General features: G+C 45.6%; 1 protein-coding gene across 1 annotated transcript; it reads left to right on the top strand.

The window, feature by feature from the left end:
* The first annotated feature begins 119,355 nt into the window (after nucleotides 1-119,355).
* LOC137432982 (protein phosphatase EYA4-like) lies at nucleotides 119,356-272,546 on the top strand. Its single transcript, XM_078783782.1, has 16 exons — nucleotides 119,356-119,506; nucleotides 132,661-132,718; nucleotides 143,009-143,112; nucleotides 157,652-157,715; nucleotides 160,552-160,697; nucleotides 174,308-174,399; nucleotides 174,784-174,952; nucleotides 179,968-180,101; nucleotides 208,607-208,690; nucleotides 242,906-242,995; nucleotides 252,054-252,112; nucleotides 253,286-253,443; nucleotides 253,688-253,802; nucleotides 253,972-254,114; nucleotides 258,306-258,409; nucleotides 271,131-272,546. The coding sequence occupies exons 3-16, from the start codon at nucleotides 143,019-143,021 to the stop codon at nucleotides 271,209-271,211; spliced, it is 1,533 nt and encodes a 510-aa protein (XP_078639908.1). The 5' UTR covers nucleotides 119,356-119,506; nucleotides 132,661-132,718; nucleotides 143,009-143,018; the 3' UTR covers nucleotides 271,212-272,546.
* Nucleotides 272,547-288,358: the final 15,812 nt, after the last annotated feature.

Below are 288,358 nucleotides of genomic sequence, written 5' to 3'. Positions count from 1 at the left end.
CATGCTGGTGATCTGGGGAAGACACAACATCGTCAGTATCAGGTGGCTCAAACCTATGGCCATAAAATAAAGCATAACGGTCCAAAGGTGGGAGAGAAACTTCCTTTGGGTCAAAGTCGAGATCGTCCGAGGCGATGCTGCTTGCTTCGCTGTTATCCACGGGCGAATCTCCAAAACAATCAGACTCGGAACTCAGAGTATTTTCACGATCGAGTTCCTCTCCATCCGGGCTTGGGTTCACAGCTGGGTCCAAATCCCGGACTGGGTCAGTGGCGTTTGACTCACTGTGGGCTTGTGAGACATGGGGAGGCAAAGCCTGCATTGAAATATAAACATCAGTCGGGGACCCTCGCAAGTGGCCCACATCATCATTGGTAACATCATCAGTAACATTATTCTCAGGTGGCGTAGGCCTGCGGCGTCGACGGCCACCCATAGTCATAGCCACGGCATGGCACATCGTGAAGAAACGAGAGGAATCCTTCAGGAAATCGTCGATTTCTTCATTCGACGTGTCGGGGCCCAGTTTAAACGGCCTCCTGGCAGCCTGAAATGCTTCGAGGTCCGCATAAGTGTACTCGACATCATTATCGGTAATATCAACAATGGAAGAACAATCTTCGGAAGCGGAGATCTCATTGTCGCGGCCCAGTGGCTCGTCCGAGTCGTCGTTCCAGGATCCGCGGTCTGCAATCACGTCGATGGCCAGTGTGTCATCTGGACCCGCGGTCAGCTTTTCAAGCATCACCATGGCCTTTTCTGTTGTCGTCTTCAGTGTCCATCCTGTGGAAAACTTCCTCACACACGCAAGGACTAAAGCCTTGATTATTACACAACAAACCACGATTCCAAGGACTATTGCCAAGGCGGTTAGTACCCACTTTACAATTGTGCCTGTCCACCCTTTGAACCAGTCGGTAAGCCACTGGTGGGAGGCTTCCCGATCCATTCGATCCCTTGTCAATGAGTGAGCGCTTTCCCTTAACGTTATAATAGCAGCACTGACGCCCTGTGAGGGGTCAGGAATAAAAGTGCAACATTTACCCTCAATTATCCCACATACCCCTCCTCGTTCTGCCAATAGCATATCTAATGCAACCCTATTTTGCATAACCATTGTACGCAGATGGACAACTGTGTCCAACATTTCGTCGTGTGCTGTAGCGGTGGCGTTGGCCACAGTTTCTAAGATTAACGCAATTTTGTCAATGCGGTAACTGCTCATGACCGTCCCAGCCCATGGGAAAAAGAAACTAACGGCCTTCTCCCAATCAGCGCCATGTAAGGTGGTGGTGCCGTCGTCGTTCCAATAGGTGCTTCGTTGTGTCCTTATGAGTGCGGGGGTATTATGCAAGTGTTGTCGCATTTCCATTTCTGGGAAAACTGATCCTAAATAGCAACGTCCTCCCCAATTATCAGGTAAATACGGGTAAGCTTTGTTCCCGCATACAAACATGGTTCCGTGTGGAGCCACTAAATGAGTGGTCATGCAAGTGCGACGGTCTGCGATAGTGTTTGTTCCGTTTACCCCTTCCCATGCCAACTGGAGGTGTGTGAGATTATGTAAGGGCGAACTCGTAACATTTACTAACAGCATGTGTTTCCCTTCCCTAGGGTCCGCGAGGAGGGTAGCTCTACACACAGATTTGCCTACCGTTATTTGGCCCTTTCCTTCTAAGCAGAGGGCCCCCCTAGCCGGTTTAACCCAAACCGGCGCCGGACGTTCCTCAAAGTGTCGGGACTGGATGGGGGGCGAGTACTGGAAAACTCGTTTACACGCAGTTCCGTCAGAACCTTGGCTTGTCAGGGTTGTACTAAGGCATTTGGTGTCTAGTGGCTTTGAGCACAAATCATTGAGTGATAGGGGTAACGCTACCATTGGTATGCCTGTTGTGCTGGTGCGGGGAAGGTGCATACACATCCAACACCGTGTCCTATTCTGTAATGTGGCCATATGCCGTGCGACCTTCCAGTATGTGTTCTCCTCTGGCTTCTTTCTTACTTTCTGGGCAGGCGGGGTCTTAATGACGTAAGCGGCGCAACTAGGTCGAAGGTAAGATGTGGTTCCATTTGGGATTGTCGTGCGAGGGGGCCATATTCCACATTCAAGTATCATTGTTGTATCCGGACCAATGGGGGCATAATGCAACATGAGGGTAGTATTCTCAACACCCTTGCCCCATCCATATCCTGGGGCATATCGGCTGCTTATGTTCCCATATGTTCCATTTTCCACTTTTCTAACCTTAGTCAGGACTAGGCGCGTGCTTGTCATGCGTGCCTGTGGTGTGTTATTGTGTACCACTATAGCTTCCGCCCATCTTACAGATAACCACTTAAAGCTCGTTTCCAGGTTACAGCAATTCACCGCTATTTTGTCTCCCCAGCGAGCCGTTATATACTTAACGGGATAGAGGGAAAATGCTGAATAGTTGTCGGGTCCTGGGTACTTGGGGAGGTTCTCAGTAGCTCAAAGTTCAAGAGCCTATCTCCGGCAGGGGGTTTGAGGCAGCTACCCAGAATTCCCATCATCATGACCGTCATCGCCGCCCTTAGGAGACTGTGGTGCCCTAGGCGATGCATTGTCTTCGGCAGTGTGAGGTGCGGTGTCTTCAGCAGTGAGGGGTGCGGTGTCTTGTGTGACTTGTGGTGCGGGAATGGACAACTTACAATGGGTGGCGTGGATCCACGAAGGTTTACCCTCGCAGAAGACTGCCGTCGGTGTGACTAGTAGCACCTGGAATGGTCCCTTCCACCGTGGCTCCAAAGCAGCCTTGCGGGTGAAGTGCTTTACGAGCACCCAGTCGCCGGCCTGGAAGTCGTGGATGGCGTGGCCTATTGGTTCAGGCAGCGCCTCTCGTACTCGAGCATGGATGCTGCGTGCCACATTCGACAAGCCTATGCAAAATCTCAAAAGCATGTCATCCATTACTGGCAAAGCAAGGGTGGACATGTCTGTTGGTGCTGAAACGGGCAAGCTCATAGGTCGTCCCATTAATATTTCGTGGGGGGAAAGGCCGGTAGTGCGACCCGGGGTGGAACGAATGCTCATCAATGCAAGCGGAAGAGCCTCTGGCCACCTCAAGCCTGTGTCTGCGCAAAGTTTCGCTAGTTTATTCTTTAAAGTCTTGTTCGTTCGTTCCACAAGTCCTGAGGACTGTGGGTGGTAGACGCAATGGAAGGATTGTTTAACGCCCAACGCCTTCAGGATGCCCTTAACCACCTGCGCCGTGAAATGGCCCCCTTGATCTGACGAAATTATCTGGGGAATGCCAAATCTGCACATAAAATCCCGCACGAGGCGCTTCACTACTGTCGGAGCATCGGACTTGACGCATGGGTATGCTTCGACCCATTTGGTGAACGTATCTATGATCACCAACACATAGCGAAATGACATACTTGGTTCCAATTCTGTAAAATCGAACTCGATAGTTGCGAACGGCCCACTAGGCGGGGGCCGTCCCCCATCATGTGCATGTCTCGGTGGCGCCCCTCTATTGTGTTGCTGGCAGACCACACACGATCGGCACACTTCGGATACAATCCGTGACAGTCCTGGCGCTGCCCAAGTGTAGTCTATCTGTCCCATCACCCCCCTCTGGCACACATGACCATTCTGATGAGCCATGCGTGCCAGCCAAGGCAGTAAAGCCTGGGGTGCTATAGGTTTTTCATCGAGGGTCCACATTTCCCCTGGCCCAGGGCGTATCGCTCCTCGTTTGAGCCAGACCTCGTGTTCGGCCGTCGGTGCAGCATTTTGCAAATTTATGATATCGTCCTTAGTTGGTGTGGCGGGTGGTCCCGCAGTCGGTATGTCAGCAATCTGTGCGGCTGTCTTCTGTGCTCGTGTCACCATCGGCATGTTGCGTTCTATCTGTTGGTTGGCGGCCTTTCCTGCCGCCTCGTCCGCCCTTGCATTGCCCCGGGCAACGTCGGTGTCCGCCCTTTGGTGGCCACGACACTTAATTACCGTGATAGCGCGGGGAAGTAAAATACTTCGGAGGAGCCCTTCTACCAACGCACCATTCTTTATCACTGAACCGGCAGATGTGAGAAAACCTCTCATCTTCCAGATGGCACCTTTATCGTGGACTACGCCGTGAGCGTAGGCCGAATCTGTGTAAATGTTGACGGCAAGGCCTTCCGCCAAGCTGCACGCTCTAGTCAAGGCGCACAGCTCCGCCTGCTGTGCGGAAAATGTAGGTGGAAGGCGCCCGCTTTCTACCGTTTCGCTATCCGAGCACACGGCATACCCGGACAACAGGGACCCGTCCCATGCGCGCCTAGCTGATCCATCGACATAATATGTACAGTCGGGGTATTCTAAAGGATTGTCCTTTAAATCCGATCGCACCGTGGAGACTAGCTGCACAACGTCGGCGCACACATGGGGTTCGCCCTCCTCAGGAGTGGGCAACAGTGAGGCTGGGTTGAGTGTCGTGCAACGTTCGATCGTGATGTTGGCTGCAGTGATCAGTGCGGATTCGTATTGCATTAATCTAGTGTTAGACAAATGCTGTGTGCTTCGCTGTAACAACAGCGAAGTGACGCAATGTGGTACCCGTAGCGTTACTGGGTGTCCCATAACGATGTCCGCTGTTCTTTCTACTGCATACCTGGCCGCTGCCACGGCTTGTAGGCACACCGGAAACCCTCGTTCGACCGGATCTAACCTTTTACTGAAGTAGGCCACCGGCCGCTCCTTATCCCCGTGGGTCTGTGTCAAAACTGACTGGGCGAAACCCCCCACGGCGTGAGTGTAAAGGGTAAATGGTTTCGCATAATCTGGGAGTCCTAATGACGGTGCCGTAACCAGCGCCTGTTTCAGCCCGTCAAAACCTCGCCTCATTTCTGGTGTCCATACCAATTCGTCCGAGGCGGTTGATCTGGTTGCCTCGTATAGTGGCTTAGCTAGCAGCGCAAAATCAAGTATCCAAGTGCGGCAATATCCCGTCATACCTAGGAAGCGCAGCAGTTGCCGTTGCGAGTAAGGGCGAGGCAGCTCCATAATAGCGGTCACTCGTCCAGCATCCAATTCTCGTTTGCCGTGCGAAATGGCGTGTCCCAAGTAAGTTACAACCTGCCGCACAAACTGAAGTTTTGGTCTGCCTACTTTGTGGCCTTTGGCCGCCAAGGCCTTTAATAGGGCCAAGGAATCCATTTCGCACGCCTCCTTTGAAGGGGAGCAAATCAACAAATCGTCAACGTATTGCAGCAACACTGACCCTCCCTTCAATTCCACATCCGACAGGTCGCGGTGCAGCGCCCGAGAAAACAGAGTGGGGCTATCTGAAAACCCCTGAGGTAGTACTGTCCAAGTATACTGGCGCCCCCTATGGGTGAAAGCGAACAAGTATTGTGACTCAGGCGCGATGGGCACAGAGAAAAACGCAGAACAAAGGTCGATGACCGTGAAGTATGTTGCGTCCGGCGGAATTGACATCATGAGGGTTTCTCCGTTTGGAACTAGTGGGTGTATGCCCTGTATCACCTTGTTCACCTCCCTTAAATCCTGTACAAACCTCCATTTGTCCTTTGACGGTTTTTTAACTGGCAAAATTGGTGTATTACATGGGCTGTTAGTTTCCACGATAATCTTCTGTTCCACTAGGGATTGAATTACTGGTGCTATGCCTACGTCGGCCTCAGGTCGTAGCTTATACTGTTTTACATTTGGCAAGCGCATCCCCGGCTGCACTGCTATCACTAGGGGTTTGGCGTCTCGCATCCGTCCAACCTCACCGTCGCTTTTAGGCCATAAATTGTCTGGCACCTCCGCTAGGAGGTAATCCGACTCACCCGGGTCCGTCAGCACTGCCCTCATGGCATAGGTGCCCTTAGGAGGCAACTCTGTTGCTTCGAACACTCCATCCCTCCATTGTGTCTTGAAGTCAATTGAGAACCCTTCGCCATTTTGGAGCCGTTTCAAAGTCCAGCGGCCTCTCTTACTCCGGTAACCTTGTAAGGGGACTTCTCGTAACCTCCCCACCATCCAACCTACACTTTCCGGCGGCCACCCCTTGGCAGTAGTGAGGGTAACATGGGCGGCCGCTCCTTCGGGGTATTGGGTCAACGCACGCTGACTCGAGGTTAGGACTGCCTCGATTCCTATTCCCTCACGGCCGATCCATATCCGTGATAAGTGTAGAGGCGTGCGCTCGCCCAGCTTTTCCTTAACCTTTTCTCGGTAATTCTCGTCGTCACCCGTTGCATCATAGTACGCAGTGCAATGGGGTGGATTATCCTTTAAGGTTTTTATCGAGATTTGGTTGTAGCCAATCTCGCAGGACCGCACTGTCCAAGCACACATTATCTATGATATGCGTCCAGGTAGCCAGAGCCCCTTCATCCATGCGCCACCAATACACGGTGGGGCCGGGCCGAGACAATGCCGTCATTACCAAGTCGCGTTTAGATTCCGCGACGTCTACAAAAACTCCCTCCTCGGTACATGAGATTTGACAGCCCAAACGGCACAATAAATCCCGTCCCAACAAATTGGTCGGGGCGGTAGTGGTCATCAAGAAAGCATGTTTAGCCTCCAGCGGGCCGCATGTTACTCGCACTTCCTCCGAAATAGGAAGCGCTTGGGGTAAACCCGAAACACCCAGTATTTGAACGTTCCTGGCCGTAGGGCGCAAAGAGGGCAATTGCCCCTTGTTAATTGTGCTGCGAGTCGCACCCGTATCTACGAGGAATTCTAATTGTCTTCCCTCCACGTCCAACATCATGGTTGGTTCCTCTGCCGGTGTCATGGTCAAGAGAGGACACTCCTTGGGCGACTCGCCAGCGTCCCGTCAATAGGCCCCTCTATTGTATTGGGGCTGAAACCCCTTACGAGCCTTTGGGCAATCACGTATCCAGTGTCCCATCTGCTTGCAATAATGGCACGGTTCCTGCGGAACCGGTGGTGCGGAGGGCATAGGTCGTCCCTCTACAGCGCCCCTTCCGCCCTGCCGGCGTTCTGGCGGCCCCCAATGTGACTGGTTCACTGGTTGCCACTGCGACGGGCCCCGAGGCGGGGCCCAGTTCCCCCTTGGTCCGTTCCGCATCCCACTATTGGGGGGTGGTCCGGGGTTTTGGAGAAGGGGTCTTGGTGGATACCAATTTTGGGGAGGGGGCCCTTGCACAGTCCAAGTTTGAGGGTTTTGAGGAGGAGGGGGAAGAGGGGGTGGTATTGTCCATTGTTGTTTTACCTCGTTCATATTAATTAGTCCAAAGTCTTCCTCAGTACAACCGTCGCAGTTTTCATTTTCGTTGTGGATCCACTCTCCGTTGGGAAATTGGCCCTTATAGAAAAGAGGATAACAACTCCTCCTATGTTCCTCTGGACCTCAAACAGGTCCCCACTTCTGGCACTGTTCGTGTATGTAGTTCTGACTCTGATCCCCTTTTTTATTTTGGTTAAATTGAGCCCGTTTCTCTTGGACGAACATTTGCAATATTTCCTCCTTAATATCCTTTTTCTCCTCTAAGGAGGAGCCCGGGCATTGTTCCAGTTTGTCGCATAATTCGTTAGTTGTCATTCCCTTCCAGCCGAAAAGGACGGACTGTACCTGTTTCTTTAATACCGGCCGAAGCCCCTCGATTAGATATTGATTTACCAATGGGTTGGGTAGTTCGGCCAACAGCATCGGGCCCAGTCCTCCCCAACGCGCGATGGCTCTTTCCAACCTTTCCCGGTAATCCCCAATTGATTCTCCTGTCTTTTGTTTTATGGCCCCAATTTTTCCCCAATCCGGACCTCCTGCAGGCAACAGCGCCTGCTCAATAGCCTCTAGCAGCCGGAGCTTTAGCTCACCCCATTGTACTTGTGTCATCTGGGGGTTTGCACCCGCCGCCCTTGGGTCTTCCATCGGCCACTGTGCTCTTTGCCTAGCCTTATCCCACACCTTGGGTGGTAGCACAGAAGTGCCCATATGGGTTATATCTCGAAAATCACAATCGCCATGCTCGCATGTGATCCAATTCGCTATAGTCGGAGCTATCTGTCTTGGGTCCTCGATAAGCAAATGTTGAATCCTTTCCCGCATTACTGTTAGAGCGGATTCTTTCCATGGTACCCTTTCTCGAACCCCATGACCTTGAGCATCAACTCCGATAACTTGTAGGGGGCACAATTTTCCTCCTTCGGTTAATCCAGAACTTTTCTTCAGTGAAGGGTATAAACTAGACATTCCGGTGGTTCGGGGGGTCTCGTTCCCATTACAACCTACCAGTGAGGGGTATAACCCATCCGGTCCTATCGGTGGCGGGAACCCTGCGATGTCGGTCCCGTCATCTATTCCATTAGCCCCGAGTTGTGCAAACGGTCTTCCCTGGCTCGGGTGGTTCTGGGGTATCTGGGGCGCGATGGTAGCGGGGTTATAGGGAGGTGGTAACAGGGGCGCAGAAAGGATAGGTGGTGCCTGAAACCCCGGGACAGGGTTTAGGTCTGGGGCTGGGGAGGGTAGATTGGTCGCTACCTCCCCTCTCGCGGGGTCTGGGTTTTCAACGAGCGGCATCAGTCGCGCGTTTGCCTGTTTTTCTATTTCCTTAAGCGCTTCGTCCTGTGCCTTATTCGCCTGTTTCCTCAAACCCTTAAGTTTTGTTACCTCACCAGCCAAGCTGGCCTGTTTCGACTTTGCGTGTCGCTTCATCGCTTCTTCCTTCCACCAGCCAAAGACTTTCCAGTAGTCCGGCGGGAAGTGTTTCGTGGTCTGTTCAAACTTGTCTAATGTCTCATACAACACGTCCAATTTTTCCAGCGCAAAAGACCCTCCCTCGGGCCACGGTTCTCCTAAATCCTTCGTCAGCGCAACCCATGACTTCCCTGGTCTCACAGCATCATAGCCATGCCTCCGAAACATAAAAAATGCTGGGGTATGTCTAAGCGGTTCACCTGCCTTTACTGTCTTATTACCCATACTGTTACCCATCCTACGAAATCTTAGTTTACCGACGTAGCCTGGTACTCGTGAGGATCTCCCGCCTCGCGTTACAGCCGTCTACCTAACTCTGAGAGGCTCGCGGCCTTGTACCCGTGAGGTTCGCCCGCCTCGCGTGGTACGGCCGCGCTACCTACTCTCCTGAGAGGATCGCCCGCCTACTCAGCCGTCTATCCTACCCTTACTGCACTTTCCTGGCGTCCTACGCCCGTGTAATAGTTCTGATCTTACTTAAAATCCCGACGTCTCCCGGGTAGGCCTCGGATCGGGACGCCGCCCTTATCCTTACCCTCACAACCCAGAGATCTATTACCCCTTAACCTCAGGCGCCCAACGTGGGGCACTTTCCCTTACGTAACGTTACCCTGACGAGTCCATAAACAATCAGTTGCTCCAGGACCCAAGCGGTCCGTAATTAAATTTAGGTTCGTGGAACAGGTATGAGCAGGGAACGGAACGTACGGCGACCGAGCAAGAGAGAGTGGGTTACAATTTGGACTGACCCCCAGGCTAAAAAGGAAAAACAAAAGAAAACCACAGCTCACCTGACCCGGATCAATTGCCAGCTGGTCTCTCACCACTCACTTGCCTGGGACCGCGTCCCGGACTGCACAGACTGATCCCACCGCTGCCACCAGTTGTTGGATTGGGACTTAGGACTTGGGACTCAGAAGACTCAGAAGAAAGGAGCAACGGATATATTTATTGGAACTCGAGTACACAAGCTTGAGGACAGCAAAAGTTGTATTGAAACTCACAAGGAGTGACCAACAGCACAACAAGATGCTCTGCAATAATTCAATTAACATTGCTTTATATAAGGAAAATCAGGGGTGGAGTTAGCTCACAAGATACAGAGACAGAATGGGCTCATCGGCCCTCCCACCATAGTCCCATCCTGTTGTTCAGTTAATTAAAGGAAGTTCATCCAAGGCCAGTCATGGGTTAGCTCAGATAAGGAGATGGTCAGCATTATGTGGCAACATGTTTACAACTTTCTGTATAGAAAGCTAGCTTGGGAAAGTACAAAGGGAGTAGACACTCATAAAACTGTCAACTTGCAAGATATTGGCAAAGTCAGGAGAAAGGCAAAGAGAGATAACAGTTGCCTCCAAGGCCTGGGAAGGGGAACTAGAGATTGTGCCCACGCAGGCCAGAGCTCACAGGCAGAGAACTCCTTATTAGGATATTACACATCCTCAATGCACAAGAAAGAACTCAGTATCATAAAAGAGTACAGTAGCAAGTCAAAACAAAACATATAATTGGTTATACTTGGTAATTGGAAAAGTAGCAAGGATATACAAAGGGGGAGGGGCATTACAGCTCCCTACACCCACACCCAGCCAACTGGCATGGTGACAGTTGAAATCACCACATATGAGGAAGAGAGAGTTGGGATGGGTAGATAGAAGTTGGTCCGTATTCTCAGACAGCGAGATGTAGATGGAGTCATCACTGTTTGGTGGACGGTACAACACACATATGAACAAAAGGTGGGAGCGAAGGGGAAGCCGTAGCCAAAGGTATTCCTGGGGGTGAGGTGGAGAGAGGGCAGTTCAGGGCGAGTGAGGAAGAGAGTTTCTTATAAAGATAGCAACCCCACCTCCAGGACGAGGCTCAGGTCTATCATACCGGAGGAGGGAGTAACCTGGGAGAGATACCAAGGAATCAGAGACATCATGAAGGAGGAAAGTTTCTGTTAAGCAGATCACGCCTGGTTTGTCAGAAGCAACCTGTATGGAGAGATCAGACAAGTTTGATCGAAGGCCCCGGATGTTTGAGGTCCATACTGTTAAGGAAGAGGAAGGGGGAGCATCGGATACAGAACAGGGGGGGAGGGGGGAGCGGTAGGGTAAGATGCGGAAGAGGAGGAAGAGGTAGGGAGAGCTGTTGAAGGTGTGTCGGAGATTACAGAATAGCTTGGAGAAAGGGAAGAATGGGGCAGACAAAAGGTTTGATGGTGATTGGGAGAGGCGCAGTGAGGTGTTATTTGACGAGGGGGAAGAGCGAGGCAGAAGGTTGAGGGAGATGAAGGTGAAAGTTGGAAGGGGGAAGAAGCGGGGAGGACGCTTTGAGGAGGAGGGGTGAGAGGGGAGTCTAGGAGGGGAGGAGCGAGGGAGAGTCTCGGAGGGGAGGGGTGTGGGGGGAGATTTGAAAGGAATGGGTGATTGGGAAGATTTGGAAGGGAGGGGCAAGGGGGAAGATTTGAAAGAGATGGGTGATGGGGATGATTTGGAGGGGAGGGGCAAGGGGGTAGATTTAGAGGGGAGGGGTGATGGGAAATGGGATTTTGGGGTGATGGGAATTTGAAAAGTGTACGATTAATGGGAAACGAACATTTATTGCAAAATGAGTTTCTTGAGACATTCGAGTCAAAAATACGTTTGAGGACGCTGGAGGGAGGATGGAGTGCTGGAGAGTTTAGGGAATGAATGAAAGATGCACTATAAGAGATGGAATTTTTTTTTGGAATGAATAGATTTGGTGAGCAAGTCGAAAGCATCCTTTTATAGAAGAAGAAGAAAAAGGTGTTATAGAATATGACAGAATACAGGTCTTCAGGGGTCAGATGAGACATTTTTTAACAATGTGATCACGTGATCACAAACAACGTGGTCGAAGAACGAACGAACAAATAAGAACGAATAAACGAATAAGAACAGAAGGAAATGTTTTTTTTTTTTCTTGTCTTTTTTTTAGATTTTAAAACAAGGAAGTATGGGATGAAAAGAACGTGAAAAACAGAGACCGGAAAGTAATTGCTGCGTGATCGGAGAACCGCTGAGACAAAAACAAAGCCTCAAGCCAAGGTCGGACATGGTAGCCTAGTACTACACTTAGGCCTCAGAATACGCGATACGAAAGACCGACTATTCTGTACACAGGTATGAAAAACCAACGCCAAGAATACTATTAAAGACACCCCAATAGGTACATACACCGAGAGAAAGATACAGTTTCGACAAAAACACAATTGTGAAAAGTTACTTAACTTCGAAAGCGAGCGCGCATTGACAGCTTTGAAGAGACGTGACCTCCAATCTTGCGCATCAAGATTTGCCAGGAGCTTTGCTTTTCTTGTTTTGTAGATTGCTAATTTTCCAATAGAAATTAAGAAATTAGCAAGAGCAGTCTCAGCGTTTTTTGTAACTAAGTGGTATTCCAAAAATAAAAACCCGTGTAGAAATAGAAAAGTTCATACGATTAAAAAAAGTTGATAAAAAACCAAAGAAGGGAGAGAGTCTTGCACAATCTATGTAAGCATGGAAAAGGTCTTCAGAAATCATACAAAAAGGGCATTCCACTGAATTATCCTCATTAAAACGATGTAATAAAACATTGGAGGGCAACACCATATGGGCGAGTCTCCAAGCAATATCACCAGTCCTTTTAACAATCGGTGAAACATACATTGCAGACCATTGCGGATGGGAGGGAGACCCAGAAGGCAGTTTCTCTTTCCATCGAGCCCCAAAAGAAAGAGGCTGTAACGAGGGAAACCGAACTGAGATACACAAACGATACAGTCTCTTTTTATCCTTGCTGGAAAGTGGCGATGAGGATAGCAAGATAGATGTTGTGGTGCTATCAGCCGGCAGGCTAGAGCTAGCACAGATCTGTGGTGGTGTATTGGTGGTCACCAATGTTGGCGGTTAAGCTCAGGCCCAAGTGTCTAAAAACACACAGGATTTCCTGTAGGACCTTGGCGACGCTCCTCAAAGATCTGATACCAGTTCTTACTTGAAGATGTCCTGCGGAGAACCAACTATTCCTGTTGCAGTCACAAAGGTCCCGAGTCGTTTTCATGCCAGCACTCAAAAAACGTTGCATAAAAGCACGTGAGTGAGGAATAGCAGGAAAAAGGGCATTGTACAAAAGGGGTTCCCCAAGGAACCTTTCACTGTTGTACGTCCCCATTTGTCGAGTTACTGAAATGGACCGCCAGACGTGCAAGACATCTTGGTAAAAGTCAGGGAGCAGCGAAGCATCGACATGTTGCAGCTCCATGAAGAAGAGTTCACAATTATACCCAAGCATGCCAGCTTGTTTTAGTATACAGTTTGCAGTCGATTTCCAGGGCAAGGCCTCCAGAAATATAAAACGACGAGCTGTGGAGACTCGGAAGGCCATCACCCGACAAAGAATGTCCACAGGCCCATGACCTCCTTCTGCCAGTGGAAGGCAAATAGTCTCTGGCTTTAGCCAGTGTTTGCCATCCCAAAAGAAGTCAAGTAAACATTTTTGGATTGACAACACCAACGTTGCAGGTGGCTGCAAGGCAATCATTTTATGCCATAAGAGAGGGGCCACCAGGTTCTTAATGACCAGGGCACGACCTCGAAAAGACAAGGTCGACAAAATTCCTCTCCATCTGTTTAATTTATTGCTAATTTTGTGGAGCAAACCATCCCAATTCCTTTTGACAAAACCAGGGATTCCAAGATAAACACCGAGGTATTTCACACCTTCTTTTCCTCATGTCAAATTCATAGGGAGAATTGGAAGGGCAGAAGGTGGCGTACCGCCGACCCAAACTGCTTTACATTTAGACCAATTAATTTGCGTTGTACATGCTTGAGAGTAGACCCGTAGACACTCAAATAGCAGAGCAATGTCATTACTGCTGTGAACAGCAACACATACATCATCAGCATAGGCCGAAATGATAACGGGCTTTTCTGATGGAGTCACTGAAAAGCCCATAAGAGAAGATCGTAAACGACTCAAAAGGGGCTCAATGCAAAGAGAGTACAAGATTCCAGATAAGGGACAACGTTGCCGAATTCCCCTCCAATCCACAAAGGTGAACAGCGACCATCATTGATTTTAATCAAGCTAAAAATGTGATTATTATACAATAAGGATTATACAATAAGAATAAGGAAATAAAAGATGCCCCAAAACCAAATTGCTTTAAAATGTGAAAAAATACTCATGATTAACAGAGTCAAAAGCCTTTTCTTGGTCAATAAGCATTCTGAGTATTGCGCTGCAACACATGTCTCCTACCGGCATTGGGTAGCACTGTCATAGAAGACAGTATTATGACTTACCGCACTCCATATTATAGTCTGGAAAACTGTTGGGGAAATTCCCAAAGTTCACAGTGCCATAACTTTGTCAAAAATGATCGAAACGTCGTGAAGTTCGAACTTGATCTGTAACTTATCATGAGGAAACCATGTACCAAGCTTGAAATCATTAGCATTAAGAGTTTAGGAAAAAAGTCCGGAAAACTGTTCTTTGCGTTCCGGACTGACAGACGGAGGGACGGAGTGCAAACCTATAGTCCCCTACGGTGTACAACGGTAAGGGACTAATAAAAAAGAGACCGGTATGTTGTTGTTGAAATGCACACACATCCCACAGGTCTCGTACCAAAAAAACGTTATAGTGCATAGATCTGTGCATAACACAGTACGATTGATCCTGATGTATAACTGTGCTTAGAACAGTCTTTACACGGTTGGCAAGCGTTTTGGCAAAAATCTTGTAATCTGTGCAGAGAAGAGAGATTGGACGCCAGTTCTGTATCAATTGCAGGTCGTTTTTCTTAGGGATAAGGCAAACAACTGCACGCCGACAACTAAGGGGTAACAATCCCTCACGCAGACTGTATAAAAACACTGAGTGCAAAGCAGGACCAAGCATGTCCCAAAAGGTTTTATAAAATTCAGCTGGTAACCCATCAAAACCAGGAGCCTTATGATCAGCAAGGCCATCGAGCGCAGTTTTAAGTTCACCGAGAGTAATGTTCTCATCCAAGACATGCCGTTGATGCTCATCTATCTGCGGTAAATTGGTCGTAATATTCTGCATTGCAGGCACATCATTGGGCTTAAAGGAAAACACATTCTCAAAATAAGACCGAACAAAATGAACAATCGCCGTATTATCACTAAGAATATGCCCATCACTAGCCCGAAGACTAAGCATTTGCTGGCTCGCCTTCGTCGTCTTCTCAAACTTAAAGAAATCTTTACAACATGTGTCTGACGACAGTAAACCATTCACTCTCAGCCTGACTAAGGCACCAATACCATTTTCTTGAATTTATTCCTTAAGCAGAGTTTGTTTTTCAAAGAGGAGTTGACACCGTCTTTCATCACTGAGGACCTCAGCACCTTCCTGCAATCGTAGAATTTCTTGTTTCAAGGCATCAATACATAATTGTTTACTTTGAGAGCAATTGGTTTTGTATTGCTGACAGAAAACATGGATCTGCGCTTTAGCATAGTCCCACCACTGACAGAGATTTAGGAAACGATGTTGGAAATACACAACCTTGTCCCAAAAAACCACAAAGGATGATTTAAAGAAAGGATCGCTCAGAAGTGAGGTGTTAAAGGACCAATACAGGGTGCGGCGTTTGAAACGAGGAAAGGAAAAGCACAGTTTTACCAAAGAATGATCAGAGAAGCCTGAAGGGACAATAGCCGTATATGTCACAAGGTTGACAGCAGAGTTAGGAATATAAAATTTATCAAGACGAGCAAGTGAAAGATGATTTAGTAAAACCCGACACCAGCTAAATTGCTGCAGGTTTGGGTGTTGTTGCCGCCATACATCGTTGAGGTCATGCCGCGAAATTATACTGGAAAGAGGCCTACTTGAAGCTGGATGTGGCTCTGCACTGTTCCTATCTAAAGTTGGGTTTAAAGTACAGTTAAAGTCACCCCCTAAGCACAACAACGTATCAGAAGAGAGGTGTCTCAGGAAATTAAAGGACTGATTAAAAAAAGTTCCTCTATCTGTGCTATCGCTTGGAGCATAGACGTTAACAAACATAAATCGTTGCTGATTGTATCCAAAGTCTACAGAGGCTAGATAGCCTGGTACGATTTCCTTAAAGATGGGGGGGGAGACAGACAAACGTGTACTGACAAAAAAGCAATACCCGCACTCACAGAGTCTGTATTACTAAAAAACCAAGTGCCAAACAGCTGTTGCTGCCAATCAGCCATGCAGTCTGCAGTGGCACGAGTTTCTTGCAATAAAAGTACATCAATCTTTTCCCTCCTGGCTAATTGCAGTCTGGGACCTATGCAGCTGACTGCACCCACCATTAATGTTCAAACTGGCTATGTTCATAAAAACATAGGCAGCAACACAGCCATTACAGGTTTAATTCTTTCCTTGCTGTGACAAGGTACCTCTCAAGTCTTTTCAGTGATTTATCAGAAATATGAAGGGCCACAGATTGTTGTACAACTTCCTGAGCCCCACTAATGAAGGCGTGAATGTCAACGAAGAAATCGCAGATTTTCACGCGCCTTTTACGGTAAGTTTTTTGTAGGAAATCCACGATTTCAGCAGGAGGGACAGAGTCTCCAGAGACATGCTCCAATAAGAAGTCGGCCTCACCATCACTCAGTGAGGCAACGGAAGAACCCCCATCAGTCACAATCATTGCATTGAGAGTCCATTGCCGAAGCAACGGGCTCATCAACGCGACAATCTGAGGCTTCAGCACTATCACCCTGCTGACCATGAGCTTGACAAGGCTCAGCTGCCTCAATGGAGGATTCGATCACAGACACATCACCAGTTCTTACACACTCACCACTCCCCACAGAGGGAGGGGTAGCACAATCAACACAAGCTTCAGCAAGGGACACACATGGAGGCTCAACCTCACATGGAGGTTTACCCTCAGAACACTGGAGAGACTCAGGTGCTGTCTGGCCAACACATACATTTTCAGCATTTATCAAATTACCCTCAGAATATTCTGAAGGCAGAGGAGGCTGAGGGATTACCTCAACTGGAGGCAACTGCTGAGGAGGTTGCGCTCCACCATTACCTTCACTAACCACTTGAGCGTAGGTTGGAGGACCGGCCAAGACCGTATTTTCAGGCTCGTTGAGGTCGCTAGAAGGTGGGAGGGTTCTTTTCCTGGTTCTCTGTTTGTCTACAATGGGGTTTGCATCAGCACCACCCATATTGTTTACATCATCGACAACGATCTCAGTAGAGCCCTGCTGTTCATCACCATTCAGGCTAGTGACTCTATCCGTGGACCTTTTCGGGCACAAGTCCTTTAAATGACCATATTGACCACACTCAAAACAGACAAGAGACTCTGTTGAGACAAAGACCCGATAAGTGTGACCTTCGACCTTGAAGGGCAATACTGCATTTAAAGAGGTTACACCACGCGGTAAAATCATATAAACAAAACGACGAAAGGACATGACGTGTTTTAAACGGTTATTTTTCCCTCGTCCAGGAACCATAGTAACTGAAGAGACGACAGAACCAAGTTTGTTTAGTTCAGTAACCAGGTCTTTGTTCTTAAGGAACGGAGGAGCGTTAGAGAGAGAAACCCGAACTGCCGGCGTGTCGAGTGGACAAACCTGAACAAACACGTCGGGAGCAAAGAACGAAAAATAAAATAATTACGAAAAAATAAACGAAAAGAAGTAATATGATTTGTAACACGAAGTGAAAAAAACCGAAGAGGAAACCGCCCCAAGGGGGAACCTTTACCGGTCTCACCACGTGTGCTCCCTCACTCTCTCACTCTCAAGAGGGGGGAAGGGATGATAACGTGGTAGGGGGATACACAAAAGACGGCACAAAGGTGAGAAGAGGTAAGGGGAGGGTAAAGATACAAACCACGAGCACGGAGCTACAATGGCAACACACGAGCAGATGCCATGACACCGCACCCAACGCACTGACAGCCGACAGGTGGCGACAGAGAGAGAGAGAGAGAGAGAGAGAGAGAGGGGTGGGTGAGAAAGAGAGAGTAGTCAGGTTCCTTGTGTAATTTCGCCGGAATTTCTTGGAGAGTAGCAAACCTATAGATTTTTGAGAAGTTTAGGATCTATTTAAATTAAAAAATGATGTTTCAGATTTTTTCAATCTGTTGGTTGCCATGGAAACAGCAGATTTGGGGTGAAAATCACTTTTTTCTAAATTTAAATTTAAAGAATTCTTAAACAATACAAGATAACCAACTGATGATGGATTACACTTAAATAGCTAACAATGGATTTTATAAGATAATGAAATGTTGCATTTTAACTGTTGGTTGCCATGGTAACAGTAGTTTTGGGGTAAAAACGCTTTTGGGGTAAAAATCTGAAACATGGATTTTCTGTTTTGAGCTAATGAATTTTTATTATATTTGCAGGACCAACGACAGGATGGATGAGGTACCACTGAGTGGCGCGGATCCCTGCCAGGTGAAAGAATCAACGAACTGGTCAAAATGCGTTCTGTGCCAAGATGATTCTTCCCAGAAAGGAGCCTTGGTGTTGCAACCAAAAGTCGAGTCATTCCGCCGTTTGATAGAGACCACCAATTCTCCAGCGAGGATGATTACCGGTCTTTGGTTTTGACAATACCGACTTTGAAGAGGATACTCCTAATGGCAAGGACACAACCCATGGAACCATTGTAGTAGTGTTTCAGAAGTCAGATGGTGCCGGAGAGACAATAGTACCCCCTCTACAGATCACAGAAGCAAAGAACTTGACTGTTACTCCGTACCATACGGACATTATACCATGTAACAAGCCAAACCCGGTTAGAGGTTCTAGAGATGGACTGGAGGAGTTCACAGTCAATAAGACAGGTGTTGACAAACACTACCAGCTGACACACCTGGGCTGGGTCTTAGCATCGGTTCTCTCCAGAACAAACACAGAAGGGAATCTTACAAAACTCCCATGTTGGGCTGGCTACAACTCTCTCCTTCCAACACGCTCATTCTCAGTGACGCAGGTCGGAGCTCTGCCTCTACTTCCCGAGGTAGCACATGAGTGGTCAACACTAATGACTGTGCTGGAGCAATGTCGCAGATTGAAGGAGCTTGCTGTTGGGAAAGATCACCCAACTGTCATTTCTTGTGACTTGGCCCTCTATGAGAAAGTAGTTCAGCTACTGGATGCTCGGCCTGACTTAAAAGGCATAATTGTTCCCAGATTGGGAGAGCTGCACGTTGTCATGGCTGCATTGAGAGGTCTGGGTGCATCCATAGAGAACTCTGGCATAGATGATGCTTGGACAGAAGCCGATGTTTATGGATCTGCAACTACAAGACAGATGCTGAAATGCACCCATTACAAACGCTCGCTACAAGCTCACATATACTCGTATGTGGCACTCTCTGAAATGGCAATCGAAGAATTCTTCAAGAACAATCCGCATCTCAAGGAAGTGTGCGTTGTTGCAACAGATAAGGTTCAAACTGCTTGTGGAGAACATGACAAAGCCCTGAAAGCTGAATCAGTGAAGAAAGCCAGCAACTGCCTGCTCCAAGTCATCGTCGATGCGAACTTGGTAGAGAGACTTCATGAATGGGAGACCAGCCGCTCAAAGAATGCCATGTTTAAGGCCATGATGAACTACCTTCACAGAGTAGAGGTGATTCTGCATTTCGTTGCAGCTTCACGGAATGCTGACTTAAACCTTCATCTTCAAGCCGGTGAAGAACTCAGCAAGATATTTTTCGCCATGGACAGAATCAAGTACAAGCGGCTCTGGCCAAGGTACATATCTGACATGTATGCGCTGAAGTCCAGCCATCCAGAGACATGGAGGGAGCTCGAAGCAGGCAATATCTCAGTCACCAAGAATACTATCCCATTTGTATCGATCGGAGCAGACCACGCTGTTGAGCATCTGAACAGATTGCTGAAGGTTCACTCAGGTCTGATTGGCATATCAAATAATGCAAATGCCAGACAACGATTCTTTTTGGCTGCACCGGAACTGTCACGTCTGTCTTGCGAGTTTCAGGGACAGTTTGGACTCAAGGAAAGTGAGATTAGTGAGCACCATGGCCTTTCTCCAAGTGTCATCAAGCGTGAACACAATGCAATTGACCGAATCAAGACTGCCATACTTAGTCATGGGAATCCATTTGAAGTTGAGGGTAACCAGCTCTTCAATGTAGTCACCCATGCTTATGTGCCAGAAGAATTTGTACCACAGATACTGAATATTGATGAAACAGGACAGAAGCTCTATGAAGAGTTTGTTGCTGAACGGATCAATGGTGATGTCAGCCTATGGGCACCAGTGAAGAAGGAGAAGAACAGAATGTACAAGTCTGGCAATGCAACACTAGCAATCAAGATTAGGGACAAGACAGTGGATCTAAAAGAAACCAAAGATTTGTATGGTAGACTGATGGTGCTCTCCAGATCCAGCAGGGATTTGAACCAAAAGGACGCAATTGGCAACTTTGAGTTCACTGTGACACCGAGGGCCCTGTTTGCACCAGACGGTAGCTTACTTTCTTGCACAGACAAGTCAAAGCTTATCCACATCTTGGAGAAGTTTGCCAATGAGGCACAGTCTTCTCCAGAAGATGAGCTTGATGCCACACACATGGCACCAGTGTCCACTGATCTTGCAACTGATGGCAGTACATGCACCAGCAAGAAGCTCGCAGTCATAGATGGAATGAGTTAAAAAACCACCTTTAGAGGCCATTTTTCCCCGCAAAGCAGGGGTTGGCCTTTTTCGGGAACCGTGGTTGATTGTTGTTTTTTGGTCCCCTTTTTGAAGCAATGTTTTACGGCTGGATGACCCTTCCTGCCGCCAACCCTTTTTGTCACCTTTTACGACAAGCAGGGAATTACCAGTGAACTGGTTCTCAATTTGCCGACCTCGGAAGGATGACAGGCTGAGTCAACCCCCCTGGCGTTAATTCAGCGATCGACCAGGATTCGAACCCAGGATCCTAGGATCCTAAGCCGGCACCCTAGCCACTAGCCCAACACCAGGGACATAGATGGAATGGTTGTTGTCCAGAAAATGACCAAGAAACCAGCAACGGTGGTGACTGTGAAGGATCTCAGTGAATGTTTCAATGATAGGGTGTTGAGTCTGACCAGGGGCTTCGAACACATAATACTTGTTTTTGATACATACAAGCAAGATTCCCTCAAGAGCACAACCAGAGCCAAACGACGTCATGGAAAGGCACCTGTCCAGTATCAGGTCAAGGATGATACCAGTATCAAACACATCACGATGAGCCGATTTCTGTCTCATGATCAAACCAAGACTGATTTGACGGACTACTTGGCAGAGAAAACTCTAGAATACAACCGTGATTCAACCAAGGTGGTAGTTGTCTCAGCATCTGGTCGGACGTCAAGCAACAGGAGTCTCCAATTTGAGGCAGATAACCATGAGGAGGCTGACACGCTGATGATCAAGCAAGCAATAGCCGCATCACAGCAACATAAGGGAGATGTTGAGCTGACGATATTCTCACCTGATACAGATGTCCTAGTTCTTGCAATAGCAAACTATTGTTATGAATTTGGTAGAGCAACATCTAGAGCTAGGTAGATCTGTATAGGTAGGTATTCGACTGTCGTGACAGGGACTCTACATGTAATAAGTTCTTGATGTTTAGGCGTTTGTCGGGGTAAGATGTATGATTGTGGATATACCTGGAGATTCGAGTGTTAAGTAGTGAGGGATTAAAGGTAACGCCCCTGTGAGTCTCACCTAGTAGTCAAACCTTTGTCCATTATGGCACTGCAAACCACATAAACATTAGTTAGGTCCTTAGCGCAACATTAAATAATTCCTTTCCCTGACAATGACTTCGGAACAAACGGACAGGAAACCAGGCCAAAAACACCGCCACAATTGGCCGCCACCGTTTACACCTCCAAGGCCTACAAACCTCGCCTGGCACGTGTTATAACACAAGGACCGCGGGGTCGGGGATGGGATAGTGGAGTGATGCCGCAGAGGGCGTGACCTGGGCGAGCCGGCGAGTTGGGAGGCTTTTATTGGCTGAGGAGTGCGCCAATGTGACGTCATCGGCCAGAGATATTATCGACGGTCGGACGCCATTTTTGAGCAGTTGGCGCTTGGCAGTTGGCTACCAGCACTCCCGCAGAGAGTCGAGTCGAGTGGAGTTCAAAGGAGTTCACGGCTTGAGAGGGTCCCGGTGCGATCCCGAGTTTGGAGAGTCCTTCCTGTCCCTGGTCAAGTGGAGTTCGTTTGCTTTGTGCAGCCCTGCGTTGGACCTTTGGAGCAAGGGAGCTCGTGGTGTGGGTGTGCCGTTGAACCGACGAGGCCTGGTGGCGCTCGGAGGCGGACGGAGAGGGCCGCGGGGCCGTGTTACACTGAAGACGAAAGGAGCCAGATAAGCCCGAGCTCCGCGTTTACACTTTAGTTTACTTTACATGACGAAACGTGTTATTTTCGTATTAATCTCCCTCGTATCGTGTTTGATATCTGTTGTGTGTGGGATCCCAATTTAGGCTTATTAGAGTTATTAGTATTACCGGCGCGTGCTTTTTCACTGTCTACTTTTCATGAATCCTGTTGAATCCTTTCACGAATCATTTCCTGTTGGATTTTAATAGATAAGGCGGCGGAGCTTTGCTGTGTCCCGTCCCGCCATTCCGCGCGTTTAACTTTAGTTTAAGTGTTTGATTTGGAATCCGCTATTGAGTTCTCGCCTCGGGAGTTAAAGCCTCGCAATTGGCCATCCGCAACTGTGGTGTTAATCGCGGTTGCGTGACAAGTGGTGTCAGGAGTGTCGGATTCGAACCCGTCGGACAAATTTTTTCTTGTCCGCGGCGAGACATCGACACGGTCGGGCGTACATTGCGCCCGACGTTCGAACGCAAAATTTTTATAGGCGAGGCGGAGAAATTTGTATAGTCAATTGGGCATACGGAGCGCGATATCGCGTCTTCGTCAAATTTAAATTGTGTTACTGGAATTATTAAAATAAATACGCGCGCGGGAAACAATCTTCCGGAAGGCGGATGTCGGAGATTGATGAGATGGAGGTACGCAGCGAGGCCTCCGTCAGCGTCGGGAGTGAGCCGGAAATAGGGGAATTAGATGTAGAGGTGAGCCTTGGAACCTCCCTCGTCCCGAGCACCAACTTATGCCCCTCCCCTACCGGGGAGCCGGGAACAAGTGGGACGGCCCCTAGAGACGACCAGGCTTTAATGAAATTTTTAAAGGAATTAATGGATGCTCAGAGTGAGCGAGCCAGTCGGGAATTGAATGACAAAATTGATGGGCTGGAAAATAAAATGAGTAAGGAGATGGGAGAAATGAAAAACAAAATGGATTCCATGGGGAATGAATGGAGGGAAGGACTGAAGGATATGAGTGACCAAATTAATGGATTAAAAGGGGAAATGAATGCTCAGAATGAGCAATTGGAGAACAAAATTAATGCCCAAACAAAAAACATGGAGGGGCAAATGGATAGATTAAAGGAGGGTTTGAAAGAACAGATCGAAGGGATGGAAGCTAAATTGGGAATGGGAGAGAGTACGGCCCATGCAGATGTGCATGTTGCTCACGAGCAGGGAATTGCACCGGGACTGGCAATTGTGGCAAGTGTACAGGTGAGCGGGGAATGTCCACAGGTAGATGGAGAGACTGCAGGTGTACAGGTAGATGGGGAATGCCTGCAGGTAAACGTGGAGTGTCCACAGGTGAGCGGGGAGTGCCCACAGGTGAAGGGGGAAGGAAATTTGGAATGTGAGAGTTGTAATGGGGAATGTTTCCCACATTCTGGCCTGGTTGTTTATCGGGACCGTGTGGATGTCACAACACCCCAACCGGGGGATGAATTTGGAATTGTGCAGCACCAGGGCGGTGGTGCGGAGCAAGAGGGGGTAGAGTTTTTGGGGGTCCGTGCAATGGAGCCGGACCAGGTATTTATTGGGGATATTGATCAAAGCCTGGCGGGGCCAGGAATGATTTGTGGAAATGATGATGAGGATGATTTGATCCAGCGGCTGGAGACCTGTGACAGTCCCACGGAGGTAGAGCTTGTTCAGGCCCAAAGGAGCCTGGGTGATGAGGTGAGTTGGTCCGAGGAGGTGGTTGGAATGACCGAGGGGACGCTCACCGTACACTGCTATTTGGAAACAGAGGCTCCAAAATTGGACAACCAGTTGGGGGAGTGTGTTGGCTCCGGGCTGGATTTGGATCTTGGAGGATCGGAGATAGAGCTTCTGGAGATTTGGTCCCTGTAGGGAATTTGGATCAACTGCAGGGAGGGGCAGAACAACCGGTGGTAGAGGTTGTTCCCTGCAGCTGCGGTTTGGCAGTGGGAATGAAAATTTGTAAAAGAAAATTTAAAATAAAATTACAATGGGAACTTGATTTGGAGCAGCCATGGTTGGGATTGGTCCCCGGGCTGCGGGATCTGGACATGGAGAGGTCATGGGTGATGGCCTCGGGCAAAAGTTGCCCCTTTCAAAATTTGGGTATGCCAGCCAGCTGGGGGGCTGTGATGGCGAGATTTGGACGTGGGGTCCAGCCTTGGGTGTCGAGGTACGACCTGGGTCCCACGGGGGGGGGGGGGGGGGGGTCTGGTGGAGTGTGGCGTCCCTTGTCCGTCGGGGCGCCGTCCGAGCTGGCGGCTCGGGCAGGCAGGGTCACCGGACCCTGGTGGGGGTTAAGACCTCCAGAGGGGTCCGAGGTGGTTTCTCAAGCCTGGGTTGGCATTTATTGAGGACCACTAGGGGGAGGTGTTGTGGGTCACGCTTTGGTGGTGGCACCGCGGATGGCCAGCTTGGGCCTGATGTAGTGACCACCCGGGCATGCGACCTGACACCCTCTCCCTGAGACTTTGGGACAACCGGCATGTGATGACCTGCCATGCCGTGTTGGTCGATGGACGTGGGTCAAACCGAATGGACAGGGATGGAGATAGCCTGCCAGACAACCATTGGGGCATCTGTGGAACGTGATGGTGTGAGTGACCTTCCACAGATGCTCCGTTATGATTTATGGACTCTCGGGTTGGGAAGAGAGCCATGGGGTTGATGAATGGGGAGATGTGTAACGAGCCGAGCATATGGGCCATGCTCGGCTGGCATGTGTATGGCAAAGCATCTTTCTTTGGTGAGGTTAGTGAAATGTGAAAAATGTTTGGCATGGGTAATCTGTGGGGTAGATGGAAATTTAAGGGTGGATTTTGAAATGTCATGGTGGACACTGTACAGTGACGCCATTATTGATCCAGGTGTGTAGACCAAAGTGTTGGAGGCTGTGATGAAATTAATAGGGTAGCAAGACACAGCTTTCAACTGGTTGCGGGGGCAACTGTGCTGATATTTGGGAAGCGGGTTTATGGGGATGTAGTTGTGTAGCCTGAGGGTCAACGTGGTGCTGTGCGTGTCCGAGGTGTGTGGACCATGTCTTCTGGGTGGGTCTCCTGGTGGAGCATGGCTGTTGACTGGACCTTGGTGTGGTCAAGTGTGGGTGAGCACTGGGGGGGCTGCAGTTCTGTAGTCGGACTGGGGGATGATGGGGAGGTGCAGGGGACGTGGCTGTGGGGATGCCACGCACTGCGACCGTGCCCCCCAGGGCCGAGGTTGTGTGTGTGGTTGTGTGTGTTTTTGGCAGCAGGTGCTCACCACATTGGCCAGCTGGGGCTGGTGCAGCTGTGTTCCTCGCAGGGGGGGCCGAAGGATGGATGGTGGGTCGCACCCTTATGGACACTCATGGGCCATGTTGGCGTTTTGACTGCTCACCTTGTCCCGGTGACCCTTGCACGGTAGAGGTGCAGAGCTGTCATGGCCACAGGTGGTTGTGTAGTGATGATCACCGTTGGATGCGGATCCACATACCTGCCAGTGTAGTGGGGACAAAAGAGAAATTTGGAAGTATTTGGTAGGCCCAATGTGAAATTTTGGGAATTTGTGGTGGATGACACTCTTGGACCCGACCAACCTGCAACTACCTGCACTTGAGGTGAGTGTTTTGAGAAGTACTGTCCCAGGCTTCAGGACTTGCTTTGGAAATTGGGGACATGTAATTTGGAGTTGGGAGGCGGGTGAGAGTGATGACATGGCCGGTGAGGGGATGGAATGGGGGCCACACAGTGTCTTGTGGGTGGCGTATGTTTTTGTGTTGTGGTTATGTGTTTTGATGTGGTCGTGAGAGTGGAACCTGGAGAGTGAGTGATGATTATTGGAGATAATGAGGGGTGATAATTGTGCTTTTTGTAAATGTGCCTTTGGAAATGTGTGATGGTTTAAATGTGAACTGGGGGATTTCACATGTAGCAGGCCATGGCAAGCCTTGTAACACCTTTTACACCATCTATGGAATTGTACTGAATTGTGCTGAGTTGTGTGGATAATTGAATGGCAGCGGGGGAGGAAGTGTGTTTTGGGGTCTTGTGGGTGGGGAAGGTGTGTGTGTCCGCAGGTACAGAGCAAGCTCTGAGGAGCGATGCCTGCGGGCCCCCCTCTGCGGCAATTACCCCTGGCAGCTGGTGGTAACTGGAAATTGGAGCTCGTCGGTGGAGGGTCTGGTTGGGCGCCGCGGGGTGAGGAAGTCCCCCGGTGACCCGTGTTGCTGCGCGGAAGCAGGAGGCAAAGGAGCCTGGTGTGTGTGGAGACCCTCACCGACGAGGTAACGGCGGAAAGGGGCTGATGGGCTGTCACGGGGCCAAGAGGTAAAGGGGGGGGGGGGGGCAATGAACTTGTAAGTCGGTTGACTTGTTTTTGGGACTGCGGGCACCACAGCCTGATGCGCCCCCACCATCTTTTTGTGCGGTACCTCCCCGCTGCCTAGTTGAGGAATGGACACACACGCGAATGACAATGCCATGGTCCTGCAGGGGGGTGTATTGAAATAAGTGCTTTGTTGACTTTTGAAATGCCTTGATGATTTTTGGAATGTAATGATGAGTTTTGGAATGAGGATGAGTGGTTAAGGGGTCTGTGTTGCATGAATGTGGGCGAAATCCACCGAGCCATGTCACTCACCTGCAACATCTGGACAGGGCCCGTGGAAATTTAGGGGGTGCATTGGGATGGCCCCACAGGTAAGGTTGTGTCTTGTGGCATCCACCGGGGGATGCGGTCTGTAGACCGGAGTATGTACAAAGGTTAGAGTTTTGAGTTTTTGGAAAGATGGTTAAGTTTTGTGGTTAAGTTAGTGTTGCGTGTTGTTTGTTTCCTCCCTCTGCAGGAACAATGAAGAAAATGTACATACTTGCATGATGGTTAAGGGGTTTAGCATGTTAAGGAAGTGTAGGTAGGTAGTCCGACTCACTTCCCACAGCCCTACCTGATTTATTTCATAGGTTAATTAAGTATGTGACAGTAAGTGTTAAGGCTGGAATGGTAGCGCCTGCGGTGAACCTTGCAGGAGCTACGGTTCCAGGGGGGGGGGGGGGGGGGGCTGTGTTATGAATTTGGTAGAGCAACATCTAGAGCTAGGTAGATCTGTATAGGTAGGTATTCGACTGTCGTGACAGGGACTCTACATGTAATAAGTTCTTGATGTTTAGGCGTTTGTCGGGGTAAGATGTATGATTGTGGATCTACCTGGAGATTCGAGTGTTAAGTAGTGAGGGATTAAAGGTAACGCCCCTGTGAGTCTCAGCTAGTAGTCAAACCTTTGTCCATTATGGCACTGCAAACCACATAAACATTAGTTAGGTCCTTAGCGCAACATTAAATAATTCCTTTCCCTGACAATGACTTTGGAACAAACGGACAGGAAACCAGGCCAAAAACACCGCCACAATTGGCCGCCACCGTTTACACCTCCAAGGCCTACAAACCTCGCCTGGCACGTGTTATAACACAAGGACCGCGGGGTCGGGGACGGGAGAGTGGAGTGATGCCCCAGAGGGCGTGACCTGGGCGAGCCGGCGAGTTGGGAGGCTTTTATTGGCTGAGGAGTGCGCCAATGTGACGTCATCGGCCAGAGATATTATCGACGGTCGGACGCCATTTTTGAGCAGTTGGCACTTGGCAGTTGGCTGCCAGCACTCCCGCAGAGAGTCGAGTTGAGTGGAGTTCAAAGGAGTTCACGGCTTGAGAGGGTCCCGGTGCGATCCCGAGTTTGGAGAGTCCTTCCTGTCCCTGGTCAAGTGGAGTTCGTTTGCTTTGTGCAGCCCTGCGTTGGACCTTTGGAGCAAGGGAGCTCGTGGTGTGGGTGTGCCGTTGAACCGACGAGGCCTGGTGGCGCTCGGAGGCGGACGGAGAGGGCCGCGGGGCCGTGTTACACGCAACAGGAGTCTCCAATTTGAGGCAGATACCATGAGGCGGCCGACGCGCTGATGATCAAGCAAGCAATAGCCGCATCACAGCAACATAAGGGAGATGTTGAGCTGACGATATTCTCACCTGATACAGATGTCCTAGTTCTTGCAATAGCAAACTGTCATCTGCTGCCAAGACACATCTATCTCAATGGCATCTAGTGTTATCCAAATTGAGCCAATCTGGAAGGCCCTTGGTGAGGAGAGAGCCCAGGCATTGCCAGCCTTCCACGCTTTCACAGGTGCCGATAATACTGGGCGGTTCGCTAGACTTGGAAACGCAAAGTGGTTCCAGTCCTATCTGAAGGCCGATGACGACATAGTAGCTGCCTTTGCTACGCTTTGTACAGATGCTGAACTGTCAGAGGACCTGTACACAACTTTAGCTAGATTTGTCTGCTCAGCTTATTGTCCAAAAGGTGTCAATATTTCCAGCATCCCTGAACTTCGGTGGCATCTCTTCTGTAAGAACATGGCTGAGAACGACAGGCTACCACCAACTGTTGGTGCTCTGAGACAGCATATCATGTGGGTACATATCCAGGCATATGTGTGGGGTCAATCAGCCATTTCTCAGCAAACATTTGTCGATCCATTGAAGAATGGATACTACAAGGACACGTGTGATCAACTCAAACCGACTACCACAGACATTCTCCCTGCACCAAAGGCAATTATCGAGATGGTAAGATGCCAGTGCAAGACTGAATGTTCATCACAGAGATGTTCCTGCCGGGCCAAGAAACTAACATGCACTGATCTTTGCATGTGCGGCACTTCGTGTGAGAATGACGAGGACTCAAACATTGAAAGGCAGGACCACGATAGCGATGCTGACGATGGCAATGATGAGTGACATTGGAGTCAGTGATGCCATACCTGCTTTTGGCAAATTAGCATAATTACTTGGCAGCTGTTTTAACGATGACAATAGAGTCGTTCTTCTAAAGTAGAATACGTAGCATCGGGTAGATAGTTGAAACTCTAAACCAGCATTCGACAACAGTCTGGCTCAATGATTGAGTGTTGTTTGTTTTACGAATAATGCAACTGCTCCGGCCTATCGGCTTATCGGAACGTTCTCGGCATCATGCAATAATCATGTTACTACTATTATTTCAATACATATAATAAGAGTTTTATCCCAAACATAGCTTTTGGCTTGACAACCTTTAAGCCAAGTTGCACTCAATTCATATTCGGACTGTCACTGATCACTATATTCTATCATGCGTTACTTGATTCAAGTACTGAAAGCAATGCATTAAAAACGTTAATTTGAACAAATTTAAAGCAGTTTCCATGGCAACCATTACTCAAAGTGCAGATATATATAATCTGTATCAAGAACAGTCCTCTAGTTAACAATTATGCATCATCAGTTACTTCCTTGTGAGTAATTTTGAATTTTCAGAGCTAAAATTCGAAAAATTGGCTTTTTGCCCCAAAACGACCTATTTGACCGTGTTATGTACATTTAAAAAATCTGAAACATGTATTTTCTGTTTTGGCATTGTTTAAACTTTCCAAAAATGTGAGGGTTGGCAACTCTCCAAAATATTCCAGCGAGCGTCAGATTATGGACACAAGGAACCCGACTAGAGGGTTAATAAGGAATTATTGTGAAATACTATGTACAACGCATGATTTAAATGATGCTAGTTAAAGCATTAAGCATGCAAAAGCCAAAGGAAGCAAGCAAAACAGAAAAGCACGCGAACGTCACGACCTCAGGGTTTGTAACTTGAGTCTGAGTTCCCATTTTCTCTCTCGTTTTCTATGAATGCTTCGTTTTCTATGCAAATACCACAGCACTTTACTATTGGATGGATTTTTTAATTATTTTTTTATTATTATTTTTTTGTATACTGAATCGAGGCTCATGAAAGAGCTAACATTTACTTCACAAACAAATCAACCAGACAAACAAAACACACAAAAAGAGGGAGCGGAAAACAAGATGGGGAGAGAAGGGGAAGCACACAAACACAACATTTGAGAGCAGGGAGATGTGTGGAAGGGAGAGGGCTTGGGGGGAGGAGGCGTGGGAAGGGGGGGGGGGGGTGGAGGGAGAAGTATAAAACACAAGGACACCAAGGACTTCCAGGACAGAAGTTGGTATTTCAAAAAAGTGGAATTGGGGTGAAATTAGCGGGGGTAGAAAAGATGAAGGTTTTGGATGGGGGAAGATAAGAGATGGTGGTGAACAGCAGTTTTAAAGACCTGGAGGGTGGAGTGGGATTGAAGAGAGTGAGGGAGTTTGTTCCAGAGGCGGGAGAAGAGAGGAATGAAGGAGTGAAGGTGAGCAGAGAGTCTTGATTTTGGCAGTTTGACGATAAGAGGGTTGCAGGCAGATCTTGTGCGACCTGTAGGAATATTTGCGGGATAGAGCCCAGAGAGAGCTGTGGGGGCAAGGCCAGAGAGGAGTCGGTAGAAGATGGAAAGACCACCAACCTGCCTGCGGTGAGTGAGTGAGAGGCCCTTGGAGTTAGCTTCATCGCGGGAGATTCCAATGATTCTGAATGCTTTGGTTTCAACAGCATGAAGACGAGCTAGGTGTGAGGCAGGAGCACCAGCCCAGAGGGGAGAGCAGTATTCCATTGAGCTGCGGATGAAAGCCTTGTATGTGGTGAGGAGCTCAGGTGTGCCAAGGAAGGACTTTGCACGACGGAGGATGCCCAGTCGGCGACTGGCTTTGGAGGCCAGATTTGAAATGTGGTTTTCCCAGGAAAGATCATGGCAGATAGTGAGACCCAAAAGCTTGAGTGACAGAACTTCTTGGAGAGGATTATTCAGAAAGTGGATGGGAGGGTTGTCCAGTCGGTCTTTTCAGAGAGACATCGTAAGAGTGTGAGATTTGTCAGGATTGAAAGACATGTTCCACTTGTTTGCCCAGTCTGTGATTTTGTCCAGGTCTGCAGAGAGTGAGGAGGCAGCAGACTGCCGATCTGAGGGATGAAGAATGGAGCGACAGAGAGTAGTCATCAGCAAAGAGATACAGAGGATTTCAAGAGAGTCAGAGAGATCATTGATGAAGACCAGAAAAAGCACAGGGCCCAGAACACTGCCTTGTGGAACTCCAGCCTGACCAGGAAGAGGAGATGAGAGAAACCCATTCAGGGCCACACGTTGACTACGACTAGAGAGGAAGTCCGCCAGCCATGCGTGGAGATTTCCATTGATACCAAAAGAGGAGAGTTTGGTGAGCAGAGCGGGGTGCCAGACCGTATCGAAGGCACGTGATATGTCAAGGGAGACTGCTCTAATTTCCTGTTTGGCATTGAGGACCTCCATCCATTGTTGAGAAAGCAGAAGCAGCATGTCCAGAGTAGAGTGTCCAGGTCTGAAACCAAATTGATGATCAGAGATCAAGCCATTGGAGAAGAGGAAAGATTTCATATCTGAAGCAATGATGGATTCCATGACTTTGCTGATAATTGGGAGAAGGCTGATTGGTCTGTAGTTGCTGGGATCTGTTTTTGCACCTTTTTTGTGCAAAGCGGTGATGTTGGCAGATTTCCAAGCAGATGGAAGATGACCTTGAGCAAAAGAGAGGGTGAAGAGAACAGAGAGAGGGAGTGAAAGAGCGGAAGAACAGGATTTTAGGACCCGTGGGCTGATGTGGTCAGGTCCAGTTGCAGAATCCGAGTCGAGGGTTGACAGAAAATTTTCCACCTTGTCAGGAGGAAAGGACACAGAGTCCAGGAGCAGCTGGGTACGACTGGGTATGGTGGGTACAGAGAGGGATGGGTTTGGGACAGAAGATTTAGAGGCAAACACAGAGTTGAGGCATTCAGCTTTTTCACGCGCGGAGTCAGCCGTGTGGCCATTTGAGGTGAGGGAGGGGATGGAGGGGGAACAAACACCAGAAACAGGTTTGACCAGACGCCACCAGGATTGGGAAGAGGGAGACAGATAAGAGAGTTCGGTCCTGAGAACGGAGAGATATTGTTGGAGAGGTCCTGAGAACACTTGTTTCGGGCTTTGTGAAAGGAAATGAGATTTCCTTCCGTTGGATTTGCTTTCCAGGAGACGAAAGCAAGTTGCTTCTGGGCAATAGCCTCACCACAAGATTCCGTGTACCATGGACGGGAGGAAGGGTAAGACAACAGAAGACGAGATGGGATAAATCTGTGCATGAGAGAGAGCAGTTTGCTTTGGAAGAATTCCCAGGAAGAATTTATGTCAGAGGCAGTAGAGATGGGAGACCAGTCCAGATGATTGATGGCTGCTTGAAGACCGTGCCAGTTGGCCTGAGTGAAATGCCAGACTCGTCGACGCTGAGGAGGCTCTCTGAGAATGGTCAGAGAGATGTCCACTTTAACCAGCACATGATCAGAAGAGCCGATTGGAGCAGAAGAAGAGCAGCAGACATTTTCAGGGAAGTTAGTCATAACCAAGTCAAGAAGAGAAGATGCTCCATTGACTGAAATCCGGGTCGGGAAATTGACAGATTGTGTCAGTCCCAGTGAGTCACAGAAGTCCTTTGCTGAAGAGCCATGGCTGGTGAGAGAGGTACCCACACCCAGCCAACTGGCATGGTGACAGTTGAAATCACCACATATGAGGAAGAGAGAGTTGGGATGGGTAGATAGAAGTTGGTCCATATTCTCAGACAGCGAGATGTAGATGGAGTCATCACTGTTTGGTGGACGGTACAACACACATATGAACAAAAGGTGGGAGCGAAGGGGAAGCCGTAGCCAAAGGTATTCCTGGGGGTGAGTTGGAGAGAGGGCAGTGCAGGGCGAGTGAGGAAGAGAGTTTTTTATAAAGATAGCAACCCCACCTCCAGGACAAGGCTCAGGTCTATCATACTGGAGGAGGGAGTAACCTGGGAGAGATACCAAGGAATCAGAGACATCATGAAGGAGGAAAGTTTCTGTTAAGCAGATCACGTCTGGTTTGTCAGAAGCAACCTGTATGGAGAGATCAGACAAGTTTGAGCGAAGGCCCCGGATGTTTGAGGTCCATACTGTTAAGGAAGAGGAAGGGGGAGCATCGGATACAGAACAGGGGGGGGGGGGGGGGAGCGGTAGGGTGAGATGTGGAAGAGGAGGAAGAGGTAGGGAGAGCTGTTGAAGGTGTGTCGGAGATTACAGAATTGGAATGAAATTGACATACGACATGTAATTTATGTAATAAAATAATAAATAAATAAATAAATAAAATATAATAGTCTATATTATAACAGATTAGTTTCCCTCGAAAAAATGATTTGAATATACATTATTTTTTTCCATTTGGCAACTTTATTTTTAAACAATTTTGTTTTTAATTTTTTTTATTTGTGTATTAATTATTATTTATTTTAAAATTAATTGTGATATTTCACATCTAATATCGGAAATCAGCAAAATAATATGTTTCTCTTCTCTTTCAGAAACTGTCCAACTGGTGATCTCACAGGATCTTTGTTTTGTTTCCTGCTTTCATGACAAGATGCCACGTCGTTGCAGCTGCTTTGGCTGTAAAGGAAACTATGATGGGATGCCTTATGTAAAGGTCCTATCCTTCCCAAAAGATCCTGAGGAGAGGGAGAGATGGATCTATCTATAATTCCAGTAATCTCTGTACGTTTGTACGTTTGTACGTTTGTACGTCTGTACGTCTGTACGTCTGTACGTTTGTCTGTGACCGCTGTTTCTCGACAACTACCGGTCCGATATACTTGAAACTTGCCAGGTATATTGCTGGGGACCCGAGGATGTGCCTTTTCAAGGTTTGAAATTAATCGGACAAGTACTTACCGAGCTATGGCGATTTAGCCGTTCGCCGTTCGCTTTGCCGTTGCGAATGGACCAAACCATTCATGTAAATAGAGGGGGGGGGGGGGGGGTTCTGTGGTCGTTCGCTTTGGCTTTGCGAATGGACCAAACCATTCATGTAAATAGAGGGGGGGGGGGTTCTGTGGTCGTTCGCTTTGGCTTTGCGAATGGACCAAACCATTCATGTAAATAGAGGGGGGGGGGGGTTCTGTGGTCGTTGCGAATGGACCAAACCATTCACATCGAATCACATCGAATGGACCAAACCGTTCGCTTTGGACCAAACCATTGCATGTAAATAGAGGGGGGGGGGGGGTTCTGTGGTCGTTGCGAATGGACCAAACCATTTCATGTAAATAGAGGGGGGGGGGGGGGATATAATTTTAGATATATATATAGTACGGGCATTGGCAAGGAACGGGCACCCACGTACGGGCAATGCCCTAGTATTGGCAATGCCGAATGAGAAAGAACGCTTGAGGCGCCTGAAGGAGATATATATTTGTGAGACACATTTCAATTGTAAATGGGTGTCAGTTAAGGGTGGCAAGCGACCCAAAGAACCCCCATCAATATTTCCTGGATTACCGAAATCAGTTTTGAAGCAGGTTACTTCAGCCCCACGCCCAACATCATCTTCTACATCAGAATCAAGAACTAAGAAGGTGCATGCAGCTGCTGAGGCTGCAGACAAGATCCAATATTTCGACCACTTCTGCGCCAAAATCAGCTCCTATTTTCCTGGTTTTAACGTCATAAAAGACCAGAAAAACCTGTACCTATCAATAACTGACGCTACTGGACAAACTGTCAGGCAGTTCTTTCATTTCCAACAAGTCAGCTCACCTTTTGGATTCCTAATCTTGAATAGAGTTGAGAAAGATGGCATTGAGGTGCCCAAATGACCTTTTCCTTTGCAAAAGAACAGCTTGCTCTCAAAACGGTCCCAGATTAGATCCATAACTGACTAGGTAAACACCTATGAGTACACAAGCCAGGAAATTCTTCAGCACGTAATAAGCCAGCTCTGCAAGATGACTGAGGCACATGACCTTCCTCATTTAACCTTCCTTCTGTCGCAGCTGCGGCATGTGTTCATACCTCCTGATGGTCGCCGATTTGATACCGATACTATGATTTTCGCAATGCAGCTTCACAACATATCACCCAGTGCATACAAAATGATTCGTCGATCCGGCTTAATCATTCTACCATCAACAAAAAAGGTAAAACAGGTGCTTTCTAGTAGTCTGCAGGACTCCAACCTCAAAACGTTGTTCGACCAGCTTAAGCCGCAGCAGCGTTTGGTAAATTTAATGTTTGACGAGGTAAAGCTGGTCGAGACATTGCGATTTTCTGGAGGGCATGTTCTAGGATACGCTCAAAATGCTGCAGCGGGGGGGTGACCATGAAATTCTTGCTTCACATGCTATGGTTGTTGAAGTTGCCTGCCATTTTGGTGGTCCACGCTATATTCTACGCGTTTTGCCCTGCAAAAAACTAACTGCCGATCAGCTGAAGGAACTCCTCATCGAAGCTGCCTCAGCTGGAGTTGGTGCTGGCGGTACTGTGATTTCTTTGATATGTGACAATTGCAATACCAATCGCAGTGTTTATTCAAAACTTGGAGGACCGGGAAGTTGTCAAGTGCTATCGATTCAAGAGCAATCTATGTTCTTAGTGTACGACAACGTGCACATCTTCAAAAATGTTCGCAACAACTGGATTACTGTTGATGGCCAGATACTCTCATTTGTCGTACATGGCAATGAGTACAAAGCTTACTGGAGTGATATTCGGAAGCTTTATGAGATCGACCGAGCTACTCCTATTCGCTTAACCAAGCTGACACACACTGCTGTTTTCCCCAAGCACCTTCAACGCCAGAGCGTACCCTTGGTATGTCAGGTGTTCAATGACAAGACTGTCGCTGCCTTAAAGACCTTCAAGGATTCACTGGGCATCAGCGAAGGCACCATCATTCTCACCAAGACAATGAGTGAGTGGTTCAAGATGATGAATGTGAAAGACCGTTTCTCAGCTATCCATCTGCGCGACGAATCCAGACAGCCTTGGACAGCAGACTGTACAAGTTTCACTAGGCTGGAGGAGGCCTGCCAAATTATATCTACCTGCACATGGCAAGGAGGTGGTGGTCGTAAGCTGAAGCTAACTCGGCAAACTGCTGAAGCCTTCACTGTGTCCACACGTAATAATGTGGATGCTGCCAAATTGCTTCTGGCAGAGAAAGACTTTGACTACGTTCTTCCTGCTATATTCGTGGATGAAGCCTTGGAAAGGTTTTTCGGCCAAGCCAGGCAAAGATGCAGTGGAAACTTCTACATTGACGTAGTTGACATTATGGCTGCAGCTAAAATTGCAAATTTGCAGACACTCGTTAAGCATGACATTATGCCAGAATCTAGTTCTCGTGTGCTTGTTTGCGACAAGAATTGTGGTACTTCCATAAATCCAGATGAGCGAAGTGAACTCATTGACGAGATCACTCCTCATGACACTCAGGAACTCTTGAGGTCTGATGATGCCCTTAAGCATAAAGTTGTTTATTTGGCCGGATACCTTGTTCATAAATATGGTGATAGCACCAGTATGGAGGAGATCATGGATGATGAAGATGGTAACGAGGTGTCATCTGAGTTCCTAGATAATTTGAATAGAGGTGGACTGAGTGTGCCGACTATGTCAACCGTCTTCTTTGTACATAATGCCTATAATTTGCATGGCATGACTAAAATGCATTGCCGCTTTCATTTTGCTGAGCTGTTATCCTTTGTAGATGCACCTTTAGCTAGTAATAATGCAGCATGTACTACTTTAGCTAACATTCTATTGAAAGCTCATGTCCTCAATGTCAGTGACAAAGAAAAGGCTGTGGGATGCCTCAGGAGGCAAGAAAAGCTCTCCAACTAGCGATAGCTCTCCAACTAGTGATAGACATAGACATAGTTGTAATAGACATTTTTTACAAAATATTATTGAAAAACGGTGCATTGTTATTATTCGAATGTGTATTTGCTGTATGTTTGTATGTTTGTGTAATACGATATATGACAATATATATTAAATTTGGACAGCTCTACAAACTTGCCTCTTATTATAATCAGCCATCTCTCACCGTTTATGAGTTAGACACAAAAAACGGGCAAAAATTGCCAAAATTCACTAATTTGACCTTGAAATATGACCGTTTGACCTTGAAGATGACCCCAGGTGGTGTTGAAAATGTCGCTATTGAACTCGCCGTCCTCAAAAACATATTTTGACCCCGAGATCGTGTCTCTAGCCCTTCTAGAAGTCATTTTAGCCCAGGACTTAAGTTAATCCTTCAGACTCAAGTTACAAACCCCGAGCATGGGACGTTCCAGTCCTTCTCTAAAGGAGTCTATGCTATGTGTATATGTGTGTATGTGTATGTGTATAGGTGTGTGTATCTGTCGATGTGTGATGTGTTCTTTCAGGTATTTGTACCCTTTAAAGTAACCTCGATAAATATGAAATATTGCATAAACTACTTGCTCTGCATCGGCGGCCAGGTAGAACAATGGTTGAAATCAACAGGACATTGACCGAGGTATGCTGACCGTTGAGGGAAGAAAGGAGAAGGTAATGTTTCAGATGTTAACCCTTCGGAGCAATAGAGCAGAGTTAATGCCCAAAACATCAGCTTTTTCATCAGCTTTGCACTCTGAGGTCTGAAGGAGGTTCCTCTCAAGGATTTGTCTGTATCTGGCTCCATTCATTGTTCCCTCTATCGTTGCATGCCTCCCAGTCTCTGCTGCTGAAAAGCATCCTTGTAGCATGATGCTGCCACCAACATGCTTCACGGTAGAGATGGTGTTAGATGGGTGATGAGCTGTGCTCTGTTTTCGCTAGATGTAGCGCTTTGCATTCAGGCCAAAGAGTAAAAATTTCGCCTCATCAGTCATCAGACCACACAATCTTTTGTCTCATGCTCTGAGTCTTTCACGTGTGTTTCAGCAAACTTCAGGCGTGCTTTCATGTCCCTTTTCTCAGGAGTGGCTTCTATCTGGTCACTCCCCCATAAAGCCTAAATTTGTGAAGTGCTGCATAGACTGTTGTCCTTCCGTCAGGTTCTCCTATCTCAGCCAAGAAACTCTGTAGTTCTGTCAGTGTAGTCATTGGGTTATTGGTCACCTCCATGACCAAGGTCCTTCTTCCCTGGTTGCTCAGTTTGGTTGGACGGCCAGCTCTAGGAAGAGCCTGGGTAGTTCCATATTCCTTCTATTTCCTTTTGTTGATTTTCCTTTCCATATTCTTTCCTTTTCCATTTCCTTCTGGCATGATTTGATTGCATCGGCATTGTTCCACGCCCGTGCGCAATGATGAAGCAGTACTTGCATGGAAGGAAGGAAAACTTGGTTATCTGACCATTTGGTGGTAAAACCGCTCGGCCTATTCTTGCGGTATGGCATGGTGAACTGTCATTTCGGACACACTTCATTCAGGGGCAGTAACACACGATAGCTGTCAGCTATTTATTTAGCAGAAGTGCTCAATCATGAGGGTTTATGAATGATTTATCCAGAGCATCACATTATGGAAATAATTAATCCACAGTCACTGAAATCCTCCACCCATGGAACAATACGATCGGACCAGTTTTAAAATCACCACCATCCTTAGGATGTAGGCCTACTTGATGAAAAATCGGCATTCTATTGGCCTGGTTTAAGCCTGTTACCGGTTACACTTACCCTTCTTGGGTGGAAAAATATCGAATAAAGTACGCTGTTTAATCGCGCGTTTCTCTGACATGATGTTTAGCCAAATCTCCACGAGACGATTTTTTACAGCGATCGACGACATATTTCGAGACGAAACAGCCATAGCCAATCTCCACATGTTGACAATTTCTAAAACTATTCTATCACGCAGTGCGTTATCGTCTGAAATTCTATTGGTTAAGCGCAGCGCCAGCGGCGACATCAAAGCTTAGGCAGCTAGGCAAAAACGGCACTTTCTAAAATCAAAATAAGGGGGGGGGGGGGGGGGAGGGGAGGCCTCTAAATCCACCTCTGGCTGAGGAGGTCAACTTGTCTTCTGCCTCCATGACACCTGATTCTCAACAGATGTATCGAGTAAAGTTTTTGGAGGACACAAGTATATTTAATATGGTCATCAATGCTGCAATCACATAATTTAATGGTTATACACTGAGGAATTTAATACAAAAGGCATGATAAGAAAACTTTTAGATACCAGTAACGAAAAGTGAAAAAAGAAAACAACGTTTTGAAATTCCCCTTCTCTTAGCAATTAACCATTAGAGCGCACACGAAGTTTAAATGAGAGGGTGGGGGAGAGGAGTGTTCATTATTGAGTTAAAGTTAATGCATCTTGCCTTGCCAGTATAACCCTGTTATCGCAGTCGATCAGTGGATATACTGTAACAGAGACTTGTTATTGAAAAATGTCTCAATAACAAAAAGACGTCATTTATGATCTCTTGATAACGAGAACGGTATTACATGCAGCCATCGGTTACAAACACTCCTCTATAAAAAAGTGACATCTTAGGTGATGACAAACCCCAATACAGCGTCCACTTTTCTACCAGACACTTCTGTAAAGGTGGAAGAAGTCAAGCAATGGAAAGTTACAAGGTTTCGACCTTCGAAGAAGAAATGACTCATTCATGTTGGTGTGTCAACTTTTTTATTGACTTTTTTTTTTGTTTTGTTTTCTCGTTGTTTATTTGATGGTTGAAAAAACTTTTTCTTTTAACTTCTTTAACTGTTGTTTTTTGTTTCCTTATGGGAAGATGAAATCGATAATTTGTGCTGAATCGTTATAACACTGCGGTTGCATTATTTTAAAACTGTTGCATGACTCGTCGGGGTTCGATACACGACGCAACTATAAACTGTCGCCCTGGGGAAGGCGTTGCATCAATGCATCATCCCTGCCGGTATTAGTTGCTGGATGTTGAAGAACACATGCTGTCTTTCACAAAGAGTAGGGCATTGTGTGGCAGTAACATAGCCAAATTTTACAATCCTGTGCTAGCGAGCTTATGTGTTGAGCCGCCACTAAAAAAGGACCTCCTAGGATTTGGGGTCCAAACTCCACGTCTGGACTCTGCCATTCTCTTCCTACTATAAACAAGTGGTCCATAGCATTGTCTCACCAGTATGTATGTATATGTAGTGTATATGATACTTAAAGTTGCAATTAAGGGGGTCAAAGGCCCCGTCATACTTTAATGTACGCAATAAACAACTATAGCCATTTGGCAGAACTGGCCAAATGGATAACTTCTTTCATTATATATGTTCCTGAACATAATAAAAAATAGTACTGAGTATGTGGGCGGTTCGTGTACAGCCACCCAGCTGCTAGTTGCATCATTTTTCTGTGGGCGCGTCTGCCACTGATGCAATGCCTCTCTATAACCAGTTATATCGTACTCATTTTGCCGGCCTCGGAAGGGACACGACAGTGACCAAGTGATGTGGCTATAAAGGATATTTTTGATTTATTGATTTATCATTTAATCGATTAATTATTTATTGATTAATCAATTATTTATTTAATTTTTTATGAATGACTTATTAAATTAAATTTCTAAAAGATACATCTTCGGATGAAGCACTAGTGGTTTAGTTATGCTCTTAGCCAATTGATTAAGAAAATATTTTACGATAATCTTTGATTGATTTTAATTATGCAGTTAATCAATGAATTATTGCACACCTCTCCTTCCCAATGCAGCCTCTATGAGCTGCACTGCGGTATTGCCGGGCGCCAGGGGCGCCCCGGCAATGCCGCGCTGGAGGATATTTAATAATTTGGCATGGGGGCGGTGTACTTTGAATGTATCTGTACTTGTTTTCTTTCTTGTTCGTTTGTTTGTTTTGTTTCTTGTTTGTCCGGGCGATATCTCAGCCATCCTTTGAGCTAGGAAGCTGAAATTTGGGTGCAATAGTGAGTACGTACTTTGTCAAAAACAGTATTATTTGTTTTTTGATTAATCAATTTATTGATGAGTTACTTAATTATTATCGATTAATTAAGTACTTATATATTTCCTTTCTCTTCTGGGCATTATCTCAGGCACCTTTTGAGTTAGGAAGCTGCTTCTTGGACATGTCAATGACCACGTGATTTGGCTGCAAAGGCTATTTTCGATTTATTGATAAATCAATTAATCGATTAATTATTTAATTATTCGATAATGACTTTATTTTATTTTTTTTAGTTACAGATTCAGATGAAATGGTGGTGGTTTATGTGTTCTATTAGCCAATTGATTAAATATTTAATTTTTTAAATAATTCTTATTTATTTGTTTTCATTATTACGCATTTATTTATTTTCTTTCTCATCTGGGCAATATCTCAGGCAACATTTGAGCAAGGAAGCTGATATTTGGACACGATAGTGACCAAGTGATGTGGCTATAAAGGATATTTTTGATTTATTGATTAATCAATTAATCGATTAATTATTTATTGATTAATCAATTAATTATTTAATTGATTAATTAATGACATTAAATTAGATTTCTAAAATTTACATCTTCGGTTGAAGCACTAGTGGTTTAGTTATGCTATTAGCCAATTGACTAAGAAAACATTTTATGCCAATCTTTTATTGATATTAATTATGCAATTAATCAATCAATTATTGTGCACCTCTCCCTCCAAATACAATCTCCATGAGCTGCACGGCGCTATTGCCGGGCGCCTCAGGCACCCCGGCAATGCTGTGCTGGAGGATATTGAATTATTTGGCATGGGGGCGGTGTACTTTGAATGCATCTTTACTTGTTTGATACGTGCCGGAAAAGATTCTGGCAGGTATGTTGATCGGTTGGTTTGTCTGTGTGTCTGTTTGTCTGTTTGTTCGCAGTACTACGTCTACACCGTTGCACGTAAAATCGCCAAACTGTTCACACATATTTGTCTTGTCCTGGAATAGACTGTGCCCAATTTTTAACTTTCTCGGCCCAAGGCCTCCATTATGACATCATAATTTGCTAATTCAACAAGTACAAAACTTCATCCAATCAAGATGCAATTTCTTGAGCGACATGACGGCATAAACTGGTGGAGAAAAAAAATAATGATGACGTCATCGGTCACGTGGTTCGGCCGCCATCTTGGAAAAACCGAAAAAAAATTGCACCTCTATATCTCCGAAAGTGCTGAACAGAAAAAATTGGGACATGGCTCATTGTAAAGAACTCTCCATGGGGAATAAAATATGTTAATGATGATGTCATTGATGCCTCCATTATGACGTCATAATTCGACAAGTACAAAACTTCATCCGATCAAGATGCAATTTCTTGAGCGCCATGTCGGCATAAACTGGTGGAGGAAACAAATTTAATGATGACGTCATCGGTCACGTGGTTCGGCCGCCATCTTGGAAAAACGGAAAAACTTTGCACCTCTATATCTCCGAAAGTGCTGAATAGATAAAATTGAGACATGGCTCATTGTAAAGAACTCCCCATGGGGAATAAAATATGTTAATGATGATGTCATAGGTGCCTCCATTATGACGGCATAATTCGACAAGTACAAAACTTCATCCGATCAAGATGACATTTATTGAGCATCATCGAGGAATAATTGAGTTTAGAAAACAAATAATGATGTCATCGGTCACGTGGATCGGCCGCCATATTTGTCCAAAATGGCCGATAAAAAGTACATTCCGGCAAGTATTCGGTCCCTGACCGATTTTTCATTTTCTTGTTTGTTTGTTTTCTTGTTTGTCTAGGTGATATCTCAGCCATCCTTTGAGCTCGGAAGATGAAATTTCGGCACAATAGTGAGCAAGTACTTTGTCAAAAAGAGCATTTTTTGGTTTTTGATCGATCATTTAATTGATTCGTTACTTAATTGTTATCGATTAAATAAGTACTTATTTATTTCCTTTCTCTTCTGGGCAGCTTTATCTCAGGCACCTTTTGAGATAGAAAGCTGATATTTGGACATGACAGTGACCAAGTGATTTAGCTGTAAAGGCTATTTTTGATTTATTGATTAATCAATTAATCGATTAATTATTTAATTACTAGCAACGGTACCCGCCCTATGGGTGGGGCTTCAATTGGGAAGCCCAAATGAAAAGACAAAATATCAGAAATTGAAGGCTTTTTTAATTTTAAACGATTCATATAAACATCGGTTGAATCATATCACACGCAAATCATCAAAATCTAAACAGTACATGGCGCCCATTTTGAAAAAAGATTGAATTCTGCAAAACGGAAGCGGCCGCTACTTGTCTTTCTCAGTCGCACGTTTATGTGTGAAGAGTGCGCGCCGAATCTGTAACACGGAAGAGGCCGCCACACCTGTTTCTCAGTCGCTTTGCACATGCTGCCGTGTTACTTCGGAGCTACACGTTTATATCGGAAGAGTTCGTCACACCGTCACATCAAACACTACCGTGAATACAAACATCGTCACAACATCGTCACAATGAAAACCTCATCACTTAAACGATTTATATTTCATGACGCTCATTCTTAAGCTCATTAAACGTTCATTAAACATTAAACGTTCATTAAAGGATTACGGAAATAAAAACGAAAAACATTACGAAATTACGTTCACACCGTCACGTCAAACACACCCGTGAACACAAACATCGTCACAACATCGTCACAATGAAAACATCGTCACAATGAACGTTATGCAAATGCGAATGTTATGCAGGAGTCCAAACCTGAGAATGCTGGAGACCAAAGCTGAAATTGGAAAAACTAAATAGCATATTTTACTTTTGAAGATCACAGGATTACCCACCCAAAATATTGTTGTGGTTTTTAGAGCCCTCCACTTTGTAAATATTGTAATATCCCTTATAAATAATCCCCTGTAAATATTCCCATTTTGGTGTAAAAAGGTCAAAGGTCGCACCCTAGTTAGGTCATATTGCAACACGTAGGACACCATAGGCTTCTTCTTTAGTTATCTCATTAGTATGTGTTCTAGCTAAGGATCTGTTCCCAATAGTTGAATCTGCGTTGCATTAATCAAATAAGATAGGCCCCATTTCGCTCATTATGCACTCTCTCTCTCCAAATTATCACGTGGCGGGGTTAGCAGCGTTCGCTGCATTGAGCCGTCATCGCTGCCTTAGCGCTGGCTCCAAACGCCATTGAACATGAGGTCAGGCTTGGAGAAGAAGGGGGCGGAGCGGCAAGAACGAGGTGTGGCCACGTCAACTCACCACCAGAGCATGGCCGGTAAGCCCCCACCAGCCAACCAGGGCTGAGGTGAGCTCGTTAGTGGGCATAGCCCTATGAAGGCGGCTTGATTGCAACGCGCGATCATATAAGCGCGAACACCAAGCCCTTTGACGGACAGCGCGAGGGGGGGTCATTGTGAACGAACTGCGCAGGGAGCGCTCGATTGATTGTCACTGCATTGAGCGATCTGCGTGAGGGTACCCTCTGAGATGAACGTTGGGCTAGAGAGAGTTGGCACGAAGATTATGTACGCGGCATCCCAGTCCCTCGCATAATTACAAGGTCCGGTCGTGTGCCAACGACACGCGAAGCTGCCTGCCATTCTTCGCGGCGGATCCGGAGCCTGGACCGGACCCCATCGCCTGGACCTTTCATCCCTGCTATTCCCCATTCATGTAAGTGTGTTTGTACTGTCCTGGGCGTGTGATAAAATAAGAGTGTTTAAGGATTGCCCTGTGTATCTGCTTCTTCCTCTTCCAGTACAGTCTTCCCTTTCGTTTCTTCCTTGGTTTTGGTTTTGTACATAATTAATAAACCTGTGTTCTTCCTTCTTATTCTTTGGGTTTCCTCTCATCCGGTCGCTTTAGTGATTTCTCCATTGATATACGTAGCACGATTTGGCCAACGCTCAGGATCGGGTGAGTTTTATTGCTAATGGCTCAAGCTTAGGATTGCTAAACCGCTCGGCAATCTTCCATCTTGTCCGTGGCTCGAGCAGAAGTATCGCCCTGCTTTGCGGAGAGGTTGGCAAAGGTATCTGGGAACCCGTTGACCAGTCACTCTGGTCAACCTCAACCCCGCAAAGGAGCGCGATATCTTCAGGACTCGGACGGCCAGCTTAATAGACGAGGGGATTAAACCCCCCTCGGTAAGGGGAGCGCCGTAACCCGAGATCCGCAACAATTGGTGTCGGGTAATGGGATTGGACCCGAACCAAATTTTTTAATTCATCTAAAAGATTTGGTCAAAAAATTAGGAGCGGCCAAAATTATTTTTAACAACCAAATTTATATCGTGCCATGGATGGTCAAAGCGATCGGATGCCGGTGGGGGAGACAGAAGAAGAATGGGTTAGAGTTGACACAGGACCCCAGGGAAGAAGTGGGAGTAATGCGGGGGGAAAGCAAAGAAGGTGCGGTAGCGGGGGTTGCAGGCACACGAAATGGCTGTGTCTCGCACATGGCCACGAGGGCCGTGCCCATTGCGCAAATGGGGGTTGGAAAGGGTGAGGTAGCTGGCAAAGAAAATCGCGGCCTCCCGTACGTGACGGTGATAGCCGGGCCCGCAGTGCCAATGGACTGGGACCTTTTGATGGTGCATTTCAGTGCCTCTCTGAGGGGTGACAGTAAGGGATTCGATGCAATGATGGCTACCCGGGGGATAGACATGGAAAAAGTGAGGCACGAAGCAAGGTACAACCCAGATGGATTTCAGGAGCAAATAAACGCCACGGCAAAAAGAATACAGAACGACATTGACCGCAGATCGGGCGGAAAGGTTGCGGGGGTACATGACGAGGTAGCGCGGTGTGAGAAGCGCGGAGAAAGCGAGGCTGAACAAAGCGAAGTCACGTGGACCGGGGTAGAGATCGCGACCTGGGGTATGGGGAAGCCGGCGACCACTGAGGTAGAAGAGAAAATTTTATTAGAGTCAGCGATCGTCGAGGGAAAATAAAATAAAGGAAAAGGATTAATTCAAATTGGCAAAGAAACCCAACCAATATTGGAAATGGAAATTGGAGAGACAGTGGACGTAGAAAAGCACTCGCAGAAGGAAGAGAGGGAAATTGGACAAAGTCTGAATTCGCATCGTGTTACTGTACTTATTAACCCCAATGAAAGTTTGCAGGTGGTGTTGGAGCGAGGAGGAAGAAGCGCCCAGGTGAGTCGTGCTGTATATTGTGCGGGGAGATTTTGCAGGAGAATGTTTGGCGCGAGAGGGTTTTTCGCGCGCTTGGGATCGCGAAAGCACCCGGGCATTTGTGGAATGTCCCTCGTGAGTGGTGTGAGAGAGAATGGTGCGCGTGTGCGAATGGCGTCGAGGCGCGAGTGTGTTACCGAGTGCGAGAGCGAACGCACGTCGGAGTGTATGAGTGATGAATGCGATACAGGGTGTGGAAGTAGGGGTGACTGTGATACAGAGAGTGAGTTGGTTGTGGAGCGCATGATGGGGAGTGTTACAGGGGATGTAATGGAAGAGTGCACACCCACGAGTGTTACGGAGGACGTAACGGAGGAGAGGTGTGTAATGGAGGTGTGCGTGAAGATGGAGGGTGCGAGCAGCGAGTGGTGTGCACCTGAGTGTGGAGCGAAAGAGAAGGCAAGAGAAAGTGCAATAATGGAGTGTATGGAGACACCTGGATGTGTGAGTGTAAAAAGGGTCGCGTATGCGTGTGAGAATGCAATCCGAGCATCGACGTTAACCGGGCCAGCGTTCAGGCCGACGTTTAGCCGATGCGAGCTCTCGGTCCGTGCCGGGCTTTGTGTACTGCGGGAACCGGCGAGGGTCGTAATCACGGCGGTTTCAAAAGAACCGCCATGTGCGATCCGCGCGGGGCTCCGCCCTGCACGGTCGAGTCCGCGCGGGGCTCCGCCCTGCACGGTCGAGTCCGCGCTTTGCCAGGCAAAGCAGGCGGCCCGGTTCGAGGGGAGGTAGGAGGAGCCGGCATGGCGCCCCCTTGTGGTGGCGGCGCTCCACCCGGGCAAGGCTGGGTCATCGCGCTTGGCAGCGCAAGGCCTTGCACCGGGATGGTGCCTTGAGCCTTGGTCTGACAAAACCTCCTCCCCTGAATCGAGTGCCGGACGGACCCAACCGCAGGAGACCAAACCACCCGAATTCATTGCTCGGCTTTTCAAAGCCGAGCTGTGATGAAAATGTAATGACGGACCGAGAGGCTCAGAGTAGTGACTGGATTAGCGATAGTGTGATTGGGAATTGATGGCAAATGGTATATGGTGTAGAGGGATGGTAGATTTACCATTCACCTCATATCACTGGGGGCACATGAGCTATAGTTTATGGGGTTATGGCGGTGAAAACCAAGCCAGGGAGGGTTTGGATAATGTATAGGGATTTAGAAAGATGACCATAGGTAACTGTAGATTTAAGTAGCGACATCATACCTGTAGTAGGGGACGTAGGTAGATTAGTTTGGATGATAACGACGTGGGATGTGCAATAGTATAAGGGAAGATGGGAAGCACTAAGTTAGAGGGAAAACCAGGTAGATCAGATGATGCAGTGTGTGTGTAGGAAGTGATTGAGCAGAGTATTGTGAAAGGTGTGATTGTGCATTGAGTTGAGTGTATTGTATTGAGTGAATGGTCCTGGAGGGAAGGAGGGTGCAAGTGCCACCAGGTGTGCAGGTGCCACCAGGTGTGCAAGTGCCACCGGTGTGTGGGCACCAGGTGTGCTAGTGGAATGCAGGTGGCGAGTGAAGAATGGTTATATGGAATGAATGGTATGGAATACATGGAGTATGGAATGGATGGTGTGGAGTGAGTAGTGTGGACTACGTGGAGTGGAGTGGTTGTTGCGAAAGGGGTGAGTGGGGAAGATGGACCCCCTTCACGAACACCCGGGGAGGGTAGTTTAAAGTTAGGTAGAGGGAGTAGGTAAATTGTGGTTGGATATTGGCATCTGTGGTGCGGGTAGTCGCACAGAGTGTTGTGTTGGGTGCATTAGTAGAGTAAATTGGCTGGGCGTGTGGCCTGTTAGTACGTATGGTTAAATGGGCACTCCGCCACTGTTTGTCTGTCGGCCAGGTGAGGCCGCAGGTAGGCTCTGGGAGCCAGGTAGAGTTAGAGTTCAATGGGGCCCGAGGATCCAGAGGACGGACCCAGGTAGCCCAGTGCCAGAGAGGGCACCGAGTGGGGTGAGAGCACCAGAGGGCCTTCCCCAGGTAGGTTAGGGTGAGGAGCAGGTAAGCTCGGGAGACAACTACAGTGGCGGAGGTGTGCAGGTGAGCGGACCTGCTGGGAGCACCACACGACCCAGCCCTGAAATTGTGCGAGGGCACAGGGAGTAGAATCGGGGGAGTGAGACCCCAAATTTGGTGAGCACCATGGTATGTTCAATGGGAGTTCGGTTCTTAGAACCACATAGAGTAAAAAATGGCCAAAGGTTTGGCAGGGAAAGACCCCGGGTAGTGTAAAGTGTGTTAAAGTCATTTAGAAGGTAGTTAGGATTGTTAGTCTCTTCGCACCATCCGCATCCACTCACCAAGGTGACAGGACTCCACACCACCGGTTTGTGCAAATGTCTGGTATGTAAGACGCATCATGACGTGGAGGTGACATTGTGCTGATGTTCCATATCTTCCTCCTTAGGAAGGATTGATGGGGAATTGATTAATGGCAAATTTGGGTTGAGAGGGATTGTCGACGATTTTAGTATTAGGGGAGATATGGGGAAGACAGGACTTAGTGACGGATTTGTAAATTGTGCAAATACGGGGTAAGGGCAAGGGTAGATTAGGTGCCGGGGGGGGGGGGGAGGGCGGCGGGGGGGAACGTACGGTAGGGACGAGCTTTCTCGGCTCGCTCTCCTGCTCGCCTCACCTCTGCATTACCTTGTGATGATGTGTACCCTTGCGCCCTTGCACCCCGCTAACCCTGCTTTGTCTTCCTTCCCCACTCATGGACCGTGGTCTTTGTGTGCCGAGGGGAAATTGCGCAGGTGTCGCCGTTGTGTGCCCGCACCCTCGCTGCTGCCTGCCTGGACCGGTACCCCACTTATTGACCGCACGTCTTGTGGCCTAGCACCATATGGACCACAGGTCTGTGGCCGAGCTCCACACTCATGGACCCCACGTTTTGGGGCCTGGCACCTCTGCTGGGGACCAGCCATTGTTGCCAGGGAGATCTTGCTTGTGGGCCACGGTTGAGGTGGCACCTAAGCCATGCAGGTGGACCACCCTTAGTTGGCCCCTGCTGGCCATAATTTTAAAAAGGGGCCCCGTTTTGTGCCCTTTTATTACCAACTAGGCAGCAAGCAAGAAAGCATCAAGAACATCGGCCCAGCAGAGAAGACGTCGCAAGGCATCGTTTTATTTTAAAGTGTATGACTGTGCACCGGATGGTGCTTTTTTTGCATTTTGGTGTTTTGGTGATTTGGTGCTTTTGGTGCTTATTGGTGCTGGTGGTATCGGTGCAGTGCAGTGCATGCCTTTCCTCTTTTCAAAACATCTTCTTTTTGTTTCCCAAAAGACAGGTCCTGGGTTCACGTATAAATACCAAATAGTGTCTTTGTAAATAATGCTCCCCACCGTCAATGTGTAGTTTGAGAATTAATTCCGTGGTTCGGTTGTTCTGTGGGCGTGAGTCTGATAGATAGAATGCAATGCAGCAGGCGGGACATACTTAGTTATTTTAAAAATGTCGCACTCAGGGTGAAGTTAATAGTAGAGGGTTACCATAACTGAGTGTCACACTAAGTTAAAGTTCTATCGGGCCAGGACGGCCCTGGAGGTAATGAGGGTGCAGTGTTGTGGTTTTTAGAACCCTCCACTTTGTAAATATTGTAATATCCCTTATAAATAATCCCCTGTAAATATTTCCATTTTGGGGTAAAAAGGTCAAAGGTCGCACCTTCCTTTGGTGAGCTTCCGCTTCCGGTCTTGCCGGCGAGGTTTCGTTTATTCGCAGCTCTCCACGCTATCCATCGAAATCGAAGTTAAGTAATTGTTCCCATTTGTATTTTCGTTATAACTGTATTTATTTTATGGTGTGTGTACGTATATTGTGTCCCGAGGAAGATTTTCGGTGCAAATCTTTCATAGCTGTATAGAAAATCGTGTTAATTCGTATCGTGTCTTTTGAGGCCTTGTACAGTATCCAACCTTGAGGCTTTGTTTTTCTCTCAGCGGTCCGCCGTTTGTGCTCCAATAACTTTCGTTCTCTGCTTTTCCCAGTCTTTTCACCCCATAGCCTACTTCGTTGTTTAAAATCTCAACTCAAAAAAAAACAAACAAAAAAAACATTTCCTTCTCTGTTCTTATTCTTTGTTCTCATTCGTTTATTCGTTCTTATTCGTTCGTTCGTTCTTCCACCACGTGTTTCTCCCCCAGTTCCTCAGATAGTTTTTACTGTTATTAACCTAAAGATGTTAACACTTTCCCCTCAAGTTCTGTATTCCGTCGTATATTATAACACCTTTTTCTTCTTCTTTTTTAAAAGGCTGCTTTCGACTTGCTCACCAAATCTATTCATCCCAAAAAAAAATTCCATCTCTTATAGTGCCTCTTTTCTACATTCCCTAAACTCTCCTGCACTCCATCCTCCTTCCAGCATCCTTAAACGTATTTTTGACTCGAAGGTCACAAGAAACTCATTTTGCAATAAATGTTCGTTTCCCATTAATCGTACACTTTCGAAAATCCAATCTCACCCCTCCCCTCCAAATCTTCCCCATAACCCCTCCCCTCCAAATCTTCCCCATCTCCCCTCCCCTCCAAATCTTCCCCATCACCCATCCCTTTCAAATCTTCCCCCTTTCCCCTCCCCTCCTAATCCTCCCCATCACCCATCCCTTTCAAATCTCCCCCCTTGCCCCTTCCCTCCTAAACTCCACCCACACCCCTCCCCTCCAAGACTCCCCCTCACCCCTCCACTCCAAGACTCCCCCCTCACCCCTCCCCTCCAAATCTCCCCCATATCCCATCCCTTTCAAATCCCTCCCCTTGTCCCTTCTCTCCTAAACTCCCCCCTCGCCCCTCCCCTTCAAATCTCCCCACCCTCATTTCTTCTCAATTTCCCCCCTCTCACTCCCCCTCCTCAAAGCGTCCTCCCCGCTTCTTCCCCCTTCCAACTCTCACGTCCATCTCCCCCAACCTTCTGCCTCCCCCAACATTCTCCCCCAACCTTCGCTCTTCCCCCTCCTCAAATAACACCTCATTGTGCCTCACCCAATCACCATCAATCCTTTTGTCCGCCCCATCCTTCCCTTTCGCTGAGCAATTCTGAAATCTCTGACACACCTTCAACAGCTCTCCCTACCTCTTCCACCTCTTCCACATCTTACCCTACCCCTCCTCCCCCCTGTTCTGTATCCGATGCCCCCCTTCCTCTTCATTAACGGTATGGACCTCAAACATCCGGGGCCTTCGTTCAAACTTAATTGATCTCTCCATACAGGTTGCTTCTGTCAAACCAGACGTGATCTGCTTAACAGAAACTTTCCTCCTTCATGATGTCTCTGATTCCTTAGTATCTCTCCCGGGTTACTCCCTCCTCCGGTATGATAGACCTGAGCCTCGTCCTGGAGGTGGGGTTGCTATCTTTATCAAAAACTCTCTTCCTCATTCGCCCTGCACTGCACTCTCTCCACCTCACCCCCAGGAATACCTCTGGCTACGGCTTCCCCTTTGCTCCCACCTTTTGTTCATATGTGTGTTGTACCGTCCACCAAACAGTGATGACTCCATCTACATCTCGCTGTCTGATAATATGGACCAACTTCTATCTACTCATCCCAACTCTCTCTTCCTCATATGTGGTGATTTTAATTGTCACCATGCGAGTTGGCTGGGTGTGGGTACCTCTCTCACCAGCCATGGCTCCTCAGCAAAGGATTTCTGTGACTCACTGGGACTGACACAATCTGTCAATTTCCCGACCCGGAACTCAGTCAACGGAGCATCTTCTCTTCTGGACTTGGTTATGACTAACTTCCCTGAAAATGTCTGCTGCTCTTCTTTGGCTCCAATCGGCTCATCTGATCATGTGCTTGTTAAAGTGGACATCTCTCTGACCATTCTCAGAGAGCCTCCTCAGCGTAGACGAGTCTGGCATTTCACTCAGGCCAACTGGCACGGTCTTCAAGCAGCCATCAATCATCTGGACTGGTCTCCCATCTCTACCACCTCTGACATCAACTCATCCTGGGAATTCTTCCAAAGTAAATTGCTCTCTCTCATGCACAGATTTATCCCATCTCGTCTTCAGTTGTCATACCCTGCCTCCCGTCCATGGTACACGGAATCTTGTGGTGAGGTTGTTGCCCAGAAACAACTTGCCTTCGTCTCCTGGAAAGCAAATCCAACGGAAGGAAATCTCATTTCCTTTCACAAAGCCCGAAACAAGTGTGTGTCCACCCTCAGGAGAGCCAGGAAAAAATATCTCTCCATTCTCAAGACCGAACTCTCTTATCTGTCTCCCTCTTCCAAATCCTGGTGGGGTCTGGTCAAATCTGTTTCTGGTGTTTGTTCCCCCTCCATCCCCTCCCTTACCTCAAATGGCTATACAGCTGACTCCGCACGTGAAAAAGCTGAATGCCTCAACTCTGTGTTTGCCTCTAAATCTTGCGTCCCAAACCCATCCCTCTCTGTACCCACCGTACCCAGTCGTACCCAGCTGCTCCTGGACTCTGTGTCCTTTCCTCCTGACAAGGTGGAAAAGTTTCTGTCAACCCTCGACTCTGATTCTGCAACTGGACCTGACGGCATCAGCCCACGGGTCCTAAAATCCTGTTCTTCCGCTCTTTCACTCCCTCTCTCTGTTCTCTTCACCCTCTCTTTTGCTCAAGGTCAACCGCCATCTGCTTGGAAATCAGCCAACATCACCGCTTTGCACAAAAAAGGTGCAAAAACAGATCCTAGCAACTACAGACCAATCAGCCTTCTCCCAATTATCAGCAAAGTCATGGAATCCATCATTGCTTCGGATATGAAATCTTTCCTCTTCTCCAATGGCTTGATCTCTGATCATCAATTTGGTTTCAGACCAGGTCACTCTACTCTGGACATGCTGCTTCTGCTGTCTCAACAATGGATGGAGGTCCTCAATGCCAAACAGGAAATTAGAGCTGTCTCCCGCGACATATCACGTGCCTTCGATACGGTCTGGCACCCCGCTCTGCTCACCAAACTCTCCTCGTTTGGTATCCATGGAAATCTCCACGCATGGCTGGCGGACTTCCTCTATAGTCGTCGTCAACGTGTGGCCCTGAATGGGTTTCTCTCATCTCCTCTTCCTGTTCAGGCTGGAGTTCCCCAAGGCAGTGTTCTGGGCCCTGTGCTTTTTCTGGTCTTCATCAATGATCTCTCTGACTCTCTTGAAAATCCTCTCTATCTCTTTGCTGATGACTCTCCTCTCTGCGCTCCATTCCTCATCCCTAAGATCGGCAGTCTGCAGCTTCCTCACTCTCTGCAGAACTGGACAAAATCACAGACTGGGCAAACAAGTGGAACATGTCTTTCAATCCTGACAAATCTCACACTCTTACGATGTCTCTCCGAAAAGACCGACTGGACAACCCTCCAATCTACTTTCTGAATAATCCTCTCCAAGAAGTTCTGTCACTCAGGCTTTTGGGTCTCACTATCTGCCATGATCTTTCCTGGGAAAACCACATTTCCAAGCTGGCCTCCAAAGCCAGTCGCCGACTGGGCATCCTCCGTCGTGCGAAGTCCTTCCTTGGCACACCCGAGCTCCTCACCACAAACAAGGCTTTCATCCGCAGCTCAATGGAGTACTGCTCTCCCCTCTGGGCTGGTGCTCCTGCCTCACACCTAGCTCGTCTTCACGCTGTTAAAACCAAAGCGTTCAGAATCATTGGAATCTCCCGCGATGACGCTATCACCGAGGGCCTTTCACTTACTCACCGCAGGCGGGTTGGTGGTCTTTCTGTCTTCTACCGACTCCTCTCCGGCCTTGCTCCCCCAGCTCTCTCTGGGCTCTGTCCCCCAAATATTCCTGCAGTTCGCACAAGATCTGCCTGCAACCCTCTTATGGTTAAACTGCCAAAATCAAGACTCTCTGCTCACCTTCACTCCTTCATTCCTCTTTTCTCCCGCCTCTGGAACTAACTCCCTCACTCTCTTCAATCCCACTCCTCCCTCCAGGTCTTTAAAACAGCTGTTCACCACCATCTCTTATCTTCCCCCATCCAAAACCTTGATCTTTTCTACCCCCGCTAATTTCACCCCAAATCCACTTTTTTGAGGTGACTTTTGACTTCTTTCCTGGAAGTCCTTGGTGTTCTTGCGTTTTATACCTATCCTGCCTCCCCCCATGCCCTCTCCCTCCCACACATCTCCCGATGTCCCTGCTCTCAAATGTTGTGTTTGTGTGCTTCCTCCCCTTCTCTCCCCATCTTGTCGACCGCTGCCCTTTTTATATACTTGTTTGCTTGTTTGTTTGATTTGTTTGTTTGATAAAAACGTTAGCTCTTTCACGAGCCTCGACTCTGTATACAAAAAAAACAAACAAAAAAAAAAAAACCATAGTTAGGTCATATTGCAACACGTAGGACACCATTGGCTTCTTCTTTAGTTATCTCATTAGTATGTGTTCTAGCTAAGGATCTGTTCCCAATAGTTGAATCTGCGTTGCATTAACGAAATAAGATAGGCCCCATTTCGCTCATTATGCACTCTCTCTCTCCAAATTATCACGTGGCGGGGTTAGCAGCGTTCGCTGCATTGAGCCGTCATCGCTGCCTTAGCGCTGGCTCCAAACGCCATTGAACATGAGGTCAGGCTTGGAGAAGAAGGGGGCGGAGCGGCAAGAACGAGGTGTGGCCACGTCAACTCACCACCAGAGCATGGCCGGTAAGCCCCCACCAGCCAACCAGGGCTGAGGTGAGCTCGTTAGTGGGCATAGCCCTATGAAGGCGGCTTGATTGCAACGCGCGATCATATAAGCGCGAACACCAAGCCCTTTGACGGACAGCGCGAGGGGGGGTCATTGTGAACGAACTGCGCGGGGAGCGCTCGATTGATTGTCACTGCATTGAGCGATCTGCGTGAGGGTACCCTCTGAGATGAACGTTGGGCTAGAGAGAGTTGGCACGAAGATTATGTACGCGGCATCCCAGTCCCTCGCATAATTACAAGGTCCGGTCGTGTGCCAACGACACGCGAAGCTGCCTGCCATTCTTCGCGGCGGATCCGGAGCCTGGACCGGACCCCATCGCCTGGACCTTTCATCCCTGCTATTCCCCATTCATGTAAGTGTGTTTGTACTGTCCTGGGCGTGTGATAAAATAAGAGTGTTTAAGGATTGCCCTGTGTATCTGCTTCTTCCTCTTCCAGTACAGTCTTCCCTTTCGTTTCTTCCTTGGTTTTGGTTTTGTACATAATTAATAAACCTGTGTTCTTCCTTCTTATTCTTTGGGTTTCCTCTCATCCGGTCGCTTTAGTGATTTCTCCATTGATATACGTAGCACGATTTGGCCAACGCTCAGGATCGGGTGAGTTTTATTGCTAATGGCTCAAGCTTAGGATTGCTAAACCGCTCGGCAATCTTCCATCTTGTCCGTGGCTCGAGCAGAAGTATCGCCCTGCTTTGCGGAGAGGTTGGCAAAGGTATCTGGGAACCCGTTGACCAGTCACTCTGGTCAACCTCAACCCCGCAAAGGAGCGCGATATCTTCAGGACTCGGACGGCCAGCTTAATAGACGAGGGGATTAAACCCCCCTCGGTAAGGGGAGCGCCGTAACCCGAGATCCGCAACAATTGGTGTCGGGTAATGGGATTGGACCCGAACCAAATTTTTTAATTCATCTAAAAGATTTGGTCAAAAAATTAGGAGCGGCCAAAATTATTTTTAACAACCAAATTTATATCGTGCCATGGATGGTCAAAGCGATCGGATGCCGGTGGGGGAGACAGAAGAAGAATGGGTTAGAGTTGACACAGGACCCCAGGGAAGAAGTGGGAGTAATGCGGGGGGAAAGCAAAGAAGGTGCGGTAGCGGGGGTTGCAGGCACACGAAATGGCTGTGTCTCGCACATGGCCACGAGGGCCGTGCCCATTGCGCAAATGGGGGTTGGAAAGGGTGAGGTAGCTGGCAAAGAAAATCGCGGCCTCCCGTACGTGACGGTGATAGCCGGGCCCGCAGTGCCAATGGACTGGGACCTTTTGATGGTGCATTTCAGTGCCTCTCTGAGGGGTGACAGTAAGGGATTCGATGCAATGATGGCTACCCGGGGGATAGACATGGAAAAAGTGAGGCACGAAGCAAGGTACAACCCAGATGGATTTCAGGAGCAAATAAACGCCACGGCAAAAAGAATACAGAACGACATTGACCGCAGATCGGGCGGAAAGGTTGCGGGGGTACATGACGAGGTAGCGCGGTGTGAGAAGCGCGGAGAAAGCGAGGCTGAACAAAGCGAAGTCACGTGGACCGGGGTAGAGATCGCGACCTGGGGTATGGGGAAGCCGGCGACCACTGAGGTAGAAGAGAAAATTTTATTAGAGTCAGCGATCGTCGAGGGAAAATAAAATAAAGGAAAAGGATTAATTCAAATTGGCAAAGAAACCCAACCAATATTGGAAATGGAAATTGGAGAGACAGTGGACGTAGAAAAGCACTCGCAGAAGGAAGAGAGGGAAATTGGACAAAGTCTGAATTCGCATCGTGTTACTGTACTTATTAACCCCAATGAAAGTTTGCAGGTGGTGTTGGAGCGAGGAGGAAGAAGCGCCCAGGTGAGTCGTGCTGTATATTGTGCGGGGAGATTTTGCAGGAGAATGTTTGGCGCGAGAGGGTTTTTCGCGCGCTTGGGATCGCGAAAGCACCCGGGCATTTGTGGAATGTCCCTCGTGAGTGGTGTGAGAGAGAATGGTGCGCGTGTGCGAATGGCGTCGAGGCGCGAGTGTGTTACCGAGTGCGAGAGCGAACGCACGTCGGAGTGTATGAGTGATGAATGCGATACAGGGTGTGGAAGTAGGGGTGACTGTGATACAGAGAGTGAGTTGGTTGTGGAGCGCATGATGGGGAGTGTTACAGGGGATGTAATGGAAGAGTGCACACCCACGAGTGTTACGGAGGACGTAACGGAGGAGAGGTGTGTAATGGAGGTGTGCGTGAAGATGGAGGGTGCGAGCAGCGAGTGGTGTGCACCTGAGTGTGGAGCGAAAGAGAAGGCAAGAGAAAGTGCAATAATGGAGTGTATGGAGACACCTGGATGTGTGAGTGTAAAAAGGGTCGCGTATGCGTGTGAGAATGCAATCCGAGCATCGACGTTAACCGGGCCAGCGTTCAGGCCGACGTTTAGCCGATGCGAGCTCTCGGTCCGTGCCGGGCTTTGTGTACTGCGGGAACCGGCGAGGGTCGTAATCACGGCGGTTTCAAAAGAACCGCCATGTGCGATCCGCGCGGGGCTCCGCCCTGCACGGTCGAGTCCGCGCTTTGCCAGGCAAAGCAGGCGGCCCGGTTCGAGGGGAGGTAGGAGGAGCCGGCATGGCGCCCCCTTGTGGTGGCGGCGCTCCACCCGGGCAAGGCTGGGTCATCGCGCTTGGCAGCGCAAGGCCTTGCGCCGGGATGGTGCCTTGAGCCTTGGTCTGACAAAACCTCCTCCCCTGAATCGAGTGCCGGACGGACCCAACCGCAGGAGACCAAACCACCCGAATTCATTGCTCGGCTTTTCAAAGCCGAGCTGTGATGAAAATGTAATGACGGACCGAGAGGCTCAGAGTAGTGACTGGATTAGCGATAGTGTGATTGGGAATTGATGGCAAATGGTATATGGTGCAGAGGGATGGTAGATTTACCATTCACCTCATATCACTGGGGGCACATGAGCTATAGTTTATGGGGTTATGGCGGTGAAAACCAAGCCAGGGAGGGTTTGGATAATGTATAGGGATTTAGAAAGATGACCATAGGTAACTGTAGATTTAAGTAGCGACATCATACCTGTAGTAGGGGACGTAGGTAGATTAGTTTGGATGATAACGACGTGGGATGTGCAATAGTATAAGGGAAGATGGGAAGCACTAAGTTAGAGGGAAAACCAGGTAGATCAGATGATGCAGTGTGTGTGTAGGAAGTGATTGAGCAGAGTATTGTGAAAGGTGTGATTGTGCATTGAGTTGAGTGTATTGTATTGAGTGAATGGTCCTGGAGGGAAGGAGGGTGCAAGTGCCACCAGGTGTGCAGGTGCCACCAGGTGTGCAAGTGCCACCGGTGTGTGGGCACCAGGTGTGCTAGTGGAATGCAGGTGGCGAGTGAAGAATGGTTATATGGAATGAATGGTATGGAATACATGGAGTATGGAATGGATGGTGTGGAGTGAGTAGTGTGGACTACGTGGAGTGGAGTGGTTGTTGCGAAAGGGGTGAGTGGGGAAGATGGACCCCCTTCACGAACACCCGGGGAGGGTAGTTTAAAGTTAGGTAGAGGGAGTAGGTAAATTGTGGTTGGATATTGGCATCTGTGGTGCGGGTAGTCGCACAGAGTGTTGTGTTGGGTGCATTAGTAGAGTAAATTGGCTGGGCGTGTAGCCTGTTAGTACGTATGGTTAAATGGGCACTCCGCCACTGTTTGTCTGTCGGCCAGGTGAGGCCGCAGGTAGGCTCTGGGAGCCAGGTAGAGTTAGAGTTCAATGGGGCCCGAGGATCCAGAGGACGGACCCAGGTAGCCCAGTGCCAGAGAGGGCACCGAGTGGGGTGAGAGCACCAGAGGGCCTTCCCCAGGTAGGTTAGGGTGAGGAGCAGGTAAGCTCGGGAGACAACTACAGTGGCGGAGGTGTGCAGGTGAGCGGACCTGCTGGGAGCACCACACGACCCAGCCCTGAAATTGTGCGAGGGCACAGGGAGTAGAATCGGGGGAGTGAGACCCCAAATTTGGTGAGCACCATGGTATGTTCAATGGGAGTTCGGTTCTTAGAACCACATAGAGTAAAAAATGGCCAAAGGTTTGGCAGGGAAAGACCCCGGGTAGTGTAAAGTGTGTTAAAGTCATTTAGAAGGTAGTTAGGATTGTTAGTCTCTTCGCACCATCCGCATCCACTCACCAAGGTGACAGGACTCCACACCACCGGTTTGTGCAAATGTCTGGTATGTAAGACGCATCATGACGTGGAGGTGACATTGTGCTGATGTTCCATATCTTCCTCCTTAGGAAGGATTGATGGGGAATTGATTAATGGCAAATTTGGGTTGAGAGGGATTGTCGACGATTTTAGTATTAGGGGAGATATGGGGAAGACAGGACTTAGTGACGGATTTGTAAATTGTGCAAATACGGGGTAAGGGCAAGGGTAGATTAGGTGCCGGGGGGGGGGGGGGGGCAGCGGGGGGGAACGTACGGTAGGGACGAGCTTTCTCGGCTCGCTCTCCTGCTCGCCTCACCTCTGCATTACCTTGTGATGATGTGTACCCTTGCGCCCTTGCACCCCGCTAACCCTGCTTTGTCTTCCTTCCCCACTCATGGACCGTGGTCTTTGTGTGCCGAGGGGAAATTGCGCAGGTGTCGCCGTTGTGTGCCCGCACCCTCGCTGCTGCCTGCCTGGACCGGTACCCCACTTATTGACCGCACGTCTTGTGGCCTAGCACCATATGGACCACAGGTCTGTGGCCGAGCTCCACACTCATGGACCCCACGTTTTGGGGCCTGGCACCTCTGCTGGGGACCAGCCATTGTTGCCAGGGAGATCTTGCTTGTGGGCCACGGTTGAGGTGGCACCTAAGCCATGCAGGTGGACCACCCTTAGTTGGCCCCTGCTGGCCATAATTTTAAAAAGGGGCCCCGTTTTGTGCCCTTTTATTACCAACTAGGCAGCAAGCAAGAAAGCATCAAGAACATCGGCCCAGCAGAGAAGACGTCGCAAGGCATCGTTTTATTTTAAAGTGTATGACTGTGCACCGGATGGTGCTTTTTTTGCATTTTGGTGTTTTGGTGATTTGGTGCTTTTGGTGCTTATTGGTGCTGGTGGTATCGGTGCAGTGCAGTGCATGCCTTTCCTCTTTTCAAAACATCTTCTTTTTGTTTCCCAAAAGACAGGTCCTGGGTTCACGTATAAATACCAAATAGTGTCTTTGTAAATAATGCTCCCCACCGTCAATGTGTAGTTTGAGAATTAATTCCGTGGTTCGGTTGTTCTGTGGGCGTGAGTCTGATAGATAGAATGCAATGCAGCAGGCGGGACATACTTAGTTATTTTAAAAATGTCGCACTCAGGGTGAAGTTAATAGTAGAGGGTTACCATACCTGAGTGTCACACTAAGTTAAAGTTCTATCGGGCCAGGACGGCCCTGGAGGTAATGAGGGTGCAGTGTTGTGGTTTTTAGAACCCTCCACTTTGTAAATATTGTAATATCCCTTATAAATAATCCCCTGTAAATATTTCCATTTTGGGGTAAAAAGGTCAAAGGTCGCACCTTCCTTTGGTGAGCTTCCGCTTCCGGTCTTGCCGGCGAGGTTTCGTTTATTCGCAGCTCTCCACGCTATCCATCGAAATCGAAGTTAAGTAATTGTTCCCATTTGTATTTTCGTTATAACTGTATTTATTTTATGGTGTGTGTACGTATATTGTGTCCCGAGGAAGATTTTCGGTGCAAATCTTTCATAGCTGTATAGAAAATCGTGTTAATTCGTATCGTGTCTTTTGAGGCCTTGTACAGTATCCAACCTTGAGGCTTTGTTTTTCTCTCAGCGGTCCGCCGTTTGTGCTCCAATAACTTTCGTTCTCTGCTTTTCCCAGTCTTTTCACCCCATAGCCTACTTCGTTGTTTAAAATCTCAACTCAAAAAAAAACAAACAAAAAAAACATTTCCTTCTCTGTTCTTATTCTTTGTTCTCATTCGTTTATTCGTTCTTATTCGTTCGTTCGTTCTTCCACCACGTGTTTCTCCCCCAGTTCCTCAGATAGTTTTTACTGTTATTAACCTAAAGATGTTAACACTTTCCCCTCAAGTTCTGTATTCCGTCGTATATTATAACACCTTTTTCTTCTTCTTTTTTAAAAGGCTGCTTTCGACTTGCTCACCAAATCTATTCATCCCAAAAAAAAATTCCATCTCTTATAGTGCCTCTTTTCTACATTCCCTAAACTCTCCTGCACTCCATCCTCCTTCCAGCATCCTTAAACGTATTTTTGACTCGAAGGTCACAAGAAACTCATTTTGCAATAAATGTTCGTTTCCCATTAATCGTACACTTTCGAAAATCCAATCTCACCCCTCCCCTCCAAATCTTCCCCATAACCCCTCCCCTCCAAATCTTCCCCATCTCCCCTCCCCTCCAAATCTTCCCCATCACCCATCCCTTTCAAATCTTCCCCCTTTCCCCTCCCCTCCTAATCCTCCCCATCACCCATCCCTTTCAAATCTCCCCCCTTGCCCCTTCCCTCCTAAACTCCACCCACACCCCTCCCCTCCAAGACTCCCCCTCACCCCTCCCCTCCAAGACTCCCCCCTCACCCCTCCCCTCCAAATCTCCCCCATATCCCATCCCTTTCAAATCCCTCCCCTTGTCCCTTCTCTCCTAAACTCCCCCCTCGCCCCTCCCCTTCAAATCTCCCCACCCTCATTTCTTCTCAATTTCCCCCCTCTCACTCCCCCTCCTCAAAGCGTCCTCCCCGCTTCTTCCCCCTTCCAACTCTCACGTCCATCTCCCCCAACCTTCTGCCTCCCCCAACATTCTCCCCCAACCTTCGCTCTTCCCCCTCCTCAAATAACACCTCATTGTGCCTCACCCAATCACCATCAATCCTTTTGTCCGCCCCATCCTTCCCTTTCGCTGAGCAATTCTGAAATCTCTGACACACCTTCAACAGCTCTCCCTACCTCTTCCACCTCTTCCACATCTTACCCTACCCCTCCTCCCCCCTGTTCTGTATCCGATGCCCCCCTTCCTCTTCATTAACGGTATGGACCTCAAACATCCGGGGCCTTCGTTCAAACTTAATTGATCTCTCCATACAGGTTGCTTCTGTCAAACCAGACGTGATCTGCTTAACAGAAACTTTCCTCCTTCATGATGTCTCTGATTCCTTAGTATCTCTCCCGGGTTACTCCCTCCTCCGGTATGATAGACCTGAGCCTCGTCCTGGAGGTGGGGTTGCTATCTTTATCAAAAACTCTCTTCCTCATTCGCCCTGCACTGCACTCTCTCCACCTCACCCCCAGGAATACCTCTGGCTACGGCTTCCCCTTTGCTCCCACCTTTTGTTCATATGTGTGTTGTACCGTCCACCAAACAGTGATGACTCCATCTACATCTCGCTGTCTGATAATATGGACCAACTTCTATCTACTCATCCCAACTCTCTCTTCCTCATATGTGGTGATTTTAATTGTCACCATGCCAGTTGGCTGGGTGTGGGTACCTCTCTCACCAGCCATGGCTCCTCAGCAAAGGATTTCTGTGACTCACTGGGACTGACACAATCTGTCAATTTCCCGACCCGGAACTCAGTCAACGGAGCATCTTCTCTTCTGGACTTGGTTATGACTAACTTCCCTGAAAATGTCTGCTGCTCTTCTTTGGCTCCAATCGGCTCATCTGATCATGTGCTTGTTAAAGTGGACATCTCTCTGACCATTCTCAGAGAGCCTCCTCAGCGTAGACGAGTCTGGCATTTCACTCAGGCCAACTGGCACGGTCTTCAAGCAGCCATCAATCATCTGGACTGGTCTCCCATCTCTACCACCTCTGACATCAACTCATCCTGGGAATTCTTCCAAAGTAAATTGCTCTCTCTCATGCACAGATTTATCCCATCTCGTCTTCAGTTGTCATACCCTGCCTCCCGTCCATGGTACACGGAATCTTGTGGTGAGGTTGTTGCCCAGAAACAACTTGCCTTCGTCTCCTGGAAAGCAAATCCAACGGAAGGAAATCTCATTTCCTTTCACAAAGCCCGAAACAAGTGTGTGTCCACCCTCAGGAGAGCCAGGAAAAAATATCTCTCCATTCTCAAGACCGAACTCTCTTATCTGTCTCCCTCTTCCAAATCCTGGTGGGGTCTGGTCAAATCTGTTTCTGGTGTTTGTTCCCCCTCCATCCCCTCCCTTACCTCAAATGGCTATACAGCTGACTCCGCACGTGAAAAAGCTGAATGCCTCAACTCTGTGTTTGCCTCTAAATCTTGCGTCCCAAACCCATCCCTCTCTGTACCCACCGTACCCAGTCGTACCCAGCTGCTCCTGGACTCTGTGTCCTTTCCTCCTGACAAGGTGGAAAAGTTTCTGTCAACCCTCGACTCTGATTCTGCAACTGGACCTGACGGCATCAGCCCACGGGTCCTAAAATCCTGTTCTTCCGCTCTTTCACTCCCTCTCTCTGTTCTCTTCACCCTCTCTTTTGCTCAAGGTCAACCGCCATCTGCTTGGAAATCAGCCAACATCACCGCTTTGCACATAAAAGGTGCAAAAACAGATCCTAGCAACTACAGACCAATCAGCCTTCTCCCAATTATCAGCAAAGTCATGGAATCCATCATTGCTTCGGATATGAAATCTTTCCTCTTCTCCAATGGCTTGATCTCTGATCATCAATTTGGTTTCAGACCAGGTCACTCTACTCTGGACATGCTGCTTCTGCTGTCTCAACAATGGATGGAGGTCCTCAATGCCAAACAGGAAATTAGAGCTGTCTCCCGCGACATATCACGTGCCTTCGATACGGTCTGGCACCCCGCTCTGCTCACCAAACTCTCCTCGTTTGGTATCCATGGAAATCTCCACGCATGGCTGGCGGACTTCCTCTATAGTCGTCGTCAACGTGTGGCCCTGAATGGGTTTCTCTCATCTCCTCTTCCTGTTCAGGCTGGAGTTCCCCAAGGCAGTGTTCTGGGCCCTGTGCTTTTTCTGGTCTTCATCAATGATCTCTCTGACTCTCTTGAAAATCCTCTCTATCTCTTTGCTGATGACTCTCCTCTCTGCGCTCCATTCCTCATCCCTAAGATCGGCAGTCTGCAGCTTCCTCACTCTCTGCAGAACTGGACAAAATCACAGACTGGGCAAACAAGTGGAACATGTCTTTCAATCCTGACAAATCTCACACTCTTACGATGTCTCTCCGAAAAGACCGACTGGACAACCCTCCAATCTACTTTCTGAATAATCCTCTCCAAGAAGTTCTGTCACTCAGGCTTTTGGGTCTCACTATCTGCCATGATCTTTCCTGGGAAAACCACATTTCCAAGCTGGCCTCCAAAGCCAGTCGCCGACTGGGCATCCTCCGTCGTGCGAAGTCCTTCCTTGGCACACCCGAGCTCCTCACCACAAACAAGGCTTTCATCCGCAGCTCAATGGAGTACTGCTCTCCCCTCTGGGCTGGTGCTCCTGCCTCACACCTAGCTCGTCTTCACGCTGTTAAAACCAAAGCGTTCAGAATCATTGGAATCTCCCGCGATGACGCTATCACCGAGGGCCTTTCACTTACTCACCGCAGGCGGGTTGGTGGTCTTTCTGTCTTCTACCGACTCCTCTCCGGCCTTGCTCCCCCAGCTCTCTCTGGGCTCTGTCCCCCAAATATTCCTGCAGTTCGCACAAGATCTGCCTGCAACCCTCTTATGGTTAAACTGCCAAAATCAAGACTCTCTGCTCACCTTCACTCCTTCATTCCTCTTTTCTCCCGCCTCTGGAACTAACTCCCTCACTCTCTTCAATCCCACTCCTCCCTCCAGGTCTTTAAAACAGCTGTTCACCACCATCTCTTATCTTCCCCCATCCAAAACCTTGATCTTTTCTACCCCCGCTAATTTCACCCCAAATCCACTTTTTTGAGGTGACTTTTGACTTCTTTCCTGGAAGTCCTTGGTGTTCTTGCGTTTTATACCTATCCTGCCTCCCCCCATGCCCTCTCCCTCCCACACATCTCCCGATGTCCCTGCTCTCAAATGTTGTGTTTGTGTGCTTCCTCCCCTTCTCTCCCCATCTTGTCGACCGCTGCCCTTTTTATATACTTGTTTGCTTGTTTGTTTGATTTGTTTGTTTGATAAAAACGTTAGCTCTTTCACGAGCCTCGACTCTGTATACAAAAAAAACAAACAAACAAAAAAAAAACCATAGTTAGGTCATATTGCAACACGTAGGACACCATTGGCTTCTTCTTTAGTTATCTCATTAGTATGTGTTCTAGCTAAGGATCTGTTCCCAATAGTTGAATCTGCGTTGCATTAACGAAATAAGATAGGCCCCATTTCGCTCATTATGCACTCTCTCACTCCAAATTATCACGTGGCTGGGTTAGCAGCGTTCGCTGCATTGAGCCGTCATCGCTGCCTTAGCACTGGCTCCAAACGCCATTGAACATGAGGTCAGGCTTGGAGAAGAAGGGGGCGGAGCAGCAAGAACGAGGTGTGGCCACATCAACTCACCACCAGGGCGTGGCCGGTAAGCCCCCACCAGCCAACCATGGCTGAGGTGGGCTCGTTAGTGGGCGTAGCCCTATGAAGGCAGCTTGATTTCAACGAGCGATCATATAAGCGCGAGCGCCAAGCCCTTTGACGGACTGCGCGAGGGGGGGTCATTGTGAACGAACTGCGTGGGGAGCACTCGATTGATTGTCACTGCATTGAGCGATCTGCGCGAGGGTACCCTCTGAGATGAATGTTGGGCGAGAGAGAGTTGGCACGAAGATTATGTATGCGGCATCCCAGTCCCTCGCATAATTATAAGGTCCGGTCGCGCGCCAACGACACCCGAAGCTGCCTGCCATTCTTCGCGGCGGTTCCGGAGCCTGGACCGGACCCGGACCCGGACCACCTTTCATCCCTGCTATTCCCCATTCGGGTAAGTGTGTTTGTACTGTCCTGGGCATGTGATTAAAAAAGAGTGTTTAAGGATTGCCCTGTGTATCTGCTTCTTTCTCTTCCTGTACAGTCTTACCTTTCGTTTCTTCCTTGGTTTTGGTTTTGTACATAATTAATAAACCTGTGTTCTTCCTTCTTATTCTTTGCGTTTCCTCTCATACGGTCGCTTTAGTGATTTCTCCATTGATATACGTGGCACGATTTGGCCAACGCTCAGGATCGGGTTCGTTTTATTGCTAACGGCTCGAGCTTCGGATTGCTAAACTGCTCGGCAATCTTCCATCTTGTCCGTGGCTCGAGCAGAAATATCGCCCTGCTTTGCGGAGAGGTTGGCAAAGGTATCTGGGAACCCGTTGACCAGTCACCCTGGTCAACCTCAACCCCGCAAAGGAGCGCGATATCTTCAAGACTCGGACGGCCAGCTTAATAGACGAGGGGATTAAACCCCCCTCGGTAAGGGGAGCGCCGTAACCTGAGATCCGCAACAATATCGTTGCGATCGGTCCAGCAGTTTTTGCAGTACCTTCGAACGGACAGACAGACAAACGGACAGACAGACGGACGGACATTTGGTGAATTATAGTATATATTTTTTATTGTATATATTTGGTGAATACAATATTGTTGCGGATCTCGGGTTCATTGACGTACTGAGGCGGGTTAAGCCTTGCTCCCCCTCGAACTCCGAGTCCATGAGGCCGCCACCCACACTACACTCGTGGTGGATGGAATCTAAGCAATTCCAGCCACCGAGCCCGCAGCTACGCGTGGAAGGGTTAACGGTCACGACCCGAGTACCTTCAACACACGCAGCTGTGAGAACGGGGACTGAACCTCACACGGGTCACGCTGGTATTGAACGCCGAGCGGTTGTGTGTCGCATAACTCGTGCCGTTAACACTATTGAACCCGATCAAGTGGTTTTAATTCGGGCAATGCTAGGCCAATGTTGAAAGGATGATGACGGTCAGGTTGGAAACAAATCACAGGATTTATTTACACGGTACAGTATTCACAAGAAAAGGACACAGCGAAGAATCTTAATGGCCTTACCTACGTACCCAGACAAGGGCCCTCAGATTTGTTCGGGGAAGGGGAGGAAGAGGGGAATGCGCACAAAGCGCGGCCGCTTTGTGCAGTTTGCCTGGACAGGCTCGTTGGGCGGATACCCCCAAGGATCGCTCCAACCCGGGACACCACAGCCGGGGATGTTCGCGGTAGGGGCGTTGATCACGGATGTGCACGTAGCAGGAATTTGATGAGCGTATCTCAGGGTCAGCGAGGCAGAGCGGATGTGGCAGAGAGAGCGTCTATATGCAGGGAGTCCAGGCAGATGGAGAGTCGGGGCAGAGAGAGCGTCGGGGCAGAGAGAGTGTCGGGGCAGAGAGAGTTCAGAGTGCCGAGCCAGAGAGTGCCAGCCTGCCAGAGAGAGAGAGAGAGCAGGGGTTCGGGCCGGGTATTATAGCCCCCCGACCCCCCACTCGAACATTCCACGGGCCTCCATTGGCCGCCTGGGGTCACGTGTCGTGACAGCCCCTTATTGGTCACCCTTGGCCACTCCCTTCAGCTCCCATTGGCTGTTTGCTTTTCTCCAGCCACACCCTCCAGCTCCTCCCTCGGGCCTGCAAGGCTTGTCCTAGGCCCATGACAAGGCAATTTAGGCTGCAATGAGGCCTACGATTATCCTGCCTGCCTCGAACGCATACTAACACTGGGAAGGAGACTATACTTCACATTTCATAAGAAATAACTAACTAAGCAAGGCTACATGTTGTGGTGTAACTAACTATGGGGTGGGGGGGGGGGGGGGGGGTTGGTTGGGGGTGGGGGGTTGCCTTTATTTACAAAACCGCAACAATATATTTTTTAAAGTTACAGATTTGGATGAACCGGTGGTGGTTTAGGTATGGTATTAGTTAATTGATAAATTATTTAATAATTTTATGATTATTATTTATTTATTTTCATTATTAATCATTTTTTTATTTTCTTTATCATCTGGACAATATCTCACGCAACATTTGAGCTAGGCAGCTGATATTTGGACACGACAGTGACCAAGTGATGTGGCTAGAAAGGATATTTTTGATTTAGTGATTAATCAATTAATCGATTAATTATTTATTGATTAATCAATTAATTACTTATTTTTATTAATGACTGATTTAATAAATTTTCAAAAAGTTACATCTTCGGATGAAGCACTAGTGGTTTAGGTATGCTATTAGCCTATTGATTAAGAAAATATTTTACGATCATCATTTGTTGATTTTAATTATGTAATTAACCAATAAATTATTGTGCACCTCTCCCACCCAATAGAGTCTCTCTGAGCTGCAAGGTGGTATTGCTGGGCGCCTAAGGTGCCCGAGCAATGCCACGCTGGAGGATATTTATTTATTTGGCATGGGGGCAGTGTACTTTGAATGTATCTGTACTTGTTATATATATATTGTTGCGGATCTCGGTTTACGGCGCTCCCCTTACCGAGGGGGGGGGGGAGGCGGGCAGGGGGGGTTAATCCCCTCGTCTATTAAGCTGGCCGTCCGAGTCCTAGAAGATATCGTGCTCCTTTGCGGGGTTGAGATTGACCAGGGTGACTGGTCAACGGGTTCCCAGATACCTTTGCCAACCTCTCCGCAAAGCAGGACGATACTTCTGCTCGAGCCATGGACAAGATGGAAGATTGCCGAGCGGTTTAGGAATCCGAAGCTTGAGCCGTTAGCGGCAGTCTAAACCCGATTATAGCGGTTCCTATATCGTGCCACCGATATTCAATTGGGGACAGGACGCAAGCGATCGGATGAGAGGAACCAAAGTAAAGCAAGAACAAATATAATTTATTAATAATTAACAAGAAACCCGAAGAGGAAATGAAAGAAGGGAATATACAAGAAGAAGAAGAAGCAGTGACACAGGGCAGCCTTAAACAGTCTTATATTATCACACGCCCAGGACAATACAAACACACTTACACGAATGGGGTGGTGGTGGTGGGAAGGAAGAGAAGGGTCCAAGCAGCTGGTTCCAGGCTTCGGGTCCGCCGTGAAGAATGGCAGGCAGCTTCGCGTGTCGTTGGCGCATGACCGGACCTTGCATACGCGAGGGGCGGGGATGCTGCATGCGTATAGCGTGCCGAACGCTCTCAAACCAAACGGCAGTCAAACGATCGTTCCAAGTGATCCTCTGCGCAGTGTTCTTATCATCCGCCGTCTCTGTGCTGTTCTCTCAATCGCAACGGTCCCCTGCACAGTTCTTCATCAATGGCCTCCCCTCGCGCATCTCTCTCAGTTTGACTCCTTCTCTCTCCCTGGCGCATCTCCGTGAGAGGGCTTGGCGCTTGCGGTTTTATAACCCGCTTCGAAATCAAGCCGCGCTTCATCGAGCCACGCCTATTAACGAGCTCACCTCAGCCCTGGTTGGCTGGTGGGGGCTTACCGGCCACGCCCTGGTGGTGAGTTGACGTGGCCACAGCTCGTTCTTGCCGCCCCGCCCCCTGCTTCTCCAAGCCTGACCTCGTGTTCAATGGCGGCTGAGCCAGGCAGCGAACGCTACTGGCAAGCCAAGGAACACAATTTGGAGGAAGGCTACGCCACAATATGAATTGACAAGGGGACCTACTCTTATTTAATTAATACAACGCAGATTCAACTATTGGGAACAGATCCTTACCTGAAACACATACTAATGAAATAACTAAAGGAGAAGCCGATGGTGTGCTACGTGTTGCTCGTGGCCTAACTAGGGTGTTACCTTTGACCTTTACACCAAAAATGGGAGTATTTACAGGGGATTATTTATAAGGGAATATTACAGATATTTACAAAGTGGAGGGTTCTAAAAACCACAACAATATATATATATATATATTTAAATGTTTCATTTTATTTTAAGCGTGCATGTCGTCTTTCTATGTAAGATGTATTTCCTGGTCACAACTGTACCTGCCAATTCACACAAGCCAAAATGAAACGCCTATCATAAATTACAGTGCTGCATGAGCCTGCAGTGGTGCCATTGATCTGGAAGGAATCGGAGGCGATCTTTGTTCAACTTTGATTCCCAACCAGAAGATGTTGAAACCTTTACTGGCGTGTATATATGGTATGATGGCACAAAGTCAATGCCTCTCTTGGGATGATGGCACGCTTGTGTGAGACACAATATCATTGCTCCTGCATGTTATGGATGGTCACAAAAAGTAAATTACATTAACCAAGGTTTTATCCGCCAAAGTAATATGCAAACAGTATTGATCAATTTAAATCTGTCTTCCAGGGTGAAAAGGAATAAACCCCCTGCGACTTCGTTTGTCGAACAATCATCGAAAGGTAAAGTTTTGATCAAACCACTTTGCTCGTTATATTCAAAAGGTTATCGAAAGAAAGAGCAATACTCTATGCAGGAAATGTAACCTTGATGAGAAATGAATGATGAAAATGCTTTCAAGTGTCTTTATGCTATCAAAGGTGATGTTTAATTTTTAGCTCACCTGGAACAAAGTTCAGGGGAGCTTATGCGATGGTGCGTCATCCGTCCGTCGGTAAACATATATAACTTCTTCTCCGAAACCGCTGATGGGATCGTAACCAAATTTGGCACAATCATATTTGTTGTGTTGTAACTAAAATTTGTTCACGGCATTAAAAAAAATCGGGGTCTAAGGGGTTCTACCAGGGGTCAAAGTGGATCCAGGTTTGACCCCCCAAAATAGGAATTTGCTTTCTTCTCTAAAACTACACACACGATTTCAATGAAACTTCACCATAACCTTCATCACCCGTGTTGTTCGAAAGTTTGTTCCTGGCATTAAAAAATATCGGGGTCTGAGGAGGTACATGGGGTGGAAGGGGGTGGGGGGGGGGGGGGTTGCCCCCAAAATAGGTATTTTTTTTGTTTGTTTGTTTAGTCTTATGATTATGTTAGTATGATTCTACATGCTGCTCTATCTTCTAGCAATCATTGAAATTGGTTTAAAATACTGTTGCGGATATGAGGATTGTATTTTTTTGATTGTGTAATATTGCTTGAATATGGCCCCTCCTGCCTCCAGTGTTGTGTAAAGGTCAAAAGGGCGCCCCGGTAGTTAATTCCATAAAGCATACATTGAAGGACACTATAATACCCTTGTTCAGTAGTTTATATCTTTATTATGTGTTTTAGGGTAAGGCCTTGTCTTCCATTAAAATGACACTCCATTGCACCAAGTGAAAAAGATAGATTCCCTTCATTCTTCATTCCCATTCCCAAAAACCTCCATTTCCCCTTTCGTCATGGCCAAGCCTCAATTTGGCAATTACATCCCCTCCAAAGCCACCATTGAACATGTGCTCGGGTTGGGGAAGAAAGGCGTGCCTGCCCGTCGTCATCAAGGGCGGAGCCAGAGGGTCGCGCGACCAACCATGGCCGAGGTGAGCACATCGATGGGCGTGTCTTGAAGGCCGGCGGCTTAATCGCCGGAGGCGTTATAAAAGCGCGCGCGCAAGAGTGGTCAGGGCTGAGCTGCGTGGTGAGGTCCATGAAAAGAGCTGAGTCGTCAGAGGAAAGCTCCGTAGAGAGGTCCAAGAGAGGGCTGCGTAGAGAGGTCCATGACAAGGAGAGGTCCACGGCAAAAGGAGGTCCATGACAAGAGCAGAGCAGAGCTGAGTTGCAAGGAGGTTCTACGAGAGAGAGAGAGAGAAGGGAGATCATCCAGCAGCGATTCTTGTCCAAGAGAAGAGATCATCCAGCAGCGATTCTTGTTCAAAGGAGATCATCCAGGGAAGCACAAAGCCTGCTATTCGTCGCCTTGCTCGCCAGCAGCAGCGTCCACAGCAGCAACAACACTCAACAACCGCTTGGGGCCTGGACGGCGGTTTTGAGCAGGGCCGCGAAGGAACGGCGGCTGCCCAACGCGCCGATCGTGCTGCCGGACCCGTTGGACCTCCCTCTCCTTCCAGCCAACCCACTCTGCAATTCCCCGTGTGAGTCCGTTTCTGTTTGTTCTGTCCTGGGTAGTTAATTAAGTTTGTATAAGCTAGTATTTTCACTGTGTCCCTAAAAACCTTCTGTATATTATTTTATTATCTTTCCTTCTCCTTGGTTTCTTTGAGCCTGTAAATAGTAATAAATAGTAATCGTATTTCAAACCTTTTTTTGCCTTCGTCTTCCTCTTCTTCACATCCGTGTCGTCTTTGTCTTTTCCCTCATTGAATAGCTGTGGCGCGATACGGCCAACGTTCGAGTGAATCGGGTGAATCGGGGAAACTGTTAGGTCGCGGTGCCTCCGCTCGGCAAACGTACCATCCTTAACCGCGAACCGTAACAATACCTTTAGTCGGTGCATTATACTGTTTATTCCACCAGGTGAGTGCCAGAGGTATTGCCCCTATGTTGTTTTTCTTAGCATGTAAACACATGAATCATTTTAATTAATCATTTGGATTCTGCCAAAAAAATTGGTGGATTCAGTTAACATTAGGAAATATAAGGTACTGGAGTTGAGTCAGAATAATGAAAATTAGGATTAGATAATGGAAGGGGCAGTCTTGGGGAGTATGACTTGGGGAAAGGATCTGGAGCTGGTAATACATGTGGGCAGTAAGTAAACAATTGGTGTGTGTGTGTGTGTGTGTGTGTGTGTGTGTGTGTGTGTGTGTGTGTGTGTGTGTGTGTGTCGTTGCTTGTTTATCTCCATATGCAGATTTCAGAAGGTAGAACAGAGTCCTCTCAGGTCGTAAAGTACCACCTCCATTTCAGTAAGGGTTCATGGACCAGTTTGTAGAGTTTTTTGTCCCCCGTCGCACCGCGGAGCGAAAGGGGGACTATGGTTTTCCCCTCCGTCCATGTGTCCGTCCGTCCATCCGTCCGTCTGTCTGTGCGGGCGTGCGTGCGTGTGTGCGTGCGTGCGTGCATGCGTAAGCAAAGGACCGCATTCGAATTTGGTGTGTGGGTGCAACCCACGTCAAAATCCAAGATGGCCGCCGCCATGTATGTCTGACACCATGTATGTCTGAACCTTGTGAGCGGAATATCTTGAAAAATAAGCGAAGTACCAACTTCTAATCTGGTGTGTGGGTGTATCTAGGCATAAGGAAGAACCCTATTGAAAATTGGGTCGCCACGTCAAAATCCAAGATGGCCGCCACCATATATATGTCTGAACCTTGTGAGCGAAATATCTTGAAAAATAAACAAACTACTAACTTCTAATCTGGTGGGTGGGTGTATCTAGGCATAAGGGATAACGCTATTGCAAATTGGGTCGCCACATCAAAATCCAAGATGGCCACCTTGCGTCTTCCACTTTGTCAACTCACATCACTTCACCGACGGGGGACCTAGGCGTAACGCTTGTAATGATTCATTCTCCATCCCAGTTGAACTGACCTCTTCTTAGAGTTCCAAAAAGCCTTCTTTGTCTACTCCCAATCTGTCCAACTGTTTTATATACCTTCCTGACAACTGAGTTTTCCCAGTTGTCAGTGTTTAGAAGCACCACCTTTAGAGGCCATTTTTGTATATACCATAAAGAAGGCATCAGTTTATTTATCATCATTTATCATCATTTATTTATGATCATTTATTTATTTATGATCATCATTTATTTATCATCATCATCATTTATCATTTATCATCATCAGCATCATCATTTATCTGATCATGTGCTTGTTAAAGTGGACATCTCTCTGACCATTCTCAGAGAGCCTCCTCAGCGTCGACGAGTCTGGCATTTCACTCAGGCCAACTGGCATGGTCTTCAAGCAGCCATCAATCATCTGGACTGGTCTCCCATCTCTACCGCCTCTGACATCAACTCATCCTAGGAATTCTTCCAAAGTAAATTGCTCTCTCTCATGCACAGATTTATCCCATCTCGTCTTCAGTTGTCATACCCTTCCTCCCGTCCATGGTACACGGAATCTTGTGCTGAGGCTGTTGCCCAGAAACAACTTGCTTTCGTCTCCTGGAAAGCAAATCCAATGGAAGGAAATCTCATTTCCTTTCACAAAGCCCGAAACAAGTGTGTGTCCACCCTCAGGAGAGCCAGGAAACAATATCTCTCCGTTCTCAGGACAGAACTCTCTTATCTGTCTCCCTCTTCCAAATCCTGGTGGCGTCTGGTCAAATCTGTTTCTGGTGTTTGTTCCCCCTCCATCCCCTCCCTCACCTCAAACGGCCACACGGCTGACTCTGCACGTGAAAAAGCTGAATGCCTCAACTCTGTGTTTGCCTCTAAATCTTGTGTCCCAAACCCATCCCTCTCTGTACCCACTGTACCCAGTCGTACCCAACTGCTCCTGGACTCTGTGTCCTTTCCTCCTGACAAGGTGGAAAAGTTTCTGTCAACCCTCGACTCTGATTCTGCAACTGGACCTGACGGCATCAGCCCACGGGTCCTAAAATCTTGTTCTTCTGCTCTTTCACTCCTTCTCTCTGTTCTCTTCACCCTCTCTTTTGCTCAAGGTCATCTGCCATCTGCTTGGAAATCTGCCAACATCACCGCTTTGCACAAAAAGGTGCAAAAACAGATCCCAGCAACTACAGACCAATCAGCCTTCTCCCAATTATCAGCAAAGTCATGGAATCCATCATTGCTTCAGATATGAAATCTTTCCTCTTCTCCAATGGCTTGATCTCTGATCATCAATTTGGTTTCAGACCTGGTCACTCTACTCTGGACATGCTGCTTCTGCTTTCTCAACAATGGATGGAGGTCCTCAATGCCAAACAGGAAATTAGAGCTGTCTCCCTTGACATATCACGTGCCTTCGATACGGTCTGGCACCCCGCTCTGCTCACCAAACTCTCCTCTGTTGGTATCCATGGAAATCTCCACGCATGGCTGGCAGACTTCCTCTCTAGTCGTAGTCAACGTGTGGCCCTGAATGGGTTTCTCTCATCTCCTCTTCCTGTTCAGGCTGGAGTTCCCCAAGGCAGTGTTCTGGGCCCTGTGCTTTTTCTGGTCTTCATCAATGATCTCTCTGATTCTCTTGAAAATCCTCTCTATCTCTTTGCTGATGACTCTACTCTCTGTCGCTCCATTCTTCATCCCTCAGATCGGCAGTCTGCAGCCTCCTCACTCTCTGCAGACCTGGACAAAATCACAGACTGGGCAAACAATTGTAACATGTCTTTCAATCCTGACAAATCTCACACTCTTACAATGTCTCTCCGAAAAGACCGACTGGACAACCCTCCCATCCACTTTCTGAATAATAATAATAATAATAATAATTCATTTATTTTGTATAGCGCTTTTCCAGAAGCCCAAAGGCGCTTTGACAGAGTGGAAAACATAATGCATAACAATACATGAAAACAACAATTGCAAAAAGACAAGAATCAAGAAAACAAACAGCAGCGATATACGGCATATATATAAGACAAGAATCAAAAAGACAAGACAAGAATCAATAGGGAAATATTTAAAGCAAAAGGAGGGAGAAGGAGAAGAGATAGTCAGGGGTTAAATGCTGTGGGTTGAATGTTGAATGCAGCGTTGAACAGGTGGGTCTTTAGTGATGTTTTGAATGTGGTGAGTGAGGAGGAGTCTCTGATGGTGTGAGGTAGTGAGTTCCAGAGGGTGGGAGCAGCGATGGAGAAGGCCCTGTCCCCCCAGGATCTGAATTTGGTCGGGATGGAGGGGGTCAGGAGGTTGGTACCAGCAGAGCGGAGGTTGCGGGTGGGAGTGTGTCTGGAGAGGAGGTCAGCCAGGTAGGATGGGGCCAGGTTATGGAGGGCTTTGTATGTCAAGAGGAGGATTTTGTACTGGATTCTCTGGGGGATGGGGAGCCAGTGAAGCTTGTAAAGGACGGGGGTGATGTGGTCACGGGTCCGGGAATGAGTGAGTAGACGGGCAGCGGAGTTCTGAATGTATTGGAGTTTATTGGTGATTTTTGAGGGTGAACCATAGAGGAGGCTATTGCAGTAGTCCAGACGGGAGGTGATGAAGGCGTGGATGAGGGTTTCTGCAGCCGTGGAGGAGAGGGATGAGCGGAGACGGGCAATGTTTTTCAGGTGAAAGAAGGCTGACTTTGTGATCTGTTTAGTGTATTTGTCGAAGGAAAGGGTTTGGTCAAAGATGACGCCAAGATTCCGGATGTGAGGGGAGGTGGATACTGGGATACCGTCGATGTTGAGGGCAAAGTTATGGGTGGATTTTGTGAGCGTTTTTGGGCCAATGATGATTATTTCAGATTTATCACAGTTAAGCTTGAGGAAGCTGATTTGAAGCCAGGATTTTATTTCAGTGATGCAGTTTGTCAGGATAGAGTGGGTGTCGGTGGAGACGGACTTGGTGGAGATGAAAAGCTGGATGTCATCGGCGAAGCAGTGGAATTGGAGACCATGACGGCGGATTAAGTGACCGAGCGGGGACAGGTAAAGGATGAAGAGGAGGGGGCCAAGAACTGAACCTTGGGGGACACCTTGGGGGAGGGGAGCAGTGGGGGATTTGCAGTTATTGATGGAGATGAACTGGCATCTGTCAGAGAGGTATGATTTAATCCAAGAGAGGGCAGTGCCGGTGACGTTAAAGGTGGATTCAAGTCGGGTGAGGAGGATAGTGTGATCGATGGTGTCAAAGGCAGCGCTGAGGTCGAGGAGGACGAGAATGTTGAGGTTGCCAGCGTCAGAGGAGAGGAGAAGGTCGTTGGTGATTTTGAGGAGAGCAGTTTCAGTACTGTGGTTGGAGCGGAATCCGGATTGGAATGTTTCATATAAGTTATTGGCAGAGAGATGATGTTTGAGTTGAGTGGCTACAGCGCGTTCCAAAACTTTTGACAGAAAGGGTAGGTTGGAGATGGGTCTGAAGTTGTTTAGGGTGTCAGGGTTTAGACCAGGTTTTTTTAGAATGGGGGTAACAGCAGCAATTTTGAGGGAAGGTGGGACGATGCCTGTAGACAGGGAGGAGTTTATTGTTGCAATGATAAGTGGAGAGAGAGCAGGGAGAATCCTCTCCAAGAAGTTCTGTCACTCAAGCTTTTGGGTCTCACTATCTGCCATGATCTTTCCTGGGAAAACGACATTTCAAATCTGGCCTCCAAAGCCAGTCGCCGACTGGGCATCCTCCGTCGTGCGAAGTCCTTCCTTGGCACACCTGAGCTCCTCACCACATACAAGGCTTTCATCCGCAGCTCAATGGAATACTGCTCTCCCCTCTGGGCTGGTGCTCCTGCCTCACACCTAGCTCGTCTTCACGCTGTTGAAACCAAAGCATTCAGAATCATTGGAATCTCCCGCGATGAAGCTAACTCCAAGGGCCTCTCACTCACTCACCGCAGGCAGGTTGGTGGTCTTTCCGTCTTCTACCGACTCCTCTCTGGCCTTGCCCCCCCAGCTTTCTCTGGGCTCTGTCCCGCAAATATTCCTCCAGGTCGCACAAGATCTGCCTGCAACCCTCTTATGGTTAAACTGCCAAAATCAAGACTCTCTGCTCACCTTCACTCCTTCATTCCTCTTTTCTCCCGCCTCTGGAACAAACTCCCTCACTATCTTCAATCCCACTCCACCCTCCAGGTCTTTAAAACAGCTGTTCACCACCATCTCTTATCTTCCCCCATCCAAAACCTTGATCTTTTCTATCCCCGCTAATTTCACCCCAATTCCACTTTTTTGAAATACCAACTTCTGTCCTGGAAGTCCTTGGTGTCCTTGTGTTTTATACTTCTCCCACCCCCCCCCCCCCCTTCCCACACCTCCTCCCCCCAAGCCCTCTCCTTCCCACACATCTCCCTGCTCTTAAATGTTGTGTGCTCTCAAGTGTTTGTGTGCTTTCCCTTCTCTTGTCTTCCGCTCCCTCTTTTTATATATTTTGTTTGTCTGGTTGATTTGTTTGTGAAGTAAATGTCAGCTCTTTCACGAGCCTCGATTCAGTATACAAAAACAAAAAAAAACAAAAACAAAAAAAAATCAGTATAAATCTGTTGATATTTCATTATATATTTTTCTTTCTTCTTTTTGCAATTGTTGGGGCTGTACTTGTTGTTTCAGTTTATTGTGTGACATCTTCCATTCGCACCTGGGAATTTTTTTTGCTAGGTGGCTTAGGGATACCTTCTCTAGTTTGCTGTCTTCATGTTTGCTTGCAAATTGGATTTCGTTGTCTGTTGCACTTTTCACATATTTTGCCATTCCTACAGTTGTCATTCTCACCCAATGCAGTCTCTACCGGATCCATTCCTCCTACAGGTCACGTGGTTCGGCCGCCATAATGGAGCTCACTTGGTTGAGCTCCATTATGCCGCTAGTCCTTCTTGTCTCGGTAGGGACATTCTCGACACAAACATCAGTGCCTGTTGTTTCACAATGTTGTTGTGTTTGGAGCTACTAGTACCCGACTGCAAAGCCGCAATGAGCCGGCGAAGCCAAAGCCTCTTGCCACTATTTTACCCATCACTGTGGCATCAGTAGGTTAGGTAGTTGGTAGTAGGTAGGTGTAGTCCGTACCGTACCTAGTTCAAAATGACACCATTTGCATTCTGGATGAGATTAAAAGTTATAAAATTTCCTTCTTGATTAATTCGGTGAATTCCGTCTCAACTTCGGATATTTCCGGCCGTGAAAACCTATTCCCTACGGCCGCGACATTTCTAAAAAATAATTCTTCGTCAATTTTAGAATATTTGACGCCGTTTTCAGCGTCCGAATGTGGTAAAAAGCTTTTTAAGAATATTTTTTCAAATGCTCGAATCTCATTGGTTCCGGTAATTGGTGACTATTTTCGTTGAAGATAACCAGGGCCCGTGTGGGCCCAGGGAACGAGGTTGGTCTTAAAGTATTTTAATTACAAATTAGAGGTGCATAAGATTGTGAATCAAACAAAGACGGGTGAAACAAACTCCTATTGAACTTTTTCACAATTTTTTTGTGCATACTTCCGCATCCGGAAGATGGCGGCCTCCATTGAGTGATTTGGGTTTTAAAATATTTTTTCAAATGCTCGAATCTCATTGGTTCCGGTGTTTGGTGACGATTTTCGTTGAAGATAACCAGGCCCGTGCGGGCCGAGGTTGGTCTTAAAGTATTTTAATTACAAATTAGAGGTGCATAAGATTGTGAATCAAAAAAAGATGGGTGAAACAAACTCCTATTGAACTTTTTTCAATTTGTTATGCATACTTCCGCATCCGCAAGATGGCGGCCTCCATTGAGCGATTTGGTGCTGGTGCGTCAAAGCTTCGAAATTCTCAAGGGATCCAGAAAAATCTGGCTTTTCAACATAATACGTACGCGTTCATTCACAACACCGGCTTCGCCGGCTACTAGTACCCGACTGCAAACCCGCTATGAGCCGGCGAAGCCAAAGCCTCTTGCCACTATTTTACCCATCACTATGGCATCAGTAGGTTAGGTAGTTGGTAGTAGGTAGGTGTAGTCCGTACCGTACCTCGTTCAAAATGACACCATTTGCATTCTGGATGAGATTAAAATTTATAAAATTTCCTTCTTGATTAATTCGGTGAATTCCGTCTCAACTTCGGATATTTCCGGCCGTGAAAAACTATCCCCTACGGCCGCGAGATTTCTAAAAAATAATTCTTCGTCCATTTTAGAATATTTGACGCCGTTTTCACCCTCCGAAACACGTAATAAGCTTTTTTGAAATATTTTTTCAAATGCTCGAATCTCATTGGTTCCGGTGTTTGGTGACGATTTTCGTTGAAGATAACAAGGTTGGTCTTAAAGTATTTTAATTACAAATTAGAGGTGCATAAGATTGTGAATCAAACAAAGACGGGGGAAACAAACTCCTATTGAACTTTTTTCAATTTGTTATGCATACTTCCGCATCCGCAAGATGGCGGCCTCCATTGAGCGATTTGGTGCTGGTGCACCAAAGCTTCGAAATTCTCAAGCCAAGGGATCCAGCATAATCTGGTTTTTCAACATAATACATACGCGTTCATTCACAACACCGGCTTCGCCGGCTATTAAGTAAGCAGCCCAGCAAAAATAAGGTGGGTCGAGGTTCAAACCAAGGCTAGACAATCCAGAGGTGAGTATGCCTGTGCCTTGGAGCTATCCTGCCAGTCCAATAAGCAACTGGTGGGGAAGGTGGACCAAGATGTCCTACCCAATCCTTCTGGGCTCCTTTGGAAATGCTAAACAAGCAAACTCGGTAATTTTTTAAAATTGAATTGTTCTGCTGTTTACCTTTATACTGGGACAAACATGTATTGCTGCTGTGACTGGGAAGGGTGACTTACCTGCAAAGTGCGTAGCTACTCAGACGGCTTATCAGCTAAGTTGCTGCTTCTTCCTGGTCCTGGCTGGATCCGCACTTATGGCAAAATATCAATATTGGGTCTTGAAAAAGGGAACTATTGCCATTTTTAGTCTCTTCTCAAAAAAACAAGCTTGTCTTTTATTCAAGGCATCATCAAGCCCAAATTTTAACCTACAGGTTACTTGAAATTACACGATCAATCCACTAAATCCAGAATCGAACCAATATTCGTGCAAATCTAAGGATGCTTCTTAAACCATATTGCTAGAACTATTTGTATTTTGCATTCACTTATTGATTCATTCATCCTTATTCAGATCCTCCTATAATGCCTGCCCAACTTCTTCATTCTCCACTAGCTAGTTTGACTGTGAATGAAAAGAAATTCTCCCTCCACAGAAAGCTGATCATTAAATACAATTTTACAGAAACGTTTCATGTCCGACGAAGTTAACAAGCAGCGAACTCATGTCTTCAGGGGGTTTCACTGAAGGGAGCTTTGAAGCAGACGTGTGTCTGTTATGGGTGAATGGAAAGCAGGGACCTTTTGAAGAAAGGTTGAGGTCATGTCAAGGGTTTTTTGAGGACTCAAGGCTGCCAGAGACAGGAATTAAATACAAACTGCAATTCCTAACTTCTCAATTAAAGGGACACTATAATTTTATTAAAGGGACACCATAATTTTTATTAAAGGGACGCCATTTTCACACTGTTGAAGATTGTTTCTTGGTGAGCACAGCATCTGTCCTTTGCATTGATGCATTACCTGGCTTTTGTCAGTGAAATGTAAATGGTGTAATATGAGTGTGCAAGGAGCTCTCACAATCAACATCTATACAGCTCACAATGGCATTTTATGCAAATATCTCCCCATTCATTGATAGTAAATGCCAAAGGGACTCTTTTTTTTTTCTTTTTTTTTTACACATACTGAAGAAGAAAGGTGTATTCAAACAAACAATGTACTAAGTACCAAAAAAATTGTACAAAGACCTACCCTGCAAATTTATTTAAAAAACAACTGAGAGCGGACCTTTTTTCAGGCGACGCTTCATAACGCTAACCCAACAGACCTCCGAAGGTCCAACAGAACCAGTGTACTTCCTCAGATCTCTTCAGGCCAAAAGTATTTTGGCCCGAGGATGTCTGTTGGGTTAGCAGATGAAACATCACCTGAGACTAGGTCTGCTCTTACTCGTTTGTATTAATTTTGCAGGGTAGGTCTTTATACTATTTTTTTTGGTTGGATGTACCTTTCTTCTAACTATTGATATTCCCAACCATCCCAATCTTATTATACACCAGCAAGTACCACCCGTCGCTTCATTGATGGGAATATTAGTGGATTGGGGGGAAGGGGGGAGAAAAAGAGGGGGAGTGGGTATGGGGGGGGGGGGGGGGGGTGGAGAGAGGAAGAGGAGGAGGAGGAGGGTGAGTAAGGGGGCAATGTGAGGAATGGTAGGAGAGTGACACCTCACAACACGTTGCTATACACTCCAGGTGGAAGGGGGTTGAGAAAGGGGTGGGAGGGACAGAAAGAGAGAGAGAGGAGGGGTGGGTGGGGGGGAATAGAGAGAAGAGCGAGGGGGGAGGAGGAGTTAGCAAAGAGAATGTTATGTTGTGCTTTATGACCACACACGCATTTCCCTATTTATGTCATAGATGCGTTCCTGGAAAGCATCGTTTAAAACAAAATAATACTAAAATAAGCAATTTGATGTCTGTGTGTCTGTCTGTCTGATGATTTTTGACCATGATACAATCCGTCGTTACTTATTTAATCTCAACCAAACCTGACAGGAGGGCTAAGGGTCACACAATGAAGGTTGTAGCGCATTAATGTGCCCCCATCTCCAAGGGGGGTTTTCTCCACCAAGGGAGTTCTCCCTACCAATGGAGTTGCATGTTTAGGTGTATATCTGTGTTAAGGTAGCTTTATCGTGACATTTTTCAAGGCCGCTTCTAATAACAAAACGAATCACTAAAAAGCATCTGAAAATGCAAAGTCCGTCCGCGTCCGTTTGTATGCAGATAATAAACGTTTGTTGAAAATTTGATGACAAAACTCAAGTGGTAAATTGAAATTTCAGGTCAATTGGATGAAAATTGATGATTTTATGTGACGGTGACATTTAACCTTTTGACCTTTTGACAAAATTATTAATTTGCCTTTCCATATTGTCAAAATAAATCTTTGGTGAAAATTTTATGACAGTAGCTCAAATGGTAAAAGAGTTATGGCCCGGACACACACACACACACGCACACACACACACACACACACACACACACACACACACTCACACACACTCAAAGAGACAGACACACACACACACACAGAGACAGACACACACACACAGAGACAGACACACACACACAGAGACCGACACACACACAGAGACCGACACACACACAGAGACCGACACACACACAGAGACCGACACACACACAGAGACCGACACACACACACACACAGAGACCGACACACACACACATAGAGACCAACACACACACACACACACACACACATACAGACAGACACTTACACACATGCAGAAGTGATTACAAAACCCCATCCCCTGCACAGCCAATAATAGCATAATATTAATGTTATTACAAAACAATATTGATACTAATAATATCCCCCCCCCCCCCCCCCTCCTCAAGTAGTGATTCCTCCTTGCCAAACACCGTGTTTAACGTGTATATCGAACCGTTTTTGTGGGAGCCACCCCTACCATAAGTACAATTAACCATAAATATGTATAATCACATTTTCAAACAGTCACTGATGTTGTTTAACACTAAACTGAAAGAAATTTGGAGGAATCCGGATATCAGTCTATGCTTATCACATTGACGAACGCACCTGATTGAAGATATATGGTAGTCTATATAACACACAAGGGTTAATAACACGGCCCTTCAAGGCGTTTTTCCAGTCACTTCTCACTGCAAAAGTAATAACAACACTTTTTTTTTTTTTTTTTTTTTTTTTTGTATACAAGATCGAGGCTCGTGAAAGAGCTAACATTAATCACACAAAAAGACAAACCGACACACAAAACACAAAAAACAAGGGGAGCGGCAGACAAGATGGGGAGAGAGGGGGAAGGACACAAAAGAGAGGGGGAAGAGGGGGAAGGACACAAACACAACATTTGAGAGCAGGGACATCGGGAGGACTTGGGGGGAGGTGGGAGAGGATTAAAACATATGAACACTGCAAGGACTCTGGGGTGAATTACCGGGGGTAGAAAAGATCAAGGTTTTCGATGGGGGAAGATAAGAGATGGTGGTGAACAGCTGTTTTAAAGACCTGGAGGGAGGAGTGGGATTGAAGGGAGTGGGGGAGTTTGTTCCAGAGGCGGGAGAAAAGGGGAATGAAAGAGTGAAGGTGAGCAGAGAGCCTAGACTTTGGCAGTTTAACCATAAGAGGGTTGCAGGCAGATCTTGTGCGACCTGAAGGAATATTGGGGGGACAGAGCACAGAGAGAGCTGGGGGAGCAAGGCCGGAGAGGAGTCGGTAGAAGACAGAAAGACCACCAACCTGCCTGCGGTGAGTGAGTGAAAGGCCCTCGGCGTTGACTACATCACAGGAGATTACAATGATTCTGAAAGCTTTGGCCTCAACAGCGTGAAGCCGAGCAAGGTGTGAGGCAGGAGCACCAGCCCAGAGGGGGGAACAGTATTCCATTGAGCTGCGGGTGAAAGCCTTGTATGTGGTGAGGAGCTCAGGTGTGCCAAGGAAGGACTTCGCACGACGGAGGATGCCCAGTCGGCGACTGGCTTTGGAGGCCAGCTTGGAAATGTGGTTTTCCCAAGAAAGATCATGGCAGATAGTGAGACCCAAAAGCTTGAGCGACAGAACTTCTTGGAGAGGATTGTTGAGAAAGTAGATGGGAGGGTTGTCCAGTCGGTCCTTTTGGCGAGACATTGTAAGAGTGTGAGATTTGTCAAGATTGAAAGACATGTTCCACTTGTTTGACCAGTCTGTGATTTTGTCCAGGTCTGCAGAGAGTGAGGAGGCTGCAGACTGCCGATCTGAGGGATGAGGAATGGAGCGACAGAGAGTAGAGTCGTCAGCAAAGAGATAGAGAGGATTTTCAAGAGAGTCAGAGAGATCATTGATGAAGACCAGAAAAACCACAGGGCCCAGAACACTACCTTGGGGAACTCCAGCCTGAACAGGAAGAGGAGATGAGAGAAACCAATTCAGGGCCACACGTTGACTATGACCAAAGAGGAAGTCCGCCAGCCATGCGTGGAGATTTCCATGGATACCAAAGGAGGAGAGTTTGGAGAGCAGAGCAGGGTGCCAGACCATATCGAAGGCACGTGAAATGTCAAGGGAGACAGCTCTAATTTCCTGTTTGGCGTTGAGGACCTCCATCCATTGTTGAGAAAGCAGAAGCAGCATGTCCAGAGTAGCGTGACCAGGTCTGAAACCAAATTGATGATCAGAGATCAAGCCATTGGAGAAGAGGAAAGATTTAATATCTGAAGCAATGATGGATTCCATGACTTTGCTGATAATTGGGAGAAGGCTGATTGGTCTGTAGTTGCTGGGATCTGTTTTTGCACCTTTTTTGTGCAAAGCGGTGATGTTGGCTGATTTCCAAGCAGATGGCAGATGACCTTGAGCAAAGGAGAGGGTGAAGAGAACAGAAAGAGGGAGTGAAAGAGCAGAAGAACATGATTTTACGACCCGTGGGCTGATGCCGTCAGGACCAGTTGCAGAATCAGAGTCGAGGGTTGACAGAAACTTTTCCACCTTGTCAGGAGGAAAGGACACAGAGTCCAGGAGCAGCTGGGTATGACTGGGTACGGTGGGTACAGAGAGGGATGGGTTTGGGACACAAGATTTAGAGGCAAACACAGAGTTGAGGCATTCAGCTTTTTCACGTGCGGAGTCAGCCGTTAAGCCGTTTGAGGTGAGGGAGGGGATGGAGGGGGAACAAACACCAGAAACAGATTTGACCAGACGCCACCAGGATTTGGAAGAGGGAGACAGATAAGAGAGTTCGGTCTTGAGAATGGTGAGATATTGTTTCCTGGCTCTCCTGAGGGTGGACACACACTTGTTTCGGGCTTTGTGAAAGGAAATGAGATTTCCTTCCGTTGGATTTGCTTTCCAGGAGATGAAAGCAAGTTGTTTCAGGGCAACAGCCTCACCACAAGATTCCGTGTACCATGGACGGGAGGAAGGGTATGACATCTGAAGACGAGATGGTATAAATCTGTGCATGAGAGAGAGCAATTTACTTTGAAAGAATTCCCAGGATGAGTTGATGTCAGAGGCGGTAGAGATGGGAGACCAGTCCAGATGATTGATGGCTGCTTGAAGACCGTGCCAGTTGGCCTGAGTAAAATGCCAGACTCGTCGACGCTGAGGAGGCTCTCTGAGAATGGTCAGAGAGATGTCCACTTTGACAAGCACATGATCAGATGAGCCGATTGGAGCAGAAGAAGAGCAGCAGACATTTTCAGGGAAGTTTGTCATAACCAAATCCAGAAGAGAAGATGCTCCGTTGACTGAGATCCGGGTCGGGAAATTGACAGATTGTGTCAGTCCCAGTGAGTCACAGAAGTCCTTTGCTGAAGAGCCATGGCTGGTGAGAGAGGTACCCACACCCAGCCAACTGGCATGGTGACAATTGAAATCACCACATATGAGGAAGAGAGAGTTGGGATGGGTTGATAGAAGTTGGTCCATATTATCAGACAGTGAGATGTAGATGGAGTCATCGCTGATTGGTGGACGGTACAACACACATATGAACAAAAGGTGGGAGTGAAGGGGAAGCCGTAGCCAAAGGTATTCCTGGGGGTGAGGTGGAGAGAGGGCAGTGGAGGGCGAGTGAGGAAGAGAGTTTTTTATAAAGATAGCAACCCCACCTCCAGGACGAGGCTCAGGTCTATCATACCGGAGGAGGGAGTAACCTGGGAGAGATACCAAGGCATCAGAGACATCATGAAGGAGGAAAGTTTCTGTTAAGCAGATCACATCTGGTTTGTCAGAAGCAACCTGTATGGAGAGGTCAGTCAAGTTTGAGCGAAGGCCCCGGATGTTTGAGGTCCATACCGTTAATGAAGAGGAAGGGGGAGCATCGGGTCCAGAACAGGGGGGGGGGAGGGGTAGGGTAAGATGTGGAAGAGGAGGAAGAGGTAGGGTAAGATGTGGAAGAGGAGGAAGAGGTAGGGAGAGCTGTTGAAGGTGTGTCAGAGATTTCAGAATAGCTTGGAGAAAGGGAAGAATGGGGCGGACAAAAGGTTTGAAGAGGACAAAAGGTTTGTCACTTATGACAAAAGCCTAATATTAATGATATTACGAAACAATATCCACACCCCCCAAGGGGTTTTGTGACTTGCGATAGTGCCCCTCCCCCCACCCTCCAATCTCCAGCCCCTCACCCACCCCGACACCCTCACGGAAGTAAATTGTATTATTGGTAACTTAGAATGGTGAGGCACGGTCTGATCTTTCAATGACCTGATCTAACATAAGTAATGGTAATAATAATTGGCAATAATAATAAGGATAATAGCATGACACCCTGCCGCTCCTGTAATGAGCGGGTGTACTACTAATCTAAATCGAACTACAAAATTCCAATGACTTAATGTGTTAAAGGGGGAATGCATTCCTAATATAAAACGGATAAAGATCCCCATTATGATTTTGATAAGCAATTACGGATTGTGAATGAATGTCTGGTAAGGTGTCGGTGTGAACGTGTGTTCGGATCCGTCAGAGGGTTGAGGATCCATTCGTGCTGGAAAAGGTGTGGGAGTGATTGTGTTGTAAAGGTTGGTCAGTGGTGTGATGTTGTGCGAAAGGTGTGTGTGTGGGTGAGAGTTTCTGTCAACTAGAGGGTTGAGAATTCATCAGAGCCGGATGGGCTGGGAAAATTCTGGAAGTTTACCACAGTTGACGCGGTGGCTATTACACCACCTTATCTATCACTTTACATTCGTTCTTCATGCTTGTTGTTTGTGTCCTTCATGATGTCCTTGAAAACAGTAGGTCTCCTGTTTGTGGGATGATTTTCAATCTTGTTTAACTGCCGGACAGGCAGACAGACTAAAACAAGCCCAAAAGTCTAACAGCGGCGTAGCCGGGCTTGTAAAATATTATAAACCACAATCACATATGATTAGCTTTTTAAACAGTCGCTAATGCTGTTTATAGCATTAAACAAAGAAATTTGGAGGATTCTCGACATCCGTGAGGTAGGTTTTCCTTACAGAACTGAGCGAAGATCTACTGTAATCTATATACACCACAAGGTTTGCATGTGTGCTCATTTACCAAGCAGCTAGCTGGCGCTTGCCAAGCCAGCCATTCCTTAACGGTTTTGAATGGAGTGCTTGCTCGAATGCTTAAACCAAATGGCGATCTCTCCACAAGAAACTTGGTAAATGAACACACACCCAGTGTTCTTGAGACCCGACCATAGATCTACTGTACTAAATATACCCCAAAGAGGAATGACCCTTTCTTCAGCTCCCGTAGTGAGCGGGTGTAGGCCTACTTGTAAATTAAAATGTTGGTCGGTGGAGCAGCCGTCGTAATGACATTATAGACAATGACGTAACAGACACAAAACTGCCGTTTCTTCAATATGTAGAACATCATATATTTTAACTTGCAGTAAGTTTGCAGTCACCACGAAGGGATTCGTGTTACGATTAGATTTACTATAATATTAATGTTACGTTGTCATTATTTAAAAAACCGAGGTGAATTCCTTACTTCCTCAGTTATTAATATTAGTGTGAACAACGCTCATCATTATCATGAACCATACACCGCTTCAATCCATTAACCTTCTATTCATGACATTGGGATTAAAGTATTATGGTTATATTTACTATATTATTATTACGAAAACGATACACGACTGTATTAAGAAACCTGGGCTTAATTTGTCCGAAGCGGTCGAAGATGAGTCATAACGCCGAAGGCCTATACGTACCGGATTGTTGTAAGAGACGTAACGCCGATCGATGCTTTCGATATTTGATGATCATTTTAACAATCGTTTTTTTGTGTTTCACACGAAATGAAAAACGTAAAGGTAGAGCATGGCGATTGTGATATATGACAGATTTGACGATATGTTCGGCATGAACGGCATATAAATCAAAATGGCGGTGTGGAGAAGTCATCCGCTGCACGGCCGTAATGACATCAGACGTAATCACATCACCCTGTCATGTGACCAGATTCTCAGCTCTGATTGGTATACGTTTGAGGGAACAATGGGACATACATGCATACATACATCCGGTCTGTCAGACAGACAGACAGACAGACAAAGACTGTTCTAGAGGGCTCTGCCCGATAGGCTATGCCGTTAAAAATTATCTCGCTCGTGCTGATTAAGATGTGCCAGGTGGAGAAACTACGTGCTGATTACGACATGCCGGGTGGAGGGCCCCGTGCTGATTATAACGTGTTGTGTGGTTGTGAACTGAGTGCTTTATATGAAAAGCAATTACTTGTAAGCTGTACAAGTACGACTTTAACTTAAAAACATTTTTTTCTATTTTCTGATCAGCATTTACTTGTTATAAGATGAATAACTACAACTTTAAGGTATTAAGGAGAGCGAGCAGAGTGGGACATAAGGATGAGGAGGGGAGGGAGAGAAGTGGCAGGGCAGGGGCGGATCCAGGAATTTCAAGACGGGGGGTGCATGAAACTATAGCTCTGGGGGGGCGGGGGCGGATAAAGGGGGGGTCTGGGGGTCCTCCCCAAGGAAATTTAAAAAAATTCATCGTCAGAAACGGCATTTCGTGCGTTCTTGGAAGTTTCTGCAGTTCCTTGTGTTCTTCCCTGGTCCAACAGTTCAGCAGATTCGCACCGCCTGCACCCTCATCCCCCCCTGGATCCACCCCTGCTGAGGGAGTGGGTGGGGTGCAGGTTGTGATGAGTGCCTCGAGGGTGGGGAGAGAAGCTCACTGTGGAGAGAGAGGGTAGGGCAGGGGGAGGGCAGGGAAGGGCAGGGATGGGTGGAGTAGGAGCGATGTGTGTGCGAGGGTGCACACAGCATAAGGATAACAGGCTAGGGCAGTAGGTTTAGCAGGTCATCCCTGGGCAATGCTCCTGATTTATGACCTGAGTATCCCAAATTGACAAGATGGTACGAGCTCTGTCAGTTGGGCAGCAGTTCAGAAGTGAGGTTAGGCCAGGTAGTTTGAATGTGGGATCAATGTGGGGAGAGGAATTGAGGTGGTGGAGTTGATGCAAAGAGGAGGTTGGAAATGTTGTGTGCACAGGAGACCAGATGGAAAAGGGACAGGGCAACGAGGTTGGTAGGAGGATACAAGCTGCTGCATGGGGAGGAGTAATGGTGTGGGAATAATAGCATCAGAAGAGATCAGCAAGTAGGCTGTGAGAGTGGAACGATTGGAGGGATGGATAGTTATGGCATGGGTGGTGATACAGAAGCAAATTATGTGTGTTATATTGCTATATGGGCCACAAACGGGAAGGACTGGGGCAGAGAAGCAGAAATACAGGGAAGCACTGAAAAAGATGATGGGAATGGTTGAGGTGGACATGATGCTGTGCATTGCGGGGGACTTTAACACACATGGTGGATTAGCAGACCCGGGTGAAGAGGAATGTGTTGGTAAATTTGGTTGGGGAACAAGGAATAGAGAGAGTCAAGAGCTGGTAGAGATGGTGGAGCTGGTGGCAAGGAATGGGATGGCCGGAGCCGGTTCATTATTGCAAAACCGGGAAAGCCACAAGATTACCTATCGGAGTGGACAGAACAGAACTAGATTTGGTCGTGTTGAGGAAGCGACAGATGTGGAGGGTTAAGGATTGCAAGGCAGTGGTGGGAAAGCATGTCCCACCCAGCACAAGCCTGTGGTGCGTCCAACTCACTGTGCTGTGTGGAGGAGCGTGCATGTGTGGAGCCACATGTCCCGCACAATGGAGCAGTGGTGTTTGTGATGAGTTTGAAGAAAAATAGGGAGGTTAGGAGCAGGAGTCAGAAGGTTATTAGCTGGGGGAGAAGCATAGGGGAAACATCACCGTGGAGCACAAGGAGAGGGTTTTTTTTTTTTTTTTTTTTTTTTTTTTTTTTTTTTTTTTTTTTGTATACAATATCGAGGCTCGTGAAAGAGCGAACATTAATCACATGAACACACAGAAAGACAAACCGACACATAAAACATATAACATAGGGAGCGGTAGACAAGATGGGGAGAGAGGGGGAAGGACACAAACACAACATTTGAGAGCAGGGACCGAGAGACATGGAGACATCGAGAGATCTGAGAGAGGGCGAGGGCTTTGGGGGGGGGGGGCGTGGGAAGGGGGCAGTGGGAGAGGTATAAAACATATGGACACTGCCAGGACTTCCAGGAAAGAAGTTGGAATTTCAAACAAGGTGGATCTGGGGTGAATTAGCGGGGGTAGAAAAGATCAAGGTTTTGGATGGGGGAAGATAAGAGATGGTGGTGAACAGCTGTTTTAAAGACCTGGAGGGAGGAGTGGGATTGAAGGGAGTGAGGGAGTTTGTTCCAGAGGCGGGAGAAAAGAGGAATGAAAGAGTGAAGGTGAGCGGAGAGCCGAGATTTCGGCAGTTTAACCATCAGAGGGTTGCTGGCAGATCTTGTGCGACCTGTAGGAATATTTGGGGGACAGAGCACAGAGAGAGCTGGGGGTGCAAGGCCGGAGAGGAGTCGGTAGAAGACAGAAAGACCACCTACCTGCCTGCGGTGAGTGAGTGAAAGGCCCTCAGAGATAGCTTCATCGCGGGAGATTCCAATAACCCTGAAAGCTTTGGTTTCAACAGCGTGAAGCCGAGCTAGGTGTGAGGCAGGAGCACCGGCCCATAGGGGAGAACAGTATTCCATTGAGCTGCGGATGAAAGCCTTGTATGTGGTGAGGAGCTCAGGTGTGCCGAGGAAGGACTTCGCACGATGGAGGATGCCCAGTCGGCGACTGGCTTTGGAGGCCAGCTTGGAAATGTGGTTTTCCCAAGAAAGATCATGGCAGATAGTGAGACCCAAAATCTTGAGCGACAGAACTTCTTGGAGAGGATTGTTGAGAAAGTAGATGGGAGGGTTGTCCAGTCGATCTTTTCGGAGAGACATAGTAAGAGTGTGAGATTTGTCAGGATTGAAAGACATGTTCCACTTGTTTGACCAGTCTGTGATTTTGTCCAGGTCTTCAGAGAGTGAGGAGGCAGCAGACTGCCGATCTGAGGGAAGAGGAATGGAGCGGCAGAGAGTGGAGTCATCAGCAAAGAGATAGAGAGGATTTTCGAGAGAGTCAGAGAGATCATTGATGAAGACCAGAAAAAGCACGGGGCCCAGAACACTGCCTTGGGGAACTCCAGCCTGAACAGGAAGAGGAGATGAGAGAAACCCATTCAGGGCCACACGTTGACGACGACTAGAGAGGAAGTCCGCCAGCCATGCGTGGAGATTTCCATGGATACCAAAGGAGGAGAGTTTGGTGAGCAGAGCGGGGTGCCAGACCGTGTCGAAGGCACGTGATATGTCGAGGGAGACAGCTCTAATTTCCTGTTTGGCATTGAGGACCTCCATCCATTGTTGAGACAGCAGAAGCAGCATGTCCAGAGTAGAGTGACCTGGTCTGAAACCAAATTGATGATCAGAGATCAAGCCATTGGAGAAGAGGAAAGATTTCATATCAGAAGCAATGATGGATTCCATGACTTTGCTGATAATTGGGAGAAGGCTGATTGGTCTGTAGTTGCTAGGATCTGTTTTTGCACCTTTTTTGTGCAAAGCGGTGATGTTGGCTGATTTCCAAGCAGATGGCAGTTGACCTTGAGCAAAAGAGAGGGTGAAGAGAACAGAGAGAGGGTGAGATAGAGCAGCAGAGCAGGATTTTAGGACCCGTGGGCTGATGCCGTCGGGTCCAGTTGCAGAATCAGAGTCGAGGGTTGACAGAAACTTTTCCACCTTGTCAGGAGGAAAGGACACGGAGTCCAGGAGCAGCAGGGTACGACTGGGTATGGTGGGTACAGAGAGGGATGGGTTTGGGACACAAGATTTAGAGGCAAACACAGAGTTGAGGCATTCAGCTTTTTCACGTGCGGAGTCAGCTGTGTAGCCGTTTGAGGTAAGGGAGGGGATGGAGGGGGAACAAACACCAGAAACGGATTTGACCAGACGCCACCAGGATTTGGAAGAGGGAGACAGATAAGAGAGTTCGGTCTTGAGAACGGAGAGATATTGTTTCCTGGCTCTCCTGAGGGTGGACACACACTTGTTTCGGGCTTTGTGAAAGGAAATGAGATTTCCTTCCGTTGGATTTGCTTTCCAGGAGACGAAGGCAAGTTGTTTCTGGGCAACAGCCTCACCACAAGATTCCGTGTACCATGGACGGGAGGAAGGGTATGACAACTGAAGACGAGATGGGATAAATCTGTGCATGAGAGAGAGCAATTTACTTTGGAAGAATTCCCAGGATGAGTTGATGTCAGAGGTGGTAGAGATGGGAGACCAGTCCAGATGATTGATGGCTGCTTGAAGACCGTGCCAGTTGGCCTGAGTGAAATGCCAGACTCGTCGACGCTGAGCAGGCTCCCTGAGGATGGTCAGAGAGATGTCCACTTTAACAAGGACATGATCAGATGATCCGATCGGAGCAGAAGAAGAGCAGCAGACATTTTCAGGGAAGTTAGTCATAACCAAGTCCAGAAGAGAAGATGTTCCGTTGACTGAGATCCGGGTCGGGAAATTGACAGATTGTGTCAGTCCCAGTGAGTCGCAGAAGTCCTTTGCTGAGGAGCCATGGCTGGTGAGAGAGGTACCCACACCCAGCCAACTGGCATGATGACAGTTGAAATCACCACATATGAGGAAGAGAGAGTTGGGATGAGTAGATAGAAGTTGGTCCATATCATCAGACAGCGAGATGTAGATGGAGTCATCACTGTTTGGTGGACGGTACAACACACATATGAACAAGAGGTGGGAGCGAAGGGGAAGCCGTAGCCAGAGGTATTCCTGGGGGTGAGGTGGAGAGAGTGCAGTGCAGGGCGAGTGAGGAAGAGAGTTTTTGATAAAGATAGCAACCCCGCCTCCAGGACGAGGCTCAGGTCTATCATACCGGAGGAGGGAGTAGCCCGGGAGAGATACTATGGAATCAGAGACATCATAAAGGAGGAAAGTTTCTGTTAAGCAGATCACGTCTGGTTTGACAGAAGCAACCTGTATGGAGAGATCAGTTAAGTTTGAACGAAGGCCCCGGATGTTTGAGGTCCATACCGTTAATGAAGAGGAAGGGGGAGCATCAGATACAGAACAGGGGGGAGGAGGGGTAGGGTAAGATGTGGAAGAGGTGGAAGAGGTAGGGAGAGCTGTTGAAGGTGTGTCAGAGATTTCAGAATAGCTCGGAGAAAGGGAAGGATGGGGTGGACAAAAGGTTTGATGGTGATTGGGTGAGCCACAATGAGGTGTTATTTGAGGAGGGGGAAGAGCGAGGCAGAAGGTTGGGGGAGATGGAGGTGAGAGTTTGAAGGGGGAAGAAGCGGGGAGGACGCTTTGAGGAGGGGGAGTGAGCGGGGGGAAATTGAGAAGCAATGAGGGTGGGGAGATTTGAAGGGGAGGGGTGAGGGGGGAGTTTGGGAGGGAAGGGACAAGGGGAGGGATTTGAAAGGGATGGGATATGGGGGAGATTTGGAGGGGAGGGGTGAGGCAGGAGTCTAGGAGGGGAGGGGCGAGGGGGCGTCTTGGCGGGGAGGGGTGAGGGAGTAGTTTAGGAGGGAGGGGGCGAGGGGGGAGATTAGAAAGGGATGGTTGATGGGGAAGATTTGGAGGGGAGGGGTGATGGGGAAGATTTGGAGGGGAGGGGTTATGGGGAAGATTTGGAGGGGAGGGGTGAGATTGGATTTTTGAAAGTGTACGATTTATGGGAAACGAACATTTATTGCAAAATGAGTTTCTTGTGACCTTCGAGTTAAAAATACGTTTAAGGACGCTGGATGGAGGATGGAGTGCAGGAGAGTTTAGGGAATGTAGAACAAAGGCACTATAGGAGATGGATATTTTTTTTGGGATGAATTGATTTGGTGAGCAAGTCGAAAGCAGCCTTTTAAAGAAGAAGAAGAAAAAGGTGTTATAAAATATGACGGAATACATAACTTGAGGGGAAAGTGTAAACATTGAAGGTTAATGAGTGAAAACTATCTGGGGAAATGGGGGAGAAACACGTGGTCGAAGAACGAACGAACGAATAAGAATGAATAAACGAATGAGAACAGAGAAGGAAATGTTGTTTTTTTTTTTTGTTTTTTTTTTAGTTGAGATTTACACAAGGAAGTAGGCTATGGGTGAAAAGACTGGGAATACAGAGAACGAAAGTTATTGGATCACAAACGACGGACCACTGAGAGAAAACAAAGCCTCAAGGTTGTACAGTGCACACTGTACAAGGCCTTGCTCGCGACACGGCAAACAGACGATCAATTTATGAAAGATAAACACCGAGAAACAACCAAAGTTGCACACAATAACTTCACACACCGAAAGATAAATACAGTTTCGACAAAATACAATTGTGAACAGACTTAACTTCGAAAAACGTAGAGACCGTGTGGAGCTTCGAAAATCCCTGCCGCCGTCTCCAAGATCTCGCCTGAGGTTAGGGTCAGGTATGAGAAACTTAGCAAATAAGCGGAAGGTTTGGAGAAAGAGTGGAAGAAGTACGGAGAGGCATTTAGGGAAATTGCAGAAGTGTTGTGTGGAAGGACATCAGGAAAGGTGCACCATCATGGGTAGAAACCAGGTATGCTGGACAGAGGAATTAGTGAAGGCAGTTGGTGAAAAGGAGGTTTGGAAAAGGATAGAGAAGTTCTGGGATAGAGGGGCAGTGACGTGCGGTTGTTGCACCTGTATGGGCAGAAGATGAAAGCAGCAGGTAGAGCTGTGGATAATGCAAGGAATGGTAAGAGGAGGTGTACAACAGGTTGGAAGAGGATGATGGGAGAAAACCCATCTATAAATTGGCTCGTGACAGATATGAGAATAGCAACGGCATGAAGGGTGGGAGGGGTGAGGCAGGTGGCTTGTAACAAAGAGGAGTGCAGTATTGAAGGTGTGCAAAGGATATTTCAAACAGCTGTTGAATCAGGAAGGACGCAACGGTGAGCTGGAGCTACTGAGTTGTGGTGGGGAAAGTGGAGTTGGTCGAGATCATGGAAAAGGAAGGGCAGACAACATCGAATAGGATGAAAAAAGGAAGGGCACCAGGCATTGGTGAGGTGTGTACAGAGATTATATTTGCAGGGGAAGAAGTTGGAGTGGGTTAGACGAACAGGTTGTTGAATGCATGCATGAGAGAGGGTTCAATTTCGGAGGAGTGGAGGATAGGGTAAATTGTGCCGATATGGAAGGGGAAGAGGGATGTCCAACATCCGGGAAGGAAAAGGGACATTACACTCCTTAGTGATGTCATGAAGTTGCTGTAGAGGAATATGGATGTGAGGATAAGGAGGAGTGTGGAGAAGGAGATCAGAGAAGAGCAACAGGGGTTTATAAAGGGTAGGGGATCGACAGATGGGATGTTTGCGCTGAGACAGCTGGTGGAGAAGAGGTTGGAAGTGCAAGGTGGAATGGCATTGGGATTCGTGGATCTGTGGAAGGCCTACGACACTTTCCCGAGAGAGATGGTGATGGCAACACTGAGATAAATGGGAGTAACGGAAGCAGAAGTTAGGTTGGTGGAAAGAATGTATAACGGAATGATGGGAAGAGTTTTGGTTGGTCCTGGGATGTCGGAGGAGTTCAATGTGAACATCGGTTTGAGGCAGGGAAGCGCTCTCAGCGCACTCCTGGTTATCATGGTGATGGAGCTGGTAAGCAGGAAGGTAAACATGAAAGATATGCTGGGGAAGATATTGTATGAGGACGATCTGGTTGTTGTGGTGGAGATTGGGTGGGAGATGCAGGAAGTATTGGGGGAGTGGAACGAGGCATTTGAGAAACATGGGTTGAAAATGAGTATGGAGAAGACTGAGGTGATGTGGGTCGGGCAGCAGAGAAAATAATTTTATATCAGGTTAGAGAGGGAAGGAGATCAGACAAGGAAATAGGTTTGAGTATCTTGGTGGAACAATGACCGGAGATGGTTAGTCAGGGGCAGAGGTGCGGAGGATTCAGGTGGGTGCAAATTCCTGGAGGAGGGTGGAGAGTGTAATTTCAGACAATGGTTTCAAGGAGATTGAAAGGGAAAGGTTCTGATGTCGTGTGTAATGCCGGCCTAGGTTTATGGAATGTAGATTGTGGCACTGACGGAGACGACACAGAGGCTGCAGGTTTGCGAGAACAACTGAGTCAGGAGGATTGTGGGAGTGAAGAGGATTGATAGAAGGAGAATGGATGAACTGAGGGAGGAGATTGGTGTGCAGATGAGCTTGATGAGGAGATTGGTGAAATGTCAGCTGAAAGGGGTCTGGATATTTGGTGCAGGTGAGGGAAGAGAAAATGGCAGACAGATGGGTGGACGAAACAAGGTAGGAGGAAAATCGGTAGATCGCGGTTGAGATGTGAGGATTGTGTGAAGAGGGATATAAGTAAGGCGGGGGTGGTTGGAGAGTGGAGAGTTGGTTGAGGACAGAGGGAAGGCAAGGCAGGAACTTTGTGCCATCGGACCTCACCTCTTATAAAGGGGAAGAGGAGGAGAACAACAAAAAGTGCCTAAACTTTTGTAGCTACGTCAAAGGTAATATCAAATGATCCCCAATCCCATTCCTTAGTGGATGTAGAGAGGTGTTTTAGGCCCCCACATAAAAATGGGGGGGAATTTTTTTTCTTCTTTGAAATACCAACAGGATTGGTGCAGCACCAGACAATGTCGGGTACCCCTACATGCTCATAGTTAATAGAAAAATACGTTGGATATGATTTGAATAGCTTCTTCGACAGAGTGAGATATACTGTACTTGACCATCGAACCAGATAATCAACTAAAAACTTCTGAACTTAACTAAACTATGAAGCCAGAGGGATTATTGGATTACTTTTACAAAGCATTGACTATCACAGGATATATCAGTGCTCTTCCCCTACCTCCCCCCCTATAATCATCCCCTCACCCTCATAATGCCCTAAATGTGGTTGCCTCTGCATGGTGTTCTGTATGGTGTCAAATTTCCAAAGCCCCCTGTGCTGTTTGTTCATCTGCCTCTCTGTTTATTGTCTTAATGAATGCCTGGGGCAGATGCGCAAATATAATAAGCTTTCCCATAATTATAAGACAATGAAGATTCAGGTTTCGTTGTACATTGTGGCATCTGTTTGCTTCCAGGCCTTACCATGGATCCACAAATGTGACACATGGTCAACTACGACCACGACTACAACTTGAACAGCCCCGATTATTCCCACCGAATGAGGAAAGTTTTTGGCCCGAGTGTTTTACGCATTTTTACGCTTTAGGCCTGACGTTCGACAGAAGGTGGTAGGAATTTGTGATTTGATCTGGGTGCCCCCGATAGCTCGCCAACTCCTTTACAAAAGGCACTGCGGCATCTTTGATATTCGCCAATTAATGCTGGCGGATGAGACATTTGGGGGATGTTGTGATCCAATGGATCTCTTGCTTGGAAAAACACCAATCGGATCACAGTTTACAGTCGGGTTTGGCATGGAACCCAGACTACACAGCTGAAAGGTCATTTCACCACCTCTCACCATCCTATTGGACCACGAAGAGCCCCTTCCCATACAATTTATCAAACACAGCAATATTATTGAAAATACGGATTCCTATAAAGTAAAAGGATTTTATCCCATATACAGTGTTTTGTTTAATATATTAATTCTTACAGATTTAACTCCATGAGATATTTCATAAGGCTCCTAACTAACTAATTCTGTTCTACTTTCCCTAAGCAAATGTTCCGACTCTCCAGGTCAGATGCCAACACAGACCAGAACCAGAATAAGAAAGCACATTACATTCCATGAAGGGAATCTGACTGCACGACCGATCACATATCACATTCCAACAGCTCAAAATCAACCAGAGCTAACTTCACCTCCTTCAAATAACAAATAAATACAGAAAAAAACAATCTCACATTCACAACATTTGCAGGCGAGGGCAAAATTACACGGGAACGTCAAATTTCATAACGGATGCTCCCAGATCTGCACAGGGATGGCTCGTTTGAATAGAGAATGATGTCGCATCAAAGGAAAAACGAACTAGATGAAAAACTCCAACATCTAGATTGGACTTACTTTACACTTTTTTTTTTTTTTTTTTTTTTTTTTGTATACAAAGTCGAGGCTCGTGTAAGAGCTCACTCATATTACGACACTGAACACATCAGGACAAAAAGAAAAAAAGAACTTCTCAGCAGATGTTAAAACGTTGGCATACTATAACTGGTCAACAAGTTGTTTTTTTTTGTTCTTATGCCTCCGTTGACGAAGTCGCCGGAGGCATTAACGTTTTCAGGTTGTCCGTCCGTCCATCCGTCCGTGATAAGTTGAGAACGGCTGAAGGTATCCTAGTCAAATTTGGTGCAGGTATGTAGAATGACGTTCAGATGAACTGCTTATATTTTGGGGTCAAGAGGTCAAAGGTCAAAGTCTGTAATATGTCTATAACTTGAGAACAGCTGAACTGATTTAATTCAAACTTGGTACAGGTATGTTTAATGATGTAAAGATTGACTGATTAAATTTTGGGTTCACATGGTCAAAGGTCAAAGGTCATGTGAGGTAAAAATCCTGTTACCACGATAACTTGTGAACCAGTGATGGGATTCTGACCAAATTTGGTATATTTATGTAGAATGCTGTACAGATGAACTGATTAGATTTTGTGGTCAAGAGGTCAAAGGTCAAAGTCTGTAATAGGTCTATAACTTGAGAATGGCCAAAGGGATCTAATTCAAAATTAGTAGATATGTATAATAATGTAAAGATTAACTGATTCGATTTTGGGGTCAAGCGGTCAAATGTCAGAGGTCATGTCAGGTAAAAATGTGATAACTTGTCAACAGCTGAAGGGATTCAAATTAAAACTTGGTACACATATGTATAATGAGGTAAAGATGAACTGATTAGGTTTTGGGGTCAAGAGGTTAAAGGTCAAAGTCTATAATAGGTCTATAACTTGAGAACGGCTAAAGGGATCTATTTCAAACTTGGTACAGATATATATAATGATGTAAAGATTATCTGATTCGATTTTGTGGTCAGGAGGTCAAAGGTCAGATGTCATGTCAGGTAAAATGTGATAACTTGAGAACAGCTGAATGGATTTAAAGCAAACTTGGTACAAGTATTACAATGATGTAATAATGTGGGCGGAGGCATATCGATCGACGTCGTGACATCGAAGAGTGCCGTTCTAGTTTTTAATACATGGTGTAGGCTCGTGGAAGAGCTAGGGTGCAGAACAGATCAACACACATCATAAAGGTAACACCAGGAGACAAGGGGAAACACCAATACCAGGGCAGAGGGAGAAGTTACAATGCCTTCAGAAAGTATTCACACCCCTTGACGTTTTTTCACATTTCGTTGTATTACAGTCTGAATTTAAAATGGATTAAATTGAGATTTTTTTTCACTGATCTACACATCATACAGGATGTTCGAAAAAGACCTGGACGACTTTGGTTGTTAATATATTTAGTACCACAAATGATACGATAATAACCTTTCTTTTATATGATACAGAAACTCATAAAGTTTTCTTTATTTTCAGGTCTGGTGGTTTAATATAAAAGAAAATAGCGACTCCACAGGAGAAAGCTCAGATCGTCGAATGATTCATCCAGACAAGATCCAACATGCAAGTTGAGCGTAATTTCTGTACAAGGTATGGAAGGAATCCGCCATCAAGAACTAGTATCAGAGTGGTACAAGAGGTTTAAGGAGAATGGAAGTTGACAGAAACAGAAAAATACCGGTCGACCAGGCAGTAGTGCAGCAGATTTGGAACAAGTGCGTGAATCATTTCAACAAAGTCCCAGAAAATCAATCCGACATGTGTCCAGAGAACTGGGACTACCAACCGCCACTGTACACAGGATTTTGCATAAAAGACTGAAGCTTTATACTTATAAGGTGCAGATTCTGCAGGTACTCAAATCAAATGATGGATTCAAATGCAGGGTGTTTGCCTTGGAAATGCTCGGTCACGTTGGGGATGACGAAGTTTACCTGAAAAAGGTCATGTTCACAGACGAAGCTTGCTTTCATGTATCGGGGACGGTCAACTGGCCCAACGTGTGGATCTCTGGCTCAGAAAACCCCGAAGTGGTCATTGAGCACATATGCGACAGTCCAAAGGTCAATGTGTGGTGTGGCCTTCTCCATGACTGTTTGGTGACCTTTGACCTCTTGACCGCAAAATCTAATCAGTTAATCTGTACATCATTCTACATAAGTATACCAAATTTGGTCAGAATCCCATCACTGGTTCACAGGTTATCGTGGTAACAGGATTTTTACCTAATATGACCTTTGACCTTTGACCATGTGACCCCAAAATGTAATCAGTCAATCTTTACATCATTAAACATACCTGTACCAAGTTTTCATTAAATCAGCTCAGCTGTTCTCAAGTTATAGACATATTACAGACTTTGACCTTTGACCTCTTGACCCCAAAATCGAATCAGTTCATCTGTACATCATTCTACATAAGTGCACCAAATTTGACTAAGATCCCTTCAGCCGTTATCACGGTAACGAAAACCTGCTCAGATTGAAGACCTGCAACCCGAAATCATTTTTCAACAGGATGGCGCTCCCCCTCATTGGGCCTTAGTCATTTGAGCCATCCTAAATTAAAATTATCCTGGTCGCTGGATTGGCTGAGATGGGCCAACTGCCTGACCCCCACGCCTCGATCACCAGACATAACCACCCTTAATTAGTTTTTCTGGGGGGGGGGGGGGGGGGGGTTATCAAAGATGTTGTCTACAACACGGAGGTGGAAATCTCCATTCTCGGATCACAGCTGCATGTGCACTGTTGGACGCAAACATGCTGAGCCGAACATGGCAAGAACTCGTGTACCGCCTTGATGTCCTGTGTGCGACAAACAGACCTCATATTGAAGTGTATTGATGGTGTGCACAAAACGTCATGAGTTTCTGTATCATATAAACCAAAGGGTATCTTTGTCATTTGTGGTTCTAAATATATTAACAATCAAATATGTCCAGGTCTTTTTGGAACACCCTGAATACCATAATATCAAAGTGGATTTTTTTTTTAAAGAATGTTTTACAAAATAATGAAAAATGAAATATAGAAATATCTAATTTACTACTCAAGTACTCAACCTCTTGAGCCAATATTTCATAGAAGCGCCTTTGGCAGCGATTACAACTTGGAGTCTTCTTGGGTATGTCTGTATCAGCTTTGCACTTCTGGTTTTCTGGAGTTTCTCCCATTCTTCCTTACAGATTTGCTCACGTTGGATACGGATGTCGGTGAACAGCAATTTTCAAATCTTTCCACAGATAATTATTAATGGGATTGAAGTCTGCGCATTGCCTGGGCCGCTCAAAGACTTTCACATTTTTGTTCTGATGGCATTCCAGTGTTGATTTGGCTGTATGCTTGGTCATTGTCCTGTTGAAACTTAAATTGTCGCCACAGTCAAAGGTCTTTGGCACTCTGAAGCAGGTTCTCCTCAAGGATTTGCCTGTATTTGGCTCCATTCATTGTTCCCTCTATCTTGACAAGTCTCCCAGTCCCTGCCGCTGAAAAGCATCCCTATAGCATGATGCTGCCACAACCATGCTTGATGGTAGGGATGGTGTTAGATGGGTGATGAGCTGTGCTCGGCTTCCGCCAGGCGTAACGTTTTGCATTCGGGCTAAAGAGTTCAGATTTCGTCTCATCAGACCTCAAAATCTTTTGCCTCATGCTCTGTCATTCACATGCCTTTTGACAAACTCCAGGCATGCTGTCACGTGCCTTTTTCTCAGGAGTAGCTTCCATCTGGCTACTTTTCCATAAAGCCTTGATTTGTCAAGTGCTTCCAGCAGGTTCGCCCATCTCAGCCAAGGAACTCTGTCGTTCTCTCAGAGTGTTCATTGGGTTTTTGGTCATCCTCCCTGACCAAGGTCCTTCTTGCCAGGTTGCTCAGCTTAGTCGGATGGCCAACTCTGGGAAGAGTCTGGATCGTTCCATATACTTTCCATTTCCTCATGATGGAGCTCACTGTGGTCTTGGGATCTTTCAACACTTTATATATGGTTTTATGCCCTTCCCCAGATCTATGCCTCCTCACAATTCTATCGCGGAGTTCTACGGACAGTAACCTGGACTTCATGGTCGAGTTTCTGCACTGACATGCACTGTCAACTGTGGGACCTTATATGGAAAGGTGTGTTTCTTTATAAATCATTTCCAATCAATTGAATCTGGCCACAGATTTCCAATCTGGCCACAGGTGGACTCCAATCAAGTTGTGGAGACATATTAAGGATGATCAAAGGAAATTGGATACACCTGAGCTCAATTTGGAGTATCATAGCAAAGGGGTTGAATACTTGTTGACAAGATATTTCAGCTCTTCATTTTTTTATATTTTTTTTTTAAAGTCAAAAAATGAAATTATACTTGATTTCAATTTAATCCATTTACAATTCAGGCTGTAACACAACAAAATGTGAAAAAGTCAAGGGGTGTGAATACTTTCTGAAGGCACTGTATGTATATAACTATACTACAAGAGAGCTGTTTGTGTGTGTGTGTGTGTGTGTGTCTGTGTGTCACCATTTTTCTCAGAGATGGCTGAACGGATCTTTGTCAAACTTTCAGGGGTTTGTCAGGGAGTGTTTTAAACCCCCCAATTTTAAATATATATATATGAAAAAAAAAGTTCGATTTTTGGGGGGATTAAAAAAAATTGCTCTATCGTGCCTAAGCCTTTTTACGGCGTAGCCCATAGGGCAAAGCCGTTTAGAACAGTGTTTGTCCATCCGTCCGTATCTATGTATGTATGTATGTCCCCTCAAACGTATACCAATCAGAGCTGAGGATCTGGTCACATGACAGGGTGACGTGATTACGTCTGATGTCATTATGGCGGTACGGCGACTGACTCTCCACACTCCAGCATTTTGATTCCAATTTCGTTCAGGCCAAACATATCGTCGAACCTGTCATATATCAAAATCGCCATGCTCTACCATAATGTTTTTCATTCAGTGTGAAACGCAAACAAACCGATTGTTAAAATGATAATCAAATATCGAAAGCATCGGAGTACGGCTCTCTTTTTTTTCTTTTTCTTTTTTGGACACAAGATCGGGACTCGTGTAAGAACTAACATTAATCAGAAAAAACAAACAAACGGACACAAGACATATAATAAAGGGAGCGGGAGACGAGATGGGGGGAGAGAGGGAAGCACGCAAGCACAACAATAGAGAACAGGGACATCGGGAGATCTGTGGGAGGGAGAGGGCTTGGGGGGTGGAGGCATGGGAAAGGGGGTGGGGGGTGGGCGGGGGAGGGTGGGAGAGGTATAAAACACATGGACACCTGGCGGTTTCTCTTTTAAACTTGAACCAGTCCTCTCAAACTTCTGAACCCATAACTTGATAGCATGAACAGACGGCACATTTCCATGACGTTGAACATTGAAATGGAGTTTGAATTGACGTTGTGCAGCAGTTGCACTATCATTATTCTTGTTTAAAGCTTTGATAGTGAAAGCGCGTTCTTCACCCGACCAGTTCCACATGGTCACTCAAATGTTCTGCCTGCAAAAAATAAAACCAAATCAGTAAAAAAATAAAATAATAAAAATGCATGTTATGGACTTCAGTGTCATGAATGAATGTATTTTAAAATTCAATTTTTGATTTCCTTCACACAAATTTCAAAAATGACCATATTTCTGGCTCACCATGTGTACATATATATATCTATATATATATATCTATATATATATATATATATATATATATATATATATATATATATATATATGTCGAGATCGAAGACCTCAAGGGAAGGAAGAAGAAGAAGAATCAGAGGAAGAAGAACAACAATGTTTAATAAAATCGATTATATACACACGTGTGGAGCGAGGCTCAAGAATGCACCGCCTAACACGCAGCGGGCAATTCCTCAAGACACTCGCTAAAAAATAAGTGGAAAGGCATTTCATTTATAGCAAAATATTAGACAAGAATCTGCGCTAAAAACATAGCAATACAAGGCCATAAGGACAACATCTCCCATTGTCCCGTCCTACAGAAGGTCAAATTTAGACAACAAGATGTAAGCATAATGATAGGCTACGCTTTTTTTGGCTATCTATCTAAACATATCAGACCCGAGCACAGGCCGAAGTAAATATTCTTATACACTAGGCTAAATGGTAGATGAAGATTGGATACGTCCTTGGTTTAGGAGACATACTAAACACTACGAAGATATATAATTAATTATTCCCTTTGTGAAGGAGGCGTTTGGATGACATCTTTTTTCCTGTACGTGGGTCGAGAGCATTTTATCTACTGTTTGGCACATTCATTCAAGGACTAATTTACTAGGCTAAGGATCCACCCTGCACGTTGAGCCTCGAAACCACTTTTTGTCCACTCACCTCTGCCTGCAGTTGAGTTCAAATCAGTTTTTAGAAGCACGATATATAATTTCAGATGTTATGATCAATTGAGTCATGGGGCTAAAACCCTAATGGCTGACAGTTCCTTCCTTTGTCTTTACAAGACAACTCCTTGGAAAGACACCAAATTCATCAATTAGTTACATGCCAGGCACGACATAGCGTCACGTATGCTCAAAGAGAGATATCGGCCCTAACTGGCCGTCTAACATTCAACGCATAAATTGTTAGCCATGATTCGCGACGACGGCGCCTGGTTTAAGAGATTGCTGCCGCCCGCCAGATTCCGAATCCACCCTCGCTGCGGCATAGGTGCGACCCAGTTGCCAGCCAGATTAAGGGGCCCTCTTTATGCAAGTGAGGTCCTCGCGAATCAGGGCAAACAATCGACGTCCAATGCCATCAAGCCTTGTACATGTGATTGCTGGGTGGTGTAAGTGGTGGTGAGGGTGGTTCTCCCGGATACATGTTTGCTATCCGCTCCTCACTGCTGGTATAATAGCAATAACTTTTAAAAGAACCTACACTTTCTAAATCACAGGTTAAATCATCCCAACTAAAATCATAATCATTATCAGAATCCCAAGCATCAAATAGGTTCATCGATCACCCCATATACTCCTTCCTTTTCTGCCAACAACATATCCAAAACCACTTGATTCTGCATCACCATCGTTCGCATATGCATTAATTTGTTTTCCAATTGTAGTTCTGCGATTCAGGTTTCGTTTCCAATTCGTTCCATTACTAATGCGAGACTATCTATTTGCCAATCATTCATAATACATAAGAGGCGTTAGCCAGTACACGCAAGGGGTTTTCCACACAAGTATCACAATCATCACAAACATCGATGCAGGCATTAGCCAGTAGCCCGTTCCCACATGGGATTAACACAAATATCACAGTCATCATCACAAAATTTAATACAAAATTCTGAAGCGCTGGTCACATCTGCCTTGTTGAAGGACCCATTCAGATCGACGGCCTCTGTGGTCAAGATCATGGTTTTCCAACGGCGATTTCTTCATCGTCCATCCTGAAAAATACTTTCTTACACACACCATGATCAATTCCTAGCCCCCCGTCCCACTAATTGGCATTTAGTTACCTTATCTCAGATGGTTGGCTTATTCATAGCCGCATTTCCTGTGTCGTGTCTGGAAATTCAAATGCCATATTTACTTTCACTAATTTCCGAAAATACCTTCCTTTTAATCATCTTCCCTACATTTAATAATACATGATTTACCAAATTTACCTTGGGAAAAATGGATCCCAGATAACAAGTCCCTCCCCACTGGTCGGGTAAGTATGGATATGCTTTATTTCCGCAAATAAACATTAGTCCATGGGGTGGGATAAGGGCCGAGGCCATGCATTTACTGATCTCAACGCGGGTGGCGCTTGGTGCTCCCCAAGATATTGTTAGCTTGGTTACGTTATGCTGGGCTTGGTCATCTATGGTTATTACAAGGGGGCCTCCCTTTTCTCTCCATCTGGTGTCGGATGGCAGGGTATGGGTACATTCCGAGGTTCCCATCTGAACGTGTCCCTTTCCTATAAGACACACCCGTCCCTTTTGCTCTGTCACCCAGACTGGATCAGGTGGTTTGTCTAACAAAGCCTGCTTAATGGGTGGGGTATATCGAAACTCCCGGGAACACACTGCTGGGTAGATTTGGGCCTATCAGTTCCAAGGTTGTGGTCAGACATGGGGTACGCAAGGGTCCTGAGCACATATCTCGTAGGGACAGGGGTAGCACTACCATTTCTATCCCTGTCGTACTGGTGTGGGGAAAATGCATGCACACCCAACACCGTGATCGGTTCTGTACTTTCGCCATTGCACGGGTCACAGTCCAATACGTATTTTCCTTTGGCTTTTTCTTGCTTTCGATCCGTGGGTGCGGAATTAATATGTGTGAAATGCATGGTGGCCTATAATCGTAGGGGGAGGTCATGAATTCACATTGTAGTAATAGAGTAGTGCCGCTGTTCAGTAATACATGCGTGGTTAAATTGTTCGAGTCCTTTCCCCATTTGTAACCCGGCCTGGCCATGTTTACTATTGGTGCGCCGCCTTGTCGTGGCGCTTGCTTCAAACGACTGAGGGCAGCAAAACCTGTCTTCCTTCCATGTGAGTCTGTGTACAACACCCTCCACATTATCCGTGTCCATACATCTTCCTTTACATGGCAGCAGGGTATATTTATCCTCTGACCCCAGATAACTCTCTGCCGGTAGACCTTAACAGTTTGGTCGCCATATACATATGTCTCCGTGTTCGCCCATGCCCTCGTGTCCCCAGTGCTGGCAAAGCTGTAAATTAAACTAAGTGTGATTGCCACCCCTAACAGGCGGTGGTGCAGCATCCTCGATCTGTGGTGGTGCGTTTGAGGTGTCTGTGTTTGTGGGTATGGCCAACTTACAATGTGTGGCATGTACTCAGGACGACTTGCCCTCACAAAACACCGCTGTTGGTGTGATCAGAAGAACTTGGTATGGCCCCGTCCAACTTTGTTCGAGCGCAGTCTTACGGGTGAAATGCTTCACCAGCACGTAATCTCCTGCCTCGACGGTGTGGGTAGGCTTGCTTGTTGGCTCCGGTAGGGCCTCCCGAACGCGTTCATGTATGCTGCGTGCCACATGGGATAGACCTATGCAAAACTTTAAAAAACATGTCATCCATGATAGGTAATTCAAGTGCTGCCATATCCGTTGTTGGCTGATGCCGTTGACATATAGCGCACGAGCGACAGACCATGGTAACCACAGTCGAAAGGCCTGGTGCTGCCCAGGTGGAAGTGACCTGCCTCATCACCTCACCCCCCTATGGCACACATGGCCATTTGAATGCGCCATGCGTGCCAACCATGGCAATAAAGCTCGCGGTGCCACGGGTTTGTCATTAATCGTCCACATTTGTCCTTCTGCGGGGCGTTGAGCTCCCAATTTAATCCAATTTTTGCTGTTCTACGTTTGAGGCCGCGGCTTGTAATTGTATTACATCGAACTCTGTAGGTGCGGATGTCGGAACGTCTGTCTTGAGGTGCCAAATTAATTATGAACCCTTCATTGTTGTCCAACACATGGACCGTTCGGTATTCAACATTGTATCGACGCCTTACTGGCGTTTTCCGCAGTCGGTCCATCATCCATGTACGACAGTACCCTGCCATTCCCAAAAATCGCAACGAACACACTAACTCTTCACTGTTATCCTTCACTTCATTTCAAAATTTCACTGTTATCCTATCAATACCTGGACAATTTTTTCCTTTCCTTCCTAGATACGCGAATTTCACATCAGTATAAACCCACTGGAAAAATTATCTGAAAAATAACTAGCCTCCCAAAACCATTTCCCTGCAAGAGCGGGGTTAGCCTTGCGGTCCACATGACAATCTTTTTTAATTGGTGTGATTCCCATATACCCACTCCTGGTGGAGTTCTGTTCACCTGGTCTGCAGAGCCGTGATCCAATCTTCACCAGCCCCCAATCACCTTCTTATCACAAAACAACAGTCCATAACTAACCACTTTTCTTTATTTCCCGTCTTTTCCATCAACTTTTATAATCTTTTCCCCTCCCTTTCTTAGCAAACCTTGCAAAGTCACTTGTCATTGACAAATGATCCATCTAATTTGACTTTCCATTTATCATCTTCGCACTTTCCACGACATTCTTCTCACTTACTTTAAACCTTTTCTTCAGACACAACCCACATGAGTTATGAATACAATTTCCCCTTCCAGGCACGTGTCTAGCCACTCACAAAGTGTCCATAAGACAACGTCATCATATTCCACAGAACTCCACCACTCTATTTAAATCCTAAACATGCCCAATGGGCAATCCACGAAAAAATCAAAGCATTTTCAGTCCCCTTTTTCCCATATACTAGTCAATGTAAGTCAGCCAAACATAAACAAAGAGGTTCCAGCGAGTTGTGACCTCCATAACTCTAAACAACTCCGCTGGCACCTTTTAAAACAAACTTTCCCAGTCACTTACTAAAATAAAGTGCAGCTCTTGTCCGTAGATATACGTTAACCAAGGTTACATGAGACTTGACAACAATAGAATTTGGCTACCTACAGAAAAAGTACCTGCACAACACATTTACAAACCAATTCGTCCCCTCGTATTAGGGAACGTCACAAATGTTCCACCACAATTTACAGCAGGTGACCACCCACCTGCCTTCTGTCGAAGTCCAGTTCAATTTCCATTCACAGACAGACAGACAGACGAACCCCCAACGTACTAACAGGATGGTCTCACAGAGGCCATTCCATTCAAATCTGTGGGCTGCCACGATTCTTCCCGCCAGGACACATCATCATAGTCCCCATAGTCACACGACACGTCAGCAGACACAGTGAATGACATTCAACATCATAACAAACGCCGCAGAAACTGCTCCTCCTTGATCCATATCTGCAGACGCAGTCAGACACACCCAGTTGGACAGACAGACTGGCTCCACATTACAACTGCAAACATCCGAAATGACAACAGCTAACACCAAATATTTATTGTCCCCCTTTCAGGGAAGTCAAATCAACCACCATTAAAGCACAAAACCGAAAACGACCATATACTCAGAGTATATGCCATATACTCAGAGTGAGACCCGAAAATCAAGCAGACAGACCGACAATCGAAACTGTCTTTCGACACTGCCGAACGACAAGTTCGCAGACACTGAGGGAGTGACATTCGACCCCCAGTAGATACCGCGGACACCGCTTTGGTCCGCACCAGCAACTCCATCAAAATCAGTGTTCAGAGACATGACTCCATAGACAGCCAGAAAGCCAGACAAATACGGACACACACACACAGAGATTAATATATTTTTACAGATTAATATACAGAGATTAATAGATTAATATAAACAATTAATATATTGTCCACATTCATCTTGGTCAACCCAACCCATTCTGGCTCTCCCCAAGAGCTCTGTGTCCGGACAGACAGACAGATAAACGGACCGGTGAAACCATAACCATCCATTCTTCCGATTGGACTCACGTCAGCATCACATGTCATTTTTGCCTTCATTCGACGCATTCTGCCATCCCAAATCGGCCGAATACAAGCCCCGGCCATGCCGTTGAATAAACACCCTGTCGGTCGACAGCCTATTATTTTTGACTTTCACTCCCATTCTCCCTTGCTACATCTGGAGAGCCGTTAATGTGGGGATGTAATTGAACACTTGTTTTAAAGCCCTGTCTACACATGCTCTCCATAATATTCTCATTATTCCCTGCCAATTTTACTCATCCGGATTGCCCAACGCCCGTAGGCAATTTGGGGAATCCCTTGTCAGTCAATGACACACACACAATAAACACAAATACACGCTGCAATGACAGATCATTCATTCCCTTATATACACATACCATGTGACTGACCATTCATTCTCCATACAATACAGTATAAATTCATGCACACTCATGCACACTTCAATCCTACTTACCTGTGAACTCTAACACATCCAGTGCGTAGCTTAACTTAAAATACTCATTTTTCTACCTTTCTTGGGCTAGTCCCTCCTGGTAGTCCTAAGATCGGGTCGCCCCCCGATTCCTAACCTTAAACGCAGTTCTCACGCCGGAGTAACTTAATACCTATTATCTATCACCCACATATGGGTCTACCTGCTTCTCACGCAGGAAGCTTACCTGAGGGATACCCCTCCTTATCCCGGGCGCCCTGTATAATCGATTCATTACCCACTGCTGCTCTGATTTATACTAAATTTGGTTCGGAATGCAAGCCATGTGGAACAGCCGACAGAGGTCCACACGTGTCCAAAGCAAGGCGGGAGGCTTCAATTTCGAGGTGCAAAAATGCGTACCCACCAAATTAGATGCCGGCAGGCCTCCCTCCCGACCTGGAACGTGAGGATCCACCTCGTCTGCACACTTGGATGTATCCCACTTCTGACACCAAAATTGTCGAGATCGAAGACCTCAAGGGAAGGAAGAAGAAGAAGAATCAGAGGAAGAAGAACAACAATGTTTAATAAAATCGATTATATACACACGTGTGGAGCGAGGCTCAAGAATGCACCGCCTAACACGCAGCGGGCAATTCCTCAAGACACTCGCTAAAAAATAAGTGGAAAGGCATTTCATTTATAGCAAAATATTAGACAAGAATCTGCGCTAAAAACATAGCAATACAAGGCCATAAGGACAACATCTCCCATTGTCCCGTCCTACAGAAGGTCAAATTTAGACAACAAGATGTAAGCATAATGATAGGCTACGCTTTTTTTGGCTATCTATCTAAACATATCAGACCCGAGCACAGGCCGAAGTAAATATTCTTATACACTAGGCTAAATGGTAGATGAAGATTGGATACGTCCTTGGTTTAGGAGACATACTAAACACTACGAAGATATATAATTAATTATTCCCTTTGTGAAGGAGGCGTTTGGATGACATCTTTTTTCCTGTACGTGGGTCGAGAGCATTTTATCTACTGTTTGGCACATTCATTCAAGGACTAATTTACTAGGCTAAGGATCCACCCTGCACGTTGAGCCTCGAAACCACTTTTTGTCCACTCACCTCTGCCTGCAGTTGAGTTCAAATCAGTTTTTAGAAGCACGATATATAATTTCAGATGTTATGATCAATTGAGTCATGGGGCTAAAACCCTAATGGCTGACATATATATATATATATCTATATATATATACATACACACATATACATATATATGAGTATGTATACACAGTGCCTGTACAAAATCTACACCCTCTCTGAAATTTTTCACCTTATGTTGCCTTAAAGCTTAAACCTGGTGTTGGCTTAGCGGTTAGGGTGCCAGCATGGGATCCTACGATCCTGGGTTTGAATCCCGGTCGATCGCTGAATTAATGCCAGGGGGGAAACTCAGCCTGTCATCCTTCCGAGGTCGGCAAATTGAGTAGCAGTGTACTGGTAATTCCTTGTGTGTCATAAGAGGCGACTAACAGGGTTGGCGGCTTCGGCAAAACATTGCTTCAAAAAGTGGACCACGGTGCCCCAAAAAAGCCAAACCCCACTTTGCAGGGAAAATGGCCTCCAAAGGCGGTTCTTGTTGCCTTAAAGCCTGGAATTAAAATGCATTAAATCAGACTTTTCCACCTTTATTAACACATCACCTTCAACATCACAGACTAAGTTAATTGGCCTCCACCTGTACTGTGTTAAAATGTAGTGATTCTGATTATTTCAGAATAAAATAAGCTGTTCAGGCAAGCTTCTTCTGCTGGATAGTGCATTTCACAGCAAAGACTCAAACATGAGCACCAAGGAGCTTTCACAAGACGTCCGGGATACAGTTATGGAAAGGCACAGACCAGGGAATGGGTATAAAAATATTTCAAAGGCCTAGAATATCCCTTGGAGCACACTCAAGATTATCATTAAGAAGTGGAAGGCATATGGTACCACCAAGACCCTGCCTAGATCAGGCCCTCCCTCCAAACTGGATGACCAAGCAAGGAGGAGACTGACCAGAGAGGCCAACAAGAGGCCAATGGCAATTTCGAAAGAGCTACATGCCTTTCGGTCAAAGAATGGTCACTTTGTGCATGTGACAACAATATCCCAAGCACTCCACAAGTCTGGCCTGTATGGTCAGGTAGCAAGAAGGAAACCAAGTTGGAGTTTTTTGGCCTAAATGCAAAATGGTATGTTTGGCGCAAACCCAACACAGCACATCACCCAAAGAACACCATCCTTCTCTCTCTGAACACCATCATTCTTCTCGTTGTCCTTCTCTCCTGACAAGGTGGAGAAGTTTCTGTCAATCCTCGACGATGATTCTGCAAATGGACCAGATGGCATCAGCCCACGAGTCCTAAAATCCTGCTCTGCCGCTGTATCTCACCCTCTCTCTGTTCTCTTCACCCTCTCTTTTGCTCAAGGTCATCTACCATCAGCTTGGAAATCAGCCAACATTACCGCTTTACACAAAAAAGGTGCAAAAACAGATCCTTGCAACTACAGACCAATCAGCCTTCTTCCAATTATCAGCAAAGTCATCGAATCCATCATTGCTTCGGATATCAAATCTTTCCTCTTCTCCAATGGCTTGATCTCTGATCATCAATTTGGTTTCATACCAGGTGACTTTACTCTGGACATGCTGCTTCTGCTGTCTCAACAATGGATGGAGGTCCTCAATGTCAAACAGGAAATCAGAGCTGTCTCCCTTGACATACAGTCACGTGAAAAAGTAAGTACACCCCATGTAAAGTTTTGACTTTTTCAACATATTTCAATGTACAGCTATTTGATCTTCATTTCAACAATATTGATAGATAAAGGTGATATAATATAACAAATATCATGAAACATTTACATTTTGTAGTCCATTGTATAATTTAAATAAACATAAATGCAAATTTCGCATGTGGAAAAAGTAAGTACACCCCTACATTTATCACGACTTCAAATACCTAAAATTCGAATCAGGTGCACCAGCTCAGGTGCAAATGATTAGAACATCGTTAGAGAGTATCTTGGAGGAACCTGTATTATTTAAACCTCAGACATTTAGTGTGGTTTGCTCTTTGTTGTTGAAGTGTGTGGCGTCACTATGCCTAGATCAAAAGAGCTCTCTGAGGCCTTCAGAAAGAAGGTTATAGATGCCTACGAGTCTGGGAAGGGATTTAAAAAGATCTCCAAACAATTTGAAATCAATCATTCTGTTGGAACCCATCTGTGGATCGGTCCCATCGGCCGATGGGTCTGACCCATCTGTGGATGCACGAGAAATGACAATGCAGACCCATCGGCCGATGGGACCGATCCACAGATGGGTTCCAACAATTCGACTGGCCGGAAGATCATCTACAAGTGGAGAAGATTCCAAACAACTGCCAAACTTGTTCAGGCCTGGCCGCCCCAGCAAGTTCAGCCCGAGAGCAGACCGCAAGCTGCTGAAAGAAGTCTCTAAGAACCCCAGAATGTCATCAGGGACATACAGGTAGCTCTTGCCACTGTTGATGTCAACGTGCACGAGTCTACCATTAGAAAGAGGCTGCACTAATTTGATCTACATGGGAGGTGTGCCAGGAGGAAACCTTTGCTGTCCAGAAAGAACATCAGGGCAAGACTAAAGTTTGCCAATGAACACCTAGGCAAAGACCAGCACTTCTGGAACAATGTGCTCTGGACAGATGAGTCAAAGGTAGAGCTATTTGGCCACAGTACCAGAAGACATGTTTGGCGAAAACCAAAGACAGCATTTGACCAAAAGAACCTGATACGAACTGTAAAGCATGGTGGTGGAAATATTATGGTTTGGGGGCAGCTTTGCTGCATCAGGGCCTGGGCAGCTCACCATCATAGAATCCACTATGAATTCTTCGTTGTACCAGAGGGTGCTTCAGGATAATGTGAGGCCATCTGTCGGAAAGTTGAAGCTCAACCGAAGGTGGACCTTGCAACATGACAATGACCCTGAACATACCAGTAAATCCACCAAGGAATGGCTGAAAAGAAAGAAATGGAGGGTTCTGGAATGGCCAAGTCAAAGCCCGGATCTAAATCCCATCGAGATGTTGTGGGGGGATTTGAAATGAGCTGTGCATGCAAGAAACCCCTCAAACATCGCACTGCTGAAAGAATTCTGCATGGAGGAGTGGGCATTTCTCCCAGTCGATGTCAGAGACTGGTAGACAGTTATAAGAAACGCCTACTTGAGGTTGTTTCTGCCAAAGGGGGCAATACCACCTATTAGAGCCAAGGGTGTACTTACATTTTCCACATGCGAAATTTGCATTTATGTTTCTTTAAATTTTACAATGGACTACAAAATGTAAATCTTTCATGATATTTGTCATATTATATCACCTTTATCTATCAATATTGTCGAAATGAAGATCAAATAGCTGTATGTTAAAATATGTTGAAAAAGTCAAAACTTTACATGGGGTGTACTTACTTTTTCACGTGACTGTATCACATGTCTTCGATACGGTCTGGCACCCAGCTCCGCTCACCAAACTCTCCTCCTATGGTATCCATGGAAATCTCCACGCATGGCTTGCGGACTTCCTCTCTGGTTGTAGTCAACGTGTGGCCCTGAATGGGTTTCTCGCATCTTCCCTTCCTGTTCTGCCTGGAGTTCCTCAAGGCAGTGTTCTGGGCCCTGTGCTTTTTCTGGTCTTCATCAATGATCTCTCTGTCTCTCTTGAAAATCCTCTCTATCTTTTTGCTGATGACTCCACTCTCTGCCACTCCATTCCTCATATCTCAGATCGGCAGTCTACAGCCTCATCACTCTCTGCAGACCTGAACAAAATCACAGACTGGGCAAACAAGTGGAACATGTCTTTCAATCCTGACAAATCTCACACTCTTACTATGTCTCTCTGAAAATCCCGACTGGAGAACCCGCCCATGCACTTTCTGAACAATCCTCTCCAAGAAGTTCTGTCACTCAATCCTTTGGGTCTCACTATCTGCCATGTTCTTTCCTGGGAAAACCATATTTCCGAGCTGGCCTCCAAAGCCAGTCGCCGACTGGGCATCCTCCGTCGTGCAAGGTCCTTCCTTGGCCCACCTGAGCTCCTCTCCACATACAAGGCTTTCATCCGCAGGTCAATGGAATATTATTATCCCCTCTGGGGTGGTGCTCCTGCCTCACACCTAGCTCGTCTTCACGCTGTTGAAACCAAAGCTTTCAGAATCATTGGAATCTCCCGTGATGAAGCTAACTCCGAGGGCCTTTCACTCACTCACCACAGGCAGGTAGGTGGACTTTCTTTCTTCTGCCGACTCCTATATGGCCTAGCTCCCCCAGCTGTATCTGTGCTCTGTCCCCCAAATGTTCCTAAAGGTCGCACAAAATCTGCCAGCAACCCTCTTATGGAGAAATTGCCAAAATCAAGACTCTCTGCTCACCTTCACTCCTTCATTCCTCTTTACTCCGACCTCTGGAACAAACTCCCTCACTCTCTTCAATCCCACTCCTCCTTCCAGGTCTTTAAAACAGCTCTTCACCACCATCTCTTATCTTCCCCCCAAAACCTTGATCTCTGCTACCCCCGTTAATTCACCCCAGATCCACTTTTATTTTTTGAAATACCACCTTCTTTCTTTCCTTGAAGTTCCAGCAGTGTCCATGTGTTTTATACTTTCCCACCCCCACTACCCCCAACCCCCGCCTTCGCATGCCTCCTCCCTCCAAATCCTCTCCCTCCCACAGATCTTCCATTGTCCGTGTCCTCTACTATTGCACTCGTGTGCTTCCCTCTTTCTCCCAATCTTGTCTTCCGCTCCCTTTTTTGTATGTTTGGTGTGTCCGTTTTTTTTTTTGTGATTGATGTTAGCTCTTACACGAGCCTCGATCTTGTGTACAAATAATAATAATAATAATAAATAAAAATAATCCCTACTGTGAAGAATGGTGTTGGCAGCATCATGCTATGGGGATGTTTCTCATCAGCAGGGAATGGGAAAATTATCAGAATAGAAGGGAAAGTGGATGGAGCAAAATACAGAAAAATCCTCGAGGAAAACCTGCTGCCCCCTGCAAGTAAGCTGAAATTGGGACGGAAGTTCACCTTTCGGTGAACAACGTTTGCATGACAACGACCTGGAGCACACAGCCAAAGCTACACTGGAGTGGCTAAGGAACAAAAAGATAAATGTCCTTGAGTGGCCCAGTTAGAGTCCCCTACCTAAATCCAATTGAAAACCTATGGCATGATTTGAAGATTGCTGCCCATCAACACTCCCCATGCAACTTGACTGAGCTTGAACAGTTTTGTCCAGAGGAATGGGCAAATATTGCCCAATCAAGGTGTGCAAAGTTGGTAGGGAACTATTCCAACAGACTCACAGCTGTAATTGCTGTCAAAGGTGCTTCCACCAACTATTAACTCTGGGGGGTGGACACTTATCCAACCAAGATATTATAATTTTGTATTTTTAATTAATTTTCTGAAATTTGTATAATTTGTTTTTCACTTGGAAGTTGTGGTTTACGATGTTTAAATAAAGGTGGAAAAAGTCTGATTTAATGAATTTTAATATCAGGCTAGAAGGCAACAAAAGGTGAAAATTTTGAAAGGGGGTGTCGACTTTCCAGAGGCACTGTATATAAATGTATATATAAATGCTTTATTTGGAGTATATGTTGTGATCAATAAAGAAAAATTCTAAAATTATAAAGTGCATTTCTAAGAATGTGCCGTATCACATTTCCCACCTGGGGTGGGCCAAGAAGGGTACTCCCGCCTGGAGGGCGTGGGTGCCCGCTCGTATATATATATATATATATATATATATATATATATATATATATATATATATATATATTGTATACAATATCGAGGCTCGTGTAAGAGCTAACATTAATCACAAAAAGACAAATGACACATAAAACATAAGATAAAGGGAGCGGGAGACAAGATGGGGAGAGAGAGGGAAGCACACAAGTACAACATTTGAGAGCATGGACATCGGGAGATCTGTGGGAGGGAGAGGGCTTGGGGGGAGGAGGCACGGGAAGGGGGGGGTAATATATGAATGGTTTTTTTATTTATGTCTCGTCAAACACTTTTTCTTTCTTTTTTTTTTTTTTTTTTTTTTTGATGTGATGTCATCAAACACAAGTGATGACTATTGTGTTTGGGGATTCGATAGAATGGTGGGGGGTAGGTTTGGAACTTACCTTTGAACCGTCTCGTATGGGTTCAATTCCCAACTGGACTCAGTTTCATTGATGCTTCAAAAGGTGGGTGTGCCATCCCTCGAATGGATGATAGCCATGGTCTCCCGTCTGATCGCAGTAGTTGGTGGACGTTAAAGATCCCACAACGTTTTACAGAAAGAGGAGGCGAGTTATCACTGGCACTCGCAACAAATTACAAATGCTGATTTAGGTATGCTAACCGCTGTGGGAAGCAAGGAGAAGCTGACGTTTCAGACATTAACCCTTCGTCAAGGCATCAAATAAACCTCATTGTTCGCATTCTGGGTTGGCTCATAGCCTGATGTTTGTGTATTGTATTATAATCTGCTGATTGCATGTTCCAATCACGACTCTCCTGGGAAGAAAAGCAGTCTAAAAGCAGGAAATACACTATAGGTGGTTTGCCCATTCCTTCCCAACAGATCACCTGGCTATCGGGCGATACAGAAACTCAGGCCAACGCAGAACCCGAGGTGAATTGTAAAATACTCCAATTATAAAACAACTTGACGTTTTTTTAAATATCGAGGCCTGGGATGAATTCAAAAGAGTTTTCCATAAAAGTTGGGATGAAATAAATTTTGGGAGCGAGAAAGAAAAAATCTGAGTTTGACGCCTTCGCCCATATTATGGAGGAACAAAAGGCCGGCATTCAACATCGTTGCCCCCACCGGACCCCCTCTGGTTCACAGAACTAATAATGTCGGTCAAATAACTGATAGGGCAAGAGGGGTGGCCCGGGAGCAAATCTTCCAACACTTCATCACTTTGTCGGTGATGGGATGAGGGCTGGACAACACTCTGGAACAAAGATATCTGTCCCTCCAGGGGTTCTCTCGGAACCCTTTGTTGTTTTTTCTGCCATTCCCGCATGCTCGCCCCGTCCTGCCAACATCGCTAACAAAAACTTCCTCATGAGATCAGATTGAAATTCTCAACGGATTTTGATGAGAGGTCATCAGAAGTCACCGGAGACCTCTTCCCGAGATGCACCTTGCCGAGCAAGTAATGTAGGGGAGGACATTGGACAAGTGCTCCGTAATGGGTGGAGGGACGGAAGGCGGGGAGGCGGTCTGCTATAGTTAGAGGGGGTGGAGTTGTGTTCCGGTCCTACAGAAAGGTTGAGGGGGGTTAAGGGTCGGGGTGGGGGAGATCTGGGCCAGTGGGCATCATTTTGCTGGGACTTGTTGGAAAGCCTCTGTGGCTACAGCTGCCTCCAATTGTCAAGTGTTTAGGAGTAACCCCCCCCTCCACCTCCCGACCTTATTACCGTCTGTCATCAATACTACAAGCAAGCACCAGTTATCCCAAGGTGCAGGTCTGGCGGGACATGCCTTGTACTCCACGGCCATGGATTTCATTCATTCCCTCATTTTGCGTTTCCTATTAACTCGACACACAAACCCCCGAGCGTGCAGAGGGGAATAGAATTCAATTTGGGACACTGTCGACCTACAGGTCCGCGGGGTGAAGGGGGGAAGATGAATAATGAATTCCTTCGTTCCTTGAACTTCCCACAAATTTTCCCGAAATTTTGCAGAATTCCAGAAAGGATGGCATTCCTTAAATACATGGAAAATTATTTTTCTCCCGACATCTGCGAGTCGTTACAATAACCGTATTAGGGGGGGGGGGGGGGGGGGGTTAAATCACCATAAATACCACCATCTTCGTGTAATCTTACTTGCCCTCGGGGAATATGGCGATTTAATAACGATTTTCTTGGGAGTTCGAAAAGAAAACATTTCCTCAAACCCGCCCACACGTCATCGTCGAAAACTTTCGCAAATCGGAAGTTCTGAGTGTCTGCAGGTTTGCTCTGATCGCTGCTTGGTCGTCCATTTGGTGTTGCTTGCACAAGTCGAGTTGCCCAATGCGAGTCGCAGCGCAGACCCGGCGAGCGCAACCTCAGGGTCTACTGATCCGTTCCTGTCGCCGCCTCGTCCGCGGAACATAAGGCAAAGGGGCCTGAAGGTCGAGGTCATGGAGACCGTCGCCGCAGTCATCGCCATCAAACTCCATCGGGGCGACCGCAACCACGGACACCATCACGATCCACACAAAACCGGCGGAGCCGATGAAAAACACGAATTCGGAATAACGCAAAAAATACGCAAAAAAACGTGTCCGTCGCCGCCCAATACTTTCCTTTTTTCATGGAATATCCTGCAACACCTTGAAGCGTGTATGAAGCGCGGAGCACCACGTCCGATGCGCGCTTGCCTTGAACGAGACGCTTCCAGCGGCATCAGAAGAGTCCTCGCAGGAAGCCTCCGCCCGTGCCTCCCTCCCCCAGAAACCCTAACCCTCTAAAACGTCCCTCATGCATCTTCTAGAGTTTCAGGTTCTGTCCGCGCCGCAGCCCGCCGAGCGCGGATCCCGAGCACGGACGCCAGAGCCATTGCCGGTGAAAGAGGAGAATCCACCGCGTTATACGTTACACGGGAACAACATTCCGCGCTTCCCACCTTCCGGTTTCCCCTGAAATTCGGTAAGTTCTGCCATTGTCACTTACGATTTTCTTGTCGCTCCCCGCCGCCGCTTTCTCCGAGTCTACAACGCCGGCATGTTGATGTGCGCACGACGCGCCTCCAGCTTCATTCGACCCACACATGGAAAGGGGGACGGACGGACGGACACCATCAAGTGAACAGTCTTGGTTGTAGCTTGCTTCCTTCGGCCGCCACGGCCAACAACCTCCTGTAGTTTAACTTTGACTGTCAGTTGTGATTCTCGTGTTCTCGCGAAACCAAACATTGTCCTGGCGATATTACACCACGTGATGAATTGAAGAAAGTATTAAATGTAGTGTTGAAGTGTACTTGTGTTGTAGTGTAGAGGATACAGTAGTGTTGGAATATAATGTGATTGTGTAGTTGTATAATGTAATAGTGATTACAGTAGTTGTGATGTAGTGATGTAATATTGAGGATGTAGTTGTGTTGTAGTGTTTCGGATGCAGTTGTGTTATAGTTGTGTTGTAGTGTTTCGGATGCAGTTGTGTTATAGTTGTGTTGTAGTGTTTAAGATTCAGTTGTGTTGTAGTGTAGAGGATGTGATTGTGTTGTAGTGTTGATGATATAATTTATAAAGAAATGGTGATTATGTAGTTGCATAATGTAATCGTGATGAAAGTATTTGTGATGTAGTGTTGAGGATGTTGTTGTGATGTATTGAGATGTAGTTGCGATGAGGATATAGTTGTGATGAATTTAGTTGTGATGTAGTATTGAGGATATGCTTGTGTTGAGGATGTAGCCGTGACATAGTAGTGATGAATTTAGTTGTGGTGTAGTATTGAGGATGTAGTTGTGTTGGGGGGGGGGGGGGGGGGTAGTAGTGACATAATAGTGATGAATTTAGTTGTGATGTAGTATTGAGGATGTAGTTGTGTTGGGGGGGGGGGGGGGTAGTAGTGACATAATAGTGATGAATTTAGTTGTGATGTAGTATTGAGGATGTAGTTGTGTTGGGGGGGGGGGGGGGTAGTAGTGACATAATAGTGATGAATTTAGTTGTGATGTAGTATTGAGGATGTAGTTGTGTTGGGGGGGGGGGGGTAGTAGTGACATAATAGTGATGAATTTAGTTGTGGTGTAGTATTGAGGATGTAGTTGTGTTGGGGGGGGGGGGTAGTAGTGACATAGTAGTGATGAATTTAGTTATGGTGTAGTATTGAGGATGTAGTTGTGATGAGGATGTAGTTGTGACATACTTGTGATATATTTAGTTGTGATGTAGTATTGAGGATGTAGTTGTGATGAGGATGTAGTTGTGACATAGTTGTGATATATTTAGTTGTGATGTAGTATTGAGGATGTAGTTGTGATGAGGATGTAGTTGTGACATACTTGTGTTATATTTAGTTGTGATGTAGTATTGAGGATGTAGTTGTGATGAGGATGTAGTTGTGACATACCAGTGGTACATTTAGGTTTGATGTAGTATTGAGGATGTAGTTGTGACATACTAGTGATACATTTAGTTGTGATGTCGTATTGAGGATGTAGTTGTGACATACCAGTGATACATTTAGGTTTGATGTAGTATTGAGGATGTAGTTGTGACATACTAGTGATACATTTAGTTGTGATGTCGTATTGAGGATGTAGTTGTGACATAGTAGTGATTAATTTAGTTGTGATGTAGTTGTTTTGAGGATGTAGTTGTGATGTCGTGTTGAGGATGTCCGCGTAGTCTCTGAACCAATGACAACTGAAGCGAAGGAGTCTTACGGGTCATCATGGCATACTCGTACCCTTCAGGTTTACTTGATAAATTGCTAGTTGGTTTTAATAACTTTTCACAAAACACCTTTCTGGTTTTTACTGAAGGTGTATCCTCAGGTCTCGTGATTTCATTCCCAAGCAGGTATCATTGATTATGGATTATTACGGATCGATGAACAGATCTCTGGTTAACATTTTCAACGTCCTCCTGCCTTCCCTGGGGTGGATCATGGCGATTTGTGTATCGCTTCACTATGACGTCATGACCATGTTTTGTGCCCCACCAAGTAAACAAAGGACATCAGACATTGACGTCTTTGTTCCCACGAGTATCAATGATGTAACTCACTGATCAAACGGGAATGCCCATTTCTGTGGTTTGAAAAACCATTGTGAAACATTCGTTCGTTCATCCCGAAACCGAAACCACCACCATTTTCCACAACAATTGAGGATTGGGAATTATGCTCGTTTTCTCGTGGGAAACTTTCGAACTCAAATTACAGGTTTCCAGAATTGCCTGCAATGTTTAAATTCCTTTCAATTTAGCTTCTTTATTTGACAAGTAGGCCTATTGGAAATATAATTATACATATAGTACTGTAATAACAATAATTGTTATAATTACTCTATCCACCCTCTACATAGTATTGTATGGACTTAAAAATATTTTGAATGTTTTTTTTCCCCTTCGAAGTCGATGAGCTTCGGTGAAACAAGCGATTGCCATAGTGTGATCAGAAAGTGCGTGGCCTGGAATTGAACCAACCAACGTATTTGGACATTGACCGTTTAGGATAGCAATTTTAAAACTTTCAAATGACAGGTTTCCTTATCTTAATGCAAGGCTAAGCACTTACTGATCAAGTCTCGTTTTCCTATAAATCAGGATCAGACGATGTTATAGCCATAACTTGTGCCAAGATTCTCCTACTACTTCCTGAACAGACCCAATAATTCCCACCTTCTTGTGAGCTCGGTTTTGGCTCAAGTCCTTTATGAACTGGCTGGCCAGGCGTGATGATCTAACGAAGGTAGATTTTTTTTTCTGGAAGGAATTTGGAATTCGTTTCAGGCTGCTGGTGATAACTTGCCTACCCTTCGGGCCTGTCGGCTATCCTGACAGCTGATAACATAACCAAGATTGCTATACACTTTTTGATCGCTGAGATGGGATTTTCTTGCACATTATATTTGAACATCTGTTTTATATGAAACTTATTAATTTCTAGCATTTGAGATACGAATAGTTAGTTAAATTCTACTTATTATTTGAAACAAACTTTGACAACCTGGACTTAATTGGATCTTATCTCCTTAATTGTTTAATTACACAAACATTGTTTTTATTACATCGACAAATTAATTAGGAATATCCACTTTCCCAATAACAGTCATCCGCATGAACCATAAACTCGTGTAACAAAAAAGTTAGCGAGAAAATTCAATTATCGGGATTCGATTATCATCCCGTTCGCAAGAGCTTCCAGGATGGATATTATGGCGGGAAGGAGGTGGTGGAGGGATGCAACGCGGTTGCTCGAGGTTAGACGTACAGGCGGTTTTTCCAATGAAATGCGGCTTCTGTGCGCTGAAATTTCAAACCGTTGAATGCGCTTTGCCACGGGACGGTATCTGGGAAAGAAAGAAGTCGATTGGGTTTGATGGGAATAATAAGCCGCGATTGTTCGCGCTGCACGGCTGTCCGTGTCCGCGGCTCGGTGCGCGCACAAAGAGCCGCTTGTTTGGCGACATTCCCAAATGCTTTGAGGAGACTTCCCGAGTGTTATTGTTGATGGGGGTTTTGTGCGTAACGCGCTGTTTTTACGCAAAACCTTCCCTGCTCGGGAAAATGAATCGAGCGGAATGCTTGTACGCCTATTAAAAGAGCTTTTGTTTCTCGCTTCATATTATTATTGCTGTATTACCATTATTGGTCTTATTATTCGTACAAACATGCAAACGCCTGCGCCGACTGTACAGGTAAGTATAAAAATTGGAATAATTTCTTACTGAACGGTCGAGTTGGTACAATGTGTATTAATTAACCTCTGCGACTCGAGCGGATCAAACTTCTCGCTCATAATCGCACGATGAAATGGAGCCACTCCACTACACTCGGATCGAGTGTGCTTCTCTACTCTGATTGAGTTTGGTCCTCTATTCCAATTGAGTGTGGTCCTCTAATCTGATTGAGTGTGGTCCTCTACTCTAATTGAGTGTGATCCTCGAATTTGGTTGAGTGTGGTCCTCTACTCTGATTAGGTGTGGTTCTCGACTCTGATTAAATGTGGTCTTCTACTCTGATTGAGTGTGTTCCTCTGTTCTGATTGAGTGTGGTCCTCTACTCTGATTGAGTATGGGCCTCTACTCTAATTGAGTGTGGTACTCCACTCTGATTGAGTGTGGTACTCTACTCTGATTGAGTGTGGTCCTCTACTCTGATTGAGTGTGGTCCTCTACTCTGATTGAGTGTGGTCCTGTACTCTGATTGAGTGTGGTCCTCTATTCTGAGTGTGGTCCTCCACTCTGATGGAGTGTGGTCCTCTACTCTGATTGAGCATGGTCCTCCACTCTGGTTGAGTGTGGTCCTCTACTCTGAGTGTGGTCCTCTACTCTGATTGAGTGTGGTCCTCTACTCTGATGGAGTGTGGTCCTCTACTCTGATTGAGCATGGTCCTCCACTCTGGTTGAGTGTGGTCCTCTACTCTGAGTGTGGTCATCTACTCTTGTTGCATGTGGTCCTCTACTCTGATGGAGTGTGGTCCTCTACTCTGATGGAGTGTGGTCCTCTACTCTGATTGAGTGTGGTCCTCTACTCTGATTGAGTGTGGTCCTCTACTCTGATTGAGTGTAGTCCTCTACTCTGATTGAGTGTGGTCCTCTACTCTGATTGAGTGTGGTCCGCTACTCTGATTGAGTGTGGTCCTCTACTCTGATTGAGTGTGGTCCTCTACTCTGATTGAGTGTGGTCCTCTACTCTGATTGAGTGTGGTCCTCTACTCTGATTGAGTGTGGTCCTCTATTCTGATTGAGTGTGGTCCTCTATTCTGATTGAGTGTGGTCCTCTACTCTGATTGAGTGTAGTCCTCTACTCTGATTGAGTGTGGTCCTCTACTCTGATTGAGTGTGGTCCTCTACTCTGATTGAGTGTGGTCCAGGTGGCCGTTTCCTTTTTGACCTAGTCTGATCGAGTGTGGTGCTGTATTGCCCTTGTGAGTGCACGCGATCCGCTTTGTGTGTAGCGCATATGCACTCTGATAAAGCCTCTACCTGTTTCCCTCTCTACCCCCATGTCACCCCTACAACCCATCCACCTCAACCCTGTCTCAAATTATCACGACCTCTCCAAGTACTCTGGAAGAAAAGCCAGTTAGTGCAACTTTGTGTAAAAAAGGTAATTTTTGTGAGACGAAGGTAGACATTATAAACTACAGTACAAATATGGTACATGACGTCATTCATTTTATGGAACTCAAGACACACTGGATGATGAAGTCATGAAATTTGTGGAACTCAAGACAGACTGGCTGGTGGATGACACAGACGGATGAGCTGCCCATCCCATGAACAATGTGCGGCGATTACTGTAGTGGTACAATGTCCAACCTTGTGCATGGACATGGTCATCAGTTTTATTTCCAAACTTATCCTCCTTGACGAGCATCGTTTTCTGTAAATACTCAATAATAAACATCCATGGGGTATTTCAAAGGTATTAAACTGGTATGTCGGCAAAGGTGTATCGACACAAAGGAAACAAAACAATGTAACAATGCAGAGCCTTGCCAAGGTATTTACCAGTGGGTTGGAGCCCTTCCAAACAGTGGGGGTGCTACATGAAAGTTGATCTCTGTGTGCACACTCACACTCACACACCACACACACACAATATATATATAATTATATATATATATATATATATATATATATATATATATATATATATATATATATATATATATATATATATATATATATATATATATAGTATATATAAATATATATATATATATATATATATGCAGATATAGAGGTGGATACTTCGACACCTGCGAGGGCTCTGTTCCACCTTCTGAACCCGCATATGGAGATAGCAACCAAGAACGCACACACACACACACACACACACACACACACACACACACACACACACACACACACACATACACATACATACACATACCCACAGAACACACACAAACACACACATACACATACACACATACCTACATACACACATGCAAACACACACAAACACATACATACATCCACACATACATACATATACATACATTACATAACTACATACATACACATACATACATACACACATACATATATCATACACACATATATAAATACACACAGAAAAGCTCAACAGACTACCGAATACAATTTGTGTACAAGCATGAACACAGCAGTCCAGAAGAGGTATCTGACTCAACTTGCAAAAAACTTCCAAAAACAGGTGCGATTAGAAGATGTCACACACCAAACCGAAACAGCAGCAAATACAGCCCCAACGATTGCAAAAAAAGACAAAAGAAAAGTACAAGATAAAATACCATCAGATATATAGTGACAATTGGGAGAAAGACGAGAGCACGGAAATATAACAAAGAGTTGGACAGATTGGAGATAGACAAAGAAGGATCACTGGAATGGCTAATAAGAGGTCAGCTCAACTGTGGTGGAGAACGAATCATTATTAATGTCCTCCAAGACCAAGGATACTACACCAATGGATTAAAAAAGATGGCAGGACTGAGTCAGTGGGACAAGTGTAGATTCTGCGAGGTAAAAACAGAAAGCATGAGTCACCTCCTATCAGGATGTAAAAAGCTCATGCCAGAACAGTTGTACACCCAAAGGCACAACAAGGTATGTACAGTAAACCACTGGCATATCTGCAGAAATTTCAATATCCCAGTTCCACAAACCTCATGGAAACATGAACCAAAAGCCATCATTGAAAACAATGACAACGTCCACTATGACCTGATGATCCCATCCAGCATGAACATAGAAAACAAAGCATTGCGACTGGAACAAAAAGGAAAATACAGCATTGCTGATTGAGATATCAGTACCCAGCGATTTTGGCCAAAATAATTGTAGAAGTCAAGAAAATGACCAAATACCAATACCTCAAGAATGAAGTGAAAAGATCCTGGAAGCTGAACAGCACCAAAATTGTACCAGTGATAATTGGGGTGACGGGTATGATGAAGAAGCTGACAAAAATCTTAAAACCCATCCCCTGGGAATATTACCACAAATTAACTACAGTTGGAGGTTGTACAGGGCTCAATGGCGACATTGAAAAGAGCCCTTGGAACAAAAATCTGAGAACAACAAAACTTCACAACTTAGCCCATGAATCGCAATCCTTCACCGAAGTGTGGGTGGATACTTTGAGTCCTGGGCGACAACATACTTCACAATATAGTATATAATCCCCTATTTACGATGTAGTCCCCTCTTTACAATGTAGTCCATAGTCCCCTGTTTACAATGTAGTCTGTAGTCCCCTGTTTACAATGTAGTCCCCTGTTTACAATGTAGTCTGTAGTCCCCTGTTTACAATGTAGTCTGTAGTCCCCTGTTTACAATGTAGTCCCCTGTTTACAATGTAGTCCCCTGTTTACAATGTAGTCTGTAGTCCCCTGTTTACAATGTAGTCCCCTGTTTACAATGTAGTCTGTAGTCCCCTGTTTACAATGTAGTCCCCTGTTTACAATGTAGTCCCCTGTTTACAATGAAGTCCATAGTCCCCTGTTTACAATGTAGTCCTTAGTCGCCTGTTTACAATGTAGTCTGTAGTCCCCTGTTTACAATATAGTCTGTAGTCCCCTATTTACGATGTAGTCCCCTGTTTACAATGTAGTCCATAGTCCCCTGTTTACAATGTAGTCCATAGTCCCCTGTTTACAATGTAGTCTGTAGTCCCCTGTTTATAATGTAGTCTGTATTCCCCTGTTTACAATGTAGTCTGTACTCCCCTGTTTACAATGTAGTCCCCTGTTTACAATGTAGTCCATAGTCCCCTGTTTACAATGTAGTCTGTAGTCCCCTGTTTACAATGTAGTCTGTAGTCCCCTGTTTACAATGTAGTCTATAGTCCCCTATTTGCGATGTAGTCCCCTGTTTACAAGGTAGTCTGTAGTCCCCTGTTTACAATGTAGTCCATAGTCCCCTGTTTATAATGTAGTCTGTAGTCCCCTGTTTACAATGTTGTCTATAGTCCCCTATTTACGATGTAGTCCCCTGTTTACAATGTAGTCTATAGTCCCCTGTTTACGATGTAGTCCCCTGTTTACAATGTAGTCCATAGTCCCCTGTTTACAATGTAGTCCATAGTCCCCTGTTTACAATGTAGTCCATAGTCCCCTGTTTACAATGTAGTCCATAGTCCCCTGTTTACAATGTAGTCCATAGTCCCCTGTTTACAATGTAGTCCATAGTCCCCTGTTTACAATGTAGTCCCCTGTTTATAATGTAGTCCATAGTCCCCTGTTTACGATGTAGTCCCCTGTTTACAATGTAGTCCATAGTCCCCTGTTTACAATGTAGTCCATAGTCCCCTGTTTACAATGTAGTCCATAGTCCCCTGTTTACAATGTAGTCCGTAGTCCCCTGTTTACAATGTAGTCCATAGTCCCCTGTTTGCAATGTAGTCCATAGTCCCCTGTTTACAATGTAGTGCATAGTCCCCTGTTTGCAATGTAGTCCATAGTCCCCTGTTTGCAATGTAGTCCATAGTCCCCTGTTTACAATGTAGTCCATAGTCCCCTGTTTACAATGTAGTCCATAGTCCCCTGTTTACAATGTTGTCCATAGTCCCCTGTTTACAATGTTGTCCATAGTCCCCTGTTTACAATGTAGTCCATAGTCCCCTGTTTGCAATGTAGTCCCCTGTTTACAATGTAGTCCATAGTCCCCTGTTTACAATGTAGTCCATAGTCCCCTGTTTACAATGTAGTCCATAGTCCCCTGTTTACAATGTTGTCCATAGTCCCCTGTTTACAATGTAGTCCATAGTCCCCTGTTTACAATGTAGTCCCCTGTTTACAATGTAGTCCATAGTCCCCTCTTTACAATGTAGTCCATAGTCCCCTGTTTACAATGTAGTCCGTAGTCCCCTGTTTACAATGTAGTCCATAGTCCCCTGTTTACAATGTTGTCCATAGTCCCCTGTTTGCAATGTAGTCCATAGTCCCCTGTTTGCAATGTAGTCCATAGTCCCCTGTTTACAATGTAGCCCCTGTTTACAATGTAGTCCATAGTCCCCTCTTTACAATGTAGTCCATAGTCCCCTGTTTACAATGTAGTCCCCTGTTTACAATGTAGTCCATAGTCCCCTCTTTACAATGTAGTCCATAGTCCCCTGTTTACAATGTAGTCCGTAGTCCCCTGTTTACAATGTTGTCCATAGTCCCCTGTTTGCAATGTAGTCCATAGTCCCCTGTTTACAATGTAGTCCATAGTCCCCTGTTTACAATGTAGTCCGTAGTCCCCTGTTTACAATGTAGTCCATAGTCCCCTGTTTACAATGTTGTCAATAGTCCCCTGTTTACAATGTAGTCCGTAGTCCCCTGTTTACAATGTAGTCCATAGTCCCCTGTTTACAATGTAGTCCATAGTCCCCTGTTTACAATGTAGTCCATAGTCCCCTGTTTACAATGTAGTCCATAGTCCCCTGTTTACAATGTTGTCCATAGTCCCCTGTTTACAATGTAGTCCATAGTCCCCTGTTTACAATGTAGTCCATAGTCCCCTGTTTACAATGTTGTCCATAGTCCCCTGTTTACAATGTTGTCCATAGTCCCCTGTTTACAATGTAGTCCATAGTCCCCTGTTTACAATGTAGTCCATAGTCCCCTGTTTACATTGTAGTCCATAGTCCCCTGTTTACAATGTAGTCCATAGTCCCCTGTTTACAATGTTGTCCATAGTCCCCTGTTTACAATGTAGTCCATAGTCCTCTGTTTACAATGTAGTCCATAGTCCCCTGTTTACAATGTAGTCCATAGTCCCCTGTTTATAATGTAGTCCATAGTCCCCTGTTTATAATGTAGTCCGTAGTCCCCTGTTTACAATGTTGTCCATAGTCCCCTGTTTACAATGTAGTCCATAGTCCCCTGTTTACAATGTAGTCCATAGTCCCCTGTTTACAATGTAGTCAATAGTCCCCTGTTTACAATGTAGTCCATAGTCCCCTGTTTACAATGTAGTCCATAGTCCCCTGTTTACAATGTAGTCCATAGTCCCCTGTTTATAATGTAGTCCCCTGTTTACAATGTAGTCCATAGTCCCCTGTTTACAATGTTGTCCATAGTCCCCTGTTTGCAATGTAGTCCATAGTCCCCTGTTTACAATGTAGTCCATAGTCCCCTGTTTACAATGTAGTCCATAGTCCCCTGTTTACAATGTAGTCCCCTGTTTACAATGTAGTCCGTAGTCCCCTGTTTACAATGTTGTCCATAGTCCCCTGTTTACAATGTAGTCCATAGTCCCCTGTTTACAATGTAGTCCATAGTCCCCTGTTTACAATGTAGTCCCCTGTTTGCAATGTAGTCCATAGTCCCCTGTTTACAATGTAGTTCATAGTCCCCTGTTTACAATGTAGTCCATAGTCCCCTGTTTACAATGTAGTCCGTAGTCCCCTGTTTACAATGTAGTCCATAGTCCCCTGCTTACAATGTTGTCCATAGTCCCCTGTTTACAATGTAGTCCATAGTCCCCTGTTTACAATGTAGTCCGTAGTCCCCTGTTTACAATGTAGTCCGTAGTCCCCTGTTTACAATGTAGTCCGTAGTCCCCTGTTTACAATGTAGTCCATAGTCCCCTGTTTACAATGTAGTCCATAGTCCCCTGTTTACAATGTAGTCCGTAGTCCCCTGTTTACAATGTAGTCCATAGTCCCCTGTTTACAATGTAGTCCATAGTCCCCTGTTTACAATGTAGTCCGTAGTCCCCTGTTTACAATGTAGTCCATAGTCCCCTGTTTACAATGTAGTCCGTAGTCCCCTGTTTACAATGTAGTCCATAGTCCCCTGTTTACAATGTAGTCCCCTGTTTACAATGTAGTCCATAGTCCCCTGTTTACAATGTAGTCCATAGTCCCCTGTTTACAATGTAGTCCATAGTCCCCTGTTTACAATGTAGTCCGTAGTCCCCTGTTTACAATGTAGTCCATAGTCCCCTGTTTACAATGTAGTCCATAGTCCCCTGTTTACAATGTAGTCCATAGTCTCCTGTTTACAATGTAGTCCATAGTCCCCTGTTTACAATGTAGTCCATAGTCCCCTGTTTACAATGTAGTCCATAGTCCCCTGTTTACAATGCAGTCCATAGTCCCCTGTTTACAATGTAGTCCGTAGTCCCCTGTTTACAATGTAGTCCATAGTCCCCTGTTTACAATGTAGTCCATAGTCCCCTGTTTACAATGTAGTCCATAGTCCCCTGTTTACAATGTAGTCCATAGTCCCCTGTTTATAATGAAGTCCATAGTCCCCTGTTTACAATGTAGTCCATAGTCCCCTGTTTATAATGTAGTCCATAGTCCCCTGTTTATAATGTAGTCCATAGTCCCCTGTTTATAATGTAGTCCATAGTCCCCTGTTTATAATGTAGTCCATAGTCCCCTGTTTACAATGTAGTCCATAGTCCCCTGTTTATAATGTAGTCCATAGTCCCCTGTTTATAATGTAGTCCATAGTCCCCTGTTTATAATGTAGTCCATAGTCCCCTGTTTACAATGTAGTCCATAGTCCCCTGTTTATAATGTAGTCCATAGTCCCCTGTTTACAATGTAGTCCATAGTCCCCTGTTTACAATGTAGTCCATAGTCCCCTGTTTATAATGTAGTCCATAGTCCCCTGTTTACAATGTAGTCCATAGTCCCCTGTTTATAATGTAGTCCATAGTCCCCTGTTTATAATGTAGTCCATAGTCCCCTGTTTATAATGTAGTCCATAGTCCCCTGTTTATAATGTAGTCCATAGTCCCCTGTTTATAATGTAGTCCATAGTCCCCTGTTTACAATGTAGTCCATAGTCCCCTGTTTATAATGTAGTCCATAGTCCCCTGTTTACAATGTAGTCCATAGTCCCCTGTTTACAATGTAGTCCATAGTCCCCTGTTTACAATGTAGTCCATAGTCCCCTGTTTATAATGTAGTCCATAGTCCCCTGTTTACAATGTAGTCCATAGTCCCCTGTTTACAATGTAGTCCATAGTCCCCTGTTTATAATGTAGTCCATAGTCCCCTGTTTATAATGTAGTCCATAGTCCCCTGTTTACAATGTAGTCCATAGTCCCCTGTTGATAATGCAGTCCATAGTCCCCTGTTTACAATGTAGTCCATAGTCCCCTGTTTATAATGCAGTCCATAGTCCCCTGTTTATAATGTAGTCCATAGTCCCCTGTTTACAATGTTGTCCATAGTCCCCTGTTTACAATGTAGTCCGTAGTCCCCTGTTTACAATATAGTCCATAGTCCCCTGTTTACAATGTAGTCCGTAGTCCCCTGTTTACAATGTAGTCCATAGTCCCCTGTTTACAATGTAGTCCATAGTCCCCTGTTTATAATGTAGTCCATAGTCCCCTGTTTACAATGTAGTCCATAGTCCCCTGTTTACAATGTTGTCCATAGTCCCCTGTTTACAATGTTGTCCATAGTCCCCTGTTTACAATGTAGTCCGTAGTCCCCTGTTTACAATGTTGTCCATAGTCCCCTGTTTACAATGTAGTCCGTAGTCCCCTGTTTACAATATAGTCCATAGTCCCCTGTTTACAATGTAGTCCGTAGTCCCCTGTTTACAATGTAGTCCATAGTCCCCTGTTTACAATGTTGTCCATAGTCCCCTGTTTACAATGTAGTCCATAGTCCCCTGTTTACAATGTAGTCCCCTATTTATGTCAAGGCAAGTCATGGGATTGTTGGACTTTGTTCTCCCTTGAAACAGGTTTCGTTTGTTTCCATCATTGTTTATCGTATTAATTTTGCTTTCTTCATGAGTCAGATGACTCATCACTCAGATGACATTCCCTTTGTCTAGACGCTCTTTCTGCCTGGTTATATTTCTTTGCAGTAACAGTCTGTCCATACACTCTTTCAGTGTCTTTGTACGATTTTAATAGCAGGTTGTGTGCGTCCTCCAGGCCTTCATGATTCCGTGACGCAAAGCTTGCATATCCCACGTATTGTATTACTTTGTTGAAACAGCCTGAACTTTCTTCTTCTTCTTCTTCTTTTTATTCATATAATACATACAAAACCTTTTCTTGAGAACTCCTTGAAAAAAAAAAAAAGAAACAAATGCTGTGAATTCTTACAAGACGTGCCAGCAACCTCATTGACTTTACGTATTTACATGCACATCTTTAAAGGAACTATTTGTCTCTTCAGGTGTGTTTCCCGGACAGGTCGTGTGCTCCAATGAGAATCAGTTCACCTTCCATTTGCAGTAAGGATTACTTGCGAGGAAACATTGTTCCAACATGTACAGCATCTCATGAAACACATTTCACTAATATAAATACATACCAACAGCCTGGTACAGGCAGGGACAATTTAGTACTTTGTTAAAAGGCTCTATTTCTACCATTCATGGCTCTGAAGGTTTCCCAAGTTGGCAAATAGCTAAATCCCAGAAGCAAATCTTAATGTCACATTCTAGAAAGTTCCATTTTGCCATTATGCAATTTAAGAGTGTGAACTTCTTGAAAGAAACTTTGTAATATATCTGAACTTTCCAGTAGCTCCCCACAAATGTACCATAACCATTTCAGCTACAGTATCTTGACTTCCTGGTATCAAAAGCGCACATACATCTGTAACCGAAGACAGAATATAGGTGTGGTTTGTGGTACAATTAGTCATCACTGCCTACATCTTGCTTCATGTATCTGTTCACTAGAATTGAGCATTTAGTTCTGCTAATCGGAGCATGGAGCTTCCCAGATAGCGAACAGTATCTGGACCTGGTGTTGGCTTAGCGGTTAGGGTGCTGGCTTGGGATCCTAGGATCCTGGGTTCGAATCCCGGTCGATCGCTGAATTAACGCCAGGGGGGTTGACTCAGCCTGTCATCCTTCCGAGGTCGGCAAATTGAGTACCAGCTTGCTGGGATGAATTATCCCGGTGTAGACCGGTTTAGAATAGGTACACCGTATCCCTGCGCATCGTAAGAGCGTGACCAAGGGTGGGCGTCAGGAAGGGCATCCGGCCATAAAAACATTGCCTCAAACAGGGAACCATGATTGTCATGGGGCCCGCAAGGCTAACCCCCGCTCTAGCGGGGAAAATGGCCTTAAAACGATCATTCATTCATTCATATTCATCTGGACCCAACTGGGATTTGGTCGCCAATTTCCACATGCAAATGGGCTATTACCGAGGCAGATTTGATGTGACTTGGATTGGTACTGGCTCAATGGGGTTCCTACACTGAGAAGTTTCAAACTTGATAGGAAAGACAAGGTAAAAGAGACTGTACATATTACACATGCAAAAATGTTGGAGGTTCTCCTTCCACCCCACCAATTATTAAAATTACTTAGTAATTTGCAATATTTAAAACATATCAATACTTAAGCACATCATAGGTCAGATACATAGACAGATGAATCACTTGTATTTACTTCCTTTCTAACTGTACAAAGTCATCTCCTTCGACTGTTTTAAAACGCCATTTGTGGTTGCATCCTGTAAGCAGCTAAATATCGCAAGTAAATCATGAATTAGTGATTATAATGAGCTCTTTATTGAAAAGTTCACGGCTATAGTCATGTTTAATGTTAATACGGCGAAAGCTATAAAATAAGACACAGAAGCAGCATTGTTACCGTTGCTTAGCAACCAGTACCAATGTCAGCTCCATTGTCTACCAGCAGTGAGCAGACAGAGGCTGCACCAGCTGACTTTTATTCACAGATATTTCCATTTACGGACAATTTCCGATGGTTTCGTGATTTTTTTTTCCAGGGGATATTGGCCTTGAGTTGCATTGGTATGCAAAACTTTAGCTTTCTACCACACCTAGAAAGTACTAAACATTTATATCAGTGAGCGAGTGAATGAATTAGTCAGTCAGTGGTTAGAAAGATCTTTATATATTAGATGTACTGTTTATGGCCTTTAAATCCATGGTTGACTAGCACTTTGGCTAAATGCTCACCTACCTACCACCCACCTGACTGCAGTTTAGTATTTGTAGTTCAATGATACTTGATTGTTGTGTTAAAACAACGAAGTATGACGACTTCATTATATCATAAACTATTCAGCAATTTCATTTAAAAAACTTTTTTAAAATTAAAATCTATATTTGTGAATGTGCGATGAACAAACAAAGACCAGAATGAACACACTACAGACCATAAACAAAAGACATCAAGGAGGTAGAAAGACAGATGTCGATGTACGGAACCTTTGAAGCATTCAACTTACATGGAGTGCCGCAGTGTGAAGGGAGGAAACTGGCTTCAAAGGGATGAGAACAAGGGAACAAAAGAATGGAGGTGAAGTGAAGTAAAGGGATACCCCCACTCGTGTGCATATATATATATATATATATATATATATATATATATATATATATATATATATATATATATATATATAACCAGTATGGTACATCAGAATATATATATATACAGTCACGTGAAAAAGTAAGTACACCCCATGTAAAGTTTTGACTTTTTCAACATATTTCAACAAACAGCTATTTGATCTTCATTTCAACAATATTGATAGATAAAGGTGATATAATATAACACATATCATGAAACATTTACATTTTGTAGTCCATTGTATAATTTAAATAAACATAAATGCTAATTTCGCATGTGGAAAAAGTAAGTACACCCCTACATTTATCACTACTTCAAATACCTAAAATTAGAATCAAGTGCACCAGCTCAGGTGCAAATGATTAGAACATCGTTAGAGAGGATCTTGGAGGAACCTGTCTTATTTAAACCTCAGACATTTAGTTTGGTTTGCTCTTTGTTGTTGAAGTGTGCGGCGTCACCATGCCTAGATCAAAAGAGCTCTCTGATGCCTTCAGGAAGAAGGTTATAGATGCCTACGAGTCTGGGAAGGGATTTAAAAAGATCTACAAACAATTTGAAATCAATCATTCGACTGTCCGGAAGATCATCTACAAGTGGAGACGATTCCAAACAACTGCCAACTTGTTCAGGCCAGGCCGCCCCAGCAAGTTCAGCCCGAGAGCAGACCGCAAGATGCTGAAAGAAGTCTCTAAGAACCCCAGAATGTCATCACGGGACCTACAGGTAGCTCTCGCCACTGTTGATGTCAAAGTACACGAGTCTACCATAAGAAAGAGGCTGCACTAATTTGATCTACATGGGAGGTGTGGCAGGAGGAAACCTTTGCTGTCCAGAAAGAACATCAGGGCAAGACTAAAGTTTGCCAATGAACACCTCGGCAAAGACCAGCACTTCTGGAACAATGTGCTCTGGACAGATGAGTCAAAGGTAGAGCTATTTGGCCACAGTACCAGAAGACATGTTTGGCGAAAACCAAAGACAGCATTTGACCACAAGAACCTGATACCAACGGTAAAGCATGGTGGTGGAAATATTATGGTTTGGGGGCAGCTTTGCTGCATCAGGGCCTGGGCAGCTCACCATCATAGAATCCACTATGAATTCTTCATTGTACCAGAGGGTGCTCGAGGATAATGTGAGGCCATCTGTTGGAGAGTTGAAGCTCAACCGAAGGTGGACCTTGCAACATGACAATGACCCTAAACATACCAGTAAATCCACCAAGGAATGGCTGAAAAGAAAGAAATGGAGGGTTCTGGAATGGCTAAGTCAAAGCCCGGATCTAAATCCCATCGAGATGTTGTGGGGGGATTTGAAACGAGCTGTGCATGCAAGAAACCCCTCAAACATCGCACAGCTGAAAGAATTCTGCATGGAGGAGTGGGCAAAAATTTCTCCCAGTCGATGTCCGAGACTGGTAGACAGTTATAAGAAACGCCTACTTGAGGTTGTTTCTGCCAAAGGGGGCAATACCACCGATTAGAGCCAAGGGTGTACTTACTTTTTCCACATGCGAAATTTGCAGTTATGTTTATTTAAGTTATACAATGGACTACAAAATGTAAATGTTTCATGATATTTGTTATGTTATATCACCTTTATCTATCAATAATGTTGAAATGAAGATCAAATAGCTGTATGTTGAAATATGTTGAAAAAGTCAAACTTTACATGGGGTGTAATTACTTTTTCCACATGCTAAATTTGCATTTATGTTTATTTAAATTATACAATGGACTACAAAATGTAAATGTTTCATGATATTTGTTATGTTATATCACCTTTATCTATCAATATTGTTCAAATGAAGATCAAATAGCTGTATGTTGAAATATGTTGAAAAAGTCAAACTTTACATGGGGTGTACTTACTTTTTCACGTGACTGTATATATATATATATATATATTCTGGTTCTGATGTACCATACTCTGTTACAGAGGATTGGTGCTGCCGAAGCAGTTTCTTGGCAAAGTTTATACTTGGTGGTTTGCCATTGCCTTCCTAGCAGTAGTTAGAGCAGCAATTTGGAATTTGTTCATGGTGCTGGTGGTACTCTTCACGAAGGACGCCATGGGATCTTTAACGGTCACCAACTAATGCCGGCAGATGGGGTGCCGGCAGTTTAACGTCCATCCGAGGGATGGCATGCCTAATGATGAATCACCTTACCTGTGAAACCCTGGGATGACAATTTACAGCTGGGTCAGCATTCAAACCCAGGCTAGACAGCTTAGAGTGTGGACCTACCTCCAGGCCTTCCTACCAGCATATACACACACACACACACACACACACACACACACACACACACACACACACACACACACACACACACACACACACACACACACTACAGTATACATCTATTCTAGCCCAGGGACTCTCTTACCTGGGGATCTGGCCTATGTTACTGTATCATTATTATAGACTACATTTTCTGCTTAAATTTACGTGATGTTCTAATTGAGCTTCCTATTCATCTCATGAATGTAATTGATTCTATTATTGGGCAGCAAATGGCTAACTAAGTTGGGAGCATACTTATCAGTGGATTATTTCATTTGTCAGGATTGAAAGACATATTGCAAGTGTTTGACCAGCTTGTGATTTTGTCAAGCTCTGAAGAGAGCGAAGAGGCTGCAACCTTCCTTTCTGAAGGATGTCACCGCAGAGGGTGGAGTCATCAGCAAATAAATAAAGAGGATTTTCCAGAGAATCAACGAGATCATTTATGAAGATCGGGAATATAACTGGGCCCAGAATACTGCCTTGGGACACTCCACCCTTGACAGGGAGAGGAGATGAAAGGATTCTGTTGAGAGCCACATGTTAGCTATGAGCGTAGAGGAAGTCAGATAGTCAAGTGTGGAGTTGACATTGGATGCCATAGGCAGACAGTTTGGAAGCGTGATATATGTCCAGAGAGACGGGCCCTCCCTTTTTTGGGCGGTGTATAGGCAACGAAGTACTGCCTCGCATGCTCTCAGAAGTTTATGTTTTAGCAATGTAATGGTAGGGCATGGCAATTGTGAATATGACAGGTTTGACAATGTGTTCAGCCTGAACTGCATGAAAATCAAAATGCTGGTGGATGGAGTCAGCCTTCCTACTAATGACGTCGTTGTGGGTGGAGTTAGGCAAGCTGTCCAACCAATTGGTGGAAGGAGATGAAACAGACAGACAGAAAACTGCCGCTCATTTAATATATAGATGAGCTGATGCCATCCGGTCCATTAGCAGAATCAAGAGTCGAGGCTTGAAAGAACCTTCTCCACCTTATTAGGTGCAAAAGACACAGAGTCCAGCAGCAGTGGGGTATGACGGGGAAGGATGGTTACCATGAGTTAGGGTTGAGGACAGAATATTTGGAAGCAAGCACAGAATTGAGGCATTCGGCCTTCTCAAGAGTGGAGTCGGCTGTGGTGTCATTTGAAGAAAGGGAAATGAATGGCTACTGAGTCCGGGCCTATTGAGTGAGTGTAGTTTATGGATAAACTGTATAATTGGCATTAAAATATAATTGTATAATTAGCATTACTGTATAATTATAAACTGTATAATTATTATATCATTATCATTATAAACTTAATCGGCATTATATTATCATCATTATATCGGCATTATATTATTATCATTATATCGGCATTATATTATTATCATTATTATCATTATATTATTATCATCATTATCATTATATATTACATTATATTATTATTATCATTATATATGTGTCAATTATTATATATGTGTCCATTATTATATATGTGTCCATTATTATCATTATATATGTCCATTATTATTATCATTATTATCATTATATATTACATTATATTATTATCATTATTATTATCATTATATTATTATTATGTCCATTATTATATATGTGTCCATTATTATCCATTAATTATCCATTATTATATATGTGTCCATTATTATATATTAATATTACATTATTATGTCCATTATTATATGTGTCCATTATTATCATTATATAATATATATGTGTCCATTATTATATATGTGTCCATTATTATATGTAGGGCATGCCCGTACTATATCTATATCTAAAATTATATCCCCCCCCTCTATTTACATGAAATGGTTTGGTCCAAAGCGAACGGCTTGCGAGTACGGTGACAATCCCCCCCCCTCTATTTACATGAAATGGTTTGGTCCAAAGCGAACGGCTTGCGGAGTTTGGTAAAGAAATCGCCATAGCGTGCACAAACGCGCAGGAAAGCGAAAGAATCGCAAATTAGTTTTAATTAGTTTTAAAACATAGTTTAACGCCAACATAGCGGAAACATAGTTTGCCAACGTGAAATAAATGAATACGCTCTCAAATGTGCCGTCCGAGGCAGAGTCTGTTCGCCACGTTCGGCACACGTGATAGCTCGCTGCTCTCTGATTGGTTGAATCGTTTTTTGGACATAGCTCGGTAACTACTTCTCCGATTAATATGAAACCTTGAAAAGGCACATCCTCAGGTCCCCAGCAATATACCTGGCAAGTTTCAAGTATATCGGACCCGTGGTTGTCGAGAAACAGCGGTCACAGACACACATACACACACACATACACACAGAGATTGCTGGAATTATAGATAGATGTCCATTATTATCATTATATATGTGTCCATTATTATCATTATATATGTGTCCATTATTATATATGTGTCCATTATTATTGTCATGGTTCTCTTTTTGAGGCAATGTTTATATATGTTATTATCAGTAATTATCAGATAATAATGGAGACCTGAATGGACATGTGGGAAGGAGTATGGATGGTTTTGAGGGAGTTCATGGGGGTTACGGATATGGTGTGAGAAATGGAGAAGGTGAAAGGATTTTGGAGTTTGCTGATGGAGCTGATTTGTTGATTTGTAATACTCAGTTCCAGAAAGAGGACAATAAGCTTGTTACATACACGTCAGGTGGGTCGACGACAACCGTTGACTACCTGATGGTGCATCGGCGAGATAGGGGGCACCTCCGGGACACAAAGGTGATCCCGGGGGAGGAGGCTGTTTCACAGCACCACTTGGTTGTCTGCGACATAAGGGTGAAAGGTGCGAGGAGAGCTCGGCGGGTGAAGTACCAACCGAGAATAAAGGTGTGGAGGTTGAAAGAGGTGACAGTAAGGGAGGCATTAAAAGAGAGGCCAAGTAGGGTAGAGGATGATGTGGTTGAGCTTGAAAGTGGTTGGATGTCAATGAAAGCTAGTCTGTTGGGAGCCGTTGGTGAGGTATGTGGATGGACAAAAGGACCACCGAGGCACTCGGAAACATGGTGGTGGGATCTTGAGGTTGGAAAGAGGCTTGACGAGAAGAGGAAGAAGTTCAAAGAGTGGCAGAAGGCGAAGGGTACGGGAGCAGAAACAGCAGAGCATGAAAGTTATAAGGCAGCCAGGAAGGCTGCAAAGAAAGAGGTAGCAAAGGCGCAGGAGGCATGTAGGAAAATGTTCGGAGAACGCTTGGATTCGGAAGAGGGTCAGAAAGCAGTATTCAGGATTGCAAAGCAGATAGCGAAAGAGAGGTGTGATGTGATGGGGGTGAGTTGCTTGAAGGATGAAGTGGGACAAATCGTTGTCGACCCAGATGGAATTAAAGGAAGATGGAAAAGATATATGGAAATGCTGTTGAATACAGAGAATGAATGGGATGGCAACATAGAGAGTAACCCAGTTTTAGGACCGGCAGAGAAGATAACTGAGAAGGAAGTTGAGGAAGCGATAAAAGCAATGAAGAGTGGAAAAGCGGGAGGGCCGACGGGAGTTGTGGGAGATATGTTGAAGGCAGCAGGAAGTTGGGGTGTGAAGAGAATGACAGAGATCTGTAATTTGGTGGTGAAAGAAGGCCGCATTCCAGTGGATTGGGAACTGAGTACCCTCGTCCCTCTATACAAGGGGAAAGGTGACCCTCTGGAGTGTGGCTCGTACCGAGCGATAAAGTTATTGGAGCATGGAATGAAGGTATTGGAAAGGGTGTTGGAGAGGAGGATAAGGAAGAAAGTGAAGATCGACGAAATGCAGTTTGGATTTATGCCAGGAAGTGGAACGACAGATGCGCTTTTCATTGTGAGGCAGTTGCAGGAGAAGTACATGGATAAGAGGCAGAAGTTGTTTTTTGGGTTTGTTGATCTGGAGAAAGCATTCGATAGGGTTCCACGCAAAGTATTGACATGGGCATTGAGGAAGTTAGGAGTGGAGGAATGGTTGATCAGAGTAGTGATGGCAATGTACAAAAGAGCACGCACAGCTGTAAGGACGAAGGACGGGAACAGTGGTGAGTTTGAGGTGAAGGTGGGAGTGCATCAGGGGTCGGTACTAAGTCCACTACTATTTGTAGCTGTGCTGGAGGTGCTGGCTCAGACCGTAAAGGAGGGTTTACCGTGGGAGTTGTTGTATGCAGATGATCTGGTGTTGATTGCGGAAAGTATGGATGGACTGAAGGAAAAGATGAACAAGTGGAAGGAATGTATGGAGACAAAAGGTCTGAAGGTGAATATCGGAAAGACAAAGGTGATGGCAAGTGGTAAAGCATGTGGTGAGGTGGAAAGAACTGGGAAGTGGCCGTGTGCTGTGTGTAGGAAGGGTGTCGGAGTGAACTCCATTCAATGTACAATGTGTGCTGAGTGGGTTCATCAAAAATGTAGTGGTCTGAGAGGGTCATTAACCAGTGTGGCAGCTACATTCAAATGTAAGGTGTGCACAGAGGGAGCTGCAGATGGAGGAAATGTTGAGTTGGATCTTGGAGACGGCGTGAAGCTGGAAGGTGTGAAAACATTTTGCTACTTCGGAGACATGCTGAATGGAGAAGGTGGATCAGACTCGGCAACGGTTGCTCGAGTGAGATGTGCATGGAAGAAGTTTCGGGAACTGAGTGGCGTGCTGATGAGGAGGAGAGTGTCGCTGAAGCTGAAGGGAAAGGTGTATGCTGCATGTGTGAGAAGTGTTATGATTTATGGGAGCGAGACATGGGTAATGAACGTAGAGCAGCAACGAAGGCTGGAAAGGGTGGAAATGCGAATGGTTCGATGGATGTGCGGAGTATCGTTGAGAGAGAGGAAGACAAATGATGAATTGCGAAAGATGATGGGAATATTGCCTGTGATTGATGCTGTGAAGAGGAACAGGTTGAGATGGTTTGGTCATGTATTGAGGAAGGATGAAAGTGACTGGTTGAGAAGAGTGATGGAAGTTAATGTAGAAGGAAGTAGAGGACGGGGAAGACCGAGGAAGACTTGGCTAAAGATAGTGGAAGAAGAAATGCGGGCAAGGGGGTTAACAAGGAGAGATGCAGAAAATAGGGCAAAATGGAGAAGATTGTCATGGGGACCGCAAGGCTAACCCCCGCTCTAGCAGGGAACATGGCCTTAAAATGCATGTTGTTGTTGTTGTTGTTGTCCATTATTATATATGTGTCCATTATTATCATTATATATGTGTCCATTATTATTATTATCATGATTATCATTATATATTACATTATATTATTATCATTATTATTATCATTATATTATTATCATCATTATATTATTATCATTATTATATTATCATTATCATTATATCGGCATTATATTATTATCATTATTATGGGCATTATATTATTATCATTATTATCATTATATCGGCATTATAATCGGCATTATATCATTATCATTATATCGGCATTAATTATTATCATTATAAACTGTATAATTGGCATTACCTGCTGTAAGTGGGACTGCTGGAATGTGGACACGACAATGACAAGTTGAGCCAAATGGCCTTCACCAGTCCCTTGATTATCTTGTAGTCTTTCATGACTAATATAATGTGCAACATATTTAGGTTTCTATTTCCTTGTGAGATGTGGTTGGTGAGGACTTCAGGATAGCATCACAATTTGCTCTGAAGATTTTGGACCTTGTCTTTAAACCACTGCAGTTCCAATGTTTTGCCCAGGAAGTTTGGGAAAGCATTCCATGTGTCTTCAACTAAAATGGACACAAAGACGAGGCGGAATTTTAAAATTTTGTTAAAATGTCTCTCTAAGTCAAAATGCAACAAAAAACACATTTAACCTCCAATATTCCTTAAAAATTTTTATATTCCACCAGACAATTATTTGATAAAAGAGATGATTACATTACACCTCTGGTGAACCAAATCCTACAATTCCCGAATTTTCTCTGCAGATCTACGGCCATGCAGGAACTAGTTGTGCCCAAAAGCAGCGGCTCAACTTTGGAGTCAGGAGTCATTCCCGAGGGTCCCGCACTTCTGACTCATGATCTCCAGGGTAAGACCTCACAATATCATTGGGTTTCAGGATGTGCAAGCAACTCGTGGTATTTTGGTGAACAATTTGCTACACTAATTACAGGCCCAAAATATTGGGGATGAGCAAACCACAAAGTTATAAATGTTCTTGATGTTATAGCAAATCATGTTTTGCTCAGTGGTTTCGAAGTCGACTGTCTTGTCTGCTAGAATTCGCTGGTGGACGTTAAAGATTCCACGGTACTTCAGCAAAAGAATAGCCCATTAATCTGCCTTGCTCTGCGCAAACTCCAAATTCCTGCCCTGGTATACTGTGTGAGTTGGAAAGGGGAAGGGGAGGCTGAGAAAGTGTACGATGAAAAGTGTATGATGAAAAGTGTATGATGGAAAGTGTATGATGGAAAGTGTATGATGGAAAGTGTATGATGAAAAGTGTACGATGAAAAGTGTATGATGAAAAGTGTATGATGAAATGTGTATGATGGAAAGTGTACGATGAAAAGTGTACGATGAAATGTGTATGATGGAAAGTGTACGATGAAAAGTGTACGATGAAAAGTGTACGATGAAAAGTGTGTGATGAAATGTGTATGATGGAAAGTGTATGATGGAAAGTGTACAATGAAAAGTGTACGATGAAAAGTGTATGATGAAATGTGTATGATGGAAAGTGTACGATGAAAAGTGTACGATGAAATGTGTATGATGGAAAGTGTACGATGAAAAGTGTATGATGGAAAGTGTACGATGAAAAGTGTACGATGAAAAGTGTATGATGGAAAGTGTACGATGAAAAGTGTATGATGGAAAGTGTACGATGAAAAGTGTGTGATGAAAAGTGTATGATGGAAAGTGTACGATGAAAAGTGTATGATGGAAAGTGTACGATGAAAAGTGTACGATGAAATGTGTATGATGGAAAGTGTACGATGAAAAGTGTATGATGGAAAGTGTACGATGAAAAGTGTACGATGAAAAGTGTATGATGAAATGTGTATGATGGAAAGTGTACGATGAAAAGTGTACGATGAAATGTGTATGATGGAAAGTGTACGATGAAAAGTGTATGATGGAAAGTGTACGATGAAAAGTGTACGATGAAAAGTGTATGATGAAATGTGTATGATGGAAAGTGTACGATGAAAAGTGTACGATGAAATGTGTATGATGGAAAGTGTATGATGGAAAGTGTACGATGAAAAGTGTATGATGGAAAGTGTATGATGAAAAGTGTATCATGGAAAGTGTATGATGGAAAGTGTATGATGGAAAGTGTACGATGAAAAGTGTGTGATGGAAAGTGTATGATGGAAAGTGTGTGATGGAAAGTGTGTGATGAAAAGTGTGTGATGGAAAGTGTGTGATGGAAAGTGTATGATGGAAAGTGTATGATGAAAAGTGTGTGATGGAAAGTGTGTGATGGAAAGTGTGTGATGGAAAGTGTGTGATGGAAAGTGTGTGATGGAAAGTGTATGATGGAAAGTGTATGATGAAAAGTGTGTGATGGAAAGTGTATGATGGAAAGTGTGTGATGGAAAGTGTGTGATGGAAAGTGTGTGATGGAAAGTGTACGATGAAAAGTGTATGATGAAAAGTGTGTGATGAAAAGTGTGTGATGGAAAGTGTATGATGGAAAGTGTGTGATGAAAAGTGTATGATGAAAAGTGTATGATGTTTGTTTGTAAGAAAGAAAGATTAAAGCTATCCTGGTAGTTATTGTTTGACTGAGAGAACGTAAGACCGGCAATCCTGACACATAGAGTGTGAGATGGTTCCGGGCAACACTTTAACGCTCCTCGGTCAGAACAGTAGTACTACTCTGGGCGGTTACTGTCGACAACCAACTATCTAAAAAACCAGTCCAACCGGATGGGTGTTTTTTTAGGAGACACCATCTCCTGACTGGATGGCCGTTGGCTTCCTTCAGGAGCTCATCTGCCCTATAGCAGGTATTGCTTTTAGTCCTGCGGGTTGTCACAGTCACCCTACCCACTGGCAAGCCTAAAGAAATTCCAAAAAATCTGTTTTACACATTTAGATTAGAACATTCTTCAATTTTAGGCTGAAGGACACTGTTGCCAATATCATGATGGGATAGTGCGGTAAATACCCCATCGCTAAATCTTGGACCATCTCTTTGGCTGAACGTTGCACTCAACTTGCAAGCTGCTCAATCGATCGGGGCTGGCCGCAGTTTGCTGAGAGCTTTTCCCACCCTCCGGAGAGGTCCATCAAAGAGAAGGCATTGGTAATTGAGTGCCTTATGCCAATCCGCTATTAATCTGTCACAGCGCGGGTTTCCCTGGTCATCAATTCTCCAGCACCAAGGAACCTGAGTGACTCTGGCAAGGAAGTAAGCCCCCCCATGATCCCCTCTTGTAGCTACTTTGTTGCTTCACTGAGATTGTAATAACTTGGCTGCAATAAACGCTCAATATTTGTTTGTTTGGAAATTCTTGTTTACCTCCACAACATCGATGATGCAGCTGTCTATTTATTACTCTTCCCCAGTAATGCCAACCTGTGTCTCCTGAATCCCACACCGTGTCCAGTGCTGTTGCTGTTGTCGTTGTCGTCGTTAGCCTGTCTGCCATGCAGTGGTGTGTGTGTGTGTGTATGTGTGTGTGTGTGTGTGTGTGTGTGTGCGTGCGTGCAAGTTGCTGTTGGGGACTGCTTTCTCCACATGTGGGTGGGTTTCTGAAGATGGAGGCGAGACCTGCCCGGTCTCAAAGTATCCACCTCCGGTAGCGGGCGTATGTGTGTATAATATGTGTGTACATAATATGTATATGATCACTGGGGCGGGGGTCAAAATTTAATATACTGAAAAATGCAATTATGGCCACATTTGTAAGCATTTTTTAGTGAAACGTTGTGTTTGCAATCAACATTGGGAGACATTAATTATTTAACAATCTTTTGGATTTAACTCCCGGTTCATACCCCATGGGGTGGGGAATTGGGGTCACAGGGGTCAAAACAAGATTTTTTTTTAACTATAAATTTGATTTGGGTCATTTCTGGTGAAACTGCAATATTTCAACTTTGCTTTAAATAGAAAGCAAAGGGATTTGCAATGAAGAAGACTAATAATTGGGTCAAAAAGTCACAGCAAGTACAATTAGGCCTCGTTAGTTCGTCCGCCTCACAGCGCAAGACGGTCGGGTTTTGTAACCGCTTTCATGTTTCTTTATTTTTTCCCATTTGCATTTTGAGATGCTTTCTAATTTACCATTTGAGCTTTTGTCATCAAATTTTCAACAAACCTTTATTCTAAGAATGTGGAGATCACTGATTAATAAATGTTAATTTTTTTTAGCTGTTGTTTCGTCAAGTCATAGGTCACACGGTCTGGCAACCACATTGGACTTTATGCAAAAGAAAACTGCATAAATAAAATTGTTGATTTTATACATAAATAAAATCTCTGAAAGTACTGAATGGGTCGAAGCAAAATTTTAATCATATGTTCAACTACTAATGGGGATATAATGTTGAAGAAAAAACCCCGTAATCAGTCACATGGTTTGGCAGCCATATTGGATTGAAGGAAAATATATTTTTTAAATTCTCTCTGAAAGCGCTTACCATAAACCGATGCAAAATTTTTAAAAATACCATTTAACACCATTGCTGCATTTAGTGTGAAAATGGGGATGTCGTGGGTCACATGGTTTGTCAGCCATCTTGGATAGAAAAACAAACAGTATCCGATCAACACGAAACTTCACACACGTGATCCTCCATGCAATCATCGGCATCGTGTAAAATGTTGACGTCATAGGTCACGTGGTTCGAAGGTTTTTCTGGTTGTAAGGCTGGAACAAAAATCGAAGGTTTGCTTGACATTCCGCATTTAAAAGGATATAACATGAACAAGCAATGCTGGGAAGGCAATGGCAAACCACCCAGTATAAACCTTGCCATGAAACTACTTTGTCAGCATTCAACGCTCTATAAAGTATATGGCACGTCAAACAATTACTTTGTGCATCACTGAATTGGGAAAGCAACAATTTTTGAGGTCAAAGGTCAACTCTAGGTCAAACTTCTAAAATCATCAATTTTCAACTGAATAATTGTCACTTTTCATCTTATTAACCTGAAAATTAAACAACAATTACATAGTGCATAACTGAATTGGCAAACCAACTATTTTTGAGGTCAAAAGGTCAAAGGTCAACTCAAGGTCAACTTATTATTATTTTTTCTAATACCAACCAACTTTCTAATATCATTAATTTTCATCTGAAAAGTCATCAATTTTCATCTGATTGACCCGAACTTTGATTAAGATCATCAATTTTAATCTTAACGAAATGGACAATTTCATGTATCCATGGAAACTTTTTATTTTGGGGAGGGGTGTATTTCGCAAGTATCGTGGTCTGCATGACATCTTCTTGTTTGTTTTGTTTGCTTATTGCTTATGCCTATTTAGTCCCATTTGTAAGAATTTTCGAATTCAATTTTGTGATCACTATAGATACACTAATCGAAGCCGCAATTAATTACCACCCCTATTGGCCGACAATAGTTTAAGTATCATTCAAACTATTTTTTCATTTACTGCTCGCAAATGAATGCACCATAACACAAAAAAAATGAACAGACAACACACTGAAAACCCCCTGTACATAATACAAATTTTGACGATAATAAATGTCAGAAAGCTGCAATGATAAAATATCTCAGGATGCAACGAAGCTGTGGAACATATGTCACAATGGATAATTTTGTGTTCTTGCAGTGGGTAAGGTTACAGTATCGGTACTTGCACTGCACTGAGGCAATGCCATGTCTACACACCACCACTCCAGCAACGCTACATCTATACAGCACCGCTCCAGCAACGCCAGGTCTATACACCACCGCTCCAGCAATGCCGCGTCTATACACCACCGCTCCAGCAACGCCGCGTCTATACACCACGGCTCCAGCAACGCCAGGTCTATACACCACCGCTCCAGCAACGCCGCGTCTATACACCACCACTCCAGCAACGCCGCGTCTATACACCACCGCTCCAGCAACGCCGCATCTATACACCACCACTCCAGCAACACCAGGTCTATACACCACCGCTCCAGCAACGCCGCGTCGATACACCACCGCTCCAGCAATGCCGCGTCTATACACCACCGCTCCAGCAACGCCGCGTCTATACACCACCGCTCCAGCAACACCGCGTCTATACACCACCGCTCCAGCAACGCCGTGTCTATACACCACCGCTCCAGCAACGCCGTGTCTATACACCACCGCTCCAGCAACGCCGCGTCTATACACCACCACTCCAGCAACGCCGCGTCTATACACCACCGCTCCAGCAACGCCGCATCTATACACTACCACTCCAGCAACGCCAGGTCTATACACCACCGCTCCAGCAACGCCGCGTCTATACACCACCACTCCAGCAACGCTACATCTATACAGCACCGCTCCAGCAACGCCGCGTTTATACACCACCGCTCCAGCAACACCGCGTCTACACCTGTCATGTATGAAGCTGCAAATATTCACCGTTGTATCCCTACACCGTGACCACGTTGTATCCCTACGCCCGAGCTCGGATGGCGCTGCAGTGAATCGGGCCTGTATCGGGGAGAGTCAATGTGTGCTACAATCGATCGTAGTTTGTCGAGATACCTTACATGGCGACGAGGATAAACATCGAGACCATGACTTCTTTCGGCCATATCGATGAATTCGACCCTCATGAGGGAGATTTTGACACGTATTCTGAGCGGTTGTCTTTTTACTTCGAGGCGAACGACATCACTACCGAAGCCCGGATGAAGGCCGTCTACCTGTCCGTTTGCGGAGGTGATACGTTCACACTCGTTAAAAACCTGATTCGTCCTCGGACAATCCAGGAGCTGACGTATGCAGAGCTCAAGGCCGCTTTGAAGGAACATTGTAATCCATCTCCTTCAGTCATCCTGTGTCTGTTTAATTTTTACATGTGCAGACAGCGGCAAGGTCAGTCGATCGCAGACTTCATTGCACACCTCAAAAAACTGTCACATCTGTGTGAGTTTGGGGACACAATTGATGACATGCTCCATGATTTGCTGGTGCTTGGCATGTCCGAAGATGACCGCACTCGTAGACACCTGCTTGCTGAGAGAAGACTGACGTTCCAAAATGCCAGAGACACCGCCATTTCCATGGAAAGTGCTGAACGCAACGCTACAAGCATCGGTGCCACTCGCTCGCGTGGTACCAGCCCTGCTTTGAATCGGTTGGATCATGATCAGCCAAAACGTTGGAACAAGGCTCCTCGTCAGAAGCCAGTGCAGTCTCAAACCCACAACAAATGTTTTCGGTGCAACGGAAAGCACCCTCCGGAGCCGTGTCGGTTCAAAGATGCAACCTGCCATTTCTGTTCGAAAACTGGCCATATTGCTCCAGCTTGCATCACTCGCAAATCGGGAAAAGGGAAAGCTGCTGACAAGAAGATTCATCAGTTTATCGGTTTGGAGGAAGCTGAGCTTGACCAGGTGAGCTCTGTTTCCGACAACTCAGAATCGTGTGACCTGTTTCATATTGATTCTCACCATAAGCAGAACCTTCTTCTTGCCACTGTTGTCGTCAACAATCGACCATTGCAAATGGAGGTCGACACTGGTGCGGCCGTCTCGCTCATCAGCCATGCTGTTTGCACAAACCTGTGGAGTGATGCTGACCAACCCCATGTGAAACCTACTACCTATGGACTCTCCACCTATACAAGTGAGAAGATTGTTCCCTGCAGTACATGTGACGTCACGGTGGGCTACGATAACCGTGAGTTTCACCTACCCCTGATCGTCATTCCTGGAAAGGGCCCGTCCTTACTCGACAGGAACTGGTTGAGCATAATTCAACTGAAGTGGAGAAGCATTCATCAACCCCGGGCAGCCAATGTTTCTCCTACCGCAGAATACACACTCAAAAATGTGCTGGATACGTACCCGGATGTCTTCAAGGATGAGCTTGGAACCTGGAAAGGACATACGGCTAAACTCAGTGTTGACCGTGACCGGGATGCCAATCCTATATTTTGCAGAGCTCGCCCAGGCCCTTTCGCCCTGCGGGAGCGGATGGACAAGGAACTGGATCATCTTGAAAATCTGGGCATCATCGAGCAAATCCAGTATGCCGAATGGGCGGCGCCCATCGTTCCGGTCATAAAATCGGACCAGTCCATCCGCATATGTTGAGATTATAAGATGACCGTGAACAAGTGTTCTTCATTGGATAAATATCCAATCCTGAGGATCGAAGACCTCTATGCTCATCTCACGGGAGGCAAGACTTTTACGAAACTCGATCTCAAATCCGCCTATCTACAGCACCGCTTGGACGAGAATTCGAAACAGTATCTTACCATCAACACACCGTGGGTTGTACAGGTACCACCGACTCAGTTTTGGAGTGAAATCGGCACCTGGAATTTATCAGCGTGTCATGGACAGTTTGTTAGCCGCCGAATGCAACGTCGTTTGTTACCAGGATGATATTCTGGTTACTGGTCGTACGGACGCGGAACATCTACAAAACCTGGATAGGGGTTCTGAAGAAGATTTCGGACTCCGGCCTACGTTTGCGTCGAGACAAGTGCAAGTTTATGGTGCCATCAGTCACGTACCTGGGTCATACGATTGATGCCAAGGGTCTACACCCGACAGATGAGAAAGTCCGAGCTATCAAGGATGCTCCTGCTCCACGAGACGTGACCGAATTGAAGTCATACCTCGATTTGCTTCAGTTCTATGGTCGTTACATTCCGAATGTGACGGACGTTTTGGGCCCCCTTTATCAGCTTTTGAGGAAAGGAGTTTCCTGGAGCTGGGGATCCACTGAACAATCAGCATTCCAGACCTCTAAGGATCTGCTCAAATCGTCCAATGTTCTCGTTCATTTTGATCCAGAGAAGGATCTTGTGCTGACATGTGATGCCTGTCGGTATGGAGTGGGGAGTGTATTATCACACGTGATGCCTGATGGTACGGAAAGACCTGTTGAATTTGCATCCAGAACGTTGTCCCCGGCAGAGAAGAACTATTCCCAACTTGACAAGGAAGGATTGGGAATTGTTTTCGGCGTCAGCAAATTTCGCCAGTACCTTCTTGGACATCATTTCACGATTCGCACTGATCACAAGCCGCTGATCAGTCTGTTTAGTCCAACTAAGGCGACATCTGACACACTACCACCCAGGATCATCCGCTGGTCCCTGTTTCTCGCTGCTTATGACTACACCATATGTTAAAAGCCCGGTTCATCGATCACAAATGCATATGCCATGGGTCGGTTACTCCTTCCAGAATCCTTTGATGATTCGCCTACACCAGGATGCATTATCGCACTGATGGATCATCTGGAAGATTGTGCTGTCGATTCCGGCCAGATCTGCACTCATACTCGATGAGACCCCGTTCTGTCCAGAACTGTCCAGGCTGGACAGCTTGGATGGCATTTGCTACCTGAGGGTGACCCAGCTTTTGCGGCTTTTAAAGCACGTAAAAACGAACTCGGCGTGGAAAATGGTTGCCTACTCTGGGGATGTCATGTCGTGATCCCGGAAAATCTGCGTTCCAGGGTCATGGATGAAATCCATGACTGTCACCCCGGGATTGTGAAGATGAAGTCACTCGCCAGAAACTATGTGTGGTGGCCGAATCTTGATGCTGATATCGAACATTATGTTCGACATTGTTACCCCTTCCAGATCACCCGGAATACACCTGCGAAAGCGCCACTGCATCCCTGGGAATGGCCCAGCGAACCGTGGCATCGCCTACATCTCGATTATTCCAGGCCTATTAATGGCAGCATGATTCTAATCATCACAGACACGCACACAAAATGGATTGATGCCGATGTGACGCGTGGTACTACGTCAGCCATTGTCATCGAAAGACTCAGACGCTGTTTCGCCACTCATGGTCTGCCCAGAATGATCGTGAGTCATAACGGTTTGTGTTTTTCCAGGTCCGTGTTTGCCGAGTTCACACGTCGGAACGGCATCAAACATAAGTTTGTCAGCCCACATCACCAGGCTTCAAATGGCTTGGCCGAACGATCCATGGGAATCATCAAATCCAGGTTGCAGAAACTTCAGGAGGGAGCCCTGGAAACAAAGTTTTCTCGTCTCCTGTTCAAATACCGCATCACGCCACAATCAACAACCGGTGCAGTCCATCTGAGTTATTGATGAAACGACACTTGAGATCGACACTTGACAATCTCAAACCAGACATATCATCAAACGTTTATCAGAGTCAGCTTAATCAAAAGTTGGTGCACAATAAGTCGTCCAACAGTCGCTGTATCAACATCGGAGATCCAGTGTTTGCCCGAAATTTTGGTGCAGGTGCGACGTGGCTACCGGGGGACATCATCGAGAAGCCAGGTCCACTGTCCTGTGTGATTCGCCTGCAGGACAGCCGCGAAATTCGTCGACATCAGGACCACATAACCTACCGTCACTGTGAGTCGATAGAGCCTGCAGCATCGTCGCAGTCAGAACAACAGTTCGACCCACCACTGCCAGAGATCGTCGTGGCCGCTCCAGCCGGCTCGGATGCCCCGAAAGCCTCTGCGAACGCTACACCCTTCGTGGAGACCAAAGGAATCACCTCAGACTCTGTATCCACTGGTACACCGCGACCCAAAGGGATCACCTCGGACTCTCTATCCACTGGTACACCGCGACCCAAAGGGATCACCTCGGACTCTGTATCCACTGGTACACCGCGACCCAAAGGAATCACCTCGGACTCTGTATCCACTGGTACACCGCGACGCTCAATGTGTGAGAGAAAAGCACCCGACCGGTTGAATCTTTGACACATGTTCTATTTTTACGTTGACACACGTTCTATTTTCACGTATTTTCATTATTTTCATAATCATTTGCACACATATTTTCACATGTTTTGGAAATGTTGCTTTTGAAATGTCAATTCTGGAAATCTAGCACGTATTGCTCTTGGTAATTTTGGACTTAAAGGGGAGGATGTCATGTATGAAGCTGCAAATATTCACAGTTGTATCCCTACACCGTGACCGCGTTGTATCCCTACGCCCGAGCTCGGATGGCGCTGCAGTGAATCGGGCCTGTATCGGGAGAGTCAATAAACGTGTGCTACAATCGATCGTAGTTTGTTGAGATACCTTACAACACCACCGGTCCAGCAACGCCACGTCTATACACCACCGCTCCAGCAACGCCGGGTCTACACACCACCGCTCCAGCAACACCGCGTCTATACACCACCACTCCAGCAATGCCACGTCTGTACACCACCGCTCCAGCAACGCCGCGTCAATACACCACCGCTCCAGCAATGCCGCATCTATACACCACCGCTTCAGCAACGCCGCATCTATACACCACCGCTCCAGCAACGCCGCGTCTATACACCACCGCTCTAGCAACACCGCGTCTATACACCACCGCTCTAGCAACGCCGCGTCTATACACCACCGCTCCAGCAACACCGCGTCTATACACCACCGCTCTAGCAACACCGCGTCTATACACCACCGCTCTAGCAATGCCACATCTATATACGACCACTCCAGCAATGCCACATCTATACACCACCACTCGAGCAATGCCACGGCCCTACATTACTACTCCAGCAATGCCACATCTTTTCACCACCACTCCAGCAACGCCACGTCTATACACCACCGCTCCAGCAATGCCACGTCTATACACCACCGCTCCAGCAATGCAGCATCTATACACCACCACTCCAGCAACGCCACATCTATATACGACCACTCCAGCAATGCCACATTTATAGGACCACTCCAGCAACGCCGCGTCTGTGCAGCACCACTCCAGCAACGCCACATCTATACACCACCACTCCAGCAACGCCACATCTATACACGACCACTCCAGCAATGCCACATCTACACACCACCACTCCAGCAACGCCATATCTACACACCACCACTCCAGCAACTCCACATCTACACACCACCACTCCAGCAACGCCACATCTGCACACCACCATTCCAGCAACGCCACATCTATGCACGACCACTCCAGCAACGCCCATCCTCCACATTACCACTCCAGCAATGCCACGCCCCCACATTACCACTCCAGCAACGCCACGCCCCCACATTACCACTTCAGCAAGCCACGCCCCCACATTACCACTCCAGCAACGCCACGCCCCCACATTACCACTCCAGCAACGCCACGCCCCCACATTACCACTCCAGCAACGCCACGCCCCCACATTACCACTCCAGCAACGCCATGTCCCCACATTACCACTCCAGCAATGCCACGCCCCCACATTACCACTCCAGCAATGCCCATCCTCCACATTACCACTCCAGCAATGCCACGCCCCCACTTTACCACTCCAGCAACGCCACGCCCCCACATTACCACTCCAGCAACGCCCATCCTCCACATTACCACTCCAGCAACGCCCATCCTCCACATTACCACTCCAGCAATGCCATGCCCCCACATTACCACTCCAGCAACGCCACGCCCCCGCATTACCACTTCAGCAAGCCACGCCCCCACATTACCACTCCAGCAACGCCACGCCCCCACATTACCACTCCAGCAACGCCCCTCCCCTACCTCACTGCTCTCTTCGCAATGTGACATGAATGTGACCGCATTTTTTCCCATGCCGTGTTGACAAAATGAAAACCTATTTCTGTTGCGGACCGGCCTTGCGGACCTTTCCGTATATGAAAGAAGCTTACAATCATGTGGTATTGGAATGCACAGTTGGGAGGGAAGTTGGCACGTTGGCGAGGCAACTTAATTTGAAAGCTACGTAGTGTCAGACCTGCAATTTTACCATTTAATTATTGTCAGACACTCTTAAGAACCTATCGTAGAAAGGAATTATGTCGTATTTTCACATTTGGATCAATTTCTCTTTCGGCTATATTTGTTAAATAAATTTAAACGAATGAAAGAAAACTCCGCTCTGCATGGACACTTGTTATTTATTGTGATAATCTGATCTGATGTGCCATACTTTCTTTACAGAGCGTTGGGCCTGCCTAATCAATTTCTAGGCTAGGGTCAAGCTGGGCAGGTTTGCCATCCTCCAATAATTAATGCTGTCCATGAACTTTGCTTTGAATCCACAAACCTTCCACTAACCCATGAACTCTATTTCCACCTGAACTTTGTTCAAAAGTTCTACTTGTCCAACTTTTTTCTTGTGCAAGTGTCTCGTAAGTTGCTAGTTGACAATTCAACAGGTGTTTTTGGCTCAGGTAGTGTTTAATTAAACTGTCGAGGTTTTTCAAATCAATGGTTGCCTTCATTCTTGCATATGCAGTACCTGGTTGTTGTTTGCATCAATTCTGGGGACACCGCTGTACCTCAAATGTAGTGCCCTTGCAGATCAAGGCAATACCTTCGAATTTGGCCAGGACACCATCAACCAATGGTGTACGGGGGTTCAAAGGGGGATATTTGTAAGTGCAAGTGGTACCATACTGATCAGTCAAAACATTTTTTTTTTATATTGGCAGAAACGTTTTCATAGACATTGACATTGACAAATGCTACGTGTGATGTTAGTCGACACTTCGTTGTTAATTTGGCAACAAATCATGCGTGTGAGGTTTGTCGACACTTATAGTTGTTCCGCCAACAAAGCATGAATAGTGAGTACACAATTTATCGATGAGTATCCATTATGTAGACCTCCCAGAAGATTCCTGTTATAAGTCACCTGTGACATGCAGAAGCGTGTGCTTTCCGTAGTTTATGTATAGGCGTTTGCGTTTAATAGATTCACAAGAAACTTGGACATAGGAGGAGGCCTTTCGGCCCATCAATCCGGTGCTGCATCGACCTCACATTAATTCAACTAGCAACAGTACCTGCCCTATGGGCGTAGCTCCAAATGGGAGGCCCAAATGAAAAGGCAAGATATCAGAAATTGAAGGCTTTTTTATTTTAAACGATTTATATAAACATCCGTTAAATCATATGGCACGCAAATCATCAAAATCTAAACAGTATTTGCAGAATTTCAATAAAAGCCACATCACTGTTCACATCAGTAAATATTATTCCATCGTGTTTGGAAAATTGGGAAAATTGGGGAATTTTTTTTTTGAAAAACAATATAGCCTATTTTACTCCAGGGTGTCCCAGGATTACCCACCCAAAATTTCGTTGCGATCCATTCAGCCGTTTTTGCGGTACCTGGGTACAGACGGACAGACGGACAGACGGACAGACATTTGGTGAATTATAGTAAGATACAGATCAGTTTATCAACTGAAAATCCACTGTGGCTGAACATTAATGATTTCCGATTGACATTCTAATCATTGATGTCACATTGGTGTGATGGTGACCTCGTGGTAAGGACGTTACACTGGCATAGCAGAGGTGTGGGGTCAAATCTGCATGTCGGCTTCAATATTCAGGATTGGGATTCTAACCTCTTGGCAACCGAACTCGTCTCAGAAGAGAAGAATTACCATCTCATTATGAGATTGTTGGTAAAACCTACCTGGCTCATTGATGAGCTTAAGAGAGGAGGTCTTCAGTTTGCCTCTGCCTGGTCTCTTTGACATGTGATGCCAGTCTACACATTGTAGTTGGTTCTTAAAAGACCCCAGGGCAACATATGCTACCTGTGCAAGGCAAGGCAGTGATACCCAAAACTCCCAGGTAATCAAATTGAAGAAAAAAAGCGCTGGTGGTTTGACCTCTATTAACCTCTATTTTGGAAGTGAGATTTATTTTATTATTATTCACTTAGGGGTATGTAGCTGCCTTGTATTCAGTAGTACTCGTATTTTAGAGATCCTCCCACATTACCCAGAACCCACTTAGTAATCAACTAGAATGGCACTCGGCAGAGCGCATACCTCCGCCAGACATCCCATTGATAGGCCCGATCTGGATCCGGACCTGAACCAAAATCTAATCGGCAAGTTCTTGTCGCCTAACATCTTAACAAGGTCATCCACCAAGTGTTGTCATAGCTCGTCCACAACGTTTTGAGATATCCTGCTCACAGACAAACGGACAGACAGGGGTGAAAACATAACTACCATCCATCTTCGATGATGAAGGTAACTAGGAAGTAAGTGTCCACTCGCACCAGATGTAGGGCAGACCAGGCAAATTGCTCCCTACCTTGAGGTCATTAGTGATACAGCTGGGTTACCGACAATCTGATAATGTGACAATTATACTGAGATAATCCCAATTTTCATATTTCAGAATATTTCACATTGTTGCCTTCAGTTGCATTTACACCCACATTTTATTGGATGCCAGTCCAGTCACCACCATCCTTCCAAGACTAAGGTCAAGACTTGATCATTAACTAAGGTCAAGTGCAAGAGTGAGCAATAAGTTTATGGCTGCAGATGACAGAGAAATATGTGGGATAAAGAGGTGGCAGCGATTAGGTTGGGTTGGTGGGAAAGGGAGAGATTGGGGGGCTACTTTGAACATCATATATTATTTAATATTGTGTATATCTCAGGAATGTTTGAAAGTCAATTATGTAATAGATACTGCTTTGACGCTTTTACAGGTGGTGAAGCAAATACGAGTCCAGCAGACCCTTTGCCATTCCACAGCTCAAGCTTTTCTGCCAAGTAAGAGCCTGGTGAACGAGAGCGTATCTGTTTTTTGTGTACGGAGTCGAGGCTTGTGGAAGCTGAGCTAGACCAGAGAACAGACCAGGGCATGACAGGACAAAAAGAAAAATGGAAAGAGTTGTGAGAGGACACACCAACCAACATCAGGGTAGACCCGGTAGAGGGTCAAAATAGAGCGAGACTTGGAGGAATAAAAGACATGGGGAAGAATGAGAAAAAGGGGACGAGTACACAAGGTGGGGAAATGGTGGGGGGTGAACAAGATAGATGATGCAGCTGTCATCTAATATCCATCATTTATTTAATAAGTCAGACTTATAGTCGTTATGTCATGTCACCAGACCTACAATTTTTTATTTTTGTTGTTGCGGGAGACGGGGTTTTGCAATCGCTACTGTGTGTCTGTCTATCTGTCTGTGTGTGTTTCTCCTGGTCGTAACCTTTTTTACCATTTGAGTTTTGTCATAAAATTTTCACCAAAGCTTTATTATGATAATATGGAGAAGAAAAATTACTAATTTTGTTCTAAGGTCAAAAGGTCAAAGGTCAGCGTCACATAAAATCGTCAATTTTCATCTGAATGAACTGAAATTTTAAAAACTTGCATATTGGGTCACTAAATTGGCTTACTAATCAAAAGATAAAAGCCGATTGTTTTTTTTATACCAAAAGGTCAAAGGTCAAGGTTGCATAAAATCGTCAAATTTCAGCTGATTGACCTGAAATTTTAAGAATTTGCATATTGGGTCACATAATTAGTTCACCAATCAAAATATATAAAGTGATTTTTTTTCGATCAAAAGCTCAAAGATCAAGGCGGCATCAAATCGTCAATTTTCATTTTGTATTTTTTAAACTGTTTTCGGCATGCTTAGCATATAGAAGAAGAATACGTCTGAATACAAACAGACGCGGACAGGTTTTGCATTTTCAGATGCTTTCTAGTTTTGTAAAAACATGACCTATAAACATGTAATAAGATGACCTGCAACCTGTAAAAACATGACCTGTAACCTGTAAAAACATGACCTGTAACCTGTAAAAACATGCCCTGTAAACATGTAATAACATGACCTGCAACCTGTAAAAACATGACCTGTAACCTGTAAAAACATGACCTGTAACCTGCAAAAAAACATGACCTATAAACATGCCAAAACACGTCCTGTAACCTGTAAAAACATGACCTATAACCTGAAAAAACCATGACATGTAACCTGTAAAAACATGAGCTGCAACCTGTAAAAACATGACCTATAAAAATGTAAAAACATGACCTATAAACATGTAAAATCGTGACATATAACCTGTAAAATCATGACAGATAAACATGTAAAAACATGAACTGTAACCTGTAAAAACATGAGCTGTAGCCTGTAAAAACATGACCTATAAACATGTAATAACATGACCTGCAACCTGTAAAAACATGACCTATAACCTGAAAAAACCATGACATGTAACCTGTAAAAACATGAGCTGCAACCTGTAAAAACATGACCTATAAAAATGTAAAAACATGACCTATAAACATGTAAAATCGTGACATAACCTGTAAAATCATGACAGATAAACATGTAAAAACATGAACTGTAACCTGTAAAAACATGACCTGTGACCTGTAAATACATGACCTATAAACAAATAAAAACATGACCTGTAAACATGTATCTCTGTAAACAGCATCGAGAGGGCTTGCATTCAAACAATCACATGACCAGATTCTACGCATGAACAAAATTTCGATATTTTATGGCGTCATTGACTGTTGCTCCTGATCCAGGTGAGCTTCAGGGCCTGTAGTCCTATTTCTTCTTTAATTACAATCAGATAATACAAATTGAAATGTCATTCATAGGATGTTAGTTTTAGTTCCGAATTTGCTTTTTCTCAATTGTGAATGTAATCTTTCGAACAAATTTGACCTCAGTCTTCATCTTCTTCTTCTAACAGTCGAGGCTCGTGGAAGAGCTAACACATAGAAGCTATACTAAAAGGAGCGGGAGAGAAGAAGGGGAAAGAGAGGGAAGCACAACAATAGTAGGGAACAGGGACATCGGGAGATCTGTGGAAGGGGAGGGCATTTGATAGCTCGCCTACTATTCGCAAAGGATGTACTTTCACATCGACCAATACTAATGGCAGCAGACAGGACGCCAACTTTAACATCTATCCGAGGGACGGCACACACATTGTTCCATCACCTTGGATGGGAAACACCAGGATGAGACTCAGAGTTTATAGCTGGGTCGAGATTCGAACCCAGGCTAGACAGCTTAGAGGCAAGTGTGCGTACTAATTTGGCCTTATTGTACCAAAGGTAAATTCCAAATTCATCCGTTATGGTTTGCAATGTTTTTTGCGTTTTTTGTTGTTGTTGTTATTATTGTAAATGTTGTACATTCATCATTATTTCACACAAAGCTGTGTTTTTATGGAACTGTTATTATTATTAGTTAACACCTTTTTCAAGTACAACATTGCTTGGCCTGTTTGGCGATGTCATATAAGCGCAGATCTTCTGATGCTGGGGGCCCAGCTTCAAATCCCTTAACTAATGCTGTTTTGTCCAGTCTATCCTAATAAATTCATACAAACCCCTTCATGATACCGAGGTACCTGTAAGCGAGGTATTCAGTCATTTTATACAACTGATATCACATCTTGAGATGAGACGCTGGAATGCTGGATCTCCATCTATGATTTGCACATTGATGTTAAAAGTGATCAGACAACACAATAATGGGTTATCAATGAAAATTGTTGATTAAAACAAAGACTTTTAGTGATTTTTAATTTGCTTATGGTTGTGATTTTGTTTCCCCCAATATAGATTACACCCACACATCCTATCAGCCCCACCTGCTCCATTAATGCCGGCCTACCTCTCCCCAAGTCAGTACTCAACAGCCATAGCTCAGGCAACAGCTTACAGTTCCTATGGACAATCAGCACAACCTTATGGCCAACCTACCTACAGTAAGTCTGCTTACACTGGGCATTTGACATACACTTTTCTTTTACACCGCTTTGGTCAACTTGAGTTTTCTTATTAATGCAATATTTGTTCTCAATTGAATAGAAGTCAATCCACAATCAGATTATACTTTCACCTTCAGACACCTGATTAGTTTTCATAATTACTTCGCCGAAGGATCTTTTTATTTTTCTTTGTGAGTTCTTACATTTGGGTAAAATTTCTGATACGACCTCATGATTAATGTAAAAATAAAATCATGAGGGCAGGGTGAACCCCTGACTGGGAAAGACATATATATATATATATACACTACCGGTCAAAAGTTTTAGAACGCCTCAATTTTTCCAGTTTTTATTGAAATTTACGCAGTTTAATGTCTCAATGTACTCTGAAATTAAGCATAGAACAAATAAACAATTGGAGATAAAAAAAGAAATCATAGAATCATTTTGTTTAACAAAATGTAATTTAAATTTTTGACTCAGCAAAGTAGCCACCTTTTGCAGATATAACCGCCGAACACACTCGTGGCATTCTTTCTACAATGGAAATCAAATATTGTTCGGGAAGTTCTTCCCAACACTGTTGCAGAAGTTCCCACAAATGTGTTGCACTTGTCGGTTGCTTTGCTTTCATCCTTCTGTCCAGTTCATCCCAAACCAGCTCGATGGGGTATAAGTCTGGAGACTGTGCTGGCCATTCCATGAATTAAAGCCTACCGTCTTGTTCTTTTCCTCGAAGGTAGTTTTGACACAGCCTGAAGGTGTGTTTAGGGTCATTATCTTGCTGTAGGATGAACCCCCTGACCAACTAGGTGTATACCAGAGGGAATTGCATGGCGCTGCAAAATGCTGTGGTAGCCCTTTTGGTTCAGGGTGCCAGTCACTCTGTGCAAGTCGCCGACTCTGGATCCAGCAAAAGAGCCCCAGACCATCACGCTTCCTCCTCCATGTTTGACAGTTGGTGTCACACACTGAGGAACCATCCTTTTGCCTACTCAACGGCGTACAAAAACCCTGCGTGATGAACCAAAGATTTCAAATTTTGATTCAATGGTCCATAAGACCTTCTTCCAGTCTTCAGTAGTCCACTGGCAGTGCTTCATGGCCCAGGCAAGCGTGTTTTCCTTATTTTGCCATCTTAGCAATGGCTTTCTTACTGCCACTCGACCTGTCAAACCTGCAGCTCGAAGTCTTCTCTTCACAGTTGAAACTGAGACTTGCTTACTTCGACCAGTGTTAAGCTGTGCTTGAAGCTGTTGTCCTGTGAGCCGCCTATCACGCAAGCTGTTGACTCTCAGAAACTTGTCTTCTGTTTCTGTTGTGGCTTTGGGTCTGCCAGACCTCTTCCTGTCAGAGTTTTCTCCAGTTTCCAATATACTACTTCCTGCAGTGCAATATTGTCCAAATAATGCTTCCGAGGGTGTAATAACAGTCTGTTCCAATACTGGTTTTATACAGACAGGGGTTTGTAATCAAGTAATCAGCAGAGGTTGGGACACCTGTTGGAATTGTTTGCATCAATGTTCAAGGCTTAATTTACTTACATTGCTGCAGAACAGCTGTAAGTTGTTGACCCATTACTTGTTCCCTGAAGAAGGCCTTTTTTTCACAATATAACAGTGCAGTTTACATTATTTTCCCGTTTTTGCTAACCTAAACTTTTTTTTAAACCTCGAGCAGTTTACTGCTTACCTTTGTACCATTTCAGGTTATTCACTGGACTTGAATTGCTTAAATTTCAATAAAAACTGGAAAAATTGAGGTGTTCTAAAACTTTTGACCGGTAGTGTATATATATATATATATATATATATATATATATATATATATATATATATATATATATATATATATATATATATATATATATATATATAAATAATATATATATATATGTGGATATGTATATATATGTATATATGTATTATATTGTCGCGGATCTCGAGCCCGTCGACGTACTAAAGGGGGGTTAAACCCTTCTCCCCCTTGAGCTTCGAGTTCACGAGGTCGCTACCCATTTTACACTCGTGGGGGGCGGATTGCTAAGCAATTCCAGCCGCCAACCCCGCAGCGAGCGCGTGGAAGGGTTTCCGGTCAAATACCCGAATACCTTCGATACACACGCCGCCACGAGGACGGGGGCTGAACCTCACATGAGTCACGCTGGGTTGATATGCCCGAGCGGTTTGCTTGTCACGTGACTCGTCCCGTTAATTATTATTAACCCAATTGAGCGGCTTTATCTCGTGTAATGCGAGGCCAATTGTGAAAAGACGTAAACGGCCAAGTTGGAAGCAAAACACAGGTTTATTCACAATTGTACAATGGCCAGAGAGAAGAGACACAGGATAGAAACTTAACTGTTCTTACTTAAAGCCCAGACAAGGGCCCTCTGACTCACGCGGGGAAAGGGAGGAAGAAGAGGACGCGCTCAAAGCGCGGCCGTTTGGTGCAGCTCGCCCCAAACAGCTTGTTGGGCATGTCCCTCGAGGATGTTCGCGGCAAGGACGTCGGCCTCCAGTCGTGCACGCACGGGAATCTCCGCAGCGTGTCCCGAAGTCGGCGAGGCAAAAGTGCACGTGCAGGGAGCCCAGGCAGGAGATCGTTAGAGCACAGGGCACGAGAGAGATCGTCCTGCGAGAGCATTTATCTCGAGAAAGCGAGGGCAAACGAGAGAGAAAGCCAGGGAGAACAGGGCAGCAGAAAGCGGGGCAGAACGCAGAGAGCTCGAGCTTCGACCCAGACTTCAGAGTTCGGGGGTCCGGGGCCGGGTTTTATAGCCCCCCCACCCCCCACCGGAGTCCCACCAGAATGTTGCAAGGGCCTCCCCTGGCCGCCGTTGCTGGCCACTCCCCTTTAGCTCCCATTGGCTGCCGTTGTTGGCCACTCCCCTTTAGCTCCCATTGGATGTTTGCCGCTTACCAGCCACTCCCTCCGGCTCCTCCCTCGGGCCTCCTCGACTTGTTCTAGGTCCAGCACATGGCATTCCAGGCCCAATGAGGCCTACCCTTACTTACCTGTCTCAACGCATACCAACACTGGGAAGGAGACTTTACTTAACATTTAATAAGAAATAACTGAACTAAAGCGAGGCTACATGTTGTAGTGCAACTAACTAAAGGGGGGTTGTCTTTATACTCAAAACCACAACATGACCCCCCTCTCTAACCAGATTCGTCCCGAGTTGACCCCAGTCGGAACGACCGGTGGAGTCTGGCATTCAATTTACTGTACATTTACTTTTAATGTTTTACTTTAATTTAGTTTTTCTTTTACTTTAAATTACTTATACTTTACTTTAGTTTTACTTTAAATATTTAATTTACTGTACATTTACTTTAATTCAATTTACTGTTACACTCTTTCATTCCTCTTTTCTCCCACCTCTGGAACAAGCTCCCACACTCACTTCAATCACACTCCTCCCTCCAGGTCTTTAAAACAGCTGTTCACCACCATCTCTTATCTTCCCCCATCCAAAACCTTGATCTTTTCTACCCCCACTAATTCACCCCAGATCCACCTTGTTTGAAATTCCAACTTCTTTCCTGGAAGTCCTGGCAGTGTCCATATGTTTTATACCTCTCCCACCCCCCTCCCCCTTCCCATGCCTCCCCCCCAAAGCCCTCTCCCTCCCACAGTTCTCTCGATGTCTCCATGTCTCTCGGTCCCTGCTCTCAAATGTTGTGTTTGTGTCCTTCCCCCTCTCTCCCCATCTTGTCTACCGCTCCCGATGTTATTTGTTTTATGTGTCTGTTTGTCTTTCTGTGTGATTAATGTTCGCTCTTTCACGAGCGTCGATCTTGTATACAAAAAAAAAAGGAAAAAAAAAAAAAGAAGTGACACATAGGTGTTATCCCCCTAACATTTATTCTAACCCATGTGTGCGACATTCTTTTACACTAGATATGTCCCCCCTAATGCGTTGAGCAGCTATTCTATCAGACTCACACCCACAACTATCCGTGTATTTTCGGAATTTTCAAACTGAACACATAGACGGTGGGCACATTCTTATATTTACAGGCACAGAACTTAACCTTTATTTACAATACTACGACCCAGGACCTGCACTTCGAGGAAAATAATTGGAGGAAAGAAATCGAAGCACTTGCTGCTGGCATCTTCTTTTCTTGTGTGTGCGGCTAACAACACCGGCTGGCCCTGACCGGCATACAGGCCATGTGAGACATCAGGGCCATCTAAGTCTTCACGTCTTCACACTTGGCACACAATAGCACACACTTTTGTTTTTATTTGCCAGCAGGGCACTGACGCCACGCAGTCCATCCACTCAACAGGTGGTCCGAAGGTGAAAGATGAATTGCAGCAAGATGCTGCACAGCAGAGGTGCGAGGCCACAAGGCTTGTGGTCCATAGGTGCAGCAAAATGGATTGACAGCAAGGTGCTGCACAGGTCGGCCTCCAAATGGTCCTGGGGCGGGGAGGGAAGACAAGGCGCAACAAGCAAAAGGAAAGGCACCAGGTAGCACACGAGAAACAAGGTGACCAGGCACCACCATACCTGGTGCGGTGCGAGGGACGCGGCAGAGCGAGCGGAGCAAGCTCGTCCCTAACCGTCCGTACCCCCCACCGTTGGCTACATTACCCTAGCCCCCCTTGTATTTACAATCCGTCTCTACGTCTTGTCTCACATATCCCCCTCTATACCAAATTCATCTCCAAATCCCTCCCAGGAAGGGAGGGATGGAAAAAAACAATGTCTCACTCACGTCATGATGCGTCTTACTTCCAAACGGCTTACAGAGCCCTGGTGTGAAGCTCGTCCTCCTCGGTGAATGGCTGTGGATGGTGCGAAGGGATCTCAATTCCTAACTACTCTACTAACATTTACTTTTAAACTACCCAGGGTCGTACCCTGCCAATCGGCTTCTTTAAACTATGTGGTTCTAAGAACCCGAATTCCCATTGCCCACACTGTGGTGCCCTCCTGAATTTGGGGTCTCACCCAACGAATTTTCTCACTGTGCCCTCGCACAATTTTGGGGCTGGGTCGTGTGGCTCTACTAGCAGGTCTACCTACCTGCGCACCTTCGTCACCGAAGCCGCCTCCCGAGCTTGCCTGCTCCTCACAACTACACTAACTGGGGAAGGCCCTCCCTGGTACTTACCCCCTCTATGCCCACCTCAGCATCGGGCAACCTGGGTCCTTCCCTTGGATCCTCGGGCCCCACTCACACACTATCCTAACCGGCTCCCAGAGCCTACCTGCGGCCTTACCTGGCCGACAAGCTACCAGTGAAGGAGTGCCCCAATAACCACACTCACCAATTAAGCCACACGCCCAGCCATTCCACCGTCTACTGCACCCTACAAAACACTACTTTCTACTACCCGCACCACAGGTGTCAATATCCATGCAATTTACCTATGCCCTCTACCTGGCTTTACACTACCCCCCCCCAGGCTTTCGTGAATGGGTTCCACTCCCCCCATTCAATCCTTCGCACCATACATTCCACACCAAGCATTCCACACCTTTTATTCTCACACCATTTATTTTGCACACCACTACTTTCACACACCATTACACAATTCCATTTATCTCACTCACAGTTCCTCAAACACACAGCATCATCTACCTAACTGATTTCCCCTAAAACCCGTGCTTCCCTCGTCGTCCCTTTACACTATGCACACCCTTTTTTAACAACCACCTAAACTCTCTACGTCCCCACTACAGTTCAGGTGTCCTACTTAAATCTCATGTCCCTAAGGTCTTCTAAATCCCTATCAATTATCCTAGCCCTCCCTCGGCTAGCTTCGGTGCCCCATGGAGGCAACCATTGCTGGCCCCTCCATGGGCCTAACACTGCCATCCCCCTAAACTAATGCTCATGCCCCCCCCCCCCGTGGGAGGAATGGTCAGTACCATTCCCCCTTGTGGGGTACACTACTCTCCAGAGTCCTCTAAACTATGAGCCTCCCCATGTGGAGGTAACTTGTCACGGCTCGGCCTCGAGGGGCCGAGCGATCCATTCGGGTGGTTGGTCACCTGTATGTGGTGTCCGTCCAGCATTGACGATCCGAGGGGGGAGGAATTGATGGGCCCAGGTGCCGGGCTCCACCCCTGCTAGGGGCCTTTCAGTCCCACGCACGATGACCCAACCCACCACGGTCAGAGCACCTCACCCGATAAGGTGCGTGGCTCCGATAACCCAAACCTCCCCTCAAACCCGGCCGATCGCCCTTGCCGCCATACAGCGCCAACCATACCGTGCGGGTGCCGGAGGTACGAATTGTGCACGCTGGTCCTTGCGAGACCGACGCAGCACCGATTCCCTCCGGTCCCCGCGGCACACAACTCACCGGGGGCTCGCGTACGCTACTCGTCCCGCTAAGCGCTACCCCGGTCCGCGTCGATGCCTGGGCCGCATCATCGCATCTCTCGACCCACTCCATACTCGCACGCACAGGCGCACACGCGCCTTTCACACACTCTGTTATCGCGCGCTCCGGTGCACACCCTTCTTCCACACACTCCGGTGTGCACTCTTTCTCCATGCACTCCGGTGCATACTCTCGCTCCTCACACTCTGGTGCGCACTCCCGCTCCTCGCACTCCGGTACGCACTCTCTCTCACACTCCGTACCACCCTCTCGCTCCATGCACTCCGGTACGCACTCCCCCTCATACCGCACATTGGGCCCTTCGCGAATGTCCGGGTCTCGCCCGATCCCCAGGCTCGCCGAGCACCCGTTCGCGCCAAACACATTCCCGCCATCAGCACCACTCACCTCGGGGCTCTCCTTCCCCTGCTTCTCCGCCAGCACCTGCAAACTTTTTAGTGGGTTAGCAAGCACGGCATCACGGTGCAAACACAAACTTTGTGCGCATTCCATCACCTCCTCCCGTGATTCGCTCCCTTTCTCTCCCGTCTCTTCGACCCCAATTATTTCTTCTTCTAACTCGACGATCGTCGGCGCCCCCAAAATTTACTCCTCCAACTCGACCTGCGTCGGCACCCCCAAAATCTTCTCTTCCAAACTCGACAATCGTCGGTTTCTCTACACTCCGCGTCACTACTCCCATAGCCCCAGTCAATTTGGCTGTGCTCCGCTTTAACTCACTCCCCACGGGTTCCTCGTACCGCTTCACCTCATCGCGTACCACCGCGACCTCCCTGCTCATCCTGTGCCCAATCTCCTCCCCCATCTTTTCCATGTCGCATCTTGATTCTTCCCTCATTTCTCTCATTTCCCTTCTTGATTTGTCCCCCTGTGTATCCAATTTTTCCTTAATTTTATTCATTTCTTCACCCATATATGCCCTGAGTTGCACCATAAAAAGGCCCATATCCATTGGCTCGGCTCTCGCCGCCACGTGCGAGGCGCCGCCATTTTATTCCCCTACTGCCGCACCGTCATCAGCTTCCCCTACTACCAACTCTTCCTGCTGGTCCTGGGCCATTAATTCTTTTTCACTTCTTACTGCCACCGGCATTTGGTCATCTTGGCCAGCCATTGTACGAACTCAATTTAATTTGGGTTTAAAACTGAATTTCGTATGCTCGTAATTTCGAGTGCGTGAAGTGCACTCCAGGTCCAAATATCCCACTCCCGGACACCAATTTGTTGGTGTCCCATTTTTTTTGTCAGGGTTCAAATCGCACTCCTGACACCAATTTGTTGCGGATCTCGAGCCCGTCGACGTACTAAGGGGGGGTTAAACCCTTCTCCCCCTTGAGCTTCGAGTCCACGAGGCCGCTACCCATTTTACACTCGTGGGGGGCGGATTGCTAAGCAATTCCAGCCGCCAACCCCGCAGCGAGCGCGTGGAAGGGTTTCCGGTCAAATACCCGAATACCTTCGATACACACGCCGCCACGAGGACGGGGGCTGAACCTCACATGAGTCACGCTGGGTTGATACGCCCGAGCGGTTTGCTTGTCATGTGACTCGTGCCGTTAATTATTATTAACCCAATTGAGCGGTTTTATCTCGTGCAATGCGAGGCCAATTGTGAAAAGACGTAAACGGCCAAGTTGGAAGCAAAACACAGGTTTATTCACAATTGTACAATGGCCAGAGAGAAGAGACACAGGATAGAAACTTAACTGTTCTTACTTAAAGCCCAGACAAGGGCCCTCTGACTCACGCGGGGAAAGGGAGGAAGAAGAGGACGCGCTCAAAGCGCGGCCGCTTGGTGCAGCTCGCCCCAAACGGCTCGTTGGGCATGTCCCTCGAGGATGTTCGCGGCAAGGACGTCGGCCTCCAGTCGTGCACGCACGGGAATCTCCGCAGCGTGTCCCGAAGTCGGCGAGGCAAAAGTGCACGTGTAGGGAGCCCAGGCAGGAGATTGTTAGAGCACAGGGCACGAGAGAGATCGTCCTGCGAGAGCATTTATCTCGAGAAAGCGAGGGCAAACGAGAGAGAAAGCCAGGGAGAACAGGGCAGCAGAAAGCGGGGCAGAACGCAGAGAGCTCGAGCTTCGACCCAGACTTCAGAGTTCGGGGGTCCGGGGCCGGGTTTTATAGCCCCCCCCCCACCGGAGTCCCACCAGAATGTTGCAAGGGCCTCCCCTGGCCGCCGTTGCTGGCCACTCCCCTTTAGCTCCCATTGGCTGCCGTTGTTGGCCACTCCCCTTTAGCTCCCATTGGATGTTTGCCGCTTACCAGCCACTCCCTCCGGCTCCTCCCTCGGGCCTCCTCGACTTGTTCTAGGCCCAGCACATGGCATTCCAGGCCCAATGAGGCCTACCCTTACTTACCTTTCTCAACGCATACTAACACTGGGAAGGAGACTATACTTAACATTTAATAAGAAATAACTGAACTAAAGCGAGGCTACATGTTGTGGTGCAACTAACTAAAGGGGGGTTGTCTTTATTCTCAAAACCACAACAATATAGTCACCTATTCTTGCCGATCTTGTAATAATAAATGCCAGTTGACGTTTAAGGGAAAAAATACTGCCCCTTGAGCTTTCGAGCAGGCCCCTGGGGCCTGCACAATACTCACTTTAATGTTGAGTCTGTCTCCCTCTGTGACCCATCTCTTGTTTGTCTGTTACTCTCTACCCATTGCAAGCTTGTCATCGTTCGTTGTACCCATTGTCGTCAAGCTATTTTACAAACCTTGACCTCTGTACATAAAAACGTCCATGGTAGACTTATCACTGCACAGGGAATCGTGCTTTAAGTAAGCTTCCAAAATGCACCAAGGAATAACATGAGTGGCAAAAATAGATCCAGGAACGCCTGAGAAAAAATGAAGGAGGGCAATGAAGACAGAGAGGGGAAGGATATGTCCGATTTCACCAAAACAGTCTCGTCTTTTGTCTATTCTCTTTTCGGTTATTTTGTTACCTTCTGATTTTATCGACTGCATCAGAACCCACCATGCTGATGTTGGTGTGTGTAAGCTGTACGTCTTACCATGTTATAAGAACAGGGCCCCAATGTGTTTCCCGGTATGTAATGTCCATATAATTACTATCGGGCAATCTATATCATAAAGCGGCAACTGCGATGGAAAATAATCAGGTCATTCCTTGAAGTTGAATACGTTACATTTGAATGGTCTCATAGTGATAGAAATAGGTGCAGAATAAATGCAACGAAACAGCTGCAAAATGTTGTTGTAAGTCTCGACAAGAATGGATCTTTGGCTGCGGAATGAAGTTTTACTTCCTCAGTATCTCAATGAAACCTCTTCACACTCATACCGGGTGTGAAGTGGCCAATCCGGCTCAGATGCAGTCCGTAAATATCTATCCCACACGTTACAAGTTGAAAGAAGTTCTTACTAACTATAAATGGGTACCTAAGTATGGTGTAGGTGTAGCAGGCACCTTCTGGTGTTCAGCACCCTTGCAGCAAGTCATGGTTTATGGGATGACTTGTTAGTTCATCTTCTCGAATGACTCCACTCTGTGCAGTGGGTTCCTAACTGATAAAGTTCCAGAATTACCATGCATAGTGGTCCTGTGAGCTAGGATGTATGCGTTGGTATGATCTTGCATGCTGACCCTGTGGCCTGTGGGTCTTGGAGTCAAAATGCACGTCCTTAGCATTGTTACAATATTTGATTTCCTTTGTACCTTTATTTACATACTAGTAGGGGCTACACAGCACAGCCCGGTGGAGTGAGCTTTTCCCAGCTGTGGTTTAGAGGGATGTGTTGGACATTGAAAAGCTATGGAGTTATTGGCCTCATGGTGGTTACTTTCTGCCAGCAGCAGCACTGCCTAACTCCACATCTCAAGATACACTTTATGGTGTCCTTTGGTGGCCTGAAAGCAGACCTCAATGCCAATGTGTAGTAGATTAGAACCATGCCCAGATTCTGAAGTATGTATGCCCAAAAACGCACAAACACAAAATCAAACACAAAAACATTTGAAAATATTTCTAAGGTACGCAAAAGGCACTTCTCAACAATAGTCCGCAAACAGATCACATTGATAGTATGACCATGCATTTAGTATGACCATTCTAGCACATCTTAGTGCTAGAAGAGTTGCAAGAGATTTAATTTAATGTTGTGAACCATTCCTGTTTTTAAAGTCACATGGTTATTCACTTCATGAGTTCTGTTGTCTTTTCTTTTTTCTTTCAATTTTCTTTCAATTCTCGAATGAGTTTTCGAGAATTTCTTTCAATTTCGAGAAGTTTTCTTTCAATTTTCAGCAAGTTGTTTTGAGATAATGCAAAACGTGATGGTATGCAAAGTATGACGATGAACATGAATAAGTCAAAAAAGATGTTGTTAATAAACATTCACCAAATAAATACACTTTTGGGAATGATTACCTTGGTTATAGTCAACATGTGTGAAAATCCCTGAGGATCATTATCTCTTCTAGATAGACAAATATAATTGATACAAAATTGGAGTAATCTTCAATAAATGAAAGTTTCAGAGCTCTTTAAATGAACAGTAATTTATAACTTTTGGGGTTAACTAACAAATATATGCAAAGGTGTGCGAAGTTTTGTTTAGACGTATTGGAGTTTAGAGAGTTGACGTAGATATGTGTGTCGTACTTCAACGTCAATGATGCTTTCCTAAGCAATGATGGAAGTCATCCCCAGGAGGAGCTATGTCAGCAGCTGTTGTAGTGTTGATGGATGAGAACCACGTTTTCGTGAAGTATGTCCATATCTGAAATATCCTCACAGAGGGCGAGAGATTTGCCAGTAGTAATTGTCAACTTGTGTGTATCGCAGCCATCTCAGATGTCAGAAGAATCATCTCGTGTAGTTTAAGTTTAATGGTGGTAGGATTTCCTTGGTCTGCGGTACAAACCGTAGAACGGTTGCGGATCCTCGGCACAATGATTTCTGATAACGTTAGAATTCTATTTGAAAATTTAAAAACATAACAGAGCAAAGGCTATTGTTTGTAGTGGTTACAGAGGTGGAAATGCAAGAAGTACCGGGTTCCTTTCCTCCGAAACACATACACATACATTCACTCACAAACAGCATAAATCAGGTCATAATGTTCAAAAATAATAATAATAAAAAGGACTTATGACAAAAAGAATCAGAGAAATAAGATAAATATTAATGAAGATGAAGAGGAGAAACAGATAAATTTAATAATTAAAAAACGACAGTAAAAGTAAAAGTGTTTCTGGTTGACTTTAAAAATCGAGAACATACATATACACAGAACAAGGTAAATAATATAGAAAAATCAAATAGGATAAAAGGGAAAAGGGTAAGGATGGAGGGAAAGAGGGAACAAAGTGTTGTGTATTACATTAATACACACACACACAGAGACATACACATATATGTGCATATACTCATACATATACACACAAACATACACACATATACAGTGCATTCAGAAAGTATTCAGACCCCTTCACTTTTTTCACATTTTGTTATGTTGCAGCCTTATGCTGAAATCGTTTAAATTCATGTTTTCCCTCATCAATCTACACTGAATACCCCACAATGACAAAGAGAAAACAGGATTTTAGAAAGTTTTGCAAATTTACTAAAAAGAAAAAAACTGAAATATCACATTGACATAAGTATTCAGACCCTTAACTCAGTACTTAGTTGAAGCACCTTTGGAAGCGATTACAGCCTCGAGTCTTCTTGGGTATGACGGAACAAGCTTTGCACACCTGGATTTGGGGATTTTCTGCCATTCTTCTCTGCAGATCCTCTCAAGCTCTGTCAGGTTGTATGGGGACCGTCAGTGGACAGCCATTTTCAGGTCTCTCCAGAGATGTTCGATTGGGTTCAAGTCAGGGCTCTGACTGGGCCACTCAAGGACCCTCACAGAGTTGTCCCTAAGCCATTCCTGCATTGTCTTAGCTGTGTGCTTAGGGTCATTGTCCTGTTGGAAGGTGAACCTTCGGCCCAGTCTGAGGTCCTGAGCGCTCTGTTTCAGGTTTTCATTAAGGATATCTCTGTACTTTGCTCCGTTCATTGTTCCCTCAACCCTGACCAGTCCCCCAGTCCCTGCTGCTGAAAAACACCCCCACAGCATGATGCTGCCACCACCATGCTTCACCGTTGGGATGGTATTGGGCAGGTGACGAGTGGTGCCTGGTTTCCTCCAGACATGACGCTTAGAATTGAGGCCAAACAGTTCAATCTTGGTTGCATCAGACCAAAGAATCTTGTTTCTCACAGTCTGAGAGTCCTTTGGGTGCTTTTTTGCAAACCCCAAGCCAGCTTTCATGTGTCTTTCACTGAGGAGAGGCTTCCATCTGGCCACTCTGCCATAAAGCCCAGATCTGTGGAGTGTTGCAGTGATGGTTGTCCTTCTGGAAGAATCTCCCATCTCCACACAGGATCTCTGGAGCTCAGCCATAGTGACCATCGGGTTCTTGGTCACTTCTCTTACCAAGGCCCTTCTCCCCCGATTGCTGAGTTTGGCCGGGCGGCCAGCTCGAGCAAGAGTCCTGGTTGTTCCAAACTTCTTCCATTTAAGAATTATGGAGGCCACTGTGCTCTTGGGAACCTTCAATGCGGCAGAGATTTTTTTGTAGGCTTCCTCAGATCTGTGCCTCGACACAATCCTGTCTCTGAGCTCTGCAGGCAGTTCCTTCGACCTCATCGCTTGGTTTTTGCTCTGATATGCATTGTCAGCTGTGAGACCTTATATAGACAGGTGTGTGCCTTTCCAAATAATGTCCAATCAATTGAACTTACCACAGGTGGTCTCCCATCAAGGTGTAGAAACATCTCAAAGATGATCAAGAGAAATGGGAGGCACCTGAGCTAAATTTTAAGTGTCATAGCAAAGGGTATGAATACTTATGTCAATGTGATATTTCAGTTTTTTCTTTTTAATAAATTTGCAAAACTTTCTAAAATCCTGTTTTCTCTTTGTCATTATGGGGTATTGAGTGTGGATTGATGAGGGAAAACATGAATTTAAACGATTTCAGCATAAGGCCGCAACATAACAAAATGTGAAAAAGTGAAGGGGTCTGAATACTTTCTGAATGCACTGTATATACATACATACGCACACACTCTTACATATGGGTGTATATCTATATCTCTGAAAGAATATTGTTAATTATAGCGTTGTGCTCTATCTCTCCAAAAGTTAATCTTTACTCTCTCTCTCTCTCTCTCTCTCTCTCTCTCTCTCTCTCTCTCTCTCCCAAAGCTCCTGGTTTTGTTCCAACCCATTCTGCTGGTTTCTATCCAGGCTCTTCTGACACAGTCAGTTCCTGCACCTCTTTTGTGAGCTCTCAGCAGGTATGGTGATGTCTTTCCGTTGTTTGCAAGACTGTGGCTTGGTTTTGTACCGATGTGACTCCAAACGCTTAACTTGAGGGAGAAATGTGAGAATATAGGAAACAATATTAAAATACAGGTTATGGTTCAATTATCATGTGAAATAATGGCCTCGGAGTAAGGAATAAAAAGGATATATAAAAGGTAGGTTGGTTAAGTGGGAGAAAAAGGCAAAAAGGATGGGTAACATTGAATGAATATGTTAAATATTTACTGTCAACTTCCTGACAATTTAGCACATCCTTTTATCTAAACGTTACTCATCTGAAAAACTTTTTTAAGGTCAGGTTTTTCTCTGTTCAATGTCTCATGTATCATGCTCCTAACCATACTTCTTATCTTTAGGAGCTCTCCACTTACCCCCCGGGGTTCATGGCACAACCACCATGCCAAAGCTACTACCCAGCACCAGGCTATGGCTCACCATACACTGGAACACTCTCCGCCTCTGCTATTCCTTCATCGTCGGTCACGTACCACATCCCAGACCCAACTACCATTCTACCTCCCAATGGTGAAGATTAATGTATCTTGAATAATTTTGAATTTTTTGTGCTATTCTTTAAAATGCAGAGAAATAGAATCACCACGCTTGTTTTAAACCATCAATGTGTATACCTACCTAGTTCTCTGATATTTAGCTCACCTGGAACGAAGTTCAGGGGAGCTTATGCGATGGCGCATCGTCCGTCCGTCAGTCCGTAAACGCTTGAAACTTCTTGTCCGAAACCATTGATGAGATTGCAACAAAATTTGGCACAAATGATATTTGTTGTGTTGTGACTAAAGTTTGTTCACGGAATTTAAGAAAAAATCTGGATCTAAAGGGTTTACCGGGGGTCAAAGTGGATGCAGGTTTGCCCCCCAAAATAGGTATTTGCTTTTTTTCTCTGAAACTACACACACTATTTAGATGAAACTTGACCGGAGGTACACGGGGTCATTGGAAAATTGGGGTCTGAGGAGGTACACGGGGTTTGGGGGTATATAGAACCTCCTCCCCAGGGAGGGAGGGGGTTTGACCCCCAAAATAGGTATTTTTTTGTTTGTTTGTTTCAAGTCTAGTATGATCTACATGCTTCCCTGTCTTCCATCAACCATTGAAATTGGTTTAAAATACCTTTAGTTAGTGTAGTATACTGTTTATTCTACCAGGTGAGCGCCAGGGGTATTGCCCCTATGTTCTTTAAAAACATCTGCAATTGAAAGTGGATTGCAGTAATAGTAGCATATATATATATATATATATATATATATATATATATATATATATATATATATATATATATATATATATACATATATATATATATACATATATATATATATATATATATATATATATATATATATATATATATATATATAAGCATACGCTGCATCAGCACGTCGCTGCATCTTTGTACAACTCCTCAGCACATTCATGACTATGGGATGAGGTGTTTTTTTTAAGGCGGCCGGAGTGCAAATCCTGCCACCAACCTCCTTGAGAAAGGACCCAGTACCCTGCTACTCATTTTGCAGACCTCAGAAGGAGTCAACCCCACCTGGTATTAATTCAACGGCTGAACGTGATTCAAACCCAGGCCCTTAGTATCCCAAGTCCACCACCCTAACCATTAGGCCAACGGCAGGTATAATAGTAGCAAAGGTAGGAAGCAGAAACCATCTGTAGTAATCCCCTCCTGGTGAAACTCCAAACGTCCATGCTTTCCACCAACCTGCACTCCTTTGCTCCTCTTTTCTCCCATTTAAGAAACTGCCAATCCCACTCTTCCCTCTAGGACCTCAAGCACATGTTGAACCCCCATTTCTTGCCATTCTCCATACCTATTTGCAATATTTTCTACCCCAATTAACCCTAGCTTCTTACTTGCAGGTTTATGTTTCCTGGCCTCCGATCTATCTCATTTTTAAAATTCCATTCCCCCTTTTTATGATGCCTCCATTGACGAAGTCGCCGGAGGCATTATGTTTTCAGGTTGTCCATCCGGCTGTCCCGTCGTCCGTAATAGGTTTTCATTACCGCGATAACTTGCGAACGGCTGATGGGATCTAAGTCAAACTTGGTGCAGGTATGTATAATGAGGTAAAGATTAACTGATTAGAATTTGGGGCCACGAGGTCAAAGGCCAAAGGTCAGAGGTCATGTTAGGTAAAAATCCTATTACCGCAATAATTTGTGAACCAGTGATGGGATTCTGACCAAATTTGGTACAATTATGTAGAATGGTGTAAAGATGAACTGATTAGATTTTAGGGTCAAGAGGTCAAAGGTCAAAGTCCGTAATATGTCTACAACTTGAGAACGGCTGAAGTGATCTAATTCAAACTTGGTAAAGGTATGTTTAATGATGTAAAGATGAACTGATTAGATTTTGGGGTCATTTTAACATTTTACCACCATCTCTTATCCTCCCCCATCCAAAACTTTGATATTTTCTACACCCCAAATCCACCTCTTTCAATCTCTTAGGAATTTCAGGAATGAAGTCATAGTGTCAATTTGTTTTATACTGTGTACCCCTTCCCTCCTCCACCCCGCTCCCCCCCCACCCCAGCCCTCTCCCTTCCACAGATCTCCCGATGTCCCTGTCCTCTACTGTTGTGCTTGTGTGCTTCCCTCTTGTTTTCTTGTTTTCATTAAATTTTCTTAAGTTGGCTTCTCTTCATTTTTTTTCTTCATTCTTTTAATTTTTAAATTAAATTAAAAAAAAAAAAAAAAAGCTGGACTTCAGCAACTTCCTCCCACAAATGCTCCTCATCCCACGGACTCCTTGTCTGCCTCCATAAAGACCAAACTTTCCAATCACTTTCACTCTTTTGTCTCTTTCATCCTGTCTGTGGTACTGCCACCCACCTTATATCAAGCTCTGCTCTTCCCTTCAACCCTTTAAGTTTAAGGTGACAGTTCACTGCCATGTTGTGTTTCTTTATTTATCAATTTCATATCTGGTTGTTCCCTCCTTGCCTGTTGTCATTAACTATGTCTCTCAGGCCTCTGCTATGAGGTTCTCTTCTGAACTTTGACACCTGCATGGAAATTGCAACACATAAATAGCTAATAATTAAATAAAACAAGTAAAATATGATAAGGGACAATGTAACTGGTTAAATGACACGTGTTAGGCATGAACCTCCTGGAGCAATGACAACACACAAAATAACAATCATAATTCGGGAAAACACAAGAGAAACAAGAAGCAGTAAATAAAGTGTAAAACACATAAAAGCAGCAAATATAGAGAAAGATAACATGAAAAAGAATGTGCAGTGGTAATAATTTGGCATGTGTTGTTGAAAAGAAATCACAATATCTAGCCGAACATGATGGTATGTTTTGTGAGATTGCACATTTTCAATTCCTCTTCAAACACATTCAAAACTAGAACACAACTCGGTAGAGCGCATACCTCTGCCAGGCTGAAGTTGTTTTATATTCACTGACAGGCCGGATCTGGATTTGGACCTCAACCAAAATCAAATCAGCTGGTTCTTGTATCCGAAACAACTCATCCACCAAGTTTTGTCACAAGTCATCCACAACTTTTTGAAATACCATGCTATACTATGTCGTTTTTGGCCCCATCCTTCAGTGGTGAACAATCACTTAAGAAATCAAAAAATTCCCATATCTCAATCTCACTCAACCTGTCCACCAAGTTTCATCTGAATCCATCCATAACTTCTTGAGATGTCGTGTTATATATTGTTTTTTTGCCCTATCCCACAATGGAAAAGAATCATGCAAAAAATTATTGCACACAGATCCAGATCCGGATCTTCACCAAAATCTAACCATTTTTTCCTTGTCACATATCCAACATCTCCACCAAATTTTGTCCAAATCCGTCCACAATGTTTTGAGATATCCTGGTCACAGAAAGACAGACAGACAGGGGTGGAAACATAACCTCCATATACCTTCAGTGGCAGAGGTAACCAGATAAAATCTTATGAAATACCATATTTGGTCCTTTCCTTTCTATGGAGCACATGGATGCTGGTTGCATCATTTTCTGATGATATGACAGTGATGTTCTGGTGGTATGGCAGTGATGTTCCGCTGGAGTAGTGCCACCTGTAGGTTAAAGCCACAAATTTGGAATTTGTTTATGTTGCTGGCGATAACTTGCCTACTCTTCGCGAAAGACACTGTGGGATCTTTAATGTCCACCATCTTATGCTAACAGATGGTAAGTCAGTATAACGTCCATCCGAGGGACGACACACACATTGATGCCTCAACCCTGCCTGCGAAACTCCAGGATGACAGCAACTCCACCACTTGACTAAACTGCAGTCCTTGTACTCACCACCATATATAACCTGGTGTAAATTTAATATCCTTACATGTGTTACGTACTCCTCCCCGAACCCCGGTCACGGTGTACCTCCAAGCCCCGAGAGGAGTCACGGCAGAAAGATGTGTTATTCCGTGTGTCAAAGATCAATGGTGAAACCACACCAATTGTTACCAACAAACAAGTATTGTATTAAGATCACACAAGAATAACAGCACAATTACAGTATTAATCAATTGTACAACCAATATATCATTCCTATGATGGTACCATCGGTTTCGTACAATATAACTCACTGTGCTCCAAGTGAGCGAAAAGAACATCCCCAATGTCTCTGTCCCGGCTTCAAGCCAAAGTTGGTTCCGGCTTTAAGCCAAAGTCGATCCACTCCAGTGATCGTCAGAACGATGTTGTATCGAGACCAGAATCCCGTTCAGTTGACAGTCACACTGCCAAAGATAGGCAAAAGTATCCTCAAGAGGCGACTGGGAAATCACACCTTCGGGTATGGACGTTCAACCGCTCACAGGGTATGGACGTTCAACGGCTCACAGACGGCGAACCGCAAATTCCCACTCAAAATCCACGTTACACACACACACCAGATTAACGTCTGGATGCGGTGAAAATGGTTGAAGCGAGGTGAAAAGCCTGGAGCAATCCGAAATCCGGCACGAGGAAAAATGGCCAATGGTCCATTCCCGAGATGTATCGGCAGTCCAATGATTCTCTTCGGAATCAACCGCAAAACCTGTCACGCATATCTGTCACAGCGATAACAACTCTGTTGCAGGAATCCCTTTCCCAGGAAACCCCAAAGTTCGCTAGTGACCCTCGTTCGCCAGCGTTTGCTCCAGACCTCCAAACAGCTCGGCTCCTTCTCCGACCTCACTCGCTCCGCCTCCTTCCTCTTCTTCTTCTTCCTCTTTCTCTTCTTCGTCCGGTTCCTGATCCGGTTTCCGGTTTCTTTTGAAACATTAATTTATTTTAGCTTTTGAAAACAGATCTCCATTTCACTTAAACGATAACAATAATAGTACAGGCAACAAAAAATGTTTACAGTGGATGAGAACCACAACAACGGAAGTGACGAATCCGTAACACATGTTCACATGTAGTTTAATATTGTAATCATTGTTTCCCTTCCACAATATTGCAGAGGTAAGTGCTTTTTGAATCAAAGCAACAATTATCACGTGATGATGATATGACTGTGTTCTTGCAGAATATCCCACGAGCCTCTGTCCTCGCTCTCCAGCTACCAACACCAAAGATTTGTCCCACCGGGTAGCTGAAAGTAAGGCAAGAGGCCGGAACCGTAAAGGAGTACCAACTCCTCCACCGGATGGAGACCTTGAGGTGGGCATGGTGACCTTTATAAGGTTGCATTATAAAAGAATACCACTAATCACATTCTTTTCACACTTGCTATCTGGAGTCATTTAACCCTATTTGGGCTGTGGGAGAGGGGGCTCCCCGCTCACTCCTGCTCCCTGCTGACTCCTCCTCCTGATCACTGCTCACCCCTCCTCCTGCTCGCATCTTACCCATCCACCTGCTCCCCTCTCACCCCTCCACCTGATTCCCACTCATTCTTCCTCCTCCTCCCCTCTCATTCTCATCCACCTCCCATATCATTCTCCTCTTGCTCCTCTCTCTCACTCCTCCAGCTCCTCTCTCTCTCTGCTCCTACACTGCACTCACCCCTCCTCCTGCTCCACACTCGTGCCTCCTCCTGCTCCTCGATCACCCCTCCTCCTGCTCCATGCTCATGCCTCCTCCTGCTCCACGCTCATGCCTCCTCCTGCTCCGCACTTATGCCGCCTCCTGCTCCGTGCTCATGCCGCCTCCTGCTCCGCGCTTATGCTTCCTTCCTTCCTCTTCTCCAATGGCTTGATCTCTGATCATCAATTTGGATTCAGACCAGGTCACTCTACTCTGGACATGCTGCTTCTGCTGTCTCATCAATGGATGGAGGTCCTCATTGCCAAACAGGAAATCAGAGCTGTCTTCCTTGACATATCTCGTGCCTTCAATATGGTCTGGCACCCCACCCTGCACACCAAGCTCTCCTCCTATGCTATCCATGGAAACCTCCACACATGGCTTGCAGACTTCCTTACCTGTTGCAGTCAACGTGTGGCCCTGAATGGAATTCTTTCATCTTCCCTTCCTGTTCAGGCTGGAGTTCTTCAATGCAATGTTCTGTGCCCTGTGCTTTTTCTGGTCTTCATCAATGATTTATCTGACTCTCTGGAAAATCCTCTCTATCTCTTTGCTGATGACTCCACTCTCTGCCGCTCCATTCCTCATCCCTCAGATTGGAAGTCTGCAACCATCTCACTCTCCGCAGACCTGGACAAAAGCACAAATTTGTCAAACAAGTGGAACATATCTTTCAATCCTGACAAATCTCACACTCTCACTATGTCTCTCCGAAAAGACTGTCTGGAAAACTCTCCCATCAACTTTGTCAACAATCCTCTCCAAGAAGTTCTGTCACTCAAGCTTTTGGGTCTCACTATCTGCCATGATCTTTCCTGGGAAAAGCACATTTCCAAGCTGGCCTCCAAAGCCAGTGCCGACTGGGCATCCTCCGTCGTGCAAAGTCCTTCCTTGGCACACCTGAGATACTTACCACATACAAAGCTTTCATCTGCAGGTTGATGGAGTACTGCTCTCCCCTCTGGACTGGTGCTCCTGCCTCACACCGAGCTTGGCTTCACGCTGTAGAAACCTAAGCTTTCAGAATCATTGGAATCCCCCACCATGAAGCTAACTCTGAGGGCCTTTCACTCATTCACCGCAGGCAGGTTGGTGGTCTTTCTGTCTTCTACTGACTCCTCTCCAGCATAGCTCCCCCAGCTCTGTCTGTGCTCTGTCCCGCAAATATTCCTTCAGGTCGCACAAGATCTGCCTGCAACCCTCTTCTGGTGAAACTAACAAAATCAAGACTCTCTGCTCACCTTCACTCTTTCATTCCTCTTTTCTCCCACCTCTGGAACAAACTCACTCACTCTATTCAATCCCACTTCTCCCCCAGGTCTTTAAAACAGCTGTTCACCACCATCTCTTATCTTCCCCTATCCAAAACCTACATCTTTTCAACCCCCGTTAATTCACCCCAGATCCACCTTTTTGACATACCAACTTCTTTCCTGGAAGTCCTAGCAGTGTCCATTTGTTTTATAACTCTCCCACCACCCCACCCCCTTCACCTGGACCCTCCCCCCAAGCCCTCTCTCTCCCACATATCGCCCGATGTCCCTGTTCTGTACAATTGTTATGTGCTTCTCTCTTTCTCCCCCATCTTGTCTCCCGCTACCTTTATTATATGTTTTATGTGTCCGTTTATGTTTTTCATGATTAATGTTAGCTCTTACACGAGCCTCGATCTTTTAAACAAACAAACAAAAAAGGAACTGTCCGTGGAACTTTGAGATAGAATTGTGAGGAGGCATTGATCTGGAGAAGGGTGTAATACAATTTCTAGTGTTGAAAATTCCGAAGAGAATAGTGAGCTCCGTCATTAGGAAATGGAAAGAATATGGAACTACCCAGACTCTTCTTAGAGCTGGTGGTCTGATCAAACTGAGCAACTGGCCAAGAAGAACCTTGGTCAGGGAGGTGAGCAAGAACCCAATGTCAACTCGGACAGAACTACAGAGTTCTTTGGCTGAGATGGAAGAACCTGCTGGAAGGAAAACAGTCTCTGCAGCACTTGACAAATCTAGGCTTTATGAGAGAATGGCCAGACCAAAGCCACTCCTTTTTTTTTTTTCTTTTTTTTTTTGTATACTGAATCGAGGCTCGTGAAAGAGCTAACATTAACTTCACAAACAAATCGACCAGACAAACAAAATACACAAAAAGAGGGAGCGGAAGACAAGATGGGGAGAAAAGGGGAAGCGCACACACACAACATCCGAGAGCAGGGAGATGTGTGGAAGGGAGAGGGCCCGGGGGGAGGAGGCGTGGGAAGGGGGGGGGGGGGGGAGGGAGAAGTATAAAGCACAAGGACACCAAGGACATCCAGGACAAAAGTTGGTATTTCAAAAAGTGGAATTGGGGTGAAATTAGCGGGGGTAGAAAAGATCAAGGTTTTGGATGGGGGAAGATAAGAGATGGTGGTGAACAGCTGTTTTAAAGACTTGGAGGGTGGAGTGGGATTGAAGAGAGTGAGGGAGTTTGTTCCAGAGGCGGGAGAAAAGAGGAATGAAGGAGTGAAGGTGAGCAGAGAGTCTTGATTTTGGCAGTTTAACCAAAAGAGGGTTGCAGGCAGATCTTGTGCGACCTGTAGGAATATTTGCGGGACAGAGCCCAGAGAGAGCTGGGGTGGGCAAGGCCAGAGAGGAGTCGGTAGAAGACGGAAAGACCACCAACCTGCCTGCGGTGAGTGAGTGAGAGGCCCTTGGAGTTAGCTTCATCGCGGGAGATTCCAATGATTCTGAATGCTTTGGTTTCAACAGCGTGAAGGCGAGCTAGGTGTGAGGCAGGAGCACCAGCCCAGAGGGGAGAGCAGTATTCCATTGAGCTGCGGATGAAAGCCTTGTATGTGGTGAGGAGCTTAGGTGTGCCAAGGAAGGACTTCGCACGACGGAGGATGCCCAGTCGGCGACTGGCTTTGGAGGCCAGATTTGAAATGTGGTTTTTCGAGGAAAGATCATGGCAGATAGTGAGACCCAAAAGCTTGAGTGACAGAACTTCTTGGAGAGGATTATTCAGAAAGTGGATGGGAGGGTTGTCCAGTCGGTCTTTTCGGAGAGACATCGTAAGAGTGTGAGATTTGTCAGGATTGAAAGACATGTTCCACTTGTTTGCCCAGTCTGTGATTTTGTCAAGGTCTGCAGAGAGTGAGGAGGCTGCAGACTGCCGATCTGAGGGATGAAGAATGGAGCGACAGAGAGTAGAGTCGTCAGCAAAGAGATAGAGAGGATTTTCAAGAGAGTCAGAGAGATCATTGATGAAGACCAGAAAAAGCACAGGGCCCAGAACACTGCCTGGGGGAACTCCAGCCTGAACAGGAAGAGGAGATGAGAGAAACCCATTCAGGGCCACACGTTGACTACGACTAGTGAGGAAGTCCGCCAGCCATGCGTGGAGATTTCCATGGATACCAAAAGAGGAGAGTTTGGTGAGCAGAGCGGGGTGCCAGACCGTATCGAAGGCACGTGATATGTCAAGGGAGACTGCTCTAATTTCCTGTTTGGCATTGAGGACCTCCATCCATTGTTGAGAAAGCAGAAGCAGCATGTCCAGAGTGGAGTGTCCAGGTCTGAAACCAAATTGATGATCAGAGATCAAGCCATTGGAGAAGAGGAAAGATTTCATATCTGAAGCAATGATGAATTCCATGACTTTGCTGATAATTGGGAGAAGGCTGATTGGTCTGTAGTTGCTGGGATCTGTTTTTGCACCTTTTTTGTGCAAAGCGGTGATGTTGGCAGATTTCCAAGCAGATGGAAGATGACCTTGAGCAAAAGAGAGGGTGAAGAGAACAGAGAGGGGGAGTGAAAGAGCGGAAGAACATGATTTTAGGACCCGTGGGCTGATGCCGTCAGGTCCAGTTGCAGAATCAGAGTCGAGGGTTGACAGAAACTTTTCCACCTTGTCAGGAGGAAAGGACACAGAGTCCAGGAGCAGCTGGGTACGACTGGGTACGGTGGGTACAGAGAGGGATGGGTTTGGGACGCAAGATTTAGAGGCAAACACAGAGTTGAGGCATTCAGCTTTTTCACGTGCGGAATCAGCCGTGTGGCCATTTAAGGTGAGGGAGGGGATGGAGGGGGAACAAACACCAGAAACAGATTTCACCAGACGCCACCAGGATTTGGAAGAGGGAGGCAGATAAGAGAGTTCGGTCCTGAGGACGGAGAGATATTGTTTCCTGGCTCTCCTGAGGGTGGACACACACTTGTTTCGGGCTTTGTGAAAGGAAATGAGATTTCCTTCCTTTGGATTTGCTTTCCAGGAGACGAAAGCAAGTTGTTTCTGGGCAATAGCCTCACCACAAGATTCCGTGTACCATGGACGGGAGGAAGGGTATGACAACTGAAGACGAGAAGGGATAAATCTGTGCATGAGAGAGAGCAATTTACTTTGGAAGAATTCCCAGGATGAGTTGATGTCAGAGGCAGTAGAGATGGGAGGCACTCCTGCTGAGAAAAGGCACTCCTGAGAAAAAGGCACATGACAGCACGCCTGTGGTTTGCAAAAAGGCATGTGAAACAAAGAGCATGAAGTAAAAGATTCTGTGGTCTGCTGATATGAAATTTGAACTCTTTAGCCTGAATGCAAAGTGCTACGTCTGGCGGAAACCGAGCACAGCTTATCACCCATCTAACATCATCCCTACCATTAAGCATGGTTGTGGCAGCATCATGCTATAGGGATGCTTTTCAGTGGCAGGGACCGGGAGACTTGCGAGGATAGAGGGAACAATGAATGGAGCCAAATGCAGGCAAATCCTTGAGGAGAACCTGCTTCAGAGTTCCAAAGACCTTTGACTGCGGTGAAGATTTACTTTCCAACAGGACAATGACCCCAAGCATACAGCCAAAGCAACACTGAATGGCTTCTGAACAAGAATGTGTCATTTCTAGGTATTTGGCACATAGTCGTTGAGTGGCCCAGCCAATGCCCAGACTTGAATGTCATTTGAGAATCTGTGTAAAGACTGTTGATCGACGCTCCCCATCCAACTTGACAGAGCTTGAGCAAATCTGCAAGGAAGAATGGGAGTAAATACCCAAATCCAAATGTGCAAAGCTGATGCAGACATACCCAAAAGACTCGAAGCTGTAATCGCTGCCAAAGGTGGTTATATGAAGTACGGTATTGACTCAGCGGGTTGATTACATATGTCAATTAGATATTTCTGTATTTAATTTTTAATTGGTTTGTAAAAGTTTCGATAAAAAATATTCCACTCCGACATTATGTGATATTATGTGGAGATAAGTGACAAAAAATCCATTTTAAAATACAGGCTGTACGCATAATGAACCGTGCTTCTTACGTAGGTACATAATAAATAGAAATGAAATGATTATAGGCAAGCATCACTGACCTCCTGCTAGATATCAATTGAGGTTTTTATTTCACTGTTTACAGTTCTAGAAATTACAATTTTCAAATGCTAGATATCGATTGAGGTTTTTTTTTTTATTTGTTCTTTTTTTACGGACGCTTTTACGGGGGTATTTTTTGACGTAAATTCTCATTTATGGACACTTTTCGACAGTTCTGTGATTTTTACCCGTATATCGGCTTCGATGTCCGTTGGCACACAAAATTTCAGCTCTCGAAGTCACCCAGAAAGTTCCGAACATTAATATCAGACAGTCAGTGAGTTATTGAGTAGTTCGAATAAGCTTTATAATATGTATGTATGTATAGGAACAAACTATATTGTATATGGGTGAGTTATGGGTGTATTGTATATGGTGAGTACTTATTTCTTATTTTGTGTATATGGGTGAGTGGGTGAGGGTGTTTGTTTTTGCATGAATTAATTTTTGCATGAGTGTGTGTTTTTGTGTGTTGAGTGGTGTATGATGTAAGGGTAGGTGGTTGATTGGTTGGTGTTGTGTATCTGTGTGTATGGGTGTGTATGTGTGTGTATGAATGATCTGGTGTGTTTTGTTGGTGAGTGGTGAAGGGTATAAAGGTGGGTGTTTGAGTGTTCTACCATGTTTGTTTGGTGCTGTGGATTCTGGATGTGGAGGTGTTGTTGTTGTTGTTCGCACTGGATGGGGGTGGGGGTATGTACGCATCCAGGTGCAGTTGCTGCATGTGGATCTGTATGTGCCCCTGCTGGCCCACCTTAGCTGACCGTATCGAGGCTGAAGGGCCGAAACGGGATGAAGCTGAGGACCTCGACTGAGGACCCGGTCAGTGTGGCACACTTGTGACCAGGTGTGTTTTGAACTTATATATATATATATATATATATATATACAGTCACGTGAAAAAGTAAGTACACCCCATGTAAAGTTTTGACTTTTTCAACATATTTCAACATTCAGCTATTTGATCTTCATTTCAACAATATTGACAGATAAAGGTGATATCATATAACAAATATCATGAAACATTTACATTTTGTAGTCCATTGTATAATTTAAATAAACATAAATGCAAATTTTGCATGTGGAAAAAGGAAGTACACCCCTACATTTATCACTACTTCAAATACCTAAAATTAGAATCAGGTGCACCAGCTCAGGTGCAAATGTTTATAACATCGTTAGAGAGGATCTTGGAGGAACCTGTCTTATTTAAACCTCAGACATTTAGTTTGGTTTGCTCTTTGTTGTTGAAGTGTGCGGCATCACCATGCCTAGATCAAAATAGTTCTCTGAGGCCTTCAGAAAGAAGGTTATAGATGCCTATGAGTCGGGGAAGGGATTTTAAAAGATCTCAAAAACAATTGGAAATCAATCATTCGACTGTCCGGAAGATCATCTACAAGTGGAGAAGATTCCAAACAACTGCTAACTTGTTCAGGCCAGGCCGCCCCAGCAAGTTCAGCCCGAGAGCAGACCGCAAGATGCTGAAAGAAGTCTCTAAGAACCCCAGAATGTCATCACGGGGCCTACATGTAGCTCTTGCCACTGTTGATGTCAAAGTGCACGAGTCTACCATTAGAAAGAGGCTGCACAAATTTGATCTACATGGGAGGTGTGCCAGGAGGAAACCTTTGCTGTCCAGAAAGAACATCAGGGCAAGACTAAAGTTTGCCAATGAACAGCTTGGCAAAGACCAGCACTTCTGGAACAATGGGCTCTGGACAGATGAGTCAAAGGTAGAGCTATTTGGCCACAGTACCAGAAGACATGTTTGGCGAAAACCAAAGACAGCATTTGACCACAAGATCCCGATACCAACTGTAAAGCATGGTGGTGGAAATATTATGGTTTGGGGCAGCTTTGCTGCATCAGGGCCTGGGCAGCTCACCATCATAGAATCCACTATGAATTCTTCATTGTACCAGAGGGTGCTTGAGGATAGTGTGAGGCCATCTGTCGGAAAGTTGAAGCTCAACCGAGGGTGGACCTTGCAACATGACAATGACCCTAAACATACCAGTAAATCCACCAAGGAATGGCTGAAAAGAAAGAAATGGAGGGTTCTGGAATGGCCAAGTCAAAGCCCGGATCTAAATCCCATCGAGATGTTGTGGGGGATTTGAAACGAGCTGTGCATGCAAGAAACCCCTCAAACATTGCACAGCTGAAAGAATTCTGCATGGAGGAGTGGGCAAAAATTTCTCCCAGACGATGTCAGAGACTGGTAGACAGTTATAAGAAACGCCTACTTGAGGTTGTTTCTGCCAAAGGGGGCAATACCACCTATTAGAGCCAAGGGTGTACTTACTTTTTCCACATACGAAATTTGCATTTATGTTTATTTAAATTATACAATGGACTACAAAATGTAAATGTTTCATGATATTTGTTATATTATGTCACCTTTATCTATCAATATTGTTGAAATGAAGATCAAATAGCTGTATGATGAAATATGTTGAAAAAGTCAAAACTTTACATGGGGGGGTTTTATTTATTTTTTTTTTTTTTGTATACTGAATCGAGGCTCGTGAAAGAGCTAACATTTATTTCACAAACAAATCAACCAGACAAACAAAATATATAAAAAGAGGGAGCGGAAGACAAGATGGGGAGAGAAGGGGAAGCACACAAACACTATACACAGTCACGTGAAAAAGTAAGTACACCCCATGTAAAGTTTTGACTATTTCAACATACAGCTATTTGATCTTCATTTCAACAATATTGATAGATAAAGGTGATATAATATAACAAATATCATGAAACATTAACATTTTGTAGTCCATTGTATAATTTAAATAAACATAAATGCAAATTTCGCATGTGGAAAAAGTAAGTACACCCTTGGTTCTAATAGGTGGTATTTCCCCCTTTGGCAGAAACAACCTCAAGTGGGCGTTTCTTATAACTGTCTCCCAGTCTCTGACGTCGACTGGGAGAAATTTTTGCCCACTCCACCATGCAGAATTCTTTCAGCTGTGCGATGTTTGAGGGGTTTCTTGCATGCACAGCTCGTTTCAAATCTCCCCACAACATCTCGATGGGATTTCGATCCGGGCTTTGACTTGGCCATTCCAGAACTCTCCATTTCTTTCTTTTCAGCCATTTATTTGTGGATTTCCTGGTATGTTTAGGGTCATTGTCATGTTGCAAGGTCCACCTTCGGTTGAGCTTCAACTTTCTGACAGATGGCCTCACATTATCCTCAAGCACCCTCTGGTGCAATGAAGAATTCATAGTGGATTCTATGATGGTGAGCTGCCCAGGCCCTGATGCAGCAAAGCTGCCCCAAACCATAATATTTCCACCACCATGCTTTACAGTTGGTATCAGGTTCTTGTGGTCAGATGCTGTCTTTGGTTTTCGCCAAACATGTCTTCTGGTACTGTGGCCAAAAAGCTCTACCTTTGACTCATCTGTCCAGAGCACATTGTTCCAGAAGTGCTGGTCTTTGCCGAGGTGTTCATTGGCAAACTTTAGTCTTGCCCTGATGTTCATTTCTAGACAGCAAAGGTTTCCTCCTGGCACACCTCCCATGTAGATCAAATTTGTGCAGCCTCTTGCTAATGGTAGACTCATGCACTTTGACATCAACAGTGGCAAGAGCTACCTGTAGGTCCCGTGATGACATTCTGGGGTTCTTGGAGACTTCTTTCAGCATCTTGCAGTCTGCTCTCGGGCTGAACTTGCTGGGGCGGCCTGGCCTCAACAAATTGGCAGTTGTTTGGAATCTTCTCCACTTGTAGATGATCTTCCGGAGAGTTGAATGATTGATTTCAAATTGTTTGGAGATCTTTTTAAATCCCTTCCCAGACTCGTAGGCATCGATAACCTTCTTTCTGAAGGCCTCAGAGAGCTCTTTTGATCTAGGCATGGTGACGCCGCACACTTCAACAACAAAGAGCAAACCAAACTAAATGTCTGAGGTTTAAATAAGACAGGTTCCTCCAAGATCCTCTCCAACGATGTTCTCATCATTTGCACCTGAGCTGGTGGACCTGAATCTAATTTTAGGTATTTGAAGTCGTGATAAATGTAGGGGTGTACTTACTTTTTCCACATGTGAAATTTGCATTTATGTTTATTTAAATTATACAATGGACTACAAAATGTAAATGTTTCATGATATTTGTTATATTATATCACCTTTATGTATCAATATTGTTGAAATGAAGATCAAATAGCTGTATGTTGAAATAGTCAAAACTTTACATGGGGTGTACTTACTTTTTCACGTGACTGTATATATATATATATATATCTATATATATATATATATATATATATATATATATATATATACGTATATATATATATATATACATGAATTGAATGAATGATCGTTTTTTAAGGCCATTTTCCCCGCTAGAGTGGGGGTTATCCTTGCGGGCCCCATGACAATCATGGTTCCCTGTTTGAGGCAATGTTTTTATGGACCGGATGCCCTTACTGACACCAACCCTTGGTCATGCTCCTACGATGCGCAGGGATACGGTGTACCTATTCTAAATCAGGGTACACACCGTGATCATTCATCCCAGCAAGCTGGTACTCAATTTGCCGACCTCGGAAGGATGACAGGCTGAGTCAACCCCCCTGGCGTTAATTCAGCGATTGACCGGGATTCGAACCCAGGATCCTAGGTATCCCAAGCCAGCACCCTAACCGCTAAGCCAACACCAGGTTATATATATATATAAACATGTGCTAGGAAGAGTAGGCTACCCATCCCAAGTGATGGGAAAAGCTAGCAAAAGTATCTGTCCCCAGTGATGGGATAAGTTGCAGTGAATCTCTCAATTTAAATAATATTTCCTGGATTTTAAAAAGGTAAATTGTGTTGCACTCTTGGTTTCACTCAGAGACAAAGCTCTGAGCCACTTATACTGCCCACCACAAAATGATGGTGCAACATTGGAGGTTGAATTTGTCCAAAAAGAGGGCAAAATATCTTGCTTTGCTAAAATAAAATTTGGCATCAACATTACTTATCCTGTTCCCGCATCATTTCAAAAGTGAATGCTGAGCTTTTCAAAAGCAGCATGGAAAGCAGCCTCGGTGAACGGGAGACAGACGAACGCACGGGCAGACCACATGGTTCACATTATACTGTATACTATGTATATTTGATCAACACTCAGCCCTTCTTGTTTAAAAAGTCTGCATAAAGTAAGCAAGAAAAGCTACTCAATGTAATCACTTTGCTTTTTCAAGGCCCACCCGGGTTCCTCCACAACTGCAGATATTTACAAACATCACATAATTGATAATCCCAATGCTACACGCCCCCCTCAGCTGTGGGACTGGTTTCATCACCTGTTGGCGAGTCATCAGCGACAACATAGACTGAAACACACACCTGCGAGGTTCCCAAAACATGTACCATGTGCAATGCCAAGCGCAGTTAACACATAAATACGAAAAGCCTGAAGGACCTACCTAGTTTAGCTTTCCTTGGTGGATTTATGCAGCCTATTTCACGATGAGGGCCAAGTGTTGACTAATTATAAAGTCTTAATCACAACTGGGGATAACTTATTTGGTGAAAGCTGATTGAGTCACAGTACAACATAATGTGACGATGTCATCACAATGTTGCTGGAGGTTGTTGACCTGAATAAAATAATCTTTATTTCCAACCACAAAACTGTGTCCTCCTAATGATGCTATAGTAAAGTAATAAACAATGCGTTCATGTGGTAGACAACTTTTGTTGGTCACAAGTCATGCAGCGATGGCTGTGATGGGACACTATTTGTCTTATATTTACCATAAACAACAATTCCGTGTGTGTGTGTGTGTGTGTGTGTGTGTGTGTGTGTGTGTGTGTGTGTGTGTGTGTGTGTGTGTGGTCCATCCCCCATCACAAAACTTGCATTTTCAAACAAGAAGCCAAGGCACAGAACAAACGTCCAACATCCAAAAAATCCCTAAGACCCAAAAAGCCCCTGAAAACCCAAAAGACCCTAAAGAGTCAAAACACACCAAAGACCCAAAATACCACGAAGACCCAAAAGACCTGGAAGACCCAAAAGACCTGGAAGACCCAAAAGACCTGGAAGACCCAAAAGACCCAAAAGACCCCGAAGACCCAAAACACCCTGAAGACCCAAAACACCCTGAAGACCCCAAAGACCCTTAAATACCCCAAATAACCAAAATACCCCAAAGACCCTTAAATACACCAAAAGACCCTTAAGACCCAAAAGTCCATGAAGACACCGAAGACCCAAAACCCCAAATACCCTTAAAGGCCCAGTGGATCCAAAAAACCCTGAAGACCCAAATGGCCCTGAGGCCCAAAACATCATGAAGACCCAAAATACCCTGAGACCCAAAAGACACCGAAATGGTCAAAGATGCCTATCCCTTTGAAACGACGTGTGGTGAGGCACGCAGAGCGCGCCGAGTCACGCCAGCATATTGTTACGGTTTTCCGCCGCCCTTCTTACCCTTACCAAGGGGGGATTAAGCCCCTTGTTCTTTCTGGGCTTGGCGGAACCGAGAGACTTGAAACGCCTCTTCCCGGCAAACGCAAGGTAGGGTTTCGGGACCAAGTCTAGCTCGTACCTAAATCCCTGCGCCGCCACGGAAGCGGGGAACCAAGCCTCGCACGAGCCACGTGTAATTTGAGTACACCGAGCGGATTGCATACCACGTGGTCCGTGCAGTCACTGTTAAATATTGGACCCTGATTAGAGCGGTTCTATTTGTACCACGCTTAGTCAATGAGGAAAACACGAGAACGATCGAATGGAAGGCAGAACACAGGTTTAATTATTATTCCCACGTATGTACAAGGATCGGTAGAAGCAGAGACACAGAGCAGAACTTAATCAGTCTTATCCTTAACTCCCAGACTCGGGCCTGTCACACTCACACAGGGAATTGCAGGCAGGTTGATGTTCAGGCCAAACGCGCCGACTTGGTCGTCCAGGAACGGCCCCGTCCGGCTCTTCACGGTCCCAGCACGTCCCGCGAAGATGGCAAGCAGGTGGTGGAAGGATCCTCGTAGCACGTCTCTCAAACAAAAGGCAGCCGATGGGGTAAGAAGGAAAAGTACGCGTCTCTCAGCGCGGCTGGCGGTTACACAGCGCGTTATCACTCGCGTATCTCAATGCACTATATGCGGCTCGGCTTCAAGCTCAACCGAGCGTCACTTCATACGAGCACGGATCCTGGTTCATGCGCGTCTTTCTCCACTCAATGCCAACTCTTCTGGGTCTCTTCAAAGCTATCCATGCACCACGCTTTCGAAGTTAAGTAATTTTTCACAATTGTGTTTTTGTCGAAACTGTATCTTTCTTTCGGTGTGTATAACTATTGGTGTGTCTTTAATAGGATTCTCGGTGTTGGTTTTTCATACCTGTGTACAGAATCGTCGGTTAGTTCGTGTCGCGTATTCTGAGGCCTAGTGTCGTAGGCTACCGTGTCCGAACTTGGCTTGAGGCTTTGTTTTTGTCTCAGCGGTTCTTCGATTGCGCTGCAATTACTTTCTGTCTCTGTTTTCACGGTCTTTTCACCCCATACTTCCTTGTTTTAAAATCTCAACTCAAAAAAAAAAAAAAAAATCCTCTCTGTTCTTATCCGTTTGTTCGTTCTTATTTGTTCGTTCGTTCTTTGACCACGTTGTTCGTGATCACGTGATCACGTTGTTAAAAAATGTTTCAACTGTCCCCTGAAGAACTGTATTCTGTCATATACTATAACACCTTTTTCTTCTTCTTCTATAAAAGGATGCTTTCGACTTGCTCACCAAATCTATTCATTCCAAAAAAAAATTCCATCTCTTACAGTGCCTCTTTCATACATTCCCTAAACTCTCCAGCACTCCACCCATCCTTCAGCGTCCTCAAACGTATTTTTGACTCGAAGGTCTCAAGAAACTCATTTTGCAATAAATGTTAGTTTCCCATTAATCGTGCACTTTTCAAAATCCAATCTCACCCCTCCCCTCCAAATCTTACCCATCACCCCTTCCCTCCAAAACTTCCCCATCATCCCTTCCCTCCAAAACTTCCCCATCACCCCTCCACTTCAAAACTTCCCCATCACCCCTCCCCTCCAAATCTACCCCCTTGCCCCTCCCCTCCAAATCTTCCCCATCACCCATCTTTTTAAAATATTCCCCCTTGCCCCTCCCCTCCAAATCTTCCCCATCACCCATCCCTTTCAAATCTTCCCCCTTGCCCCTCCCCTCCAAATCTTCCCCATCACCCCTCCCCTCTAAATCTACCCCCTTGCCCCTCCCCTCCAAATCATCCCCATCACCCATCGCTTTCAAATCTTCCCCCTTGCCCTTCCCCTCCAAATCTTCCCCATCACCCATCCCTTTCAAATCTTCCACCTTGCCCCTTCCCTCCTAACCTCCCCCCACACCCCTCCCCTCCGAGACTCTCCCTCACTCCTCCCCTCCTAGACTCCCCTCCCAACCCTCCTCCTCAAAGCGTCCTCCCCGCTTCTTCCCCCTTCCAACTTTCACCTTCATCTCCCTCAACCTTCTGCCTCACTCTTCCCCCTCCTCAAATAACACCTCACTGCTCCTCACCCAATCACCATCAAACCTTTTGCCGGCCCCATTCTTCCCTTTCTCCAAGCTTACCCGACCGCTCCCCCCCCCCCCCCGGTTCTGTATCTGATGCTCCCCCTTCCTCTTCTTTAACAGTATGGACCTCAAACATCCGGGGCCTTTGCTCAAACTTGACTGATCTCTCCATACAGGTTGCTTCTGACAAACCAGACGTGATCTGCTTAACAGAAACTTTCCTCCTTGATGATGTCTCTGATTCCTTGGTATCTATCCCAGGTTACAACCTCCTCTGGTATGATAGACCTGAGCCTCGTCCTGGAGGTGGGGTTGCTATCTTTATAAAAAAACTCTCTTCCTCACTCGCCCTGCACTGCCCTCTCTCCACCTCACCCCCAGGAATACCTTTGGCTACGGCTTCCCCTTCGCTCCCACCTTTTGTTCATATGTGTGTTGTACCGTCCACCAAACAGTGATGACTCCATCTACATCTTGTTGTCTGATAAATATGGACCAACTTCTATCTACCCATCCCAACTCTCTCTTCCTCATATGTGGTGATTTCAATTGTCACCATGCCAGTTGGCTGGGTGTGGGTACCTCTCTCACCAGCCATGGCTCTTCAGCAAAGGACTTCGGTGACTCACTGGGACTGACACAATCTGTCAATTTCCCGACCCGGATCTCAGTCAATGGAGCATCTTCTCTTCTGGACTGGGTTATGACTAACTTCCCTGAAAATGTCTGCTGCGCTTCTTCTGCTCCAATCGGCTCATCTGATCATGTGCTTGTTAAAGTGGACATCTCTCTGACCATTCTCAGAGAGCCTCCTCAGCGTCGACGAGTCTGGCATTTCACTCAGGCCAACTGGCATGGTCTTCAAGCAGCCATCAATCATCTGGACTGGTCTCCCATCTCTACCACCTCTGACATCAACTCATCCTGGGAATTCTTCCAAAGTAAATTGCTCTCTCTCATGCACAGATTTATCCCATCTCGTCTTCAGTTGTCATACCCTTCCTCCCGTCCATGGTACACGGAATCTTGTGGTGAGGCTATTGTCCAGAAACAACTTGCTTTCGTCTCCTAGAAAGCAAATCCAACGGAAGGAAATCTCAGTTCCTTTCACAAAGCCCGAAACAAGTGTGTGTCCACCCTCAGGAGAGCCAGGAAATAATATCTCTCTGTTCTCAGGACCGAACTCTCTTATCTGTCTCCCTCTTCCAAATTCTGGTGGCGTCTGGTCAAATCTGTTTCTGGTGTTTGTTCCCCCTCCATCCCCTCCCTCACCTCAAACGGCTACATGGCTGACTCCGCACGTGAAAAAGCTGAATGCCCCAACTCTGTGTTTGCCTCTAAATCTTTTGTCCAAACCCATCCCTCTCTGTACCCACCGTACCCAGTCGTACCCAGCTGCTCCTGGACTCTGTGGTCCTTTCCTCCTGACAAGGGGTGTACCTATATATTTTCAAGGGATGAAATACATAAATGTAGGGGTGTACTTACTTTTTCCACATGCTAAATTTGCATTTATGGTTATTTAAATTATACAATGGACTACAAAATGTAAATGTTTCATGATATTTGTTATATTATATCACCTTTATCTATCAATATTGTTGAAATGAAGATCAAATAGCTGTATGTTGAATATGTTGAAAAAGTCAAAACTTTACATGGGGGTGTACTTACTTTTTCACGTGACTGTATATATATACACAAAGAATTAAGTTAAGCACCCCCCCCGTTTTTTTACAACCTCGCACATTACAAGTTTGTTGTCGTCAAAACAGTGTAATATACCCATGATATTGCTATATTTTCTGGAGAAGTGATATTATGGTCACATAAAAACATAACAATCATGCCGTTTTCAATATTTTATTCTGAATAATTTAAGGTGAAATTTTTTGGGAATTTTAGGCATATTTTCACCTCAATTTAAGTATGGAGCTATAGGTCCATCACGGACAGTGTGGATGACGTTTATGTTTTCTAACGTACAGTCATTGTTCTGAGAAGACCTCTAGCGATCTTTGCGTCAATAACGTGTGTAGGACCCACGTGATCGGATCACTGACTCAACCCTACGTCTCATAGACCCTGTAAGCCGTCGTATGCGTTGCTGTGGCAGGTTGTTCCATTCCCGATGTAATGCACGTTCCAATTCATCCAGATTGGCTATTGGAGGGACCATCTTTGCAATTTGTCGTCCCAACATGTCCCAAACGTGCTCGAGGGGGTTCAGGTTCAGGACAGGATTAGGGGGTGCTTAACTTAATTCTTTGTGTAGGGGTGCTTAACTTAATTCTTTGTGTAGGGGTGCTTAACTTAATTCTTTGTGTATATATATATATATATATATATATATATATATATATATATATATATATATATATATATATATATACATATACATATATATATATATATATATATATATATATATATATATATATATATATATATATATATATATATATATATATATATATATATATATATATATATATATATATATATACTGTATATGTATATATATATATATTGTTGCGGATATGGCATTTGGCCTCAATATCCGCTTGTAAATACTCCCCTATTTCCCCAATACTCCCCAACTATCCCCAATCCCCCATTCCCTAGTCCCATTGCCTGTAAATAACACTCTGTAGAACCGACCTTCCCCTTTTTCCCCCATTAAATGTCGTGCCCAGGTCCACCGCATCTCACGTAGACAACTTTCGGACATCTTGCTAGTTATTCTTAGTCTATGTCAGTTAAGGACTCGTTTCCATTAATTCTGACTCTTCGTTGCACTAGAATGTGATTGTATGGCACCAGTAGTGAGTTTAGGACCTCCCCATACCTCCTCCCATTTTCCCCATGAAACAACAACGACAACAACAACTACAACAACAACTACAACAACAGAGGGGCGCGGCGCGGCGTGTGGGGAGTGTGCGTCCTCACACCGGCGTGGTTAGCCGCCATTGCCCATGCGCTCCACGGGGTTACCACGAAGGGGCTGGCTGTCAGCTCCTCGTCAGGGGCGGAGCCAGTAACCCCCCCCGCACCCAATAAGAAGGGCGGACCGATTCCATCTGGGGCGGAGCTAACTAGCCGAGGGCGTGTCACTCCCCGCCGGATATACGCAGCGACTTACCGGACGTGACGTGAGATGCGCCCCGAGCTTGAAGAGGAAAGAACCAGTCGCGACCTCCGAGCGCTGTGACCTCCCTGCATCTCTGGACCGGACCGGGTCGATTCTGCCCTGAGCCAAGAGTGCACCTTGAGCCATCGACTACCCGCCTTTCCTTGCCATCAATCCCCGTGTGAGTCAGTTTTTGTCCCGTTTATCTGTCGTCTGTCGGGGTTAATATAAGAGTGTGTCTAAGTGCCTGTCTTCCTATGCTGTCCCTCTTGTCGTTGTAATCTGACCTTCCGCCCTAATATAACCTCCTCCGGAGGTCTTGAGAACTGAACCCTTGGTGTCGTGTCATTTTAATCCAGCCGTTGTGTCCTTTTCCTTCATTGACCTAGCATAGCGCGACTTAGTGAACGTTCGAGCATAATCGGGTAAACGTGCAGGCGCGGTCATACCAAACCGCTCGGTGAACCAACATCCACAACCGCGTCTGTAACAATTGGTGTCGAGGAGTGGAATTCGGACCTGGGACTAAATTTATTAGGCCCAAATTTTGGAACACCAATTGTACCACTAGGGTAACAATTGGTGTTGGGGAGGTAGAATTCGATCCGGAGCGCGTTTCCCGCGCTCGAAATTATAACGGCGAAATTTGAATTTGTTTTACGAAAATAAAAACCCGAATTTTGAAAGTCACGCTATGGCGGATCAAGACAGCTGGGGTCTGGTAGGGGAGAGTGAGGCAGGGTCGGTCCAGGACCAAATTGAGGGACGTGAGGAGAGCGAAGCAGCGAGGGTAGCAGACGCGCAAAATGGCGCCTCGCTGGTCACCGCGCCCGCGACCGTGGCAGCGCCCCTGGTGGATCCGAACCTTTTTATGTTGCAAATGAGGGCCCTTATGGAACAAATGGGTGAGCAATTGGGAGACCAAATTAGAGGTTTGAAAAGCAGTATGGGACAAATGGGAAACCAAATGGGGGTAATGGGAAACGAAATGGGGGTAATGAGGGACGAAGCGAGGGGTACCGGTGAGGGGTTAGACAATAATTTTAAGGGTTTAGACAAGAAATTTGGGAAGTTAGACGACAAATTTGAGGGGTTAGACAACGGGATAAAAGAGGTGAAAAAGGGGTTAATGGGGGTAGAAAATAGAATGGCTGCCCAGGAGAATCAGATAGAGGGAGTGAAAAATGGGTTAGAGGGGTTAGAAAACAGGATGGAAGGCAAATTGAGGGACATGAGGGACCAAGCGGAAAGGGAAGTTAACCAAATGGGGCAGCAGATAGAGGGGGTCAGAATGGGGGTAGAAACTAAACTGGATGCTCACAGGGAGGAAATGGAGCAGATGAGGGTGGCATCTGGGCAGGAGATGCAAGTGATGGGAGAGGAGATCAGAAGAGGGGTGAGTGAGGAGGTCGGAGGAGTGCGCGAGGAGGTGAGGCACTGTAAGGAGCACATGGAGAAGGAGGTGAGAAAGGGGACTGTAAAGTTGCAAGGGGGCATTGAGGTCCTGACGCAGGAGGTGGAACAGCTGACGGAGGGACAAAAAGAAGTAACGGAGCAGGTTCAAAGGAACACTGCGGTATTAGGAGGGTTGAAAGCGACACAGAAAGAACTAAAAGATGACTTGATAGCGACGAAGAGGGAATGTCAGATGGTACGTGAGGGACTGACAACGAGGTTGGACGAGGTGATAGAGGTAATGGAGACGAAGGACCGGCAGGTGAGGACGCACATGGAAACGGTCAAGGTAGCCTTGGAGGACGAGCTTGAGGAGACGTACCGGGGAATAAAAGAGGTGAAGCAGAAATTAGAAGAAGTGGAAAAAGGGGTGAGCGAAATTAAGAAGCGACGGAGAGAGGATAATAAAGAGATAAAAGAGGAGGTAAAAGAATTGGTCCAAAGTCTGTGTTCGAATCGTGATGATGTGCTCATTAACCGGATGAGGGATTCGCAGGTGATGGAGGAGAAGCGAAGAGGAAGAGGACCCGGTGTAAGTGGTGACCAATATGGTCATGCGTATGATGCGCCAGGGGATTTAAGAAGCTTGGGGGTCGAGATGGACCCGGGTGTTCGTGAGAGGCCGTGGGTGAAGTGTGCGACAGGTCTGGTGTGCGAAAAAGGAGGTGTGCGAGGAAGTCCGACTCTGGGGTGTGTGAGGAAAAAGTGCGTGCCAAGGAGTGAGGGTGCTGGCGAGAGTGAGTCGGTCGTAGCGCGTGTGCGAGGGAGCACGTGGAAGCATGGTGTGGTGAGTGTTACAGAGGGTGTGACGGGAGAGTGTGCGAAAGAGTGTGCGTGAGAAAGGTGTGTGACGGACAGGTGCATGGGGAAAGAGTGCGCTGTCAAAGGCAGGGAAGAATGCACGCCTGTGGTGAGTGTTACAGAGGGTGTGACGGGAGAGTGTGCGCGAGAGAGGTGTGTAACGGACAGGTGCATGAGGAAAGAGTGCGCTGTCGAGAGTAAGGGTGAGTGCGCTGTCAAGAATGGAGGTGAGAGTAGTGAGAGTGACAAGGAGAGTGAGTTTGTTGTGACAGGTGAGCGAGGATGTACACCTGGGATGGAAGGATGCACACCTGGAATGGTAGAGCGTGAGTGGGAATGCACGCTGGAGTTGGTGGTGAGGCACGTGGTTGGGTGTGCGAATGAGAGCACACCTGTGATTGTCACAGAGGAGGTGACAGAGGAGGGGGCGCGAAGAGGTCTGTTGGTGAGGTGTGCGACCAACGAATGTGTGCCAAAGTGTTCGGTGGTCAGGTGTGTGACCAAGGCTGTGAGTGGAATGGGTGTACCTGGGTGTGTAAGGAAAGGTACGAGGAGCATGGAAACGGCTGGATGTGTGAGCAAGGAACGGGCTGCGGGGTGTAAGCGTCCAGGTGAAGCATCGACGGTAACCGGTTTAGAGGTTAGAGCGACTTTTAGCCGAATCGGGCCCTCGGTGCGTGCTGGGCCTCGCTTTGAACGGCCGCGTCCGTGCTCCACTAGGCGGAGCGGGCAGCCCGATAGAAAGGGTCGTCATGGCGACCACTTTTTGTTGAGGCAGTCCGGCAGGTCGAGATCGGGACATTGGATGGCTCCACGCCGAGATGGTGCGTGGGATCTCGGCCCGGGTAAGCCCCCGTCCCTGCACCGAGTGCCGGACGCAACCAGCCGCTGGCACAGAACAACCCGCATTCATGGCTTGGCTTTACGAAGCCGGGCTTTGGACAGGAATTGGCGCATCGAGAGGCATTAGTGAGTAGACTGTGTGATGAGGTTAGTGTTTTGGACCCAAAATTAGAGAAAAACAAAATTTGATGATTGGCAAAGGATTGGCAGTAGTGATTGGCAGATGATGGGCAGTGATTGGCAAATTTTTGATTTGTTGAAATTTGATGTGCAAAATTGGTAGGGAGCGATGGGCCCGGTGGGTAAGGGTGGCATCCTTGCCACCCTTCCCATATAGTGGGGCAAAGGAGCAATAGCTTATGGGGTGTATGGCAGTGAAAACTAGCCCGGGTGGGTTAGGTTATATTGTAGGGATCTAGAAAGATGACATTAGGTGACGTTAAGTTTAGTTAGTGACTGATACCTGTAGTGGGGACGCAGGTAGATTAGTGTGGATGATAATGACGTGGGAGCGCAATAGTTTAAAGGGACGACTGGGAAGCGCAAGTTTCAGAAGGGAGTAGTTAGCTGAGATGATGCCGTGTGTGTGAGAATTGAACAGGTGTGATTGCACAGGTGTGCAACTGGACAGGTGTGTGGAGCAGTGTATGAGTAGTGAGTGTGTGGATCAGCGCGAATGCGCTTGGAGAGAGAAGGGTGCAGGTGGCACCAGGTGTGAGAGCACAGGTGTGCAGGTACAGGTGTGTGGAGAGAGTTGGAGTGAGTGGTACGGAGTGGTGTGAATGGGGGAAGAGTGGACCCCCATCACGGATACCCGGGGCGGGTAGTGTAAGTGTTAGGTAGCGGGTACAGGTAAATTGTGGTTGGATATTGGCATCTGTGGTGCGGGTGACAGAATGGTGTTGTGGATGGGTGCATTCGTGTTGTGGAAATGGCTGGGCGTGTAGCCTGTTAGTGTGTGTAGTTGGTTGGGCACTCCACCACTGTGAGGATGTCGGCCAGGTGAGGCCGCAGGTGGGCTCTGGGAGCCGGTAGAGTTGTGGATGGGGCCCGAGGATCCGGAGGACGGACCCGGGTAGCCCAGTGCCAGAGAGGGCACCGAGTGGGGAGAGCGCCAGAGGGCCTTCCCCAGGTAGTTAGGTTAGGGTAAGGAGCAGGTAAGCTCGGAGGCAACTGCAGTGGTGGAGGTGTGCAGGTGGGTAGACCCGCTGGGAGAGGTACACGCCACAGCCCGGAAATTGTGCGAGGGCACCGGGAGATGAATCGGGGGAGTGAGACCCCAAATTGAAAAGCACCACAGTTTGGCCAATGGGAATTGGTTTGTAGAACCCATAGTGTAAGAGGGCCAATGGTTTGGCCGGAGAAAGACCCCGGGTAGTGTAAAGTTGTTAAAGTCATTTAGGAAATAGTTAGGATTGATGAACCTGTCGCACCATACGCAGCCACTTACCTGTGGTGATGATGACTCCACACCTGTGTTTTCTTTGTTTTGTTGCAGGAAATGAGAATTGCTGTGAGGATTTGTGAGACGCATCACGACGTGGATGAGACATTGGGGTGATTCCATCTCTCCCTCCCTAGGAGGGACTGATGATGAATTGGTAATGGCAAATTATGATGTTGAGTTGGAGATGGCAAATTTTGATGAAAGTTGAAAATGGCAAATTTGATTGGTTAGGAGGGAGAGAAGACGAATTTGGTTTATGGGAGGAACGGGGAAGACAGTAGGGATGTTTGTTGATTTGTAAAGTAGATGTTTATGGGTAGTGTTGTGTTTTGTGGATACAGTAAGGGGTAAGGGAGGGGCCATGTAGGTTACCTGGTGGGGGGGGGGGGGCGTACGGTAGGAACGTACCTGTCTCACCTGGTTCCCATGTGCCCCCAGTGTGCATTACCTTGCATTGCATGCACTTTTGCGCCCTTACCACCTTACTCACTTGTCTGCTTCTTTTGTCTCCCACCTCCGAGGATCTGGCTTTGGGGTAGAGAGAGAGGAGAGAGAGGTGCTGGCTACGCAGTTGTGGCCCTGCACTTTCGCTGCTTGCTGCCTGGATCGATACACCATATGGACCGCAATTTTGGTGGCCACCCACAATGGACCGCAGCTCGTTTGCGGCCAAGCACCACCCATTGATGGACCTATGGGTCAACGTGGCACCTATGCCATACAAGGTGAACCACTTATAGTTGGCCCCCTGACGGCCACAATACAGAAATGGACGTGGTTGGCGCCTTTCTTTATTTTTTTGAAAGAGGCAAGAACACCAAGTGCACCACACGAAGGCAAGACCAGCGGCAGAACATCGGCCGGCTGCGACACCACCGGTGATTTATAAACACTTTATTGGTGCACCGGATGGTGCTGACTGTGTGATGGGGTGGTGCTTTTGGTGCTGGGAAGGGGTGCTCTGCACATTATTAAAGGCCGTAAGGCCACAGAGCACTCGTGGGTTGGTGTATCGATGCTGGCATGCGTGCTCTCTCTATGCATAACATCTGCATGTGTTCCTCCAAAAACAGGTCCTGGATCGTAGTGTAAATATCAGCGTAGTCTTGTAAATAATGCTCCCTACCGGCTGTATGTTTAGTTTGCGAATTCTTTCCGGATTCGGTTATCCTGTGGGTGTGTTTCTGTGAGGAGAAGGGTGCAACGTCGCAGGGGGACATATTTACTCATTTGTGAACATCTGTAAAACTGTCGCACTCAGGGTAGAGTTAATAGTAGAGGGAACTACATCTGAGTGCCACACTAAAATAGGTAAAAATTTATCGGGTCGGGACGCCCCGAGGGTAGAGAAGGGTGCAATGTTGCGGATATGGCATTTGGCCTCAATATCTGCTTGTAAATACTCCCCTATTTCCCCAATACTCCCCAACTATCCCCAATCCCCCATTCCCTAGTCCCATTGCCTGTAAATAACACTCTGTAGAACCGACCTTCCCCTTTTTCCCCCATTAAATGTCGTGCCCAGGTCCACCGCATCTCACGTAGACAACTTTCGGACATCTTGCTAGTTATTCTTAGTCTATGTCAGTTAAGGACTCGTTTCCATTAATTCTGACTCTTCGTTGCACTAGAATGTGATTGTGTGGCACCAGTAGTGAGTTTAGGACCTCCCCATACCTCCTCCCATTTTCCCCATGAAACAACAACTACAACAACAACTACAACAACAACTACAACAACAACTACAACAACAGAGGGGCGCGGCGCGGCGTGCGGGGAGTGTGCGTCCTCACACCGGCGTGGTTAGCCGCCATTGCCCATGCGCTTCACGGGGTTACCACGAAGGGGCTGGCTGTCAGCTCCTCGTCAGGGGCGGAGCCAGTAACCCCCCCCCCCCCGCACCCAATAAGAAGGGCGGACCGATTCCATCTGGGGCGGAGCTAACTAGCCGAGGGCGTGTCACTCCCCGCCGGATATATACGCAGCGACTTACCGGACGTGACGTGAGATGCGCCCCGAGCTTGAAGAGGAAAGAACCAGTCGCGACCTCCGAGCGCTGTGACCTCCCTGCATCTCTGGACCGGACCGGGTCGATTCTGCCCTGAGCCAAGAGTGCACCTTGAGCCATCGACTACCCGCCTTTCCTTGCCATCAATCCCCGTGTGAGTCAGTTTTTGTCCCGTTTATCTGTCGTCTGTCGGGGTTAATATAAGAGTGTGTCTAAGTGCCTGTCTTCCTATGCTGTCCCTCTTGTCGTTGTAATCTGACCTTCCGCCCTAATATAACCTCCTCCGGAGGTCTTGAGAACTGAACCCTTGGTGTCGTGTCATTTTAATCCAGCCGTTGTGACCTTTTCCTTCATTGACCTAGCATAGCGCGACTTAGTGAACGTTCGAGCATAATCGGGTAAACGTGCAGGCGCGGTCATACCAAACCGCTCGGTGAACCAACATCCACAACCGCGTCTGTAATGGGGTGTACTTACTTTTACTTACATGGGGTGTACTTACTTTTTCACGTGACTGTATATATATATATATATATATATATATATATATATATATATATATATATATATATATATATAGCTATATATATATATATATACTGTATATGTATATATATACTGTATATGTATATATATATATATATATATACAGTGGAACCTTGACTTACGAGTGCCCCAACTTACGAGTTTTTCGAGATACGAGCCGTCGCTCGGGCGGTTTATTGCTTTGAGATGCGAGCCGAGATCTGAGTTACGAGCTTTCGCCACCCGGTCACGTGGTTATCTTGCCGTGCAAGTACAGTATCTCTGTCGTATAGCGCTGCATTTTTGTTTTCGCATGTTGGTTATTTTGAGTTTACGCCGCCAGCTGGGTTCTGGTCACGTGGTTATCTTGCCGTGCAAGTACAGTATCTCTGTCGTATAGCGCTGCATTTTTGTTTTCGCATGTTGGTTATTTTGAGTTTACGCCGCCAGGTGGGTTCCGGTCACGTGGTTATCTTGCCGTGCAAGTACAGTATCTCTGCCGTCAACTTGTTCAGAGTGCCGGCGATAGCTCGCCTTCTCTTTGTGGAAAACACGGTGAGATCCTTAACATCCAACAACTAATGGGACGCAAACGGGGCGCCCAGTTTAGCGGTACACACATTGATGAATCACCCTGCCTGTGATTCACCCATGACAGGTTATAGCTGGGTCGGGATTCAAACCCAGGCTGGACAGTTTAGACTTTAGAGTCAAGTGTGCGTACCTCCAGTCCAGGCCATCCTGCCAACTTGTATGCTGCATACAGGTGAAATATAAAGCGCGAGATATTTTTATATATACTGTATATTTAAAAAAAAATTGGTGTGGTTTTTGGCGGGCTGGAACGGATTAATAGCATTTCAATGCATTTTAATGGGGAAATTTGATTTGAGAAACGAGCAATTTGAGTTACGAGCTCGGTCACAGAACGAATTAAACTCGTAAGTCAAGGTTCCACTGTATATATATATATATATATATATATATATATATATATATATATATATATATATAATAATAATAATAATTCATTTATTTTGTATAGCGCTTTTCCAGAAGCCCAAAGGCGCTTTGACAGAGTGGCAAACATAATGCATAACAATACATGAAAATAACAATTGCAAAAAGACAAGAATCAATAGGGAAATATTTAAAGCAAAAGGAGGGAGAAGGAGAAGAGATAGTCAGGGGTTAAATGCTGTGGGTTGAATGTTGAATGCAGTGTTGAACAGGTGGGTCTTTAGTGATGTTTTGAATATGGTGAGTGAGGAGGAGTCTCTGATGGTGTGAGGTAGTGAGTTCCAGAGGGTGGGAGCAGCGATGGAGAAGGCCCTGTCCCCCCAGGATCTGAATTTGGTCCGGATGGAGGGGGTCAGGAGGTTGGTACCAGCAGAGCGGAGGTTGCGGGTGGGAGTGTGTCTGGAGAGGAGGTCACACACACTGTATATGCACACCTTGATTGGGCAATATTTGCCCATTCTTCTGTACAAAACTGTTCAAGCTCAGTCCTGTTTTGTGGGGAGCGTTGATGGACAGCAATCTTCAAGTCATGCCACAGATTTTCGATTGGATTTAGGTCGGGGGCTCTGACTGGGCCACTCAAGGACATTTATATTTTTGTTCCTTAGCCACTCCAGTGTAGCTTTGCTTGTGTGCTTCAGGTCGTTGTCATGCTAAAAGCTGAACTTCCATTCCAATTTAAGATTTCTTGCAGTGGGCAGCAGGTTTTCCTCTCTTCTTTTCCGGTATTTTGTTACATTGATTTTCCCTTCTATCCTGACAAGTGCCCCAGTCCTTGCTGATGAGAAATATCCTCAGAACATGATGCTGCCACCACCATGCTTCACAGTATGGATGGTGTGCTTTGGGTGATGTTATGTGTTGGGTTTGTGCCAAATGTAACATTTTGCATTTAGGCCAAAAGGTTCCATCTTGGTTTCATCAGACCACAAAACTTTTTCCCACATAGCTTCAGAATCTCCGGAGAGTTTTTTTTGCATACATCAAACAGGACGCGAGCTGGCCTTTTTTGAGTCGTGGCTTCCTTCCTGCCACTCTACCGTACAGTCCAGACTTGTGGAGTGTTTGCGATACTGTTGTCACAAACACACAGTGACCAGTATTTGCCATATCGGCCTGTAGCTCTTTCAAAGTTGCCATTGGCCTCTTGGTGGCCTCTCTGATCAGTCTTCTCCTTCCTTGGTCGTCCAGTTTGGAGGGACGGCCTGATCTAGGCAGGGTCTTGGTGGCACCATATGCCTTCCACTTCTTAATGATTGTCCTGACTGTGGTCCAAGGGATATTCAAGGCCTTTGAAATATTTTGTACCTATCCTCTGATCTGTGCCTTTCCACAACTTTATCCCGGAGGTCTTTGGAAAGCTACTTGGTGCTCATGGTTGAATCTTTGCTGTGAAATGCACTACCCAGCAGAGGAAACCTACAAGTACAGCTGATTTTATTCTGAAATAATCAGAATCACTACAATTTAACAGGTGGAGGCCAATTGATTTAGCATGTGATATTGAAGGTGATTGGTTACACCTGTGCTAATTTACAATTGCTATTATAAGGAGGGTGGACACCTATCAAACCAAGATATTATAGTTTTGTATTTTTAATTAATTTTCTGAAATTTGTAGAATTTGTTTTTCACTTGGAATTTGTGGGTTACGATGTGTAAATAAAGGTGGAAAAAGTCTGATTTAAAGCATTTTAATTTCAGGCTATAAGGTAGCAAAAGGTGAAAAATTTGAAAGGGGGCGTAGACTTTCTATAGGCACTGTAAAACACTGCGGTCCAGGTCCGGTCTCTTCTCCTCCGTCTGTACCATGCCATCACGGTGTTACTTTCGATACGTAGATGACACAGTTGTCACGGTGATTCCACTGCTGCTCTACACAATTCCATTTTTGCCTCGATAAAACAATCTTGTGAATTTTTTTTATTTATTAAAAAACTATATTCCTTGAAAATTCCATTATTTCTCAGCATTTACTTGAATTAAATGTTGATTTGGGTATCTACGAAGCTATGATGTTGTGATGAATAATAAATGGTGTCCTTCATCTGCCTGAACCATCCATTTTTCCATGAACACAACCCCCCAACCTTTACTCTCTCTCCCTCTTCCCAATTCTTTCCATCATTTGGTACAAATTTGACATCACGACACATAATTCACCTTTGGACTTTTTGCATGAGAGGATGGGGGAGTACGGGGCATGCATGTGCACCTTCATTCATATTTACATTTTCATTTTTTAACTTCGGTAAAGTTAACAATTGTGTGAAATAAAGTATTGGATGCAGATTTCCAGTGTTAAGTTTATTTTGGGATGGGGGTGCATACTAGATGTAAGTACAGCATTCCACCATTATTTCCACCATTATTATGTAAGGGAGGTCAAAATTCCACCATTATTGCCATTCTTTTCGTGCCAGCAGCCATATGGCGATACCGAGGTACACTACTCACAATAAGTTAGGGATATTGGCAGGTTCTTCGGTGTGGTTGATTTTGTGTATTAATTATGTTGAAAAAAGTTGTTGGTCCTAATTCTATGGTTATTAATGAGTGTGAAAAACACAGCATTCTTGATTTCAATACCCTAACCCTAACCCCTGTAAAAAAAATGAACTCACTCCCACAGTCCCACAATATCCCTAACTTATTGTGAGTAGTGTAGTTTCATTTTCTTGGGGACACAATCCTGGATGGGTCGCCGCTCTGGCGAAGTATACTCGAATGGCTTATTTCCCCAGAGCTGGTATTAATTTTGCCGACCTCCGAGGGATAACAGGCTGAGTCAACCCACCTGGTGTTATTTAAGGCACAGCCAGAGCTTGAACTCAGGACCCTAAGTTCTTAAGTCAGCCGCCTTAATCGTTAAACCACCAGCAATTGCTACCTACGTGGAAGCCCTAAATGGAGTTTGGTACACCTAAAGTAGCATCAGCTGTGTTACCAAAAGTTGAATTACAATAAATTCTAACTGCAAGTCAACTTTCTCCCCTATTTTTCATAACCACCAGCGAGTATTCATCTGGGACCTGGATGAAACGATCATCACTTTCCATTCACTGCTCACCGGATCTTACGCAGCGCGCTATGGCAAGGTAAGCAAAAGCAAATTTCATGTGTCAAAGGCAACCCACACTTTATGGAATTGGAACATATATATATACACACACATGTGATTGGGCATGGGTGATGTGCCATTAAAGGGTGATGTGCTCTTATATACATATGTTTATATACAATTATACATATACAATTATACATATACAAATGGAAAAGCAATTACATCCAAATCAGAATCCATCACAAATGTCACATCATCATTTTACCTTTTCGTTGAATATATGCGCTGGTGATTGTGCCGTTCATCATGTTTCTGAGTTAAGTATGATGACGTTCAGGAAGAAGAAGAAGAAAAAGAGGAAGAAGAAGCCCACCACCAACGTCGACCGCTTCGGGAATTGTTTTATTATTTGTTCAAATGTCTGGTGATTGTTCTGTATTTATCTATGTGAATGTGTACTTGTATATAACTGTCATTAATCAAAAAGGCTTCGGCACTATCGAGCGATTTCTTTTAATTTTTTTTTTTTTTTTAATCCCCCAAAAACGAACATTTTCAAAAAGATTTTTTTATTTTGCCTAAAACATTTCCAGCCAATCACTGATGAACCTCTGAAAGTTTGACGAAGATTCATTCAGCCACCTGTGAGAAAAATGCGACACAGACACAGACCAACGGCTCTCTTTCTTGTACAAGCCGAAAGCACCTGGCGTTGCCCGGGTTCTTTTTGAATGAATTTACTACTATAATTCAGATTTTACTCGCGGCCGTAGAAGATTGACTACTATAATTCAGCTCAGCTTTTAATTGCGAAATGGGCCCAGCCCGGCCGAGGCGGCCTCGACTGGCCTCACCACCTAGCCTATAACCTTCCCGGGACCCGTCCCGACATTTTTTGTTTTCGAGTTTTCCTCCTATCTTTCACCGTTCAGGAGATTAGCGCGTGCAGACAAACAAACAAACAAACCAAAAAAAACTTTCATATATATAAATATATATATATATATATATATATATATATATATATATATATATATATATATATATATATATGTATATATGGTGCAAATCCGATGACAGAGTGATTCGGTTGATTATTTGAGCCACATTCATCTGCTGAGTCAACAACACAATAGGGTTATATACTTAAATGCTTCTTTTGAAGCACGATGGATAAAAGTACACTTTTCAAAAATCTTGTCTGCTTGATAATTGTCATCCAGAAATGCCTCTCATTGTGCCAATGTGTACAAATATGGTGATCTCCAAATTATGTCCATTTTGAGGTGAGAGGGAGGAAATAGGCGGTGTTAAAACATTCTACATTTTATTATCAAGAAGTGGTTAGATTTCTTGAAATTAGGTTGATCTCTTTTGCATTCCCATCTGAGCACTTGCCCATGATTCTAACCTCAAATCCAACATACTGTGTTGATTTGACTATTAATTACGATAGTGCCCTCCATGTAAAAGTCCGCTTGCGTCTCTTACACCTTCGTCAGGCAGCTGGCTCGGTTCACATTGGTTCCTGTGTTCAATTTTTTTTTTTTTTTGTATACAAGATCGAAGCTCGTGTAAGAGTTAACATTGATCACAAAAAGACAAACTGACAAACTGACACATAAAACATATGATAAAGGGAGCGGGAGATGTGGGAGGAAGAGGGCTTAGGGGGAGAAGGAATGGGAAGGGGGGGGGGGGGGGTGGGGGGAGAGGTAAAAAAAACACATGGACACTGGTAGGACTTCCAGGAAAGAAGTTGGTATTTCCAAAAAGTGGAATTGGGGTGAAATTAGCGGGGGTAGAAAAGATCAAGGTTTTGGATGGGGGAAGATAAGAGATGGTGGTGAACAGCTGTTTTAATGACCTGGAGGGAGGAGTGGGATTGAAGAGAGTGAGGGAGTTTGTTCCAGAGGTGGGAGAAAAGAGGAATGAAAGAGTGAAGGTGAGCAGAGAGTCTTGATTTTGGCAGTTTAACCATAAGAGGGTTCGCAGGCAGATCTTGTGCGACCTGTAGGAATATTTGGGGGACAGAGCACAGAGAAAGCTGGGGGAGCAAGGCCAGAGAGGAGTCGGTAGAAGACAGAAAGACCACCAACCTGCCTGCGGTGAGTGAGTGATCAACTTCTTTCCAATTGTTGGTTGTCTTATCACTTCCCATCTGTCATTGCAATGTTGTTGCCCTACTTCTGCAAGCGTAGTGCTAGTAGGCATCCAATGTGATACTTTTCCCATGGATGTGCTGATGGCCAACAATGGGGGAGTCTTGCGGTGCTCATTGCTGTTGATTGTTGATTGATCTCATTGCTGTTCTCATTGTTCTCAATGCTGGTTTACTGACCACAAGATTGGCGAAGAGTACACACAATGCCAACTGAACGGACGATGTTCTTCTTCTTTGGTATGCAGCACACATGGATGCGGGTAGCATCATTTGCTGGGATTGTGGCTGTGCCGCTGTTGCAGTTCCCCAGTCAGTTGGAGCAGGAATTTGGAATTTGGTCAACATCGTATATTAACTCTCAAAAGGGAGCGAACTGTGACTCTTGTCCTAAGAGCTGCATTTCCGGTCTCGAACCGGAAATTTAGAATCTCGAACGAGGCTTTGGCCCAAAATTCGATGAAAGGAGATATCATGCATAAAAAGCGAACTGATGTGAAGCCACTTATGGAGACAAGGTGAACCCGCTAATGGAGAGGCCAGAGGAAATCATGTTCAAAACTTGCGGGTGTTTGGCCAAGGTCTTATTTGAATCTGACATCATCATAAAAAAGAGAAAATCATCACAGATCATCGCTGATTTACATGAGGTCTTGGTCTTCAGCAATCTGGGACAATGTCTTCAGGAGTGTCACACCCGCAAACATCTATGGAGTGAATTCCTGTTTCTTGGTTAACCGTCACATATGAGTGAAAGATCTTGCTGAAGAACTAATATCAAACCTTTACATGGCATTACAGGTGCTGTATACCACTTATTTGGGTAGGAGTTAAGAATTCAGGAATTCTCCACCAAGTGGCCTTAAGGGGCACCTAAACGTCACCGACTGTGGGCATGGAAGTTACCAGCATTCGGAAATAGCCGAATGATGGGCAGTGGCAGCTGTAGATATAAAGGACTGTCTGTTAAGAGGGCAATAAAATGAGAGACAGACCGAACACCCATAATATTTGGACACGATTTCCTTAGGCCTCACACATTTGCTTATTGGGAGCACTTCCACCCCAAAAGATATCAGATCGTAGTCAGGCGAAGAGAAGAGAAAATCCCAGTTGAAAAAGATGAAAATTAGACGACGAGTATGAACATCTATGCAAATGTCATCTTCAGAATGGCTACTTTGAATGATCCTGAGGAAAGCGTATACTTGCTGAAGCACAGTGTCCGCACCTTTACCCGCGTGCTTTACTAGTCATGAAGTATGCTCAGCCGAGGAGTGCAAAGGACCTTATGTGGCTTGGCTTGATGACAAAACGCTAAATCCCTGTGCTTGTGTCAGCGGCACTGCTGCTGGATTTAACAGCAAGTTTTACAGTGTGAACAGCTGTTTCCACGGCTGTTTGTGGGTCGCCATAACACGAGGACAAAGCTTTCCCTTTCACACCCGATGACAATTGTCATATTCCATTGTGACGCGTCGATAATATAATTATTCAAGGCCTCGACTACAAGATTCTTTGATTACAGTTCAGCATGATTTGCAGTATTGTATTGTACAACTCGAATTGGTGAAACCTTACATAGTTTGTTTTAAATAAAATAGGTTATTGTTAAAGAGATTTAGTAGTCGAGTGGGGAAAGCCTGGTTAGATTGCCCTCACCAGGTGTGGCTGCAAGTAATGGCAAACCACCCAGAGTATTCCTCATCTTCTAACTGCAACGGGCATTTTACAACAGGCATTTTAAGGCCATTTTCCCTGCTAGGGCGGGGGTTAGCCTTGCGGTCCCCATGACAATCTTCTCCATTTTGCCCGATTTTATACATCTCCCCTTGTTAACCCCCTTGCCCGCATTTCTTATTCCACCACCTTTGGCCAAGTCTTTCTTTCTTTTTTCTTTTTTTTGTATAGAAGATCGAGGCTCGTGAAAGAGCTAACATTAATAAAAAAACGGATACATAAAACATATAATAAGGGGAGCGGCAGACAAGATGGGGAGAGAGGGGGAAGCACAGAAGCACAACACTTGAGGGAAGGGACATCGGAAGATCTGTGGGAGGGAGAGGGCCCGGGGGGAGGGGGGCGTGGGAAGGGGGGGGGGGGGTGGGGAGAAGTACAAAACACATGGACACTGCATGAACTTCCAGGAAAGAAGTCGGTATTTCAAAAAAGTGGATTTGGGGTGAATTCACGGGATTGAAGAGAGTGAGGGAGTCCACTCCAGAGGCGGGAGTAAAGAGGAATGAAAGAGTAAAGTTGAGCAGAGAGTCTTTATTTTGGCAATTTCACCAGAAGAGGTTTGCTGGCAGAGGGTTCTACGTTAAATCAATCAATCACACTAACTGCAGAAGTGATACTCCATGGCAGATTATGGTAGTTGGCATGAAGTTAGTATTTAATGTCTCGGTAGGAATTGTCATTGGGCACTCATCTGTGTACATTTTTCAACATGCACATCATAGAAAAAAGCGAACACTGAACTGATGGCTCTTTTGGCCTTCCTATCCAAGATGGCTCAGCAGTAAAGGTTCAGCACAACTTCAGTGCAACAAGACACAAGTGACCACACGACAAGTAGGAAATCAACTGACCTACCAATTTCATCATGGATTAGCGATTTGATAGGCTCATGCGGAGCTTGATGTAGGCACTGCATGACGACAGGCACCGCTCCAAGCACTGCATAATGTCATCGCCAGACGCCGAAGGAGTAGGGGGCCCAGCGATGACATGCACCGAAAGGGAGTACTCAGTTTTCACTTTGTTTGTTTTCTTGTTTTCTTTCTTGTTACTTGCAAAATCGAAGATTTTTCAAGTATATTGGTTGGTTCCGTTTGTGGTTTTGTCTGTTTGTCTGTTTGTCACCTGCCTACAGGTCACAATTCTAAACCGATCGTCACGAAACTTCACCAAGTTGTATAAGTCGTCCCAATTGAGAAGCCTATTGATTTTGAAGTCAAAGGTCATCTGGAGGTCAAATTTCTAAAATCACCATTTTAAATCCGATTGACTTGAAAATTGAATAGCATTTGCATATCAAGTCACTAAATTGGGAAATGAACTATTTTGAGGTCATAAGGTCAAAGGTCAACTTAAGGTCAAATTTTAAAAATCATCAATTTTCATCTAAAAAGCCATCAATTCTCAACCGATTGACTTGAAAATTGAACAGCATTTGCATATCGAGTCACTAAATTGGGAAACATACTACTTTTTAGGTCAAAAGATCAAAGGTCAACTCAAGGTCAAACTTCCAAAATCATCACTTTTTATCTGAAAAAAACCGTCAATTTTCATCTGACTTGAAAATTGAACAGCATTTGCACATTGAGTCACTAAATATGGAAACCAACTATTTTTGAGGTCAAAAGGTCAAAGGTCAACTCAAGGTCAACCTTCCAAAATCATCATTTTCATCTGAAAAATCGTCAATTTTCTTCCTATTGACCTGAGCTTTGATCAAGATTGTCAATTTTAATCTTAATAATAATAATAATACATTTATTGTATATAGCGCTTATCAAGAAGCCCAAAGACGCTTTGACAGATTACAAAAAACAAGTGCAAAAAGACAAAAATAAATAGGTAAATATAATCAAAGCAAAAGGAAGGAGAAGGAGAAGAGATAGTCAGGGGTTAAATGCTGTGGGTTAAATGTTAAATGCAGTGTTGAACAGGTGGGTCTTGAGTGATGTTTCGAATGTGGTGAGTGAGGAGGAGTCTCTGATGGTGTGAGGTAGTGAGTGCCAGAGGGTGGTAGCAGCGATGGATAAGGCCCTGTCCCCCCCAGGATCTGAATTTGGTCTGGATGGGGGGGGGGGGGGGGGGGGACAGGAGGTCGGTGCCAGCAGAGCGGAGGTTGCGGGTGGGAGTGTGTCTGGAGAGGAGGTCAGTCAGGTAGGATGGGGCCAGGTTATGGAGGGCTTTGTAGGTCAAGAGGAGGATTTTGTACTGGATTCTCTGGGGGATGGGGAGCCAGTGAAGCTTATAAAGGACGGGGGTGATGTGGTCACGGGTCCGGGAATGGGTGAGTAGACGGGCAGCGGAGTTCTGAATGTATTGGAGTTTATTGATGATTATTGAGGGTGAACCATAGAGGAGGCTGTTGCAGTAGTCCAGACGGGAGGTGATGAAGGCGTGGATGAGAGGGATGGACAGAGACGGGCGATGTTTTTCAGGTGAAAGAAGGCTGTCTTTGTGATTTGTTTAGTGTATTTGTCGAAGGAGAGGGTTTGATCAAAGATGATACCAAGATTCCGGATGTGAGCGGAGGTGGACACTGGGAAACCGTCAATGTTGAGGGCGAAGTTATGGGTGGATTTGGTGAGCGTTTTTGGGGCCAATGATGATTATTTCAGATTTATCATAGTTAAGTTTGAGGAAGTTGATTTGAAGCCAGGATTTTATTTCAGTGATGCAGTTTGTCAGGATAGAGTGGGTGGCGGTGGAGATTGACTTGGTGGAGATGAAAAGCTGGATGTCATCGGCGAAGCAGTGGAATTGGAGACCATGATGGCGGATTAAGTGACCAAGGGGGGGACAGGTACAGGATGAAGAGGAGGGGGCCGAGAACTGAACCTTGGGGGACACCTTGGGGGAGGGGAGCAGTGGGGGATTTGCAGTTTTTGATGGAGATGAACTGGCGTCTGTCAGAGAGGTAAGATTTGATCCAAGAGAGGGCAGTGACGGTAATGTTAAAGGTGGTTTCAAGTCGGGTGAGGAGGATGGTGTGATTGATGGTGTCAAAGGCGGTGCTGAGGTCGAGGAGGATGAGAATGTTGAGGTTGCCGGCGTCAGAGGAGAGGAGAAGGTCGTTGGTGATTTTGAGGAGAGCAGTTTCAGTACTGTGGTTGGAGCGGAATCCGGATTGGAATGTTTCATACAGGTTATTGGCAGAGAGGTGATGTTTGAGTTGAGTGGCTACAGCACGTTCCAAAACTTTTGACAGAAAGGGTAGGTTGGAGATGGGTCTGAAGTTATTTAGGGTGTCAGGGTTGAGTCCAGGTTTTTTCAGAATGGGGGTAACAGCAGTAATTTTGAGGGGATGGTGGGACGATGCCTGTAGACAGGGAGGAGTTTATTGTTGCAGTGATAAGTGGAGAGAGAGCAGGAAGGGAGGCCTTGACAAAGCTGGAGGGGATGGGGTCCAGAGTGCAGGTGGCAGTTTTCATTCTTATGAGGAGTTCAAAGAGGTCAGTAGGGGAGACTGGGGAGAACTGAGACAGGGTTTGGCAGGATAAGGGGGGGGGGGGCAGGTGGTTTGAGGGGGAGCAGGTGCGGTGGTGGTTAAGCTGTTGTAGATGTTGTAAATTTTGCTTTGGAAGAATGAAAGGAAGGAGATGCAGTTGTTTACTGTGAATGACTGGGTGGTGGTGTCCAGGGGGCTGAGGAGTTTGTTTATTGTAGAGAAGAGCGCTTTTGGGTTTCCAGAGCCAGAGTGGATAATTTGAGAGTAGGAGGCGGAGCGGGCGCGGGAGAGGGCATCTTTGTAGTGCTGCAGGTGGTCCTTGTAGGCTTGGGAGTGAATTGTGAGACCTGTTTTATTGCGGAGTCTTTCAAGTTGGCGAGCACGAGTTTTCATCAGGCGGAGTTCAGGGGTAAACCAGGGAGCAGAATGGGTGAAAGAAACTGTTTTGGTTTTCATAGGTGCAAGCTGGTCGAGGCAGAAGGAGAGAGTGTGGTTGTAGTAGTCAGTGAGGTCAGAAGGGGGTGTGGAGGTCAACGAAGGGAGAAGTGGACATTTTTTCAGAGAGGGTGGATGAGAATGAGGTAGGTGAAAGAGAGTTTAGCTTACGGAAGTTGATAATGCGATAATGCCTTGTTGCTGGGGTGGGGATGTTGATGGTCATAGTGATGGCTAAGTGGTCAGAGAGGGTGAGGTCGGAGCTAGAGAGTTGGTGCAAAATTAGTCCAGTGGAGCAGACAAGGTCGAGAATGTGACCACGGTTATGAATAGGAAAGTTGACATGTTGAGTGAGGTTAAAGCAGGTGAGTAAATCAGTGAAGTCAGTGGTTATTGTGGAGTCAGTGGAGTCCATGTGGATATTGAAATCACCGAGGAGGAGGATTGAGGGGGAGAAGGAACAGAGCTGGGTCAGAAAGTAAGAGAAGTCAGACAGGAATGATGGGTGTGGTTTGGGAGGGCGGTAGACGACTGCCATGACTGACTGTGTGTGACCAGAGAGTTTAAAAGCCAGGTGTTCAAATGATGGAGCAGATGATATGGAGATGAGGCTGGTCTTGATGTCTTGTCGGTGAATTACGGCAATTCCACCACCTCGGCCCTCCGAGCGTGGTTTATTGATGTATGAATATCCATTGGGTGTAGTGAGGTTGAGTGAGAAGTAGTCCAGAGGTTGTTGCCAGGTTTCAGTGAGACAGAGAAAGTCCAGTTTATTGTCCAGAATGTAGTCGTTCAGGATGTGGTTTTTGTTGTTGAGGGGACCGGGTATTGAACAGAGTGAGCTTCATGTTGCTTTGTACGGTGGGGATGAACTCAGGTGATTTTGCCAGGGTTTGCAGACAGGAGGCGCGATCGTGTGCGTTGCTGTGATGTCGTAGCCGATGAGTGGGAGTGTGCTGAGCTGACCAGAGTACGGGAATGGAGTGACCTGTTTGTAAGTAAACAAACTTGCGACCGGAGCCTCTATGAATGTATCTGGGTCGTCGCAGGAGTCCGTGGTATTTGATTGCAGAGATGCATGATGGGGTGGAGTGAGTGTTGAGCAGAAGAAGCCTTGCGGCGGAGTACCTTAGAGCCATGCCAGGCAGGAGCGAAGGGGACGACAACGAGGACGAGGCCAAGGCCGAGGAGGACGAGCAGGCCTTGCCAGTGCGGGACGTGCAGGACGTGAAGGCCAAGGACGTGCAGGCCGGGCTCAACGACCGCAGCGACAAACCAAGACAGCAAAGGCCACAGCGGCAAACGACCGCAGCCGCAAACCAAGACAGCAAAGGCCGCAGCGGCAAACGACCGCAGCCGCAAACGACCGCAGCCGCAAACCAAGACAGCAAAGGCCGCAGCGGCAAACCGGGTGTCTTGATCTTGATGAAATCAAGTTGTTCAGCCGAGCTGTATCAATGTGACAATATGCTGTATCAATGGAATTTTTTTTTCTTTTTGGGCGTATTTTGCAAGTCCCGTGCTCTGCATTACGTGTTCTTGTTTATTTGTTTGTCGGGTGATATCATCGTTTGAGCTAGGAAGCTGCAATTTGGGCACAATAGTGGGCACGTGCTTTCACAAAAACTGCGTATTTTATTTTTTGATCAATCAATTAATTGATTAATTACTTAATTATTATTGATTTATTAAGGACTTATTAGTCCCCTACCGGTGTACACCGGAGGGGACTATAGGTTTGCACGCCGTCCCTCCGTCCGTCAGTCCGTCACGCAAAGAACAGTTTTCCGGACTTTTTTCTAAACGCTTAATGCTAATGATTTCAAACTTGGCACATGGTTTCCTCATGATAAGTTACAGGTCAAGTTCGAAATTCACGACGTTTTGATCATTTTTAACAAAGTTATGGCACTTTGAACTTTGGTAATTCTGATAATTCTGATGATCCTTAACTCAGTGCCATTTTAAGTTTTAATTTCCTTTAAAACCCAATTTCTCTGCAATAATAGGACCGATTGGGATAAAATTTTCACCACATGATGGACTCGGTCTGTAGAATATTTTAATGGTAATTATGACGTCACAGGTCTTGTGGTTCGGTCGCCATATTGTTTTTCGTGAAAACACAAAAATCCCTTTTTCTCTGCAACGGCTGAACAGATCGAGGCGAAACTTTGCAGGCAGAATCGCATACCCATGACGAACAAAAAAGTCAGCGAGCATGACGTCATGCATCACATGGTTTCAGAGTTATGACGTTTTTAAGCATGAACCTTTAAAACCGAGCTCCTCCCTCATTTTTGATCCAATCGAGGGGAAAATTCACAGATCTGTTCAGCATGTCAGTCTACTAAAATGTCCTTTTGGAATTTGCGATAGGGCACGTGGTTTGGCAGATATCGTTAATTAAACGAAAATATATATAAAAAAAAAAGGATATCTCTTGTTTATTCTGGAGTTCTCCTCAAGCCGCACCGCGTGCCCTCAGCTTCGTCTCGCGAACGTCAAAAGCGCAACACAGCATGCGCTTTCGTGAGGGGCGGAGCCAAGCCAAACAACATATATATACACATCGATCATTGATCGTGAACCGGAAAATATAATAAATTACTGATATTTAGCGACTCGAAAGGTTCTTTATCAACAACTTATTTTCTCGTGCTTCTGCTGACCTGTCTGCAAGGTGTATACATCGAAGTCCTGAGTGCGAATCACAGGTGAGCCCGTCCTGAGGTAATTAGCGATTGGGAACAATTCAGAACCTGTGGGTAAATAACCCTTGGTAATTTCCCCAACAGTTTTCCGGACGACAGACTGCCGGTAGGGGACATGTATTGCAGCGCAATACTCAGAATGCTTGTTTACTTTCTTTCTCATCTGGCAAATAAATATCTCATGCACCTTTTGAGCTAGGAAGCTGATATTTGGACACGATAGTGACCAAGTGATTTTTTTTATACAAGTGACCAAGTGAAACACTTAACACAGCCACTGAGCTTGGGAGAAATGCCATCACTACCGTCATTTCTCGGGATACTCTGGGTACCAGCGATGTCATAGCAATAGCTCCGCTTTTCTCACTGCACTCAGCGGGGGCATTTCCTCAAGAGGAATTTCCTCCTCCCCATGGATGCCAACCGATGGGGACTGTCCGATCTTTTTATCCTTTTCAAGCAACGAAGCAGCACATACCATTTTAAAGTGTTTGGTTATGACTATCTATATTTTTAAAACACTGTGTGTGTGTGTGTGTGTGTGTGTGTGTGTGTGTGTGTGTGTGTGTGTAATGTTACCGATAGACTCCGAAACGGAGAGGCTCACGTGCTTGATATTTGGCATAGCCATGGCCATTGAGCCTGGGACGAACATGGCTGAGACCATATTTGACGAGATCCATATTTTTTATTCATATTTATCTCAGCGCATTTCAGCGAAGTACCCGCTAATCTCAGCCAGTGCGAGCAGCTCGCTGATTCGCTCAGAGCGATCACTTGATGTTCCATCCCGTCACACGTCACACGTTAGCACGTGATTCAGGGCGAAAAGCCATTGCGGTTTTCACCTTTATGCGACCGAGTTTTGTGTCGATTTTGTGCGATATGAATTAAATTTTAATTCATATTTCGTGTTTACGAATTCGAATACGAAGGATTTCCCCTTTCCCCTTTCGATTTCGAATACGAATCGAATACGACCTTGAGTCGAGAGGGCGAATGTCCGGGTTGGGAATGTACGGGTCTCCCCTCCCCCACCCGGCAATGCCGGGTACTTCTGCTAGGATCACGTCATGTTCCAACTTTGCCGCCATAATCTCACAGTTATGCGTTCGCACGTAATTCAGTTTTTTCACATTTCAGCGAGGACATTGCCATTCACACCACATAGGTTTTTTTTCACTTTCATCTGATATTTGTGATTTATTTCAAACAAACTGTATTTCCCATCTACACGGCCATGTATTCCTATTAACGTTATGTAAAGTACATAAATTGTGTGGATTACATCATTTGTGGATGTGATCAATTGCCAGTAACCATCTATATCCCTCCCCTCCCCTTCCCTCCTCCCCCTCCCTTTCCCCCTCCCCCTCCCCTTCCCCCTCCCTTCCCCCTCCACCCTACCCTCTCCCCTTCCCCCCTCCCCTCCCCCCTCCCCTCCCCCTCCCTTTCCCCCATGCCCCTCCCTTTCCCCCCTACCCCTTCCTTTCTGCCCTACCCCTTCCCCATCCCCCTCCCCCTCCCCCTCCCTTTCCCCCATGCTCCTCCCTTTCCCCCCTACCCCTTCCTTTCTGTCCTACCCCTTCCCCTCCCCTCCCCCCTCCCCCACCCCCTCCTCCCTCCCCTCCCCCCACCTCCACCTCCCCCTCCTCCCCCCCACCCTCCCACTCCTCTCCCCCTCCCCCCCACCCTCCCACTCCTCTCCCCCTCCCATCCCCCCTCCCCCCTCTCTTCCCCTCCCCTCCCCCCACCCTCCCACTCCTCTCCCCTCCCATCCCTCCCCCTCCCCCCTCTCCTCCCCTCCCCCTCCCCCCTCTCCTCCCCTCCCCCCGTTCCCCTCCCCTCCCATCCCTCTCCTCCCCCCATCCCCCCTCCCCTCCCCCTCCCCCCTCCTCCCCTCCACCTCCCCTCCCCTCCCCCCTCCTCCCCTCCCCCTCCCCTCCCCCTGCCCCTCCCCCTCCCCCTCCCCTCCCCTCCTCCCCCTCCCTCCCCCTCCCTTTCCCCCCTCCCCTCCACCTCCCTTTCCCCCCTCCCCTCCCCCTCCCCTCCCTCTCCCTTCTCCCTCCACCCTACCCTCTCCCCTTCCCCCCTCCCCTTTCCCCTCCTCTCCCCCTCCCCTCCCCTCCCCCTCCCTTTCCCCCATGCCCCTCACTTTCCCCCCTACCCCTTCCTTTCTGCCCTACCCCTTTCCCATCCCCCTCCCTTTCCCTCATGCTCCTCCCTTTCCCCCCTACCCCTTCCTTTCTGTCCTACCCCTTCCCCACCCCTCTCTCCCTCACCCCCTCCCCCTTCCCTCCCCCCTCCCCTCACCCTCCACCTCCCCCTCCACCTCCCCCACCCCCTCGCCCTCCTCCTCCACCTTCCCCCACCCTCCCACTCCTCCCTCCCCCACCCTCCCACACCTCGCTCCCCCCACCCTCCCACTCCTCCCTCCCCCCACCCTCCCACTCCTCTCCCCCTCCCATCCCTCCCCTCCCCCTCCCCCCCTATCCTCCCCCCTCCCCCTCCCCCTCCCCTCCCCCTCCCCTCCTCCTCCCCTCCCCCTCCCCTCCTCCTCCCCTCCCCCTCCCCCCTCCCTCTCCCCTCCCCCCTCTCCTCCCCTCCCCCCTGGTCCCCTCCCATTCCCCCTTCCCTCCCCTCCCCCGCCCGGCAATGCCGGGTACTTCTGCTAGTAAAGCTATAAAGCAGATTTTAATTATAAAGCAGATTATAAAGCAGATTTTGATTTGGCCATAAGACTATTGCAAAATGAATCAGGTAATTGATTATTTAATTTTTTCGATTAATTATTTAATTATATTAGATGCAGAGCTTGAAACTTGTGTGTGCTCTTGGCTTTAGATGGAATAACTTTAATATTTACTGGTTGGAGTTTTTCAGGGCTATAACAACCACAATGGAGTGGTGCACAATACCATTGTTGAGGGAATTGTTGCACTTGTAGTGGGTAAGTCTCGGTTTATAATACTACATTCACAAATCAGACTTTACTTGAAACTCATTCCGAATTAATTTCTTTCGCCGATATAATCTTTCAGGAAATTCTGAAAATTTCTATTTTTATGCGATGAAGCCACTTCAATAATTGTCAGAAATGAAGAAGAAGCTTTCTAACCCTCTGTGTTAAATTCTAAAAGGTTCTAAAGGGTAATTCTAAAATCTAATTCAAAAGGGTAATTATAAAGGGTAATTCTAAAGGGTAATTCTAAAGGGTAATTCTAAAGGGTAATTCTACAGGGTAATTCTCAAGAGTAATTCCAAAGGGTAATTCTAAAGGGTAATTCTAAATGGTAATTCTAAAGGATAATTCTAAATGGTAATTCTAAATGGTAATTCTAAATGGTAATTCTAAAGGGTAATTCTAAAGGGTAATTCTAAATGGTAATTCTAAATGGTAATTCTAAAGGGTGATTCTAAATGGTAATTCTAAATGGTAATTCTAAATGGTAATTCTAAATGGTAATTCTAAAGGGTGATTCTAAATGGTAATTCTAAATGGTAATTCTAAATGGTAATTCTAAATGGTAATTCTAAATGGTAATTCTAAATGGTAATTCTAAAGGGTAATTCTAAATGGTAATTCTAAATGGTAATTCTAAAGGGTGATTCTAAATGGTAATTCTAAATGGTAATTCTAAATGGTAATTCTAAATGGTAATTCTAAATGGTAATTCTAAATGGTAATTCTAAATGGTAATTCTAAATGGTAATTCTAAATGGTAATTCTAAATGGTAATTCTAAATGGTAATTCTAAATGGTAATTCTAAATGGTAATTCTAAAGGGTGATTCTAAATGGTAATTCTAAATGGTAATTCTAAATGGTAATTCTAAATGGTAATTCTAAATGGTAATTCTAAATGGTAATTCTAAAGGGTAATTCTAAATGGTAATTCTAAATGGTAATTCTAAAGGGTGATTCTAAATGGTAATTCTAAATGGTAATTCTAAATGGTAATTCTAAATGGTAATTCTAAATGGTAATTCTAAAGGGTGATTCTAAATGGTAATTCTAAATGGTAATTCTAAATGGTAATTCTAAATGGTAATTCTAAATGGTAATTCTAAATGGTAATTCTAAATGGTAATTCTAAATGGTAATTCTAAATGGTAATTCTAAATGGTAATTCTAAATGGTAATTCTAAATGGTAATTCTAAATGGTAATTCTAAATGGTAATTCTAAATGGTAATTCTAAATGGTAATTCTAAATGGTAATTCTAAATGGTAATTCTAAAGGGTGATTCTAAATGGTAATTCTAAATGGTAATTCTAAATGGTAATTCTAAATGGTAATTCTAAATGGTAATTCTAAATGGTAATTCTAAAGGGTAATTCTAAATGGTAATTCTAAATGGTAATTCTAAAGGGTGATTCTAAATGGTAATTCTAAATGGTAATTCTAAATGGTAATTCTAAAGGATAATTCTAAATGGTAATTCTAAATGGTAATTCTAAATGGTAATTCTAAATGGTAATTCTAAATGGTAATTCTAAATGGTAATTCTAAATGGTAATTCTAAATGGTAATTCTAAAGAGTAATTCTAAATGGTAATTCTAAAGGATAATTCTAAATGGTAATTCTAAATGGTAATTCTAAAGGGTGATTCTAAATGGTAATTCTAAATGGTAATTCTAAAGGGTGATTCTAAAGGATAATTCTAAATGGTAATTCTAAATGGTAATTCTAAATGGTAATTCTAAATGGTAATTCTAAATGGTAATTCTAAATGGTAATTCTAAATGGTAATTCTAAATGGTAATTCTAAATGGTAATTCTAAAGGGTTCTGAAGGGTAATTCTAAATGGTAATTCTAAATGGTAATTCTAAAGGGTGATTCTAAATGGTAATTCTAAATGGTAATTCTAAAGGGTAATTCTAAAGGATAATTCTAAATGGTAATTCTAAATGGTAATTCTAAATGGTAATTCTAAATGGTAATTCTAAATGGTAATTCTAAAGGGTGATTCTAAAGGATAATTCTAAATGGTAATTCTAAATGGTAATTCTAAATGGTAATTCTAAAGGATAATTCTAAATGGTAATTCTAAAGGATAATTCTAAATGGTAATTCTAAATGGTAATTCTAAAGGGTAATTCTAAATGGTAATTCTAAAGGGTAATTCTAAATGGTAATTCTAAATGGTAATTCTAAAGGGTGATTCTAAATGGTAATTCTAAAGGATAATTCTAAATGGTAATTCTAAATGGTAATTCTAAAGGGTGATTCTAAATGGTAATTCTAAATGGTAATTCTAAATGGTAATTCTAAATGGTAATTCTAAATGGTAATTCTAAATGGTAATTCTAAATGGTAATTCTAAATGGTAATTCTAAATGGTAATTCTAAATGGTAATTCTAAAGGATAATTCTAAATGGTAATTCTAAAGGATAATTCTAAATGGTAATTCTAAATGGTAATTCTAAATGGTAATTCTAAATGGTAATTCTAAATGGTAATTCTAAATGGTAATTCTAAATGGTAATTCTAAATGGTAATTCTAAATGGTAATTCTAAATGGTAATTCTAAAGGATAATTCTAAATGGTAATTCTAAATGGTAATTCTAAATCGTAATTCTAAATGGTAATTCTAAATGGTAATTCTAAATGGTAATTCTAAATGGTAATTCTAAAGGGTGATTCTAAATGGTAATTCTAAATGGTAATTCTAAATGGTAATTCTAAATGGTAATTCTAAATGGTAATTCTAAAGGGTGATTCTAAATGGTAATTCTAAATGGTAATTCTAAATGGTAATTCTAAATGGTAATTCTAAATGGTAATTCTAAATGGTAATTCTAAATGGTAATTCTAAATGGTAATTCTAAATGGTAATTCTAAATGGTAATTCTAAATGGTAATTCTAAATGGTAATTCTAAAGGATAATTCTAAATGGTAATTCTAAATGGTAATTCTAAATGGTAATTCTAAATGGTAATTCTAAATGGTAATTCTAAATGGTAATTCTAAATGGTAATTCTAAAGGGTGATTCTAAATGGTAATTCTAAATGGTAATTCTAAATGGTAATTCTAAATGGTAATTCTAAATGGTAATTCTAAAGGGTGATTCTAAATGGTAATTCTAAATGGTAATTCTAAATGGTAATTCTAAATGGTAATTCTAAATGGTAATTCTAAATGGTAATTCTAAAGGGTAATTTTAAATGGTAATTCTAAAGGGTGATTCTAAAGGATAATTCTAAAGGGTAATTCTAAATGGTAATTTTAAATGGTAATTCTAAAGGGTAATTTTAAATGGTAATTCTAAAGGGTGATTCTAAAGGATAATTCTAAAGGGTGATTCTAAAGGATAATTCTAAAGGGTGATTCTAAATGGTAATTCTAAATGGTAATTCTAAATGGTAATTCTAAAGGGTGATTCTAAAGGATAATTCTAAATGGTAATTCTAAAGGGTGATTCTAAAGGGTGATTCTAAATGGTAATTCTAAATGGTAATTCTAAATGGTAATTCTAAAGGGTAATTTTAAATGGTAATTCTAAAGGGTGATTCTAAAGGATAATTCTAAAGGGTAATTCTAAATGGTAATTTTAAATGGTAATTCTAAAGGGTAATTTTAAATGGTAATTCTAAAGGGTGATTCTAAAGGATAATTCTAAAGGGTGATTCTAAAGGATAATTCTAAAGGGTGATTCTAAATGGTAATTCTAAATGGTAATTCTAAATGGTAATTCTAAATGGTAATTCTAAATGGTAATTCTAAATGGTAATTCTAAATGGTAATTCTAAAGGGTGATTCTAAATGGTAATTCTAAATGGTAATTCTAAATGGTAATTCTAAATGGTAATTCTAAATGGTAATTCTAAAGGGTGATTCTAAAGGATAATTCTAAATGGTAATTCTAAATGGTAATTCTAAATGGTAATTCTAAATGGTAATTCTAAATGGTAATTCTAAATGGTAATTCTAAATGGTAATTCTAAAGGATAATTCTAAATGGTAATTCTAAAGGATAATTCTAAATGGTAATTCTAAATGGTAATTCTAAATGGTAATTCTAAATGGTAATTCTAAATGGTAATTCTAAATGGTAATTCTAAATGGTAATTCTAAATGGTAATTCTAAATGGTAATTCTAAATGGTAATTCTAAATGGTAATTCTAAATGGTAATTCTAAAGGGTGATTCTAAAGGATAATTCTAAATGGTAATTCTAAATGGTAATTCTAAATGGTAATTCTAAATGGTAATTCTAAATGGTAATTCTAAATGGTAATTCTAAATGGTAATTCTAAAGGATAATTCTAAATGGTAATTCTAAAGGATAATTCTAAATGGTAATTCTAAATGGTAATTCTAAAGGGTGATTCTAAAGGATAATTCTAAATGGTAATTCTAAAGAGTAATTCTAAAGAGTAATTCTAAATGGTAATTCTAAAGAGTAATTCTAAATGGTAATTCTAAAGGGTGATTCTAAATGGTAATTCTAAAGGGTGATTCTAAAGGATAATTCTAAATGGTAATTCTAAATGGTAATTCTAAATGGTAATTCTAAATGGTAATTCTAAATGGTAATTCTAAATGGTAATTCTAAATGGTAATTCTAAATGGTAATTCTAAATGGTAATTCTAAATGGTAATTCTACAGGGTGATTCTAAATGGTAATTCTAAATGGTAATTCTAAATGGTAATTCTAAATGGTAATTCTAAATGGTAATTCTAAAGGGTGATTCTAAAGGATAATTCTAAATGGTAATTCTAAATGGTAATTCTAAATGGTAATTCTAAAGGGTGATTCTAAAGGATAATTCTAAATGGTAATTCTAAATGGTAATTCTAAATGGTAATTCTAAAGGATAATTCTAAATGGTAATTCTAAATGGTAATTCTAAAGGATAATTCTAAATGGTAATTCTAAATGGTAATTCTAAAGGATAATTCTAAATGGTAATTCTAAATGGTAATTCTAAATGGTAATTCTAAATGGTAATTCTAAATGGTAATTCTAGATGGTAATTCTAAATGGTAATTCTAAATGGTAATTCTAAATGGTAATTCTAAAGGGTGATTCTAAATGGTAATTCTAAATGGTAATTCTAAATGGTAATTCTAAATGGTAATTCTAAATGGTAATTCTAAATGGTAATTCTAAAGGATAATTCCAAATGGTAATTCTAAATGGTAATTCTAAAGGATAATTCTAAATGGTAATTCTAAATGGTAATTCTAAATGGTAATTCTAAATGGTAATTCTAAATGGTAATTCTAAATGGTAATTCTAAATGGTAATTCTAAATGGTAATTCTAAAGGGTGATTCTAAATGGTAATTCTAAATGGTAATTCTAAATGGTAATTCTAAATGGTAATTCTAAATGGTAATTCTAAAGGGTGATTCTAAAGGATAATTCTAAATGGTAATTCTAAATGGTAATTCTAAATGGTAATTCTAAATGGTAATTCTAAATGGTAATTCTAAATGGTAATTCTAAATGGTAATTCTAAAGGATAATTCTAAATGGTAATTCTAAAGGATAATTCTAAATGGTAATTCTAAATGGTAATTCTAAATGGTAATTCTAAATGGTAATTCTAAATGGTAATTCTAAAGGATAATTCTAAATGGTAATTCTAAAGGATAATTTTAAATGGTAATTCTAAATGGTAATGCTAAATGGTAATTCTAAATGGTAATTCTAAATGGTAATTCTAAATGGTAATTCTAAATGGTAATTCTAAATGGTAATTCTAAATGGTAATTCTAAATGGTAATTCTAAATGGTAATTCTAAATGGTAATTCTAAATGGTAATTCTAAATGGTAATTCTAAATGGTAATTCTCAAGGATAATTCTAAATGGTAATTCTAAATGGTAATTCTAAATGGTAATTCTAAAGGGTAATTTTAAATGGTAATTCTAAAGGGTGATTCTAAAGGATAATTCTAAATGGTAATTCTAAATGGTAATTCTAAATGGTAATTCTAAAGAGTAATTCTAAAGGATAATTCTAAATGGTAATTCTTAATGGTAATTCTAAAGGGTAATTTTAAATGGTAATTCTAAAGGGTGATTCTAAAGGATAATTCTAAATGGTAATTCTAAATGGTAATTCTAAATGGTAATTCTAAAGAGTAATTCTAAAGGATAATTCTAAAGAGTAATTCTAAAGGATAATTCTAAATGGTAATTCTAAAGAGTAATTCTCAAGAGTAATTCTAAAGAGTAATTCTAAAGGATAATTCTAAAGGATAATTCTAAATGGTAATTCTAAATGGTAATTCTAAATGGTAATTCTAAATGGTAATTCTAAATGGTAATTCTAAATGGTAATTCTAAAGGGTGATTCTAAATGGTAATTCTAAATGGTAATTCTAAATGGTAATTCTAAATGGTAATTCTAAATGGTAATTCTAAAGGGTGATTCTAAAGGATAATTCTAAATGGTAATTCTAAATGGTAATTCTAAATGGTAATTCTAAAGGATAATTCAAAATGGTAATTCTAAAGGATAATTTTAAATGGTAATTCTAAATGGTAATTCTAAATGGTAATTCTAAATGGTAATTCTAAATGGTAATTTTAAATCGTAATTCTAAATGGTAATTCTAAATGGTAATTCTAAATGGTAATTCTAAATGGTAATTCTAAATGGTAATTCTAAAGGATAATTCTAAATGGTAATTCTAAATGGTAATTCTAAATGGTAATTCTAAAGGGTAATTTTAAATGGTAATTCTAAAGGGTGATTCTAAAGGATAATTCTAAATGGTAATTCTAAATGGTAATTCTAAATGGTAATTCTAAATGGTAATTCTAAAGAGTAATTCTAAAGGATAATTCTATATGGTAATTCTAAATGGTAATTCTAAAGGGTAATTCTAAATGGTAATTCTAAAGAGTAATTCTAAAGAGTAATTCTAAAGGATAATTCTAAATGGTAATTCTAAATGGTAATTCTAAATGGTAATTCTAAAGAGTAATTCTAAAGAGTAATTCTAAAGAGTAATTCTAAAGAGTAATTCTAAAGGATAATTCTAAATGGTAATTCAAAAGAGTAATTCTAAAGAGTAATTCTAAAGAGTAATTCTAAAGGATAATTCTAAAGGGTAATTCTAAATGGTAATTCTAAAGAGTAATTCTAAATGGTAATTCTAAATGCTAATTCTAAAGAGTAATTCTAAATGGTAATTCTAATAACTGATATATAACCGATAGGTTTTCAGAGTCATAAGTGCATGCAGGTCTCACTGCGTTGCCCTGATGAAGCCCCAAACAAGGGCGAAACCAGGTCGGTAACTGTGAGTTTTTGTATGCACTTATGACAGTATCCGAACTGAGATCTCAATTACGCACTGTCGGATGGCTCTTCCAGAGCTTGGCAGGCAAAGCACACGTACGTGACGGTAACATCACAGCGTGCGCTCATTAGGCTGGATAACTTAAATTATAATTTGATTGTTTCTCCCGGCCGCATCCAGGTGACTCCATATAATGAGTGGATACCAGAGATAATGTACCGTGTGGCAGGCGGTGCTTGTCGCTCCCATTAAGGTACAGCATAGCTGGATGGGATACCTTAATGGTGGTTCACCACTCATGGTATGAAGTCTCATAATGACTGGTATATAACCGAAAGGGTTTTCAGAGTCATAAGTGTATGCAGGTCTCACTGCATTGCCCTGATGAAGCCCCAACAAGGGCGAAACCAGGTCGGTAACTGTGAGTTTTTGTATGCACTTATGACAGTATCTGAACTAAGATCTAAATTACGCACTGTCGGATGGCTCCTCCGTAGCTTGGCAGGCAAAGCACACGTACGTGATGGTGACGTCAGAGCATACGCTCATTCGGCTGGAGAACTTAAATTATTTTTCTGATATATATATATATATATATATATATATATATATATATATATATATATATATATATATATATATATTGTTACGGATTCGTCACTTCCGTTGTTGTGGTTTTCATCCACTGTAAACATTTTTGGTTGCATGTACTATTATTGTTGTCGTTTAAGGGAAATAGAGATTACTATTTTCAAGAGGTAAAAAAAGTTAATGTTTCAAATGAAACCGGAACCGGACGACGACGAAGAGGAAGAGGAAGAGGAGGAGAAAAGGCGGAGCGAGTGAGTCGGACAAGAAGCCTAGCTGCTTCGAGGTCTTGAGCGAACGTTGGCGAACGAGGGTCACAAGTGATCTTTGGGTTTCCTGGGAAAGGGATTCCTGCGACAGAGTTATTATTGCTGTGACAGATAAACCTGCGTGACAGGTTTTGCGGTTGATTCCGAAGAGAATCATCGGAGTGCCATTACGTCTCGAGAACGGGCTGTTGGCCATTTTGACTCGCACCCGATGTTCGCATCGCTCCAGGTTTTTCACCTCGCTTCAACCATTTTCACCGCATTCAGACGTTAATCTGGTGTGTGTGTAACGTGGCTTTTGAGTGGGAAATCTGCAGTTCGCCGATTGGGAGACGTGGAACGTCCATACCCGAGGGTGTGATTTCCCCGTCGCCTTGAGGGCACCTTTGCGCAGCTTTGGCAGTGACTGTCACTGTCACCCGAACGGGAGTCTGGTCTCGATTCGACATCGTTCTGACGATCACCGGAGCGTGGATTGGCTTTGGCTTGAAGCCGGGAAAGAGACATTGGGGATGTTCTTTTTGCTCACTTGGAGCACAGTGAGTTATATTGTATGAAACTGATGGTACCATCGTAGGAGATATATATTGGTTCTACAATTGATTACTATTGTTATTGTACTGTTATTCTTGTTTGACCTTAATACAATACTTGTTTGTTGGTAACAATTGGTGTGGTTTCACCATTGATCTTTGACATACAGAATAACACATTTTTCTGCCGTGACTCCTCTCGGGGCTCGGAGGTACACCGTGACCGGGGTTTGGGGAGGTGCACGTAACAGAAATTGGGGGCTCGTCTTGGCTGACAAAATTCCCAAATCTCATCCGGGATTAAATTCCCTAACATCCTCGTCCGGGATAGAATTCCCTAACATTCCGAAAATTCCCAAATTTGGAATTTCCTAACATTCCCAAATTTTTTCTAAAAAATTAAAAATCGATGTGTAAAGGTTAACAGCTGCTAACTAATAGTCACTGTCGTGAAAATCGAACTCTGACACGACTGGACCTCTGGGTAGGCTTTAATATCATTTAGATCCAAAGGCATTCCTAAAAGAATACATTCAAGCAACAGGCAATAAATCAGCATCACATGAGCAGCAACGGTTGCATACAGGTGCGTACAGGTAGTATAACTATAAGCGAGCTTGTGATATATATAGCAGAGTCGTCACCTTTCTAGGGAAGCCCAGAGTAGCGAGAGAGAGTTACATTTCGATTACGGATGTACATCTCCTGTCCGCGCTGATATATATATAGGAACCGTGAAAGGGTCGCGTAGCGGCCATGAGGCGAACAACATCCGTGTCGTAACTTGGATGACGATTTCATATGACGATTTCATCACATTCTCCCCGCGCTTAGATCCTAACTCGGCGGTGAAGAACAGCAGACACATACAGAGGAACACGTAGGAATGCAAAGAACGAAATACATTGGAAAGATGTCACGGCCGGTCGAACGTCCAAGGGGCCATCAATCCCGATGGCAGGGCTACAGCGTTTCAGCCTGTTAGCCTGGTTAGCAAACAATCCCCAGCCTATCAAATTGCCTCTAATAACTGCGTGTCGGCTTATCAAATTCGATAGATGTATCGAGGAGGAAGTCCCAGTCAAGAAGATATCGGACCGAGCAAGCTGTGGTCATCCCAGGGAGAAGACGTTGAGCCCGTGGGTAGCAGTAGTCTTCCAGTGAGGTAGTCTGAGTAGATAAGTGTACCCTTTGCGATTCACAGCTCATAAGGTGTGCCATGACGAAGAGCGGCTGTCCATACGACGCAAAGCAACGCATTTCAGGCTGATGTGTCGGTGTGGAAGATGTGTAATTCAGTAAGCCATGTCTATTCGTCGCAGGGCAACACATTTCAGGAAGAGGTGTCGAAGCGGAAGATGTGTAAATCAGTAAACCTCAACAGTAAGTAAGATTACATAACAGGAGGCCACTACAGGAAGACCATTACAGTAGGTCTGTACCTGCCTTGGCTCCCAAGGGTACATACGCAGTACAAGCTCATGTAGCGGCACGCGAATCTACCGTTGGCAGCGATCGCACGAGACACGAGCGGCCTCTGAAGGCTGCCTGGACGACCGGCATTTACGACGCGCCTCTCCAGCGAAACGCGCAGGTCCTCCGGGATGCATATGGCAAGCTTGTCCAGCAGCACAGCGCGCGGAGGATCGGAGAAGATCGGCAGACCGAGAGAGCCCCGGCTGGACAAACCATATTTGTCCCAGCGTCGTCCCGGATCGTTACGATTGATTGTCATGATTGTCATGCTAGATGTCCCGGATGGATTGGCCATCCCGGATCCATCCAGTTAACGCCATCGTTGCATGGCACGGATCCAGCCGGACCGCGGAATGGCTCGGATCGACCATCCACGGTCGCAAGGTTTCCCCGGATTCGCTGTCCATCCACGGATGTCCGACCAATCCATCCATTCAACACATGGAATGGCTCGGATCGTCCATCCATTCATCACATGGCATGGCTCGGATCGACCATCCATGGACTCAAAGTCACGCTCAAAGACACAAAGGCATCCATGGTAACACATGGAATGGCTCGGATCGACCATCTATGGTCAACATACCGAAGTCAACAAGAATACCGGACGGCTCCCGGAGCGAGCAACAAGAACTTCCCGAGGTGGCCCGATCTCAGGGAGGGGTCATGTCGAGGAAGGGTCGCAGGGGCCATGGGTCACGGTGTACCCAGAAGACTATCCACCAGCGCGACCTCAAGGGGGCGCGGCAGATTAGCAACATGGTCATATCCCTTGGACATACTATCCACAAACCGCAAGAACATCGAGGTAGACAAAACACGAGACAAAACAACTGTTAAGGAGGTGGCTGCAGCGCGCTGCATACCGAAGACAGACGACCTTCACAGTCTGGGTCAGGCTGAGTCACAGTCAGACTGGGGCAGAGGGGAAGATGGAATCAGACGAGGCGTCTCGCAGTCTCGAATTAACGAGGCAAGAGCTCTGTTCGATAACAACGAGCCCAGAGTCAAGGACGAGCATGCGGTCAAGGGAGTCGGGCGCGACGCTCAATGTCACGAGGTCACCGTGTACACCCTAAACGGTGCTGGCGCGCGACCCTGAGGGAGCGCCGCGTTACGTTGTTCACGTCGTTACGTAAAGGACAATAGGTACGCAGTCACCAAGGTACACGGTAAGGCAAACGAATCCCCGATGAGATCGCGGGAAGCATGCCATTACGCTAATGACGCCGCGAAGCGAACGCGTCAAAGATGCTGTAAAGCGAACGCGTGATACAGTCGATGACGTCAACAAGTAGGTCGGGCGGGTTTGACGGCGAGCTCCAGCCGAGCGGCATCCCCAGACGGAGCAAAGCAGCACACCGAAATCCAACGTCTCGTGCGCAGCAGCACCCGAGCGAGCCCGAGATCGGCACATGGCACACGAACCCGGCCGACGGCGAAAGCAACATCTAGGGCGCACCGCGTACGAGGGAAACTGAAAGCCGCGTCTCGGCCCGTTGATCCAGAGCGGGCGAGCCCGCCGAGCCGAGGGGCGAGCACGCCGAGTCGAGTTGGCGAGCACGCCCGGCAGCGACAGACCGCACGACCCGAAGCAGCGCCCCGCCTGCCTGGCTGTCGGGTCTAAGGAGCGAACACATACAACGCCCTGAAGTAGCATCTCATTTGAGGTGCATTGAGCATGAAGGATGAAGAGGGGCCTTTTGGTCCGTCAGGCCTGCTCTACACCAACACCACATAAACGCAATCCAACAGCTTACCAAATTAGATTAATTGGGTGAAATGCGGGGTGTGAAAAAAAAGAATGAAAGCATACGGTCCACATACATTCCATGCACAGCATTTTTACAATGGTCGCAGGTGGTTAACGAATACGCCGTTTGAAGATCGGGAACACCAAATCAAGTAAAACAAAGGACGATCACTTATAGAATACACATGGTAGCCAGGTATACGATCAACCATTAGAAGCATATGCCCGTGTGTCGTGAAAGGCTATGAAGGTCCCGCTCGACGTCCATAGAAACTCATCCGTGCTGCGACGAGTCCTCGCATGGGCCCAAGCGAGCCTCCATTGAGGCGTTTCCGGGCGATCCCCTACTCAGTGGGGCCGGCGAGAGGAATCCAGCGAAGATGCGGCGCGCGCAACGGGCGCGTCGTGCATAGTAGGGATTCCATCCAGCGACGGTGCGGCGCGTGATTCGCGTGTAAGAGGGGATCCGACGAGCAGCGAGGAATCGCCGGCAACGCAGAGAGGGCCGCGATGGGTGCCACGTGTGGCGAGTAGGAGGTGATTCCGAGCAACGAACGGAATCGAGGGCCACGCCGATCGTCGTGGGCCACGCCGAGTGCGGGAGCAACGTGCGGCGAGGAGGTGCTCAGAATCAGAATGGAGGCCCCGATTCGCGTGGAGGAGGTGGTGGTTCCACCGAGTAACGAGTGGTCGGAGTGAGCCGGTCGTGCCGGCGTGAGTCCGACGAGCAGTGCGCGATCCGCACGGCGGAGATGGGCCACAGAGTAGCGAGTGGTCGGAGTGGAGCCGGTCGTGAGAGAGACGCGGCGTAATTCCGACGAGCAGTGCGCGATTCGCACGGCGGAGATGGGCCACAGAGTAGCGAGTGGTCGGAGTGGAGCCGGTCGTGAGAGAGACGCGGCGTGATTCCGACGAGCAGTGCGTGATTCACGCGGAGGAGATGGGCCACAGAGTAGCGAGTTGTCGGAGTGGAGCCGGTCGTGAGCTCTATGTTCCGCTGATCTCCGCTCGTCACGGAATCACGATCAGCGGAATGCGTGCCCCGAGCGGCCTTTCTGCAGACCTTTCGCAAAAGGGGCCTTAGTGGAGCACAGGTGACACGTCGCCTCTCGGGCCGGCATTCGGAGCGAGGATGCGGCCGATGTCCACACGAGTAACATTTTGCATACCGGGTAGGCCGTGGCCGGGCAGCGGCGGCTGCGGGGGAGCTCCGGAAGCGGGATGGTTCTCTCGGACGGAGCCGTTAGCGTTTCGAGTAACCGAGGCGAGGGTCATACCTTCGGCTCCAAGCGGGTCCGTTGTTCCAACGGGGGTTGCGGCCCAGGTCATTTCCCAGTGGCCTCCTTCAGCAGGTGCTGTGCCGGAGTCCGTCATGCCTGCTCCGGCTTTCGGGCCTACAGGAGAGCAGCCTGCGTTTTGACGACGCGGTCCCGCAGAAGGCTTGCGAGGTCCCCATCGTATCCGGCCCTCGTGAGGCAGACCGGTGGCGAGAGGAGTCGGAGCTCCGTCGCTGGAGCTAGCTCGACGGGTCCTCCGCCGGGCGTTCTTCTCCGTAGCGCCGCAGCGAGCAGTGCGGGAGCGTGGGTTGATTCCGAGCGATGTCAGGAGAAAGCTGGACTGTAACACGGACAGCCTTTCGCAGCGGTGGGCTCTGTCTCGTGAGCCGCAAAGTTATTCTGCCGCGCGTTGAGCCAAGGAGCAACTCCGACGCAGATCCCTCCGCTTGAGGGTCGGCTCCGCGAGGTGGTACCACGATCATCATCCGGCGATCTCAAAGATCTAAATGATATTAAATGTCGTGAAAATCGAACTCTGACACGACTGGACCTCTGGGTAGGCTTTAATATCATTTAGATCCAAAGGCATTCCTAAAAGAATACATTCAAGCAACAGGCAATAAATCAGCATCACATGAGCAGGAACGGTTGCATACAGGTGCGTACAGGTAGTATAACTATAAGCGAGCTTGTGATATATATAGCAGAGTCGTCACCTTTCTAGGGAAGCCCAGAGTAGCGAGAGAGAGTTACATTTCGATTACGGATGTACATCTCCTGTCCGCGCTGATATATATATAGGAACCGTGAAAGGGTCGCGTAGCGGCCATGAGGCGAACAACATCCGTGTCGTAACTTGGATGACGATTTCATATGACGATTTCATCACAGTCACCATGGTGTTTGACGCAGAAAAGTTTGCGGTGTCCCCTAATGAGGCACAGTTCCAGGCGTTAAAAAGATCGGAACTCATGATATTGACCAAATATTTTAACTTGGAGGTCCGAGCTAATATGAAGAAAGCAGAGATGCAGACATTGTTGGTAGAATCTCTGGTGTGACAAGGATTGGGATGAAGGAATACCCTTGTTGTTTGCTACGAGGGAATCTGTTCAGGAGTCACTGGGGTTCAGTCCTTTTGAACTTGTGTTTGGACACGCAGTGCGAGGACCATTGAAATTGGTGAAAGATCAGTGGCTACAGGAGGAGTCACAGTCAACAGTGGTGGAGTATGTGTCAACGGTTAGGCACAGATTGCAAAGACTTGTGAAGTTGCGAGAATAAACTTGAAAGTGACACAGGATAAAATCAAAGTAAGACATGACAAGAAATCTCAGATAAGAAATTTCAGTCCTGAGGACCGAGTGTTAGTGTTGCTTCCTATTCCAGGTCAGCCACTACAGGCTAGGTATTTTGGTCCCTATGCAATCGAAAGGAGGGTTAATGAGACAGATTACATGGTGACAACTCCCGACCGACGGAAAAAGCGGCAGCTGTGTCATGTCAACCGACTGAATAAATATTATGAGAGGAAGCCTGTGGAAGAATGGTTCCTGTCTCATCTGTCGTGCCTGTAGTCGGGGTGCAAGAAAAATCAGAGGTTGAGGCCGGTGTGAAGTTTGATAACTTTGATGACCAGGCTTGTCCCAGATTGACGAACACAGAAGTGTTGAGTCATTTAGAAGAGAAATTAGGTCATTCTGACGAGGAAACAACAAGGACAACTATCCAGCCTAATTTTTGAATTTGCACATTTGTTCACAGATGTACCTGGTCGTACTGACCTGGTATATCATGATATTGAGGTGGGGGAAGCCACTCATGTGAAGCAACACCCCTATCGGATGAACCCTGTGAAAATGGAGCATCTTCGGAAGGAGGTTCAGTATATGTTGGAGAATGACATCATCGAACCAAGCAGCAGTGAATGGAGCTCACCATGTGTGTTGGTTCCAAAACCCGATGGCAGTTTTCGCTGTTGTACGGATTTAAAACGGGTTAATGCAGTGACCAGGACCGACTCATATCCCATCCCGAGGATTGATGACTGTATTGATAGAAGAGGCCCAGCTAAATTTGTAACTAAGTTTGACTTGCTGAAAGGGTATTGGCAGATTCCTCTTACTGATAGAGCCAAGGAAATCTCGGCTTTAGTCACACCAAATGGGTTGTATCAGTACAAGGTTCTTCCGTTTGGATTAAAAATCAGGCCTGCTACATTTCAACGGCTGATTAATAAGCTTATTGCAGACCTTGAGGGGGTGGAGGCTTATCTGGATGATGTCATCATACACACTATGACCATGGAAGATCATATTAAACAAATTCAGGCATTTTTCAAGAAACTGACTGAGGCAGGGTTGACCATCAACTTATCTCAGAGTGAGTTTGTAAAGGCACAGGTGGTGTTCCAAGGCCATGTAGTAGGTCAGGGTCAGGTGCAACCGATGGCAGCCAAGATAGAAGCCATTGATCGCTTCCAAGTTCCAAAAAGGAAGAAGGAGCTTATGAGATTCTTGGGTATGGCTGGTTGGTACTGGCGGTTCTGCAGGAATTTTTCTGATGTGGTAGCCCCTTTAACGAATTTGCTGAGGAAAGACACCAAGTTTGTTTGGGATGACAAATGTCAGGCTGCCTTTGCTCATGTCAAAGCAATATTGATGAGCTCTCCTGTCCTAGCAGCCCCGGATTTTCAAGCACCTTTCAAGTTGGCCATTAGTTTCAAGTTGGCCAAGTTGGCACCTGCGACATAAGGGTGAAAGGTGCGAGGAGAACTCGGTGGGTGAAGTACCAACCGAGAATGAAGGTGTGGAGGTTGAAAGAGGTGACAGTAAGGGAGGCATTAAAAGAGAGGCTGAGTAGGGTCGAGGATGATGTGGTTGAGCTTGAAAGTGGTTGGATGTCAATGAAAGCTAGTCTGTTGGGAGCCGTTGGTGAGGTATGTGGATGGACAAAAGGACCACCGAGGCACTCGGAAACATGGTGGTGGGATGATGAAATTGGAAAGAGGATTGATGAGAAGAGGAAGAAGTTCAAGGAGTGGCAGAAGGCGAAGGGTACGGGAGCAGAAACAGCAGAGCATGAAAGTTATAAGGCAGCCAGGAAGGCTGCAAAGAAAGAGGTAGCAAAGGCGCAGGAGGCATATAGGAAAATGTTCGGAGAATGCTTGGATTCGGAAGAGGGTCAGAAAGCAGTATTCAGGATTGCAACGCAGATAGCGAAAGAGAGGTGTGATATGATGGGGGTGAGTTGCTTGAAGGATGAAGTGGGACAAATCGTTATGGACCCAGATGGAATTAAAGGAAGATGGAAGAGATATATGGAAATGCTGTTGAATACAGAGAATGAATGGGATGGCAACATAGAGAGTAACCCAGTTTTAGGACCGGCAGAGAAGATAACTGAGAAGGAAGTTGAGGAAGCGATAAAAGCAATGAAGGGTAGAAAAGCGGGAGGGCCGACGGGAGTTGTGGGAGATATGTTGAAGGCAGCAGGAAGTTGGGGTGTGAAGAGAATGACAGAGATCTGTAATCCCTCTCCCTCCCACAGATCTCTCGATGTCTCCATGTCTCTCGGTCCCTGCTCTCAAATGTTGTGTTTGTGTCCTTCCCCCTCTCTCCCCATCTTGTCTACCGCTCCCGATGTTATTTGTTTTATGTGTCTGTTTGTCTTTCTGTGTGATTAATGTTCGCTCTTTCACGAGCCTCGATCTTGTATACAAAAAAAAAAAAAAATCAAAAAAAAAATCTGGTGGTGAAAGAAGGGCCGCATTCCAGTAGATTGGGAACTGAGTACCCTCGTCCCTCTATACAAGGGGAAAGGTGACCCTCTGGAGTGTGGCTCGTACCGAGCGATAAAGTTATTGGAGCATGGAATGAAGGTATTGGAAATGGTGTTGGAGAGGAGGATAAGGAAGAAAGTGAAGATCGACGAAATGCAGTTTGGATTTATGCCAGGAAGAGGAACGACAGACGCGCTTTTCATTGTGAGGCAGTTGCAGGAGAAGGACATGGAGAAGAGGAAGAAGTTGTTTCATGGGTTTGTTGATCTGGAGAAAGCATTCGATAGGGTTCCACGCAAAGTATTGACATGGGCATTGAGGAAGTTAGGAGTGGAGGAATGGTTGATCATAGTAGTGATGGCAATGTACAAAAGAGCATGCACAGCTGTAAGGACGAAGGATGGGAACAGTGGTGAGTTTGAGGTGAAGGTGGGAGTGCATCAGGGGTCGGTACTAAGTCCACTACTATTTAGAGCTGTGATGGGGGTGCTGGCTCAGAACGTAAAGGAGGGTTTACCGTGGGAGTTGTTGTATGCAGATGATCTGGTGTTGATTGCGGAAAGTATGGATGGACTGAAGGAAAAGATGAACAAGTGGAAGGAATGTATGGAGACAAAAGGTCTGAAGGTGAATATCGGAAAGACGAAGGTGATGGCAAGTGGTAAAGCATGTGGTGAGGTGGAAAGAACCGGGAAGTGGCCCTGTGCTGTGTGCAGGAAGGGTGTTGGAGTGAACTCCATTCAATGTACAATGTGCGCTGAGTGGGTTCATCAAAAATGTAGTGGTCTGAGAGGGTCATTAACCAGCGTGGCAGCTAAATCCAAATGTAAGGTGTGCACAGAGGGAGCTGCAGATGGAGGAAATGTTGAGTTGGATCTTGGAGACGGCGTGAAGCTGGAAGGTGTGAAAACATTTTGCTACCTCAGAGACATGCTGAATGGAGAAGGTGGATCAGACTCGGCAACGGTTGCTCGAGTGAGATGTGCATGGAAGAAGTTTCGGGAACTGAGTGGCGTGCTGATGATGAGGGGAGTGTCGCTGAAGCTGAAGGGAAAGGTGTATGCTGCATGTGGGAGAAGTGTTATGATTTATGGGAGCGAGACATGGGTAATGAACGTAGAGCAGCAACGAAGGTTGGACAGGGTGGAAATGCGAATGGTTCGACGGATGTGCGGAGTATCGTTGAGAGAGAGGAAGACAAATGATGATTTGTGAAAGATGATGGGAATAGAGCCTGTGATTGATGCTGTGAAGAGGAACAGGTTGAGATGGTTTGGTCATGTGTTGAGGAAGGATGAAAGTGACTGGTTGAGAAGAGTGATGGAAATGAATGTAGAAGGAAGTAGAGGACGGGGAAGACCGAGAAAGACTTGGCTAAAGATGGTGGAAGAAGAAATGCGGGCAAGGGTGGGAACAAGGAGAGATGCAGAAAATAGGGCAAAATGGAGAAGATTGTCATGGGGACCGCAAGGCTAACCCCCGCTCTAGTCGGGAAAATGGCCTTTAAAATGCATGTTGTTGTGTGTTGTTGTTTCAAGTTGGCCATTGATGCAAGTGATGTGGGGGCTGGGGCAGTTCTATTACAGGAATATGAGGATGGAGTGGATCACCCGGTGTGCTACTATTCCAAAAAGTTTAACAAACACCAGGCAAATTATGCCACCGTGGAAAAAGAGACCCTTGCTCTCGTGCTAGCGCTTCAGCATTATGAGGTGTATCAAGGAACTACTACCTATCCTATAAAAGTCTTCACTGATCACAACCCCTTAACCTTCATTCAAAAAATGAAAAATAAAAACCAGAGGTTGATGAGATGGAGTTTAGCTTTGCAGGAGTTCAACTTGGAAATTGAGCATGTAAAGGGCAGGGACAATGTCGTTGCTGATGCTTTATCCAGAGTGAACTAACTTTGGAAATTCCTGTAGGTTGTTTGGAAGTTTTGTTGCTTTATTTTGGGGAATATTAATTAATTTGAGTGTGAGATTTACTTTCGTTTGTCAAAAGAGTTTGTGCATGCAAAGAAAGCTTTCACTATTTTCAAACTTTCTTTCTTGAGGGGGGGGGGGGGGGGGGGGGGGAAGTGTTATGGATTCGTCACTTCCGTTGTTGTGGTTTTCATCCACTGTAAACATTTTTGGTTGCATGTACTATTATTGTTGTTGTTTAAGGGAAATAGAGATTACTATTTTCAAAAGGTAAAAAAAAGTTAATGTTTTAAATGAAACCGGAACCGGACGACGACGAAGAAGAAGAAGAGGAGAAAAGGCGGAGCGAGTGAGTCGGACAAGAAGCCTAGCTGCTTCGAGGTCTTGAGCGAACGTTGGCGAACGAGGGTCACAAGTGATCTTTGGGTTTCCTGGGAAAGGGATTCCTGCGACAGAGTTATTATCGCTGTGACAGATAAACCTGCGTGACAGGTTTTGCGGTTGATTCCGAAGAGAATCATCGGAGTGCCATTACGTCTCGAGAACGGGCCGTTGGCCATTTGGACTCGTGCCCGATGTTCGCATCGCTCCAGGTTTTTCACCTCGCTTCAACCATTTTCACCGCATTCAGACGTTAATCTGGAGTGTGTGTAACGTGGCTTTTGAGTGGGAAATCTGCGGTTCGCTGATTGGGAGCCGTCGAACGTCCATACCCGAGGGTGTGATTTCCCCGTCGCCTTGAGGGCACCTTTGTGCAGCTTTGGCAGCGACTGTCACTGTCACCCGAACGGGATTCTGGTCTCGATTCGATATCGTTCTGACGATCACCGGAGCATGGATTGGCTTTGGCTTGAAGCCGGGAAAGAGACATTGGGGATGTTCTTTTCTCTCACTTGGAGCACAGTTAGTTATATTGTACGAAACTGATGGTACCATCATAGGAGATATATATTGGTTGTACAGTTGATTACTATTGTTATTGTACTGTTATTCTTGTGTGACCTTCATACAATACTTGTTTGTTGGTAACAATTGATGTGGTTTCACCATTGATCTTTGACATACAGAATAACACATTTTTCTGCCGTGACTCCTTTCGGGGCTCGGAGGTACACCGTGACCGGGGTTTGGGGAGGAGCACGTAACAGAAAAATATATATATATATTTATATATATATATATATATGGGAGCTTACACTGGATCAGCATGTCGCTGCATCCTTGGACAACTCCTCAGCACCATCCTGACACATACCACTGTGTTTTCTATGGAATGAGGTGTTTTTATGGTGGCCAGAGTGCAAATCCTCCCACCAACCTCCTTGAGAAAGGACCCAGTACGCTGGTACTCATTTCGCCGACCTCATAAGGATGACAGGCTGAGTCAACCCCCCCTGGTATTAATTCAACAACTGAACAGGATTTTCACCTTAAGATCCCAAGCCCACCACCCCAACCATGAGGCCAACACCAGGTATACAAAAACTAATTGAATATGTAAATATAAGATGGTGTATCGACAGTGGTAAGCATTTTTCACCTGCTGAAAAATATTTCGCCAGCCTTTAAAACCTTTATTTTATTTCAAATTGATTTATATACTTGAACACTGTAGAATACAAATTGCCTTCTATGTACTTTCAAAAACGTTCTTTTTAGCAGTACTTGGAAAAATATTTATGCTGTCTCCTGCCTTGAGGGCGGAGTTACTGTGTGATTCAGCATTCCCGCCAAAAGTCTCATGTTTGCATCAACAAATTCGATTGCAAATAGCAAATGTCCAGTCCTGTCTTTGTACATACTTAATAGTTATGTTCCTGATAGTTGCATTGATTATTTTGTGGGAAAAATTCAAATATTCGACCTACCCTCTCTTTTCAGGACCACACGGTGGCTGTGGCTCTTGGACTACAGATGGAGAAAATGATTTTCAACCTCGCTGACACCCACCTCTTCTTTAACGATCTTGAGGTTGGTCTGTCTTGAATCGCAATTGTCTTGCACCTCCACTCACAATTATAATTATTGCCCCATGCACGTGAAGCGAAAAGCGGGGTTAAGCAATTGGTTCATGTCTATCCATCTGCCTATCTTATCAGTTTATGATCATCAGTTTACGATCGAGGAACAACTTGTGTAAATTGAATGTCATAATTTGAACATGAATTGGAACATGAATAGGAAGACAAGTTTGCCATTTTACAGTGTACTTTGGCTCTGAATTTGTCTAGATCGTGTATGCGCAAAGAGGAAGTGAGATGATATTGAAGGAGCTGGGGCTCCCACGTCGATCGGAAGAATGGACGCGACAAAAAGCTGGAATTCATCCGAGTTGCTTTAATCAAACCAAACACTCAGGCACTCTGAAAAGCCCGTTTATCGGGCAGCAATATATATACATATTATCCCGGAGCGTTTGCCCAGGAAAGGCGAGAGGGGGCGTGGCCCAGCGTCCTGGCTGCGGCCTGGCAAGTTGAGGGCGAGCCTGCCCGGGCGTCCTGGACGAGCCCGGCATGGTGATCGCTCCGCGTCCTTGATAGGTGCAAGGCGATTGTGAAAACCCAGCGGTAGCCGCTACACACGTCCCCCCAGAATCGACTTGCACCGGCAGGGTCAATTTGAGGGGGGTCCTGATGACCCGGCCGAAGCGACCCCTGGCGGGTCGTGGGAGGGGGTCCGGTGTGGTGGTGGGCGGTCGAGTGGGGGGCACCGTGGACGGGGGGCGGCCTCGCCGCGGCGGAAGGGCCACCCGTGGTGGGTGGTCGACGTCCACGTGCGCCGGCTTGAGGCGGTCGACCGCAATCCGGTCCGACCTGCCGCCGATGTCGATGACGAACGACTTGTCATCCCGTCGCAGCACCCGGAAGGGCCCGTCATACGGCGGCCGGAGAGGCCCCCGATGTGCGTTGTGACGCACAAAAACATACTCCGCTGTGCGAAGTGCTGGGGGGACGTAGGACTGGGGGTCACCGTGGTGGGATGTTGGCACGGGGGCAAACCGTCGGGCGGCCTCCTGGAGGTCCGAGCGCTGGTGAGCTGCGGACCAGGGACTGGTAGCGTCGGGCACGAATTCGCCCGGGACGCGTAGCACCTGGCCATAGACAAGCTCGGCGGTGGATGCCTGGAGGTCCTCCTTGGGGGCCGTGCGGAGGCCCAAAAGGACCCACGGCAGCCGGTCGGCCCAACCGCCGTCTTGAAGGCCGGCCATGAGCGCGGCCTTCATGGAGCGGTGGAATCGCTCGCACAACCCGTTTGCTTGGGGGTGGTAGGCCGTAGTACGGTGGAGCTTGACCCCCAGGTTGCGGGCGACCGTGCCCCACAGCTCGGAGGTGAACTGTGGTCCGCGGTCTGACGAGATGTCCGCCGGTGCGCCGAAGCGGGCGACCCAGGTGGCGATGAAAGCCTGCGCCATGTCGGCGGTGGTGGTGGAGACGAGGGGAACGGCCTCCGGCCACCTGGTGGTCCTGTCCACCATGGTGAGCAGGTGTGTGAACCCCGTGACGGGGGGAGGGGGCCCACCAGATCCACGTTGACGTGGTCGAAACGTCGTTCGGGCACGGTGAAAGGTGCCAGCGGGGCCTGGGTGTGTCGGTGGACCTTGGCCCGTTGGCAGGCCGTGCAGGTGCTGGTCCAATCGCGGACGTCCCGACGAAGGCCGTGCCAGACGAATCGCGCTGACACCAGCTTCTGGGAAGCTTTCCGGCCCGGGTGGGAAAGGCCATGGAGGGAGGCGAAGATGCGGCGTTGCCAGGTGACGGGCACGATGGGGCGAGGCTGGCCTTGGGAGACGTCGCAGAGCAGGACAGTGTCCGCGAAGGGGATGTCGGCCAGGCGGAGGCCTGTGTCCGCCGCCCGGAGGGCTTGCACCGTGGTGTCGGTGGGTTGGTCCGCCGCCATAAGCGCAAAGTCCATGCCCAGGTGGACCGCGTTCGCGCTGGCCCGGGAAAGACAGTCGGCCACGGCGTTGTTTTTGCCGGTGACGTGCCGGATGTCCATGGTAAACTCCGACACGGCGGAGAGGTGGCGCTGTTGGCGGGCCGACCACGGCTCCGTGACCTTGGCCATGGCGTAAACCAATGGCTTGTGGTCGACGAACGCCGTGAAAGGTCGGCCCTCCAGGAGGTGGCGGAAATGGTGGGCGGCCAGGTGTAGACCGAGGAGCTCCTGGTCAAACGTGCTGTATTTGAGCTCGTTCGGCCGGAGCTGCCGGCTGAAAAAAGCGAGTGGCTGCCAAACCCCGTTCACCCATTGCTCATGTACGGCGCCCACCGCGTAGTCGGAGGCATCTGTGGTGAGGGCGATGGGAGCGTTGAGCACCGGGTGAGCGAGCAGTGTTGCGTCGGCGAGGGCCCGCTTTGAGCTTTGGAAGGCCGCATCCATTGCTGCGGACCAGGCGATGTCGTGCTTGGCCGGCTTGCCCTGGAGGGCTTCGTAGAGGGGCCGCATGAGTTGAGCAGCGCGGGGCATGAAGCGGTGATAAAAATTCACCATTCCCAGGAATTCCTGCAGGGCCTTTATGGTGCGGGGACGCGGGAACGTGGTGATGGCCTCGACCTTGGTTGGCAGCGGCATGGCCCCGTTCTTGGTGATGTGGTGGCCCAAAAAATCAACGGCCGTCGTGCCGAAGTGGCATTTGGCCGGGTTGACGATGAGGCCGTGCTCGCTGAGGCGCCCGAACAGTGTTCGGAGGTGGAGGAGGTGCTCGGCCCGGGACGTGCTGGCGACGAGGATGTCGTCCAGGTAAACGAAAAGGAACGGCAGGTCACTCAGCACGCCGTCCATCAAGCGCTGGAACGCCTGAGCCGCGTTCTTGAGACCAAACGGCATCCGCAAGAATTCGAATAAGCCGAGCGGCGTGATGACTGCCGTTTTAGGGACGTCGGCCGCCCTGACAGGTACCTGGTGATATCCCCGTATGAGATCAATTTTCGAAAAAATGACCCGTCCCGCCAGACGGGCGGAGAAGTCTTGGATATGCGGGATCGGGTACCTGTCGGGGGTGGTAGCGTCATTGAGACTGCGGTAGTCACCACACGGGCGCCATCCACCCCCCGGCTTTGGCACGATGTGCAGTGGCGAGGCCCACACGCTTTCGGAGCGCCGCACGATGCCGAGGTGCTCCAACGCGTCGAATTCGGCCTTCGCCACGGCGAGCTTGGCTGGGTCGAGGTGGCGGGCCCTGGCGTAGACCGGCGGGCCCGTGGTTGGTATGTGGTGCTCGATCCCATGCCGTACTGCGACGGCCGAAAACGTCGGCCGCGTGAGGGCCGGGAACTCCGTGAGCAGGCGAGCAAACTCGTTCGCCGCCGGGACGGCGCATGCCAGCTCGGTCGGCGCGGAGCTGCTCAATGTGCATACCAGGGAGCTGAAGGTTTCAGCGTTGATTAAACGACGCCGTTGGATGTCCACCAGCAGTCCGTGTGCGCAGAGGAAGTCGGCGCCTAGCAGAGCCATGGGCACGTTTGCGGTTACAAACGTCCAAGCAAAGCGTTGGCCGCCGAAGCAGAGGGTGACGTTGCGCGGGCCGAAGGTGCGGATGGTCGATCCGTTGGCCGCAACCAAGGAGGGGCCGCAAACCGCGGATTGCCTGTCCTGGTCAGAGGCGGGTATGACGCTCAGTTGGGCGCCGGTGTCGCACAGGAAGCGCCGTCCGGACGCTTTATCCGTGATGAACAGTAAGTTGCCCGTGTGGCCGGCGCTCATGGCTGGTAATGAACGCCGGACCGGCCGTTTCCCGGCCTGCCGAAGGTGCACGGGGGTCGGCATGTCCGGGCCTTCTGTCCGAACCTGGCATGATAGTAACACCACACTTGGTCAGGTGGAGGCCCCGGTCGTCGTACTGGAGGTGGTCGGCTCGGTGTAGCGGCCGCCAATTGCATTGGCAGTTCGGTCGTCGACCGTGCCGGGTGCTTGGGCGCCATGGGTGTTGCGTCGGACGGCGGTGGGTCCCATGTCGCCGCTGCGATGCGCTGTCCTGCGGCGGAGATCTTGTCGGCTTCTCTGGCAAGGGCCCGGGGATCTGTGATCGTCGTGCTTGCCAGGGCGAGGCGTACCGGGTTAGGCAGCTGACGGAGGAACAGCTCCCGGAACAGGAATGCCGGAGAGTGCTCGCCGAGCAGTGAAAGCATGTAGTCCATTCGCTCAGAAGGGCGCGTGTCGCCGAGCTCGGGCAGGTCGAGCAGGCGCCGTGCGTGTTCCGCCGATGGGAGGGCGAAAGCGTCGAGGAGAAGCTTCTTAATCGCGCCGTATTTGTCAGCGGCTGGCGGGCTCTCGAGGAGGCTCAGGGCGCGGGCCGCGGTGGCCGAACCGAGCGCTGCTACCACATGGTGGAAGCGGGTGTCGTCGGCCGTGATGCCTCGCAGGGCGAACAGGGAATCCGCCTGTGCGAACCAAACCGCCGCGTGAGCCTCCCAGAAGGTAGGCAGTTTAAGGGCGACTGCCGTGTCCATGTCGGTAGGTCACCAATGAAGGAGCTGGGGCTCCCACGTCGATCGGAAGAATGGACGCGACAAAAAGCTGGAATTCATCTGAGTTGCTTTAATCAAACCAAACACTCAGGCACTCTGAAAAGCCCGTTTATCGGGCAGCAATATATATACATATTATCCCGGAGCGTTTGCCCAGGAAAGGCGAAAGGGGGCGTGGCCCAGCGTCCTGGCTGCGGCCTGGCAAGTTGAGGGCGAGCCTGCCCGGGCGTCCTGGACGAGCCCGGCATGGTGATCGCTCCGCGTCCTTGATAGGTGCAAGGCGATTGTGAAAACCCAGCGGTAGCCACTACAATATCTTTATTTTGTCTGCCTGTCTGGCACTCAAATAAAGGTGAAAATCATTCCAAACAGGAAATGTACTGTTTTTAAGGACATTATAAAGAACACAAACAACAGGCAGAAATAACTAATGTAATGTGTTAGATAGGGTGATGTAATAGACACTGGGTAAAATGGGGGTAAACTGGAATTAATTTATCCATATGCCTTTAAACCTCTTTAAACCTTTATTTAAATTGAATTATAAATTTGAACCTTGTAGAACACAAATCGTGTTCATAATACTTCCAAGAACCTAAAGTTTTGCATGACTTGCATATGTTGTACAGGGTAGTGCATGTAATAGCCAATAGGAGCTGTCAAATGCAACCTCTGGGAAGTGGGCGTGGCTTGTTAGAGTGTGCAGTATTAGGGTGAAGAAGAGGCCGCCACTATGGGTATCTTTGATGCCAATCGACGGTGAGCTCTATGGTGATCAATAAAGCCTCCATCTCCTAAAATATGACTCAACGTCGTCTTATGACAGTGTATAATCGTGGTGTATCAGACTGCTTCAGTATCGCTAAACTTCCAGATTATTTTTTTTAAACTATCCTTAAAATCACAACTTTATTAAAATTTAAGGATACACTGGAACACTGCAGGGGGTATTGTGTTCTATGAACTCTCTAGTTTAGTAAGTTATTATCTCCAAGACATACTTCTTCCTGTTAATAATGCTGCCTTGGTAGTTCCAAATATAATGTGAAGTAGCATTTGCACGCTTTCAAAACAGGAAGTGCTTCACAACGGAAATGGTAGTGGTAGTGGAGCCCTTACAGCTTGCCTTTCCTTCTCAGAGGTGGTTAACCTCACAAAGGGGTCAATCATCACTATCTCCCAGCCGTAACTACAAGTGTAAAATATTGAACGTATTGAACATTGTTTGGCTTTTTTGTAGTCACACGGATGTACAACAACTGGCCAGATCTCAGCATATTGGCAGGAATAAGATTAGATCAGAGGTGGTCCGACCCACTAACAAGCACATTCTGTAATATGTTGGATCATCCTTCCGAGGTCGGTGAAACGAATACCAGCTTATTGGGATGAATGAGCCATTCGAGTGTCCTGCGTCGGAGTGACGCCCGACCAGGATTGTGCCCAAGAGTCAAGAAACTGCTTCGGCAGCCATATGCATCTGAAGATGCAGGAGTGGACATCGCATCAATTAGACAGTTGAAGAAACTTTATTTCGAGATCCTGGCATCATTCTGGTTATGGTGTGAGAAAATTTTGGAAAACGTCCTGCTTTGTCTCTTCTGCCATGTTTTGCCTTCCTCAATGAAAGATGCACCTTGTAAGGGAGGGAGGAGGGGATCATCAGTGTGGCTTTGAAAGAAACATGAGTAAAGGTTGACAGGTTTGATTTGTACAGAAGCTGCCCACTGCCTCTGCTCTCCCATTGGCCTATTCTGAAAATCATGTCCGAGGCCGGATATGACTAATTAGGCCACACACTGCATGCCTTACTACTGGCTATTTGTTTCCAATGTAGTCAATTTGTGATCCCCCAAGTTTTTGTTGTTCTCCCCTGGTGCCATTGCCCTTGTCCCAGACAACATCAGTAGCATAAGCCATCGGCCACCTGATTTCAACCCTAACCCTATTTTAACTTTCATTGATCAATTCATATCTACTGGTCTGTAACACATTTGCAATCGTCTTGGACTCTCAAATCTTGTGTATTCATGTTCCAGCTGCATTGCAGAGAATGCAAACAATCTCTCCTCCCGAACCTGCTCATTCGAGGCCTCATTAGGCACAACGACTCTGTTAATCATATGTGCTCGAAGTGGACGGAAATGTGTGTAGTGGCATTGGGGGTCCAGGTTGATTCATTTATACTGGGAATGAGGAGCAAGGGAAGTAATTAACCATACTTCATTCCTGGTAGAAATTATCAATTCAACCATGTGATCGTAAAATTTGGAAAAAAATGATGTCAAAGATTAAGCCTATAGGCTAACTAATGTTGTGGTTAGCAGTGCAGCAGGTGACATTGTTGTACGGTCAGCAGTTTGGTGTTTTTCACCGACCGCAACTGCCCTGCAATATATATTATTATGGTATCGGAACACTCGCCGGGCTCTTGAGGTGCGTACTCTGATCCGCTCCACCACTGACCATGAGGCCACCAGTCCATGGATAACTCTTCAACCCGACGGGTTGTTAAGTAACCGCGGACACCGGTTACGATAATTAGGTCTATCAGGGTCCTCCCCCCTTTTATGTCGAGCTACCAATTGGTGACCGAATGACCTCAGCTAAGGTCCGCACCCTCAGCGTTCACCCAACTTTCATAGGTTAGGCAAAGGATTGGCAGATGTCGCTTAATATCAATAAATGTAAGGTTCTGGGGATGAGTAAGAAAAATGAAAATAGGGACTACATAATACAAGGGGCAGTCTTTGAGTGTGTGACACAGGAGAAGGATATGGGGGTGATAATAGATATGGGTGTTAAGAAGATAGCATGGTGCAAGGCAGCCACAGCCTATAGGTAAAGCTAAGATGGTTTTCGACTTTTAAGTTGTATTCCTAGGGAGTTCATAAATCAAAAGAGGTAGATGTAACACTGTACAGGAATTTAGTGAGGCCTCTTTCAGTCAATTTAGTGAATGAGGCCTGAGATTGTGTGCAGTTCTAGTTATCACATCTGAGGAAGGCCATTTCTGTCATTGACAGGGTTCAGCTTAGAGCGACTTAAATTGATTTTAGATGAGGAGTAGCTGGAGGAGACAGGGCATAATACATTAGAAAGGTGATTACGAATGGGTCTGATGGAGAGGTTTAACATGATGACAGATAAAGACAAAATACTTTCAGGAGAGTTTTTCAACAGAAGGGAGAGTGAGAGTAACAGGACCAGGGGCCACAGTTTCATAAAAAAGAAGAGGAGAGTTTGGACGGTAGTAATAAAGGGGTCGATCGTTAATAAGAGAGGTGTAAGGGAGGCATAATTCTGGGAAAGGGTATAAAACCGTTTCTAGAGTGTTGAAAGTTCCCAAGAGCACAGTTAGCTCCATTATTTGGAAATGGAAAGAATGTGGAACTATGCAGACTCTTCCGAGAGCCGGCCGTCTGACCCAACTGAGCAACATAGCAAGAAGGACCTTGGTCAGGCAGATGATGACCACTTTGACAGAACTACAGAGTGCCTTGGCTGAGATAGGAGAACCTGCCGGAAGGCCAAGGCCAACTGTCTCTGCAGCACTTCACAAATCCAGGCTTTATGGGAGAGCGGCCAGATGGGAGCCACGCCTGAGATAAAGACACATGACAGCACACGTTAAGTTTGCAAAAAGGCATATGAAAGACAATGAGAACATGAGGCAAAATAATCTGTGGTCTGATGAGACCAAAGTTGAAATATCTGGCCTGAATGTAAAGTGATATGTCTGGTGGACCAAGCACAGCTCATCACCCATCTAACACCATCCCTACTGTGAAGCATGGTGGTGGCCGCATCATGCGATGGGGATGCTTTTCAGCAGCAGGGATTGGGAGACTTGTCAAGATAGAGGGAACGATGAATGGAGCCAAATACAGGCAAATCCGTGAGGAGACTTGCTTCAGAGTGCAAAAGACTTGTGGTGAAGATTTAAGTTCCAACAGGACAATGACTCCAAGCATACAGCCAAAGCAACACTGGAATTGCTTCAGAACAATAACGTGAAAGTCGTTGAGTGGCCCAGACAACGCCCAGACTTAAATCACATTTGAGAACCTGTGGAAAGACTTGAAGATTGCTGTTCACCGACACTATCCAGCTTGTCAGAGATTGAGCAAATCTGCAAGGAAGAATGGGAGAAACTCCCCAAATCTCGATGTGCAAAGCTGATACTGACATACCCAAGGAGGCTCGAAGCTGTCATTGCTTCCAAAAGTGCTTCTCTGAAGTACTTACTCGGGGAGCTGAATAGTTATGTAAATTCGATATTTCTATATTTCATTTTCAATAACTTTGTAAAAATATCTAAAAACATTTTTTCACTTTGCCATTATGGGGTATTGTGTGTAGATCGGTGACAAAAAATCCTTGATTTTAATCTATTTTTTATTTAGTTTGTCACACAACAAAATGTGAAAACATCAAGGGGTGTGAATTCTTTCTGAAGGCACTGTATATATTAATTCAAAGACATACCTGTGAAGAAGAAATGGTACATCAGATTGGAGTTTATTGGGTTGACTATTTATTATGTGTTTCTGTCATTGCAGGATTGTGATCAAGTGCACATTGATGATGTTGCCTCTGAGGACAATGGTCAAGACCTCAGGTAAGGTTCTCTGGTGCCCGAAGACATTGTAATACCGTCCGTTTTTGGCTGGAGACAATCAATTTAACTTTGCATGTTGATACTTGCATGGTAGTCATAATTATTCACTGTTCCACTCTCTTTGTTACCCCCAAATGCCACTGATGTACACCTTAACCTACTAGCCATCCAAAGCAATTCAGATTTAGCCATGATACTATCTCCAAAAGGAATATATTTGAGAAAGACATTGTGAAATATTTCATAGAGTCGATTATACCACTGACTTTAAATGTAATTGGATGTGTTAGGCCGTTGATGTCCCCTCCGAAGTATCGAACGAGCCACAGTACACTGCCCCCTGCTGGCATGGCACTGGTTTGATTTGTGATGAACAGAGCTTACTCTACCTTTGTATGCAGCACGTGGATGGCTGGGGGGTTGTGCTATGGCATCATATATGGGGGTTGTGCTATGGCATCATATATGGGGGTTGTGCTATGGCATCATATATTGGGGTTGTGCTATGGCATCATATCTTGGGGTTGTGCTATTAGGTGAGAGCAGGAATTTGGAATTAGGCCAAGGTGCTGGTGATTGCTCGCCTAAAACAGAGCGATTGTACCTCGTAGTCTTGGGTGCGGAAGCCATGACCCACTGAATACCGGGTGGTGTTGATGCTGTGAAAGTTTACTTTTGCAGCAGGATGCACAAAATGTAATATTAGGGTTATTGAATACCCTATATGGTACTATATAATGTATATATAATTTGAGATGTGGTTGTTTGTTTGATTGCTTTGTTTGACTCCGATGCACTCCTGAACCTCTGGATGGAATGAGATGAAAACCCACGGTTGTACTTCGGAGGGTGCATGGGAAGCTCTTTTAGGCAGTTAATAAAATTCATAGTTCCAGCTGGGGGTTCAGGTTGGAGGGGAGAACCCCAATTCTCTCTTTGCAAATATAATGTGTGGCACAGTGCCACTCCCGTGGGAGGATTCTTATACGTCATACTGAAATACCCCAATTCCGGGAGATAGCTTATTCACTCTGTTTATGAACAAATCACAGTAGTCGTTTTCTTCAAATGTTGTAATAATGTCCTGCAAAAAAGGCAATAATTTTAGGATTTTTTTGTATCATTCATTTGCCTGAGAAATAGCATTTCTAAGTTATCTTGCGTCGTGAGCAGTTTGTACAATTTCGCCGCGGATGGTTTTCCTTCTGCCATGGGTGGAGGTATGTGCTTGGCCACGGGTGTGCGTGGCGGAGTTGACTGGATGCGGAAGCTGGCATTCCGCTACCGACGTGTCAAGGAGATTTACACCATGTATGGCAACAATCTGGCCGGTAAATTCATCACCTTGCATTGCTTCGACCTTTGTTAACAAAGCATTGAGACTGAAATATATTACCAAATTTGATGGTTCAAGTCATCTTTTGTGCTGTGAATGAGTTTCCTAACATTTCCTTGGAATTTCTGGGCTCAGTCATAGAAGATCTTCATGAACTACATGATGATTAGATTCTTCCACCTAGGATCTGCAGGTATGAGTGCTCCATTCTAATCTAAATATATGGAACTCTTTGTCAGATTTGCTCTCTCCAGTCAAAGCTGAGCTGTGGTTGCAGCTTCGTGCCGAGATTGAGACTCTGACCGAATCCTGGCTCACCATTGCTCTGAAGTCTCTCTCCATTGTTCACTCCAGGTGATGCCCCATGGCAAGGCCCAAATGACATTGCACAGATAGTGCTCTTACAATGTTTCAATACAACTCACGATGGATGATACCCAGCTCATTACTTGGGGCTAGTTGTTGAACAGCATTGGCAGTGTGTACTTCATGTTTGATTTCAAGATAGACTCTGTGATACCAGGAAGCTGTACGTGCCCAGCAGGGGCAGCAGTGTCAACGTGCTTGTAACAACAACGCAGTTGGTGCCAGCGATCTCTAAGCTGCTTTTATATGGCCTGGGAGAAGTATTTCCCATCGAGAACATCTACAGTGCCAGTAAGACCGGTAAGTCATTGCTTTTGAACACCAATTAATAATCATTTAATTGTATGCCACATCAATCAATCAATAAATGTCAAAAAATAGCATTTATTTCCACCAAATAGTATGAATGAAATCAAATGTAATGGCATAATTCCCCTAAAAGGACAAAGCTGGCAGTAGGAATTCCATGATACATACAAAAGGAATATACATAGCAACCAATCAATCAACGCCAGATGCGTGCAACACTGACATTACATAACACAACACAATCCATGGCGGATGTACAAAAATAAACACTCAACGTAATATGTCAAATGTAAGAGTAATATGTGTAGGCAATGTTCAAAACAAGAAATACCTCCGACCTGCTGTGTCATATAGAATATTCTGAAATCAAAAAAAATGCTTTAATCTGCATTTCAAACTATTCAATGAGGGTGTATTTCTTTTGTCAAAGGAAATGTTGTTCCATATTTTTGGACCTGCAACATTAATGTTGTGCTGAAAATAAAGTGTTCTATGTTTTGGAAGATGTATGTCAGGGTAGAGGATGTAGTGTCATATTTATGGTATTCATCATACTAAAATACGCAATTTGGCGTCTGTCTGTCTGATGATTTTTTGACCGCGATATATTCCGACGTTACTTATCCAATCTCAACCAAACATGTCAGGATGACTAAGGGTTACACAATTAAGGTTGTACTGCAATCATTTCCCCCCCCTCCCCAAGGGTGTTTTATCCTCCGAGCGGGTTTTCCCCGTCATTGCCGTCAATGGGGTTGCATGTTGAGGTGTATATCCAGATGAAATTAACTTTATCGTGGCGTTTTCCCAAGGCCGCTTCTCACAACAAAACTAATGATAACAGCAAAATATTAATGTTATTACAAAACATAATTAATACCAATAATATCCCACCTCCCCAAGGGGTTTTTCCTCCTTGAACAAACGTCGAGTCAATGTTTAGAAATAGCTTATCATGGCGTTTTCATGGGAGCAACGGCCTCTACCGGAAGTAAAAATATTATAAACCACAAACACGTATGAATAGCTTTTTTAACAATCGCTAATGCTGTTTATAACACTAAATAAAGAAATTTGGAGGAAGCCTGACATCCGTGAGGTAAGTTTTACTTACAGAACTGAGTGAAGATCTGTACTCTATATACCCCCAAAGAGTTGGGTTAATAACATGACCCTTCCTGCCGCTGACGTGGCGTTTTTCATAGCGAACTTTTGAAACTCGCTCCTGCTGTTTAACACGAAACTGAAAGGGAGGAAGCATGGGTTGTCCTCATTTACCAAGCAGCGAGCAAGCGCTTGCCAAGCCAGCTGTTCCTTAACGGTTTTGAATGGAGTGCTTGCTCGAATGCTTAAACCACTTGGCGATCTCTCCACAAAAAACTTGGGAAATGAACACACACCCAATGTTCTTGAGATCCGACCATACATCGACTGCAATCTATATACCCCAAAGAGGAATGACCCTTCCTGCCGCTCCCATAGTGAGCAGGTGTACCAGTAATTACAATGAGAGTTTGCGAAAATAACAGGGCATATGTTTGTTAACATATTGGCACAGGAAAATACTTTGTTGGGATGTCTCTAAGGTTCAGTTATCTCAAATCATGAAATAATTGGTCTACGGTAGTTCTAGGTGATATATTTATTACAACATGGAGATGTGTCCATCCGTGTGTGTCTGTCATGCTTTTGACAATAAACATGGTAAAAGGTGTTTCCCTAAAGAATGCTTTTTTTCCCGAAACGAATTTCGCGCTCACACATACCGCAATGTGAACGTACAAGTGATTATAATTAATTGAAGCAAGTCTCAACAACGCGTGCGCTGCGAGGTGAAAGGTCTCCAAAAAAATCTCAATTTTTTTCTTTTTTCCTCATTTTTTTTTAGATATGACCAAAAAACTCGTCGCTCTAAGGATCACCTGTGTCGCGTTTGGAATTGCACGCAAGCTTTTTGCAGACACTCTCAGGCCCGTTAAGGCTGCACAGCATTGGCTTTGGGCAATGGCCTGGAAATTCACCAGACCTCAATCCAGCGGAGAACCTTGGAGCCATTATGAAAGAGCGAGTTGAAGACCGCTTGTTGGATTTTTCGGAGAGCGAACAGTGTTACCGTGACCGTTTAATGGATATAATCAATGAGGTCTTGGAAGGAATGAAAGGTGATACTGACCTCTTCTGCAATTTGTTGAGGTCATTTAGAACGCATTTGAATCTTGTGAAAGCCGCTGGCGGAAAATCGATGAAAAATTATTAAGGTCTGAGGTGTGCATCCGGTCGGGACAAAATGGCATTCTTTAGGGAAACACCCTTTACTGTTGGAAAGTTAATAAATCGATTTACTTGAAATAAAAAGTGTGTGTCTGTTTAAACATAAAGGTGCCTGTTTTAAAAAGGCTATCTTTCTGCCATTAAAGAAGAAGAAGCACGATTATCCAACAATTAATTTCCAATTGGTTACCGGCTTTGACACCAAAACAAAATTTTATTTATGGACCCTCGGCTCAAAAGGCTACTTATATCCAACAAATAGTTTCAAATGCAGCACTTTGCCGCCAATAGAGCATTTAAATTGCATCAGATGCGGCAATAAATGCGAATTGCTGCTACCCGCTTGCCGGCTCGATGACAGAAGATGCCAATTGCATTTTTGCCACCTCCATCCCCACTCCGATTAGAATCTCGTGCGGGTAGTGAGCTTAATGCAGCGGTTCCACCAGTAACATTTTGATGAGCTCACCTGGAATAAAGTTCAGGGGAGCTTATGCGATGGCACGTTGTCCGTCCGTCAGAACATCAGTCTGTCCATCCTCAGTCCGTCAGTCCGTCCATCCGTAAACACTTGAAACTTCTTCTCAGAAACCGCTGATGGGATTGCGACCAGATTTGGCACAAATAAAATTTGTTGTGTTGTGACTAAAGTTTGTTCAAGGAATTTAAAAAAATTGGGGTCAAAGTGGGTTTACCGGGGTCAAAGTGGATCCAGGTCTGACCCCCAAAATTTGAATTTCCTTTTTCCTCTGAAACTACACACACTATTTCGATGAAACTTGACCACAACCGTCACCACCCGTGCTGTACCAATGATTGTTCACGGCATTAAAAAATCTGCCCCTTTGGGGGTCTATTGGGGGGGGGGGTTGCCCCCCAAAATAGATATTTGCTTTCTTTTCAGAAACTGCATACACAATTTCGATGAAACTTCACCACAACCTTAATCACCCATGATGTACCAATGTTTGTTCAAGGCATGAGAAAAATTGGGGTCTCAGGAGGTATATGGGGTTGGGGGAGGGAGGGTGGGTTGCCCCCAAAATAGGTATTTCTTTGTTTGTTTGTTTAAAGTCTTATGATTATTATTATGATTCGACATGCTGCCCTGTCTTCTAGAAAGCATTGAAATTTGTTTCAAATACCTTTAGTCAGTGCAGTATACTGTTTATTCTACCAGGTGAGTGCCAGGGTATTGCCCGAATGTTAATTCAACCACAGCAGGAACCCTTTAGAATAACGTGTGACAGACACGGAAGGAGCACACACAATTATATACAACAATACATCTGGAAACAATGGGAAATATATATAAAAGGACACGGAAAGAGCACTCAAACAACAAAAGCTATGACAACAGCAGCAACAACAACACCACGTGTTAAATAATATCATTTTTTCATGTTTCACTTCATTCTACATGCGCATTGAAACTCACAGGAAGACAATATGTTTGTGAAGTGCAACATGCTATCCTTTTATTAAACCCATCAGCGAAGCAACTGGTTGGCACAGCTAATGAGATATAAAATAAATGATTTTATTTTGTAATAAAGAAAGCTTTCTCAAATTTGACTGGAGGGTATTTCCCCAAACAAAGTTGCAACTCCAAAGCATCTCAAAATGCAACGTCCATCCACGTCCGCTTTGTATTCGAACGAAACCCGGCGAAATCAACAGTTAAAATAATAATAAATGTAAAATGTTTTCATTACTGTTTTCACAATAAAGGTTTGTTGAAAATTTGACGACAAAGCCAAAATGTTGTTGCATCAATAAAATGTCCTATTTAAAATCATGTTCACCATATGAAAACTGCAACTTTTTTTTTACTTACCTTATGCCTTTTTTTAAGTTCACCAATACTTCTTGTTTATTTTATCCCATGATGTTCATAAATTGCAATTCCAGCAGGCAAAGAAAGTTGTTTCGAGCGCATCACCTCCCGTTTTGGTCAAAAAGTGGTTTACGTGGTGGTGGGTGATGGGTCAGAGGAAGAACAGGCTGCAAAGAAGGTTTGCCACCAATTGTTCTTCAATAACCTGCACCACTAAGGACCTAATCCATAACATCTTGGCTTCAATGTAAACAGAGTAAAATGCTGCTGAGTATTTTGTAATATGATGTTATATATATATACATATATATTGTTACGGAAACGGAGTACGGCGCTCCCCTTAGCGGGGGGGGGGGGGGGGGGGGGTTAATCCCCCTGCTATTTGCACTGGCCGTCTCCGATCCTGAAGCTACCCCGCTCCACAAGGCAGGTGGGTAACTCTGCTCGAACCCCGGACAAAATGTTATTTGCCGAGCGTTTTTTAGCAGCCCGCGGTTCGAGCCATTTAACAGACTAAACCCGATTCATAAAGCGTTGGCCAAATCATGCCACAGGTACTCAATGTGGAAACCTCTAAAACGAACGGATGTGAAGAAGCAAAAGGGGTAAAGAAAGAACACAGGTATTTATTAATTATTTACACACAACCAAAGCAAGAGAAGAAAAGAAATGTAATTTACAGGGACAATGGAAAAGCAGATACACAGTGCAGTGGTTAACTTAAACAAGTTTACTTATACCCAGGACAATACAGACAGAACGAACTCACGCACACGAATGGGGAATTGAAGCAGGAATTGCTGGAGGGAGAAGAAGGTGGGACCACAGGGCTGGAAGCTTTGGCAGGGCACAGCAACAGGTCCGCTCCGGGCTGGAGCGAGCAAGGCGGCAGCAGGCACATGTATCCCCTTTCACGCGGCAGGGCTGGTTTTCGCTTTGACATGCCTCTGGCTCCCTCGATCATCTGCCACGAAAAGGCTTGCGCTCGCGCTTATATTGCGCGTGGTGCGATGAAGCGGCCAACTTCGATGACATGCCTACCGGTTGGCTCACCTCGGCGCTCGTTGGTCGGCAAGGGCTCTCTGGCTCCACCTTTGATGACAAGGTGGTACCACGCCCGTGCTCTGGCGGCTCCTCCCCCCATCTCTCCGTTCTTGGCCTCGTGCGTAATGGAGTTTGGGGCGAAGAAAACAGTCCAATGCAACGGTGGCGAACGCCACCGAAAACAGCCCAATGCAACGGCGACGAACGCCAACGAAAACAGCCCAACTGTTACTGGCACTTGGAAGAGATGATTGGGGAACTGAAAGGGACCTATCTTATTTGATTTTGGTGCAGCGCAAGATCAACTAATGGACACAGAGCCTTATTCTGAAACACATAATAATGAAATAACTAATGAGGGAAGCCTATTATTTGCTACGTGTATGCGATGGACTAGCTACAGGGACGACCTTTGACCTTTACACAAATGGAGGTATTTACAAGGATCATTACATTTACAGAGGGTGGTATTTACAATAATTACACCAAGTGCAGGGTTTCCCAAAACCGTTACTATATATATATATATATATATATATATATATATATATATATATATATATATATATATATATATATATATATATATTAGGGTGGGCTTCAAAAAATAAAAATGCAGATTTTCTCCGGGACATGGTCTATTTGTGTTCCTTTGGTGTCAAAGGAAACCACACCAAATTTGAATGGAATCCAATAATATTTATGGGGTGCCACATCAGTGATGAATTTTCCCCCATGCAAAAATAGGAATTCCCATTTTTTGGGTTGTATAAACACAAAATAAATACATAATTATATATATACATTAAATATAATATTAAAAATAAATATATAGTAAATATACATTAAATAATAAGAATATATATTATATTATACATTATATATACAATTATACGATAGACAATTATACAAATATAGACAAATATAATACATTAAATAATATATAAAAATAAATATAATATATTAAAATGTAAATATAATAAATAAATATATAGTTATACAATATATATATACATTATAATTAAATATACATTAAATTTATACATAAAATATACATTAAATAATAAATATACATAAATACACATTATACATTATATATATAGTTATATACAATATATTATACATACAGTTTTGAGACTTCCTATGATCACTATCTGGGCAATTTTCATGCATGTTTTGTACGGGTTCCCGGGGTCAGGGGTACGCTTTTTTAGTGTGTAATATGTAGGCCTAACTTATTGACTGTGGCTCTTTTGTAGAGGGTGACCCTGTGGAGTAAGAATTAACAGGATTTTACCCACATTCTTGCGTATTTTGCAGATATGGCATGTGCTAGTACCAGTGTTTCATTGAAAACTCGGGCTCAGGATAATGTGTATCTCATTGGGTCCACTTCTGGAGATGCCATCAAAGGTGCCAAGCTCCCGACTGTGCATCAATCTCTTGTCCTGTTTTTCCATCACCTGAAGAAGGAGAATTGCACTGCCCGGGAGAGTGCAACCCTCACCATTGAAGAGGTTGTGAAGTTCTGGGAAAAAGCTCACCTACCTACAACGACGAAGCAGCACTGCATCCATCGTTTGGAGAGGCTATATGAAGAATGGAGGAGCCTCCAAAAAGGTGCAAAGCGGGGTGGTGCGACCCAAAAGAAAAAGGAAGCATCCTTCAAGGCCTCCTTGGAGAAGACGTTTGATCTTAGGCATGCAGATTCGGAGGCCATAATCACCAACCCCGAGGACAGGAAGTTTCTTCACGATCAATTCTCAGAGAGGAAGGCTTCAATGGGATCTGTAGACACTGTGTTGGAAGCAAAAACGAAGCGAAAGAAAGAAAGGGAAGAAAAGGAGAAGACTAAGGCAGAGAAGGAAAATAAGAGACAGGAAATGGTCATGAAGGGTGCTACTGCTATGGAAGTCACAGACTCAGACTCTGACTCTGAGACCACGGCACAGGCTGGTTCTTCATCATCTGATGGTGGGATATCTCGTCCCAAGAAAAGAAGGCTATCAACATTGTCACTCCTGAAGTCACAGCTTCTTTGGATCGTACGAAAACAAGTGACCGAATGGCTGTCCACAACTTGGCATCCATTTGTAGAGCAGTAGGATGGGATCCTGCAGAGCTGGCACTGAACCGATGGACAGTGCGGCGGAATCGCATGATGCATCGATGCAAAATCATGGACGAAATAAAAGAAGCATTTCATCATAATGTGCAGGGTCCTTTAGTGGTCGATTGGGATGGAAAGCTTCTTCCCGATGTCACTGGAGATTTTGTGCATGTGAAGGTGGATCGTCTTCCAATCCTTGTGTCCAACCAGTACCATGGAATGGAGCAGCTGTTGAATGTTCCCAAGTTACCTGACGGGGGAGGAGAAGCTATGGCAACCGCTGTAGTGGACACACTGAAGAGCTGGAACCTTGTGGGCAAGGTGAAGGCTTTGTCTTTTGACACAACGGCCAGCAATTCAGGTGTTCGTGGAGGGGCTGCTGTCCTCATTGAAAAGAAGCTACAGACTGAACTAATTCATTTGGCTTGCCGCCATCATGCGCACGAAATCATTCTGGGAGATGTTTTCACCACTCTATTCGGTCCTTCATCAGGCCCTGACATCCAGCTTTTAAAGCGGTTTCAGGCGGAGTGGCCGTCCATTGCCCATCACCAACCAAAAAATGGATTCACAGATCCTGATACGGCAGCTGAGTTTGCACAGAACAATGACATGATGGATGAAGCTCTGGAATTTGCTCTTGTGTGTTTGAAAGATCAGCAGCCACGAGATGATTATCGTGAACTCCTAGAACTGACTGTCATCTACATGGGAGGAATCCCACCTCGTGGAATCCGGATCATGGCTCCAGGAGCAATGCACAGAGCCAGATGGATGGCAACAGCACTATATTCACTACAGGTGTTCATGTTTCGGTCAGAGTTCCACTTGACACTTCGAGAGGCGAGAGAACTCCGAGCCTTCAACATTTTTGTCTGCCTTGTGTATGTACAGGCTTGGTTTCGGGCTCCACAAGCTATTGAGGCTCCCCTGAATGACATTAACCTCTTCAAGAAGTTGGAAAAGTTTGAACAAATCAATCAGAAGATGGCTCAGGCAGCCTTGAAGGCACTTGGCCGCCACACGTGGTACATGAGCCCAGTACTAGTGGCATTTGCATTCTTTGACACCAGAATTGACAAAGAAAGCAAGATCAATATGATTGAAGCATTGAAAAATGACGGTGAAAACCCCTCTCCAAAGAGACCAGCTATCAAACGAGGAACCGCCCTGTCAATCGCTGGCCTCATAACAAAACACACCAAGCATTTCTTCAGCATCCTAGGGACCCCAACTGATTGGATGGATAAGGATCCTGGTTCATGGGAGCAAGAAACCAGCTTTCAGGAAGGAAAGAAAGCCGCCAGTGGCTTAGTCGTGGTGAACGACAGGGCAGAAAGGGGTGTCGCATTGATACAAGACTACAATAAGCTCCTTACAAAGGATGAAGAGCAAAAGCAAGCTCTGCTCCAAGTTGTTGCTGCTCACAGGAAGATGTACCCCGATGCCAAGAAGGAAACAGTGGTGAAACAGGCCCAGAAATAGGAGTTACATTTCTCATTATATTTGGGTTTTTTTATATTATGTGATATGGTGTCTCTTCATTTTATGAACTGAACATTTGGATTGTTATCATTGAATTTGAGTTTTCATAGCAATATACTGCTATTTGTGCAGCTATTGTAACTTGTGTTTGCTAGAATACAAAGAAAGTGAGTGGAGGGTGGATTTTCATAAAACAAACTTCTGGTTTTGCTTTCGATCCATATATAGAAAAGTTTTGTAGACACCTTTAGTTTGAAGGCTGATGTGGCACCCCTAAATAAAATCAGATTGCTTTCATATTTGGTGTCTTTTCATTTTGGAACAAAAGGAACAACATAAAGCCATGTCCCAGTAAATATTTTAAAAAATTTATTTTGAGCACCACCCTAATATATAATAATAATAATAATAATTCATTTATTTTGTATAGCGCTTTTCCAGAAGCCCAAAGGCGCTTTGACAGAGTGGCAAACATAATGCATAACAATACATGAAAACAACAATTGCAAAAAGACAAGAATCAATAGGGAAATATTTAAAGCAAAAGGAGGGAGAAGGAGAAGAGATAGTCAGGGGTTAAATGCTGTGGGTTGAATGTTGAATGCAGTGTTGAACAGGTGGGTCTTTAGTGATGTTTTGAATGTGGTGAGTGAGGAGGAGTCTCTGATGGTGTGAGGTAGTGAGTTCCAGAGGGTGGGAGCAGCGATGGAGAAGGCCCTGTCCCCCCAGGATCTGAATTTGGTCCGGATGGAGGGGGTCAGGAGGTTGGTACCAGCAGAGCGGAGGTTGCGGGTGGGAGTGTGTCTGGAGAGGAGGTCAGCCAGGTAGGATGGGGCCAGGTTATGGAGGGCTTTGTATGTCAAGAGGAGGATTTTGTACTGGATTCTCTGGGGGATGGGGAGCCAGTGAAGCTTGTAAAGGACGGGGGTGATGTGGTCACGGGTCCGAGAATGGGTGAGTAGACGGGCAGCGGAGTTCTGAATGTATTGGAGTTTATTGGTGATTTTTGAGGGTGAACCATAGAGGAGGCTATTGCAGTAGTCCAGACGGGAGGTGATGAAGGCGTGGATGAGGGTTTCTGCAGCCGTGGAGGAGAGGGATGAGCGGAGACGGGCAATGTTTTTCAGGTGAAAGAAGGCTGACTTTGTGATCTGTTTAGTGTATTTGTCGAAGGAAAGGGTTTGGTCAAAGATGACGCCAAGATTCCGGATGTGAGGGGAGGTGGATACTGGGATACCGTCGATGTTGAGGGCAAAGTTATGGGTGGATTTTGTGAGCGTTTTTGGGCCAATGATGATTATTTCAGATTTATCACAGTTAAGCTTGAGGAAGTTGATTTGAAGCCAGGATTTTATTTCAGTGATGCAGTTTGTCAGGATAGAGTGGGTGTCGGTGGAGACGGACTTGGTGGAGATGAAAAGCTGGATGTCATCGGCGAAGCAGTGGAATTGGAGACCATGACGGCGGATTAAGTGACCGAGCGGGGACAGGTAAAGGATGAAGAGGAGGGGGCCAAGAACTGAACCTTGGGGGACACCTTGGGGGAGGGGAGCAGTGGGGGATTTGCAGTTATTGATGGAGATGAACTGGCATCTGTCAGAGAGGTATGATTTAATCCAAGAGAGGGCAGTGCCGGTAACGTTAAAGGTGGATTCAAGTCGGGTGAGGAGGATAGTGTGATCGATGGTGTCAAAGGCAGCGCTGAGGTCGAGGAGGACGAGAATGTTGAGGTTGCCAGCGTCAGAGGAGAGGAGAAGGTCGTTGGTGATTTTGAGGAGAGCAGTTTCAGTACTGTGGTTGGAGCGGAATCCGGATTGGAATGTTTCATACAGGTTATTGGCAGAGAGATGATGTTTGAGTTGAGTGGCTACAGCGCGTTCCAAAACTTTTGACAGAAAGGGTAGGTTGGAGATGGGTCTGAAGTTGTTTAGGGTGTCAGGGTTTAGACCAGGTTTTTTTAGAATGGGGGTAACAGCAGCAATTTTGAGGGAAGGTGGGACGATGCCTGTAGACAGGGAGGAGTTTATTGTTGCAATGATAAGTGGAGAGAGAGCAGGGAGGGAGGCTTTGACAAAGCTGGAGGGGATGGGGTCAAGAGTGCAGGTGGCAGTTTTCATTCCTATGAGGAGTTCAGAGAGGTCAGTAGGGGAGATTGGGGAGAACTGAGACAGGGGATGGCAGGACAAGGGGGGGCAGGTGGTTGGAGGGGGAGCGGGTGCGGCGGTGGTCAAGCTGTTGTAGATGTTGTCAATTTTGCGTTGGAAGAAAGAGAGGAAGGAGATGCAGTTGTCTACTGTGAATGACTGGGTGGTGGTGTTCAGGGGGCGGAGGAGTTTGTTTATTGTCGAGAAGAGTGCTTTTGGGTTTCCGGAGCCAGAGTGGATAATTTGAGAGTAGTAGGCAGAGCGGGCGTGGGAGAGGGCATCTTTGTAGTGTTGTATGTGGTCCTTGTAGGCTTGGGAGTGAACTGTGAGACCCGTTTTATTGCGGAGTCTTTCAAGTTGGCGAGCACGAGTTTTCATCAGGTGGAGTTCAGGGGTAAACCAGGGAGCAGAATGGGTGAAAGAAACTGTTTTGGTTTTTACAGGTGCAAGCTGGTCAAGGCAGGAGGAGAGAGTGTGGTTGTAGTAGTCAGTGAGGTCGGAAGGGGTGTGGAGGTCAATGAAGGGAGAAGTGGACATTTTTTCAGAGAGGGTGGATGAGAATGAGGTAGGTGAAAGAGCGTTTAGCTTACGGAAGTTGATTGTGCGATAATGCCTTGGTGTTGGGGCGGGGATGTTGATGGTCAGAGTGATGGCTAAGTGGTCAGAGAGGGTGAGGTCGGAGCCATAGAGATGGTGCAAACTTAATCCAGAGGAGCAGACAAGGTCCAAAATGTGACCACGGATATGGGTAGGAAAGTCGACATGTTGAGTGAGGTTAAAGCAGGTGAGTAAATCAGTGAAGTCAGTGGTTATTGTGGAGTCAGTGGAGTCCATGTGGATATTGAAATCACCAAGGAGGAGGATTGAGGGGGAGAGGGAACATAGCTGGGTCAGAAAGTAGGAGAAGTCAGACAGGAATGATGGGTGTGGTTTGGGAGGGCGGTAGACGACAGCCATGACTGACTGCGTGTGACCAGAGAGTTTTAAAGCCAGGTGTTCAAATGATGGAGCAGATGAGATGGAGATGAGGTTGGTCTTGATGTCTTGACGGTGGATAACGGCAATTCCACCACCTCGGCCCTCCGAGCATGGTTTATTGACGTAGGAATATCCATTGGGTGTGGTGAGGTTAAGTGTGTAGTAGTCCAGAGGTTGTTGCCAGGTTTCGGTGAGACAGAGAAAGTCCAGTTTGTTATCCAGGATGTATTCGTTCAGGATGAGGCATTTGTTGTTGAGGGACCGGGTGTTGAACAGGGTGAGCTTGATGTTGTTTTGAACAGCAGGGATGAATTCAGGTGATTTAGCCAGGGTTCGTAGGCAGGAGGTGCGATCGTGTGGGTTGCTGTGACCAGGTGCGCTGGGACGAAGAGTGAGAGTGCGCTGAGCCGACCAGAGGACGGGGATGGAGTGACCTGATTGCAAATAAACAAACTTACGACCGGAGCCACGGTGAATGTACCTGGGTCGTCGGAGGAGTCCATTTGATTTGATGGCAGAGATGCATGATGGGGTGGAGCGGGTATTGAGCAGAAGAAGCCTTGCGGCGGAGTACCTCAGAGCCATGCCAGGCAGGAGCGAAGGGACGAGTACGAGGCCAAGGTCGAGGAGGCAAAGCGGCAAACGCAGCGGCAAACGCAGCGGCAAACGACTGCAGCCGCTAATCAAGACCACAGCGGCAAACAGCCACCGCCGCAAACAACGGCCACAAACAACGGGAGCGGGCCTGAGGAAACAGTGGAGGAGCCGGGCAGGCGAAGCCAGGAGCAGAGCCGGGACCGAGCAGAGGGCAGACCCAACGGTCAAAAATCCGCCACGACCACCAGAAAAGCAAACTATGTACAATGGCCCAGTCGGAGAAGCAGCGAACAAGTAACGCCAGCGTCCTCTCCAGACCGGACCGGAAGCGGAAGTTGTTGCCAGGTTTCGGTGAGACAGAGAAAGTCCAGTTTGTTATCCAGGATGTATTCGTTCAGGATGAGGCATTTGTTGTTGAGGGACCGGGTGTTGAACAGGGTGAGCTTGATGTTGTTTTGAACAGCAGGGATGAATTCAGGTGATTTAGCCAGGGTTCGTAGGCAGGAGGTGCGATCATGTGGGTTGCTGTGACCAGGTGCGCTGGGACGAAGAGTGAGAGTGCGCTGAGCCGACCAGAGGACGGGGATGGAGTGACCTGATTGCAAATAAACAAACTTACGACCGGAGCCACGGTGAATGTACCTGGGTCGTCGGAGGAGTCCATTTGATTTGATGGCAGAGATGCATGATGGGGTGGAGCGGGTATTGAGCAGAAGAAGCCTTGCGGCGGAGTACCTCAGAGCCATGCCAGGCAGGAGCGAAGGGACGAGTACGAGGCCAAGGTCGAGGAGGCAAAGCGGCAAACGCAGCGGCAAACGCAGCGGCAAACGACTGCAGCCGCTAATCAAGACCACAGCGGCAAACAGCCACCGCCGCAAACAACGGCCACAAACAACAACGAGAATATATACATATTCTCGTGTCACCGGGGTCAAGACCCCTGGGTGACGGACGACCGAAACAAGCTTTACTCCAAGGCGTATACCCAATTTGGCAGTAGTGACACGCGCGGGGTGGACAGTAGCAAGGGTTTACCTGCACGGAGTTCACTGGGTTTCCTCGAACCCACCACGAATATAAACGAGACAGAACACAAAGTAACGTGCAACAAATAATGGGTTTATTAGATTAATGCAAGGGAACAACGAAAGGTAAGGTAAGCTAAAATTCCGAAATGAGGGCCCCTCCATCTGACTCAGATACGAACAAGGGGAAAATAAAAGTCAAGGAAAATAAATAATGTTTATGTCGTGCAGCCACTTAGCTCCGGTCTCAACGAGGGCTTGGTGGTCGTCACAGGTCTGGTCGGTCAGCCAAATGGCTGTGTGTCAACCTGCTCAAGATGGCGCAGAGCCGTGCTTTCGCTGCACCACGAATGTGAGGTAATTCGGGCCGGCGGTCTCCACGTGCTCTCCATGCCATCTGAGATGCCATGAGCTCCATGAACCGCCGGCAACGCCGCCTCCTCACGATCGAAGATTGCTACACCACTCCTTCTCTGCACCAGGTCCACACATGCTCCAAACTCACTCCACCAGCGCACACGAACCAAAATGCGACCGCCATTCACGCAGGCCAGAAAAAAGATAAAATGCAACCGCCTTCAACGAACGCCAGCACTAAGAGAGAATGCGACCGCCCTCAACGAATACCAGCACCAAGAGAGAAAATGCCACCACCTTCAATGAACACCAGCACCAAGAGTGAAAATGCCACCACCTTCAACGAACGCCAGCACCAAGAGAGAAAATGCGACCGCCTTCAACGAGCGCCAGCACCAAGATAGACCAAGATTGCGAGATGGCCCCTTTTCGCTCTCCCAGCTCTCAAATGTTCCACCGCTGACGTCACACTCTGTCCAATCACCGAGGTCTGTTCATCACTCTGTGGCTCCTTAACCAGGCACGAAGCTCGGGGCGTGGCCTGTTAACTCCGGTCCTCCGAGGCGGAGCCTAACCGTCCTTTGGGAATTGTCGGCGGGGCGGGGTTCCTTTGCCGATTGCAATGTCCGGTTATACTGGCAATTATGGGTGTTGTAATGGCGGCCCTTTTTGATGAAATATAAACGAAGGGAAAAATCACAGGGGCAATTACACACAAGGTCCTTAAGCCCTACCTAATTAGCATAGCTCCACCCCTCATGTGCAGACACATATACGATCTTATTCGATACAGATTCCCAACCTAGTTACATCGAGGTGGGCTTCCTCTTCCTGTCACACAGTCCATGCCAATCTACACATTCCTAACTTTCCTGAGGTATATTATGCCAAACCCCACAAATGAAACGATATATATATATATATATATATACAGACTTGGCATTTAATATGGAATATTTTTTTTGTGGGGGTGAACTTACTTTTCAAGATGACTTAGAACCAAAAGTTCATTGGAATTATGTTGAAATTATTCTAGATTTTGTTAATGTGACCTTTAAAAGAAACAAAAACCACATTTGACATTTCGAAGCAAATAAATTGATCCTTGAAAGTGATGTAAACTGATATCGAACTCAATTCCCGGACAGAACTGTGTTAAACTTCTGTACGTTTTCCAGAAGTATCTCTTTATTTTGCACATTAGCCAAAAAAAAATTCAACAAAAACAAAAGCTAAATTATGATTGGGATTACGGACAGTAAAATTACAGTTCAGTACTTCGTGTAACCCCCACGAGCATTCAGGAGAGCACGTACACGTCGAGGCATGCTGTTCACGAGATTTGCCAAGGTTTGGACAGGAATCACTTGCCATGCAGTGACAATAGTCTGCTGCAATTCACGCACAGAGGTAGGCTGCTGGTCCAAGTTGTCGATTTGATGCGTTAATTCTGCCCACAAGTTCTCTATCGGATTCATATCCCGGGACATGGCAGGCCACTCCATATGCTCTACACCACGGTCAGCAAGAAAGTGTTGGATCATGTGAGCACGATGAGGCCGTGCATTGTCATCTTGGAAGACAAAGTTTCCTCGAAAGGCTGCACGAGCAAATGGAAGCAATGTTTCTTCCAGAATAACCCTGTACTTGAACTGGTTCAGGTTTCCATTCAGAACAACCAGGTCAGTTTTGCCCCATGCATGAAAAGCAGCCCAAACGGTCACCCCACCACCTCCAGCTTGGACTCTTGGCACTATACAATCTTTGTTGTGGGCTTCATGCACTTGTCTGCGCACTCGGACGCGGCCATCTTGACGATAGACCAGAAATCTAGACTCGTCACTGAAGGTCACGTGATTCCAGTATCCTGGCTGCCATTGACGGTGCTCTCTGGCCCACTGCAATCGGCGCTGGCTGTGTTGTTTGGTCAGGCATGGCTTTCTCAGGGGACGCCTGGCACGATAGCCTGCTTGAACCAGTCGTTGGTTGACTAGCCTTCTGGATACAGGCACATTTGTCAGTTGCTGCCACTCAGCCCTAAGCCGATTAGCTGACTTGGTACGGCCATTGCAGACTAACCAGTCCAGCTGGCGATCATCTCTCCTTGTGGTTCTGCGTGGACGTCCTGGCCTCGGTATTGGAGTAGGGACACCCCTCTGAGCATGTCGTTTCAGGATCTTTGACACCTGACCTTGAGTGCTGCCATACTGCCGAGCAATAGCACGCTGTTTCATGCCAGAATTTCGTAAAGCCACCACTCCATGACAAACAGCATTGTCAAGTTGACGGACCATCTCCAGAGGAAGCGGCAATAACTTTTGTAGAGGTGCAGCAGTTGTTTTCCACTAATACAGAACGCAACAACCCTTATTTACCCGATTTTGAAGCCAATCGTCAAATGTACCTGTCCTTACATTTTGTCACGCCACCTGTGATATAATCCTGTTATTGACTTCTTGCTGCGAAAGACAATCAGTGACATGGTTCTTTCAACAAAGACATCACCGAAGGGTAAAAGAAACTCACCAGATTGATATACTGAGTTCAGAAAGTAAACCCAAGTCAAGAGAAAAAAAATATTCCATATTAAATGCCAAGTCTGTGTATATATATATATATATATATGTATATATATATATATATATATGTATATATATATATATATATATGTATATATATATATATATATATATATATATATATATATATATATATATATATATATATATATATATATATATATATATATATATATATATATATGTATGTATATATATATATATATATATATATATATATATATATATATATATATATATCTATATATATATATATATATATATATGTATATATATGTATATATATATATATGTATATATATATATATATATATATATATATATATATATATATATATATATGTTGTATCAACAGCCAAGGCTCGTGGGAGAGCGAGCACACTGAATAGATCAGGACGAAAATAACAAAAACAGGACACAAAACACGCAAAAACATGCATATTGTTTCTTCATCATGGTTCCTTGTCTGATATGGCATCACAAGTATTATATTGAAGTAGCAGCCATGAGAAACACCTTTTTTGTGGACATTTTATTCATGTTAAAGCCTGAAATCTAACACTGGTTTTCTGTGTTGCAGCATAGCATGCCATTTTGGAGGGTCTCCAGTCACTCAGACCTCCTGGCACTCCAGCATGCATTGGAGATGGAATACCTATGAAGCCTATGACTACCTCTTTTATGGAGGCCTGACACTGAACTCTGAAGGACATCCATCTCTGGCTGACCGGCTGGCAGGCCTCTGGAAAGCTGTTGAATGCGGCTTAACTTGAAGAAGGTCCAACAAAGCGACTGCTCTCTGGACGATAATAACGAGTGGCATTAAATATCGTGACAGGTTTAATGGCTACGTGCTCGGGTGCAGTGTCAGCATGCGATGCCCGAATACTCCATGAATCACTCAAAAAAGAAAGTACTGACTGTATATGATTTAATATATATGTACAGGCCTTTGAGATATCTATATATATCCGAGGAAGCACAGCATTGTGAGGAAGATAACAGGGTGTTTGTCACTGGAACCTCCTCTTACACTGAGGCATGTTTGCTGTTGTTTCCTATTACATAAGTTCCAAAAGATTGAATGGAAAAGTCCAAGAATCTTTATAAACAATAACATGCATATCTGATGGAAAACATATTTTCAAGTCTTTTATTTTGAGCTTTAACAAGTTTGATGCAATTTAAATCCTCCAAACGTCCTGCTTTGGACAAAAGTCCACTCGATATCAAACCGAGTGACCATTGTGGGTCCTACAGATGCTCAAGCTGATCTCTGTCCAAATGATGTGCAAAACGAAAGAATCTCCTGCCATTTCCTTATGCTAGGCCACAAATAGTCTGCCACTAAAGCATCTTTACATACTCTGAACTCTGAGTGCCGTAAAGGCATGATGATGTATTCACTGACTCGATGAAATCCTACACGTTGATATTTCTTATCCCTGAAGACCCCATGGGTACACTTCCCTGATTTTTTTTTTTTTTGTATACAAGATCGAGGCTCGTGAAAGAGCTAACATTAATCACAAAAAAAAAACCGACACATAAAACATATAATAAGGGGAGCAGTAGACAAGATGGGGAGAGAGGGGGAAGCACACAAGTACAACATTTGAGAGCAGGGACATCGGGAGATCTGTGGGAGGGAGAGGGCTTGGGGGGAGGAGGCATGGGAAGGGGGGGGGGGATTTATTAATTAACTGTGTCATATTGAGTCACTATGCCCAAATATCAGTCTCGACGGTACATTTATTAGTTCCAACAGCTTGTTCATTAAAGAATCATCATATTTATTCACTTCCCATTTTATTTATCTTTCTTCATGTCACCTCCCACCTTTCTACAATCGTACTGAAACTGAAACGGATATTCATAGAAACTCACCTTTAAGGAAAGGACACTTGTTTGGGTTTTTTTTTCCCCACACAGTCCTTGAAGCGAGTGCACGACATTTTGCGTTTCCTTTTTGTACAGAATAAATTGATTTCAGACATCGATTGACGGAATCGTTTTGGTGGGTGACCTTCACTTTCGTTTGTAGGTAGTCTTGTGAATTAAACTGTCATACGAGCAATTCAGAGGAGGTTGGCATGTCCGGCACTTGTTTTTGATTCACTTTTATTTGGCATTGATCAGGATTTTTAACCTCCTTATCCGACCAACATTTTGCACAGTTGATATCTTAAGATGTCTTTGGAAAATGAACCACAAACATACCTCATTTCCTCCTTGCTGAGGATGTTTTTTTTGCAGTAATGATGTTCGTCGCAGTTGTTGTGGTTGCTGCCTGTTGTTACCTAGACTCCCTGCAAGAATCTCTCAAAAAATGCATCCCATAAAAGTCAATGCAATAATGACAACGAATACGTCAATCAACTTTAGAAGAGAAGAGTCTGCAATAATAAGCAGTTGTATGAGTTTGGTAAGCCTGGTGTTGACTTAGCGGTTCGGGTGCTGGCTTGGGATCCTAGGATCCTGAGTTTGGAATCCCGATTGATCGCTGAATTAATGCCAGGAGGGTTGACTCAGCCTGTCATCCTTCTGAGGTGAGCAATGGCAAATTGAGTACCAGCTTGCTGGGATGAATGATCCCGGTGTGTTCCCCGATTTAGAATAGGTACATCGTATCCCTGCGCGTCGTAAGAGGCGACTTAGGGTTGGTGTCAGGAAGGGCATCTCGCCATAATAACATTTTCTCAAACAGGAAACCATGATTGTCACACACAAGGCAAACCCCTGCTCTTGCGGGGAAAAACTAGCCTGAAAACGATCATTCGTTTTGATCGTTCATTCGTCAACGATCATTAAACGATCATTCGTTAACTTATTTTTCATTCATTGTGTGAGTTCTGTGCATCAATACCAAGTAAACGCTGGGCTTTCTTCCTTGGTGGCTTCCTGTCTGCCTGCCTTCAGAGTATAAAAGTGACAGTACAACTTCAGTTTTGGACACTCACCCCTCTCTCTTTCTTTTTAATGCTTTTGGCTGCCAATACCTCCCGAGATCAATTTTGTTTTCACAAAATTCCCTTTTCATGGAGGAACTTGCACATACATGTATATCATATGCAGCATCATCATCTAATCTATATATATAAAAGAAAGTTTTTGTTTGTTTGTTTGTCTGCACGCGCTAATCTGCTGAACGGTGAAAGATAGGAGGAAACCTCTGAAACAAAAAATGTCGGGACGGGCCCCGGGAAGGTTTTAGGCGAGGTGGCGAGGCCGGGCTGGGCCCATTTCGCAATTAAAAGCTGAGCTGAATTATAGCAGTCAATCTTCTATGGCCGCGAGTAAAAGCTGAATTATAGTCAATCTTCTATGGCCGCGAGTAAAAGCTGAATTATAGTCAATCTTCTACGGCCGCGAGTAAAAGCTGAATTATAGAAGTCAATCTTCTTCGGCCGCGAGTAAAAGATGAATTATAGTAGTCAATCTTCTACGGCCGCGAGTAAAAGCTGAATTGTAGAAGTCAATCTTCGATGGCCGCGAGTAAAAGCTGAATTATAGTAGACAATCTTCTACGGCCGCGAGTAAAAGCTGAATTATAGTAGTCAATCTTCTACGGCCGCGAGTAAAAGCTGAATTATAGTCGTCAATCTTCTACGGCCGCGAGTAAAAGCTGAATTATAGAAGTCAATCTTCTTCGGCCGCGAGTAAAAGCTGAATTATAGTAGTCAATCTTCTACGGCCACGAGTAAAAGCTGAATTGTAGAAGTCAACCTTCTATGGCCGCGAGTAAAAGTTGAATTATAGTAGACAATCTTCTACGGTCGCGAGTAAAAGCTGAATTATAGTAGTCAATCTTCTACAGCCATGAGTAAAAGCTGAATTATAGTAGTCAATCTTCTATGGCCGTGAGTAAAAGCTGAATTATAGAAGTCAATCTTCTTCGGCCACGAGTAAAAGCTGAATTATAGAAGTCAATCTTCTTCGGCCACGAGTAAAAGCTGAATTATAGAAGTCAATCTTCTTCGGCCACGAGTAAAAGCTGAATTAAAGTAGTCAATCTTCTACGGCCGCGAGTAAAAGCTGAATTATAGTAGTCAATCTTCTCCGGCCGCGAGTAAAAGCTGAATTATAGAAGTCAATCTTCTACGGCCACGAGTAAAAGCTGAATTATAGTAGTCAATCTTCTACGGCCGCGAGTAAAATAAGAATTATAGAAGTCAATCTTCTTCGGCCGTGAGTAAAAGCTGAATTATAGTAGTCAATCTTCTACGGCCGCGAGTAAAAGCTGAATTATAGTCGTCAATCTACAACCGCGAGTTAAAGCTGAATTATAGAAGTCAATCTTATACGGCCACGAGTAAAAGCTGAATTATAGAAGTCAATCTTATACGGCCGCGAGTAAAAGCTGAATTATAGTTGTAAATGAACGAATTGCGGCCGCGGCCGGATAGTCAAACTCTGCTGCTTCGCAAGGCCGCGTTTTATTCCTTTTTCAGTGCAGAAGATTAAATTCATTAAAAAAGAACCCGGGCAACGCTGGGTGCATTCAGCTCGTTATGTATAAATCAATATTAACTTTCCCCAAGTGAGTTATCTATTAAATGATCACTACGCTGGTGGGCATTATTTAATAACAGAAAGCGCGGTGTCGGCTCGTGCATGTCGTGCTGGATTTCATTGGTCGAAGCACGGAGTGCACGTACACTCTCATGCGTACACTTTTCGTGTACGCACATGCGCTGAAAATGTATCACGTGATTAGTGATTACTGAAAGTGTGATACCCGCTGCAGTAGACGTTCCCGCTGCAGTACAGTGTAACTATCTATGTTCCTTCACGTTTTTTTCCGAATCCTCTTTGCTTGCCCATAGTGAAATTGTTAGGTAAGAAAAATGTATGACTTGGAAGAAACAAGTTTGTTGATCACTCCGGTTTGTGTGTGTGTGTGTATTTGTTTGTCTGTCCGCTCACTTATACTTGCGCCTGCAGGTCACCATTTTAAACTGACCTTCACGAAACTTCACCAAGCGGTATATTTCGTGGTCTGACAAAATCCTATATATTTTTGAGGTCAAAAGGTCAACAGAGGCCAAAGGTCAACCACTTTTTTCAAATTTCTAAAATCCTAATTTTTCATCCGATTGACTTGAAATTTGAATAGGATGTTCATATCAGCTAACTGAATTCAACCACCGACTTTTTTTTTTTTTAGATCAACATTGGTCACCAGGTCAACATAGGCCAAAGGTCAACCACTTTTTTTCAAATATCTAAAATCCTCAATTTTCATCCGATTGACTTGAAATTTGAATCGGATTTTCATATCAGCGAACTGAATTCAACCACTAACTTTTTTTTTACATCAACATTGGACAGAAGGTCAAAGGTCAACCACTTTTTTTTCACATATCTAAAATCCTCAATTTTCATCCGATTGACTTGAAATCTGAATAGGATTTTCACATCAGTGAACTGAATTCAACCAACAACTATTTTTGAGATCAACATAGGTCATGAGGTCAACATAGATCATCAGGTCAACATAGGCCAAATTTCTAAAATTGTCAATTTTCATCCGATTAACTTAAAATTTGAAGTCGATTTTATATCAGGTCACTGAATTCAATCACCAATTATAAGGCAAAAGGATGCTCTACCAAGTGCCATTCTACTTTGTTCTCTTTTACCAACTGTCGCTCCATGAGTGATTTTTCATTTCGTTGTTACGTTGGAGAATGTGCTCACTGAGCCAGAATTGATTCAATTTTTTTAAGATTAAAATCCGGATCCGGATACAAGAGTTTTTAAAATGTTAAGTGATTCTTCACCATTGAGTGATAGGGCCAAAAACGATATATAGGATGATATTTCAAAAAGTTGTGGACGACTTTTGACTAAACTTGGTGGTTGAGTTGGGTCGGCGACAAGAACAAGTGGATTCGATTTTGAGTCAGTTCCAGATCCAGATCTGACCTATCAGAGGGATACAAAACATAAACTGCTCACCCTGGCTGAGGTGCGCTCTTTAGTTTATAAATGCCATACTAGTTTATAAATGTTGCAGTATTCACTTTATAGACGTACTCACATTGTAATAGTACAGCACTGTACATACTTTATAGACGATGTAACATTTTAATTAGTAGATAGTCAAATGTGTTTTGTGTCCCCGCCCCCATCAGGCTGATTGACAGTCATTGTCCCGCCCACCCCTCTTGGCACTTCATTGCCTTATGCGTAAATATGCAGTTACCTCTACTTTTCGTGGAATCCTTTCAAGTTGTGAAAAAATTGAGGTGTCATGGACCTTCCTCCTGTAAAATGCAGTATATTGGCGTTTGAACAAAGTACTGATCACCTCAACTCAATGTTGAGTTACTGTCTGAAAAGTAGAATTACAAACGGGACATTTTTGTTCTGTCGATGTCGTTTTGCGATGCTGTCCAAACGTTTAACCCTTTGTGTGCTGCTGTCTTAGATTTGTCGCAAGATGAAAATTCTTTTTTTTTTTTTTGGAAAACGACCCCCAAAAAATGTAATTTTTAAATGAAAATTTTGAAAAAAAAAAGATGCAGCACACAAAGAGTTAATGAGTGTTATTTGATGTGAAATCCTCCACAGACGACGGACTGGTAGGTACCTTCTTCATCAGTTTACAAGTTTGTGTCTTGGTAGGTTTTTTTTTTTTGAGGAATTGTGTGTCATTCCCACATGGCATATTGTCAATTCAATTTTAAATTTTACATCAGATTTCAAATTGGTGACTATTTCTGCGATTACATCTAATTCAAAATCACAAAAAGCATAATCATCTATTTCTGCGATTATATCAAATTCATGAAAATCACAAAAAGCATAATCATCTTCTTCATAGCCACTTCAAAATAATTTCCCCAGAAAATGTCCCCTCACTTTTCAATATTGCGATCAACGCCTCTGACATGCAGGACAAGGACATGAGTAGATATCAATGTACTTTTACATGAATTAGGTGGACAATGGACAAAGACATGAGACATGGGATTTGAACCTGGGTTCCCTGCATCAGGGGTTCGGATTGTTCGGATGGGAACATTAACAGGCCTTGGTGAAGGAAATTAAATAATTTGTTATTTCATCTTTATGAAAATGATATATTGTGGAGCCTCTGTATAGTTTAAGTTATTTTACACTGTTTTTGTTGGTACGGTCATGTTCTATCCTCTTTGTAAGTGAATCACGGAAAAAATTGACTTCAAGTTGGGCACCAAACAAACCCTGCAAACAAGGAATGACTGGGTTGTCACAAAGTGCATTAAAATATTTTTTTAAAAAACCACCTTTAGAGGCCATTTTTCCCCGTAAAGCGGGGGTTGGCCTTTTTCGGGAACCATGGTTGTTGTTGTTTTTTGGTCCCCTTTTTGAAGCAATGTTTTACGGCCGGATGCCCTTCCTGACGCCAACCCTTTTTGCCGCCTTTAACGACAAACAGGGAATTACCAGTGAACTGGTACTCAATTAGCCGACCTCGGAAGGTTATGACAGGCTGAGTCAACCCCCCTGGCGTTAATTCAGCGATCGACCAGGATTCGAACCCAGGATCCTAGGATCCTAAGCCGGCACCCTAGCCGCTAGCCCAACACAACAGGGTTAATAGTACTAGGGCGAGTGCGAGTGCGACTGGAAATGCGAGTGATTCGGTGGGTGTGTGTGCGGAGTATCGTTGAGGAGGAACACCAGGGCACTAGTCACAAAGTGCATTAATACAATATATATGAAAACCTGTGACGTTTCTGATTTTCGTGCAATTCTTTAAGAATTAATAAAGTGTCGGAACAGCTTGCATTTGTATGCCTGAAGATTTGCAGATGTGGATTATCTTCTTACTATAATTCACCAAATGTCCGTCTGTCTGTCCGTTCGAAGGTACCGCAAAAACAGCTCAATCAACCGCAACGATATTTTGGGTTGGTAATCCTGGGACCCCCTGGAGTAAAATAGGCCATATTGTTTTTCCAAATTTTCCAAGTTTTCCAATTTTCCAGTTTTTTCAGACACGATGGAATAATATTTACCGATATGAACAGTGATGTGGCTTTTATTGAAATTCTGCAAATACTGTTTTGATTTTGATGAGAATTACGAACCTGCAGCGAATCCGGAAGTGGACAGATGACTGCAATGCGCGGGTTTGCCAATATCCCAATACAACCGTCATTCATTCGTAATGTTTAATCGTTAAATGTTAATCGTGTTAATTGTTTTGTTGAAGTATCAATTGATGATTGCAATTGGGTGAATACAATTACGATTTTGAATTCGTAATTGTGTTCATCCAACCGTACGGAACTTCACATCTGGATTTACATACTTGTTCATGTCACGAATGTTGTTAAAAGTTTATTTTTTATATTAATGTTATTTAATTTATGATTGGAGTTTTGCTGTTTGGATTGAAAAAAGAGATATCGAGTTCAAGTGAATTACGAAATGCCGTGACCGTTTCTACTTTCTAAACGTGAATTCGCGGATCGCCATATGCAGATTTGCCATTGACTGGGTATGGAACAAACGTACCCGTTTGTTTGCGAACTGGTACGTTTTTCATGGAAGTCCTTCACGAACTTTATGTCCATGTCTAATGTGTGACTGAAGGTGCTACAGGAATGTGGAATTTATTGGTTTCATGCTTTAGCATTCGCCGTTTCTTCATTGTCTGTTTGCTTCTGGCCTCCCACCCGTGCGTAGGACGGATGCCTCACGAGTTATATAAAACTGGAATTTAGGAATAAAACAACCTTCATTAACGTACATTAGTTATTTGATTTGAATGGGTTTTTTGTACTCCGCCCTTCGCTATTCCATCTCCAGGTGCTGCATGACGTCATCGACACGTGCCGAAGTCCTCAGTTTTCATTCTGTTTGTTTTCTTGCTTTCTTTCTTGTTTGTTTGTTTGGCCTGGCCATATCGCAGCCATCCTTTGACCTAGGGAGCTGAAATTTGGGCACAATAGTGAACAGAGTGCTTTTGCAAAAACTGTATTTGAATTTTTTGATTAATCAATTCATTGATTAATTGCATGATTATTAAAGATTTATTAAGTACTTGTTTATTTTCTTTCTCATCTGAGCATATCTCAGGCACATTTTCAGCTAAGAAGCTGATATTTGGACACGACAATGACCAAGTAATTTAGCTACAAAAGGGTATTTTGGATTTATTGTTAAATCAACTAATCAATTCCTTATTAAATTTTTGATTAATTACTGAATTATTTAATTTCCAAAAGGTTACAGATTCGGATGAAACAGTGGTGGTTTGGGTTTGTTATTAGCCAGTTGATTGAGAAATTAATTATTTTATGATTATTATTTATTTTAATTACACAATTAACCAACTTTAAATTATGCCTAAGGCGTCCCGGCAATGTCGCCCACTGGAGGATACGTTATTTCATTAATTGGCATAGGGGTGGTGTACTCTGCATACAGCTCTACTTTTTTCTTTGTCAGGTCATGGACTTGCTGATCGACCCTTGTATGCTCATAATGCTACAATATCATGCAATCCCTTCATGTTCTATTCTGCTTTATCTGTGCTGGTAAAGTGTGGCCATGTATGTTTGTTCAATATTATTATTTTCTGTGTTTAAGGGGCATGTCGGGGTTGTGTGCATCTATCATTATAGACTAAAACAATTTCTCAGATGTGTAGCTGCAGAAAATTTAAGAGGGATTTTTGAGGAAAAGTTGGCTAACCAGTTTTCCAAAGGATTTAGGCGTGCTGAATGTGATCGCTTTGTTTGTCGTGTTTCCTTTTAACACCTTCAGATCAAAATGAAATGGCCACCATGCCGAAATCAAATCAAATTGTTTGATCAAAATGAAATGAAAAAAAAATGGCCACCATGCTAAAAATTTCAAACGCCTATCATTTCTGAATGGGGAGTGATACAAACCATGATCTTTGAGCATCTAATACCATTTTTCTGATACCTACAAAAATACTCAACACATCAGAATAGGGTATATTGAATATATCACAATGATCGGCTCCTGGTAGGCATTGATGATGTGCTGGAGTATACTGTATTCCTGTTTGCCTTCATAGTGGACTAGCAGAAGTACCCGGCATTGCCGGGTGGGGGAGGGGAGGGGAGGGGGAAGATGAGGGGAGGGGAATGGGTGGGGAGGGGAGGAGAGGGGGGGGAGGAGAGGGGGGGAGGGGAGAAGAGGGGGGGGGAAGTACCCAGCATTCCGTGTATAAACGTGAGGGAGAAGAGGGGGGAGGGGGAGGGGAGAAGAGGGGGGGGAGGGGAGAAGAGGGGGGGGAGGGGGAGGGATGGGAGAGGAGAGGGGTGGGAGGGGGGAGAGGGAGGGGATGGGGGGGAGGGGGAGGGGGAGGGGCAGGGGTAGGGGGGAGGGGGAAAAGGGAGGGGGAGGGGGAAAAGGGAGGGGGAGGGGGAAAGGGGAGGGGGTAGGGTGGAGGGGGAGGGGAGGACAGAGGGGGAAGGGGGAGGGAAGGGAAGGGCCAGTCAACAATGACGTTGCAGTTCTCATGGTCGGAGAGCAGCACAACAATCGCGACATCGTCCTGAATCTTCGCAACAGCACGAAGCGGATTTTGGAGACTCACCGATCCTGTGACGCCCTCCAGTACCGGCGTTGCCGGGCGGGGGAAGGGAGACCCGTACATTCCCAACCCGTACATTCGCCCTCTCGACTCAAGCTCACTCGGACAAAAGCCTCACACAAATTACACCATGAAGGCCCAATGGCCATGTCTATGCCACAAATCAAGTACGTGAGCGAGTCGGGCGCACTGAATTGAAAATATATAGAACGCTCATACTCCGAGAAAAGTGAAGCTACAATATTTTTGAAAAATTTCATTGGTTGCTAGGAGACGGCAGCATGTAAAAACCGTTTGAATATTTGCAATACAGTTTGATCCAGAGGTAAGTGGTATGGTCTTGCTGGTTGGTGGACACGATATGTGTAAGGGAAATTATTTTGGTGTCCTGTATCTGGTCGTGCTAGTTGGTGAACACGGTACATTTAAGGGAAATGATTTTCTGTCATTCTTCTGAGTGGTTGCTTCTCCTTCCCCGTATTTTTGTTCATTATATTGTTTTTTTCCACTCTCTTGAGTTGTGGGCCTTCCTTGAGTGGTATTACATTTATCATCATCATCATCATCATTGGAATGTCTGTTGTAAAGATATGGACATCAAGTCCGTATCTTGACGCAGAGAGCATCAAGCACCATCTTTTTATACCAGGCAACGGCAACGGCAACGCACTAACGCAGACCTCGCTCGGCCCCGCCCACAGCAACCTCTCTCGGCCCCGCCCATAGCTGCCTCGCTCGGCCCGCCCACAGCGATCTCGCCCGGGCCCGCCCACAGCGACCTCGCTCGGTCCCGCCCACAGCGACCTTGCTCGGTCCCTCCCACAGCGGCATCACTCCGCCCTACACGGCACTATCGATATATTATTCGTACAATGCCGGGTACTTCTGCTCGCTGAAAACAAATCTATGTGAAACATGCTAAATCATGCTAAATGCTAATCATGCAGAAGTACCCGGCAAAAACGCAATCGCTCTGAAATACGTGCGAACGCGTAACTGAGTTAATGGCGGCAACGAACATCACGTGATCGCTCTGAGCGAATCAGCGCGCTGCTCTGCTTCCGGCCAGATTCCGGTCATAATATTCCGCGCTGAGATAAAAATATGGTAAAAACATATTATGAAATAAATTTTTATGTCAGCCATGTTCGTCCCAGGCTCAATGGCCATGTCTGTGCCAAATATCAAGTACGTGAGCCTCTCCGTTTAGGAGTCTATCGGTAACATTACACACACACACACACACACACACACACACGCACACACAAACTGTGTTTTTATATTGTTACGGACACGGCTTCAGATGTTATGATGGGCCGAGCGGAATGGCCGCCGTGTTCGCACAGTTTACCCGATTACCCCCAACTCACCCGATTCCACTCGAACGTTGGCCAAATCGCGCTACGCTAAATCAATGATGGAAAGGACACAACGACTGGGATAAGAGGAAACGATGCAAGGGGTACAGTTCTCAAGACCTCCGGAGGAGGATATAATTAGTGGGGGAGAAAAGGGGTAGATTACAAGGTAATGAGGTAAAGACACAGAAGAGATAGGCACTTAGACACAATCTTATCTATCCCAGACAGACCACAGACAAACGGAACAAGACTGACTTACACAGGGATTGATGGCAGGGAAGGACAGGCAGTCGATAGCACAAGGTGCACCTTGGCTCAGGGACAGGATAAAGCACGGTCCAAAAGATGCAGGGAGGTGTCACAGCGCTCGGTTGGTGGCGTCCTTCTCTCTCCAAGCTGAGGGCGCATCTGACGTCACCTCCCTCTACCTGCGCATGCTCAGCGGGGAGTGACACGCCCTCGGCTCGTTGGCTCCGCCCCAGATGGGATCGGTCCGCCGCTTCTATTGGGTGCGGGGGTTACCAGGCTCCGCCCTTGACGAGGAGCTGACAGCGAGCCCCTACTTGGTAACCCCGTCGAGCACATGGTCGATGGCGGCTCGTTGGAAAGGCTTGGTGCCCTCCCAACACCCCCTACCAACCAAGCCGGAGTGAGGACGCACACTCCCCGCGCCGCTGCCGCTGTTGTTGTTGTTGTTGTTGTTGTTGTTGTTGCTGAACCGTGAGGAAGAGCTGCGGGGAGGTATTGGGAGGTCCTAAACTTCCTAACGGTGCCATACAATCACATTCTGGTGCAACGAAGAGTCAGAATTAATGGAAACGAGTCCTTAACTGACATAGACTAAGAATAACTAGCAAGATGTCCTATAGTTGTCTACGTGAGATGCGGTGGACCTGGATGCGACATTTAATGGGGGAAATAGGGGGAGGTCGGGTCTACAGAGTGTTGTTTACAGAAAATGGGACTAGGGAATGGGGGATTGGGGATAGTTGGGAAGTATTGAGGAAATAGGGGAATATTTACAAGCGGATATGGATGGATGTAAATCCCATATCCGCAACATTGCACCCTTCTCTACCTCGGGGCGCCCCGACCCGATAAATTTTTACCTACGTTAGTGTGGCACTCAGATGTAGTTCCCTCTACTATTAACTCAACCCTGAGTGCGACAGTTTTACAGATATTCACAAATGAGTAAATATGTCCCCCTGCGACGTTGCACCCTTCTCCTAACAGAAACACACCCACAGGATAACCGAATCGCGGAATGGTCTTCAAACTAAACATACAGCCGGTAGGGAGCATTATTTACAATTGACGCTACTTTATTTACAAGACTAACCCAGGACCTGTGATTGTTCTTTCTGGGGGGGAGACAGTCTGCTCTGCATCAATGCACCATTAAAGCACCCAAAAACGCACCAATACACACCCAAGCACCAATCGGTGCCCAGTCATCATAGTTCGTCAATGTTCAATAATAAAAATAAACCAACAACCCCTAACCCTGCAGGTGGTCTCTTGCTCTTCGGCTCCCTCTGCTGGTTATTATTATTGTCTTCCAGTTGTTGTCTTTCTTTCATTTTCTTACTGGCGGCCTATTTGAGCATAAAATGAAATGCACCCAACGTGTCCATTTTTATTTATTTATGGCCCACAGGGCCGACTAGTGTGGTTCACCTGTGGGGCATCGGTGCCCTGTGGCCAAGGTCCGCCAGCAAGATTTCGGGCCCTCATGGCCGGTTCCAGCAGAGGGGCCATGCCCCAACCCATGGGGTCCATAAGTGGTGCTCGGCCACAGGCATGTGGTCCATAATGTGGTGCATCGATGCAGACAGCTGGTTCTGAGAGTGCCGGGCGCACAATGGCCGACTCACGCACGCTCCCCTCGGCACCCAATGGCGCACAGGTCATGTGGGAGACAAAAGAGACAAATGAGCAAGGGGTAAGGTCACAAGGGTACACATCAATAAGGCAATGCAAGGCGAAATGCGTACGGAGAGCGAAATGAGAAAGCTCGTCCCTACCGTACGTCACCCCCCCTGTCACCTACACTACCCTTGCCCTTACCCCATATTTACAAAATCTACACATTTACAAATTCGTCGCTAATGTCTCGTCTCCCCATATTTCTCCAATACAAAATTCGTCACCACAATCCCTCTACTTCAAAATTTGCCATCACCCAATTCATCATCAATCCTCATAAGGAGGAAGAGATGGAACATCAAGCACAATGTCACACCCACGTCATGATGCGTCTCACATTCCAAACATCTGCACAATAAAATAACAAAACATGGCATGGTGTGGAGGTACGTCATCTCAGGTGAGTGGATGCAGATGGTGCGAGGAGACTTCAATCCTAACTATCCTCTAAATGACTTTAACACACTTTACACTACCCGGGGTCTTTCCCTGCCAATCCATTGGCCAGCTTACACTATGGGTTCTAAAAACCAATTCCCATTGACCAAACTGTGGTGCTCATCAATTTGGGGTCTCACTCCCCCGATTCATCTCCCGGTGCCCTCGCACAATTTCTGGGCTGTGACGTGTAGCTCTCCCAGCAGGTCTACCCACCTGCACACCTCCACCACTGTAGTTGCCACCCGAGCTTACCTGCTCCTGAACCTAACCTATCTACTGGGGAAGGCCCCTCCTGGCTCTGTCACCCCACTCGGTGCCCTCTGGCACTGGGCTACCCGGGTCCGTCCTCCGGATCCTCGGGCCCCATCCACAACTACCGGCTCCCAGAGCCCACCTGCGGCCTCACCTGGCCGACATCCTCACAGTGGTGGAGTGCCCAAACCAACTACACACACTAACAGGCTACACGCCCAGCCATTTCCACAACACTAATGCACCCATCCAAATACCATTCTTCCACCCGCACCACAGATGCCAATATCCAACCACAATTTACCTATACCCTCTACCTAACACTTACTCTACCCGCCCCGGGTATCCGTGATGGGGGTCCACTCTTCCCCCATTCACACCTTCGCACCATCCACTCCACTCCACAATTTCCACCATACTCACTCCACGACCATCCATTCCAATACTCCATATATCCCATACCATTTATTCCACACAACCATTCTCCATACCTGTTGTTGCACACCTGTGCACTCACACCTGGTGCCACCTGCACCCTCCTTTCTTCCTGGACCATTTGGTCAACACAACACGCAATCACCACTACTCCCTCATACACTGCTCCATACACCTGCTCAGTTGCACACCTGTGCAATCACACCTGTTCAATCACACCTGTTCAATCCTCAAACACACGGCATCATCTCATCTAACTACTCCCCTCTGAAACTTGCGCTTCCCAGTCGCCCCTTTATACTATTGCGCTCCCTCGTCATTATAATCCACACTAATCTACCTGCGTCCCCACTACAGGTATCCTTGTCACTAACTAACCTTAACGTTACCTAATGTCATCTTCACTAGATCCCTACACACAATATCCTAACCCACCCGGGCTAGTTTCCACTGTCATACACCCCATAAACCTAGTGCTCCTTTGCCCCCCACTCGCCGTGAGGGATGGTGGATTGCCCATCCCACCACATCGGGGAGGTCCCACTATCAATTTTGCTCGTCCAAATTCCAACCAATTCAAAAAATTTCCATTTACTGCCAATTCTACCCACTATTATAAATTTCGTATCAAATCACTACCATCATCATCACAGTCCGCTATATCCTAGCCTCGGTGCGTCATGACATCATTAAACTCGGTTCGTAAAGCCGAGCAATGAATTCGGGTGGTTTGGTCGCCTGCAGGTTGAATCCGTCCGGCTTTCGGTTCAAGGGAGGTGGTTTGGTTGGACCGAGGTTCCACGCACCATCTCGGCGCGGCACCTTGCGGTCCCGGGCCCGATGGCTCAATCTCCCCCGGTCGGAACCCCGTCCCCACGAGGGGGCACCGTTCCGCTTCCTCCCACTCGCCCTTGAACCGGACCGGTCGCCTCGCCCGACAAAGCCCGGACTCGACCGTGCGGGGCGGGGCCAAGCCCGAATCGGCAACGACGCTTCGAAGAGAAGCGACGCAGCATCGACCCGCGCCGGGCCTCGCACCCAACAAAGCACCCCGCGCCCCGAGTGCTCGCATTGGCTATCCGTCGCCCTAACCGCTAACCCGGTTACCGTCGATGCTTCACCTGCATGCTCACACGCATACGCTACCCCTTTCACCCTCACCAAACCCGGCGTTCCAATGCCGTCCGTACATTCCACCAACGCACTCCCTGTTACAAACCACACCTCTCGCGCACACTCTTGCGCACACTCGCCGCTCGCACACCTCGGTCCACACCTCTCCTCCGTTACGTCCTCCGTAACACTCACCATGGGCGTGCACTCTTGCATCCACCCACTAACGCGCTCGGATGGGCTCTCCCACACTCGCGCTACCACCAACCCAGGTGTGCTTCCTCGCACACCCTCTACCATTCCAAGCGTGCATTCTCGCACCCGCTCCACCACCAACTCACTCTCCGGGTCACTCTCAACCTCGCACGTACACTCCGTACACCCCGACGTGCATTCTTGCTCGCACTCGGTTTCACTCCCACACTTTATAACACACTCACCCCTTGACGCACACTTTTTTTCCACACGCGTGCCATTTCCACTCACATGGGACCCTTCACCAACGCCCGGATGCTTCCTCGATCCCAAGCGCGCGACAATTCTTTTGTCGCTAAACATCCTCTTACAAAATCTACCCGCACAATATACAGCACGTCTCACCTTCGGGGTTCTTCTTCCTCCCTGCACCAAAACCTGCAAACTTCCATTCGGGTTAAGCACAGCATCGTGATGTGAGCAGGGACTTTGCACATTTTCCATTTCTCCCTGCAATTCCCGGGCTACCTCCGTCATCTCTTCAATTTTAATTCCCAGCACTGCTTTGTCTTTGTTCCCCTCGACGATCGTTGGCTTTAATAAAACACCCTCTACCTCATCGGTCGCCGGCTTTTCCAAACCCCGTGTCGCGATTTCTACCCCCGTCATTGTACCCGTGCTTTCCTCTGCTTCGCTCAACCGGCGCTTCTCGACCCGCGTTACCTCCTCGTGCACCCCTGGGACCCTTTCGCCCACCATGCGATCCATGGTCTCCCCATATTTTTGCATGCGGTCACCCATTCTGTCCCTAATCTTGTCGATTCGCTCCATATCGGCCCTCCTTTCGTTCGTTATTGCTTCCATTTTGCTTAACAATCGCTCACTGTTAGCCCTCCTTTCGTCCCTCATTCGCTCACTATGAGCATCCATTTTTGCCATCAATTGGTCCATAAAAAAATCGCATGTACCCTGGTATCTCCGGCTCGGCTGCCGCGACCACGTGCGCAGCGCCATTTGGTGCTGCTTCGGTCACGTGCGCGGCAAAATTTGGTGCCGCTACAACCACGTGCGCGAGGACGCCATTTTGTGCGTCTGATACCCCCTCAACCACACCTTCTTTACTCTCCTCCACCATTTTCCCCACTTCTTCCCTGGGGTCCTGGGTCGATTCTACCCCACTCTCCTCTACCGGAACCCAGCCGTCTTGATCTGCCATAGCGCGACTTTCAAAATTCGGGTTTTTATTTTTGTAAAACAAAATCAAATTTCGCCGTTAATAATTTCGAGCGCGTGAAGCGCGCTTCGGGTCCAATCCCACTTCCCGACACCAATTGTTACGGACACGGCTTCAGATGTTATGATGGGCCGAGCGGAATGGCCGCCGTGTTCGCACAGTTTACCCGATTACCCCCAACTCACCCGATTCCACTCGAACGTTGGCCAAATCGCGCTACGCTAAATCAATGATGGAAAGGACACAACGACTGGGATAAGAGGAAACGACGCAAGGGGTAC

Source organism: Myxine glutinosa, chromosome 8 (assembly GCF_964187855.1).
Source record: "Myxine glutinosa chromosome 8, kmMyxGlut1.1, whole genome shotgun sequence".
NCBI classification, from domain to species: Eukaryota; Metazoa; Chordata; class Myxini; order Myxiniformes; family Myxinidae; genus Myxine; species Myxine glutinosa.
This window is presented reverse-complemented; position numbering and strand designations above follow the sequence as displayed.

Bases quoted from the DNA above. Each gene is read 5' to 3' on its own strand.
- LOC137432982 (XM_078783782.1), top strand. From the start codon at position 143,019: ATGCAGGAACTAGTTGTGCCCAAAAGCAGCGGCTCAACTTTGGAGTCA. The intron at 143,113-157,651 runs GTAAGACCTCAC...ACGCTTTTACAG, and splicing joins TCTGACTCATGATCTCCAGG to GTGGTGAAGCAAATACGAGT. The intron at 253,444-253,687 runs GTAAATTCATCA...ACTCTTTGTCAG, and splicing joins GTATGGCAACAATCTGGCCG to ATTTGCTCTCTCCAGTCAAA.